The sequence below is a fragment of the Tenrec ecaudatus genome, chromosome 3 (assembly GCF_050624435.1).
Source record: "Tenrec ecaudatus isolate mTenEca1 chromosome 3, mTenEca1.hap1, whole genome shotgun sequence".
Classification (NCBI taxonomy): Eukaryota; Metazoa; Chordata; class Mammalia; order Afrosoricida; family Tenrecidae; genus Tenrec; species Tenrec ecaudatus.
The window spans coordinates 102,133,189-102,421,546 of record NC_134532.1 but is presented as its reverse complement, the minus strand read 5'-3'; the positions used below and the strand labels follow the sequence as shown (position 1 = coordinate 102,421,546).

General features: G+C 41.7%; 2 non-coding genes across 2 annotated transcripts; one reads left to right on the top strand and one right to left on the bottom strand.

Annotated features, from left to right (window-relative positions):
* Positions 1-57,089: 57,089 nt before the first annotated feature.
* On the bottom strand, positions 57,090-57,218 carry LOC142444185 (small Cajal body-specific RNA 24). Its single transcript, XR_012783842.1, has one exon.
* Positions 57,219-154,868: 97,650 nt separating this feature from the next.
* LOC142443819 (U1 spliceosomal RNA) lies at positions 154,869-155,032 on the top strand. Its single transcript, XR_012783565.1, has one exon. It is a non-coding gene; the product is annotated as a U1 spliceosomal RNA (small nuclear RNA).
* Positions 155,033-288,358: the final 133,326 nt, after the last annotated feature.

Below are 288,358 nucleotides of genomic sequence, written 5' to 3'. Positions count from 1 at the left end.
CAGATGCTTGCTATCAAAATGGCCCTTTAGTTTGTTCAGCTTCATAGATTCAGCTGATAGAACTTCACAACAAATAAAACATTGTAGTTTCTCAATTCCTGCTGCAATTACTGAGGTAAAATCAGACTGTAAAAAAATCCTCACTTTATTTTCTTTTCTTAATGTTCTTCTCTACACAATCTATCGTCATGAAATGGTTTAATAATGAAAATAATATATAACAATTACTGAAAAAATACAAAAGATGATACATGGCATAGTTCAGTCAATACAGTTCATTAAAGTTTCCTATGATTTACCATTTTGTTGTGGGGTTTTTTTTCATACCTGTTACTATCACAGGGGGTAATATTCACATCAACCACAGCTGAATATAAAAAGACAGATTGGCACCCAGATTAAATCACCACGGTACAGATTTTTTTCCATAGTTGATGATTTTTCAGTATATGATTCTATATTTACCAAGTAATTACAATTCACAATGAGTCATTTTACCTCCATTACTGCTGCTTTCAACACAGTAACGTCTTTTAACAGAGTAGCTGCTTTCTACACATGTGTAACTGGTCTGCATAAGTACATTATGGCTTCAACTCTGTCACACCCACCTGTATTTGTACAGGGTGTATGTGACAGAGTTGGTGCAATGATGTAATCATGCTGGGTACTCTTATGTGGGTGTATCTACATGTGGTTGGACTCACCTGGAGACAGATAGAGGAGCAGTGTCTTGGTTCCTAAGGCCTTTGGAAATATGTGTTTTCCGATGGCCTTCAGTGACCCCTGTGAAAGGTTGTTCAATCTCCAAAGGGGTCACAACTCACAGGCTGAGAACAGCTACTCTATATAATTGCAAAATCCTTAATGGCTGTATTGATTTTACTAAGCACAAGGGACAGAATCAACCTCATATACATAATTCTTGTTCCATTTGCACAACTGCCTCTTGATCCATATACAAAGTCCGCATGAGCACTTTTAATATTTTCCATAGTTTGTCATTATCCACACAGTCAAATGCCTTGGCATAGTCAATAAAAGTCAAGTAAAAACCTTTCTGGTCTTCTCTGCTTTGAGCCCAGCTCCATCGGCCATTAGCAGTGACATATCCATTGCTCCACATCATCTTCAGGACACAGGCTGAACCACTGGTGTCTGCAAGAGCTGTTGGATTATCTTCAGAAAAATTTTACTGGCAGGTAATATCAATGGAATTGTTCTAAAATGTGAGTATTGTGTTGTGTTACCTTTCTTTGAAATGAGTACAGATATGGATCTCTGCTAGTCAGTTGGCCAAGGAGCTATCTTCCAAATTTCCTGGCACAGAAGAGTGAGTGCTTCCAGTAATTCTGAGTGCTTCCAGTGTTGTACTTCAGTGCCATTAAGTCTTTCCAACCCATAAGCCACCTTATGCATTACAGAAAAAAAAACAAAAACCCAACACTGTCTTGACCTGCAATAGCCGCACATGGTTTCTGTGCTTGGTCCATTGTTACAGCCAGCATGCCAAACCTTGACAGCCCTCCTCCTTATCACGGTCCCTCTATGCGAACAAGCATGAGCTCTCCACAAACCGGTTTCTCCTGAGAACACATCCAGAATATAGAAGATTAAGTCTTTCAGTTTCACATATGTTAAGGAAGACGGAAGCAGAATGGATGCATTTAAATTGTGCTGGCAAAGAATATGGCAAGTACCGTGGGCTGCTGAAAGGGCATGCCAATCTGAATTGAAAGGAGAACAACCGGAATGATCATTTAGAGGCCAAAATGGCAAAAATTCCTATTTTACATACTTTGGACATCTTTTCAGGAGAAACCAATCCCTGGAAAAGCACATCATGCTTGATAAATTATAAGGGCCGCGAAAAAGAGGAAGGCCCTTGAGATAGTTTATTGTGCCAGCCTGGCCGATAAACCCAAGTGGGATTAATTGAAGGGCGGAGAGATAAATGGCTCAGTGAGGCTCGCTTTTCTTGTCTCTTGCTCTTTGATCATCTGACCAGTGTGGGCTGCCTAGTTTGTTCTGTGCCTCAATTTACAGGGTACACTACCTGTGGGACGCCTAGCCTGTGGACTGTGTCGCTATAATTTGAGCTCCCTTTAAGACCTGCCTCGCCACACAAACGGAATTCACATCTCTTGAGCTTGGAACTAACTGTTGGTGACCTGACTTGCTGTTTGCTGCCTGTGCCTGGATAGCCTGAATCTCTCTACAGAGGACTACCTGGTGATCTTCAAGACTTGAAGGACTGCCAGTGTCTCACAACTCTCTCATGGGAGTGAGCTGCACTGAGCCATTTGTACTGCTTTATAATTTAACTGTTCATTTCTTGTTTTATATATCTATCTTTATAAATATATATGTATATATATATATAATTATTAGTAATCTGGTTTTCTCTCTAGAGAACCCTGTCTGACACAGCCCTCAAGAAGGTGGAATGACACAGTGGCTGCAACGCAGGGCTCGGGTACAGGAACAATGGTGAGAGCGAGGCAGAACAGGGTAATGTTTCTTTTTGTTGTGCATAGGGTTGCTATGATTCAGAACTGGTGCTATTGCAGAACAATGAGTTAGGTGTTTTTCCATTTTGATTTTTTAATTCCAAGTGTTTGCAGATTTTATTCTAATATTTGCCATTGTCTTCTCATGGTCTTTGAGAATTTCTAGTCAGCTCTTTTGTTTAATCATCTCTTCCATTCCCCTTGGCTACTCTACAATAAAAAGCAAATAGCCTCTTCTGACACGCTCTTTGATCTTTGTTTCTTTATTGTCTTATTAATGACCTTTGCTCTTTTCATGATTTATGTTCTTAATATTCCCCCCCAGAACTCATCGTGTTTTCTGTTATTTGTGCTTAATTCATAAAAATTGTTCTTGAGATGCTTTCAAAATTCACCTGCGATAGACTCAGGGCCATATTTTCTCCTGTAGACCTGTTTTGATTTTCTTCTACTTCAGCCTCATTATTTATTGACAGTCTGTTCCACTTTTATCTCCGTGCCTGGTTTGAGTTACTCATAGTAATCTTCTCCACAGTCTCTTCCCACAGATATATTCAATTTGAATTCTGTGTATTCCTTCTGGAGAAATCCATGTAGTCCCCATTTGTGTGGTTGAAAAGGGTCTCTGCTTTGAACCAGTCATTGGTCTTGTAAAATTCTATCATGGAATTTCCAACTTCATTTCTATCACCAAGCCCATATTTTACAGCTGCTATTCCTGTAGGTTTTATATTTGTCCTTCCAATCATTGATAATTATCAATGCATCTTTTCTATTTCTATCCGTTTATTTCTTTTTTTAATCATTATATGGGGGGCTCATCACATTTATTGGGGGCTTATCACAATCCGTACATCCATCCATTGTGTCAAGTCCTTTATACATATGTTGGCATTTGCATTCTCAAAACATTTGCTTTCTACTTTAGCCCTTGGCATCAGGTCCTCATTTTCCCCCTCCCTCCCTCTCCCCCTCCCTCATGAAACCTTGAAAATTTATAAAGTATCCTTTTGTCATATCTTGCCCTGTCCGACGTCTCCCTTCACCCACTTTTCTGTTGTCCGTCCCCCAGGGAGGAGGTTATATGTAGATCCTTGCAATTGGTTCCCCATTTCTACCCCACCTTCCCTCCACCCTCCTGGTATTGCCACTCTCATCACTGGTCCTGAAGGAATCATCTGTCCTGGATTCCCAGTGTTTCCACTTCCTATCTGTACTAGTGTGCAGACTTTGGTCTAGCCAAATTTGTAAGGTAGAATTGGGATCATGCGAGTTGGAGGAAGAAAGCATTGAAGAACGAGAGAAAAGTTGTGTGTGTTGTCAGTGCTACACTGTACACTGGCTCTTCTCCTCCTTGCAACCCTTCTGTAAGGGGATGTCCACTTGCCTACAGATTGGCTTTGGATCCCCAATCTGCACTCCCCCTCATTCACAATGATATTATATTTTATTCCTTGATGCCTGATACCTGATCCTTTCGACACCTTGTGATCACACAAGCTGGTGTGCTTCTTCATGTGGGCTTTGTTGCTTCTGAGCTATATGACCGCTTGTTTACCTTCAAGCCTTTAAGACCCCAAATGTTGTATCTTTTGATAGGAAGAGAAAAACTGATTCTCAATAATTGCTAGCATCACTATAATTCTAGTGTGCAGATTTTATACAAAAAGAGAAAATAATTTTAAGCCATACAAAATTGGATCAAGACATCATTTATTTCTACAGTTCAAATTTTCTGAAAGTTTCTAAAGCGTCCTACTTATTACCATTAAACAAAGACCATCCTTATACTTCTGGTAATCTAACCAAAAATACATTATTATTTTATGCTTAATATAAAAGACTGTAAACTTGGATTCGTTGGTTTTGCAGTTATAGATATCTTGAAAAAATAATTCATGAGAAAAAGGTGTGAATTATTTTTTATATTTACCTTTGGACTATTTTAGAATTGTCAAGGGACTCAAAAGGCACATGTATAGTTTTTAATCTTCATTTCAGTTTTCAGGAAGTAATGCATAAATATATGACATTTAACTAATACTAAAAACCAGGAAGTCATAAATGCTATATGTGGACGGTGTTCAATACTTCTATAAGCCACGCACACAGGGAGAGATGACAGAACTGAGGGTTCGCACACCAGCAGCAGAAATGAACTAGTATGTTTATATTTAAGAAAAAAACATGGATTATTTATTGTTGTTAGTCTATAGACTACAGAAGTCAAGTGCATTTTGGTCTAAAGTTCTGGTTGAACAAAATGCAAAATGTCAGGAGATAGTTTCCGAAGATAGCAGGGTCTATTTAAATAATTATTATGATGGTATCAAGACTTTGAAAAAAGGGAGACAGGCAAATAAGAAAACTTATTACCAGGTGGGAAGGACTCAACTGCTGGCTTCAGTGTAATGGCTTTATCATTTGAATTTGAGAAGTCATGGAATAATTTTGTTTGGGGAGACACTTTTGTCTTTTGGTTTGTCTTTTATGCTCTAATATGATTTGTCTTTTCTTTAATATTCTAAGACATGTATAACAAGTTACTTCCATCTTTAATCTATCTTCTATTAAAAAATAAAAAAGGTCTTACCAATGAAATTTCTACAGACGAGTAGAATAATGTTATAGCAATTATCTCTAGAGAGTATTTTCAGTGTTTTCAATGACAACCTTTGAATCCATAAAAGCCCCACAAAAGTGCCGAACTTACAAACCCAGGACTTAAAACAAGGCTGCATAAAAGGGAACGCGTCTGCATGCTGCTGCCTTTGGAGAGGACACTGCATGTAGTGGGACAACAGTGCAAATTCCACAAATATAAGATGCTGTGGAGAAAGAATATGTCGTAGAAGCAATGTAAGAACCAGATTTTCAGGCAATAGTGACACATTTCTCATAAAACCACAGTTTTCCTTAAACATACCTGCTCTATTTCTTGCATTTTCGGTATGATCAACATCTGCTACGGCGCCTGTCTGTGATTTGAAGAAGGTGGGGTAGGAGATTTAACTCTCCAAAATATGGAGGCTATGCTGCTGGGAGTGGCTCCCAGCAGTGAGTCAATAAATAAACTTATTAGAATAATTGAACAAGAAAATGATGTGTCCTGATTCGGCACAATGGTAATAGCCAAGGGAGAGCTTGTACAAGTATCACCTTGATAAATCTGGAAAAACAGGTTAAATTTTGCATAAATTAAATGATGAATATTGGAATATATACAATAGTAGTCATCACAGTAAGCTTTGAAAATGAGGCTAATAGTCATCATTAACTAGGGATGCATTAATAGAATACAATTCATTAAAATTAATAAGATATATATGTCTATCTTGGGTTATGTTTAGAAGATTCTTTTTCTCCTATATGGTACATAATTCAAGAGAAATAAGAAATTTGACAGAATCAAAAAAAGAATCTAATGTCAAGATTGTCAAGCCCGCCAGGTGCTCCAGTGGTGCAATCGCTTAGCGCGCAGTACTTATAAGATTGTCAAGCCCTTCAGTTATGAGTTAGTGTTATTAATTAAAAGGCGATGTGGAAATGTTTATCTATCCATTTCAATTAATTAAAAATTTTCTATCAAAAATAATATTTAAGAAAACACAAGGGTGGATCCCATCCTTCAAAATGATTAGACATCTCTATTCTTTCAGACACATTCACACACATTTCAATAAGCATATTAAATTTAGGCTTAGAATGACTTCAAATATGCACCTTGATACTGTGACTTTCTTTCAAATTCAACGTGGACTATTAGCATAGAGCTACTAGCTAACTTTAATATAAACATTTATGCTTAGTTAACTTCTCATAGAATTACTACGCATCAAGACACAAATATTAATTAACTAGTAGCTCTGCCTTTAAAGTTACAATTGAATAACTGAATTATCACAAATTTGCAGATTTTATTTTTTTTCGCACTCATAAGAATGGGTTTTATTAGGGATATTAGCAGGTTACAATTCACGATTAGAAGTTTTTGAGGCATAATTCTTTGGTCAGGACAGCCATGATCACAGGCAGGCCTTTCTCGGACTCTTGGGCCTTTAGCCACAGGGAAGTCCCTTGGCCTCTGCCCTGGTTGGGCAATGTTATGAAACTGTTTTAGGGCTGCCAATAAATGAATGCCCAAAGGACACTTTTCTCTGCAATGAACCTCAGCCTGAAAGTGATCAGCTCTAGCTTTGGGTCCAGCAAAACTAGCACCCCTAATTAAGTTCCTTGAGACACTCAACTTCACAAGCAACCCTCTAGCAGCTAGAGTCTAGCCCAAAGGTTTGCAGCTTCACTCATTTCATGGGTCAAGAAATCCAATGCTCTGGTTCATGCTCTGACTCTTGGCTCTGTGTTAGTCTGGGTAAATTAGAGAAACAAATCCACTAAAACTAAGATGTATAAGAGAGAGTTTTATGTAAAGGGTAGTGTACATTCAGAAAGCATCCCAGCCCACTGCTGTCCAAGCACATAAGTCCAACATTAATTCGTATGTTCGACACCAATAAACAAAGTTCTCCTCCATCTCAGGAAACATACACAATGATGCGGACCGAAAGAAGAAAGCCAAATCATTGAATGTATAAGCTTCTCAGCGCGGGCAGGGGTCTCCACACGGCTGCTCCAGCACCCAGGGCTGCATCGGGGTAGGTCCATGTGAATTCTCCTCAGGGATGTCTTGCAGGAAGTGAGCTTTGCCAGCTGAAGCAGGGAACTGACTAATGAAGCTGCACCCTGGTCCAGCCATCAGAAAGCAAGAGCCCCGAGAAATAGAAAGGCAGGATCACCAAGCCATTTATCCCTCCTCCCTTCAATTAACCCCACATGTGTTTATTGGCCAAGTTGGCACAATAAACCTTCACTATCTCAGCTCTGCTATTGCTGCTCTTTTGCCATTCCTCTGGTGCCCAGCTTTCTGTGTCTAGATTGAGGAGGTTCAATGTGCAGAGAGGAATCTCATAGTCCATAGGATGCACTCCATTCCTGGGTCTTCGTTCTTGATGTAGTGAAATATCCACTTTCAGCTTCTGAGATGCTTACTTTATATTCAGCAGAAGGTCAAAATTGACCAATCACCTCATTGGAGTCCCAAGGACATATAATTACTCACAATTGAATCAGGGAATTATCCTATGAGTATATTCCTCATCTTCTCTTACCCAGACCCATCAGGAAAAGAGGAAATGCATGTTTCCAGCCAGTCATCTGATGGGAGATCCAAAGACTGGGCTAGAAGTGCCACATCTGGTAATTCATTGCTCCACACTTTGTTACCTCTAAGGTTATTTTCAAGTCCTTAAATAGATAAAGAAGTTTCTCTTTTTTCTTAATAATTTTATTGGGGGCTCACACAACTCTTATCACAATCCATACATCCAACCATTGTGTCAAGCACATTTGTTGTCATCATCTTTCTCAAAACATTTGCTTTCTACTTGAGGCCTTGGCATCAACTCCTCCTTTTATCCCCGCTTGCTCCCTGGCCCCACCCCTCACAATCCCTTGATAATTTATAAACTATTATTATTTTGTCATGTCTTACACTGTCCAATGTCTCCCTTAAGCCACTTTTCTGGTGTCCGTCCCCCAGGAAGGGGGTTACAGGAAGATCCTTGTGATCGGTTTCCCCTTCTACTCCACCTTCCCCTTACTTTCCTGCCATCACCACTCTCCTTATTGGTCCTGAGGGTTTTACCTGTCCTGGATTCCCTGTGTTTCCAATTCCTATCTGTACCAGTGTACATCCTCGGGCCTAGCCGGATTGTAAGGTAGAATTGGGATCATAATAGGGGGAAGGAGGAGGAAGCATTAAAGAACTAGAGGAAAGTTGTATGTTTCATCAGTGCTATACGGCACCCTGACTGACTCGTCTCCTCCCTGCAACCCTTCTGTAAGGGGATGTCCATTTACCTACAGATGGGCTTTGCGTCTTCACTCTGGAGTCTCCCTCATTCACGATTATCTGGTTTCTTGTCTTTGTTTTTATAAAGAGGTCTTTTGTAGTATATTTACCCAGTGCAATGAGTCATCTGATCTTGACTGCTGCCTCCAAGAGCATTGATAGTGGATCCAAGCAACACGAAATCCTTGCCGACTTCATACGTTTCTCCAGTTTTCATGATGATACCTATTGGTCCAGTGGTAAGGTGTCTTGTTTTCTTTACATTGAGTTGGAATCCATATTAACAACTTCCCCGCTGCTTTCAGCAAGCAAGGTTGTGTCATCTACATCTAAACTACTTCCATCTTCCATGGAGTCGATTCTGACTCAGGGTGACTATAGGACAGATTAAAACTGTTCCTCTTGGTTTTCAAGTCTGTAACTTTTTACAAGAGTAGAAAGTTTCATCTTTCTCTCTCAGTGTATCTGGTGATTACAAATTGCTGAACTTTTGGTTAGTGGACCAGCACATAACCCACAAAAGCCCCGGGCTCCCACCTGTTTGTCTCACGTCGGTAATTCTTCAATCCTAATGCTGTATTTTTTCATTTCATAGTCCAAATTCTCAGATTGCCTGCTTGGCACATGGATCAATAAGTGTGGTGAGAAGCTTCAATTCTGATGCATTGAATTGGGTAAATCTGTTGCACGAGCTGTTCCTAAAATATTGAAGAGTAAGGACGTCACTTTGAAGACTGAGGTGCCCTTGACACAACCCAGGATATATCCAATCACCTTATATGCACGTGGAGGTTGGACATGGAATAAAGAAGACTGAAGGAGAATTGGTGCATTTTCCTTACGATGTTAGAAAAGAATGCTAAAAGTCCCACAGACTGCCTATAAAACACACAAATTTGTCTTAAAAGAAGTGCATCCAGCGTGCTCTTACAAATAAGGACGGTGAGACTTCATCTCACATATTTTGAGCATGTTATAGGGAGAGACCAGTCCCTGGAGAAGGACGTCTGGTGTAGTGACATGGGAGGGCAGGGAAACAGGGGAACACCCTCCAGGAAAGGGACTGACACAGTGGTGCCATGTGGGCTCAAACATAGCGCTATTTGAGAGTATGGTGCAGGGCAAGGTAGCGCCAGCTTTTAATTTCAAAACATAAACAGAAATTACATGCTACCTTAAAGAATTTCAAAGCTATATTTTAAAATAAAAACACTGTGAAATGTTCATCTAAAACTCAGGGTGTTATATTTTGTCAGTAGATTTAGATCACACAGAATATAAAGTGCATTTGATGATCTACGGTGATTTCTTAGTTGGGAAAGAACTGAAGTGACTCCTATGGTCAAGTGGCAGACTGTTTATGGGTTATAAAACCGAAGCAATCTTCAAAGCATAGCATAGACAGTCTCATTAAAAAAAGAACTTTCATGAACTTTGTCACATGCAAGAAAAACCTAAAAGACAGAAAACCATATATCAGCAAAATGTAGATACAAAAATCCAAGCCCTATACACACATATTCGCAGGGTAGTAAAAAATCAGCTGGAAAGCTGGAAGCAGTGTGGTACAGTGCAGAAATATGTTATTAACTCCATATAACATCAGCAGTTGAAGCTAAATACTGGAAATTACATCAAGTGACATGTCAATGTGAGGGCTAAATTTGCTTGACCCACGGCAGGTATTTTCAATAGTCTCATATTCTTCAGAAAGCTGTACAATAAATAAAGAAGACCAAATAAAATCAATTCCTTTGCATTATAGTTTTAGTGCACTATATTAGAAATACCATGGACTTCCAGAAGAAGAAATAAATCTTTCTTGGAGAAAATATAAAACTAAAATGCTCATTAGAAGTGAGAAAGACAAGACTTCATGTTATCTAATTTGGACAGGTAATCCAGAGAGATCAGTCCTTGGAGAAGGACACCATTTGGCTTTAAAAAAGCAAACAACTAAGGTCAATGAAAAAGGAGAAGATCTTAAATGATGGCTTGATGTAGTAACTGTAACAATGAACCCTAAGACAGCCATGATGGTGAGGATGGTGCAGCGTTCAGGAATGTTCCGCGTTTTTGTACATCGGGTTACTATGAATAGAAACAGACACAATGGTGCCTAACAACAATGACATGTGTCAAAAACAGAATATTATGTTGACATTTTTAATAAAATATTTTAGGTAATTTATTATTTTATATTTCAATTCTAAATAATTACGGAGCGTGGAAGGAATTATGATGCCTACTCCTAAACCCCTTCCTCCCTCCCCAAGATTCCCAAAAGGAGTTTGCTGAAGTGGAAACTGGTGACCTTGCAATATAAAGATTATCCTGGATTACATATGTAAACCCAACATTATCATGAACGTTTTTATGAATTAAAGAGAAAGGGAGAATCAGAAAAGGAGAAGAAATTCTATGGTATCAGATTGGATTGATCTAACTGCTACCTTTAAATGTGGAGAGAGGGCCAGGAGTCAAGGAATGCATCCAATAGGCTGTGTAACACCTTTAGTTCAAGCATTTTCAAAGCATTTTCTTTCTACTTGAGTCCTTTATATCAATCAGCTCCTCATTTATCCCCTCATATCAGCTCCTCATTTTACCCTCCTTCCCCTGCCCGCTCTCCCTCATGAACCCTTGATAAGTTATAGATTATTATTTTCATATCTCACATCATCCTCTGTAGCCCTTCTGGGAGGTTCGTCCCCCTGGGAGGTGGTTATATGTTGATCTTTTTGAATGATGGCAGTATATGTGCAAATGTGTGTGACACTGTGGATGATTGTATGGATTGTCATAAGAGATGTAAGAGCCCCCAATAAAAGTGTTTAATGAAAAAAATCTTTAGTCCAATGAGACCCATTTTGAAATTTTCACCTCCATAATTGTAACATAATAGTTTCTGTTGTTGTTATTTTAACCTACTTATGTGTGTGGTGATTTTCAAGCAGTAATGGGAAAAAAAGTACAGAGTATTTTAAAACATTGCTTAAAACTAAGTATTTTGAGTAAGAGAATTGCAAATGATTGCACTAGGTAAATTTTAATGTTGTTCTCAGAGCGTTTAAAGTTACAGACTTTGAAAACTTTAGAAGTCAGTGTGTTTGTTTGTTGTTAATGCCTTAGGCATAGAGTGCTTTGATCATCTTGCTCTTAACTGAAACTGTCGAAAATCTCACCTTTTGTATGACTTTCAAGCTCCTTTATGTGTCTTTGTCATCAAATATTTGCCAATTAACACCTCCAATGTTTGTACCTATAACGAGATCATCTGCTTTTTGAGGATACAGGCTAAGTCCTCCCGACCACGACCAATGGGACGTGGTATTAATTGTCTAGGACTGTTGAATAATTCAGAGGTACAGAAATTTCATATCCTGCTGCTGCATGCAGGGTGTTGGCAGGACTGCCCTCTCTGAAAAGGAGCTACGGAAAATTCGTTTTTGGAATCCCACCAGCTTGTGGTATCTCCAGCCACTCCTTGCTTTTGGCAGTGTGAAGCAATCTCCCCCTCATCTTCACCCATGCCTCTCTTCTGTGCTGTCTTCCCTCTTCTTCCATAAGCATGCTAGCCCGTTTGGATTAAGATCCATCCTACTCTGACCTAAGCTGACCTTTTGTTAACTAATAACACATCAGAGATGATATTTTCAAACAAGTTTGTATTCATAAGAGCAAAGAATTAAGGTTTGAATATATACTTGGGGAGGTCAAATTCAATCATATGACATGCCATATTTTCAACAAAATATATACTAGAAATATGCATGTCCCCTACTTGATTATTTTCTTCTAAATTTAAGTGTGTGAAGCAAAACCATAATTTAAAAATACTTATTTGGGGGTGGGGTTAATAGAAAATTACACAGTACACTGCTGAAGATTAATATATTTACAGTAAATTATGATTTGATTGGTGTCTTATGAAAATGACCATGATGCTCAGATATTGATTGGAAACATTAATCAGCATACCGGTTGTTAAAATAGGAAACCAAAAATAGGCATAACTGTTCTAGATTAATTAAACTCTGTTTTTCTTTTCTATTAACTGACTGTCCATTTAGGTTTCAGAGCATCTTTGCTCCATAAAACCTTCTGCCTTGAGGAAATTCTCTACATCTGTGCTGTCCAGCTTCTAGCTTCTAGCCACATGTGGCGCTGGGGTACTTTAAATAAGGCTAACATATGTGAGGAACTGAATTATTAACTTTATGTTATTTGTATTAATTTAAATGTATATTTCAATAATCACGTGATTAGTGGATCTTTATTAAGAAGTTCAGTGGGAGCCTTGGTGGTGTAGTTGTTACCTGGGGGCTGTGATCGGCATGGTCAACAGTTTGGAACCGCCAGCATTTCCGTGAGAGAAAGACTGGGCTTTCTCCTCTTAGAAACCATTGCACTCTGTGAGGCCCAGAGGGCTGCTTAGAGTAAGCACTGATGCCACGGCACAGTAGTAAGAAGTTCTGCAGTTACGTGAATGTCTATGATTTTTCAAAATGTAATAACAGAATTAGCATAGTGAGGAATTCAACAATATCTGATTACTAAAGTAATAAACAAAAAGATTCTAAAATTTGAAACATTTAATTATTATAGAGATTTTGGTTATCTTTGTTTTATAGTAGATTTTTCTTATGGATACCTACTACAATAATGTCAAAATCAAAGACAAACATTTGAAACTTCAAAGTTGCACAAAAGCTATTTGTGTTTCTTTTATGTATGGTACCTCTGTTATTCTGGATTTTATATTCAGTAAAATAATTAGAAGAAAAAGTTAGATACCACTTTGAATAAATTCTTGACCCTTCTCGCAAGGCACTGCTCTTGTCTTAGACAGTGTCCAACCTCCTTGGTGTCGCAGACGGGTATCAACTAGATTGAATATTTTCTCATTCATTACTGCCCGGAGACTCACCCTACGTGTAACTCATCATTGATTTTAATTAACCTCAAATGACAACCAGAATCCAACGGTCAGAGGCACGATCAGAATGACAGCTGGGGAAGCACAAGGACCGGGCAGTAGAGCCTTAAGAGAAACAGAATGACACAACAGGGCACCTTAAGGAAGAGGGAATTCAGGGCATTTTAAGGAAGTCTGAATTCAAGTTATAAAACAATATTTTGATAACTGAAATCAGAAATGCCTTCCATCATTATATTCCTCACCTAATTTTTTGGTTGCTTCAGGTAATACAGGCAGCTCTGCTGAGTGATCACAGCGTGTTGTTCGATGTCTTAAAAGTTATAACAGAAGTTGGCTGAATTATTTCTGCTCATTGTATGCAGAGACTATGATAATAAGGCAATTAAGTATTCTAATTTTATGTGTGCTTTAACCTTTGAAACATGTACAACTTTTTTTCCTGAAGGCCACACCACAGACTTCAAGCCCTAACTCTATCACTAATTATTATGATTTTATGAACATAAAAAGCCAAGTACTTGCCTCAAGTTCAAAGAGATAGTTGATAACAAAAGCAGAATTTTAATTTGGAAAGCTATTTCCATTTTAAAAAGAAGCTAACTTTTGATGTTTGAATTTTTGAAAGATTATATGAAGAAAATAGACTAATGAAATAGGAAATATGAGATTAAAATCTACATGAGTTAGAAAATTCAGGTTTGGTCCATAAAACATAACTATTAACTTTAAATATGTTTTCTTGGACTAATAATTATTTGCATTTGCTTTCACAGCCAACAATATCTATAGCAAAATACAAACAGAGCATGAATGTATAATAGCTTTAGTTTTTTGCTTTGTGTTGCTGCTTTCCTGATAAAGCAATTATTTTCATTTAGGCTTTTCTATGATTTTAATAAAATATTGCATATATGATTGATTTTATTGAAACATGTTATATGGTACTAGTTATGAGTTGGGCTGTAAACCACAAAGTCTGCAGTTCAAAACAATGAGCCACTCCTTGGGGGAAAGACGTCGCTTTCTGGGGCAATGCTACCTCGTCTTATAGGATCACTATAAATTGTAATCAACTTGGTGTCAGTGAGTTTTTTGAGTTTATAAAATAAAGCTAACATTCTTAGGTTACATTTTCAGAATTATAGTCATGTTTCTCTGATTTACAACTTGTGTAGACTGAATAAGTAACTTATGTGTCTCGGTTTACTTCTCTGTTATAAATTAATGTTGTAACAATGCAGCTGATATTTGAACAACATGAGGATGAACTGAATATGTCCACTGGTGATCTTCTTGTCTAAAGATTACAGCCTAGAATACATCCTGGCCCATGTCTATTCTGAAACACGTGAGGTGTTATAATCCAAATACCCCGAAACTATTAGATGACAGATTCAATTTTATTAATCTGTTTACTTCTTTTTGATTTGATAAACACTCAGATAAACATACGCTCAATATTATTATTAGTACAATGTATTGTTAACTGTAATGGAATTATTTCCAACTCAGTGTACTTCTATGTACAACAGAATGAAACCCTTCTGGTTCCTGTACATCCGGCAGCCCAGTGTTGTAGCGTCTGTATCCGTTCATCACATTGAGGGTCTTTCTCATTCCTGTTGACCTATTTTGCCAAATATGATATACTTTCGGGATCAGTCCCTCCTAATAAGATGTCCAAAATAAGTGGGGAAAAGGTCTCATCATACTCTGTTCAGCAGAGCATTCTGGCTGTGCATTTTCAAGACAAATTTGTTCAGTCTTCTGGGAGTTCAGGTGTATTCAGTAGGTATCACTGATACATATTTCAAAGGCATCACTGCTTAAGTCTTAGTTATTCATTGTATTCTCTACTCATGCAAACAAAAACTTAAATACAAAATCCACCGCCATAGACATTATTATGACCCCTAACAACCCTACTGGACAGAGTAGAACTGCCCCTGTGGGTTTCTGAGACTGAACAGTTTTGAGAGTAGGAAGCCCCATCTTCCTTCTGTAGGGCTACTGGTGGTTCTGAACTTATGGTTTGAAACTCGACATGTAAGCCTTATGCCACGACTGAAAATCCTTTGACTTGGGGCAGACGTACCCTGACATATTTGCTCATTAACACATTAAAGAGGGTTTTTTGCAACAGACTTTTCAAATTATTTCTTGACTTATGTTTCCATGAGTATTGATTGTGGATCTAAATAAAATGAAGTCCTTTATACTTTTAATCTATTATCCAACTCTCATGATTCTTATTATTGGTCCAGGCAAGAGTAATTTTGTTTTCTTTATGTTGAGGTGTAATGTATGCTGAAAGCTCTATTCTTTGAAGTTATTTAATAAGTGTTTCAAGTTCTCTTCGCTTCCTACATTAGAGAAACATCAGAGTTCCAATCTATTTTATCCTAATTATTAATGAAATTACCTTTTAAAGTGAATTAGGGATATGTTTTCAAATGGCTTTTTAAGCATCCAACCTCCCTCTGAAATAAATGTAAAGGCATATAGAAAATGTCAATGTCCTACACACCTAACATGAATTATATAATATAACTCACTTTAATTTTCTTCATTATCTGTAGTCCCAATAGCCACTTTTTTTGTCCAATTAGATATTGAATTTCAGAAAAGTTATGTGACTTATCCCCTTACTGAAGGGTTTCAGGGAGGAGACGAGTCAGTCAGAGTGCAATGTAGCAATGATGAAACATATAATTTTCCTCTAGTTCCTGAATGCTTCCTCCAACCCCACTATCATGATCCCAATTCTACCTTGCAAGTCTGGCTAGACCAGAGGATGTACACTGGTACAGATAGGAACTGGAAACACAGGGAATCCAGGGCAGATGATCCCTTCAGGACCAGTGGTGTGAGTGGCAATACTGGGAGGATGGAGGGAGGGTGGGTAGAAAGGGGAAACCGATTACAAGGATCTACATGGGACTTCCTCCCTGTGGGACGGACAACAGAAAAGTGGGTGAAGGGAGATATCGGACAGTGCAAGATATGACAAAATAATACTTTATAAATTATCAAGGGTTCATGAGGGATTGGAGAGTGGGGAGGGAAGGGAAAAATGAGGAGCTGTTTCCAAGGCCTTAAGTGGAGAGCAAATGTTTTGAGAATGATGAGGGCAATGAATGTACAAATGTGCTTTACACAATTGATGGATTTATGAATTGTGATAAGAGTTGTATGAGCCCCTAATAAAATGATTTGAAAAATAATAATACAATAGGATGTATGGTTTTGACTCCAGATCTGAAAATTCCCTTGCCATTTCACGTTGTCATTGCACAGTAGTCATGAGACCTCAAGGGACTATTTTGAAAGATACACTGAGGCTTCTCGTATCATGTAAATTAATATGTATTGTCCATCCCTTCTTGTACAAGGAAAAATTAACTATATAGGTAACATATCAACTGTGGGTATATTGTTCAATGTGAATATTTAATTATTTCAATGATGGATATTTAGTAATGTGCTATTTTTAGCACAAGAGAAGAAAAGGTAGGTCCATAACTCATGTCAGATATAGTTCCTAATACAGACTTCTACTTTGTTTTCAGAATTTAGAAAGGAACTGCAATGCAGAAGACATCATTTACATAACAGTCTCACAATTGCTTAGGAAAGTACCTTTAACAATCACACAAATACAAGCACAGAAACCATACAGATCAGGCTTGTTTTGCATCAATTTAAGTTATACTTTGCAACTGTATAAATTGATCACACAGACTCAGGGAAAAAAAGGAAAGCATACTTACTCTTTTCAGAGCATTGGATTCAGCACTGGAATGCCAGAATTATTGACTGTCTTTATTAAATTGTTTTCCAGTATAGTGTTATCTTTCTTATTTCACTTTATATTATGGCCACATTTTGTACTTCCCTTAAGACTCAGAACCACATTTCAAGATTTTAGAATTTCAGCTTCCTTAACAATATGAAGTTTACTAGACTGGTATTATAAATCACGGCCCTCAATTACCAACAATAGACTGACCAATGAAAAAGTAAACACTAAGCGATGCTCTCTCATAAACAGTAGAAATGCTAGATGTTATCTCAATCTTGGAGAACATGTGTCCAGTCCTCAGGGACATGTAGAGATGAAGCCGATTAAATCAGTACTTGTAAACTTGCAGGTAGTCACTTTCCTGTATGTACAAAAACCCTGAAATAGTAAAGCAGCAAAAACAATTATGTGCAGATGTGATTTTCCTAACGAGAGCATTATTAGTGTACCATCTCCCTACAAATGATTAAGATGAACTGTTATGCATATTATCTAAATTAGAATTTAAAGATCTAATCCCAATTGACCCTCTTAAAAATTTGAATATGTCAAAGACACGGAAAGAAGAAATTTTTCTCCACATCCACCAATTTACTAAGGATTTCTGTGTTCTTTCTCTATATTGTGGGCCAATGTATGACAATGTAGTTGGGAGGAAAACAGTGAATTGAAGAGCAAGATGTGTGCAATGTCCAATAAAATTTTACACACTATGCTTGTTGCTGCAGACAATGGTGATGCTAGTCATCGCTACCATTGTTTGCTCGTATATGGCATCTGAAATCATGCATAGTTCCCCCACAGGGCTTGTTTTTATGCCACCCTACAATCCTTTCATTCAGAAGAAGGAAAATTAACAATCTTCATGATATTTATGCAATTTTTGCATATGTAAATGGTCAAAAAAGACTTTCCTTAGAAGTTTTTTATTTTGTTCATTTTCACTCTAAAACATCACAGAATTCCTATATAACCTAAATTAGCATTCCTGTCTCATGCCAACTGAAATTCAGACATCATAATTGAAACCGAAGGGTCAAATGTTTAACATGCCTTCAGCACCCTACTGAGAAGGTCCAAGCACAGGATGACCTGTGACATCACAGAGGGCTTCACTCTCTAATGAGTACTTTGGAAGGTGTTCAAGAGGACAGGATGGACTATAAGAATGTTTTTTAAACTGATGTGATCATGATGAACAGGACAGAGAACTGGGTGTAAATTCCTAAAGTCGAGCTGAACAATTCAACAGAAGGTTCCTGAGAGAGCAGCAGGAAGGCACTGAAGAAGCACTCCCGCCCCCTTCCCCCAATTCAATCAATACACAAAATGCATGGGAGTAGAACTTGACTCACGATAGCCCTGAATGACTGAGCAGAACTGCTTTATAACACACACACAACTGTAAGTTTTTATGAAAATAGCATGTCTATCTTTCTCTGTTGAAGCATCTGGGAGTCTGCCCTTACGTTAGTGACTGAGAACTATATCTTGGGTTTCCTTTCAAAAAAGCACAGGGCATATCTAATTTATATTAGAAAACGGAAACAGAAGTGTTTATCATCCAATGTAAATTTAAAAATACCTCTCAAGCTCAAATCCATGACAAGATTTAGGGATTATGGCAAACTCCATGTTTTATAGTAATATGATTGAAATCAATGATTTTTAAGCACAAAAATACTTTATTAAACAGCTATTTAAAAAAAATCTTTGGCCAGTACTGAAAAGAAAGAGTTCACGAAACAACATTTTGAAGATATTTTCTCAAGAAATAATTTTGAAGAATTCTGCTATCGCAATTGCTCTTTCTGCTCTATGTTTAGCTTAAGATATCTCATCAAGGAAGGATGCTTGGGAATAATTTCATTAAAACAGAATAATTATTTTTATGACTACATTTGTATTATTTGTGTTGAGATGTAGTAAAGCTATAAATATACATAATCAATAATATATTTTTATTTTAACAATAAATCTGAACTCTTGTCAATATTATGTCCAGAGTGCTAAAAGGTAGTATTACCTGAGTAACCATTTCCCATTAAGTTACATTATAAATTATTTATTAGAAATGAAGGAGATGGATGGCCTCGAACAACAAAAAAATCATATCATTATGTGCTCACCTTCCTGATATAATCACTGAAGACAAATGGGTACATAAGCAAATGTGGTGAAGAAAGCTGATGGTTCCCAGCCATCAAATGATATAGTGTCTGGGGTCTTAAAAGTTTGAAGGTGAACAAGGGTCCCTCTGGCTGAGAAGCAAGAAAACCCACATTGAAGAAGCACACCAGCCTATGCCTATGTGATCATGAGGTGTTGAAGGGATAAGGTAGTAGGCATAAAGAACAAAAAATGCATATCATTGTGAATAAGGGGGAGTGCAGATTGGGGACCCAAAGCCCATCTGTAGGCAACTGGACATGCCCTTATAGAAGGGTTGCAGGGTGGAAATGAGCCAGTCAGGGTGGAGTGTAGCAATGATGAAACATACAATTTTCCTTTAGTTCCTAAATGCTTCCTTCCCCACCACTATCATGATCCCAATTATACCTTACAAATCCAGCTAGACCATAGGATACACTGGTACAGATAGGAACTGGAAACATAGGTAATCCAGGAAAGATGATCCCTTCAGGACCAGTGTTGGGAGTGGCAATACAAGGAGGGTGGAGGGAGGGTGGGGTGGAAAGGGGGAACCAACTACAAGGATCTACTTATAACTTCCTCCCTAGGGTATGGACAACAGAAAAGTCAGTGAGGGGTGATGTGAGACAGTGTAAGATATGAACAAAATAATAATAATTTCTAAATTATCAAGGATTCATGAGATGCTGATACCAAGATGATGGCAACAAATGTACAAATGTGCTTGACACAATGGATAGATGTGCGGATTTTGATAAGAGTTTTATGAGCCCCCAATAAAATGATTTAAAAGAAAGAAAGAAATGAAGGAGATGGGAAGATTTCAAAGACGCCTTCAACAGTAAAACAACAGCAAACCAATGGTGTTCTCAGATCCTGACCTCAGACGCAAGACGTGCCTCCCTCAGGATGGAGTGCCAGAATGTGAAGCTGAGCTGCTAAGTGTGTTTTACAACTTTGGCTACTCACTGCCACCCACATTCTGTTTCCTGTACTTACTTTCTTGACAACAAGAACCGGCATGAAACACATTGACTCGCACCCTGATATGAATTTATTTCATTGGACTCTGTACTCAGGAATTCCGGGTGATGTAAATTTTATCACTTATACTGAACTTATGATAATCTCTCAAAAGAAAATAAATAAGTGATATATTATTGAATCCTAATGGACTATACAACATACTATGCAATAAATATTCTCATTTGATTATGAGCAAAATGGAAACCAATGCACAGTAGTTACTGATCTATATCACAAAAGAAGGTGCATATAATTCCTGCTCTAATCATAGAATAGAATCCTTGAATAGATAGTTTGGCACGATACCTTCTATCTTAGGCATCTTCTATCCATTTTTTCTTAGGATTTTTATTCTTCCAAGATTTGGGATTAAAACCGAAAACCAAACTCACTGCCATCAAGTTGATGGTGACATATAACAACCCGATTGGAGAGGGTAGAGCTTCACCCTGTGAATGTCTGAAACTGCAACTCTTTAAGAGAATAGAAAGCCTAGTTTTGAACTGCTGGCCTTGTAGTGATAAGCCCAATCATAACCATTATGCTACTACAGTCTTTGTATATTTGATCCCATGAGAATACCTGCAATTCGTCTTTGAGAAGAAATCTTATTGAAGTATCCACATTTCTATTAGTGAATGTTTTCAGTACTAGGAAGTGCACAATTGAACATTCAAGTATTGTTAGTAAGTGACCGTGCTCATTGATGCTTTTTGTAAATACCGTATATACTCGAATATAAGCTGACCTGAGTATAAGCCGAGGTACCTAATTATTACCTGGGAAACCAGAAAACCTGATTGACTTGAGTATAAGTGTAGGGTGGAAAATGCAGAAGCTATTGGTGAGTTTCAATAATAAAAATAAATGAAAATAAAATCACTAAAATTTGAGACATCGGTGGGTGATGTATTTAAATATTTATTTTAAATAAAAACATAAATAAAAGGACAACAAGTCATTTAACATTAGTAAACCAGCACAGTAAGTGGAAAATAGGTTCAACAAAAACTATAAGGTTTCAACAAAAACAATAAGGTATCAACAATGATACCTTAAGAGTACTATTCCCTGAGCTCAATCAGCAACCAAGCTAAAATGTAGAGTTAAAATCTTTCAAAACTGGATTCCTCATCATCATCCTTAGCCCAATGCAGAGCTTCAGCTGGTTTGAGGTCATGATAGACGCTGTCCTCACTGAGATCACCATCATCACCATCACTGCTGTCATTTTAATACAAAGCACAATCTTCACTTCATCCATAGCATTATTAGTACTACATTTCTGGAAGGCACGTCGCACCATGTCTTCTGGAATGTCTTCCCATGCATCTCGAACCCACTTTGCCATTAACTCTATGTCAGGCTTCATGAGGTTTCCTCCTTTTGTTAGTCGGGCTTGACCAGATGACATTCATTCATGCCACATCCTTCATACCCGGGCTTTAAAGGGTTTATTCAAAGATACACATCATAAGATGGCTCTGATTGGTTAGATGTGAGTAAACAAACATTCAAAGCCGTGCAGTGTCAGTGGGGTTTTGAATGAACAGCAGAGAAATGGCAATCACCCGCGAGATAACAGGTGCTCATCCCGTTATCTCAGGGGACGGGGGCCCAGGGAGATGTTACACCTCGCTGGGATAACACTGACTGGTGTATAAGCTGAACCCCAGTTTTTCAGCACATTTTTTAATACTGTGACAGCTTTCCGCTTATTTGAATAATTGCATGAGAAATAATCAAAACTAAAAATAATATTGAACCATACTCTTTGAGCATCAAATAAAGCTCAATAATCATTCTCTTCTAGTCCTGATGGCATGGTGGTGAAGTGTTGACCTAAAAGCAAGGCCAGCAGTTTGAAACTACTGAACGCTCCACAGGAAAAAGACTAGGTTTTCTACTCCTGTAAAGAGTTACTCTCTTGAAAACACACAGGGGCAGTTCTACACCATCTGGTAGAGTCACTCAGAGTCAGAATAGACTCTCCAGTCGTGGGTGAGTGCATGACATTTATTTCGTGTACTCTGATTACCCTCTTAAATTGTTTTAAAGTGACTGGCATCAGGAGCAGTGGTTGGGACAGGTTGAATCGACATTTTTGTCATTAAGTCTACATAATTGTTGCATTTCTACAGTGTACTCAGCAGAAACTTTTTGAACTAGGTTGTCAGGTGTGGTCAGAGGAGTCATATTCTTCCTGCAAAAACAAAACAAAACACTTGTCATTGAATTAATGCCGACCCATAACCATCTTCAAGGACAGGATAGAACTATAGATGTGGGTTTCTAGACTAACAGTTTACAGGAGTAGAAAGCCTCATCTTTATCCAATGGACTGCCTGGTGTTTTTGAATTGCCTACCTTGTGACTACCAGTCCAAAGGTTGGTTAACCACTAGACTCCAACAGTGCTCTCAGTCCCTATATTCTCACCTATTAAGTCTCCCTCTTCTGACCTCTTACTGACACTCCCTTTTGACGATAAGTCCCGGATGCATTATGCACCCAGTAACTGTGGGTTGTAGGTCAGAAGTAGAAGAAGGACTTTAGGCAAAATTCTCTCCTTTGCTGTCAGGGTCCAGAGCACCAGTGCAAATCATACCTGCCCTTTTTACTGATAGAGTCCAGCACTCAGATTCACATTGACCCCCCACGGTGGAGTCTTCCTAGGCACGTAGTCTGAGATCCACACTACAATGAAACTATCACTTAATGAGCTGTTCAGCACTAACTAAATATTATCTTCAATTTCTCACCTATTTCACAATAATAAAATCCGGCTAATCTAATATTTAGAGCATGTTACTTATAAAAATCAATTACTTGTAAAAACTAGATTAATTATATACTTTTACCATCGATTTTTATTATTTGTGGTTTTGCTGTTTGTTGTACAAAGTCACTTAAGAAACTCAATCAGTGAATTCTTGAACCATTGCTCCTAGAAGAATTAGACACTCTTTGCTGTGAAACTCTGGTAATTATAGTTTTATTAACAGATCAACATATAACTGTGTTGTATGTGCTTTCTATTTTAAGACTACTTATTTAATGCATTTTTGTTGATTTGTTAGCATTAAACTTTTAACTCAACGTGCTAATAACCATTCTTGAACCAGTCTATAAGTAATTTCTCAGCAAGGCAAATTGCAGTTTTTAAGCACTTGGGAATGTTACACACAATGCTTGAGGATTATTTTAAACAGTAAAATCACCAAGAAATAGAAAGAAATGAGACATGGACTAGACTTCAAAGCAGAAAATTGTTTTGGAGATAAGAGTTAAAACAAGAAGGGACATCAATACTTTGGTTGATTTTATCTGAAAACATACTCATCAGTCAACTCAAATTTTCAACTCTTTTATGCATGTTTGCAAAAGAGCACAAAACATCACAAGTATTATAAATGAACACTAAAATATCACAATTGAAATATATTTGAGTCACAAATATATTTTGATGATTGGAGTAATATGAAATTATGAGACTCATGAATAATGACTAACAGCTATAATTGATAGTAACAATAAACGTACTACATTAAACTAGGAAAAACTCAAGGGAAATTATTGGTTAATGTAAGTGAAAAAGGTCCATACATATGTCAAATTTAGCATTGATTTTGTAAGAATTCTAAATCTGTAGTGTGTGTGTGAAAGTGCAAATACTTGTTCATAATTGTCTTGGATCTGTCTTCCTCATCAGTCAGGTTCAACAACATCCTCTCTTCACTCACGGAAACACAATAGATAAGCAATTCCAGGCCTCAATCCAGCACAAAACATACTCAGAGAAAGAGAGGAGACCTAGAGAAAGAGATAAGTCCTACAATTTCTATCAAAATCCTGAAAAAAATTGTTGTGTGGACACATTACACCAGGACTTATCACAACACGCGCTAATGAAATAAAAGGATCAATAATGCAGTACTATGAAAGTCCGTATGCTAACAAATTCAACAATTTGGAGTACATGGACAAATACCTAGAAAAACACTCTCTCCCTAAATGATTGCATTTGGACATCAAAAAGCTAGAACGGACCCATAGCAAAAGAAGAAATAGATAAGGCCATCACAAAACTCCCAACTAAAAACTCCCTGGTCCAGAAGATGAGGTCTCCTGGACAGACAGACAGACAGGTTTATCAGAGGGAGGAAGTACAGGGATGGGAATACCAACGCAGGAGAAGGGAAATGGAACAAAGAGGTCTGGGAGAACATGATGGCATATCTGTTAGTAGGAAAACAGGAAGGACTGACTTCCACATCTAGGAAAGAATACCTGAAAATTCCTAAGTGGGGATTGCCATCAGGGGCATACAAGGTGAATGGACTGCATTGACGAGGGCTTCTGGGTTCACCCTGCAGACCCAGGGCAGGTGTTGTGGTGCTGTGGGTCAATGAACCCTGGATCTTCAAGGCACACAGCATGCTCCAGAGGCTGCACCAATGAGATCCCACATGGGAACTCCACTGGGTGATTTGAACTCTACCTCAGACACACCTAAAACTTGAGGTATTAAGTTGAAAAATACAAGGTGTCTGAGGAAGCAAAAAATAGCTCTACCAATGTTGGAGAGCTGGTTGTTGGGGGGTTGATAAGGTCTTGCTATATCAATGCCCCATACGTTGTATGAAGATATGTATTATGCTGGCACACCTGTGACACTCATTCTGATGTATTTGGCTGTTGTCTGCTCATATCAGGGTATACCTCAGAGGTGCTGTGGAGTGGGGGATTACCCTCTTGAAGTTGGGAAATAAGTTGTTTCTGTTTTTCAGTAAATGAAACCCAGGGCTGATGAACCTACTGGGATAGCAGGTAGAATAAGGAGGTGGGAAGGGGGTGCAGGGGAGAGGAGGTATAATAAAAGAGAGGTGATATCAAGATACCCAGCAATAAATATGATTTTGGGGAACTGATTATGGAAGCAATGGTACAATTCTACTTGAAGAGATTGGACATTGCAAAGATATGACAATTGGAGTAATTACAAAGTAGAAATAAATTGAAAGACCAAACAAACATAGATCTAAACATAGAATGTTTTTGGGACTCATGCCAAATCCCAACTCCAACTTAAGAAAAATTAGTTCTTACATCATGGGCCTGCTCAATAATCACTTCCAGAAAGGGAACATGGAGGAGATGGGTGCTATAGCAAAATATGGTGAAGGAATTAAATGGTTTGCAGCTATTAGATAACATAGAATCTGTAGTCTTAAAGTGTTGTCTCTGAACAAGCAGCCATCTAAGTGAGACATCAACTTAATCCACATGGAATTAGCACACTAGCATCAGCCACTGAAGGAATGTGAAGTATATAATCCTAAATTGAAGGGAAGGATTAGTATGCGAGCCTAAAATCTGAGAATCTGGTTTGCAGAGCGCTATGGATGGCCATGGGAGCCCACAATTCATTGGTGGGACTATACAGGAAATAAACCTCCGGTTTATTGAGGGACAGGAGGAAAGTGGTCACTAAATGAAGTGCATGGTGAGCTAAGTACAGAAGATCAAAGACAGGGCTGACTTGAGCAGTAAAATCTTCTCAGCATATTCACCCTAGGATGCATGCTGGACCTGAACTGGTTTCCAAAATTTTAAGTATTAGAAGGTTTTATTGTTTTCTTTGTTTGTTTTTTTTGCTTGCATATATTAGGGGGTATCTCAGAAGTGTTATGTCATTCGGGGTCACCTCTTGAAGTTATCGTATATGTTGCTTCATTCTTTGGTGTATGAAAACCAGGACTGATGATCCTATAGAGTCATGAATTGTGCATCCAAGCAAGACAAATTATCGACAACGTCAACCTTTTCTCCATTTATCATAATGTTACTTATTTGTGTACTTGTAAGGATTCGAGGTGGTTTTACACTGAATCATAATCCATCCTGAAGCTGCAACCCTTGACCTTCATCAGCAAAGCTTCCTCACTTTCAACCAGCAAGGTTGTGTCATCTCCATATGGCAGGCTTTTAATATATGCCTTCCTTCAATCTTGATGCCACACTTTTCTTCATATAAGAAAACTTCTTTGACTATTTGCTCAGCATACAGTGTGACCAAGTGTGGTGAAAAGGTCCATCCCTGGTCCACATATTTCTGGATTTTAAGCCATGCAGTATGTACACACAATTTTCTCTTAATACATGCACAAGTTCTTCATGAATATAATCAAGTGTTGTGGAATTACTTTTCTTCTCAAGGTTATTCGTGGCTTATTATGGTCCATACAGTCAAATGTATTTGCATTCTCAAAAAATATGTAAACAGTTTTCTGGTATTCTTTTCTTTGAGCCAAGATCCATCTAACATCAGTAATTATGTCCCTTGTTCCATGTCTTCGTCTTAATCTGGCCTGAACTTCTGACAGTTACTTATCAATGTACAGCTACAATCACTGTGGGATGATCTTCAGTAAAATTCTATTAAAGTGTGATATTAATTATATTTTAATGTAGCTTGAGTACTTTTCTTTGGAATGGTCATGAATAAGGATTTCTGCCAGTCAGCTGGTCCAGTCGCTATCATAAATGTCTTGACACTGAGGGGCGGGTGCTTCCAGTGCTTCATCAACTTGCTAAAATATTTCAAGTGGTCTTCCACCAATTCCATGAGCCTTACATTTGTCTAATGCTTTCTGAGCAGCTTGAATTTCTTCCGTCAGCCCCATCTGTTCTTTGTCATATACTATCTCTTGAAATGTAGATTATCTACTAGTTCATTTTGGTACAGGGACTCTGTATATTCTTTCCATCTTCCATTGGTGCTTCCTGCATCAATCAATGCTTTTCCCATAGAAACTTTCAAGATTGCAATTCAAGGCTTGAATTTTTCCTTGAGTTCGTTCAGTTTAATATATGTTTTCTTCCTTTTTTATTTTCTACCTCTAGGTCATTTGACATCTCATTATATTTTACTTTGACTTCTTGAAATTTTCTATTCAGCTCTGTGACTTCATCCCTTCCTCCATTTGCTTTAGCTACTCTATGATTAATAGCAAGTTTCCTAGTGTCTTCTCACACCCGCTTTGATGCTTCTCAGCTAGATGACCACTTGTTTACCTTCAAACTTTTAAGATCTTAGACACTGTATCTTTTGATAGCCTTTCTTCACCATATTTTCTTATGTACACATTTTTCTTCAGCAATCATGTCAAACCCACATGGAAGAAGCACACCAGCCTGTCTGACCATGAGGTGTAGAAGGTACCAGTTATCAGAGATCAAAGAACTAAACATCATATAAGTGAGTGCCCACCTTCCTGATATGATCACTAAAGACAAATGTGTGCATAAGCAAATGTGGTGAAGAAATCTGATAGTGCCCGGTTATCAAAAGATATAGGATCTGGGGTCTTACAGGCTTAAAGATAAACAAGTGTCCATCTAGTTCAGAAGCAACAAAGCCCATGTGGAAGAAGCACACCCTATGTGACCACGAGCTGTCAAAGGGATCATGTACAAAGCATCAAAGAACAAAGAGAAAGCATCAAAGAACAGAGAGAAATCATATCATTGTAAATGTGGGTGAGTGCAGAGTGGAGACTCAAAGCCCATTGGTAGCAACTTGACAGCCCCTTACTGAAGGATTGTGGGGAGGAGAAGAGCCAGTCAGGGTGCAGGATAGCAATGATGAAACATATAAATTTCCTCTAGTTCATAAATTCTTCCTCCCCCCACTATCACGATCCCAATCTACCTTACAAATTTGACTAGACCAGAGGATGTACATAGGTACAGATAGCAACTACAAACACAGGGAATCCATGACAGATGACTCCTTCAGGACCAGTGGTGAGAGTGGTGATGCCTAGAGAGTGGAGGGAATGTGGGGTAGAAAGGGGGAACCGATTACAAGAATCTATGTATAGCTTCCTCCCTAGGGGATAGACACTAGAGCAGAGGGCGGGGAGATATGTCAGACAGTGTAACATATAACAAAATAATAACAATTTATAACTTATCAAGGGTTTGTGAGGTAGGGGGGAGTGGGGAGGGAGGGGGGAAATGGGCAGCTGATATTAAGGGCTCAAGTAGATTGCAAATGTTTTGAGAATGATGATGGCAACAAATATACATATGTGCTTGACACAATGGATGTATGTGTGGATTGTGATAAGAATTGTACGAGCCCCAATAAAATGATTTGTTTTAAAAACATCACCTTGGCTGGTCCTTCTGGCATTTGACATATCAGTGCTATAGCTTCCAGCACCACAGCAACACACAAGCCCCATAGCAAGACACACTGACAGACAGGTGGTAGGAATTTCTCCTTAGCTAGTGTTAATCCAATGAGTTCTGGTGGGGTAGTAGATTTTTTTTAATACCTTTATTTGGGGCTCTTACATCTCTTATCACAATCCATACGTTCAGCCAGTGTGTCAAGCACATTTGCCTATATTCTGACATGATCATTTTCAAAGCCTTCTCTTCCCACTTGATCCCCTGATGTCAGCTCACCATTTTCCCCCTTCCTCCCCCATCTGCCCTCCCTGACGAATTCTTCATAAGTTATAGATTATTATTTTCATATCTTATATCATCCTTCATCACAACTTACCCACTTTTCCATTATTAGTCTCTTTGGGAGGGGAGTATAGGTTGATTCTTATGATCAATTTTTCCTTTGGTCCCCACACACTCCCCTAATCCTTGGGGTATCTCTACTGTCATTATTGGCCATGAGGGGGTTTATCTATTCTGGATTCCCTGTATTGTGGGCTCTTATTTGTTGTAGAGTGCATGTTCTTCCCTAATCTAATTTTTAAGGTAGAATTGAGGTCATGATAGTGGAGGGAAGGAAGCACAAAATAACTAGAGGAAAGTTGTGTGTTTCATCGATGCTATACTGCACTCTGAGTGGCTCATCTCTTCACTGTGACCCCTTTGTGAAGTCAAATGTCTATTGGCAATCAATTGGCTACAGATGGGCATTGGGGCTCCACTCCATGCCTCCTCCACCCTGTCACATTGGTTATGAGTCTTAGATGCCTGACACCTGATCCCATCAACACCTCATGATCACACAGGCTGGTGTGCTTCTTTGGGCTTTGTTGCTTTCCAGCTAGATGACTGCTTGTTTATCTTCAAGCCTTAAGCCCCCAGATGCTATAAATGTTGATAGCTGGGCACCATCAGCTTTCTCCACCACATTTGCTTATGCACCCTGTTTGTCTTCAGTGATCATGTCAGGAAGGTGAGCATCACAGAATGCCAGATTATCAGAACAAAATGTTCTTATGTTAAGGGAGTACTCTAGTTGAAGCCCAATGTCCATCTGCAACCTTAATTCTTAATATATAGATATGAGTACATAGTGTATTCATATATATTCATATCTAAATACAAGTGTATGTATATATAAATATCCTTTATATAAATGTCCTTTACCTCCTGCTTCTTTACTCTATGTCCTTTTACTTCCCTCTTGTGGGGTAGTAGATTTTCCATTGGGGTGTGTGTTAGTTACAAGAGTGAATCGGTGGAATTTAGTCTGTCAATCAGGTGGTAACTTGGTGACCTCATTTGAAGGTGCTAAGGGGAGAAATAGCTCTCTATAGGTGGGACACACACTCATTCCCTGGGAGACACTGCAGCTGACAAGACATATGGAGCTACACTAGTGTCCTGAGCTGGAGGAGCCACGTAGAAACCCCTACCAGTGCTGAGATGCTTAAAATGCCACTGGATCCACAAGAACATTCCACTCACTGGCCTATGATCTTCTGTATTCAGGACCATTTCATGGCTGTGGGAGTCTTAAGATGAATTTTTGGACTAGTATTGATATATGGAGTAAAATCAGACTTATGAACTTGATCTGGACTGGGCTGGGATGTTTTCTAAATATACAATTGCTCTTTTATATAAAACTCTCTCTTACAAACTTATGAGTCTCCCTGGATTTGTTTCTCTAGTCTACCCAGACTAACACAGTGTTCTCCTACAATATCAGCTTTTCTGACCACTGGCCCCTTTCAGAGAAAGAGGTTAAGCTTTCTGCTTCCGTTAAGTTTTACAGCCTCAGACTTTTGGGGAAAGTTCTAATCTGTCCTGCAGGGTCACAAGGAAAGAATTTCCTTGGTAAGTGAGTTTGAATATTTATCCTAAGCAATCATGATGAATAATTAATCACATAAATTTAGGTCATGCTTTTCTGTTCTTTAATTTTCTTAAAGTATTTTGTTCTGATGTATGATTTAGAGGTTACCTAGATGTAATTGACTATGCCAAGAAATTTGCCTATGTGGATCACATTGCAAGACTTCAAATTCTAGAACACTTAACTGTGTTCATATTGAATCCATATAGAGAACAAGAGGGATGCCCAAGCTTGCTCTGTTGTTTGAATTAAGACAAGGACTTGCTGTGTATTTTAAAACTAGGAAAAGTTTAGGAAAGTTATATCCTTCGCCATATTTTTTTTAAATCTGTATGCTAGACAAATAATCTAAAGAGCTGAAACATATAAAGAAGAACAGGGTATCAGGAGCAGAGGAAGACTGGCTTACAACTTTCTATAGGAAGATGAAACATCCTTACTTGCTGAAACAAAAATGTCTTAATGCATTTATCAATAAAATAAAGGATGCCAGTTTTTGCTATGCACTGCAATTCAACCTAAGACAGCAAAAATCTCCACAATTGGACACCAGGATAAACAGAGGAAATATTGAAGTTGTCAAGAATTTTTTCTTAAGTGTTAAAATGCAAAGATGTAACTTTGGACCTTGCCTAAGCATGGTAGTTTAAATCATCTCATATTCTTATAGAATCAGAACAAGAAGAGATCATATTAATTTGAACTATGGTAAGGATGAAGAATATTAAGTATACCATGGACTGCCAGAAAGAAGGATATATATATATATATATATATATATATATATATATATATATATATATATATATATATATATCTTGAAAGAAGTACAGCCAGAATGTCCTCAGAAACAAGAATCATGAGACTTATCTCAAATAGTTTGGCCATGTTTAGAAGGGACCAGTTCCTGCAGAAGGACATTGGCTTCATAAAGCAAAGATCCAATGAAAAAACAGAAATACCCTAAATGCTGTGGTTTGTCATCACCAGCAAGGCTAGGGAAGCGATTTTCTCCTTTTTACACCGGATCCATATGCATCAGAACCAACCGTATACCACCTAGAACAATCACAACAACATTTGTCAAATACCATCCCTTAAACAGATACAGTAATATCATATTTCTAGAATAGATTATATGTATCCTTATTTTAAAATGGTAATTGTTTATTTTCAGAAGTTATTCTGCTGAAACTTACTTTAAAATCGTTGCCAGTGTCTTTAACATCTACATTTACAGATCTATGCATTTAGTTTAGTACAAGCAAATTATAGGCTTATTTATTCTACCGCTGTAGCACTCATTCAAGCGTATCTCAAAAATAATAGTATTGAATAAAACAAGTGTTTTTTATTTATCAGTAATCAGGCATTGTCTTTTTTAATTCATGTTTATTTGTATAGAACCATGCATATGTAATAGTTTATTTCTTGAGCTGATCCCAGGTCTTAAAAGTAACATAATTTTAGATTAAAAATTAGTTTGATTATGGTTACCTGTGGGTTTCCCAGTAAGCAGAGACTCTTTATGTGGAGTTTAGACTTCAGCATATTTACTCGATATAAATATCCTTGGAAGATAGAAAAGGTAGCAGGGTTAGGCAGAGGAAGGATCAAGTTTCAGCACAGAATCAGACAACAGCTTCAGAGGATCATAAATTCTGCAGTATGAAAAATGTAATTAGGTTGTCCCCATTTTAGGGGGAAAAACACGAAATGATTGAGGAATCTTTATATCTAGTGCTAGACCATCTATTGAAAAACCCAACATGAGGGAAATTACTGCAGACAAGGCAATCAGTCAAGGGCTGCCAATTGAAGGCTATCTAATGATTATATTCCCATCGGCTGAAAAGCAAGTCCTTCTTATTTAAAGAGGCCTGAGCATCACATTGTTCTAGGGCTCTCAGCCATCAATTCTTCTTCTTTTAGTGACCTTGGTGTTTAATTTTATTTTTCACAATAGCTAGGCTACTTTGCTGCTGTCCTAACACATGGAGTCAGTTCTGACTCTAGCAACTCTTTGTATGATACGACAAAAACAAAAAAAACTGTCTGATTTTTACCATCTTCACATTTGTAGTATGCTTGAATTCAGTGGCAGCCTTTTCACTGCCGAGACTGATCTCTCCAGTAACTTGCCCAAAGCACCCGAGTCAAAGTCTATCCTCCCTTCTAAGAAGCATTCAGGCTGCGCATATGTCTTCCAAGAAACCTATTTGTGCTCCTGGCACCCCATGGTACTGTCAATATTCTTTGCTCAAATGCATCAATACCATAGTTTAAATGCCTGGATCCTTCTGTTGTCATTCATATTTATTGTCAAACATCGACATGGATAGCCGGTCATTGAAAATATAACAGCTTAAATAAAGTTCGTCTTAGTTCTCCAAGTGGCATCCTTGCTGTTCAACACTTTAGAAAAGTTTCAAGCAATTGATTTTCTAAGTCAATATATGGTTTGGTTTTCTTATTGCTGCTTCCATGAACACTGATTACAGAGCGAAGCAAAACTAAATCCTTGACAACTTTAATCTTTTCTCCATTTATCATGATTTTGTCTGTTGGTCTAGTTGTGGGCATTTTGATTTCTATTCTACTGAGTTGTAATCTATACTGAAGACTGCAGTCCTTGATCTTCATCAGCAAGTGCTTCAAGTTCTCCTAACTTTAAGCAAACAAGGTTGTGTTATATGAATATTACAGATTGTTAAAAAATATAAACCTTTCCCAAATCTGATGTGGCTTCTTCTAAATGTAGTCCAGGTTTTCAAACTCTTTGCTCAGTAAACCTATTTAAATAAGTATGGGGAAAGAACTCAGCCTTCTTTCCCAATTTGGAACCACACGGTGTTCCCTTGGTCTTTTGGAATGATTGCTTCTTGATCTATTTATAAAGGATCCATGTGAGAAATTCTGATATTTCTGCTGTTTTCAATGTTATCCATAGTATATGATGAACCACACAGTGAATGCCTTTTCATAGTAAATAAAATACAAATGAACTTCTATCTGATATTCTCCTCTTTCAGTCAGCCTCTACTTGACATCGGCATTGATATCCCTCATTCCAAGTTCTCTTCTGAATCAGTATTAAATGTATGGAATCCCCTTTACCCATATTACATATCAATTTCAGCTCCCTAATACCTAGCTCACTAATACTAATATCTACTCATTTTATTTTATTTTTGACAACTTTTAAATTTGTGGATTCATATTTTCCATACTGCTTTTGATTTTTAATATTTACAGCTTTTTCTTCTCATTTTTTGTCCTGCTTCATCAGCAAATACAGTGCTTGAAAACTTTGAGGAGACAGCTCTTTTCGGGTAATATTTTGAGTGTCTTCAACCCAACGGACACTCCTTCTGGCACTATATCTCAATATGTTCTCTCTCTCTCATTTATTATGGGCACATAAGCTGACATAGTATGCATATCATACATTCAGTAGTTCGATCATATCAATTAGATTTGTACAATAATTACTACAATCAATTTTAGAACATTTTCTTCTTTCTTGTGCTCATTGTTCTTAGCTCTCCATTTCTCCCAAACCTCCCTTGCCATATTAAAACACAGACACACAATTATCCAGTTACAGTTACTGTAGATTTGCCTACCCTGGATTCCATATACAGGAAAACATACCAAAAATACCTAATATGATAAAAACAATCACAAATTAAAATAGAGAAAAAATTTCCATAAAAACATTAAAAATTAGAACAACTTTAAAATGCATCAAAGGGGAGAGCTAGTGATAAGGTATGAAATTTTATTCTAACTACATCTGCCATAACCCACTTTCCAATGCATTCTGCATGATAGTAAGAGTAGTCACATCACTGGTCAGAAAGGACTAATCAGAGGCTTAATCACCTGTATTCCCCTTTCGCATGTTTGTTTTTAACTAAAACAACTGTTAAATGGGTCAAAAGAGAGATCAAATAACATACTACAGTTTAACTTGACTATATCTACCGTAGTTACCTTGGCAATGCTATCTGATAACCAGGCTATTTACCTTTGACTATGGTCACAATAGATTTACTGGAGGCTTAATCTATGTGTGGACCCCGCAAATGGAGTTTGAGCTTACACCATCATCAGCTTCCTTCTGTGTTCACAATTTAAGCTCTGATATTATTCCTGCCTCATTACATTCTTTACAACCCTTAAGTCACACAGACTGGTGTGCTTCTTCCATGTGGGCTTCGTGGACATCTCACTTAGTGACTGCTTGCTTAAAAACAAGCCGTTGAGGCCCCAGACACTATTCCTTCTCTTAGCTGGGCACCAGCTAGTTTCTTCACCAAACTTTCCTAATAGCAATCGGCACAAATTGGAGCAATTCATTTCAGTTAAATGTAACTCTCAATTCTAGTAAACATTCATAAACTATTTTGAACTATGAGTTAACAATGGATTTTTTAAATTTCCCATATGTGTTCTTTTCTTTCCTGCCATACTGCAGAGGCTAAAATTTGCAGAATAAAATAGGAATTGTGAGTACAAGCATCCATGTATATAAATTTTTCTAATTGTCCCCCATTGAGTATTTCATTTGCTGTAATACTTTTGTGAGTAATTTTATCAGACTATATAAGTTTCCTTTTATTAAGACTGGATGTTGAATTTTATTAAACACCTTTTTTCTGAACGTGTTAGGATATATTTTTTAATACGATGCATGATACTGTTTACATAACTGAATTTATGGCTGGTGTACATCACTTCTAAATCATGCAACATATTTTTATCATACATATAAATAGGTAAGCTACAAAGAAAAATAAGGAAGTTATAACCTTCATTATGAAGAGAGTGATTGCCTTGAATATGACAAAAAGGAGCATGATGAAGTTGGAGAATCTTTTACAAGATTTCATTCTATTTCTTCATTTCAGTGCAGGGTACATGTGCATTTAGTTTACTGTTAAAGCTATATACACATTGTCTGCTTGTATGATTCTTTTCACAGTAGCAACAAGAAAAACAAGCCGCAAAAAAGGCCAAATCATACTAAAAATGAAATACACATTGACATTTATCAGAAATGCAATAACAACAGACTTGACTCTTGATCTAGTGTAAAAGCAGTTGACAGTTTAATTATGTTGGGAAAAGAAGAGAGAAAGCTATCTACCAGGAAAATGTTACCTACGTATATTATTTAAATAACAAATATATAATCCGATTGGCTTCATAAACAGGTAAAAATGTCAAGCATAGTGCGACATTCATTTTTTGAAATTACATGCCAAGTCCATGTATGTGTGTTGGCGCTGCTGTTGTGAGGTGCCACCAGGTCATTTCTGACCCATGAGGACCCTACTGAAAACACTGCCCTGTCCTGCACCATCCTCACCCCTGTTCCCATATGTGAGCCCATTGCTACAGCCACTGTGTCATACATATGTAGTACATATATCCAGTATTTCGTTTCAGCTTGGTAGTTAGTCTGCAAAATGGGAATTATTTATTTGCTTCTGATGTGAACTGAGCATCAGATGGAATTCCAGTAGGCTCTGAAAGGAGTGTCCCAGCTAGAATGTTCTCACTAATGTTCCTTGAAATACAGGATATTTAGTACCTCACGCTTTAGATAGTTTACTGGCTGCAGACGTTATGTTCACCCAAACTTGCAAGTAAACATTTCATAAAAAATGTGTTTACCGATGAGCAGCCACTGCTGTTGGTGATGTTGTTTTAGTTACATTTAAAAAATTATTAATCCACATTACCAAGAAAATCCCACAATTTTTAAAGAATTAAATTGAGATTTTTATCACTCTCATTTCCCTTTTCTATTTCACCAGTTGATTCCTTACAGGTGATCACTTACAGGGTCTGTTCTGATAGTTCTGAGTGCTCAGCCAATGCGGAATCAGTCACACAGTGAGCAACAAGCCACTGAGGACGCGTCTTTGCTATTTCTAGGTGTCCTGGAAGGTCGTGTTGTTTGTTCTCTGGCTTATGGGTCCTATCTAGTTGTTTATTGTAAAATCTGTGAAATCCACTCATTATCAAGTTATCTATTCGAAGGAGGATTGCATAATTGAGAAGATGAATGAAGAATGTTAATATGTGGTTGAAAGTTCATTTGAAGTGAATGTTGACCAGAGCTAGATTAAGCTGACACTGGTAACATGTATATATTGCCCGCTAACCACCTAGAGTCCACTCCATTTCTATGCACAACTTCTCTTTTAATCCAATGATAACTAAATTGCTCAACTTCAAATTTACCTCATACCAGTTCAAGAGTATCATTCACCATATCAAATTAAGTCAACATAGAGAATTGCAAGTTTTAAACAAAGTATCTGAGAAGATGTAAGTCATATTCTAATGCTGACTTGGTGTTTCACTGGCATCATGACACATTCAAATATTTATATTCCAAGATCTATATTAGTTTTTTTACTATTGCTTCATTCAAAGCACATCTACCTTCCTCACTCTTCAAACACAATGAAATCAATACTGTGAAGCTCTCACATTTATGAATAAGAATATTAAAATATGATTAATAAAATTAAAAATATTGCCCTTTACAGGTCTGAAACAAAATTATATATGAAGATATTCAACATAAAGAATTAAGGAAGCAATTACATGAATAAATTAATAGTTAAAATGGTAATATTAGAACCCATCTTCTGCCCTTCCTCTCACAGCCTCCAAAAGATGGTAAGCCTTAATTTCCAAAGTTTTAAAGTGATATTAATTTATCTATCTTAAAATTTGTTTTAAATATTAAATACTTTCCAGAGATAGCCTCATATGAAATATAAATATATGTGAATCTCTCAAATGCAAATGTGAATATGTAAACACATACATCCACACATATGTTTTGCAGATTGAAAGCACTATAATATGATTTTCATTATATATGTTTTTCCATTATCCATGGATAGTTTAAATATTACAGATGGTTTCCAGTATGTACGGAAGATTTTTCTATGAATTATACAATCATATGTGTATGATGGTGTCATTGATAAATAATATGTACTATGGGAACATATGTTCTTAGGGAGCACTATTGCACTGAACAATACTACACAATTATTTAATGCATTTAAAATTCATTGCAATTTTATTTCATTAGTAAACATAAAAATTATTGAGAGAGGTAAAAATTATTGCCTAAAAATAATTTTAAATAGAAGTCTCTGGGAAGAAAAATTACCTGTAAAATAGTAAAATTCGGTTCTTAAGAGATTTAATAATATCTTATAATTAATTATTTGAATTTGTATTTATTTCAATAAACCACAAAGCCTACAGAATTCATAAATAGACTTTGGGAAATCCCTGTATGACCAATATTGGTTACTCTACTTCCTGTATATTCATAACTCACAGATAGCCTCACAGAAGTTTGTTTCAAAAAGTTCATGACAATATAGAATTAAGAGACAATGGGATTTTTCCACAAACTCTGTGAAGTCCCCTCATGTGTCAGACATTTTTTGGTGTTGTTGAAAGAAATTGATGTAAACTTGGTTCCAAAGAGAAAATGAACTTAATTATTGCTTCCTTTGGAAAGTCATACTATCTTATTTGTAAATATCAATTTATTGTATTTACATATTTATCTTCTGCCACCACTATCAGATTAAGGACACGGACCACATGACTTTTCTTTACCAGGACATTGCTAGCAGCTAGTAGGATGAATATCTGATGAGAAAAAATTGAATTTACATGTAATTTTTAATTGGATGTCAATGATCACACAGTATAAACACCATTTACTAGAACTAAGAAACTGTCAACGTTAGTTAGTGTTTCTTAAACTGGTTAAATGAGAAGAAAAATAGAAGATTCATAAAAAGACATTATTTCAGGATGTGTGTGTCCAGAGATTGGTATGTTAATGCTGCTCTTGGTTTGTTGATCACTTCTAAGTTTGTGTGCTTTGATACTTAAAACTTGAGTTTGTTTTCTGAATGTGAAGCTACAACAAGAATTCCTCATGAATGAAGCATGCCGTCACTGTTTCTACATTTTATTCGTAAGAGTTTGTGTAACCTAGAAATGAGCCCGGACATAATAGCTTACCAGTTAGTTGGGCTGATAACTGCTAAGTCAGGAGTTCAAACCCACCAATTGCTCCACAGGAGAAGGGTGTGGTTTTCTACTTCTCTAGAGAGTTTTAGTCTCAGAAAAGATACATGGGCAGTTTTATTCTGTCCTATAGGGTCACTATGAGTCAGAATTAATTTGATGGCAATGACTTTGCTTGGCTTTCAGTTGAAGAACCTGAGATATTGTATTAATAACACAAGTTTACTCAAAGAACAAGAAGTGGTATCTTTTTTACTTATTTTACTTTTTACTTACTTTATTGAAAAATAAATCACTATAAAACTTATCTAAATCACATAAAAAGTAAGAGATTACTATATTGTAATTTTCTATAATCCCTAGTCTATTTTCTCTAAAGAAAGCTTTCATCAATATTAAAGTAAAACTAAAAAATGAAATAAATAACTAAGAGATGGAAGATCGATATGAAGAAAATTGGAGATCTAGAAGATTATTTAAAGCAAATAAAATTGATATTCTGCCTGTTGGAGAAAACAGCTCACATATACTGAGGATTCAAAGTGAACAGCTAGGTAACACCTGGGGACAGTATGTATTAGACACCCTTCATTTTCTTCAAGAGATGAAATTTAACTTACTTTATTTTTCTCACATGTGTGATGCTTTGTGCTGCAGTGAAATGCTAAGTCCTGTGTCTGTCTTCCCTTGTATTGCTAGCAAGTTCCTCCCAAGCTTCTTGTAACAGAGGCAAAGACAAACCACACTCACAAACACCACACCAATGAGCTAAGTAAACGCTTTATTTAAACAGAATAGATACAATTCTGCATGAGCACAATGAATTGTTCTGGAATAGCGTTTGGCTGGCTTTGAGAAGAATGGGGATTGCAGAATACTTCTTCGTGCTCATGAGGAATCTGCACATGGATGAAGAGGCAGTTATGTGAAGAGAAAATGGGAATAATGCATGGTTTAAAATTAGGACAGGTGTATGTCAAGGTTGTACCCTCTCTAGATACTTAACCAATCTTTACACTAAGCAGATCATCTGAGAAGATGGATTATGTGAAGAATGAGGCATCAGGATTGAAGGCTAATCAACAAACTACATAATGCAGATGACACAACTTTCTTTGCTGAAAGTGAGGAGGATTTGAACACTTGATGAAGACTGAGAATTGCAGCCTTCAGTGTAGATTCCAATTCTGTGTAAAACAGACCAAATGCCTCACAACTGGATCAATAGATAATATGAGAAATGGGTAAAAGATTGAGTTGTTGAGAATTTTGTCTGGCTTGGATCCACAATGAATACTCCTACAAGTAGCAATCATGGCAGCAAAAGGCATGTTGTTGCTTTGGATAAATCTGCTGCACAAGACCACTTTAGAGTACTGAAAAACAAGGGTGTTCTTTGAGGACTAAGGAGTACCTGACCCATGTCATAGTGTTTTCAATGGCCTCATATGCATGTGGAAAATTGACATTGAACAAGGAAGACTAAAGAAGAATTAATGGAGCTGGCATTGAATTTGAACTACAGTGCTGACAAACAATAATGAAAGGACTATGTACTACCAAAAGGACAAACAAATCTGTCTTGGAAAAAGAATGGCTTCTTGGAAAAAAAATATGGCTAAAGTCAAGGTTGGTGAGACTTCATCTTACATTCTTTGGATATATTTTTTAGGAGAGGACAGTGTCTGGAGAAAGATATCATGTTTGGCAAAGTAAACTGGCAGCAATAAAGAGGAATGCCCTCAACAAGAAGGACTGACACAATGGCTGCCATGACAGGCTTGAATATAAATGACAAGAGGTCTGATGAGCTCTAGGAAGACATCAAGAACATCATTCACGAACAAAGCAAAGTGTCATTAAAAAGACAGGAAACAAAGAAAAAAATCAAGGTGAATGTCAGAACAGACTCTGGAACTTGCTCTTAATCATTGAATAGCTAAAGCAAAAGGAAGAAATGATGACGTCAAATAACTGAATGGAAACTTTCAAAAGCCAGCTCAGTTAGATAAAGTCAAATATTATCATGATATGTGCAAAGACCTATAGTTTGAAAACCAAAAAGGAAGAGCATTCTCAGTCTATCTTAAACTGAAAGAGCTCAACAAAATCTAAGCCTCAAGTTGCATTTTTAAAAGATTCTGTAGGCAAAATATTGAATGAAGCAGAGGACATCAAATGAAGATGGAAAAAGATAATCACCATGCCAAAAAGAAGTCACCAATAATCCACTATTTCAGGAGGTAGTCCAGGAGCCAATAGACTGAATAAAGGAGTCTAGGCTGCACTGAAAGCATTAGTCAAAAACAAGGTTCTAGGGATTGATGGATCCCCAATTGGAATGTTTCAACATGCTGGCGAAACACTGGAAGCATTAACTCCTTTATGCCAGGAAATTCGAAAGATGGACATCTTCGCCAACTGATTAGGAGGGAGACATATTTGTACTCATTCCAATGAAATATGACCCATATCATGCTCCAATTATAGGACAATATCATTGATATCACAGGCAAATAAAGTTTTTACAAAAGTCATCCAACAACAGCTCCAGCAGTAAATTGGCAGGGACACTAGAGGTTCCGGTCATTCTTAGAGGAACACATGGAATAAGAGACATAATTTTTGATATCAGATAGATCTCGCCTCAAAGCAGAAAACCCCTTTCTCAAGAATGGGAATTCCAGGACACCGAATTGTGCTTAAGCAGAAGTTCTACATGGACCAAGAAGCAGCTGTGAGAATGAAGCAAGGCAACATCGCATGGTTTAAAGTCAGGAAAGCTGTGTGTCAGGTAGTATCCTCCCACCATACTTATCCAATATGCATGTTGAGCAAATCATCAGAGAAAATGGAATATATGAAGAAGGATGTGGCATCAGGACAGGAAGAAGGCTTAACAATCTTCAAAATGTAGATGACACAACATTTCTTACTGTAAGAGCAGCACTTGCTGATGAAGATCAAGGATTTCAGCTTATGATTGGGGATGTCTTCACAAATCTTCACAATTCAGAGCAAGAGGTAACATCATGGTAAATGGAGCAAAGGTTGAAGTTTTGAGTGATTTTGTCTTGATTGGGTTCACAATCAATTCTCATGGAAGCTGCGGTTAAGAGATCAAAAGACAAGTTGCACTGGGCAAACCTGCTCCATAAAATATCTTTAGAGTTTTGAAAAGCAAGGATGTTACAATTAGTACTAAGGTGAACCCAAGTCGTGCTATTTTCAATTGCCTCATGAGTTTTTAAAGTCGGACTTTGAATAAGGATGACTGAAGAATAATCAATGAATTGTAATTATGGTGCTGCAAATGAAAGTTGAAAACTCCATGGACTGATTAAAGGACAAACCAATATGTCTTGAAGAAGTACGGCCACAGTGCATATAAGAGTTCGTCAAGAACGTAAGACTTTTTCTTACATACTTTGAACATGTTGTCAACTGTTCTTTCCAAAAGAGATCAAGCTTGGTAAAGGCCGGCGACAAAGAGGAAGGCCCTCAGTGACACAGTAGGGACAATGAGCTCAAGCATAAGAGCAATTGGAAGATGGCTCAGGACCCAGCAGCATTTTTGCTTTGCTGCGAAAAGGGTCTCTATGGGTCAGAATCAACTTCACTGTGTCTAACAGCAATAACACAGAGGAGTCATTTTTGAATTCGGATGTGGACCACCGGTGGTATATCCACTTCACTAAAATTCTTCAGTGCAAGCCTCTCTGAAGACAATGATCTTTCTGAGTGTGCTCGTTGCATCTGGTACATGGGAAAATGGAAAAGTAGGAGCTCTGCCTAGTGGGATGTCCCCGAAAGAATGCTGAGTTCTTCGTCTAGACTCCTGGTGCAGAGATGGACAGAGGGCCTGTGTATCAGAGGGTGTGATCATTTATTCTATGGCTCTTCCACCTGTGGCAAATCCCCCAGGAATTATTATCCTGGTGTGTTCTTGCCTGTTCCACATTGTTCCAGTGATTTGGGGGAAGGTTCAATGTTACAGTGAAGTCATGTAGGGCCACAGGATGGTCCCCACTTTAATGCCTGATGTGTCTCCTCAGTAATGTAAACAGGAGTCTCTTCTGCTAAAAATACAGTATCCGTAAGTGGTCCCCAGGGAGGGATAAAGCTAGGCCTCTGGAATGAAGTCAAATAATATTTTTAGCATCCTATCCCATTAACTATTCCCTTTCCTCATTTGGTACTATAACTGGGTCTTTCATGTCTGCCTGTATGATACATTCTGATATTGGGACATGGACCACTACACTTCTGGTGAGAGAGGAAAGAAGAAACACTCAACAATTGTCCTTATGTATATTCTCTTGGGCAGGTTGATGTAACACCATCACAGTAGCATTAATAATAGCCACTTCCTCAGGAAGGAGAATCGGCATAACTGAGGGTGGTCAGATGACAAGAATAGCAATAAGGTAGAAAAACATTGTGGCTTAGTGGCAGGGTTCAGGTGAAGACTAAGATTAAAACAAAGAACACAACATTTACAAATACTACTCCTAGGAAGTATTCAGGAATTCCCCTTCTGCAGTCAGGAATTACCTTTCTGCAATATGCGTCTACAGATATGGGGTCAAATTTATTCAGCTCTTCTAAAGCACAGTTCTTTGCTTGTTAAGGAGGAGTTTCGGTCCTTCCAAAGGTTCACACTGGTACTGGCTTTTTGGCTTGGTTGGGTGAGGACATGTTGAGATTTTGAAATGGTTTATTTCAAGAAGTGTGGATCCATGACTTGAATCCTTGAAATTTAACTGCTGGTGGGATAGACAGCAATATGTGCTGGCTCTTCCCAAATTGGTTGCAACTGCTGGTCTTTCCAGGCTTTCACAAGAACCCAGCCTCTGGGCTGTGTAGGAGACTGGATAGCTAATGGAGTTGGTTCCCTTTGACTATAGTCAAATAAGGTTTGCTGTACTTTTCTCAAGTCTATAATGTTTTAAAATTAGCTTCCCTCCGTTGGGTCTCAGTGCCTATATAGACAAGTGTGTGCCATACATGACCTGAAATGGCAATGATTTTGAGATAGAATAAAGTGAGGCTCTAATTCTCATCAGGGCTGTAGTAAGCAGGTCAATCCAATGTCTGTGTGTCTCTTGACCCAGATATGTTAGTGATCCTCTCTCCTTTACCTGAGGACTGTGCGAGAGAAGCCATGTGCAGAAAGTATAATATGCACAGTGCTTGGGAGCATGATTGAGTTATTTTCAACAGGAAGGCTAGCCCATTACCACTGTGAACATTCTTGGGCAGTCTGAGCATCCAGGTGATCTTTTGCAGTAATACCTTAGCTGCCTCAGTGGCCCTGTCTGTTCTGATGGGATAAACTTTCACTCAACCTGAAAAGGTATTCACCAGGAGATACTTAAACCCTTTACAAGGCTCCACTGCACTAAAATCTGCTTGCCAATCTTCCCCAAGGCATCTGCCTTTCTGCTGCATTGAACATGAGTGCAGAAGGTTTGTGAATTGATATAGCTGACAGAGGGTACAAGCCGGCGTTACTTCCTTGGGAACTCTGATGATGAAACATGTTGGGCCAGCTTGCCGAATGCTCCAGGGCTTGTCTGGAATGCTTGAAAAGCAAGGCCGACTAGGGAAAAAAAAGTCCTCCCCTCTTTAATTCAGCAAACACTTGCTTCTTTGACCTCTCCTTGGTTTTGTACCCACTACTCTTCTCCCTACTTTTCTCTCTGGGAAAACTTTGGAGAATGAGAGCAAGAAGTCCTTATTTAATAAAATTTCACTGGATGGCTGATTTGGGTTCTAAGTCTGTCTTTTGATTTACCCTGGCTATTTTCCCTAACTTTTGATATCCCCTGTGACAGGATAGAAGGTGTATTGCCTATAAAAACCTATACATTTCAGGAGTACACTTGATAGGGGTAGTCTAGCTGACAGTAGTCCCCTCTCCCTCCTGACTTGGCTATTCACATGGCTGATTAAGAAAGAATATGTAATATTCAAATAAAGCAGAATGTATTTTCCTTCTGCCAGCTCTAAGGCCTAGGTGAAGGCAATCAATTCCGTGCTCCAGTTCCAATTCCCAATTCCAGAAGTAAAAGAGAGCTTTCAGTTGATTTTGTGAGAGATACTACTGCACAGCCTGCTTGTCTTTTCCTGTTTATGACTGAGCCATCAATGAACCAGATATTATCTGGATCTTCTAAAGGGTTCTCACTGAAATCCAGCATAAGTAAACCACAAAGCCTTATCACAAACATATCCAAGATTAACCTCTGAGTTTACCCCTCAGATCAGACAATAGGGTAGCTGGATTTATGGAGTCGCACACTTCTTAAATTATATCTGGATTCCCTAGCAGCAAAAACTGGTACTCTAATATTTTAGACTTAGAAAACTACCTATTTCCCCAGTTTAATAGCAAGGGTTCATAAGGAATGTGAAGCCCTGACTATAGTCTTACAAGTAAGTGTCCACTTTTGTGGCTTCTTGACTAGAGTGGCCTTGGCTACTACTACCTTCAGGCTGAGGGGTCAACTGGCCGCAACTGTATTTGTGTTCCTAGACAGCTAATGGAATGTGGTGCAGCACCAGTCCTACAAACTGGCGCAAAATGCCAGCAGCCACTCTGTTTTCCTCTGAAAAATAGGAGAAGGAGCTTCCCTGATTTGGGCCAGCTAGTGATGGAGGTCTCACCATGCCCTGCTTCAGGGATTTGTGGACCTTTCCAAAGGGGAGGTCCCAGTCTAGCTTTTCCAATTCTCCCCTTTTAAGGGCGTCATAAAGAAGTTTAGAAATAGCACTGACATTGGGAATGGAGCTCCTACAATAGCCAGCCATGCCTACAATTCTCCCAGTTGTCTTATAGTTTTGGGGGTTGGGATAGAACAAATGGCTTGGAACCTAACATTGAATAGTTTATTTCCAGCTGGGTTTAAACTAAATCCTTAAGACTGTGCATTGAGTAAGCACACCTGTGGCTTTTCTTTAGACATTTTACACCCCTCTTCCCTTAAGGAACTTTACAGAGATTTAGGATATCGTACAGCGGTATCAGGACTGCTTACACATCACTGCCGCCAGTGACTTGATGGTGGCAGCTGGAGCAAAGAAAGCTTCCCTGCCAAGATATTACTGACTATTCTTGAGAATCACAGAAACACTTTCTACTGGAGTTGGACAATCCCTAGACTCGATCCATCCATTTAAAGGGAGAAAGAGATTGAGAATTTTCATGCAGAAGTATCAAAAAGACATACATTTTTAAAATTGAAAAGTATAAAGTGTTGGTTGCTTGAAGGACCTTGTTCTATCAGCATATAAGGATGAGACAACATGGGTTCAATAAAAACACAATTCCATTCATTCCTCTCAGGTCCTGCACTAGCCTCCATTTCCCATTTGGCCTTTTGGCTGTTAAAAAAGGAATATTATACAGAGATGGCCTTTCCACAAACGTGTCTACTGCCTTGAGGTGGTGGGTAAGGAGGGGGAGTCCTTGAATTCCTTGAGGTGAAAGCCTATATAGATGTCTCTTAGGGTAGGCTGTCCTAGGCTTCAGTTTAATGATCACATGTATGCTTCCCATTGGCTTAGACCTGGGGTCAATGTCATAGAAGTCTGGTTGAAAAGCAGATCCCTCTCAGGCATTATTAATTAACAAAGTTCACAATCCAGGTGTGAAAGTTTTCTGAGCTCCTAATTTGAGTGAGAGAAAAAAATCTCTTCCTAAAGAGGCAGTGGGGCATTCAGGAACAACTTAAACTGATATGAAAATAAAGAGCACTCCCAAGCACAGGAAAGAGGTGGGGCAGAAATACTTAAGCATTTTCCAAGCCCAGCATGTTGGCTAATTGTGTCAAGATCTTAATAAGAAGCCAAAATTTGTAGGGTGCTGAGTCTCTTACTGTGGGCTTTCTTTAGGGTTGCAACAGTGAAAAACAATCCTCAATGAGTCAGAAAGCTTAATCCCTGGTGATGCCCTAAATGAACTCAGAGCTTTATTGTATGCTGTGGTTAAAGTTCAGGAAATAATAAAACTTTTATGATGCAGTACAGAGAGAAGATAATTTCAAGAAGGAAGCTAGATTTGATGATCCAAAAGAAAATTAAAGCACAACATGATTTCTTAGAAGTAACGTTAAAATTTCTGGAACAAACATTGAGGTTGTATTTTTATAGGCAAGAACTAGACCATACCAGTCTAGTATCACAATGTTAATAAATGCATCTTCTTTCAGTAGTATCTCTGTTGTTGTGGTTGGGTGCCCTTGAGTCATTTCTGATTCAAACTGACACTATATACAACAGAATTAAACACGGCCTGGTCTAGGGCCATCCTGGAAATGTTGTTCTGTGGGAGTCCATTGTGGCAGCCACTGAGACAATCCATTGCATTCAAGGTCTTCCTATTTTCAGCCCTGTTACTTTACAAAGCACGGCTTCGTTCTCCAGGGCCTGGACTCTCCTCATCAGCCAAAGGAACATGGAATAAAGTTGGACCATCCTTTCCTCCAAGGAGCACTCTGGCTGTATGTCTTCTGAGGCAGATCTGCTTGTTCATTGGGGAAGCCCATGTAGTCTTTTTATCTTTCACTAGAGCCATGAATCAAATGCAAAATCTTCCTTATTCAATGCCCAACTTTCACAAAGATATGAGGCGATTGAAAATAGTGTGGCTGGATCAAGGACAGCTTAATCCTAAAAGTAACAGCTTGCTTTTCAGCACGTTAAAAAGACCTTATGCAACAGATTTACCAAATCGACATCATTTTTTCTCCTTAATATTGATTTCATGAGCATTATTGTGGATCCAAGCAATATGAAATCCCAGAAAACTTCCATCTTTCTTCCATTTATCCTGTTACCCACTGGTTCAGTTTTCTGGATTTTACTAGATATAGTGATTTACTAAAGCCTCTTGGTTTGTTTTACGTTGATCACTTATGTTTTGCTGCGATGCTGCTGGAAATTTTGTCACTGATTTTTCAAAAGCCAGTGGGGTCAGCCAAAGTGAACAATGGTCAGCATAGCTTTCAGAATCAGAATGGACTACGAAGAAAGAAACTGACTACAAGGAAACGGTCCTCATGAGAGGATTTATCCATTGAAAACATTGTGGATAACACAGAAACATTTTCAGGTACTTATAACCTCATAAATAGGAGCTGAACATTGTCAGAAGAAGTGCCAGAATATGAGCCCCTCAGGTCAGAAATTCACCAAAACATGACCAGGGAAGAGCTGTCTTCTCTAAGTAGAATCAGTCATAATGACTTACGTGGAATAAAATCTGGTGGAGTAAAGCCTTTGGGGCCTTCATTTGTTGATGGTACACAACTGAAAATGAGAATATCTAGCTACAAATATTAATTAATTATTGGACCTTGTGGTGTCTGAAATACTCAACGAAGAGTAAAACTTGTAAACAATGAGGTGGAATGCATAAAGACCAGAATTCTAGGTGTTAGGGAGGTGAAATGGACTGCTACTGCCCTTTTGAATAAAAAGATAAAGTAGTTGGCAATGCTGGGGGTGACAGAATCTAGAAAAATGACATCACATTCATTAAAAAGGACGTTTTAAAATCTATCTTGCAATGCAATAGGATACTCTATCTGCATATAAGGTCACTTTAACTATTATTCAGATTACCTCTATCTAATGTGTTGTTTTAACCACTCAAGTTGGAATCCACAATTAATGTTCGTGGATTTAACACTCAAATGATCAAAAGACACAGATTTAGTAAATCTGCTACACATGACCTCTTTTAAATATTGAAAAGCAAGGATGTAACTTTGAGCACTAAGTTGACCCAAGCCATAATGCTATTTCCAATTGCGTCATCTGTTTTGAACATTGGATATCATATAAGGAAGACTGGAGAAGAACTGATTTGTACCACGGATTGCCAATAAACAACAACAAAAAAATCTGTCTTGGGAATATAGTCAGGATGTTCCTTAGGAGTTGACATGGGTAGATTTTGTCTCACATATTTTGGAGGTGTTTTGTTTTTTTTAAAACTCAGTCTCATTATTTATTAGAATTCGAAGTTCTCTGTGAAGAGTCTATTGCAATTGTTTGTCATTCCTCCATCTCCACCAGCTGTTGGCCACCACAGGCCCCTGAGGTGCAGAGCATGGACTGGACTGGAGTGGGTCTAGGGAATGTGGAGGGTCTGGAGAGAGGGAAGTCTTCCAAGAAAGAGTGTGCTCCTCCCGCTGGATCCTCAGTACTTCCAGATATGTGATCAAGAAACGCGGACAAAGTGATGTCCACCAACCTCAAGCCTAGTGCCACAGAAATCTGGACCCCCCTCAGATCCTACCAGCACTCAGAAGTGACGGGACGGAAGCAGCATCTCAGACTCCCCCCAGCCTGGCGAGGAGGATAACGACTGTGTTAAGTCACTGACTTAGGGTGCTCTGTAACCAACCAGAGTCTTGCCTATCCTGGCCATAGGCTGGAGAAGACAGAAGATCCCAGTAGTTCTTTGTTAATACTTGCATGGCTTTCTCAATTCTTCGCCCAGCCGCGACATCAGCAGCAGCATCCACCATCGGCCGGTGCTACCCGGCGCCTTCACCTTCGCCATCGCCCTGCGCTCCCGGGTTCGGGCTGGAGGGAGTGCCGGGTGGGCAGGCAGGCGAGTTGTGGCCAGGGGGGTAGCATTCAGCTGGGCCGCCTCAGGTTTGCGCGAGGCGCTTCGGAGGAGGTAGACACAGCGGACTCGGTCGAAGACAGGCGCTGGGCCGCCCTTTGTAGGTGTTATAAAGACCAGTGCCTGTGAAAGGATATTAGGCTTGATAGAGGGGCAGGGTGAACGCAGAAGAGCCTTCATGAGATGGATTAATACCATGGCTGCAACAATGGCCTCAAACATACGGATAATCATGAAGTGATACACAATGAGATGGTGCTTGGTTTTATTGTACTTGGGGGGACTGATTTGAAACCAACTCCAGAGCACATGCCAACAATATTTTGCAACCTGGGAAAACAGTGACCTTATCGTTTTCAGTTGGTTTTTTACTTTAGTTACATGTTGACGGGATAGATAGATGATAGAGATAGAGATAGATGTAGATGATATAGATATAGAGCGATATGATATCGATATAGATATATAGATATAGTATATCTACCTTAGCCAAAGCTAAGTGTGATAATGTCCACGAAGGAGCTGCAAGTTATCAAAAAAGTCAAAAGCAAAATATATATAACTTGTTTAAATAGAAAAACCCATTAAATGTACTCCATTACATCCCCCTGCTCAAACTTTGGGAAGGATGGGCTCAAGCAGGGGAGTCAGCTGAAGCAGCTCCATCAGCCAGCAAGGAATGGGGAAGGGCACTCAGAGACTTTCAACGACATTGCTGAACCGTGACTTGAAAATCTATCTATCTATGCATTTGGTGCACTGAGCTTTTATGCTGCTTGTTGTTTGGTTTTGTTTGTTTTCTTTTTACCTCCGGAAAGAGTAGGGTTGCCTCTGGATGGGACTGCTCTGGTATTTTTTTTGCTAAGGAGATCCCCTGCTTCTAAGGGGCAGTCCTGTCACAGAACAGATATTTTGAATGACTGCTCAAACGTTGACACTCCCTCACTGCCGTCAAGTCCAGCTCATGTAGTGTGTAAATGAGCATGGCTTCACTGAAGATACTTGTGATCATGTAGAATAATAATTATTATGAATGATATTAAACATAAGTTATATTGTACTTTTATGAGTTGATTTTTTTAGTAAGCTCTTATTATATAGTTTCATTCATTGAACCTGGTCATTTGTGGGACTGATTTAGAGACATTAAAATTTAATTGAACAAGAGAAGACAACTTTGCACCATAGAATGAGTGGTCTGATTATTTTCAAATAGTTGATTAATACAATTACTTTAATTAATGGCTGTATACCCATTCGGGTTCAATAGAAACTAGTGTAAGTGCAAAAAATAAAATGCAATGCTCCTCCATAGTTTTTTGTCATGCCAGCACATTCCGAGTTGGATGGTGAAACTTACACTCACTGCCATCGAGTCAGCGATGACTCATAGCCACCGTAGATGACAAGGCAGAACGGCCCGCTTTTAGTTTCAAAGACTGGAACTGTTCGCAGGAATAGAAAACCTTGTCTTTCTGCCTAGAAATTGCTGGTAGTTTTGAACTGTTGACCTTGCATATGACAACTCAATGCATAATCACTATGCCTCCAGGGGTCCTGTGTGATACTTACACAAAGTAAAAAAAAATGCCTTTATCTCTGCAATTCAATCACTTTAATTATTTTATACTTTCATAAAACTAATAAAATCTCTATTAAATATTAAAGTGAATCTCCAAGACAAATTAATTTCTGTTTGGATGCTCATATCATTAAATACACTAAAGGAAATAAAGCATTGCATAACATTTACCTTCAACTTAGCACTCATAGTTCCAAATTATAAATGAATCTTCTAAATAAAAACTATAGAATCTTATAAATAAAAACTACACAAATATATTCATAATAATGGTAAAACACTGAGTTTCAGAAAATTCCATATACAGTTTTCTGCATTCGATATTTGAGATATTTAAGGATAAACAGAATACTTACTCTATAGTACAAAGATGTCTTCTATTGTTTAACTAAGTTTCTGTCCTAACACACTCAATCATTACTTAAATTCAAAATTCAGTAATATAATGAATTTCAAATATACCAGGTATTCATTAATTCTCAGATACCTTTAGAGCTCAGCCTCAAGATGGCTGTTTCTATTTCTCCATTCTAATGATCACCATAGTTGACACTAAAGGCAACTTGTGGGGAAATTTTGAAAGCCAAAAATCTGCTTAGGGCTTCCATCCTAAATTAATTTGGGTGTGCAAAATATGTAATACTATAATTCACAAATGAATTTTGGAACCTTATGTCACTATTTTAAAAATCTAATTTCTATACTTTCAGAGTCTGAGATGATAAAAGTTACTATGAGTCAACAACACACATATTTTTAAACTCATTGTTTTCATTTGAAAATGCATTAAAATGCATGACGTTCCATTTATATTCATATTAGAATGTTAAAATAAATATTAGTGTTTATATATATGTAACATTCATATAAAGTACATTATGTGGTAATAGCAACTTTAAATATTCATACTTCAATTTATTTACATATTTATAATGGTCACTGAAATGTAATTAAAAATCCTATTCTTTTATAAATGGATTATTAATTGGGAGTTAATATATTCATCATATCTTTCCATAGTTCAATCACGTCAAATAGATTTGTACAAATGCTAAAATAATCAGTTATCCAACATTCTCTTTCTTCCTGGACTTTTGATATCATCCCCCTTTTAACCGATCACCCACCAAACTCACCAAACGCCTCCCAAAACCCTCTCTACTTGCTGTCCCTATTGGGTCATCAATCCTGGGTTTCATCTACCAAAACACCTATGACATAACTTCAAGATGGTGAGCCCCAATAGTATGATACCTCTGAGGTACACCCTAATGACTGAACAGAACAAAACGAAAATGCAGAAAATGTTGAAAACCAGATCAGGTCCAGCATGCATCAGAGGGGGTTCAACTGACCAAATTTATATACCCAGATATATAAACAAATTTATATGTATTCAATATTTATTTTTCACCCATTTGTTTTTAATATTATAAATCGGTACATCGAAGTTTCATGTGATCATGGATGCTTTGTACATGATGTGCTCCAGCGATCTTTTGAACTTATTTCCCAGTGAAATTTTGACAGATATTCACTGTGGAATACAGGGGTTCATTACAACAATAAGAATTAAAACTCATATAAGGTAACTTTTGTTGTATTCTTGGACAATTCATTTAAGGAGAAAGCCGATTTAAATATAAAGTGATCAAAAATAGTATAATATACACAAGTAGTTAGAATGAATCCATTTTATATTTAAGTGAATCATCGTACCTGTAGCTGGTGAATCATAATATCAAAAACACCAATCACAGTTGAAAGGTAAACTGATAACAGAAAGGCACACACTGAACCACTGATTTTTTTTGCTTTATACCAATTGCATATTTGCCTAAAATATGAATAATTTCCTTTTTTCTGAGCCACTATCTTAGTTGTCTAGTGTTGTTACTGCAAAAATATGAGAAGTGGGTGTTTTAAAAGGGCACACAACTTTATTTCCTCATAATTTAGGAGAATAGCAATCTGAATTTAATGTGCTAGTTTTAGGAAAGTGCTTTCTTCTCCTGGTAAAATTATTGTATTAGTTTCTCTAGTATTTTTTGTGTTTCTTGTGATCTGGATGTGACATCTATCTTTTACTTGGTTGTCCCTACTTGCTCCTTTGTGTGATTTGATCCTTCTGTATCTCAAAGTTAAGTATAATTACGGTGCACCCTACACTAATATAGCCTCATTGGCACAACACAGAACATCTTATTAGCAATGAGATTACATTTATATGTATAAAGGCTAAAGTGCCAACATACAACTTTGGGAGACATAAGGCAATTCATAAGAAAACAAAACAAAAATCTCATTCCATTCTGAGTCCTAGAGTTCATTCTGATATTTTTTATAAACTATGTAGACTTCTTGATGTGTTCTTAATACTATAATTACTTGTATCCACTAATTGCCAGAAATTGTCGAGAATCGAGATAAGTTAGCACGATTCCTGTCAGTCCATAGAGATTCTATGGCTGGGGCTCTTGTGAGGTGTCCCTTTATCCAGTTAGTTAACCAGTTCACTCTGACTCGCTCAGCGCTCCCATCGGAGTATAATGTTATAAAATAATGCCTGCTTTTCGACTACCTCACGATTGTAGAAACGTTTGAGCCCATTCTTTCAGCCATTAGCTAACCCTTCCCGGGGTTCTCTTGGTTGCATTGACTTTTTATTTTACCAAATAGGATGCCTAGACAACAAAGTTTGCAGTCAATTAAAAATAGAATTGATGGGATACCAACTAAAATGTTTCAACAAATAGGTGTAGCACTGAGACTTCTCACACTTTTATGCCAAGAATTTTGAAAGGGAACATCCTGGTCAACCAATTGGAAGCAATCCATAATCATTCTCATTTCAAAGAAAGACTACCAAACAAAACATAGAAATTATAAGAAACATCATTATCACATAGGAGAAACATTTTGCTAAAGAAAATCCAAAAATGGCTGCACTAGGATATCAAAATAAAACTGCCAGAAATTAAGGCCAGATTCAGAAATGGACACGGAGACCATGCATCATTTCTGACACCAGAAAGGTCTGGACTGAATGCAGAGATGATCAAAAACATGATTACTTGTGCTTAATTGACTAAGCAAAGGGTTTTAATTGTTTGCATTATACAAAAGTATGGACAACATTGTGGAGAATAAGAATTTCAGAACACATAATTATGCTCAAGGGGAATCTGTACACAAATCATGAGGGACACAAAAGAGGAAGGCAAAAATAAATGGTTCAAGATGAGGAAAGATGTGTGTCAGGTTTCTATCTTTTCATCATACTTAATCAATCTGTGTGCTGAGCTGATAATCCAAAAAGGAGACACACTCATTACCAATCTATGATCAATGATATATGCTTACTTCTTGAACATAGACTTAAACCTCTGATGAAGATCAAATATTTCAGTCTTCAAAATTGATGTATACCTCAACATAAAGGAAACAAAAATCTTCACAATTAGACCGATAGGTCTACCATGATAAATGAAAGAAAAGATCTAAGTTGTCAAGAATTTCATTTTACTTGGCATTAAACTAATTCTTAAGGAAGAGTCAGCAAATCATACTGCCTTGAACAATTGAAGCAAATTGAGTTAAAATAACAAAAGTAAATAGGTCACTTTGAAACTGAGATGTGCCTGACAAAAGGCATGGTATTTTTAATCACCTCATATGCATGTGAAATCTGGGTAATGAATAAGAAAGACTGAAGAAGTAATGCATTTGAATTATGGTGTTAGTAAAGCATATTAATTATATCGTGGATTGCCAGAGCAAAAATCAAATCTATTTTGGAAGAAGGACAACCAGAAAACTGTAAGAAGGAAGGACAACAAGACTTTATTTCCTGTACTTTGCACATATGAGGCGGGATCAGCCCCTGGAGAAAGGTCTCATACTGGCCAAGCAGAAGTTCATCGATAAAGAGGAAGAGAGTCAAAGAGGCCGCAGCAAAAGACTGTCACATAGGAATGATGTGGCGTTGGCATATGACCAGGCATGCTTTGTTCTGGTCCATGTAAGGTCACTATGAATCAGAACTCACTCAATGGCACCTAACAACAAAAGCATGTAACCCAAACTTGGAAGTTTGTATCCAACTATAAAAGGAGGGGCTGGCAATCTAGTTCTATATAGGGTCTGACAATATTGGTCTCAAAGATTTAAGAATGGTCAACAGAATGGTCAACAGAGGGCAATTCTGCTCCGACACACATTGGGGGCTGTGATTTGGAATGAACTCCATGGCACTGGAATATATAAAGAGGATTCAAAAATTTGTGGAAAAATGAAAATAAGACTGTGGCATTTTTTCCCATGAACTTTTGAAGCATCCTCGTATATGCAACACCTGCTAAATTATAATGCCCTGGAGACAAGTAGCTGAGGTATAAAGTAAGTGAAAAGGGAATAAAGATGTTTATGCACCTTTCCTCCCCTGAAACATCATGAAATACATTAGGATAGCTGAGCGGTTCCATTGACGGACTCTCACACTTTCAGTTTTCAGGTGACTTCTTGGCTCTTTAATGCACGGTTTTTATATGAATTCCTACACTCTTTAGTGGTCCACTTACCCGAGTAATTCTTTGAAATATGATAGTATTAAAGAAGTAGGTGGGCAATGAATGTGCAGATGTGCTTTACACAATTGATGTGTGTATGCACTGTGATATGAGTTGTATGAGCCCCTAATAAAACATTTTAAAAAGAAAAAAAAAGTAGTCAACCCTAACTCAACTTCCAGTCTTTGGAAACAATCAAAAACTTAAACAAAAACTTTCAAAACAGTAATAGAATCTGAAAGGAAAATCTATTCCAAGTCTACTGGGACACCACTCTCAAGATGATCTCCCATTTATCCAATTGCATTTTATATGTACAGTACTGCTAGACAGCAACTTATATCTTATGGAGTATGCATAAAAGAGTTTTGCTTCCAGCTAAAATCTATTTATTCAAATCTAGTATTGATGTTATTAAGGAAGAAAATACTCACCTTCCCAAAGCCTACAGCAAATATCAAGAAGATATTATTCATGCTTATTCCGAATGATTGATTCTGGTTGCCATTCCAAGGACATGATGTTTCCTTGCTAAAAATTCACTTAAAGCAACATAGTTGGTATCTATTTGGGATTTCTTTCACATACAATTAGAATAACAGCTTCAATATTGATTCAAAAACTACTTGAACTGAAAAACACAAAGAGAAGGACAATACCCATTCTACCTAGGGATTTTAAAGATATATAACCTTGTGAAAATGTCATTGTACAATAGAAGAAGTCATAAGAAAGAAATGTCCTTCTATAATTACAGTTTATTTTGTAAACTATGGATTTCCCCCCAATAGGATTCATCTGTATAATTTTTTTATTAGTCTTAAACTACTAATACTATTAAGATTTTACCATCATTCAATTTCTGGTTGATTTCTACCACATGGCACAAAAATATTAAAATAAAAGCAAAAACAAACCAAACAAGCTAATATATAATGCTTTGTTAAATGTTAATCCATCCAATAAAGAATCTTAAGATCTAATTATCCAAGGAAACAATTTATGTTTGCTTCAACCTCTAATGCCTTTGCAGTTTTTGAATTGTTATATTTTGAAACTATGAGAAAATATTTGGACATTATGTTTTCTGCTTATAAATATCACTCAAAATTAATTTAAGCGATATGCTTATAAATAATATGTTTACATTTTTATGTCATTCACTTCTTACTATCAAATTGCTCAAATAAATAACAAGCCACCTGTTTTTCAAACCTGTCATAGATGCATACATATTTAAGCTAGTGGAAGACTTTATTATTATGGCTGCAAATGGCAAACATTGAATATACCACAGTGAATTGAAATGATCTGATTCTATATCTTTATGCCTAAACTAAACTACTCTATACTACTCAAGAGACAGGTATAAACATCTACAACACTTAGAATGGTTGCTAATGATGAAGGAAATAGAACAATAAAAGGTGCAATTTAATGGGATTCAATGACCTCTTTTATAAAATGTTTATTTTCATAATGGATCAGACTTATTTAATTTTCATGGAAATAGCACAATGATACTCTCAAGAAAGTACACATTTAGAATTTAAAATTAGAAAACTTTAAATAGAATTTCTCAGTTAAGTACTTTAGAAAATATTTTTCTGTAATGCACTCTTGAAAATAAATGAATGGTGTCTTGTTCATTATGTTTCGTTGGACTCAATCTGCCATTGACATTTTGACAATGAAGTGCTTAAGGGTAACAAACGTACTCTTCATTAAATTATCTACACACTCGCTCTTTCTCTTTATGTCAGGAGTACAGCAAGCCACTCTTTTGACTTCAAAGGGTGGACAGAAATGAGCTGCTGTATTTCTCTAGAACATTTACACGTGTTATCTTCACCGTGAGAAGAAACTGAAAAATTAAATGTCCCCTGTACTCTCACTCTAAAAATATCCAATGAAATACCATTTTACAATATAACTAAAATTTTATTTATTTTACTGTGTTTTTTATAAGAAAGAAACCCAATATAGCAAATATCAATTTAAGGTCTATGTTGTACTAATTACTCTGAAAAACACGATGACACCAAGAAAAAAAAAGTCCCTCAATTATCTGAATGTACAAATCATAGAAGATAAAACAACCTTTGGGCAAAGGGAGTCCTAATGGCGCTGTGGGGAAAGCCATGGAATACGAAATACACAGAGAGGGCTTCCAGGTGAGTCCTAGCTTCTCAGGAGAAAGATAGGCTATAAGATCCTGTAAAGACATATTATCAGAAACCCTATATAGAGTGTCTAATTGGGGAGCAACTGGATGGCAGTAGATTTCAGTTATGATAAACATTATAATAGAGACAAATTCCAAATACAATAGTGTAAGAAGCCGAATGTTGCACATATTATAGCAATGGTCCTCAAAGTATTAATTCAAAAGCTAGAAGAAAACTGAAAATTTCCAGCAAGTGGGGTGGGTGCAGCATATAACAAGGTACAGAATGGAGTATTGTAATTTGGTGTACTAAAATATAGCTGGAGCATTTGCGAAAAGTATGGGAGAAAAGACAGCGCTCAAGTGTTATACCAAGAAATTCGTTCTATCAGGGAATTCATTTAAAAGTGCTTAGGTACAATAGATACACAATCAAAATGTCCTTTGAGAAAGATTATTGACTGCATAGAAGAAAACAAATTGGAATGGGTAAAACAGATTACACTTAATTAAAATATCATTTCATATAAGTAAAACCATAAATAACCAGATACAGAAAGGAGAAATAAGTCAATGGTGACAAATAGATGAGTGTCAAAAATAGTTATTAATTCAGTAGATAGTGCTGGGAAACCAAGAAATCTACATTCAATAGAATGAACTTGAATCTTTCCTCGTAAGTGCTATGCAGTCAAATAAGCAACTCTATGGATGACAAACTGCCTTTCCTGCTATTTCCTCACAACAGCTGCAATGTTCAAGCCCATTGTTGCAGCAGCCATTGTGTCAATCCATCTCATTAAAGATTTTCCTCTTTTTACCCGACCCTCTAGCAAGCCAGCTGAGTGGTCCCAATGATAATATGCCAGTGCATGAGATCGGATCTCTATACCTTTACTTCTGGTTATTATTTTAAGCATATTTCTTCCAACATAGGCTGTCTTACGGCATTCTGTGCTGTTGTTTTTGTTGTTGTTAGGTGCCTTTGATTCAGCTGTGGCTCATAGCAACCTCATGCACAACAGATGGAAACACTGCATGCTCCTGCATCATCCTCACAATTGTTCCTATGCTCAAGCCCATTGATGCAATAACTGGGTCAATCCATCCCATCGAGAGCCTTCCTCTTTTTTGCTGCCCCTACACTTTAGCAAACATGATGTCCCTTTCCAGGGATTGGTCTCTTCTAACAATATGTCTGAACTCCATAAGATGAATGAAGTCTTGCCAACCTTTTCTTTAAGGAGCAGTCTGGCCTTATTTCTTCCAAAGCAGATTGGTTTATTCATTTAGAGGTTCCTGGTACTTTCAATGTTCTTCTCCAGAACCACAATTCAAATATATATATACTTCGACAATCTTCCTTATTCAATGTTCAGCATTCACTTGCATATGAAGCAATAGAGAGAACCTTGACATGGATTGGTGCACCTTAGTCCTCAAAGTAACATCCTTTGTCTTCAATACTCTAAAGAGGTTTTATGCAGCAAATTTACCAAATGTAATACATCATTTAGGCTCTTGACTGCGGCTTCCATGATAATTGATTGTGAATCCAAGAAAGACAAATCCTTGACGTCAAAATTTTCTCCATTTCTCATATCGTTAAGTATTGGTTCAGTTGTGAGGATTTTGGTCTTCCTTTCATTGAGTTGTAATCTTTACTGAAAGCGTTGATCCTTGATCTTCATCAGCAAGTATATTTAAACCTCCTCACTTTCAGCAAGCTAGGTTGTGTCATCTGCATACTTCAGGTTGTTAGTAAGCTTTCCCCCATTTTTCTTCATGCAATTCAACTTTTCTGATGATTTGCTCGCAGATAAATAGAACAAGTATGGTGAGAAGATACAACCCCCATGCACACCTTTCCTGAATTTAATCCATGCAGAATTCCCTTGTTCTGTTTACACAACTGCCTTTTGATCCCTGTGCAAGTTCTCAATGAGCACAATAAAGTGTTCTGGAATTCACATGCTTTTCAAGGTTATCCACAGTTTATTATGGCCCACACAATTGAATGCCTTTGATCACTAAATGAAACACAAATAAGTATCTTTCTGGTGTTCTCTGCTTTGGGCCAAGGTCCATCTGACATCAGCAATGATATCCATTTTTCCACATCCTCTGCTGAATTTATCTCTTCTGAAGTTGGTAGTCCGTAGTACAGTCAATAATTTTGACAACAATACACTTCAAATGCACCCTTTTTTCCCTTCCTAATTCATTATCCAGCTGTCACGTGTATGTTAAACAAGGAAGCAAGAAAACAAATAAAGAAAGCAAACTCACTGCCAACTCCCAGAGCTCCAAAGGGCCAGGTTGAACTTCCCCTGTGCATTGCCAAGTCTACACAACTTTATGGAAGTGGAAAACCCAGTTTTACTCCCTTATACTAGACATTAGTTTTGCCAGGTGCACCTTAAACCTCAAAGTAACACATTGCATAACACTTAAAATAAGTCTTATTCAGTAGATTTTTGCAATACAATACATTGATTACTTGACTGCTGCTTTTCGGGGCCTTGATTATGGAGTCAAGTAAAATGAAACCTTGAAAAGTTCAATATGTTCCCATTTACTTGAATTGTTTTTACTGGTTGATTGGTAAGGACATTTATTTTCTTTATATTGAGGGGTAATACACCTTAAAGACTGTGGTCATTGATATTCATTAGTAAGTACTATGAATACCTCTTCCTTTCAACAGCATGGATATGTCAGCTGCAAAGCTGTGAAGTGTTAAGAATCTACCATCAATCCTGATGCAACATTTTTTTAATAAATCATTTTATTAGAGGCTCATGCAGTTCTACAGCAATCCACAGATCAATTGTATCTAGCACATTTGTAGATATGGTGGAATCATCATTTTCTTTCTAATTGAGCCCTTGGTATCAGCTCCTCTTTTTCCCCTGCATATCCTACCCTCCAACCTTCATGAACCCTTGATAAATGATAAATTATTTTTATTTTCATATCTTACACCAACCATCCTATGTCTTTCTTCACCCATGTTTCTGTTGTACATCCCCATCAGGGAGGGGTGGTGTTTACATCGATCACTGTAATTGGTTCACCATTTCTCCCTCTTCTCCTCACCTTCCGCCCAGCACCATGCTATCGCTACTCCCTTTATGTTCCTGGGGAGTGTATCTATCCTAGATTCTGTGTGTCATGAGTTCCTATCTGTCCCAGTGTATATGCTCCGGTCTAGCAAGATTTGTAATGTAGAACTGCGGTCATGATAGTGGTGGGGAGGAAGCATTAAAGAACTGGAGGAATGTTGTGTGTTTCGTTGGTGCTATATTGCACCCTGGCTGACTCATCCCTTCCTTGTGACCCTTCTACGAGGGGATGACCAATAGTGTACAGGTTGGCTTTGGGTCTCCACTCTGACCCGCCTCATTCACTTCAAAATGATCATTTGTTTGGGGGTCCTCTGATGCCTGCCTGATACCTGTTCCCACTGATACCTCATGATCACACAGGCTGGTGTGCTTCTTCCATATGGACTTTGTTGCTTCTCAGCTAGATGGCTGCATGTTTATCTTCAAGCCTTTAAGATCCCAGATGCTATACCTTTTGATAGCTGGGATAATTAGCTTTTTTTCACTACATTTGCTTATACAACAATTATGACTTCAGCAATCATGTCAGGAAAGTGAGCATCACGGAATGCCAAGTTACTAGAACAAAATGCTCTTGAGTTGAGGGAGAATTTGAGGAGAGGCCCAATGTCTGTCTGTTACCTTAATACTTAATATATAAACATATGCATGTAGACCTATATCCCTATCATTATATATTAATATATTTACATATAAATATGTTATACATATAACTTGGTAAATATCGTTTGCCTCCTAGTTCTCTCCTCTATTTCGTTTTATTTTCCTCCTGTCCTACTGTCATGATCAACATTCATTTGGCTCTCTGTAATCCCTCTGGGCTACATTGCACTTGATCCAATGCCACTAGGGATTCTACGCCTCCTCACCATCAATGTTATATCTTTTGTTGATCCCTCGTCTCTGGGTTTGTTGGCTACCCCCTCCATTTCCCCTACCTCCCCCACTCCCATGTCCTCCCACATAGTGAGTCCCTTTGTTTTCTCCTTGGGATTATGAACAATCCTGCCTATTTTATATCAGTAAACATGAAAAAAAGAGCATATAAATAGTTCCAGGTTAGTCTATTAACCCTTATGAATGTTTTCCAATGAGGCCTGAGGAGGTCCAAGCCCCCCGAGTCAGAAGTCTGTTTTGGGGATTCCTTGGGGACTTTGTTGCTTAGCTCCCTTTGCTGCTCTGTTGTCCTCCGTTTGTGTTTCATATCTTCAGGTGAGGCTGGCCCTCCAGTCCTCTCTATGCAATGCCTACTGTGAGCAGTAATGTTGTCCTCAAGGCTTGTTGGTTCGACCAGGATGCCTTTCTCCCTCTCTCTCTCTCTCTTTCTCTCTCTCTCTATCTCTATCTCTCCCTCTCTCTCTCTCTCCTTCCAGTGTGGTCGAGGCAGACTATATCATCAGTGCTGTCCTATGTAGTGCAATTTTTTCTGGGGAGGGGTCAGCATAGCTGGAATTGGGACCAGTCTGGCAGTCTTCTCTGTTAGTTCCATGCTCCATGCTGGTATGTTGCCCTCAACGCAAGACAGTGGGATAAGGTCTGGTCCCTCTATCCCTTTTTTGTGGAGACATAAACAATACCCTACCCATGAATATGTTTTTGCCCTGTTACCCCACTGCCCTCATCTTTTTGTTTCTTTTCCCTTTCTTTTTAGTTGGCCGCCATATGCATTTCTGGGTTGGGTCTGATCCCCTGTCAGAATAACTTGACCTCACCCCAAGAACTTATGCATTTAGTAGCTTTCCCTTATGTCCATTTTGCTATTTAAGCTTATCTCTGTGGACTCATGTTTCAGTTGTCCTTTTGTGTTTGGCTTACTTTCTTAGCATAATTTCCTCTAACTCTTCCCATGAGATGTGTTCATCACTGCTTTTTAGGGATGTGTAGTACTCTGTGCATGTATATACCAGAATTTTTCAATCCCCTTGTCCATCAATGGAAATTTAGGTTATTTCCAACTCCTTGTGATTAAGGACAGTGCTGTGACGAACACTGGAGCGCAGATGTCCAGTCATGGTCTGTTTCTTACTTCTTCTGGTTATATCACCAGGATGGGCACGGTTTGTTTTAGATATCACCAAATCGATTTCCATAATGGCTTCACATACCTACAGAACCGCTCACAGAGGATAAGAGTTCCTATCTCATCACAACACTTGGTGCTTCCTGATTTTTTGAATTGAGCGATCTTTGAAGGTGTTAGTTGTTACCTCATAGTTGTTTTAATTTGCATTTCCCTTATGGCTAGTGATTGGTAACATTTTCTCATACCTTTATTGGGCATTCGGATTTCTGCATGTTGGAAACTTCTGTTCAGGTCTTTTGCCTACCTCCTTAATGGAATATTTGTTTTATACTTATTGTAGACTGGCAGAGTATTATAGATATCAGTAGTAAGACCTTTGTCTGGTATGTCACTGATAAAGACGTTTTTCCAGTCTGTGGGCTCTCTTATTACTCCCTTGGAGAAGTCTTTCTTTGCCCACAGATGTTTTATCGTCAGTTTATTCTGCTTGTCTATTTGTTTCCTCTGTGTTTTTGTCCTTCCCTATTTCTGATAGTCTATGAATTCCTGGCACTAAACCTCTCAGGTTTGTCCCAATTTCCTCACTGATGGCCCAGATAATTTGGATTTTTGCATGGAGGTCTGTGATCAACCTTGAGTTTATGCTTGTGCATGGAGTGATATAAGGGTCTTGCTTCATTTTTCTGCAGGTGGATATCCCTTTTTTGCTAGCACTTCTTGTTGAAGAGAGCATTTGCTTCCCATTTGCTATTTTTGGGGCCCTTTCAAAGATGACTTCTCTGTTTGGTGATAATTTCATTTCTGGATTTTCAGTTCTTTTCCATTGGTCTGAGTGTCAGCTATTATACTGGCACCACACTGTTGCTGGATAATAGGTACTAAAGTCAGGTAAAGCAAGCCCTCGGACTTTGCCTTCTTCACGAGGAGTTTTCTTCTAATTCAGGGCTTCTTCTCTCTCCATATGACATTTGTAATCAGTTTTTCTAATTCTTTGAAGAAAGATATTGGTATTTATATAGGAATAGAATTAAACTTATATAATGCCTTGGGTAGGACTAAAATCTTTTTTATATTAAGTCTTCTGATCCATGAGCATGGGATATTCTTCCATTGGTGGAATTCTTTTTTTTTTTTTAGTTTCTAGTAGTAGTATTGTGTTGTTTTCCTCATACAAATCTTTTGATTTCATATTAGGTAGATCCCTAGATATTTCAATGTGTACTTGGTTATTATGGAGGGTGCTACCTTTTTGGTTCCTCTTCCCTGGTTTGTCCAAATAGTATATAGTAGTCAAATAGACTTCTGCTTGTTGATCTTGTATTATGTCAGTCTGTCCTATCCCTCTATCACTTCCAGCACTCCTCTTGTGGAGCTTTTTGGGGTTTTCCAAAGATACAATCATATCACCTGTGAATAACTATAAATTCACCTCTTCTTTGCCCAGAAAATTACCTTTGATGTCTTTCCTTTGCCTTATGTTGCTAGGTAGGGCCTCTAGTACAATGTTAAATAAGAAGTGGGGACAAGGAGAAACCTCCTCCAAAATAAAACACAAATAGCTATCTGTCATAACAACCTCAATTAAAAAATACGAGAAACACAAGGGAATGTCAAAGGAAGTCCTGGAAATAGTGATGCGCATAGAAGAAACAGAAGTTGGTCTACCACGGAAAGAAATCTCCAGAATGCTGCTGGGAGTCATACAGGATATGAGTGAAGCATAAAAGGATGAAATAGAAAAAGGATGAAACAATAGGTGAAATAAAGACCATGGACCAAAGGGAATTATAAGAGCTAAGGAATGAGAAAACAAAAGCAAATAACAGGCTAATAGACATAACCAACACACTAGAAGCAGAGAATCATACCAGTGACCTCTGGAATAACCAGGCTGACTTCAACAAATGGGAAAGGTACTCTGACAAGATAATCAGAGAATCTGAAGAAAACCTGAGAACAATGTCTGATGATACAAGGAGGAATAACATTAGATTAATTGGATTACCAGAACAAGACAAAGTGGAGAATTCAAAGGCAAAAATAGTGAGGGCTTTCAGTACTCTCTTGAGTCCAATTTCAATTTCTGGCAATTCCTTAGAACATTGTATAATAAAATATTGCTGCACCATTTTGAAACTATCTCTAGCAAAGTTTTTCTTGCATGTGATATTAATTATCATTTTTTTACATTTTTTTATTTTAACAATTTATTGGGGCTCATACAATTCTTTTCATAGTTCATACATATACATACATCAATTGTATAAAGCACATCCGCACAGTCCTTGCCCTAATCATTTTTTTCTCTTTTCTTCTTTTACATTTTATTAGGGACTCATACAACTCTTACCACCATCCATACATATACATACATCAATTGTATAAAGCACATCCATACATTCCCTGCCCCAATCATTCTCAAGGCATTTGCTCTCCACTCAAGCCCCTTGCATCAGGTCCTCTTTTTTTTCCCCCCTCCCTCCCCATTCCCCCCTCCCCCATATGCGATATTAATTATCTTGTTCAGTTTCTTTTACATCAGGTTTCTTTGGTATGGGCACAGATATGGGCACTTCCAGTCAGTTGTATAGATGGCTATCCTCCCCATTGTATGCAAAGGTGAGTGAGCTTTTCCAGAATTACATCCATATGCTAATACATTTTAATTGTTATTCTGTCAATTCCTGGATCTTTGCTTACACCAATGTTGTAAGTGTAACTTGGACTTCTACCTTCTATAGCATCATTTCTTCATCTATGCTATAATAATTGAATATTGACCAGTTATTTTACTACAGATTCTATGAATCCTTCAATATTTTTCCTTACAAATTTTTTTTTCCATAATTGGTCTCCCCCCCACCTTTATAACTTTTTGCTGTCTTCATGAGCAATGCCCTGAAAGTCATGACACAACTTTTTTGGTCTTCAATAATTAGTGTTAAGTCTTTTCTTGAGATGATCTTTAAATTCATGCAGAACATACTCTAGGGAAGTGGTTCTCAACCTTCCTCATGTCGTGACCCTTTAATCCAGTTCCTCATGTTGGGGTGACCCCCAACCATAAATTTCTTTTGGTTGCTACTTCAAAACTGTAATTTTACTACTGTTATGAATCTGGTAACCCCTGTGAAAGGGTGTTTCGACCCCCAAAGCATTGTGACCCACAGGTTGAGAACCGCTGCTCTAGTTTGTACTTGGGCCCTTGTGTGCTTGTTTTCATTTCCTCAGTTTCACCTGAACCCTACATTTGAACAATTAATGCTCTGTTTCACTACTGGGTCCTAACCTTATACTGACTGGTGAGATTGGGTGTCCCCATTTACACTTTCTACAAATGTAGTAAATTTCATTGTGGTTCATCTGGGTAAGTCTGTGTGTTCTGTTATTATTTATGCTACTGAATATTTTAAATAAATGACTTATTGGTGTTGAGAAATCCTTTTTTGTGCTCTCTAATGTCACATATGTCACCTAGGATATATTTTCCAACTACTGATCCTCTCCTTTGTTATTGACTTTTGCATTCCAATAACATAAAATTATCAGTATATTTTAACTACATGCTTGATCAGTTTCAGATAGCAGAGTCTGTTAAAAATTGCCTTGGCACTCTATGATGCTCACTTTCCCAACACAACTGCTGAAGCCAAAGCGGGTGAACAAGTAAATGTGGTGAAGAAAGCTGATGGTGCCCAGCTATCAAAAGAGATAGTGACTGGGGTCTTAAAGTCTTGAAGATAAACAAGCGGCCATTAGCTCAGAAGCAACAAAGCCCACATGGAAGAACACACCAGCCTGTGTGATTGAGTGGTCCCGAAGGGATCAGTTATCAGGCATCAAAGAACAAAAAATCATCATATCATTGGCTGCACACCTCCATGATAGGATCGCTGAAGACAAATGGGTGCATAAGCAAATGTGGCGAAGAAAGCTGATGGTGCCCAGCTATTAAAAGAGATAGTGTCTGGGGTCTTAAAGGCTTGAAGGTGAACAAGCGGCCATCTAGCTCAGAAGCAAAAAAGCCCACATGGAAGAAGCCCACCAGCCAGTGAGATCACGAGGTGCCAAAGGGACCAGGTATAAGGCATCATGCAAAAAAAAAATTAAAAAATATATATATATATATGTGTGTGTGTGTGTGTGTGTGTGTGTGTGTGTGTGTATACCATATTGAATGAAGGGGGATGAGCAGAGTGGAGACCCAAGGCTCAAGTGTTGGCCATTGGAGATCCCCTCATAGAGGGGTTTAGGAGAGGAGATGGATCAGTCAGGGTGCGAGGTAGTACCAATGAAGAACACAGCTTTCCCCCAGATCCTGGATGCTTCCTTCCCCCAACTACCATGATCCAAATTCTACCTTGCAGGACTGGATAGGGCAGAGGTTGTACACTGGTGCATATGGGGGCTGGAGGCACAGGGAATCCAGGGTGGATGATACCTTTAGGACCAAGGGTGTGAGGGGCGATGCTGGGAGAGTGGAGGGTGAGCGGGTCGGAAAGGGGGAACTGATTACAAGGATCCACAAGTGACCTCCTCCCTGGGAGATAGACGGCAGAGAAGGGAGGGAAGGGAGACTCCGGATAGGGCAAGATATGACAAAATAACAATGTTTAAATTATAAGCGCACATGAGGGAGGGAGGAACGGGGAGGGAGGGAAACAAAAAAAGAGGACCTGATGCAAAGGGCTTAAGTGGAGAGCAAATGCTTTGAGAATCATTGGGGCAGGGAATGTGCAAATGTGCTTTATACAATTGATTTATGTATATGTATGGATTGCGATGAGTTGTATGAGCCCCTAATGAAATGTAAAAAAAGAAAAGGAAAAAAAAAAGAAAATGATTAGGGCAAAGAATGTACAGATGTGCTTTATATAATTGATGTATGTATATGTATGGATTGTGATAATAGTTGTACGAGCCCCTAATAAAATGTTTTTTAAAATTGCCTATCTCATCATCTTTTCCACTTGTAGATGGTGTCTAAATGTGAATAATTGTAATATTAACTGGTTTTTCATGTGGGCAATATATAGATATTATATTACTCATGTTACATTTCAGTGTAAATCTTGAAATATTCTTTTAAAATTAATATGGCACCATTCCTTTTCAACCGATCATTCTTAGAGCAGTAGACCATAAGATTGATTCATAATATCAGTGTATTTGAACATATCAATGCCTATGACATTGATTTTAATGTATTTCCCTTCATTTTTGATGACTTAAAATGTCCTTTTATTCATAATTCATAAATTCCTAATTCCTATTACTAATGGCTGTTTGTAGCTTTAATCTCAGGTTACACTGAAAATTGAGATAACAAAAGCCATACCCCATACAGGTAATTAAGGCCTACACTTTTTTGAGAAAGCTGTTGTTTGCTGGTCATGTATTTAGTGCTTTCTAATGTGGCACTATGTCACATCCAGGTGGATGACTGTAATAAAATAGATAACAGTAAGGTTCGGCTAGAATATGAAAAAGTTGGGTTCCTACTACACTATTGTTTGGATTGTAAAGTAGTGTAGATTATTTAGATAGGAATAGAACTGACGTGTTTCAGGAATGAAATATAAAGTGATTGTGTGATTCAGGAATTCCACTTCCTGGTATATCTCCAAACATGTACCTACACACAAAAAAATAAGATTATGTTCATAACATTAGTATCCATAATAGTCAAAAATACAAACCACTGAAAAAATAATTAAGGAGTAAATAAAAAGTGGTATATACATAGAATGTTTTTGTGGTAGTTACACAGTGTGTTGTCAATTTGAGAGTCTTAAGCGTGAAGGGGTGGAGTGTAGCCTGTCAGTCGGGTCACAGCTTGATGACCTCAGTTAGAGGTGCTAAGGAGATAAATAGCTTTCTGGTGGTGGGACCCAAGCTCACTCCCTAGGAGACATTGCTGCTGACAGGACACCTGGAGCTACTCTAGAGCCCTGAGCTGGAGGAGCCATGTGAAGACCCCTGCTAGTGCTGAAATGCTTACAACACCTCTGGATCCAAGGACTTCCTACCCACTGGCCTGTGATCTTTCTGCATTCGGTGCCATTGCTTGTGTCATAGATTGGTATAAGCTATTTGGGCTAATATTGACTTATGGACTTGATCTGGACTGGACTGAGGTGTTTTCTCAATATTCAATTGCTCTTGTATATAAAACTCTTTCTTATACCCATATGAGTGTCTATAAATTGGTTTTTCTAGTCCACCCAGATTAAAACAGTGTTGTTGTTGTTAGGTGCCAAGTCATTCTGACTCATAGGAAGCCTGTGCACAACAAAACAAAACACTACCCAATCTTACAAAATCCTCACGACTGTTCATATGTTTGAGCCCATTGTTGGAGCTACTGTGTCAAGTCATCTTGTAGAGACCTTGTATCTTTTTTAATTCCCCACTATTTAACCAAGCAAGGTTTCCTTCTCCAGACCACTATTTCATGTTAGACTATGTTCACCGTACTACCTCTTAAAATAATAGAATTCCGGACTGTTATTTTAGGGGCAGTGACTCTGTATGTGTTTTCCAGCATTTTTGTATGCTTCCTGCATAATTCAATATTTAGCCCATAGGAGCTTCTGATATTGCAACTCTAGGCTTGTAAAGTTTTCTTTAGTTCTTTCAGTTTAAGATATGCTGAACATGTTCTTTATTCTTAGTTTTCTGATTATAAGTGATTGCATATATCATTATACTTTTACTTTGTCTTCTCGCGCTGCTTTTTGAAATTTTCTGTTCATCTCTTTGACTTCAAATTTCTTCCATGTGTGTTACCTATTCTTCGATTAAGAGCAAGTTTGTCTCTTCTGACATCTACATTGGTATTTTGTTTCCTGTCTTTCTTTTATTTTTTTTAATTCAAAACCATTTTATTTGGAGCTAATACAGGTATCATATCTTTCCGTAGTTCAATCACCTCAAGCAGAATTGTTCAATTGCTAACACAATAAATTTCTAAACATTCTCTTCCTTCTTGAACTGCTTGGTATCTGTTCCCCCACCCCGAACCCTTATTCTACTTGTTGCCTCTTTAGATTTATCAATCATGGGTTTCATATATTGAAAATGAAAAACATAACAAAATTTCAACAGGGTGACCCATTATGGATAGAGGGAAATCATCTTATTCTTAATTCCTGTGTTGATCTCACAAATTCTTTCCTACCTTTCAATGGCCCCTTGTTATCCTTGTTTTTGATGTTGATGATGATATCCCACAGCTCATCAGGTTTTCTACTATTAGTGTTCAGTACAGCAAATCTGCTCTTGAGATGTTTTCCAATTCGGTGAAATGTAAACAGGACAAAACTAAGTGTTTTGTTCTGTTATGCACACAATTGTTATGGATCAGAAGCAACATGATGTCACCTAATTACAGCATACTGAAGTTCATATTTTGCATCTCATAGACTTACTTTGATTTTCTCAGCTTCAACCTGAAATTACCTGTGAATAATTCATAGTCTTTTTCATCAGTCAATGGCCTTGTTTTAGCTGCTGATATTGAACTTCTCCATTGTCACTTATCATAGGTTTAGTCAATTAGATTTCTGTGTATTACATCTGGAGGAGTTTGTGTTTATAGTCAACTTTTGAGTTGTTGAAAACCTGTATTTACGATGAACAAATCATTGACCTTGCAAAATCCTATTGTGTGACATCCAGGTTTGTTCCTATCACCAATGGTATATTTGCCAACCCCTCTTTGGGTCCAGCTTTTGTATCCCAATCACCAATAATTATCACTGTGCCTTGATTGCATGTTTTGTCAATTTCAGACTGAGGATTTTGGTAGAATATTTCACTTTCTCTATCACTAGCTTTAATGGCTGGTCCTTAAATTTGAATAATATCTTTATTTACTCAATATCCTCGTATGCAAATAAACCAAACTGTTACAGGCTGCATGTAGTTCGAGGCAGTTCTTGAAATGTCTGTTGGAGGATCAGAGTAGTGTCATTCCTTGTGAACCTGCCATTCCAGGCATTGTAAAGCCTATTGCTATCTGATTCAAAAGGGCCAATAGCCCTGCGCTTCTGTTCACTGATGCCTTTAACAGCAACCTTCATGCGTTCATTTTGACAACTTCAAATTATCCTAGATCATTATGTCATGCATTCCACATTCTGATTATTAATTGAGATTTCTTCTCATTTCGAATAATGCCCCATCAGCAAATGATGTCCCAAATGCTTCTTTCCACAGACTTTACTCCATCTGTGTCATTATGCTGAACTCTACTTTGAGAAAGTAGATCTTCCTGTTATATTCTGAGTGCCTTTCTACTTGAGAGGCTAATCTTCTAGAACTATCTCTGAAAATGTCCTGTTTATATTCACAAGGCTTTCAGTATTTAATCATGTGTCAATGTAATCCACAAGGGTTTCAGTGACTAATTCTTTAGAAGTGGATAGCCATTCATAAATCGTAATTTGTTCTTAGTCTGGAAGCTGTGCTGAAAACTATTCACTCTGAGAGACCCTCCTGGTAATTGAAATACCAATAACATAGCTTCTAGCACCACAGCAGCACATAAGTCAACAAATTATAATAAAATTGACATACTAGTGGTTTACATAAAATAACATTTAGTAATAAAAAGAAATAAAATAATAAAATCCAGTAATACATAATAACCATTGCAATATTATGCTAAAAGAAGGAATTCAGTCACAAATAGCTACAAACTGTAAGATTTCATTTATATAAAATGTTTAGAACAAGAAAATCTATGGACTACAAAAATAGATTAGTTTTTGCCTAAGGCTGCTATGGCAAAGAGTTTGAGCAGCAGGTAATACATGATTATGAATAATCTTTAGAGGCAATAAAAGTTTAAAAAATGCATTATGATTTTGAATGCACAACTGTGTGGATGTACTGAAAATCATAGAACTTTACATTTCAAATGAGTGAAGTGAGTAGCATATGAACTGCATCTCTAAATAAGCTGTCCAAAAGTAAAATAAAGCAAAAATTATCCTCTCAAAATTGTACTCATTAATATGGATTAAATGGAATGAGGTTAGATTAAATAGAATTAAGATAGAACATGGCAATTTATAGTATCATTCATCAAAATTATGACTGAAGAACAAAAAAAATTTTGGAGTAAAATCAATGTCTTCGGTTCAATTTATGACACCCTTGATATATTTTACAGTTGCTTAGATAGGACTGGAGTACAAGAGAGATGTCTCTTGAATTGAGAGATATTTCAGAACATCATGTGAGAAGTTCTAAGGATCAAATTATAGAGGGGGAAAATAAGGATGTTGAGAAAAGAAGCCCAAATAACCTTAAACAGCTTTTCTAATGTGAGAGATGGTTTGTGTAATAGTTAAAATTATGTGTCAACTTGACTAGGCTCTGGTTCCAAGTAATTTAGACAAGCACTAGTTTAATTACCATTCCGTAATGAAGTGTAGTGTAAACTGTGATATCATTTCCAAGATGTGATCTGGTATAATCATCTATCGATTGAAAGGGTACTTTTGGAAGGATGTGTTCTCCCTCCAGAACATCAAACACATTTTGACAAAACTCGACATCGCGTTCCCATCATCTTCTCCTGCAGGAATCTTGGGGTACACAGCTAAAGAAGTCTTCACCAACTCTTTGAACTTTGGACTCACTAGCCCCACAATTACTTAAACTAATTCTTAGAAATGAATCAAACAATCTCCCTGTCTCTCTTTTTCTTTCATTATATTTGCCTAGAGAACACTGATAAGACAGTGTCTTTGTAGAGGCTTAACTATACTATAAAGAACATTCTAATCTATGGGTATGCTTTTGCTTATAATCCTAAGAAAAGTAGTGATGGGTTTTCAAAATATTCATGAAAAATTGGGATCAGAAGATAAAGGAATTTGTCCACACACTTTTTGAAATCACCTAATCTATTCCCAGAAAGAAAAAGCAATATTCATCAGTTAAACAGTATTGATCTGAAAGAGCACCTTTCATCTTATTACTCAGAAGATTTTCTAAACTCTCTGCATAAAAGATCTAAAGCAATGTTAATTGAAGTTAATAGTTTTTAAGATGACAAAATGTTTCCCCCCTACGTGAAGCTTTTACAGCTATTAAGATGATTCTAATTAGCATTAAAGAAAAAGAAGCCATAGCTTACATATGATCAAAAGATCACACTAAAGATTTTATAAAGCATAACTTTCAATTGGAAAAATAGAAACAGAACTTCAGAAATATATACAATTTTACTGAACGTGGAAAAACATTCTCAAATTTTATTTCCAAAGTGAATGTTTCATGGAACTAATTGATGTTAATTTTTTTACTATAACCAAGATTTACTTTATAAGGCATATTCTATATTTTAGGATTAGATGTGAAGCAATTAAAAATTCTTTTGAAAATTATTTACAGTTTAGTAGCTATTTATTATAGAAAAAATCAGTTCCATCTATACAATTAAACATGGCTTAATCATTGTGAATGCATAACAAAGAGCTTTACATTGTCCGTGTTTACCATTTACAGTAGGATATGCTGTATGTGGCAGAGTGGTCATGAGGTGGGCTGCTCACCCCTAGGCCAGCAATTCAAACCACTAGCTGCTCCCAGGGAGAAAACCTGGCAGAACTGGTACCTAAATGTTTGTTAAGTGTGGTGAATACAGAGATTATCATGGCACTTGTAATCAGGACTCTCTCCAAGGTGGGTGCTTAGACCGCTGTCCAAAGTGAAAAGCTCAAACTTACACGTGCTTTTTTTTTTTTTGGCACGTACCTCTTTAATTGCTCTTACTTGAGTATTAACTGTGAAATAATAAGCCAGCTTCTAGTATACTATTTTTAAAAATACTTAAAATGGTCATTAGGGTCAGGTAATATGACAGGGACCAGACCAAATACAGGGATCCATATGGTAGACAACAAAAAGGAGGTGGGAAAAGGAAAATAATAATAATAATAATAATAATAATAATAAAGAAATGGGTAGCAGGGGCACAGGGCACAAACCTACCCAAGGGGAGGGTATTGTTTATATCTACTTTGGGAAAGAGAGACCAGACTTCAACCCAGTGCTCCAAGATGTGAATTCAACATGCCGGCATGGAGTACAGAAGCAGTGGAAAGGTCTGGGAGGCCATCCCCAATCCCAACTACTACATGGACACTTGTCCCTCCTGCCAGAAGAATTTATTTCAAAGGACGGCATTGAATCTGCAGTTCTGGGAGAGGGACGTAACCGATCAGAGCACAAGGGAGCTGATGAACAGGGAGGAGGGGAGAGTGGAATAAATCCTGGCCCACCAGGCCTTGAGGACAACGGTCCCAATTAGAACAGCCAGTCCACAGAGAGGAACACATGGCTGGCCCCACTATGAGACATGACATCCCTCACTGACCCTAGCCCTACAGGGGATAACACTGGAGAAACTGTGGGAATTGTGCCCGATCTGATCCGGCCACACTGAGGCAAAACACAAAGGGGGTGTAACAGAATAGCAAGGGAAAGGAGCAGCGAGGTGCCCAGGGAAAGCTGAAGGTGGACTTTGGGGCCAGGTCATGGTGCGCCAACAGCCTGGACTGGAAAACACTCCTAAAAGCCAAGAAAGAGCCCTTGAACTAACCACAAGCTTTTTTTTCTTGTTTTGTTTTGTTTGTCATCGGTTTGTTGTTATTGTTGTTTTGTTGTGTATCATTGCTTGGTTGGCTCTGTCTTGTTTTTGTGCATGTTATTATCTATGCAGGTCTGTCTAAATAAGATAGGCTGGAAGAACAATGTGGAGGAGAAAACAATGGACCAACAGTTCTGGGAGTACATGGGAGAGGGGGAGGTGGGGGGAAAGGTAGTGGTGATAACAAACCCAGGGACAAGGGAACAACAAGTGATCCAAATAGGTGGTGAGGAGGGTGTGGTGGCCTGGTAGGGCATGATCAAGGATAATGTAACCAAGATAAATTGCTGAAACCCATGTGGGGACTGAACATGATAGTGGGATAGGAGGAAAGTCAAAGGAAATAGAGGAAAGAGCTGGGAGGCACAGGACATTTATAGAATTATAGATAAAAGCATGTACATATGCAGATATATTTATACATGAGGATGGGGAAATAGATCTATGTGCATATATTTATAGGTTTAGTATTAAGGTAGGAGAAGGACATTGAGCATCCAGTCAAGTATTCCCTCAATGCAAGAATACATTCTTCTATTAAATTGGCATTCTATAATGCTCACTTTCCCGACACAACTGCTGAAGACAAAGCGGGCGAACAAGCAAACGTGGTGAAGAAAGCTGATGGTGCCTGATTATCAAAGAAATAACATCTGGGGTCTTAAAGGCTTGAAGGTAAACAAGCAGCCATCTAGCTCAGAAGCAACAAAGCCCACATGGAAGAAGAACACCAGCCTATGTGATCACAAGGTGCTGAAGGGATCAGATATAAGGCATCAAAGAACAAAAAAATAAAACATTGTGTGCTCGCCTCCCTGATATTATCGTTGATGACAAATGGGTGCATAAGCAAATGTGGTGAAGAAAGCTGATGGTGCCTGGCTATCAAAAGATACAGAGTTTGGTGTCTTAAAGGCTTGAAGGTAAACTAGCGGCCATCTAGCTCAGAAGCAACAAAGTCCACAAGAAAGAAGCACACCAGCCTGTGTGATCATGAGGTGTTGAAGGGATCAAGTATCAGGCATCACCAGAACAAAAAGCCTTATCATAGTGAATGAGGTGTGTGTGTGTGGGGGGGGTGTGAAGTGGAGACCCAAAGTTCATTTTTAAGGCATTAGACATCCCCTTATAGAAGGGTTGGGGAGGAGACAAGCCAGTCAGTGTGCAAGGAAGCAATGATGAAACATACAACTTTCCTCAAGTTCCTAACTGCTTCCTCCCCTACACACACACACATACACACACACACTATCATGATTCCAATTCTACCTTGAAAGTCTGGCTAGACCAGAGGATGTACCTTGGTACAGATAGGAACTGGAAACGCAGGGAATCTAGGACAAATGATCCCTTCAGGACCAGTGGTGTGAGTGGCAATACTGGGAGGGCAGAAGGATGGTGGGTTAGAAAGGGGGAATTGATTACAAGGATATACGTGTGAACTCCTCCCTGGGGAACAGACAACAGTAAAGTGGGTGAGGGGAGACATCGGAGAGGGCAAGATATGACAAAATTATAATTTAAAAATTACCAAAGGTTCATGAGGAAGGGGGGAGTAGAGAGGGAGGGGGAAAATGAGGACCTGATTCCAGGGGCTTGGTGGAGAGCAAATGTTTTAAGAATGATGAGGGCAAGGAATATGCAAATGTGCTTTACACAATTGATGTAAGCATGGATTGTGATAAGAATTGTATGAACCCCTAATAAAATAATTTAAAAATGGTAATTAGGGCAGTGAACCAGCTATTAAATTATTTGAATCCTATCACTGGCTGGTATGAATCAGCATCAACTCAATGGCAATGAGGTTGGATTTTTGGTTTTGTTTTCATTAAAGGTGAACTTACATGTTTTTCTTTCCTAAAATCAAGTGAGTCTGAATTTGCTAATTTTGTAAGAACAAAAAGTGCTCATGGTATCTTATATACATATGGTCAGTTTCCTTTAATATCTGTGAACAAACTTAATTTCTTATTATCAGAACTATTATAATTCTGAATTGCTCATTTGTAGGATTCTCTTTTCACAAATATATAAGAAGTTCACATCTTTCCTTCTGCTATATCTTTCATTAAATACCTTACCAGCAAGGTCTCCCTTGATGGACTTATTGTTTTGTGCCATGATTTGGGTTGACTATAACACATGCCGTTGTTAGGTGCCGCCCAGTCCGTTCTGACCGCTAATGACTCCATGCACAACAGAATGAACACTGCTCGGTCCTGCACCTTTCTCACTATTGGGTCCACCATGCTTGGGCCCATTGTTGCATTTACGGTGACAAACCATCTTGGGAAAGTCCATGCTGTAGCAGTCCTTCCTCTTTTTTGCCACTTTTCTCCTTTACCAAGCATGATGTCCTTCTACAGCAGTGGTTGTCAACCTGTGCATCTTGACCCCTTTGGGGGTCGCACAACCCTTTCACTGGAATAGGCTAAGACCATCGGGAGAACACATATTTCCGATGGTCTTTTGGAACTGAGACACTGCTCCTCTCTCCATCTCCAGGTGGTCCATCCACATGCAGATATGTCCACATACGAGTACCCAGCGTGATGACATCAAGCCAACCCCATCACATAAACCCCGTACAAATACAGGTGTGCGTGACAGGGTTGGCACCATAATGCACTTATGTGGACCAGTAACACATATGGAGAGCAGCTGCTGTGTAGAAAGTAGCTGCTTAGTTGAAAGCAGCTACTCTGTTGAAAGCAGCAGTATTGGAAATAAAACACTTCATAAATTATAATTGCTGGGTAAATGTAAAATCATATACTGTAAAATCATCAACTACTGCAAACAAACAAAAAAAAACCTGAACGTCATCTGGATGCTGATCAATTTTTTGATATTCAGCTGTGGTTGATGTAAATACTGCCCCCTTGTGATAGTAACAGGTATGTGAAAAAAAAAACCAGAATATTGTAAATAATAGGAAATGTTAATGAACTGTATTGACTGAACTATGCTATGTATCATCTTTTGTATTATTAAAGCTATTGTTAAATATTATTTTCATTAGCTCACCATCCTAGGACAATGGATCGTGTAGACAAGAACGTTAAGAAAATATAGTGAGGATTTTTACAGTATGGTCTTACCTCAATAATTACAGCAGGAATTGAGAAACCGCAATGTGTTATTTGTTGTGAAGTTCTATCAGCTGAATCTATGATGCCGAACAAACTAAAATGCCATTTTGATAGCAAGCATACACGCTTTGCCAGCAAGGATAGCAACTATTTTAGAAGCAAATCTGATGGACTCCAGAAAGCCAGACTTGACATTGGTGGCAAGCACCACAAACAAAATGTAGAAGCTGTTGAAGCTTCATATTTGGTGGCACTCAGAATCGCCAGAGCTATGAAAGCTCACACCTTTGTTGAGGACATTGTTTGAGTTTATGATCAGAGTTGAATTTGTTATGAAATTGAGTGCAATTTGCTTATCTAATGACACTGTTCACAGAAGAATAGATGACATATCTGCTGATACTCTTGATCAGGTAATCCAAGAAATTTACATAAATCTGCTCCACTTCCAATATTTTGCATTCAGCTTATTGAATCTACAGACATTGCAAACTGTTCACAGTTACTGGTTTACGTGAGGTATGTTAATGATGGCGATTTTAAAGATGAGTTTCTTTTTTGCAAACTCTTGAAATGACAACTACTGCTCATGATGTATTTGACACAGTTGGTTCATTTGTGAAAAAGCACAAGAAATGTTGAAGAAAAGTTTGCACAGATGATGCTCCAGCTATGCTAGGATTTTGATCTGGATTTCAACGTCTGATACTGGATGAGTCACCAAAAATCACCAGAATGCACTGTATGACTCATCGGCAAATATTAGCAAGGAAGACTCTGCCACAAGAGTTACAAGGAGTAATGAAAAGCATAATAAGTTCTGTCAATGTTTCAAGGTTAGCACTTTAAACAATAGACTGTTTTCAAAATTATGCGATGAGTGAATGCGCCGAATAATGTTCTGCTATTTCACACTGAAGTGAGAATAGTTGTTGAGAGGGAAAGTTTTAAAATGTATTTTTGAGCTTCGTGGTGAAATCAAAATGTTTTTTAATCGGAAAAAAGTACCACAGTTCAAAGCACTTTTCAGCGATAAATGTGCAGAAAATAGCTTAGTTGGTTGCCATTTTTGCCATCTTGAACAAGTTAAATTTATCACTACAAGGACCAAATGCAACATGCCTCGATTTGTCTAAAAAGATCCAATCATTCCACATGAAACTTAAGCTTTGGCAAAAAAAAAAGGATGAAAATAAAATTCACATGTTGCCTATCTTATCTGCTTTCTTTGAGGAACATGACATTGAACCAAGCAAAAGGATTATGATGATAATTTTCTGTGAAAGAATACTTGTACATGTTTACGGACAAAATTTCATCATACTTTCCAATTCTACCTGACACCCTATTTTCACTTGCCAGAAGACCATCCACAGTCAAAGTTGAAGATGTTCCTGGGACAGCACCAGAGGAGTTCACTGAACTCAATGACAGCAAAGCAGCGAGAAATGATTTTTCTGCAATGCCAGTTGCAAAATTCTGGATCAAGTGTTTGCAGTCATAGGCTGTTCTGTCTGAGACTGTGTTGTGCCTCTTCTTCCATTACCAACAGAATATCTTTGTAAAACAGGGTTTTCTAGCTTGTTTTTTATCAAGTCTAAACACAGAAGTAGACTTGTGGAAGATGATCTTCTTTATGCTCTTGCAATGACTGCCCTAAGGATTTCTGACCTGGTGAGAAAGAAGCTATCTCAACCTTTGCACTGATGTTGGTTTTTAACACATACTGTTGCAAAATGTAGCAATGTAGTTTACTGTTGTTCTATTAAGTCTGTTACCAATGCTACATCATGCTTCCAGACAAAATTTTATTTATTTGTAATTAGAAATCAATATTTCACAATTTATAATTCCATATTGTTTTGTGATTAATCAGTTTTAATTATATTCAATTTGTAACAATGAATACATCCTTCATATCATACATTTACATTATGATTCATAAAAGTAGCAAAATTACAGTGATGAAGTAGCAATAAAAATAATTTTATGGTTGGGGACGACCACAGCATGAGGAGCTGGATTAAATGGTCGTGGCATTAGGAAGGCTGAGAACCATGGTTCTACAGGAACTGGTCTCTCCTGACATGCCTAAGGTACTTGAAACCAAGCTTGACTATCCTTGCTTTTAAGGAGCATTCTGACCAGACTTCTCCAAGAAAGAGTTGTTTGTTCTTTTTGGCAGTCCACGGCACTTTCCATATTCTTTGCCAGCACCATAATTCAGCTCATCAATTCTTCTTCAATCTTCCTCATTCAATGTCCAACTTTCACATTCACATAAAAGAACATGGCTTGGGTCAGGTGATCGTAACCTTTTTTCAACACTCTCAATAGGTCTTGTGCAGTAGATTTACCCAGTGCAATGCATGCTTCGATCTCTTCCATGAGCATTGTGAATCTAAGCAAGAAAAAATTCTTCACAATTTCAAATGTTTCTCTATTTATCATGATGGTACCCTATTGGTCTAGTTGTAAGGATTTTGGTCTTGATTACATTGAGTTGTAATCCACACTGAAGGCTGCAATTCTTGATCTTCATCAGCAATACTTCAAGTCTTGTGTATTTTCAACAAACAAGGTTGTTTCATATTCATATCATAGGTTGTTGATAAGCCTTCCACCAATCCTAATGTTGCAGATTCTTCATATAATCCACATTCTCAAATTATTTGATCAATACACAGATTAAACAAATACACTGAAAGAATGAAATTCTGACACATATTTTTTTTTATTTTAAACCGGATCATTTCCTTGTTCTGTTAACACAACTGCCTCTTGATCAATGTACAATTTTGCATGAGCACAATGATGTGTTCTGAAATTCCTGTTGTTTTCAAAACTAGCCATAGTTTGTTAAGAGCCATACAGTCAGTGGCCTTAGCATTGTCAATATAACACAATAAACATCTTTTGATGTTCTCTGCTTGGAGCCAAGATCGATGTGACACAGGCAATTATAACCCTTGTTCCATATCCTCTTCTGAATCTAGATCAAAACTCCCACAGCTCCCTCTCAGTGGTCTGCTACAACCATAGTTTGGTGATTGTCAACAAAAATTTCCTTACATGTTGTTCTATAGTTCAAGCATTCTGTTGGGTTACATTTCTTCTGCATGGGTACAAATATGATCTCCTCCAGTCAGCTGGTCAAGCAGTTGTCTTCTAAATTTGCTGGTTTAGACAAGTTAGTACCTCCAGTACTTAGTCAGCTATTGAAAATATTTAAATGGATACTCCATCAACTCCAGGAGCATTGATGTTGGCTAATTTGTCAGTGCAGCTTAATTTTTTCCTTAATTATCATTGGTACTGCCTCCTCAAATGATGATCTTCAAATTACTTCTTTTTGATACAGTGCCACCGTGTACTCATTTCATCTTCTTTGATACTTCCTGCATCATTTAATATTTTCCCTATAGAAACTTTTAATACTGCAACTTAAAGATTGAATTATTTCTTGAGCTCTTTCAGTTTAAGGTATGATGACTGTGTTCTTCCCTTTTGTTTTTCTAATTCTGGGTCTTTGCACATTTCACTGTAACATTTCATTGTGTCTTCTGTTGTCCTTTGAGACTTTGTTTTTCAGCTCTTTGACCTCATCATTTGTTCCAGTTGCCTTAGCTACTCTACAATTAAGAACAAGTTTCAGAATCTCTCTTGATATCCACTTCTTTTCTGTCTTTTTAAAATGACCTTTTGCTCTCTTTATGAATAATGTTTCTGATGTCCTCCCACAGCTCATCAGGCCTTCTGTCATTAGTGTTCATTGTGTCAAATCTGTTCTAGAAATTAAGGTGGCATGGATTCAAGTACATATTTTGGCTCTTAAGACTTGTTTTAATTTTCTTCATCTTCAATTTTAGCCTACATATGAGCAATTGATAGTCTGCTCCACATTCAGCTTTAGCTGCTGATATTGAGGTCCATTATCTCCACAGATGTAATCAACTGGCTTTGTGTATATTCCATTAGAATTCCAGGTGTACAGTTGCCTTTTGTGTTGTTGAAAAAGGGTATTTGTTATGAACAAATTACTGATCTTGAAAAGTTTTATCATGCAATTTCCAGCTTCATTTCTATCACCAAGACCATATTTTTCAACTACTATAGCTTCCTCTTTCTTTGTAAGTTTGGCATTCCCATAACCAATAGTTATCAATGCCTCTTTATTGTATATTTGATCAATCAGAATCTAAAAGTTTTGGTAGAATTCTTCAAAATTTTATTCACTATTTTTAAAGTTGATCTACAAGTTTGAATAGTTGCATTGCCTGCATCCTTGAATTCAGATTGATGCACTCTTATCACAGAGAGCATTGTACTACATGATAGATCTTGAAATGTCCTTTCTGATGATGAAAGCAACCTCAACCAAACCACAATTGTACCCCCTAAGAGCAGTGGATTTGGTTTCATTTATAGAGTTACTTTAAGTTTGTATTCACCTCACACTACATATCTCTGACACTCTGTACTCTTCTTACTTCATTTTTTTCTGTTTCATAACTCTTATAAAAGCAATAAATATTTCTTTTTTGTTTGCTCATGTTTGTCTTTCCTTGATAGACTACAGTCAGAATACTCCTTAGAAGCAAGGAGAGTGAGACTACATTTCATATGCTTTGGACATTGTATCTGTCCCCCGTAAAGGACATCTGACAGTTCAAAGTACTGAGAAAAAGAGGAAGGCCCTTGAAGAAATGGATTGGCATGGTGGTTTCAACAGTGTTTTCAAAAATAGCGATTGGAATATGATGAGGGCTGGGTGGTATTTTTTGGGGGGGGGGGGTTGTAGGTGGGGTCTCTATGAGTCAGCACTGCTTTAACGGCACCAAACAACAGTAGAATACAGGCACCACTAGGGCAGCGATTTGCTTGTCTGCTTTGGTTAGTCATATACTTCCAGTGTCTATGAAAGGTTTGGGCACCTAATGTAAACTCAGTAAGTGCATACTTGTTAAAGGAATGCAAGATGCTTTTGCTTTTGTGGTTTAAAATGGTAGACCGATAAATACATTTTAGAATATTTTGACAGTAATGTGGAGAATAGATAATAAACTTATAACTATTTCTTAGCAAGTACACTTTTTCTAATCAAATATATAGGAGTGTCTTCAGAAATAGAAGCACATTATTTGAGCATATGCACTGGGGCGTGGATTAACAGCACAAATATCACAGCACAGCAGAAACGGAGTCACAAGATCATGATGATAACACACTATTTTTTTAAATAACATGTTTGAAAATAGCTGGGCAGATAAAAAACCCCATTGGGGAAGAGGAAAGTGTATAGCAGTATGAATGGCACGTATTTTGAAATCAGAAAACTCACGAAATTCTCTCTCTGTCCTTTATAGTTGTGATTCTTTGGACAAAATACATAACCCCTCTCTGCCTCTGATTGCTAATGTGCAAAGTTACTATAATAAAATCAGTTGCTTTATAGAATCACTGTGAACATTAAATGTGTTAGTAAATATAAAACTCCTTAGAAACAAGCAAATGCTATATAACTGGTCAATTTTTACAGCTGTTTTTTCTTGCTGTTATCATTTAAAACTATCTCACCTTCCCCTAATTGCCATCCCAAATGCCATCACTGGCTTAAAAAGTATATATTAGAATCACATATTGATTGAACCCACAATCAATGTTCATGGAAGCAACAGTCAAGAGATAAAGACATATCGCATTAGATAACCCTGCTGCACAAGATCTCTTTAGAGTATTGAAAAGCAAGGAGATTACTTTGAGTACTAAGATGCACCTGACCCAAGCCATCATGTTTTCAATGACCTCATATGCATATGAATGTTGGGTACTGACTACGGAAGACTGATGCCCTTGGATCATGGTGCTGGCAAAGAATATTGAAAGTACCATGGACTGCCAAAGAGCAAACACACAGATCTTGGAAGAAGTACAGCAGGATGTTTCTTAGAGGCTGGTGAGATTTTTTCCTCAAGTAGTTTGTATATGTTGTCAGGAGAGACCAGTCCCTGTAAAAAGACATCATGATTGGTAAATATCAGGCAGCAATAAAAAAGAGGAGGACTTCCAACACAATGTATAGAAACAGTGGCTCTATCAATGGGCTTGCTTGTCACAGGACCGGGCAGTGTTTTATTCTACTGTCCGTAGGGTCACTGTGAGTCAGGACTGACCTGATGACCCCCAACAGCAAGACCACACACATGGAAGAGTTCAATGTACTAAAAGAAAACGTATTGTGATTTAGAAATCAGGGGCCTCAACTATTTCTTTTCTTACTAAGTATTTTTTTAATTTATCTCTTCTAAACCTGTTTACTTCTCAATAAAGATCCATTTGAGCAGTGTATAAAATATCATCATGACTAATAAGTGTGGAACATTATTTATTAAATGTAGCTGACACAATTACTTTGTCACTAGAACTTGATATGTTATTCCAAATACAGAGAAAGACATAGTTAATAGCACTATCATTAATGACAAGTCACTGTCAGAAAATCAGAGCCTACATCCTTTCTGACATAAATTAGATGTATCAAGCCTTATGGGACAAGGACAAAGTCAAATGTAATGGCCAGCTATCTTCTCAAAATTTTCATACAGTGATCACTACTGTTAAAAGTTTATGGAGACCATGTGTTATTTAAAAATTATATGTATTAGAACCAAGTATAAAAGAAAATATGACATTTCAAGTAATTTCAAGTTGCCAAGCAATAAAATTACTTGATATGTTGCCTGGGAGCGTGCAACATAGTGTGTGCTAAGGTCTAATGGAGTGAATTGTTTAGTTTTCCATTCCACTGGGTATAAAGCACGACATTTTAGAGCAGGAAGACAGGATCCCCTGGTCAGCTAGCAACAAGAGGCAGGAGGAATGTGCATTCGGGAGAAGCATCTGAGGAGCAGTGCCAAACCGGGAGACAGAGTGGAGAAGAAACTCAGACCACACGGCAGAGAATCAGGCTCCCTGGCCACAGAATGCAGTGACCTTTCAAATCAATCAATGCTAAAGGAGATATCTATCACTTCTCTGAACAAGGCAGAGGCCAAGGGACCAAGAGACTGAGGACCAGAGAGAAATATGACCACTAGCGTATCTATAAAGAAACTCTGAGACCTAAAAACAGTATCTTTAATATTGTGTGTCCAATTAGTCTCCCTAAAAGTCTTGTAATCATGAGTCTAGTCTGTGAGTTCTAGAAACTGAAACATTTTGAGCCCTGCAGAGAAGCAGAGTGTCATTTGAGGGACGGTGGTGTCAGACTAGGATAAGGATTTCAGTGTGGAGACAAGGCTGATCTCTGCTTATAGGAATCATCCTCGGGCAGATATGGATTAGAATCTTCCTTCTCCCATCTCTGTAGGAGCAGTGGAGTTGTGGTGGTTGCACGTTGGGTTTCTAACTCCAAAATCAGCAGTTGGAAACCACCACGCAGATCCTCTGTAGGTAAATTGTAAGTAAATGTTGCAGTTCACTTAGGGAAGTTCCCACTGCTAATCCTGGTGCACATAAAATAGCAATCACAGGAGTCTTCAGCGATTCTGGGGCCCACTTCACAAACTGGGTCCTTAGGGTTGTAGTGAAAGGTATGTCCTTGGGACGCTCCCTTTTTGGGCCTATGGGATTATCCTGGTAGATCCATTCTAACATACCAATTTCCCTAAGGTTTTGGATGCCTTCTTCTACAGTTTACCAAGGTAGGTCAGGTACCTCAAGGTGGTCTAATTTAGGCCATCTGGAAGCCCAGGCTTCAGTGAACCAACAAAATAAGCAATTAGATCCTCTCTTAACCTCTCTTGCTGAGACATTGAAGGAAGAATCTATGCTTAGAGGACCCATATCAAGAAATTTTGACTGGTCTAATGTTACATCCCTTACACCAGCATCCCATACCCTTAGTAACCATTCCCAGGGATATTCCCCAAGCTTCTGTTGTATGTATTAGAAAACTCAAGCAGTTCTTTATGAGTAAAGCACACTTCTTCTTGGATCATCATCTGAACCTCACCTTTAGGAATTTTCTGAGACTTTCTTCTAGTTATAGGTCTAGAGGAAATAATGGCTGGTGAGGGTGTTTCCTGGAATCTCTCAGCAAGATCTTATAAGGAATCTCCTCCAGGCAATGCCACAGATGCAGCCACACCTGCCATTTCAGCTTGAACAGTTTGGTTAATCTACTCAGGTGTGTGTATTTTACTGATAGTGGATTAATCCCCTCAGATGGTAGGGCTGGATCAATTGACTGGGGTGGCTCAATTGACTCTAGGGTCTCAATACCCTCCTCTGCTGGATAATCAGCCATGTTTCAGGGTCCCATGTTTCAGAGTCCAAATTCTTTCTGATTACTTCTCTTACTTTATTATCAGACATTGTTCCAGACCTGCAATTCAGCTGACGCTGTAATTCAGCTACTCATATGATGGGACTCTGGATGTGGTTTTCAGCAATGTTGGCTCTATTACTAGAGGAGAGAAGATTCTCCTTTGTAGCACATGCAGAAGCTTTTAGGTCTGTTATTCAGCACTTGAGACGTGCTTCTGAGGTTCTGAGATCATTCCTCTCCTTGATCACATTTTCTATTGTAAGAAGGACCAGCCAACCAGTTTCCCTGTACTTCTCATCCTTACAGAACTGCTGGGAAACACCAAACACACGATCACCCAGAGCCTCTCCTCTCCCCAGCACCTCAACTATTGGTGGTGATGCTGTGGATATTAGCTTTGGGACTTCACACCATGGACCAGCACCACCCATCTAGTAAGAGTGGCAGACCTATCCATGCCTTTAGGGGTAGAGAGAGCTGAACAGTCAATATGAAAAGCCCATTTTTATGATTTTGCTTCTCTAGAACCACTCCCAGTACCAATTGTGTTAGACAGGGTTCTCCAGAGAAATAAAACCAGGACACTTATGGTTTTATATATATATATATATATATATATATATATGGAGAGATGTATACAGCAGCTAATTAGTCACACAGCAGTACAGAGGGCTCAGTTCAACTCACTTCTGTGGAACACTTAATATACTGGAAGTTCTTCAACTCATAAGGGCTGTTGGGTCCAAGGTCAAGAAATAAGGCAGCTGAGTCTTCCATAGAGCAATGCAGGCAGTCCAGCCACAAGCAGCAAACAGCAGGGCAGGTCACCAACAGTCAGTCAGAGGACAGGATCTGACATTCACAAGATCAAGCAATCTCTGCACCAGCAGTGTGGCAAAGTAGGTCTAAAAGGAACCTCAAGCTCTAGTGACAAAATCCATGGGTTGGGTGTCCCACAGGCAGTGTAGCTCTCAAGGTGAGGCAGAGAAATAGCTAAGGCAGCCGCACACTGGTCTGATCACCAGAGAGAAAGAGAGAGAGGCAGGGCTTGCTGAGCTATTTATCTCTTTACTCTCCAATCAAACTGTGGTCTTATTAACCCCGCATGTTCTTATTTGACAGGTTGGCACAATAAATCTACTTATCAAATGAGTATTCTGTCTGTACATTTTTCCAAGAGATATTTGTATAGAGTCATAGTTACCCAAAATAATTGTTATAACACATGAAACAACATGGGGTAAAAATATACTGTGTTAAATTTCTGATATTAAAGTGGCCAGAAAAATACTCAACAATAATAATGCCTGAAGAAAAAAAAATTAACAATGTTTACAGCATATAGTCAACTATAATATGAGTGTGTTACAAAATTCCGGGTAAAATTTCATTGTGTTTTATTTCTATTTTATAGAAACTTTAGAAAAATAGTTCTATTGAGCTATAATCCATAGCATACAATTAAGTAGCTGAATTATATTGAGACAAGTTGTGCAATTACCACCACAATCAACTTCAGAATATGTTCCTTTTTTTGTGCACATTGTTGTTGCTACTATCAATCAAGTGAGAGCTCAAACCCATGCACATCTCTGTGGTTCCTATAAGTCCTTGGTTCCCTTCAGAAACATCATTCTTATTTTATTGGAGTATATTATAAATCATCCACATGGGGCATAAGGTAATTCTATTTCTACTATCATTAATTTAGTCAATGGTATAGCATTTAAAACACATTGAGAAAAAGGAAATCATACGTATAAAAGACATCTTTTTTAGACCACAATATATTAATTGTTGACTTGTATGGTTTCCAAACTTAAGTGACTGGACATTGATTACACAAACCAGGAGGGTTGAAGATATGGGAAAGCATTCAGTATCAATCATTTACAAAGGCAGAACTATGCCTCTAGACTAACACATGTCGCACAAAAACCAAAGAGAGCATGAAAACAGCAGGCACACACTTGTTCCAGGTCACCATTCAAGAGAGCTGAACCAAAGCAAAGTCCAACAGCAACCAATTCCCTGACGTTGGGATAGCAGTAATCTGATGCTTCTCCCTTGTGGTCATCTCAGCTTTAAATCCAGAGGAGTATTTAAGTTCCTTAAAACTGCTACAGGTGAATTTAAGGGAAGTCCAGTTGAATTGGTGGGGTTCCAATTTGGGTCCCTCTAGTGTGACCTATGAAGGGGATTAGGTCACTCAAAAGAACAGACTCCAAATATCCCAGTTGTTGACAGCATGCTTGTCACCAAGGGCTGGATAGAAACTAGGTCAAAAGTGAACAAGCAGGAACATAATACCAGAGAAGTCTCCCCTTTGGGCTTATAAAAGTAACATTAAATGTGTTTCTCAATGCTAGGTTACCTCCACCAGGGTTTACCCACCATCAGAAATGTATCCCCCCCCCCATTTTTTTATTGAATTCCTAGTAAAACTAATTACTTTTGTAGGCATGTCAGTTAATTTGGGATGACTATGGATACTATGGTATAGCAGAGATTAATTGGTCTTCTCCCTCTCCTCACAATATGAGAAACTGACCACAGCTGGAATGAGACCATCTCTCAGTGGTGTTCAAATAAGGGGGTGATATATGATTTATGGAAACTGGGCACATACCCTACCTCATTATTTCAGGGACCTGATTAGAAGATTAATGACCTAAGAATAGGTGCCTGCCTCTGTCTTTTTATTTTTTAATCTTTACAATAGTGGATTAAAACAAAAATTCACTTTTTGTGATTGAATAAACTTCATTCAGCATAAGGGTTTCCAGGTCCATCCATATTATGAGGCATTGGTAGTTTAATCACTGTTTTTCAGGATGCACATTACACCATATGTATATTTACCAAAGTGTCTTTATCCATTCTTCTAATGGGCATTTGGACTATTCCCTGCTGCTTGCTATTGTGACCTGTGCAGCAATGAAAATGGAAGCATATATGTCTGCATATGCTCTGCGTCTTACTTCTTTGGGGTATAGACTCAGCAGTGATGTTGCTGGGTTGTGCGGTATTTCTATTGCCAGTTGTTTTTGGAAGCATTGTATAGTTTTCCATAGTAACTATATATTTTCCCAATCCTACCAGCAGTTGATGAGAGTTACAATCTCTCTACAACCTCTCCAGCATTTGTTGTTCCCTGATTTTGTTTTTATTGGGGCTGTAGTTGTGGGTGAAAGGTGATAGCTCATCATTGTTTTGATTCAGGTTTCCCACATGGCTAATGACGTAAGCCTGTTTGTTAGCCATTCAGGTGTCATCCTGGTAAACTGTCTTTGCCTATCTTCTACTGGATTATTTGTTTTTTATCTTTATGAGATGTTTTGGAATTCTATGCATGTTAGTGATTACTTCCTTTTCTATTGGGTAGTGTTATTTAGTATGATGCTCTTAGATTTGTGTGCTATTACTGTTGATACTTTGTGCATACATATTAATGATCCCATTAATAGATTTTGTAATGCTTATCTAGTTTTTATGAATTCCTTTAGTTATTCCTGGTTTGTCAATATTTTATCTCTCCCTTGACTTTGAGAGATAACTTTGCTGTATATAGGATTCTGGGGTGTCAGGTTTATATGCTTTTTTTAACTTTAAAGTTTGATGTATTTCACTCCATAATTCTCTTGCCTAAATTGTTTCTTCTGAGAAGTCCAAGCTTACCCTTATTGGTTTTACTTTGTAGATGACTGTTCTTTCTTTCTCTAGATGCCCTCAGGATTATCCCTCTTTCCTTGAACTTGAAGAGTTTGATTACAATATGTATTGATGGTTTTCTTTTAGGGTTGTGTTAGTCTGGGTTGACTAGAGCAACAAATTCATAGATAGTCACATGTGTATAAAAAAGAGCCTTATATAAAGAGTAATTTTACATTAAGAAAATATCCCAGCCCAGTCCAGATCAAGTCCATAAGTCTGATATTAGCCCAAATGCCCAATATCAATCTATAAGTCTTCTTCAGACTCATGAAACACATGCATTAACACCGAATGCAGGAAGATCAGAGGCCAGTTTGTGGAAAATCTTGAGGCTCTGGGAGCATCTCAGCACTAGCATTGGTTTCCATGTGTCTCCTCCATCTCCAAGATGAGAGTTACCTCCATCAGAGGTCTCCATATGGCTTGTCAGAAAGAAGACAAGCAGAGGGGTCTGTGTGCATCTGGCCTCCAGTAAGATATTTATCTCTGTGGTGCCTCCAAATGAGATCATCAAGCTGCGATCCGATTGACAAGCTAAACTCCACCCCTTCATTCTTAATAATCTCAAATTAGCACCAGATTATGTAGCTCCCATAAGGGAGCTGCACTTTCTTTAATTTATGGGGTGTATTTTTCCTTCTCCTTTGTGATGCTGGGGAAATTTTTTTATCAATTCCCATACATTTTTCTCTGTATATGGTTTTGTTTGTTTCTTCTTGCTTCCGGAATCTGATGAGACTTATATTGTATCATTTACTAGTGCCCCTCATCATTCCCAAGCTTTCTTTATATTCTTCCACGTTTGTGTTGCTTGTCTGTATCATCAACTGTAATCAGAGTAATTGTTTTCCAGTTCACTGATTTTATTTCCCCTGCCTTCTATTTCATTTCTCAGTTCCTTTTCCATTGTCCCTAATTCTGTTTATCATTGTTTATCTTCTTAGATTCCTTTTGGTGTAAGGTTTTGAGATATTCGTTGACTCCCATTGTTTTCGTGAGTGTTCCTTACATCTCTTGTAGGGAGCTTTAAACACCGTTCTCTTAAGTTCTATTTATGGTAATCCCCGGGCCTCTTTTTCAGGGTACTCCATTGGGCTTCATTGATTTTCAGTTGTTTTATTTTTGTTTTTCTTGATTTGGGATATTTTACTTCTGTTTCCACAACTTAGCGACGCACCTGCTAGTGGTGTCTGCATTGCTGAATTGGGTAGGCATATTTGGTTCTTTTGGGCAAAGTGGGAGAGAAATAAAGGAAGCCAAAAATTACACCGTGAGGAAAATGATTTAAAAGGAAAACAGATAGGAAAATGGGTAAGATAAGTGGAGGTCAGAATGAGGAATCAAAAGTGGGATTTGGCCAAAGAGTGTAAAAATAATGGAAAAGATATGATAAGAAAGATAATAAGGATTTATAGTTAAAGTGGAAGAATTCTTCACAAAGAGAAAAAAAGAAACCGATGAACATTTTGAAATCCTTAGTAATAGCTCTGAGCAAGCAAATTTTGAAGGTTACTACAAATAAAAGTATATTTTAAAAAGTAATACTCAAAACTCAATAAAGTGATATAACCATAGATTTGAAATACATGAAGAAGAACCCAGCATTTTAGGGAAAGTAAATCAAAACACATGATCAAAAACCACAAAGTGAGATGAAAAGTATTAAAAAGAGGGTTAGTGAAATGAAAACTTAAGTGAAGAGTTTAACTTATGTGTACATGCAGTTTTAAAGTGCAGTCAATTGATTAAAAACATAATTTAAATTAATAATGCCTGGGTTAATCTAGGTGAACTAGAGAAACAAATTCATGGAAACTCATATGCATATAAGAAAGAGCTTTATATGCAATAGCAATTGAATATTGAGAAAACATCCCAGCCCAGTCCAGATCAAGCCCATACGTCTGATATTAGCCAATCTGCCTGATACCAATACATAAATTTATCTTTAGATTCATGAAACATATGTAATGATGACAAATGCAAGAAGATCATATTCTAGTGGGTGGACATTTTTGTGGATCCAGTGGCAGTGGAAGAATCTCAGAGATGGTGTGGGTCTCCACATGCCTCCTTCAGCTCCCAGGCTCTAGCATAGCTTCATGTGGATTCTCTTCAGAAATGCCTCGCAGAAAGTAAGCACCTCCAAATGAGGTCATCAAGCTGTGACCTGATTGACAGGCTAGGCTCTACTCCTTCACTCTGACCTGATTGACAGGCCAGACTACTCCTTCACTCTGAATTCTCAAATTGAAAACAGATTATGTAACTACCACAATGCCTTATGCCTTAAAATATGGCAGAACCAATATATTACCCAATTTTCAGAAACAACAAATCTAATAAATATCACATAGAGTATACAAAAAGTATTTAATATGATATTCTTTAAAAAAACTGTATAACCCAAAGCTGAATAGAAAGCCTTAAAAGCCAGGGGAAAAAGCAAGATACACATTTTAATGTATGACGTTAGTCTGTGAGCTGACTTAGAATCCTGAAAAGTGATGAGAAAACTTGTTAGACTGGAACATTATCTGTGAAAATATTTTTCAAGAATAACTACAAAGTGAATAGTTCTACTCTGAGCCCAAAGAATCATAATTCTTGCCCTTGGCCCTGCAGGTTGCACTACCCCTTTCTAACCCTGATCTTGTGTCACTCTTCAAATAGAGACCGTTTCAATGAGTGGACCTTGAGAGTGCAGGAAGCATACGCACAATTAACAGTCCTCTTGTTAAAGAATAAATCTGGCAATGGGAAGTGAGCATGATTAAAGACTACATCCAATATCTACAATTTCTTAACTTGCTCTGATTTTCATAAATCCTGTAGGTGGTTTAAATAAGACATTTTGGATAGATATAGGCTGTCTGCATAAAGAGATCATCATCAGAAAGAAAGAAATCAAAATGGATAGTCTGCGGTAGAAAACCTATGACATACAAATTGTTATATCATTTTTGACCCAGAAGCAAAGTGGTATCAGAAAACAAGGCCTGTGAGGAATGAAAAATTAGAAGCATGTAAAGGGATAATCAAGTGTATTATTCCTGGTAGACTAGAGAAACCAATCCATATAAACTCATGTGTGTATAAGAAAGAGTTTTATATAAAGGGTAATTATATATTTAGAAAGCATCCCAACTCAGTCCAGACCAAGCCTATGAATCCAATATTAGACCATATTGGATTAGACCAATCTATAAAATCCTCTTCAGACTCATGAAACACATGCAATGATGCTGAATGCCGGAAGATCACAGGTCAGTTGGTAGAAAGTCTTTGAATCCAGTGGTGTTGTAAGCATCTCAGTGCTGGCAGGGGCTCTACGTGGCCATCCAGTTCCCAGGGCACGGGGGTCTAGCAGCATAATGCCATGTATGTGCCTTGTGAGTAAAGCATCTCCAAAGAAGTGAGTCTTGTCAGCAGAGAGTTTTCAAGGGAGTGAGGAGAGAGAGAGAGAGAGAGAGAGAGAGAGAGAGAGAAGGAAGAGAGAGAGAGAACGTGTATCTGTCTTCTCCAAGGAGGAAATCCAACAGCTCCCTGAATTCTCAGAAGAAGGTCATGCCCACACAGAGGTCTCATTGGCTATAACCTTATTGACAGACTAGACTCCATCCCTTCACTCTTAATTTTCTCAAGTCTCAAATTGACACCAGATTATGTAACTACCACAGCAAGAATTTAAATTTCTAAAAGTATTGACTGACAATATAAAACAATAATTAAGACAATATATACAAATTTAAAAATAAATGTAATCAAATACATAAAATTTTCATAGAGAAACAAATCCTCCTTACGTTTTCCAAAAGGAGAATAAAAACTTTAGATATTGATAAGTTTAATATTTATATTGTAATTTCTAGAATAGCCTAAAATGATTAATATGTGTATATATATTTATCTAAGGTATGAGGACATTAATGAAAATATTAGCATATTCAAACAATTAAGAAGTCACAAAAGGAGAGAACAAAAGGTTGAGCAAAGTAAGTCCTCAAACAAGTTTATTATTAACTATAATACCTTGACCACCACTTCTCTGTCAGTTTGTCCTACTCTGGTGAAGTGTATGTTGGGGTGATGCTAGAAGCTATGTCATTGGTATTTCAAATCCCACCTGGAACACCCAAAGGGAACAGGTTTCCAACGAGTTTCTAGACCAAGATGAGGCTATGAAGAAATAATAGACTATCCACTTCCGAGAAATTAACAGCTGATAACCTTATGAATCACAAGTTAATATTACCGGATCCTGAAAAATTCATTAATAGCAAAAGATTGTCAGATAGTTTCATAAGATGAGCCACTCAGGTCAGAAGGTACTCAAATGTGACTGCAGAAAAGCTGTAACTCTGCAGGAGTAGAAAGCCCTGTCATCTCCTAAGTCATGTGTGTGGTTTTGAATTGCTGACCTTCCAGTTAGCAGCCCCCACAGTAGCCCCTACATCATTAGGGGTTCCTTTTAGAAATCAGAAGTGATTACGTTTAGAATTCATCCTTACTTCTTGTATAAAACCTATTTAAAATTAAAACTTTATTTCCAAACAAATGTACATCCTTAGGTAAGAAGGATTAAGATATCAACACATATTTTGAGGCAAAATCATTTAATACCTACCCGAAGTACAAGAGTGAAAAAAAAAGAAATCAAAGATGTAAATTCCAACAATTAAATCAGTCTTTTTATTTTAAGAGAATTAAAAGAGTTTAAGACAAAAACAGTAATAGAGAATTGTCTCTGAACCCCAATACTCTAACCAAATGGTCCCTCTCTAATACTGCCAGTGGGCGTCTTCCTGATATTGAGTGAGTCTATTCTGTACCCTCCTTTTCCATAATAATGGCACACGTTTTAGTTTCGAAATCCCATTTGCACTCTACCTGCCTTAGGTGAAGTAGTATCTATCCTCCTCAGGCTGCCTGAGTGAGAAAATGCCAATAGTATCCACTCCTTTTCTTTTGGTTTGCTTATTTGGGAGGAAGGAAGGGACATGAATTCCTGGAAACTGGATAATTGCTTCTGATTTCTAATTTACTAGAGGAACCTATAATCTCATAAAGAGCATGACCACAGAGAGTTGGTTGTTTTAAAGGAATAAGACAGAGTCCATATATTTTGACTATTAGTTATTCTCTGGCTTGAACATTTCCAGGGGAAAAAGGCATTCATATAAAATATTGCCATAGCAAATCACAGAATTAAAAACAAAACAAAAAGTCCAACCTTCCGTTCTCCCTTCAGTACAAGATATGACATTTGATAGTGATTACTATTTAGAAGAATTTCAATTTTCATTTTCATGCATAGTCCCAAATGGGATTTCTGATTTATTGAAGCATCTGCAAGGAAAGTACTTAAAATAACCCTAAATAATTAAAAGTACAAAATGCAATCTCCCCAAGACAAATAGGTTGTCTCACATTTCCCCCCTAGTCACAGAGTATTGAGCCATTTGTGATATGAAGCTCTGCCCAGCAGTGATCCCCTGGCTAAACTAATCACTCCAAGGCAGCTGGTAATTTGACAGGAGAGACAAGCTGACAGCTTGTCCTCAAACATCAGGCACACACCGTGTTTCCAGTGCCAAGCTGGATTTGACATTTAATTTTAAAAAAGTATTTTAACATAGGTCTACGTACACACACAAAACTAGGCTGCTGCAACAAAATCAATTTTGTCTTATTTAAAGCTGAAAACCTTTGGTGCCCAAAAGGCAGAATTTTTTAAAAACAATTTATTAGGGGCTCATACAACTCTTATCACAGTCCATACATATACATACATCAATTGTATAAAGCACATCTGTACATTCTTTGCCCTAATCATTTTCTTTTTTTTTCTCCTCTTTTCTTTTTTTACATTTTATTAGGGACTCAAAAAGGCAGAATTTTTATCAGAAAAGTATCACTATTGGACCTCTGGGAACACTGGAAAATTAGGAATAATGCATTTTGACTATTTTAAGATATTAGTCTTAGCTCAGGAATATGTACAGTAGCAGTGTTCATTAAGAAATTTGAACTGCTACATATTAAAAAGTCATTGATATAATTAGCTGATAGTTTAGGTAAATGAATATTCCACAAGATTGTGATATGAAGCACACATATTTGTCTAGATATATACACATACTTATTACTCATTGTTTAATTAGAAAACACTTCACATTTACAATGATGGTAAAAGAAATCTACTAGCCAACTATATTGTAGATTAATGAGGGCTATCTTGTAGTAATGAACACTGAGTTAAGAGGAAAGAATAATATTGTTTTAGATGGTTAGAGTTATACACCAACTTGCTTGGGCAGTAAACTGTCAATTGTTTGGCATTTATGTGATTATATAATTTGACGATGATAGAATGATGTATATATCTTAAATTTTGTGATCCCATGTGGTCATCCCCCATTTTTAATAACACCAGGTTTTGCATAAGGTATTTTGAAAGTAACTATATTGATAGGTGAAGAGTGATGTATAATATATATATATATCAGACATTTTGTGGAAAATATAATTAAATGATAAAAATATAAACTTTGTTAACATAAACTTTATCAAGTTCAAAACACTTGTAATCCACCCTAAGTTTTTAGTTCTGAATATTTAATTATGTCAGTAAAATGTTTTTATATTAACTGAAGAAAAATAAATACTATTTTAAGATTTTTAAAGGTTAGAATAAAATAATTTAAATAGAGCTCATTCATGATGTTAAGATGGGTGCCTAATGATGTCTCATTGAAACTATTTTAAAATTTCCCTTGCTAAATTTCTCAGAACACTCATAATAAGTAGCTATTACTCTTTGACCCTCCAAGAAGACAAAAAGCAAGATATCTTTAGCATCCAATAAAAGCGCTACTATAGCCTTTGTTTTTCATTGGTCCAATTTTGCTTTTACTAGACTATTTCCCACTCTTGGTAGCCATTGATTTGACACTATTTTATTTTCAGTTTTATCCTGGTAAAATCATATTTATTTCCTGTTAAAGTTTTTCCAACAAATGTTTCAGGGTTTTGATCCCACTTTTTAAAAACCTCCAATGACGGGACCAACAGTCCTGGAGGGACATGAGAGCATGGGAGGTAGGGGAAAGGAGGAGGTGTCGCCCAACACAGGGACAAGGGAACAGCGAGTGGTTCAAAACTAGAGGAGGGAGGGGAGGGGAGGACTGGTAGGGAGTGCCAAGGACAAGGTAACTGAGAGGAATTACTGAAACCAGAATGAAGGCTGAATATGGTAGTGGGACGGGAGGAAAGCAAAAGGAAATAGAGGAAAGGAGTAGGAGGCAAAGTGCATACAGAAAAACCTAAATACAGACATCTACATATGTAAATATATTTATGATTATGGGGGCAATAGACCTATGTGCATATATTTATAGGTTCAGTAGTAGGGTAGCAGATAGACATTGGGCCTCCTCACGCATACTCCCCCAATACAATAGCACCTTGCCCTGCTAAACGTTCATTGCATAATGCCCACCTTCCCGACATGATCACTGAAGAAAGATGTGTGTGTAAGCAAACGTGGTGAAGAAAGCTGATGGTGCCCAGCTATCAAAAAGATACAGTGTCTGGGGTCTTAAAGGCTTGAAGGCAAACAAGCGGCCATCTAGCTCAGAAGCAACAAAGCCCACACAGAAGCAGCACACCAACATAGGTGATCTTGAAGGGCAGAGGAGACCAGGTCTCAAACAACAAAGGCGGGGGGGGGGTCTGCTGGGGGGAATCACATCACCTTGAATGAGGGGGAGTGCGTGATGGGGACCCAATGCCCATCTGTAGACAGCTGGACATCCCTTCCAGAGGGGTAGTGGGGAGGAGATGAGTCACTCAGGGTTCAGTGTAGCAACAATGAAACTCAAAATCTTCCTCTAGTTCCTGAACGCTTCCTCCCCTCCCAATTATCATGGCCCCAATTCTACCTTGCGAACCTAGTTATACCAGAGGATGTACAGCGGTGCAGTAGGGATCTGGAAACACAGGGAATCTAGGAAGGATGAAAGCCTCAACACCTGCGGTAGGAGTGGCGACACAAGGAGGGAAGGGGGTGTAGAAAGGGAGAACTGATCTTGGAGATCTATGTGTAACCTCCTCTCTGGGAGATGGGCAATAGGAAGGTGGGTGAGGGGAGATGCCGGGCAGTGTAAGATAAGATATAATAATTATTTATAAACTATTAAGGGACGAGGGGGAAGGGGGGAGCGGGAAAAAAGGGAAACCAAGCTGATTCCAGGAACCCAAGTGGAAGGTGAATTTTAAGAATGACAAGTGCAACGAATTATAAGGATGCTTTGCTCAATTGATATATGTATGGATTGTGATAAGAGGTGTATGAGCCCCAATAAAAAGATTTATTAATAAAAAAGACATTAAATAAAACTTCCATTGAAAGTTCTTGTCTTACAACTGGTCTGAGCACAGGAGCTTTGGTACCCATCAGTGTAAATTGCTCAACCTTAATGTTTCTGACAGAATTTTGTAAGCTGTCTATGTGAGATGTTTGTAGACTTGGCTATTGTTCCTACCATTAATCATCTGACAACCTCCATTAAAGCACAAAAAGACTGATCGTTTCCTTGCAAACTGATGTGGATGATGTTTGGCTGTAGGCTTCAGTTTCAACATCATCTGGTCCCTTCTGAAAATGACTTATTTGTTTGTAAACTGCTGATTTCTTTGGGAGCATTGTCCCCATAATCTTTTTGTAAAGTCTCAATCATTTCATCCTTCTGCTATCAAAGATTTAATATAAACTTGGGGTTTGTTCTAGCTTCAATTTAAGCATTGTTCTTATTGCTCTGATGGAGGCTGTTCTCAAACTAAAATCCTTTCCTTTGTAGCGCCTAAAATTAGATCTTGTTCACACATGCTGTACAAAGTTAGTGTGAGTTTCCTGTGGTCCATTAAAGGAAGCCATGCATTTTTTTATACAATGCACATTTTTCATGAATTTTTGAGAAATCTTTCTGTAATGTATGTTTACATTAATGTCATATCAAAGCAGTATTATTAATATCCAAACAATATCCTAAAATCAATGTCCCCAAATCTTAAAAATCCCCTCCTTTTGGAGACTAATTACTTCCAAAATATCGCTTAATCACTTTGAAGAATAAGACTGTTGTCATTGCACGTAAATGCCTGATTCCACTGAACTGCTATCAGTTTTGTACATGTTCGTGTGATGAAAAATATCAGGTATTATCCTTTACTAAGACTTTACCACAATCAGGTTTTAAGACTTCAACATCTTCTGGCACACATGGTTAAGTGTTGCACTGCGAACAGTAAGATCAGTGGTTCAAATCCAGCAGCCATTGCCAGAGAGAAAGAGGTTATCTGTTCCTGTAAAGGTTTCCAGCCTCAGAAACCCGTTCGAGATTGTATACCTTCGATGTGGCTGGAGTGCAATTGGATTTCTATACTTTAGCTGCACTATTCTCCCAGAGTAGAGTCTGAATATTACGTCAGAATGTATTCGGCACTGCTTCATAAGTGTCTATGAAGTATACAACTACATGTGTGATTAGTTACCTTTTTTAAATAATGAAAACAATAGGTAAGTACTCGGCTTTAGATATAGCTGTCTGTCTATCCTTTTCTTTTGTTATAAACCCCTTTAATGTTATATACATTTGTTGTGTTATATAATGTTATGTAAATTTGTTCATTTACATAACACTTTTCGTTCTTCTCTGTCAAAGTTTTATCTTAATACATCTGTAAAGTTTGCCTTCTATGACAGTTTAAATAATAAGAACAAAATTAATAATTGTGAAGGAAACCTGGGAATCTTTTCCTAATATATTTGAAAGTTGCATGTTAGAATACCCTCTGAAACTTGTTCTTGATTGTGAAGTATGTAAAGCAAATGGAAGAAAGAAGATGTAGAGATCTGAACTGAAAATTTCGAAGGGAAACTGGGGAAGACAAAGTATTATCATAAAATGTGTAAAATCTTGGAGTGCAAAACTGAAAAATGAAGCACATGCAGAGCACATACCAAGCCTAAAGAACTGATGGAGCATAAGCCTTGAGTTCCAATATTGAAGTATTTTAGAAAGAGCTTGAAGGATGTAGGAGGCATCTAAAGAAAATGGGAGGAATACGCAGAGTAACTATATCAAAATGAATTAGTAGGCAGTCAACCAGTTCAAGAAGTATCATATGATGAAGAATTGAGGTTACTGAAGGAAAGACAAGCAGGAACAGGCTCCAGAAATTGGTGGAACACCAATAGAAATGCTTCCGAAAACTAGTGCCGCCCTGGGAGCCTTCATTTGTCTATGTCATGACATTTGGAATAGAGCGACCTTGGCCACTGAATGGAAGAAATATACATTAGTGCCCATTCGGGGGTGGGGTGGGAAGATGCATCATCAGGATGCAGAAATTATAAGATAATATGCTAAATATAAATGCTAATAAAATTTATTGAAAGTCATTCAAAATCAATTTCAGCATTACATAGACAGGTGGCTACCAGAAAATTCAAGCAGGATACACTTGGTATGAGGGATATCAATGCATATGTCAGATGCATCTTAAAACAGAGAATACAAGAAAGAAGTTTGGTTAGGTGTGTTTTATTGGCTATATAAAAGCATTCAACTATGTGGGTCATAAAAAAGTGGGGAAAACACTGTGGAGAATGGGAATTGCAGAACATTTCATTGTACTGATGTGGAACTGGGCTATCGAGCAAGAGGGAGTTTTTAGAATTGTACGCAGAGTTACTTCTGGGTTTAAAATCAGGAAAGCTGTGTGCCAGGGTTGTAGCCCTTCACCATGCTTAGTCCATCCGTGTGCTGTGCGCAACGAATCGGAGAAAGGGGACAATACAAAGAAGTGTGCCGGGCGAGGCCAGCCGGGCGGGGGGTGGTGGTGTCATGTTCCTCGTGGGCTGCCATCAGTGTGGTCAGCGATTGGAAAGCACCAGCATCTCCATCGCAGAGAGACTGCAAGGTCTCCGCCAGAACCAGTGCTACTGGGGGAGTGGGGAGACAGGGCTCCGAACCATCAGAACAGTGAGTGTCAGAAACTCACAAAACAGGTCTCGCCTCACCTAGAGATCGTGCTTAGGCTGCCTGAGCAAGCTTCACGTCTTTTTTCCGGACCGGTCTCTCCGGGTCACATGTCGGAAACACGGGACACAAAGTCTCGCCATCCTGGCTTCCCAGAAGCATCCAGGCTGCTGTTCTTCTAAGGCAGCTTGGTCGATTTTCGTCAGCTCGGGTACTGTCATTGTTCTTCGCTGGTACCAGCGGTGGGATTCCATGGAACGGAGACCGAATTTTCCACTAAGCTCAGGTTGTTAAAATGTCATTTGTAATCAGAATTCTCCCTAAGGTGGTGGCTGTGGAAGTCACAAATTTACATTCCTTACTCCTTTTTAACGTCCATCTGTTCAGCGTATTCTAAATGCCTGTAGAAATGTTCATTCCATCCATGGGTATAAAATATAGATAGAACTACCATAGGTTTTTAATATTTATTTATTCATTTCATAAAACTCGTTATATTTTTTATGAAATATTACATTTTTATTCCCTTGTGTTTGTTACTTAAGAATACAAAATATATAATTTAAAGAGTAAAAGTGCCCAAACATCCAGAGAGTGACAAGCTGTCATTCATTTCAGCTTTGCATTACTCCCCAAATTCCCACAAGATAATAAGTCAATTGTGCAGTTCCTGAAAATGCTCAAAGAGGTAAAAATATTGTCACCACAGTTACTGTACGTTCAACAGAAACCTACAGGAAAGTTCTGTTCTGTTCTTTGGCTTAGTATGAGTCAGAATCAAATTGACAAAATGCTTTTGTTTTGAGGAGCAGATAAATGAATTGAGGGACTAATTTTGTCTCGATGAAGTTGGAAGCAATATCATGTTATTATAGTATAAAGAATGATGAGTAGATCCCAAGGAAGGATTTATAGGCTTAGAATAGAATGTTCCATATGCAGGACATAAGGCAAGAGAAGTTCCGGAGGAAACGATTCACACGAGTGTAATGAGGATCTTTTGGTGTTACACGTCTGTTCTAGAGTGCATATTGTGCTCTTCTCCGCCCATTGTCTGCTGCCTACTCCAGAATCAGCAGGATTCTTTACAAAGTCCTCCTGTATCTTACTCATTGCAGGTGCTGATGAACTTTACTGAAGGAAAAACTGGAAACTGATAGAAAAAATACTTAAAACAAATGATGGAGCCTGGCTTCATTATGGCAGAATGGATTGGATCAGTGTGCCTATGATTATGATATGAAGGCCAGAAAAATTCATCATTTTAGAGGAGAAACTTTATTGGCATTTTGGAATCAGGTGCAGTCTGGAATTAGGAGAAAGTCTTGCTGCCCAACCGCAAAAGAAAAGTCAGAAACTCCTAGCATTTCAAAGATGTTACATCATCAGTGCATCACTTGTGGGACAAGGCTATTAACATTTTAGGATAGAATATTGGTCGAATTTCTTATAGGCTAATGTGCAGGAAGAGTGCATGAGCAAAAGGAAGGAGAAGAAATTAGGTATAATACATACATATATAGACATAGACATAGACAGATATAGACATAGACAGACATAGACATAGACATAGACAGATATAGACATAGACATAGACATAGACATAGACATAGACATAGACATAGACAGATATAGATATAGACATAGACAGATATAGATATAGACATAGACAGACATAGACATAGACGTAGACGTAGACGTAGACGTAGACATAGACATAAACATAGACAGAGACATAGACATAGACAAGACAGATATAGATATAGACATAGATATAGATATAGGTATAGGTATAGGTATAGATTGGATATAGATAGATAGATATAGATGATATAGATATAGATATAGATAGATATAGATCTACATCTAGATCTACATCTAGGTCTAGGTCTAGGTCTAGGTCTAGGTCTAGGTCTAGGTCTAGGTATAGGTATAGGTATAGATATAGGTATAGGTATAGGTATAGATTGGATATAGATATAGATATAGAGCTACATCTAGATCTAGGTCTAGGTATAGGTATAGGTATAGATATAGATATAGATATACAAAAGTTTATAAATTCTCATATAGCTACCCGTAAAGTCCCCCTTTTAAATGCCTTATAGTCACTATCAGACAATGCATGAAAGAGAACTGTGTTCATGTTAAAAATATAGATCCAGGTCATTATACCAAGAATAATTTGACTTACAGGTAAAAGAGTTGCTGAATAATTTTGAGGGTGTGGTTGAATTTGGAAATCATGACTCTGCCTCACATGACAAGAATAGGGATGAAATCCATTAGGGAGATCTGGGAATAACTGAGGCAAAAATAAGTAATTTTCAATTAATCCAATGGTAGTTGAAAAATCAAGAAAAAATAAATACTGGAGATCTTCAAAAGAGCCCTGATGGAATAGTGGTTACACATTGGGCTGGCAACTGTGGAGTCAGCTGTTTGAAACCACCAGGGGAAAGATGGGGCTTTCTCCTCCCATGGAGAGTCACCATCTTGGAAACTCACAGGAACCATGCTAACTTGTTGAACAGGGTCACTATTAATCAGCATTGACTCGATGGCAGTGAGTGAAAGTGAAAGAAAACTTAAGAATTTACATCTTTAATAAGCTATGACTGATAAACCATAGAGTTCATTTAGAGCAAAGAGTAGTCTCAGTATTTAATGTTAAACAAAAGGTCATAGATTAACTCATTGAGACAAGGAAAAGGAGTACAAATAATGCATTACTAGGTATTTGAAACTTTTACATTATTGCCTATGAAATTGCCAAGGATAAATAATGAGAATATTAGTGGTCATGAAAAATAAACCATGAAAATTATTTGCATGAAGAGTCACACAATGTGAAACAAAAAATAAGAGGCAGGAGACTGAAGTAATGCAAACTCAGAGAAAACAGATTTTCAATAAATATTTATGGTAGTTACATAATCTGATGTCAACTTGAAGTTATTAAGAGGGAAGGGGTGGAGTTTAGCCTGTCAATGACCTCATTTGGAGGAACTAAGGGGATAAATAGCTCACTGGAAGCGGGGCACACACTCTCTCTGTTTGGCCCCCCTGCTGACAAGACATGTGGAGCTACGCTTATGGAACCAGAACCCTGGAGCTGGAGGAGCCTAGTGGAGACTCCTGCCAATGCTGAGACAAGCCTTTCCACCCACTGGCCTGTGATTTTTCCGTATTTGGTGTTATTGCATGTGTTTCATGAGTCTGAAGAGGAATTCATAGATTGGTGTTGGACATAGGGGCTAGTAACAGACTTATGGACTTGATATGGACTGGGATGGGATGTTTTCTTAATGCACAATTGCTCTGTGATATTAAGTTCTTTCTAATACACATACGAGTCTCCCTGGGTTTCTTTCTCTAGTCTACCTGAATGAACACAATATTCTACTGCTGTATTTTGCTGAAATCTAAATGAAGTACAAAAGACAGGCATGTGTTCAATTAACTTTACAAGGTGGGACAGGAAATCATTATGATTAGGATACAATGAGCAATGGGAAGAGAGAGGACTAAGTGATTAATTTTAATCAAGATGACTTTACCTTGCCTTAGAATTAATTAAAGTAGTGGCTTCTAATTTTTCAGGTTTTTTAGAATTCTAAATGGACAGTTTAATGTCATTAGTTATGTACTTCATATTATGTGACCATTCTCACCATTTCTCTCCGTATTATTTCATTATAACTCTTCCCCTTTAATTTCTCATCTATGCTTAAAATAGCAGTTGTAAGTTTGAAATCGTATTGCCAATTATTTTTGTGTTTTCAATGATAAAGGCAAATATTCATTATAAACTGAGCTCAACTGTTTAGTGTAATGATTTCATGGGACAGTTTCAGTTCAAGTTTAAAAATCATTTCTGGATGATAACTTATAAATAACATATATTCTTGTTAGTAAAATTAGAATTTATCATAAACATTATATTGAATTGAAATGCATTTTAAGTCCTGTTTAAGGAGCCCTGGTAGCCCTTTTGGATAAGGGTAGTCTACTAGCCAAAAAGCCAGAAGTTAAAATCCATCAGGCACTCTGGAGGGGAAAGATGTGGGTAGCTATTTCTGTCGTGGTTTGCACCCAGACACACCCGGTATAAGGCCACAATGTGTTGGAATCCAATCGGTGTCAATGAGTTGTGGGGGTTATTTGAAATCAGCAGATGCCATAGCAAGTAAAGTGGAAGATAGGTGTACGTAAAGAGATACACAACTGAAATGAAACCTTATAAATGCATTGCTATGGTATCCATTCAACATTCTTTTCCATATTTAAATCAATGTTTAGAAAAGAGCTACGTGAAATATAAATAGCCTATTGTTTCAGAAATATACATTTATAACTCCTCATCCAGAATGTATCAGTACTAGCTTCCTAATTTAAATTACAAAATTAATTTACAGGGCAAGAATGACATGGAGGCCATTTTTGACACTTTCTCGTTATGCATGAGGGACTCCAACTCTACCACAGTCAAAGGCTGATTGCTCTGTGGCAGAGGGTAAACACTCCTCCACTCTTCAGCTTTCTTTGTCCTACCCTGACACTAGCTAGTCCCACCAAGGCACTCTATTTTCCTCCTGGGTTTGATAATCAAAAGCAATGCGCACACTGAAGCTGAAAACAATACTTATGAATAGGGAATTTATTAGGAAAGTTTGGGAGCAATGGTGGCCTAGTGGATTATACCCATTGGGTAGCTCAGTGCAAGGTCAACAGCTCAAACCCAGCAGCCACTTCATGTGAGAAAGATGAGGATTTCTGCTCCCATAAAGATGTACAGCTTCAAAAATGCAAGAGACAATGATACCCTGTTCTACAGGATCACTGTAAGTCAGATTCAACTTGAGGGCAGTGAGTTTGTGAAATGCGTTGAGTTCTTTAACATGGTTGCTTTGGCCATAGTCATTGTTATTACCACCAAAAGACCTCCCTTTTCTTGATGAGTCTGAAAAATAAGGTTGGGGAACATACTGATTGAATTTTAAGATTCAGCTATTAATATTTGCTAGCAGGGTTAATTTTTAAATTTTATACCTTCTGGGTATAAAATTATCCATCTCAGAAGGAAGAAGCTTGGGGAGTGGGGGGTATCTAGTGTCAGCAAGAGAGAAGAGTCATGAGAATGTCCTTGGGTCCCTGGTATCCCTGCACATTGAACCACCTTGATCCTTGAGGCAGCTTTGAGAACTGAAGAGTGACAGTGGAGAAACAGCAGGAGCAGAAGCCAGCGCACGAGGAAGATAGTGGATTTTTCATCTCACAGAGCAAGTAAAACGAAGTGTTTCGGGGCAGGAGGCTGACTTGTGGAGCAGAACACTTCTGGACACTTACTTGCTGGAGCTAGGTTTGCTGACCCATGGAGTTTGAGCTTGCTAGTTGAGGTTCATGCAGATTGGCATGTTCGGTGGGCATTTCATGGTAATCTTAAAGGAACTTTGAAACATCGCACGAGAAAGGCAGAAGCCAATGGGTCATGTAGGTGAGAGGAGAAAAACCAGAAAAACCTGCCTGGGTATGGCTGAGAAGAGGCTGTCCTGTCTGAATTACTGTATCCTGAGAATTAGTAGTCTATTTCATTCTTAATAAATCAGTCACCCTATACTTGTGCTGTCTGTAAATTCTATATGACCATTTTTAAGGCATGATCTAGCTTGGCCCAAAAGTAAAGAGTACAGTGGAAGAACAGTTGGAGTGAGAATTGGTCAGGAAGTTTGGAGGGTGGGATGTGTCTGATATCAGTTTCATAGAAATCTGCCATGGACAATGCAGTTGAATAGGTTGATTTCCTTACACCTTGTGCAGCTCCGCTACTAGTCTGTGAGCTGGTTGTACTGTGGTGGGTTGGGAGTTTCCATGATACCTGAAGCTGTGTCACGTGTATTTCAGATGCCAGCAGGGTGTCTCCCAGTGAAAAGGTTTCCACGGAGCTTCCAGACTGAGAACAGACATAGTCTTAGACATAGTCCTTCATCATGAAGAAACAGGCTGTCTAATTCTGAGGAATTAGCCACAGACCAAAAAAAAACTATGTACAGAATTAAAACACTGTCAGCTACTGAAAACTTCGTGAGTAGATGCCGAGCCTGGTGAGAGATCATATCAGAACATGAGTTCCTCGTGTCAAAAGGCAAACAAACAACATATGACTGAGGCAGTGGTGCCTTCTCCAAGTATGATTTGAATGGAAGAAAGCCTTTGGGAGTAAAGCCTTTGAGTTCTTTATTTGATGAGGAGGCAAACTCAAAAACATAGACACAGCAGCAAACATCAATTAATCATCGAACCTGGAATGCATGACGCCTGAATGTAAGAAATTCCTGTCAGAGATGAGCGAGTGCTTCCAGTACTTCATCAGCTTGTTAAAACATTTTAATTGGTATTCCGTCGATGCCTGCAATTTTGTTTTGGCTTATATTTTCAGTGAAGCTTGAACTTCATCCTCCAGTACCATTGTTTCTAGCTTTTAAGCTACCTCTTGAAATGCTTGAATGTCAACCAGTTCTTTTTGCCTCGGAGGCTGTGTATTCTTCCCATTTTATGTTGAGGCTCCGTGCATCATTGCACATTTTGCCTGTAGAATCTTCCAATATTGATACTAGAGGCTTGACGTTTTCTTGAGTTCGTTCAGTTTAAGGTAAGATGAGCGTGGTTTTCCTTTTGGGTTTTCTAATTCTAGGACTATGCAAATTTCATTATAATATTTTATTGTGACTTCTCAGCCTGCTTTTTGAAAATTTCTGTCCAGCTCATCATTTCTTTTATATGCCTTAGTTACTCTATGATTAAGAGCATGGTTCAGTCTCTTGCTTTCCTGAATTTTAGTTATATTTTGCTTTCTTTATGAGTAATATTCTTCATGTCATTTCACAGCTTTTGAGGTCTTCTGTTAATAGAGCTCAAGGCAGCAAATCTGCTCTTGAGATGTTCTCAAAATTCAGGGATAATATTATCAAGGTTATATTTTTGCTCTGCTTGACTTGTTTTAGCTTTTTTCAACTTCAATGTGAACTTAAATATGAGCAATGGATGGTTTGTTCCATAGTCAAACCCTGGCCAGATTTTAGCTGCAGAGATGGAGCTTCTCTATCCTCTCTTCCCATGGATGTAGTCAATTCGATGTCTGTGTATTCAATATGGAGAAATGCACATGTATAGTCACCATAGTACAGTAGGCATAATTGTTGCTTTAAAAAAAGATATTTGAAATGAACAAGTTGTTGGTGTTCAAACTTCTGTTACGAGATCTCCAACCTCATGTCTAACACCCACATCACATTTTTCCAACTATAGTTTCTTTCCCTTTGTTTTGAATTCTGCATTCCAATTTCCGATAATTACCAATGAATCTTTGCTACATGTTAATAAATTTGAGACTTAAAATATTGTTAGAATTCTTCAATACCTTCTTTTTGTGTTGGGTACATAAATTTAAATAAGAACTGCATCGATTGAGTTTCCTTGACATGGATAGACATAATTCTATCACAGACAGCACTGTGCTTCAAGGTCTTGAAAAGTTCATTTTGATAATGAATGTCATTTCATTACTCTGGATTGTTTCATAATGATTCAAAATGGCCAATATCAGTCAATTTCAGCTCATTAATGTCTAGAATGTCAATTTTATGCATTCTTTTTCTTTTTTATAACTCTCAATATTCTTAGATCCATACCTTATACATTCCAAGTTCCAATTATTAATTGATGAGTGCTTTCTTCTTATTTTGAGTCATACTCCATCAGCAAATGAAGCTCCCGAGGGATTTCCTTCCAGAGACTTTACTCCATACAGATCTCTACAGTCAATTCGACTTTAGAAGGCATCTCTTCCTCAGTCATATTTTGTGTTTCTTCCAACATGAGGGGTTCATGTTCTGACACCATCTCTGACAATTGTCTTCTTCTTTTCATTAAGTTTTAAGTATCTGGCAAGGTTTTGAATCTATCCAGAAGTTTCTCCATGGCTGGTTCCTCAGTTGTGGACAGCTTGTTCCTTCTGTATAGTCTGTTATTAGTCTTGAAGCACTGCTGAAACCTGTACATTTTGGGTGTCCATGCTGACATTTGAAATACCTGTGACTTAGCTTCCAGCATCACAGAAACACACAACCCATCAAAGTATGACAAACTGACAGACAAATAGTGGAAATAATTAGTGAAGAAGCCATCCTATTGAGAAAGTAAATTTATCATCATAGAATTTTGATAGCCATACAATTAAAGATTAGTTTAAGAATTAATGCTTTCTAGACTTTATAAAGACACTCTTTTAAAAGTTCAGTTGTAGAAAAAGTGCTAAATCATGTTTTAACAATGGTCTATAAATCAAGCCACCTGGAATCCTGGCTGTGGCTTCCAGAGTATGAAATTACATATGACTTTAATGAGGGACAATGATGGTTAGTTGAACATCTTAAAAAATTACCTCATGTGCACCTGAAATGAAATTCTGGAAGACAATTTACATTAAGCCCAAGGCAAAAGCATTTAACTTGATGTAAAGAAGACAAAAACTCAATATTAAGGAGAGTAGAGTGTATTACAGACTTGTACGAATAATATCAGTTAAGACTTATAATAATTCTTATAGTATAAAGATTGTTTGTGTTAAAAGCATGCAGAAAAAAATAAAGAATGGGTAGTATTACTACTTGGAATTGATATTGTAAAGTTAAGAGATAATATTGCAAATGAGATACCATTTTATTGTTTTGGTTTCTATATAAAGGGAGATAATTTTCAACCTAAATTAGTTATATCACACATTTCTAAATGAAATTTAAAACTAAGACAAGGAAAGTGATTATAAGAGGGTATGCCATTTTTCTACAGGAACTCGAGACTGCTGATTGAAAAAAAAAACATCTTTCAGCTGGATAATTTGATCATGACAAGGCATGTTTGAGAGAGCGTAAGAGAATGATAGAACTATACCAAACACCGGGATGGAGCACGGTGGTAGCCCTTTCTGCAAGGGAAAATGATTCACAACAAGATATATTTGGCTAATTAATATTTTGAAAAGAAATATACATTACCAACTATTAAGTAAAATGTACACATTGGTCTAAGTGAAAGTTCAGCAGTTCAAACCCACCAATTGCACAGTAAAAAAAAGATAAAGGAGTCTATTTCTAAAAAGAATGACAGCTTTGAAAACTGAGTCTCTATGGATAAAAAGAGTCTATGGATAAAAATTGATTTATCAGCTGTAGACATTTTCATTTTTGTTTGGTTTGTTTTTTTGAAGATTAAGCTGGCAAATGAGGGTAGTTTGGGTTCCAAAAGTGTGTGTGTATATATACATATATATATAGTTATAGTTATAGTTATAGTTATAGTTATAATGTGTGTATGCTATTTTAAATATAACATGTGGAACAGAATATATATTAACATATACATAATATATTTCATATTATTTAATATAGAGAATATATTATATTCTAAAATTCTGTTCCACAAGTTATATTACAGATAGCAGTTATCAATGGATTTAATATAACTTTTAATAAGAATTACTCTTACAAAATTCTTCATGTATGCTCTAAGATATAAATGTTATTTGATGGGGACATTAGGAAGTATTTCAAGGTATTTAATTTTTCAAGAGAGATAAATGTGAACTATGTTGTTGAGGAATTATATAAATTCACCACTGTTCTAATAATGTAACTGTAAGTGTGTACAAATATGAGGGTGCATACAAAAATTGAATTTTTTTCAAAGCTATGCATTTAATTTTTTTAACAAAATAACCTTACCACCTTCAAATCACTCTCTATTACACTTAATACAGTTCTCAAATCTGCTATTCAATTCTTAGAAACATTTTTCAAACTCATCTGTTTAGATGGCTGATAGCACCTTCCTCATTTTTTTCTGCACCTCTTCTACATCATCAAATTGCTCTCCTTCCATGTCCCTCTTTATTCACAGAAACAAAAAGAATGTTCAGGGAGCAAGGTCAGTTGAGTAAGGTACGTGGGGCAAGAGAAGAATGATGTTTTTTTGCCAAAAATTGGTGCACTGAGATGGCTGTGTGAGCAGGTGCGTTATCTTGGTGGCAAAACCAGTCCCCTGTCTGACACAAATCAGGCCTTTTTTGATGCACACTGACTGTTACACAATCTTTTCAGAACCTCTAAATGAAAGCTTGAAGAACAGTCTGACCTGGTGGAGTAAACTCCAAATGCACTAACCCCCTCACATAAAAAAAATAAAATAAAATAAGCATCATCTTGATCTCTGATTTCACTTCATGAGTTTTTTTTTTTGGGGGGGGCGATTGAAGTGATGATGGCGTCTTCCACTGGCTTGATTGATATTTGCTTTCAGAGTCATAAGAATAGCTCCATGTCTCCTCACCAGTAATGACCTTGGGATAAGTCTGGGTCGCTTCAGAGCTGTTCTTTCAAAGCACAGCATGTTTTCACTCACACCCTTTTTCTTGGTCAGTCAGAACCCAGGGCACACATTTCACAGTGACCCTTCTCATTCCCAAATCTTCCATTAAAATTTCCTGAAGCGAGGTCCAAGCTGGCTCAGATAATTTCCCCATCTCTCCAATCATCCAACATTGGTTTTCACGCATAAGTGCATGAATTTTGTTGACATTTCTGTCCATTCAAGAAGTTGATAGATGTCCATAATTAGGCTTGTCTTCAATCAACATTTCATCTTTTCAAAAGAGAAAACCACTCATCCACTTGAGTTTTTCCCATAGCGCTGTACTTGTAAGCTGTGCTCAGTATCACAAGAGTTTCTGTGGCATTTTTCCTGAGCAGGAAACAAAATTTCATAGTTGCACACTGCTCTCTTAAATAGGCCATCATAAAAACGAAGTTCAAGTGAAACTGCCTTTATGAAAAAATTCACTGTGACCAGAGAGAACCTTTCCAGGCAATGCCACTGGGTGCACTAACTCAAAATGAGTTCCTGGATGCTTTCCTAGAAGGCAAAAATGCATGCTGTGAAATCTCCATCCAGCAGAGCTTTTTTCCCCATGTTGGGGGGTACCCCTTGTAGATTAGTTTTATAGAGAGGTGGTGCTTGTAACGGTGTATCAAAAGACTTACACTTGATCATGCAACCCTGGAAATGTTTTTATGTGCCTTAGTTGAAAATGTAGTAGCGTAATTTATCAAACTGCGACTGGTACCAAGTGGAGTAAAATTTAATAAGCTAAAATCTTGAGAATTTTTAAAGACCAACATAATCAGAAACCAGGGTCTAGATGTGTGGTTTTGTCATATGCTGGGTTTACATGATGCTGGAAGCTAAACAAATGTCAGTGGAGCTTTCGAACTAATAACAGACAATGAGAAAGGAATGTACTGTCCATTTCTAAGATATAAGCACTGAAACCCTTAAAACTAGCTGTGGGACATTGTCAGGTAGAGTGCCTGAAGATGGGTGTTAAGGGTGCACAAAACATTACTATACAAGAACTGCTGCCTCAAAATAATTTATTTTTTCTAAGTGCCATTGAGTCCTTGTCCATTTGTATTGACCCTATAAAGTTGAACAGTTCCTGTGGATTTCTGAGACTGTAATTCTTCCTGAGAGCAAAACACCTCATATTTCTCCCATGGATTGCCCAGCGACTTCATACTGCGGAGCTTCCAGTTAGCAATCCAGTGCATACCCCACTGCAGCACAGCGCCTCTCACTCTAAGAATAGAGTGGACCTTCATGACATGGGTGGAGTAAATCTTTTGAGACCTTCATTTGCTGATAAGGTGTAGTTCAAAATGAAGACCCACAATGATAAACATCCATTGGGAATTGAAATATGGAATGTAACACATAAGCATCTACAAAAATTAGAAGTCCCACTTAAGAATCTCCAGAAACTAGAAGTCATCAAAATGAAATAGAGGCATAAACCTTATGCTCAACTATAAAAGGCTTATGTGTAAAGCTTGTGGATAAGTTAAGCCTTGTTGTTGCTCTTAGGTGAGTCCGTTCCAAATTATAACAACCCTCTGAATAACAGAAGGAGATAAAAGCCCAGGGCTGCACAATGGTTCTGTTTGAGCACACTCTTAAAGCCACAGCATCAATCCATCCTGTGGAGGATCTTCTTCTTTTTGACTGCCCATAAGCAGGGAGGTTACTTTTAGGACTGAGGCACATCTTCCTTAAGCCATGATATTTTCAGTAGTCTCCTATGCATGTCACAGTTGGACATTGAATAAGGAAGACAGAAGAAGAAGTGATACAGGGGGATGAATATGGACAGTATCATAAACTGACAAAAGAGTAAGCAAATCTTTGCTGGGGGAAGTAAAACCAGAGAGCTATTTAGAAGCAAAGACAGCGAAGCATTGTCATACGTACGTTTGGATAAGGTATTAAGACAGGCCAGTCTGTGGGAAAGGTTGCCATGCTTACTTAAGGAGAGGGAAGGAGAAGATAAAGGAAGAACCTCCAGGAGCTGGATTGACCCAGTGGCTTCAACAATGGGCTCCACCATGGGAACAATTAGGAGGATGGCTTAGGACTGGTAGTGTTTCCTTCTGTTCATACAGAGACTATGGGTCAGAACCGACTCAATGGCACCTAACAATGATTCCTCCTTCAACATTTACCAAGCATGATGCTATCTTCCAGAGACAGGACTCTTTTAAGAACATGCCCAAATTACATGAGAAGATATCTTGTCATCTTTGCTTCTAAGGACCATGCTGGCTGTAAGTTTTCCAAGACAGATCTGTTTGCTCTTCTAGCAGTTCATGGTACTTTCAATATTATTTACAGGACCAGCAGCTGAAAGGCAATGGTACTGAATCAGATAGTAACATGGTTTACTATGCTGTGAATGACAAATTTGAAAGAAGTACAAGGGCATAAATCATTAAAAAGAACAGTTAAAGAGCTGACTTGACATACAACGGTATCTGTGATAGGCTAAAATGCTGATGAAGCACTGGAAGAACTACTCTATGCCAGAACATTTGGAAGACTGTTACCTGGCCAACTGAGTAAAAGAGATCCATATTTGTGAGATGAATATTGGCTGGAAGATGAGGCGCAACTCTGCTTGCTGAAAGTAAGAAGGACTTGAAGCTCTTGCTGATAAATCAATAAAAGGAAACAAATTTCCTCACAACTGGACCAACAGGCAACAGCACGATAGAGAGATTTGAAATTGTCAAGAATTCTCTTTTGCTTGAATCCCCAATCAATGCTCATGGAAGAAATAGTCAAGAAATCAAACAGTGCGTTGCATTAGGTAAATATTCTGCATAAAACCTTTTTAAAATTTTGAAGAGCAAGGAAAATACTTAGAGGAACAAGATGTGCATGATCGAGCCATAGTCTTTTCGATTTCCACATATGCATGTGAAATTTTACAAGAAATCAAGACGGCTGAATAACTGCTAAATTTGATTTATGGTTCTTGTAAAGAATATTAAAAGGACTGTGAACTTCAGTAGAACAAACATGTGTGTCTTAGGAGAAGCACACCACAGATGCTCCTTAAAAGTGAGGGCGGTAAGAACTTGGGACATATGGTTAAGATAGCGCAGGCCCTAGGAAAGAACCTCATGCTGAACAATGGTGAGCAAAAAAGAGGAAAGCTCTCAATGGTTTGAATTTATACGATTGTAACCAAGGGGTCAAACATACCAACAAAAAACATCCTTAAGGAGATGTGGAGTTGTGTTATCCTTCACGATAGGGAGGCCAAAGAAGGGCAGGGGCAGTCCCCACCCCACTTCCCTAATAACTAAGACATACAAAAGAACACAGCAACATGGCACACTGTCAACATAACTAAAATAGAGGTGTCTACAGAAGAACTATAATCTTGCCACCCTCATGCAAAGACAGACAGAGTAAACAATCTTCACAATCAAAATCCTAAGACATTTTTAAGGAAAGCTACAAGAATGATTAGAATTTTAACCAATAGATGTGCCACCCTACTACAGAGTAAATTGCCTACCCTTCAGCTAGCTGACTAATACTGGACAAAATTCAGAGATAGTCTAGGATTTTGCTTTTGTGCAGAGACAGTATGTACATACTTGAACTCCCTGAAATATGAATAATATTTGCTGTTTGCTTACTTACTATTTCTAAATTATTCTTTATCACTAGCGTGATGTTCTATTATCTATTATCACTTTATTATTCTATTATCTATTATTTTCTATTATCACTAGAATTATTTTCTCTAAGCAATATGTTTGAAAAATACTAACTCATATTATTTTTTCCTCTAAACTATAGGGAACTTTTTAGACCATTATAAATCACATATCCTCAGTGTTGGCTAGAGGTGAGAGTAGGCCAAAATACAATACTACATAACTCAAACTTACTGCCATTGCTGACGCATAGGGCCGATATAGGAAAAGGCACAGTTGCCTTAAGAGATAACCTAAGAAATCGCTTGATTCCAGACATATTCCTTACCACTGTTCTCACTGCCTTCCAGTTGATTCTGACTCACAGTGACCCTACAACATAGGGCAGAGCTGCCACTGTGGTTTCTGAGACTGTAACTCTTTACAGGACAAGAAATTCCAATCTTTCTTGTGGCTGGTGGTTTTGAACAGCTGGCTTTGGGAAGCACAGCCCAATGTGTAACCACTATAGTACTAGGACTCCTAAAATACTATAATATTATATGTGCATGTTTATGTGTGTATATATACATACATATAGAATCTTGTTTTTTGGTGCATATATACCATTTAAAATTATACTTATAAAATATTTTGATTTTTGTTGACAAGCCATGTATTATAAATGCCATCCATTTAAAATCTTAAAATAGCATCAAGAACAAGAAGGAAAAAATGTATTTACAAGTGAGTTATTTTTCTTAAAATTTCAATATTACTCCTACTATGCAAATGTGTAATGAAATTACTGCAACTCCAATTATGGCTTTCAGAAAGTCTTATCAATGAAATTTTTAAAAATGGAAACCACGCTTGAGTGTGCCAGACAGTTTGCGAGCTATGGCAAAGGATGTCCCTATGGTTTCCCGTCAGGTGAGAGACTCACGCAAAAGCATAAAAAGCATCGAGGAGAACAGAAAAAAAAACATATAAACAAACTGAAGTTACTCGATTATGTTTGGATAAATCAAAGAAAGTTTCCAGGAAATAGCGACCTTTGAGTGGTGTGTGAGTTATCACAGTGGAGCAGTGGGCCTGGGCAGAGGAAAGAGAACAGAGAGATATTTTAGAGTTCTCAGCAATTAACCACAACACTCTAATCGGAAGGACCTACCTTTTACTACTCCATGTCCTCGTCTATATATTGTAGATTTGCTGTTGTTCTGGATTCTATGCAGTGCGTCAGCAATCATCAAATGTATGCATCCTCTTTTAGATACATGAATGGAGGGATTTCAAAAGAGAGAGTACTTTCAAAGAAGTCATGTGAGTTACTTTGTTCTCAGAGAAATTGATTTTTCATTAAACTCAAGGAACTGAATTATGAGGCAGACCCTAACTTGGCGCTGAGCTCCCAGGAACAAAGCAGCTGTACAGATAAGATTTTTTTTAAAAACTGTCAGAAAACTTAGCTCTTCTTATTGAAAAATCTGAAACTAGCAAAATGAATGCCACAAGGACTTCTGCATTTTTCCCATTTAACTCAGCTCCAAAACCAAGTATATAGGTCAATATGAACAGCAGAAAATAAATCTCTTCTTGAATTTTTGCCACAAGCTTAGAAATACACCTTATTTTACCAGTATTTCCAGGAAATGACATGCACCATGAGGGGGTTGTGCCAATGTTCAGCAGTCTACTGAATCTACCTCAGTGACCAGCATTCTAGAGCTCACGTGAGGACATAACCATGCCAATTCAATCACATGGAGGGGCTGAGCATTGGTGGAAGACAAGACCTGATGACAAATCCCTAAAACTGTGTATAGGTCCTGGCACTTCTGGACACTAATCATTTCATTGCATCCTTTCAGTTCTCAGACCCATTATTTTTATTTTCATATTAATTATTTAGGTATTGTAATTTTTAGTTTCTAATGTGAATTTTTTTAATGTTTTATTAGGGGCTTATACAACTCTTATCACAGTCCATACATATACATACATCAATTGTATAAAGCACATCTGTACATTCTTTGCCCTAATCATTTTCTTTTCTTTCTTTCTTTTTTTTTCCCTTTTCTTTTTTTACATTTTATTAGGGACTCATACAACTCTTATCACAATCCATATATATATACATACATCAATTGCATAAAGCACATCCATACATTCCCTGCCCCAATCATTCTCAAAGCATTTGCTCTCCACTTAAGCCCTTTGCATCAGGTCCTCTTTTTTTCCCCTCCCTCCCCGCTCCCCCCACCCTCATGTGCCCTTGGTAATTTGTACATCATTATTTTGTCATATCTTGCCCTATCCAGAGTCTCCCTTCCCCCCCCTTCTCTGCCGTCCCTCTCCCAGAGAGGAGGTCACATGTGGATCTTTGTAATCAGTTCCCCCTTTCCAACCCACTCACCCTACACTCTCCCAGCATCACCCCTCACACCCTTGGTCCTGAAGGTATCATCCACCCTGGATTCCCTGTGCCTCTAGCCCTCATATGTACCAGTGTACAACCTCTGCCCTACCCAGCCCTACAAGGTAGAATTCGGATAATGGTAGTTGGGGGGAGGAAGCATCCAGGATCTGGGTGAAGGCTGTGTTCTTCATTGGTACTACCTCGCACCCTGACTGACCCATCTCCTCTCCTAAACCCCTCTATGAGAGGATCTCCAGTGGGCAACACTTGGGCCTTGGGTCTCCACTCTGCACTTCTCCCTTCATTCAATATGATATATATATATATATATATATATATACACATATATTCTTTTTTGTGTGTGTGCATGATGCCTATACCTGGGTCCCTTGGGCACCTAATGATCGCACTGGCTGGTGTGCTTCTTCCATGTGGGCTTTTTTGCTTCTGAGCTAGATGGCCGCTTGTTTATCTTCAAGCCTTTAAGACCCCAGTCACTATCTCTTTTGATAGCCAGGCACCATCAGCTTTCTTCACCACATTTACTTGTTCACCCACTTTGGCTTCAGCAGTTGTGTCGGGAGAGTGAGCATCATAGAGTACCAATTTAATAAATGAAAGTATTCATGCATTGAGGGAGTGCTTGAGTAGAGACCCAAGGTCCTTCTGCCACCTTAATATTAAACCTATAAATGTAGACAATTAGATCTATTTCCCCATCCTCATATATATGTTTGCATGTACACGTCTTTGTCTAGACCTCCATAAATGCCCCTTGACTCCCAGCTCCTTCCTCCCTCTCCCTTGACTTTCCTCCTGCCCCACCACCATGCTCCGTCCCCACCTGGGCTACAGCTATACCTCTTCTCTACGCAACCTTACCCTTGATTCTAATGTGAATTTTAATATACTCTATCATGAGAACATTTGCTGTAAAGAAAATCTTTTTGATTTAGAGGTTTTCTGTTCTTCATAACAGATTTGTTTTAGTCTGTGGGGAAGATTAGAGAGTATGTGTGTGTATTAGTAAGAAAATGTTAAATTTATTAAAATTCAGAAAGAGTAGAACAAACATCAGACTACAAAGACAAAAATAGTACAAGGGAAAAAAAAGTAAATTGTAAGTATTAAGGCTCAGAAAATGAAGCAATTGCTTGGAGCTAAAAAACATCCTGACACCAGGGATAAGCTTCATAAAATAACTAACTTAAAATTCAATAATTATATATATATATATGGTAATAAAGGTATTTTAGGAAATGGCTGTGAAAGGCTTCAGATATTGAACAAGCTAAGACCCCATTTCTCTCTATTTTTGAATGCCATTTTTTAACAAAAATCCTGCAAAATTTCATTTCTTGAAAAGGAAAATAAATCACATAATAAGATGAATGAAGTCACTCTAAGGGTCATATACTTTAAGTTGACAAACCATGTGTCATTAATCAAAGAATCCTAATGCTGGAGTATTTTTCCTGTCTGTAGAAATATGGAAATTTGTTAGGATATGTGACAATCGTGAAAAGGGTAGAGGACAAAAGGGAAGGGAAGGAAGACAGCAAAGAGAATAAGAAGGGAAAATCGAATAAGAAAATTCAAAAGGAGGAAAATAAATGGAAAAAAGGGGCATGACAATGGCAAGAAGAAAGAAATCAATAAAAGGAAAAGATTGCGGCTGATTGAAAGTAAAATATGAAAAACAAAAATGTCTGAGACACATTTGCCAATACAGGGTTTCAAAGAAGTATTAAATAAACCTGGAGGAACATAAGTGAATCCAATCACTCTATCTGGTCTCAATGAATTTCATTTTAGATTACTTTCAAAAGATGTCATTATCTTCTGGTCAGAATAACAGGCCTGTCTCCCCACATACATACACACACAAATAAAACAGTCCTGCCACACATACACCTCCTCAATGCCCTTCTACTTATTCAATTAAAAGTATTCCAACTCTGGACTTGAATATAAGAATGCTTTTGATTTCAACATTTAGACAGCATATTCTTATAAGGGTTTGTTAGATTTCCCCCTCCTTTTTTTGAATTGAATATTCATTTTGTTCTTAGGTATCATCAAATTGATCTAACTCATAGCAAAGTTATGTTCAACAGAACAAAACAGTGCCCAGTCTTAAACTATCCTTACAATTGTTGCTATGTAAAAACCTGTAGCTGCAGCCACTGTGTAAATCGTTTGAACTGTGGGTCTACGTCATTTCTGCTGAGCCTGTTCTTTTCCATGCACGATGTCATTTTTACCACTGGGTCCTCCTGACAACATGTCTATCGTACAGGAGATAATGTCACTAGTACCTCTGCTAAGGGTCATGCTAAATGCACTCCTTCTAAAGCAGATTCATTCATTCTTCTGCCCGTCCTGGGAATATTCAGAATTATTTTCCCACAACATAATTAAAATTCACTGATACTTTCCTAGGCCTCCCTGTTCATTATCGAGATTTCACATGCATATGAGAGGATTGAAAGTACTCTGGTTTAGATGAGGCACATCTTTGTCCGCAGAGTGACAGCATTGCTTATTTAATACAAATTGAACACAATTAATAAATGTAAGTCTGATAATTCACAACTCTAAATTATAGCACTGGTTGTGTATCGTGAATTTGAATTTTGTTCATCTTTGTCATTCAAGCTTCAGTTTTATAATCTACATAAAGAAAGCCAGTGATTACTATGACTATTTTAATAAGAATCAAGTGCTTGATTTGAATTCTGTATTAAGATGATAATGTATTTAATTGAACATTCATCTCAGCAGGGAAACAGAATCTGTAACGTCATAATCTTTTTCTTTTTAATTCATGAGAGGGAAATGGTCATAGATTGAGCACAATTGTCAGACACTTATTTTTCTGTTAAGTAGTGAAAAAAAATTTTCATAGTGACCCTGTGCACAACAGAATGAAACCCTGCGTGGTCCTGTACCATCCTCACAATCACTCATGTGCCTGAGCCCATTGATGTCCATTGGTCAATATTGGTCAGAACCGACTCAATGGCACCCAACTAAACAACACATAGATTTTTCACATGCGCTTGACTCTTTTTTCTTTTATATGTATTCTAAAATAAAACTAAATATTGCATATCATGGATTATATATTGTCTCATAGTGATTGTATATGACATAATAGAACTTCCCCATAGGCTCTCCTGGACATTAATCCTTGCCTGAGCAAATTGCATCTTTTCTCCCGAGTAGCAACTCATGGGTTTGCATGACCACCTTTTTGAGTAGAAGTTGATTTTTTAAACTTTGTGCCAGAATGTATTCATCCAGTATGATTAGATTTCTGGTAATTAATACACTCGATAATCTGCATGCCTTAAAATCAACCTGGTAATAAGCAGCAAGCAATGTATTTCAGTTGCTTTGGGCTAATTTTTCTACCAGAGACTAAGATGGCATACTCAGTGAGTTCAAAGTTTTAACTTTAAAGCCTGTTATAAATATTATAATTAAGGCAGAGGTACTATTTCCATACTAATAAAGAGGTAGCTGAATCCCAGGAAGGTTATATGGTTTGCCTATGGCTATGCAGATCCTTAATTGCAAATCTAATAATACAATCTATTCCTTAAATGTCAGTTCCGTGTTCTTACTCTGGTATTAGAGTTCTGCCTTTTATTATCGTGCCTGTAGGTGGAAATGAAGGCATACATTATAAGCAAAGCAGAAACAAGTGTGAAAAAAGAGATTCAGAAAGACTCTTTGTACATATCTTTTGTGTTACATCTCAGCAGTATCCATAATGGAAAGCCTTGATCTTGTAAACATGGCAACAAAGTTTTCCCTAAGGAAGGATCATAACTATAAATTAAATTGGGCTAATTTGACACTTTCTTTTAGAAATTCATATTTGAAGTGAAATTCCACTCTGAGACAGAATAAAATGTTTAAAAGGGTCTCATTCCCAGACACTGCTTTGCTGACAACACAATGACTTCGTTTATGCTAAACGGCTCTCTGTGCCAGATATCATGTTCTAATCTGCAAAGCTTGGAGTTCAAACCTGCCAGCCATTGCACAGGAGAAAGAAGAGGACGCCCACACTGCAGGTCAACAGCGTCAGAAATCCTCTATAGGGCTGCTAGGGTATATCCTGATTTGAGGATTTGGATTTGGGGTTTTAAGGTTTTGCTGGTGATACAAATGAGAGTGCTTGACTACTAATGGAAACATTAACTAATAGATCCCACCCGGAGTTGCTTCGGAAATGTCATCGTTCTATCCTGAATGCATAGGGTTGCTGGGAACTGGACTCGAGGAATGAAAATGAAAAACAACCGGAAGGTGAACCTTGCCTACTTGCTTCCATCAATGCAGCCCCTTCCCTCTTCTTCACTTTAAATTCTCTCCATCAATCCACATTCTCATAGTAACGTTGGTTAGGATTTTTGATTTTGCTTAAGTGAGTTAGCATCGATTTTTGTTATTCCAACGATGGACTGACCTAGGGACGGCAACAACGAACCGACGGGAGGAACAGCGGTGAGGATGGCTCAGGAGCTGGCAGTGCTTCAGTCTGTTGTAAACAAGCCTGCTATAAGTCACAGCTGACTCGACGGCACAAAACCAAACCAAACACATAACATGAAAAACAATGTAACCCTTGATTATCTACTCTAATTCAACCAAAATCTTCACCTGATTAAAGTGAAAGACTCAAAACTACAGAGTTAATGGAATATCTCCAGGTTGTACTATTAAAGGAACAGATCACCTGGCCTTTTTCACCTAGAGTCATTTGATGGATTCTAATAGGGGATTTTTTAAAATTAGTTGTCTGAGATTTTAACCATCCACATACCAGGGTATCTTGCCTAATTAATATATAAACAATACTAAACCTGTATTACATGGTGAGATAGTTAAGTTTATTGTGCCAACCTGGCCGATAAACTCATGTGGGGTTAATTAAAGGATGGAGAGATACATGGCTCAGTGAGCCTCGCCTTTCTAGTTCTTGGGTGTCTTGCTTTCTGATGGTCAGACCAGAGTGCAGCTGCCTTAACCAGTTCCTTGCTCCAGCTTGCAAGACTCACTTTCTGTAAGATATCCCCAAGGAGAAGCCACATGGACCTACCCTGATGTAGCCCTGTGTGCTCAAGCAGCGCCTGGAGACCGCTGCCAGAGCTGAGATGCTTACATGTTCACTGACGCGGTTTTCCTCCTACAGTCGGCGTCATAGTGTGTGTTTTGTGAGATGGAGGAGGACTTTGCAGATTGTTGTTGGACATATGGGCTATTGTTGGACTTGTGGGCTTGGGCAGCACTGTGTTGGGATGTTTTCTTGGTATGCATTTAACCTTTACATAAAACTCTCTTATACATATGAGTTTCTGTGGATTTGTTTCTCTAATGTACCCAGACTAACACACATGGCAAACTGTTATTTCCTCATATTTTCACACCAAAGAAGTCAGGCTTTTTTAGCTTTATTTCTCCTTATATTTACTACACATAGTAAAAACTGAGAAAGCCTGACTGTGAAGGCACAAACTTGTCAGAAAGATAGAAAAGCGGTAAGCCTTGGGAGAATTGGAAAAAATATGACAGACCATCACATTCTGGCTTTCACTGTATTTCTGAATAATATATTTATGCTCTTGTTGCTTTTAGTGCCACAGAATAAGTTACAACCTGTGATCAATAGGTTTATTGTGCAAACCTGGTCAATAGGAACATGTAGGATTAATCAGGTAGCAGTTTGCCTCCCTCTCTCTTGCTTTCTGGTGAACAGAGTGTGCTGGAGCTAGTTCTCTGCTTCAGCATGTGAGCTATGCTACCTGTGGACCAAGACAACCCATGGATTCTGTTTGAGCTTGAGGCTCTTCAAGACCTGCTTCATCTTGCTGTTGGTGCGTACATTGCTTGAGCTTGAGGCTGGTGGACCCTGTTGCCTTACATTGCTTGAGTTCGATATCCCATTGGGCCTGCTTCACTAAGCTCCGGACCTACTGACTGATGCTGACCTTCCCTAATGTTTGCAGACTGGGGGCAGACTGTGACTGCCTGGCCTGAGGGAGTACTCTGCTGTCTGCTTCCTTAACCTTGGACCCAGCAGCCCACTGACATGGAAGTGAGTTGAACTAAGCCTACTGTACTGCTGTGTGGACTAATTAGCTGTTATCGTTCTTCTTGCTGTATAAACATATATATATTTCATATACATGAATATAGATTTAAAAGTATTGTGAAAAAGAAAACTTTATTAAAACTACAACAGAATATCAAGCTATTGTTTCTCGTCATATCCTGTCTCTAGGTTTATGTTTCGGGATGACCTTGAAATTTCTGGGTTTATCTATTATTTTTTAGACAAAATATTATGCCATTCTTATTCAATTTGTCATTTCTACAACAGCAAACCATAAGACACTCTGACTCAAATGACCAATACAAGTCAATTTCAGTAAACCAATGCCTAGGTAATTTATCTGAATGCATTCCATCTCAATTTTTATGAGTTCCAATTTTCCTAGATTCATAGTTCAATAGATAATTTTTCAGAAGTGGATTGCTTCTCCCCCTTCTAGTCTGTCACTGAATCTGAAAGGACCTCTGAAACTACAGTAACATGAGTGACCTTGCTGGATTTGAAATACTGGGGACGCCGCTGCCTGTATCACAACTAAATGAAAGTCACTTCAGTATGACAAACTGACAGCCAAGAGATTAAATCGAAGGACGTAAAATCTAAACCAAACTAAAAGCAAAGATGAAGAGTTTTACTAACCTCTCAAGTCTGAGAAACTTAATAAAAGCAATCAAGATATATAGTGAATTACTACTGATGGAAATCTTTAAATTAGAAACTATGTGGGAGGATCAGTAATTAGAAAATATGGTCTTGGTGATAGAAATGGCACCAAATGTCCAAAGCATTGAATATGATAAGAAATAATTCATTTAAAATAATTTTTTAATCACATGAATGCTGTCTATATATTTAACCTTTGAAAAATAGACTACACAGATCCATAACTACTACACCTTGGAAAGTGGCAACAGAGAAGTTCAAAAACATCTGCCATAATGAGGCTAATAACTGACTGTGGATTATGCAATCAACTACCTATATGCAAGTTCAAATAGAAGCTACATAAATTTAACACATATCCACAAGAGCAGAAGTCCCATAATGAACATATCCCACAAGACTTTTAAAACCATCTAAAGAAGAGAGTACAGTGATCAAGAGTGTTGGAAAATCACAATAGTTGTGAGGTAGCATCAAGAAGAGCATACATGAAAAAAGCAAAATGACACTGAAACACAAAAAGAAAGAAAAGATCAAACGGATCTTTGACGAGCCTAAAACACTTGCTCAAGAGGGTAGATAATCTGAAGGACAAGGAAGAACTGATGACATAAAAGAGTTGGAAACCATCTTCAAAGGGTAGTTGAAGAATGCACAGTAAAGTATCATATTGAAAGTTATCTCGGGAGTTACGGGTTGTGAACTACCACAGAATAACCAGTCGGTTCACATTGTTGGACCTTCCTCTGAACAGTCCAATTCAACTCACTAAACCACAGGCGGCTTCGAAAGAAGACGGAGTAAGTCACTATAGCAAAAACAATCAACTTTCAGATAGTGCAGAAAGTAGCAAATGATCAAAAGCCTATGGTATTGAGGGAAGAATTTCAAGCTGCACTGAAGACATTGGTACAAAACAACTCCTCAGAAATTGTGAAATACCAATTTGAAAATTTTCACAAACAGTTATACTGCTGGGGGCACTATTTGTCTATGCAAAGAAATTCAGAAACAGTTTCTTGACCAAACAAATGCAATTCATGTATGTGATCATTCCAAGGAAAAGTGACCTAACAGAATGCAGAAATGTTTCAACATTATTATTAATCACAAAAAGTAAAATTTTGCTGACGATAATTTCAAAAAATTTTAGCAGTTGTGTTAGACAGGGCTCTCTAGAGCTGTGGGTTTCAACCTTCCTAATACCACAACTCTTTAACACAGTTCCTTATATTGTGGTGACCACCCAACCATATAATTGTTTTATTACTACTTCATAATTGTAACTTTGCTACTGTTATGAATCGGGTGACCCTTGTGAAAGGGTCATTCAACACCCAAAGGGGTCATGCCCCACAGGCTGAGAACCACTGCTCTGGAAAACACAACCAAGGACACATAAGAGATAGATAGATAGATAGATAGATAGATAGATAGATAGATAGATAGATAGATAGATAGATAGATAGATAGATAGATGTTAGATAGATAGATCACGAAGGAATATAACAGTTAATGAGTCCACACAGCAGTAGAAGGGGTTCAGTTCAACTCACTTCCATGGAACAGTTAATATACTGGAAGTCCTTCAACTCACAAGGATGGCTGGGTCCAAGGTCAGAGAAACAGACAGCTGAGTCTTCCCTGAAGCAAGGCAGGCAGTCCAGCCCTAGGCAGCAAACAGCATGGTGGGTCACCAACAATTAATAGCTCAGGAGCTTAGCAATGCAGGCCCAAATGGGATATAGAGTTCACTCAATCAAGAAACAGAATCTAAAAGCCTCAAGTCCAAGTGATGGATACCAGCACTGTGGTGAAGCAGGTCTTGAAGGAACATCAACCTCTAGCGACATGACCCATGGGTTGGCTGTTGCACAGTCAATGTAGTTCACAAATTGAGGGACATAACTAGCTAAAGCAGCAGCACACTGGTCTGATCACCAGAGAATGAGAGAGAGGGGTGGAGCTTGCTGTGTCATTAATCTCTTTGCCCTCCAATCAAACTGTGACCTTATTGATCCCTCATGTTCCTATTGACTAGGTTGGCACAATAAACCTACCTATCACAGCCCACCCCTTGCCAACTTGGCAACTCCACACAGTTCTTTAGCCATATATAATTTCTAGATATTAATGAAATGACACACCTAACATCATACACGAACAAGGGAAAGATATTCAATAAGCAAATACAACAAAGATAAACTAGCAAAAACTAGTTACAACATTGATCACAATGTTGTAACTGATTGATAGGTAGAACTACTTTCTTTTACTACCCGTTCTGTATTACTTTTTGCCCTCAGCCAGCACCTCAGCTGGTGATGGTTGTTTTCCTGGTGGGGTAATCCAGACTTTCATTCCTGAGGGGTCTGGGTCATTACATGTCCTGTTAGGATTGGGTTGCTGTAGTTGGCCATTTATTTTAATCACAGGGCATGGTAGTACTAATAGACAACCTACAGGATCTCCTGAACCCAGACATACTCTTCTTTCCCTCCATTATGTGGCACCAGTCCAATGCTAATCAGGATCAATCACACCACTCAGTACATCTTTCCTAAGCTGTTGATCCAAAGGCATGAGAAGCTAAAGTGTTCAGGGGACATTCTCAGCTTCCAGTTCAGGGGGAGAGTTCCTTCCTTCGGAACTAGAACCTCCAAGCCTGGAGCACTTAAGGTTGCTGGGACACAAAGCAGAAATGCTGCAAGTGGATCACTAGGAGTAATAGTGAGTGGTGCCACTCCAGCTTTCACTCTTTGATTCTTGGATCCATGAATCTTGGCTGTTGGAGACACAGCACCATATATTGCCCCCTGGTTTAGAGGGTATACAGTGTCCTGGAGAACATTGCCCCAGCCCCAGATGTTGTTGCCACCTAGCTGATGTCGTAATTGTGTCTTTATGGGCTGTTCCATCGTTCTATCAAGCCAGTGCTTCAGGATGATGAGGAGCATGATACGACCAGTGGATTCCATGGGAATGGGACCATTGCTGCACTGCATTGGCTGTGAAGTGAGTTCCTTGATCTGAAGCAATGCTATGTGGGATGCCATGCCAGTGTATAAGGCATTCTGTACGTCCAAAATGGTAGTTTTGGCAGCAGCATTGCATGCAGGGAAGGCAAAACCATATCCAGAGTAGGTATCCATTCCAATAAGAACAAAATGCTGTCCCCTCCATGATGGAAGTGGTCCTATGTAATCAACCTTCCACCAGATAGCCAGTTGATCTCCCTGGGGAATGGTCCTATATCTTGGATTTAATGTTGGCTTTTGCTCCTGGCAGATGTGGCACTCAGCAATAGCAGTGACCAGGTCAGCCTTGGTGAGTGGAAGTCTATGTTGCTGCACCCATGTATAACCTCCATCCCTGCCGCCATGTCCACTTTGTTCATGTGCCCATTGGGCGATAACAGGAGTGGCAGAGGAAAGAGGAGGACCAGTCTCCACAGCGCATGTCATCTTTCCCACTTGATTTTTAAAGTCTTCTTCCTCAGAGGTAACACTTTGGGTATGCGTTCACATGAGACACAATTACTTTTACTTTCTTGGCCCACTCAGGGAGGTCTGTCCACATACCTTTTCCCCACACCTCCTTGTCACCATTTTTCCAATCATGTTCCTTCCAATTACCTGACAATCCAGCCATGCCATTATCGACAGCTCATGAATCAGTATATAATCTCACATTTGGCCATTTCTCCTTTTAGGAAAACTGAACAGCCATGAACTGCTCAAATTTCTGTCCATTGGGAGGATTTCCCTTCACCACTGCCCTTCGGGGAGATCCCAGAAAGGAGCTGAAGTGCTCTGCTGTCCACTTACAAGTGGCACCTGCATATCATGCAGAGCCATCAGTAAACCAGGCATGAATTTTCTGTTCTTCAGTTAAATTTTCATAAGGAACTCCCCAGGAGGCATAGGTGCAGACTGGAAGAAGGAAGGTACTGTGACAGGAGAGGTCACTGTGGACATTTGGCCACTTCTTCATGCAGCTTACTTGTCCCTTCAGGTCCTGCTCTAACTTGATCTCATATATACCACTTCCATTTAAAATTGGAGTGTTGCTGCGCACGTCCAACTTCCTGACTCTGTGGGTCAGACAATACCCAGTTCATGATGGGAAGCTCGGCCTCATGGTGACTTGGTGCCCCATGGTAAGGCATTCAGTCTCGACTAACGCCAAGTAACAGGCCAACAGCTGTTTTTCAAAAGAGGAGTAGGTTTCTATAGAGGATGGCAGGAGTTTACTCCAAAACACCAACGGCCAATGCTGTGATTCACCAATGGGCCTGCCAAAGACTACACACTGCAAATCGATCTACTACTGACACCTCTAGCTCAGCTGGATCATATGATCCCAGTGGCAAAGCAGCTTGCATGGCAGCCTGAACCTTGTGAAGAACCTTTTCTGGTTCTGGCCCCCCCTCAAAATTAGAGGTATTTTCATGTCACTTGATAAATAGGTCAGAGTAGAACACCCAAATGAGGGATATGTTGCCTCCAAAATCCAGAGAGGCCCACTAAGCATTGTGCCTCCTGTTTGGTTGTTGTTGGGGGTGGGCGGTGGGGGGGGGGTGGCAGATGAAAAAGCTTATTCTTCATTTTAGTAGAAATGTTTCTTAAAAATCTAACTAGACCAGAGGAGGTACAGTGGTACAGAGAGTAACTGGAAACACAGGGAATCCAGGGTGGATGATCCCTTCAGGACCACTGGTGAGAGTGATGATAGCGGGAGGGCAGAGAGAAGGTGGGGCAGAAAGGAGGAACCCATTACAAGGATCTACATGTGACCTCCTCCCTGGGGGACGGACAACAGAAAAGTGGATGAAGGGAGACTTCGGACAGGACAAGATATGACAAAATAATAATTTACAAATTATCAAGGGTTCATGAGGGAGAGGGGAGTGCGGAGAGAGGGGGAAAATGAGGAGCAGATGCCAGGGGCTTAGGCAGAGAGCAAATGTTTTGTGAATGATAAGGGCAATGAAGATACAAATGTGCTTTACACAATTGATGTATGTATGGATTGTGATGAGTTGTGTGAACCCCTAAAAATATATTAAGAAAAATTTTTAAAGGTGGGGAACCAATCACAATGTGGGGTGAACGAACAACAGAAACATGGGTGAAGAGATACAGCAGGTGGTGTAAGATATGAAAATAATAATAATTTATAATTTATCAAGTGTTCACAAGGGTGGGAGAGTTGGGAAGGGAGCTTTTATTAGAGGAGCTAATACCAAGGGCTCAAGTAGAAAGGAATTGTTTGAAAATGATGATGGCAACATATGCACAAATGTGCTTGATACAAGTGATGTATGGATTTTTATAAGAACTGTAAGAGCCCTCAATAAAATGATTCATTTGTAAAAGTATTAAAGAGCAAATATCTCATCTTGAGTCATAGGGTAGATCTGAACCAAGTTATAGTATTTTCAGATATCTCATTTACATGTGGAAGCTAGACAACAAGTAAGGAAGACCCGAAAATAATTGGTGCATGTGAATAATGATATTGGAAACAAAAAACACTGACTGAATATACTATGGACTTCCAGACGAAGGAAAAAAAATCCGTCTTGGAAAAAAGAAAGCTAGAATGTAAGGCACTATGGTGGGACTTTGCCTCCAATATTTGAGACTTGTTTTTAGAAGAAAGCAATCCCGGGAGGAGGAAGTGATGCTTGTTGAAGTTTGAGGCGGGAGGAGGAGAACACTCTTGCTGACGTGGTTTGACACAGTGGCTGCAAGAATGGTTTCGAACGCATGTACACTTATCGTGATGACTCAAGTCCTGGCGTGTGGAACATAGAGTTGCAGTGAGTCAACCTGAATTGGTGAAAGCTCACAATGAAAACAATGTATTTATAAATTTCTGAAGGCAGGTTTTCCTACTCTCTAAAAGTTCCTTGAATGATTCTGCACTCTTTTGATTTATATGATGCCAAAATCACAGTTTGGGCACCCCTGGGGAGTCAATTCTTGTTATGTTTAAGGGTTCTTTGAGTTTATGAAATAGATAGAGCCTGTGGGAGTAATATCAGAACTATAGTATGATTGGGATATGTTTCCCAATAAAATTTTCATAGTATATCCAATTGTTACCCTCAAAAACTGAGCAGCTGCATTGTCATGACTATAATAAAAATTCCTGACCTGGATTTTCCTGATTTTGTTCTCATCTATGCTGCTTTTAATGCTCATAAAATTTCATAATCTCTTGTGATAGTTCTGTGTCCATCTAGAAAATCTATCAAGACTGCCCCTTTGTAATTCCGCAAAGCAGTAACCACAACCTTCTGAGACAACCTCTCTGCCTTGAATTTCATTGACCCAATAGATCCCCTCAGATATTACTCTCTTAATTGAAGATTTGTTTGGAAGATACCTTATTGAAACTAAAATAAATGGTCTACTGATAGAAATTATCTGCACCATCATTGATACAAGAGATGTATTTGAACATATTTTGTTTAGAGCAAACCCATGTGTGCATGAACTGGAAACTTAAGTAATATTTACCTTCTCCTAGAAGAAGTCTCAATGTCATCATTATTTAGGAACATGACAATTGAAACTATTGTTGATAGGTGCCATCAAGTGGGTTCTGACAAAGCAACGTTACACACAACAAAAGGAACGCGCTACCTCTCCTACACTATCTGAACCGTTGTTCCTTGGTCTGAGCTCAACCACTGTGTCAAGCCATTTTGATTGCAACCACTGTGTCAAAAGAGTATTTTCCTCTTTTTCAATGACCCCCCTTTTTTTCTTACCATGATGTATTTCTGAAGGGATTAATAACTCCTGAGAATATAGCTCTACTGGTTAGGACACATTGGAGATCCTCAAATTAAAAGGACTGAAAATACCAAGAGTTGGCTATGCTATGGGGTTTCTGGAATTCTCATGCCTCAGAAAGATTACACAATGTGGGCTGCTGAAAGGCAGATTTTAGTGGCTTAAAAAAGTAAAAAGTGCTTTGTTCTATCAATTAAAATGCTCTATATTTAGTCAAAAGAAACAAGACTTGTGTTTACCAAATTATGCATACGTGTTTACAATGTTCATGACAGTGTTGAAACCTGAATTCATAAGAAATTGATATTGGAGACAAACAACCAATTTCAATAAGAAAGAGAGCAAATCAAGTATGATATGTTTATACAGTGAAATACCCTTCAAGAATTAAAATAAAACAAGGAAGGACACTCAGAAATGTGTAGCACATACATGGAATTCAAAGAAAAATATCCAGACCCTAAGGAGCAAGGTATGATTTGAATGTTCACGAATATGAAGATATGGCTAAATTAATTTGCAGTAACAAACAAGAACAATTTTCTAAGGCTATGAGAAGTGAGGGGATGAGTACTAGTGCAGCAATCACAGAGACACCACACATGGCGACCTTAACAGAGAGACACTTATTATCTCAAACCTTAGGAAACTAGAAGTCCAGGTTCAGCACCTCAACTTGAGCAGGATGTTTTCACTATAAGTAGACTCTTGTCACTTCAGCTTCTCTTCGCTGGTTCCTTAGAGATCTCCATGTGGCTTGGCATCAATGGTTACTCCATTTCTGATTTTGTATTACGCTCGTTTTATTACTTGTAAGAGATTTACTTCTTACATCATGGTCCTGCTTGATTCTCACCCTCAGGCAGGGAACACAGAAGATGTGAGTGCTGTAGAAAAATGTGGTAAAGAAGTTCGATGGTTTCCAGCTATCAGATAAAGTGGCGTCTGGGGTCTTAAAGGCTTGTTTCCATACAAGCAGTCATCTAAGTGAAAGGTCAGCTAAATCCACATGGAAGAAGCACACCAACATCATTGACTAAAGGAAATCATATAATCTGAAGCCAGAGTGGGGAATAGTATTAGAGCCTAAATTGTGAGAACCTGGTTTGCAGAAAGCTATGGATGACTGTGTGCAAACCCAAGACACATGTGGGAGATCTACTTATGAAAGGAGCCTATGGTGATTTCCCTCTATCCATAATAGAAAGATGGAAAGAACCAGCGTGCATTGGAGAAATGACTGTAGAAGATGAAAATGATAATCCAGCCTTGAAAATTAAAACCTTGTAATTGATTCTTCTTCTAATGCACATTAAGCTTGATCTGGTTTTCGACATTTTCTGTTTTTTGTATTTGTTTTTGCTTTTTAAGTTTATTGAGGTTTATCTCAGATGCATTTTGTTATTAGGTGTAACCCTCTTGAATTTTTGCTATATGTTTTTTCTGTTTTTTAGTGTCTGAAACTCAGGGTTGATGAACTTATTGAGACAGCAAGTAGAATAAGGGTTCTGGGGTAGGGGAACGGTAAAGGGGAGCCAATCTCAAGGAGTTCAAGAAGGAAGATAATATGTTGAAACTGATTGTGGTATCAATTGTACAATACTGCTTGATGAGATTGAACTATGGTATGATAAGATATCTGTATTAGTTCACAATAAAATGGTTTGGGGAAAATAAATAAATAACAAAATAGGGATTGACTCAAGATACACTCAACATTAAATTTGCCTCATTAATATAACAGAGTTCTCATTCTCAAATCAGATGATAATGATAAAAATTTCGGATTTACCACACAAATCCTTGGGGAATGCAATCCATACAGACACTAAGCAACTTTCTGGGGTGATATAAACCCTGTAGTAATTTATTGGGGCATTGCTTTCATGGATTTTTTGTTTGTTAAATCTAATCAAATTATATATCTATTTTGCTGTATTTATAATTGATCACAAAAATGAGTTAACAAAATATTATGCATGTATGTCATTTTAAATATTCATGAATCATTTAAGTGTTTGAAAGAATGACTAGAAGCCATTGGAAGAAGTTGTACTGAGAGGAGTCTCTATGTAGCACAAGGAGAAAGATGAAGCTCTCTTCCTCCTTTAAAGAATTGTAGCCCTTAAAACCATCATGAGTAGGAATCAACTCAATGTCAGTGAATTTTGCTATCAGAAGACTCCGTTGACTTTGGGTCTCCACTACAACTCCCCTCCTCATTCACTATAAGATTTTTTGTTCTGATGATGCCTTATACCTGACCCCTTCGACACTTTTGTAGGCCACTGGACGTCCCTTACAGAAGGGTCTCAGGGAGGAGATGAACCAGGCAGGGTGCAATGTAGCAACAATGAAAAATACAGCTTTCCTCTAGTTCCTAAATGCTTCCCCCTCACCCACTATCATGATCCCAATTCTACCTTACAAATCTGGATAGACCAGAGGATGTACACTGGTACAGATAGGAACCTGAAACACAGGGAATCCAGGATGGATGATCCCTTCAGGACCAGTGGTGTGAGTAGTGATACTGGGAGAGTAGAGGGAGGGTGGGTTGGAAAGGTGGAACCGATTACAAGGATCTACATGGGACCTCCTCCCTGAGAGACAGTCAATAGAAAAGTAGGGAAAGGGAGATGTCGGACAGGGCAAGATATGACAAAATAATACTTTATAAATTATCAAGGGTTCATGAGGGAGGGGGAAGAGGGAAGGGAGGGGAAAATGAGGAACTGATGCCAGGGGCTTAGATGGAGAGCAAATGTGTTGAGACAGATGAGGGCAATGAATGTATAAATATGCTTTACACAATTGATGGATGTATAGATTGTGATAAGAGTTGTATGAGACCCTAATAAAATGATTTTTAAAAAAGGATTCCTTTGAGAAAGCAGAAGCCAGGTGTCAGCATGGTTACACATTGAGCTGGGATCAGGAGAAAGTATAAATGCAGTCCATAAGTAAAACATATGCATCATAAAATTTATTTATATGAAAAATATTTGAAAAGCTTCTGCAAAATTATCAATAAAAAGCAGACACAAATGTAAAGCAACAAAAAAAAACAGGAAAAAAACACAAGTAAAAAAATTGAAATGGGTATTTCCTAGACAAAGGATACTATAATGTAAAGAGCCAATAGGAATTTGAAATGGTGATCCACTGCACCAGTAAGCAGGGGAAAAGATGTTCAGTCTAGTTTCAGTTTACCATGATGATAGGATTGCCTTTATTAAACATAGGATTGCACAAGCAATTAATGTTATTGCTGTCAATAAGCTGTACATCTACAAAAGTTTAATTGGCAAATGTGGTGTGACAGATACATTTACCCCAAGAACAAGAACAAAAATTACAGTTGCTAAGACCATTTAGGTACAAGCACCTCATATTGTTTCTTGGTTCACGGCATGGTATCACAGGACATGCTAGTTAATTACCCTAATATCATGTCTAGTAGCTCTATGCTACCTTCTAGCTCATATGGTAATGCCTGCCGTCTTAAAGACTGCAAGTATCCATCCAAGGGACAGTTGGCTTCATTTTGACCGGGGCAGTAGAGGGAATGAAGAATCTGGAATAGAAAGAAGAAAGGAAATGTGGGATTAATTGCCTCCACACACATCTCCTTCTTTGCTAGGAGACCAGGGTGACTAGATAATGTGTAACTACCAATACTAGAGGTTTGATCAAAGTTATATACAGATGAATTCTGATCAAAAGAGCTAAGATGCCTAAAAATATTTCGAATTCCCATCATCCTCTGACATTCTGGATCTATGGAGACTAAAATGATAAACTGAAAGAAAGTAAGTTGCTTCTCTTTTTCTCTCTCTCTCTCTCTCTCTCTCTCTCTCACACACACACACACACATACACACACACACACTTAAAATTTGATATCACTTCATACTCATTATAGTGACAAAATAAGTGTCTAATATCTAATAGATTGTCAAGGATGTGTTTCAACAAACTGTATACATTACTGGTGAGAAACGGCTATTTCGGAACTCTGTTTCCCATTCTCAGTATGTGTGTACCTTATGACTGGATCATTCTAGTCTTAGGTTTAAAAACAACAAATATGTGTATTCATGTGTTCACCAAAGTTTATGTATAATGAAGTTTATAGAAGTCCTGCTTGTAATAATTGTAAAATGGAAGAAAAACAATATTTTCTTTTTTAACAAATATCTTCTAAGAGTATAAATTATGAATAGATTTTTATAAACTCATAATGCAATACTACATAGCAGTAAGAATGAATTATGGTCACAAACAATATAAGGGCATCAAACAGACATTATCTTGAAGATATAAAACCAGACAGAAAAGTCAGACATTCTGGTTTTACAAAGTGCAATAATAGACAAAAATAATACATAGGTTGATAGAAATCATTTTAATAGATTCATGGTTGGGTATTTGAAGCAGTTTTATTTTATCCTCTCTGATAACACTATTTCTAAGCAGGTGTAATGTATCCATTTATTAACACTCATTAACATGTTGGTATTTTATGCACCTTATATTACAATTTTTAAAAAGTGTTGAAGTTGAAAATCTTAAGAAATATGACTAATATCTTACTATTGCTGGTACTTCTTCAAAATAAAAATCTTATTGATTGGGTCTTCACTGTGTAGTCAATGCATTTATTTATGCACAGTGGCATCAAAAACTTAATCTTACTTTCCTTAAATAGCATAAACCAATTATTGTTTCAAATAATTTTATTGGGGGCTCGTACAACTTTATCACAATCCATACATTGATTGAATCAGGCCTGTGTATACATAGGTTGCCTTCATTCTTTTCTAGACACTCACTTACTATTGAGCCCTTGGGCTCAGCTCCTCCTCCCCCACCCCACTCCCTCCAGCCCACCCACATACCTTCCCAATATTATACATTGTTATTATTTTCATCTCGGACACCCACCACTGTCTCCCTTCCCCATATTTTCTGTTGTTCTTCCCCCTGTAGAGGGGTGTATGATTATGTGTTGATCATTGTGATTGGTTCCCCCTTTCTCCCCTGCTCTCTACTCTCCCCCACTTCCCACTACCCTTCTGGTATCACTATTCCCACTCCTGTTCCTGGATTCTGTGTGTCATGAGCTCCCATTTCTTATCTATGCTTCTGTGCATGTCTCAGTCTAATCTGAATTTAGAAGCAGCACTGGGCTCATGGTAGTGGGGGAGGAAGGTGAGGAAGCCTCGGGGAACCAGAGGAATATAGTGTGTTTCATCGATCATAAACCAATTATTTAATATGCAAACGTACAACCAAATCCAAGTTGCCATATGTAGACAGCTGATGCTTCTTTACTCACCTGATTCACATTTACCATAATCTCTGACCTCAGGAGATGTTTTTTCATAACCTCTACATGTTCTATTGTGTATTTAAAGATATCTTAAACACATATTAAGAATTGTTATTTTTGTTGTTATTGCTGCTATTGTTTGGGAGGGATAATATATCCATATATCTAGTTGGCCACATAACCAGAAATATATTAAATATCTTTGAGTATTTAAAACAAATTATGACGGAGTAATCAGCCCCCCCCAAAAAAATGCAAGTAAGCGCTGCTGGATGGGCCTTACATAGTATGCATTTTTCCCACGAGGTGAGCACTGAGTAACTTGCTCTGAATTAGTGCACCAGTGGTGTCTCCCGGGAAGGTTCTTTCTGGTCACAGTGAACTTTTCGTCAAAACAGTTTTATTGAACCTCATTTTTTGTGATGACTGATTTAACAGAACAGTATGCTTCTATGAAATTTTAGTTCCTGCTCAGGAAAAGGACCACAGAACCTGTTGTGACGATGAACACAGCTCACCTGCACAGTGCTATGGGAAAAACTCTAGTGTATGAGTGGTTTTCTCATTCTAAGAAAGGTGAAATGTTGATTGATGACAAAACTCATTCTGATGTCCATCAACTTCATGGAAAAATATGTCAACAAAAATTCCTGCACTCGTGCTTGAAGACCAACAACAGGCCATTGATGGGATGGGGAAGTTATCTGAACTATCTTGGGGCTCCGTTCAGAGAATTTTAATGGAAGATTGGGAATGAGAAAGATCGCTGAAAATTGTGTGCCTCAGTTTTTGACTGACCAAGCCATGCTTTGAAAGAGTAGCTCTGAAAGTGACCCAGACTTTTTTCCAAGGTCTTCACTAGTGAAGAAACATGGTGATTTTCTTACAACCCGAATGCAAAAATCAATCAAGCCAGTGGAAGATGTCATTGTCACTTTACTCAAAAAAAAAAAAAAAACTTGTCAAGTGAAATCAAAGATTTTTTTATGTGAGGAGGATACTGCATTTGCAGTTCATTCCACCACTTCAGAATGTTAATCAAGCTTTCTATTTAGAGGTTCTGAAAAGATTTCTTAACAGTTTGTGACCAAAAAGGCCTGATTTTTTTTTTGCAGACAGGGGACTTGTTTTGCCAACATAACACACCTGCTCACACAATCATCTCAGTGCATCAGTTTTGGGGGGAGAAAACAGTATGTCTCTTTCCCCATGCGTCCTACTCACCTGACCTCACTACATGTGATTTATTCTAGTTTCTGCAAATGAAGAGGAACATGAAGGACAGCAATTTGATGACAGAGAAGAGGTAAGGGGAAAAAATGAAGGAAGTGCCATCAGCCAGCCAAACCAGATAAGTTTGAAAAATGTTTCCATTAATCATATCTTGAAAAATTGATTTAAAAAATGGATTAAGTGTAATAGAGAGTGATTTGAAGGTGATATGGTTATTTTGTAAAAAATATTTAAATACAAAATTTTGGGGGGGAAATATTTTTTGCGGCGGACCCTTCTCGTATGTCATGTGTTTATCTTAGTACCTCTTTCTGGTGAACAATGGTGTGTTAACTTATGACTCTGGATTTCTTTTCAGAGACTCCCCAGAGGGTGTGTTGTTCCTGTCAGATTTCAAATTGCCTTGTCAATGCCCTGTGGGTTTCATCTCTCTGAACTAGTTTTATGTCATTTTTTTTGGCTTGGTGTTCCTAGATGATATAAGCAACACCATGTCAGATGCCTCATAAGAGTTAGGCTCTTGGTTTAGAGAACTTCTCACTCATTCTCCATTTTTTGTGTGTCTGCTTAGAATACTACCTATCCATCAGACAAAGTTGCTCAGGTTTCTCTCCCAAATGGAATAGTCAGGACATCTCTGATTAGCATCTGTGGCCATGATTTGGCTCTGAGAGGACTGCTTGTTTATTTTCTGGTTCAACTAACATTATCTAGACTATCTGCTAGTCCCTTTGATTTGTGGAATATGTAAATTTCATTTCAGCATTTGATAAATCACTAGTGTTGTTTTAACTATTACATAATACCTAGCATGTGTGTAGGAAACCTGGGTGGAACAAACAGCTAAGCATTTGGCTGCTAACCAACAAGGTGGCAGTTTGAATCCAGCCAGTGATGCCTCATAAAAAGGAACGGGCATTTTTCACCCCAAATAGCACCCACTACAAACCCTATGGAGCCTACATTTGGAACTGACTCCACATCAGCTGGTTAGTTCTCATTTATGTCTACACTTTGTGTACGTGTTCACTGGGTAAGGGCATGTGGGCAGACAGGGATATTTTTCTACATTACTTGACTCAGCATACTTACCAGAATTCTATCTATTATACTTATAATTTGAAATAGATACATAGATACATTTTAGAAGGAACTAAACTGGATAATGCATTCATGAAAATATAATCAATTTCTACACAAGGATTTTAACAGTTTCATTTTTTTTTAATTTGCAGAGTCCTGAGATGTGACACTATTCCTCTCTGTCATTTGCTTAAATTAGTTTTAGAGTGCAGTTTTTAAAAATCTAACTACTTTAGGATATTAATTAATAATTGTTCATAGTAAACATTAATCTCTATAAAAATTGTAAAACCACACATAAAAATACTATGGACATAATTACTTGAACCTATTTTATGTTTTTATCAATTCCTGTGGAATAGAAACTACCAGCGGACAAACACAGGTGTTGTTCTAGTGATTTTTATTTGAAAAGTCCATCCACTGCTGCCTCCAGCTCTCCTTTGATGCGTGCTGTGCAGACACTGTCATCGTGTGCTCACCTGACTTGTCCTTTAAAGCACAAGACACCCTAGCACCTCCAAGCTCATTTTAATCACAGTGCAATATAGCAGGAGCATTTTGCCTGCAACAGAACATGTTCTCCCTATTTCTTGACACATAGCACACAGAATTTGCCCATGAAATTCTTTCTTTCTCACCTCCTCCAACCCTTAAAGATTACACATTTTCCCAACACCGAATTTATATCATGTGAAGTGCTTAGCTATCTACTAGGCTTCATTCGATTAAATTTGGAAGTTTGTACTCACATGCCAGACCAGACACATTGCTGTTGAATAGAATCCAACTAATATTGATTCTATAAGAACTGCCCCATAGGGTCTCCAAGACTGTAAATTTTTATTTGGTTTTGGTATTCTGTTATCCTGAAACTGAGCAGGGTTTGAATAACATCTTCCTCAGATGGAAAGAGCTAATCTGACCCTCATATATCCTAGTATGTGTATTTCTTATGGTCTGTTAAGCCTGCTAGGAAATATTTTCTGAATGATTTACAGACTGCAATTCTATATGATTGAAGCACATTGTTATTAACCACTATGAAAGCAATATAAATTCTCTAGCATTTAAAATATTTCAAAAATAGTAATTTTGGAAAAATGTTTTTCAATGAAAATAACAAAATGCCCCTATGTATAATCTACTTATGTAATTTATTACCAATGCTTAGCAATATACGCATAGGATTTCCATAATATTTTTGCCAATGCAAGATCATATTATGATATAGACTTGAATATCTTCTGTAATCTAGGTGTTATTCATCTGATTAGTCCATAGCCTTCTATTTTGCTTACATCAGGCTAGATTTAGAATTTTGAAATAGAAGTGATCCTTTACATGCCACAATTCACACAAATTGAACCTACACTGTCTGTTTCCTTCTTCTTTGTTGCTGGTTTTTTTTAGTACATTTTGTATTTAGTAATATGTAGTGAATAATTTATTATTCTTGTTAATAATTCTCAGATATTCACTTGAAATTATTCAATTATTATGATTTTATGATTTACTGTTCAAAATTCTCCTAAATCACAGTTTATGATCTGGTTTTAATACAATCAGTGTCAAAAGTCTTAGCAGACAGAAAGTGGGCAGTGTTCAACTTTGATGACATACGACCATGATCCTGTGCACACACACACACATAATGGTCATGGTGACCCTGCTTCCATTGTGAGGATACAAAAGAGGATATCCTTGTAGTCCAGAGTAATGGTGTGTTCTTACTCAGGGTAAGAAGCATCAGCTCTTGTTTGAAGCTAACTTGTTCAAGTGCCTGACTAACAAACATACTGCTCATATCCTCCACAATGTATTTTGGCTCATAATGTTCTACTCCAAAAAGAAAGGTGAAGAAAGTTCTAGACATAAGGCATATGGTGGTGGGGGGGAGGGAGGATGTCAACAAAAGAGCTTATTGTCTTCTGAGATCACTTAAACCATCATTAAGGATAATAATAGGGTTTTGAAGATAAAGGAGGGATTGTCATAAAACCAGGACTTTTATTTTAACTGACAAAGGAAAGGGTCAATACAAGAGATAAGCAAGCTGTTGATGATTTGAATCAAAGACCAAATCCAAAAGAAGATTCCTGTAAGTCTACTAACTACTTAAAAAAAAAACCTAAGTCCTTTTGGAAACCTGAATGAATAACATTGAGGAAACTACTGCAAAGTATGGTGGAAGATTCTAGTGGAAATTTTGTCCACATGGCAACAGCACTTGATTTAGCACTTCATATATAACTCATGCCAAGCAGCTCTCCATCAAGAAGGAGGGAATTAACAATGGATTTGGAAAGAGAAACAGATGCTGAAGAGGAAAGAAATAATGTGAAAGAGGAAGAAAGTAAATTTCAAACAGTTGCACAGTGACAAAATTAACTGAAAATGTTCTAAATAAATCGGGGACATCATTTGTTTGAAGCATGGACCCAAACCCATTATTTTGCTCACATCTATACTACGGTGAAATACATGAAGGAATCAAGAGGAACACCATTCTACTTTAGCTAATTTTCTGAAGAGAATGCGATCTATTCCCAGGGTAATCCAAATTATCCCCAACACGCCCCCTACCAAAAAAATTAAAAGTCCAAATATGTTTCTTCTTTATGTCTATAGGTTAGCATGTAATATTTCCAGCTCCCAAAGACAAAAAAATTTATAAACACTGATAAAAAGATAACTAAAATAATTATGGCATTGAATCCATGCATAAATGACTTATAATGCAGTTGTGAGATAGGAACTATGTCATATATTGGGGATTAGCTTTTTATGTATACCAGGCAATAATGTGTATGAAATAAAATTATTCACTATGACTGTCTTGGTATCCTTGGTATCCTACTATGAGGTGACTTGAAAGAACATAACTTTATTTTCTCACATTTAGGAAGCTAGATGTGCAACTTCAGGGTGCTAGCTATAGAGAAAGGATCTCTTTCTACCAGCTCCTAGGAAGGCTTTGGTCCTTTTCAGCTTCTGTGTGGGCATAATTCTTTGATTCTTTGGCAGTCCTCCAATGACATTTGCCTTTCATTAATGTTCCTCACTCTGTGTCTAGTCTGCTACTTTTGTAACTCAGAAGTAACTATGTTTAGAACACACTGATACAGCCTATCTAAGAAAACAAAAAAACCTTATTCCCCAAAAGGATCATATTCACAGGTATAAATTAGGATTCCAACACATATTTGGAGAAGGGGGTCATAATTCAACCCATAATATGGATTCAAAAGAACCATTTTAAGAGAAGTAAATGAAAGGAAATTAATTACTTAGGGCTCATCTATCCATTTTTCTCTAGCTCCACCTAATTATTGGGTGAGGTTCTGAAAATTAAATGTAGAGAAATCTACTTCAGGGAGTCATCAGTTTCGCCATTCCTCTCAGAGTAATTTCAAAAGTAGAACCAGAGAGATTTTTCCAAAAGAGAAAAATCACCAGCAGGTCACATTTGGGATCTTGGGCAGAAATCCAGAGGCGACAGCAGAGGAGCCAAGCAGAGACAGAACAGAGGGGCCATACTGTTCAGAAAATTGAGTGGGAAGCAGTCTGGCTTGGAGACAGAAGCCAAGGAACGGTGTATATGAGAGGCTGAAGACCACAGAGAGATTTTTACTTTGCTGACTGAGAAAAGGCGCTGCTTGTACCAATGAGTAATGAACTCTTTTTTTGTTTGTTTGACAATGCATTCTTAATTTAACCAATGTATTCTTGTTTATAGTTTAATTTGCTAATTTTCTTAATAACCCTCCAGAATGATGAGTATTATCTAAGAGTAACCATTGCAGCAGATGATCAAACAGAGCATAGAAGTGGACTTCCCCAGGAAGAATGATTGGTGTCAGTCTAGGAATTCGAGCAGTTTTGCCATGAGACAGAGATTATTGCAAACTTGATTGTGGTAGATGGAATTACAGTATATTATAATAGCTGGTCAATTGACCTCCTGCTGGACCCCTTCTGAATTTGTTCTAGGTGTAAATATCTCTTGATTATTCCATCACAGAAATTTTCTTTGGCTTATTTTAAGATTGCTGATGGGATTTAGAGGCAAGATGGTGACCAGGTAGAAAGCTCGCCCTGGGAGCACCATGGAGATTGGTGAGTTGGGAAATTTGGGGGCCAAGTAGGGGGTTCCAAGATTGTTGGTTAATTCACAGGACAGTTGATTAATTCTTCTGCACCCGCAGGAACTGGCCCCACACCAGTTGCCACAGTTCTGGGGGCTGCTGTGTCTCAGTCAGTGGCATTATCCTAACCACTAACCATGCAGCAGAGGCTCGGGTAATCACAGTTTGATATCCTAATTGGCATGGGTCACTCCCGCTTCCTGTTAGCAAATCCCTCCTCCAAGACTAGTACTTTCTTTCCTAATTTTCCATGCACTGCCCAGCATTCCTGCAACCTCAAACAGACATGATGCTTCTACCGAGAAGCAAGGGACCACCCCCCCCCACCACTCCTGCCCCATCCCCACCTCCCCTCAGACAGCCGCCAATGCAGCTGGAAACAGCCTACACAGAGGCCTTAGGATTGCTGGAGTGTGATGCAGACCGACCTCAGAGCCTGACTACTGACTGAGAAGGCCACCCACGCTGACCTCCAAGCAACAGATTCCCAATAGGCTAGGATGAGAGGGAAACTACTGTGGGGCAAAGGTGAAATGCAACCCCTCAGGGTAGTGGGCTATAGGCAGCAAGCAGAAGCATCAGCATCGATACCAAATTCCCAAAGAGAGAGCCCAGGGCTCATCGACTTCCAGGAAAATGACACCCCGTTCCTCTAAATTTAAACAGAAGCATCATGGTGCCTCAACAAGAAAACAAGAGAAACATAATCTAATGTCAGAGGACAACTTAGACCTAATGGCACTCATAAAAGAGACAGACATTGACCTGGCACAGAAAGAAACCTTCAGAATGCTGAAGAGAGTCATACAGTATATGAGGGAAGATATACATAAAAAGGATGAAATGATGGATCATATAAAGGCCACAAACCAAAGGGAAATACAAGAGCTAAGGGATGAGATAATAAACAGTAGAAAATCACAGCAGATCTAGAGGACAACCAAACAGACTTTAGCAAACAGGGGGGGAAGTCAAATAAGATAATCAGAGAAGCTGAAGAAAATGAGAGTCATGTCTGATTCCATGAAGAGAAAAAATATCAGAATAATGGGGTTACCAGAATAAGACACAATGAAGAAGCAACGACAAAAATAGCGAGGCAATTCTTAGAGGAAAACTTCCTGAGCTTAACGAATGAAAACGAGGCAACCACATGGAAAACCACGTTGACTGAATCACGAGAAGTCACCAAGATATATAATAGTTAAATTTTCCAACTGTGAGCAAAAGGAGAAAATCATCAGAACAGATAGGGAAATGAATCCATTAAGGTACAAAAGCACCCAAATAATAATATGCTCAGGCTTATCAACAAACACTATGAAGAAGAGGAGAGAGTGGAGTAACATATTCCACAAAGTGAAGGAAAATAACCCAACTGAAGAATACTCTATCCAGCCAAATTACCTATCAAGATAGATGAAGAGATAAGAGTCTTCCCAGACAAAGGAAAACTCAAAGAATGCATGAAAAGAAATTCAGCCCTACAAAAAAATTCTTGCTGACCCAGTATGAGCAGAAGAACAATACTCGTCAAGCACAAATAAGAACCACCAGATAGAACAACTCCACCCAGAGGTCAACAAAGAAAGATTAGCCCCCAAAATAGCATTGGCTCAAAGGTGGAAAGAAGGCAAGAATGAACCATGTGAACACATGCACAGCACACAGATAAGAAAGGAAGGTAGGAAAACAGCCAATACAAAAGGTACAAGATGACATCACAGAGTCCATAGATAGATGCAATAACCCTGATTATGAAGGGACTGAAATTAGGCATTAAAAGACAGAATCTATCAGACTGGTTTAGAAAACACAACCTCTCAATCTGCTCCCTACAAAAGACACATTTCAAGATTGCAGACAAAATAGGCTGAAAATTAAAGGCTAGAGAAAAACATACCAAGCGCATAGCAAATCTAAGTTTGCAGGGATTGGGATCCTAACCTCAGATAAAATAGATCTCAAGGTGCAAGCCATAACAAGGGGAAAGGAGGGGCACTATATAATGAACAGTAGACCAAGAGCCACTGAGCATAATAAATATAGACACACCCAACGAGAGACTAGCAAAATTCGTCAATCAAATGCTCCAAAAGATGAAAAAAGAAATCACAGGTTCAACAAGTATGGTAGGTAACTTTAATACACCACTCTCTGAGAAAGTTAGATCACAGGTAAAGAAGCTTAATGAGGAGGCTACAAATGTAAACATTGCAATTAGACGACTTGACTTGATAGGTATTTTCAGAGTTCTCCACCCAAATGCAAAGAAAGTCGCATTCTTTGTAAGCCCATACTGCACCAACATGAAGATAAACCACATGCTGGGATACAAGTCAAATCTATGTAAATTCAAACACATTGCGATCATACAGACCTCTCTTTCTGGCCACTGTGCCATAAAGCTAGAAAAAACAAAAGGATGATGAAGAAAACAAGGGCAAATAATTGGAGGATGATAAACTCTGTATTGCAAAAGTGTGGGTACTGATGAGAATATGAATTACCAAAACTTTGGGACACAGCAATGGCAGTTATGAGAGGTAGTTTGATAGCAATACATGCACACATGAAAAAGGGAGTGAGACTTATGACTGATATGCTGACACAGAATTTACAGCAATTAGAGCAGTGGTTCTCAACCTTCCTTATGCCACAACCCTTTAATACAGTTCTTCATGTTGTAGTGATACCCCCAATCATAAAATTATTTTCATAAAATTATTTACTACTACATCACTGTAATTTTGCTACTGTTATGAATTGGGCATCCCCTGTGAAAGGTCGTTCACCACTAAAGGAGTCATGACCCACAGGTTGAGAACCACTGAATTAGAGCATAGTTAACAGGACAGTCCCACTAATAACAAAAGAAAAGAAATAATAAAAATCAGGGAGAGATACAGGAGAGGGAAATTTTTAAAATCTATGGAAAAAGTAATGCTGCTAAAAGTTGTTTCTTTGAAAGGATTAGCAGAATTGCCAGACCAGTGGTAAACCTAACCAAAGAAAGAAAGGAACAAATTTCAATAGCAAGGATGAGGGCTGAAGCAGAGGGCATTACAATAGACCCTAATGAAATAAAAAGAATAATTATACAGTACCATGAACGCCTGTAATTCAATTAATTCAGCAACTTGGAAGACATGGGAAAACCTTGGAAAAGCAATCCATCTCTAGATTGTCCCACGTGGATGTCAAGAATCTCAACAGACCCATAGCAATAGAAGAATAGATAAGGTGATCAAGGGAATACCAACAAAAAATCCCCTGGGCCAGATGGCTTCACAGGAGATTCTACCAAGCCTTCAAAGAAAAGCTGACACCAATCCTACACACACTCTTCCAGAGCACAGAACAAGACGGCAGACTCCTGACCCTGTCTATGGAGCCAGCATAACTCTGATACATAATGTGGGCAAGGATCCCACAAGAATCAATAATAGACCAATAGACCAATGCAAGAAATATATGAAAAACCAACAGCCAAAATGATTGTCAATGGAGAAAAGATGAAAACAAGCACTCTGAAAAAGGGGAGCAGACAAGGATAGCCTTTGTCCCCTCATCGTACTGGATTTTCCTGGCAAACAAAATAAGGCTAAGAAAAGACATGAATGGTATACATCTGTAGAAGGAAGAGGTAAACTATCATTACTCGTGGATGATATGATTTTATATATGGAAAATTTTAAAATCTCCACAAAGGGAGTGCTGGAAGGAATAGAGGAATATAGCAGAGTGACAAAATACAAGATTACCAGACAGAAGTCTATTCGACTGCTATTCATACCAGACCAAACCACAAAAGAGGAGATCAAAAACGCAGTACCCCTCACAATAGTCAACCACAAATTGAAATATCTAGGGATATACCTAACCAAAAAACATAAGATTTGTATCAGGAAAACTACTGAATACTATTAAAAGAAGCCAAGAGTGATGTCAACAAATGTAAGAATATCCTATGCCCATGGATTGGAAGACTCAATATAGTAAAGCTGTCAATTCTATCCTAGGCACTCTATAAGTTCAATGATATCCTGACATAAACACTATCATCTTTCTTCAAAGAATTGGAAAAACTGATTACCAAAATGATATGGAGAGGGAATAAGTCCAGAAATAGCAGAAAACTCCTCAAGAAGAAGGGCAAAGTTGGAGGGCTTGCTGTACCTGACTTTAGCGCCTATTATACAGCCACAGTGGTCAAAACTTTGTGGTAATGGTATAATGACAGATGCTCAGACTAATGGAAAAGAATCAAAAACCCAGAAATAAAATCATCAGCATAGACTTATCTTCAATAAGCGCCCCCAAAATATCAAATGGGAAACACATGTTCTCTTCAATAAGTGGTGCTGGAAAAAATAGATATATACCTGCAGTAAAATTAAGCAAGACCCTTACCTCGGTTTATGCCCAAGAATAAACTCAAGGTGGATCACAGATCTTGAGTTGAACCCCAAAAATATTAGGGCCATCCATGAAGGAATTGGGACAAACCTTAGAAGTTTGACTCAGGGAATGCATAGGATATCAGAAATAGGGAAGAACACAAACACAGAGGAGGCCCAAATTGACAAATGGGATATATTGAAGATAAAACACCTGTGTACATCGAAAGATTTCACCAAGAGAGTAATAAGAGAGTCCATGAACTGGGAAAACATATTTAGCAATGACATATCAGACAAATGTCTTATTACTAAAATCTACAATACTCTGCTAACTTACAATAAGAAAAAAACCAATTACCCACTGAGGAGGTGGGTAAAGTACCTGAAAAGAAATTTCACAAGGGCAGAAATCCAAATGACCAATAAATATATGAGAAATGTTGCCGATTATTAGCCATAAGAGAAATACAAAATGAAACAACTATCAGATCCCACCTGACACCCTCAAAGATAGACCAATTCAAAATATCAGAAAGTAACAAGTGCTGGAGGGGCTGTGGGGAGACAGGAACTCTCATCCTCTTCTGGTGGACCTTTAGCTATGTACAGCCACTATGGAACTCGATTTGGCAACATCAAAAACAGATGGAAATCGAGTTACCATATGACCCAGCAATCCCCCTACTGGGCATATACCCAGAAGAGGCAAGAAATAAGTCATGGCCAGATATCTGTGCTCCAATGTTCATCATGGCACAAATCACAATTGCAAGGAGTTGGAAACAACCCAAATTTCCATCAACAAACGAATGGATAAATAGACTGTGGTACATACATACAATGGAGTACTGCCCATCCCTAAAATGCAGTGATGAACGCATGAAACACATTGCCACATGGGAAGAACTGCAGGAAATAATGCTAAGTGAAGTAAGTCAAGCACAAAAGGACAAGTACAACATGAGCCCACTGAGGTAAGCTTTTACAAAAATGAGGCATAGGGGAAATGCTATACATACATACATTCCTGGGTTGAGGTCCATGTACTATGGCAGGGGCCAAACCCAATCCAGGGATACATAGGGCAGCCAACTAAATAGGAGGGGGAACGAAAAAGAAAAAAAAGCTATGAGTAGGGAAGGGGGGAGCAGGGTGTTAACCCACCCAAGGAGAGGGAGTTGTTTCTATCTCCACAGGAGAGAGAAGGACCAGACTTCAACCCAGTGCCCCAAGACATGATGCAACAAACCAGCATGAAGCAGGGAACCAACAGGGAGGTTTGTGGAGCCAGCCCTAAGCCCAACTATGTGGACCCCCCACCTGCTCCTCACCCCCACCCTGCCTTCTCTGAAGAATTAACTTCAGAGGTCAGCACTGATGCTGTAGCTCAGGGAGAGGGTGTTTCTGATCAGGTGCAATGAGAAGGAAGGAAAGAAAGTGGAACACATCCCGGCCCAACAAGCCCCAAGGACAATATTCTGGCTTAGAGAAGCCAATGCACAGAGAGGACCATAGGGCCTGTCCCACCACCAGATACAATGCCCCTCACCGATTCATAGTGCTATGGGGGACAACAGTGGGGAAACCACAGAAGACACAGAGCGGGAATTGTCTCCCACCTGACCTCACCAAACTGGGGCAAAACACTAAGGACATTCAACAGAGCAGCAAGGGGAGCAAAGCAAAGAAATCCCTGAGGAATACCAAAAATAAACTTTGGGGTTAGGGTGTGGCACCCTATCAGACTCAACAGAAAAACACTTATAATGGTCAACAGACAGACCTGGAACTATTTATAGGCTTTTTGGTTTTTGCTGTTGGTTATTCTTGTTGTTGTTTTATTTTGCTATGTTTTGCTTTGCCTTGTCTTTGTGCTTATTATTGTATCTGAATGTCTATCTAGATAAGATAGGCAGGATAAACAATCCAGAGGAGAAAACACTGGGACCGATTATTCTTGAGGGACCCGGAAGTGGGGGGAAGTGGAAGGGCATGCCAAAAAATCCAGGGACAAGGGAACAAGTGATCAAAAATCTATAGCAGGGAGGACATAGGATGCCTGGCTGGGGGTGGTGGGGGGTGGGGTGGGGGAGGGGTCACTTGATCATGGTCAATGTAGCTGAGAGGAATTATTGAAACCCAAATGAAGACCTAACATTATAGTGGGACAAAAGGAAAGTAAAAGGAAACAGGTGAAAGAGCTAGGAGGCAAAGGACATTTATAGGGATGTGCATATGTAAATACATTTATATATAATAATGGGGAAATATATGTACATATATCTGTTTGTTAAGTATTAATGTTCTCTCAATGTAAGAACACTTTGTTCTCATAACCCAGAACATTGTAATGCTCACCTTCCCTGACATGATTGCTGAAGACAAAAGGGGTGCATAAGCAAATATACTTAAGAAAGTTGATGGTGCCTGGCTATCAAAAGATATAGCATCTGGGGTCTTAAAGGCTTGAAGATAAACAAGTGGCCATCTACCTGAGAAGCAACAAAGCCCACATGGAAGAAGCACACCAGTCTGTGTGATCATGAGGTGTCATGGGATCAGATTTCAGACATCAAAGGCCCAAAACCAAACAAAGTCATATCAATGTAATGAGGAGGAGGGCAGAGCGGAGACCTAAAACCCATCTATAGTCAATTGGGCATCCCCTTTCAGAGGGTTCACAAGGAAGAGACATGTCAGTCAGGGTGCAATATATCACTGCCAAAACACACAACTTTCCTCTTGTTCTCAAAACACACAACTTTCCTCTTGTTCTTTAATGCTTCCTCCCTACCACCCACCCACCCCAATTCTACCTTACAACGCTGGTTAGATCAGAGCATGTTCACTGGTACAGAAAATAGATCACAACACAGGGAATCCAGGACAGATAAACCCCTCAAGAGCAATCATGAGAGTAGCAATACTAAGAGGGGAAGGGGAAGGTGGAGGAGAAAAGGGGAATAAATCATAATGATTGACACATAACTGCCTCCCAGGGGGACAGACAACAGAAAAGTGAGTGAAGGGAGATGTCAGACGGTATAAGACATGAAAAAAAATAAATTATCAAGGGTTTATGAGGGAGAGGGTTGGGGAGGGAGGATAATAATGAGCTGATACCAAAGGCTCAAGTAGAAAGGAAATGTTTTGAAAATGATTATGGAAACATGTACAAATGTGCTGAACACAGTGGATATATGTATGGATTGTGATAAGAGCTATATGAGCCCCCAATACAAAAATTTAAAAATATATTGCTGATGATCTTTTATTTCTTCCTCTTTATCTATTTTAATTAATGTTTTTCTTTTCTTTTTTTGTTTGTTTCTGTTATGTTTCCTAGTTTCTAAAAAACAGAAGGATTGGATGAATAGAGACAATAACTGATGCAAGACTCCACTAGGGATGAGGGCTGGGGAAGAGGAGGGGAATTGGGGAGAAAATAATGAAATCAGTTGGGGGGAGGATGCACAAGGACTGATTATGATGATGTATACATAATTATTTTGAAAAGTGACTTAACTATGAAAAGGCATGATATATTAATTTCATATCAATAAAACTAATGGGAAATTATAACAGATGTTTAAATAGACAAAAGAAAGAAAGAGACTGGGTTGAGGAGTCTGTGAATTCTACCTGTGAATTCTACCTGGTGGCAACCAGCCATGGATAATCATGAAACTGGATTATCCTTTATGTTTAGGTATCCAAATAAGGTTAGCTGTAGCTACCATGACCTTTCCTCAAGAGCTTAGTGGGCTGCCAATATCAAGGACATTTCTACTTGACGATTAAGATTCATAGGGTCCATATGAGTCAGTGGGAGAGAAATAAGGCTTTAACACTGATAGTCTCAGAAACCCATAGGGGCATTTCTATACAATAGGGTGGCTATATGTTGAAATTGACTTGATGGTAGCAAGTGAGTATATGAGTCAGAGGTGACTTGACAACCGTGAGTTTAAATGAAAATGAGACTACTTAGAATTGCTGTCAAAATGGCTCTTAATGCAATCTCCTTTCTATCTCTACAGTAGGTCACTTGACTAATGATGCTGAGATTCTTAGAAGAATGTTTATCTTGGAGGGTGTACCACCAGAAGGCTCCTTGGAATAAAAAATGATGAGACAAAATCTCAAGGACATTAGACATATTATCAAGAGAAACTTGTCCCTCGAAAAGGATATCATCCTTGGTAAATAACTGAAATAGAGGAAAACTTTCAATAGGATGGATTAATACAGAGGTTGCAACAATGGGCTTAAGCTCACAGTAATTTTGAGGGTGGCACAAAACCAGGTAGTGTTTCATTTCGTTTTACATAGGATTATTATTGGTCATAGCCAACTGGATGACACCTACAATAACAACAAAATTTCCAATATAGTATTGATAACAATAAAATATAAATAACAATGAAATATTATCGAAACCTTTATTAAACAAAAATATAAAAGTGTGAAGCCATATGAACTATATTTCTAAACATATCCTTTTCATCTAGGTCTATCAGAAGACTGTTTATATCTTTTTAACCATTCCTGAAGATTTTTGTATTATCTGATTTTCACCATATCAAAACAGCATTTTGGCATCCTCAAAGGACAAATTTGTGTCTTTTTAGTATTCTTTAAATTTTGGGAGCCAAAAATTATGAAAAAGAAAACTCAGGACTGTTGATAGGGTAACATTTCCCAAAGAAATTTTTCTGTGACAGCCTTTGCTACCTTTGGAAAATGAGTGGGTACATTACTGTGGTGAAAACAAATTCCTCAGCAAATCCTCCATTTTCTGACAACTTTTTCATAGTGAGCCCCTGTTTATGTAGCCTTCTGAGCAGCTGATTCTTCCTTGAATTTTATAGGACTTAAATATATCATCGAGGGCCTTCATTTTGATTTGAACCTCTTTTTCTTTCTTTTCTTTTTTTTTAATCCCAAGATGTATTACTGAGAGAACAGAAGAGCTAAATTAATTGGGTTGAGGGGTGGATTTGAAATGGTGCATCTAGGTCATCTTGCCCGGTACCAGACCCATGGTTGCATTCTTCAAGTATGTCCATTATTACATTATTTAATTGAATTATAGTATATTGTGGCATACATTATTTGTCAGTGATTTTTAAGTCTACAAAGCTAATATATTTTAGGATATAACTTCCAACTAGATAACTAATTCTAGAGGAAGACATAGCTATAAAACTAAAGATTCAAGATCAACAGATAATAACTTCCTTAACTTCTTCCACTTTTTAATTTTTTATTATAAAATACTGCCTAATTGTGCAGTTAAGGAAAATATCAATTTATAGTGTATTCATGTATACTTTATTTTGTATCCTTCGATGGCTTTTAGTTTAAGGAAAATATTTCTAAATGCTATAGCAGCAGGAAGTGACTGTTAGTGTTATTGCCTGTTTCTTATAGGAGAAGCACATACAAACACTAGGAACCTGCAGGCCCAAACTTGACTCTTGGTATTTAAAGATAACTGTTTGACATTGATGAATGCTTTTATTTCTTAAATGTATCACTCACAATAATATAATTATGTTATTCTTTCTTTTAGTCTCAGTATTGTGTTTTGTAGAAGACTTTATTGAAGGTCAAAATTGAACTCTACTGCTTTTCTGGGTTTTCTCATTTATCCATAAAAAAAAAGAAAAAAATTATACCACCTTAGCATTAACAGTTGTAAAGCAATAGAAATTGTCAGAAATAAAAATATTGTCAGAACTAAGTTAATATTTCAAAAAGTAGCATCATTGCACTTACTGACAGAGCATCCAAGCTCAGAGACAAACGTGACTAGGAGTCGGTTCAGACACATAGACCTTCTGCAAGGCAGAAAAAAACACTGACGATTTTGGAGCCATCCTCACAATTGCTCCTTGTGTTAGTCTGGGTAGACTAGAGAAGCAAATTCACAAACACGCATATGTGGATAAGAAAGAGCTTCATATATCTAGTAATTACATTAAGAGAATAACCCAGCCCAGTCCAGATCCAGTCTGAATTAGCCCATATGTCCGGTACCAATTTATCAAGTCCTCTTAAGACTCACAAAACACATGCAATGATGCAGATTGCAGGAAGGGCACAGGCCAATGGGTGGGAAGTCATGTGGATCCAGTGGTATTGTAAGCATCTCAGCGCTGGCAGGGGTCTCCACATGGCTTCTGCAGCTCAGCTTAGTTCCACTGTCTTGGCAGCTGCCATGTTTCCCAGGTAGCGAGCAGAGTGAGAGAGTGTCTCCCATCTCTAGGGATCAGTACATGAGTTCTCGGAGTCCTCAGGGGAAGGTCATGCCCACACAGAGGCTTCATTGGCTATACAATAATTGATAGGCTAGACTCCACTCCTCCACTGCTAATCCTCTCAAGTCCCAAATTGACACCAGATTATGTAACTGCCACAACTTCCATGTTTGACCCCATTGTTGCAGCCACACTGCCCATCCATTTGCTTGAGGGCCTCCACTTTTTCAGTGCCCCTCTACTTTACCAACGGGAAGTTTTCCCAAAGACATCTGGCTATCCTTGTAGACTGAAAGTAACACATAAATCAAGAAATGAGAAGCTCTTATTTTGGGAAAAATGGAATCCATTGTTTAAAGATGAGCAAGTACGGCTTCAAGTATTTTTTATTGCTCACAAGGATCATGACATCCTTGTAATGTGCTTCTAGGATTAGGGCATCCTTGCCTCATTGAAGGCCTTTCACAGCAGTGCTTGGAGGATTCTCTTTCTACTCGTTAGCAAATGTTAAAGAGCTCCCACTGCTAGTACATATTTCTTGAAGAAAATGGAATGTAAGTTGGAGTAGTTTCAAGAAGTTTTAAATATAGATTTAGAGGTTTATCTAGTAAATTTATTTTAAAAAGCAACTCCATGCCTTGTAATACTCACCACCAAATCATACTGAAAATTTCCTAAGTTTGGAGAGTCCAAAGTAAGAAAAGGTAATAGACTGACTTTGGGCAGGTGCCTAAACACCTGGCTGAAATTCTAAAACATTATTTGTTTAAACTTGTACTTTCCCTCTTTCTCTTAAATGAATGACTCATAGCTGTCTACATGATAACCAGAATTGGAATGTCCCCTTAAATCATAGTTACATGAATATTAGTGTTTCAGACTAGTCCAGGATGACAAAATTCGGGCAATGTCCAAAGGACTTAATGTACCCCAATAAAATGTGAAGAAAATTATTGTCTTATTCTTATTCAATGCTAAAGGGAAAACCAATTTAATATATTGATTGTGTGGAACCCCAAATAAATGAAAATTGAGAAAATGTCATGTAATCCACAGCTGGCCTCCTTTGACACAACAAAGGGACAAGAAAATCTAACTCTACATGAATCCAAAGCCAATTGTCACACAGCAGAGATAGACAATGCTTTCACCCTTTATTTTTCTTTTCCTTATTATGAGACCAACTATTCCTTCATGGCTCTACTTTTTTATTGTTCAATAACTGGTTACAATGTCTATACATAAGTCACAAACGACACTCAAAATTAGGGTGGTTTATTAGGGAAGTTAACAGGTTAACACAAACCAGGGTTAGGGAATATTAAGGATACAGTTATTAGTTCACGGCAAACAGCTTCTCCTCAGACAGCAGCCAAGATTTTCTCTCTGGGCCTCAACCCCATGGTCCCTTAGGCTCCTCCTTCGTGGGCCAGGAAGCCCACCATCTGGTCTGTCACACACATTTATAGTCTCCTTTGCTCTGTCTGATGGCCTTCTTACTTCAGCTTCAGCCTCTGGGATTGGCATGACATGTCCTCTATTTTGCCACTTAAGGCCAAGATTTGTCCATGCTCTGCTAGTAGTTCTTTTTTCCTTAATGATCCCCCAAAATCCTTCTTTTTGCTTTTGAAATATGTCATTCCTTATACGCAGGAATCTTTTTTATTAGTATTTCAAACCCTGTTTGCAGAGTTCCACCTAATCATTTGGTGAGAATTGAAAAGAAATGGATAGAAAAGTCATGCCAAGATATTTCACTGCACCACAATGGCATAAGAAACAGATCTTATACTAACCTGGTAGGGAAGATACCGTGATCACGAAGGTGGTTTTCCCAGGGCGAGGCTCACCCATAGCACTCCCGATGTGCTGACCCCTGCGATTTCCCCAAATGTGGGAAACTCAACTGCATAATTTGTGGTAACGGGGGACTGTGTTCGTGCTCTCTCCTGATTTTTTTTAAAAGAAAAAAAATAGGTCTTAAGATTTAAATATTTTCTTACTATTTATAATTAGCAAAAATAATTTCAGTCACTAGGACTTGCACTACATCTACATATATGAACAAAAGCATTGGTAAATGTCTGTTTTAATTTTAATTATTTATCTCCTTTTGAATTACAATATTTCACCTAGTTTCAAACTAATATTTCTTCAACAAAGGGAAAATACTTTCTTAGGGTTTATCTTCCACACATCTGAGATATTTTTGTCTTTGGTTGTGTTCATATAAGAAACAAAACCAGTGATGCTTATACATTTACATATATAGAGAGAGAAAGAGAAAGAGAGAGAGCGAGAAATGTATAGCACGAAATGACTCACACAGTTGTGAACATGCGTAAGGCCAGTACAGGCATGTTCCAAGGGTGATGGGTGCAGAGGCAAATGAATCCAAAGTCAGCAGATGAAGTTTGAGGCTGCAGAGGTAAGTGGACCCAGGGTTGTCGGTTCAGATGGGTTGGCAGGTAGTATGGAAGACTGTTGACTCAAGTTCCAAGAACTGGAGCCCAATGAGCCAGATACAAGATCAAACACAGAAAAATAATAATACAGCAAACTCTTCCATAGATTGGAAGCAGGCCATACCATGAAGAAAATGTCCTTTCAATTGCACTAAGGCAGTACTCTGAGTAAGAATGTTGTATCCTACTCTGATCTTCTTACAAATGATTGAATACTTACAGGAATATAAATAGCCCCATTACAGGGTTGACTAAATGAGGCATTGTGTCATAAAGAGTATTACTAGATCTTAACTGCTAAAACAATGATGAAACCTGCCCAGCCAAGTTACACAAAACCCAACTATTTATGCTTATTCACAGATACTCTTCTTTGCCACATTCTGGTAGTTTTCCATTTGTTAATAAAAGGGAAGACTGTATTGCATTTGACATTTCCTACTTAATGCCTCAAAAAATAAAATGAGTAGGTAGTTAAATTCTGTAAACTTGTTTCTGTAACAAAAGTATATAAACACTTGAAATCCAGTATAATTGCAGTCAGATTAAATGGACCAAGCTGCATACTTAAGCATTACATAAATAAGCTTGGTTAATGATCTGGGGAAGGGGCTCTCGTGGTGAAATGAATCCACATTGGAATGTGATCCACAAGGTCCCAATTCCACACCAAGAGTGGCGCCAGGAGAGAAATACTGGACTTCTACTACCACAAACAGTCACCATCTTAGATACTCACAGGGGCAGTTCTAACCTGCTTTATAAGGTTGCTATGAGTCAGCATGGACTCAAAAGCAGTGCATTTTGTTTGTTTTTTTAATGATCTGTGCACCCAATTTCAAAATCCACAGGTGAATTGCATTTCATTGCATTAGATTTCTTAGAATTGTTGCTGCTTATTTCACTATGAAATGTTTTATCATCTCAAATTACTATACTTCAGCAACAGATTCTTGCAACAGGAACACATAAAGGGAGCTTTGGTGTTCTGTGCATTCCTTCCCTTGAGTAAAATAGTTTCAACATATTGGATGACTTAATATTGTTAGACGCTATCAAGCAGATTTTGACTTAAAAGATCCCACGTGAAAGAGTAGATCGCCCACATAGTGTTTTCTTGGCTGTAGTTTTCACTGGAGCAGATCACCAGGTTTCCCTCCCACAGACCCTTTGAGACACATCTTAGCACCAACCTATTAGTTTGTAGCCAAGTGCTTATCTGGAGCACCACTGGGAATCAGGTGGCTTAAATCATATGGAATACCATTGTTATAAGAATAAGTAAAGTTAATTTGTACATCTCGCTTTGCTAATGTAGAATAATTTTAAAGAAATATGTATTTATAACTGAAACCTTAAAGAAATTGAATCTGATATTCCAAGTTCCAGATTTCTCCAAATAATATTAATATCCATGGAAAGATTGTTTTCCTGAATACTCTCTTTCACTTAAAAAAAACACACAAAAAACATTTTTAGTAAGAGTGAGCATTTTTGTTCTCTTTAGATAATGAGCACTATCTGGTAATTGTAGCATGTTTCTTAATGACAATATTGCCCAGAATAGCTTCATTGTTTGTCGTATGCCTGTTCTATAATGGGCTGTCAGTTTCCAGAAATTAGAAGGAGTAAACAGAACATAGAAAAGATAAGAGATTCTGTTTCTACTGACAAGAATCAAAGAATAAATGTAAGCTAAATCTAATAGACACCAGATAACATATTATTCCTGAAGACTTTATATTCTAATTAATTAAATTGAGTAAATAACTTGTACCTATGAAGATAAAATGAACTCATAAGCCCCATTAAAATGCATTTTATTTCTTGAAGCAATACCTCAATTACTTCTATCTATAAACTTTTATTTTCAAGGATGATAGACAAGAATTTATACTAAACAGAAATGCCATTTATGGAGATACAAAAGTTCATGAAAAAATAAAATGAAAAGATAAATATTTTCATGAACATTTGAAGGCTCCTTGAGTAGTTAAAAATACTTGTGGGCAGTTAGACTATAAGGCACACCAATTACAATGACTGATGGGGGACTTGGATTAGTTAAAGTTGTTTTTGTTAGGTGTCATGGTGTTAGTTCTGACCCATAGCAACCTTATGCACAATAGAACTAAACCAACGCTGCCCGGTTCTGCTTCACCCTGACAATTGTTATTGTACTTGAGACCAATTTTGCAGTCACCGTGCCAATCAATCTCCTTGAGGACCTCCCTCTTTTTTGTTGCCCCTCTATTTTTCCAAACACGATGTTCTTCTCCAGGGACCAGTCTCTCCTAACAACATGTCCACAAGTATGAAAGACAAAATCCCACCATCCTTGCCTCAACATTTGACTTCAGCTGTTCTTCTTCCAAAACAGATCGGTTTGTCCTATTAGCGGTCCATGGTACTTGCAGTATTCTTCTCCAGCACCATAATTCAAATTCATTCCCTCTTCTTTAGTCTTCCTCATTCATTGCCCAACTCGTATATGCATGTGAGGCAATCGAATGTCTTGGATGAAGCCAACCTTAGTTCTCAGAGTAACACCTTTGCTTTTCAATACTCTAAAGAGGTCTTATGTGGCAGATTTACCTAATGCAAGGCATTATTTGATCTTGGACTTCTGCTTCCATAAGCACTGATTGTAGATCCAAACAAGAAAAAATATCCTTGACAACCCAATATTTTCTGCATTTATCATGATATTACTTATTGATCCAATTTTGAAGATTTTATTCTTCTTTACTTTGAGTCATAGTTCATACAAAGGCTGAAATCCTTGATCGTTGTCAGTAAGTGCTTAAAGTCTTCTTCACTTTAGCAAGCAAGCTTGTGTTGTCTGTATATTGCTGTTTGCAAGGAAGTATTCCCTCCATCCTGATACCACTTTCTTCTACATATAATCCAGATCTTCTGATTATTTGCTAGGTAGAGAGATTGAGTAAGAATGATGAGAGGATGTGACCCTGATGCATACCTTTCCAGATTTTAAACCACCCACTAGTCCCCTTTTCTGTGCACAGGACATCTTGAGAGGACAAGTCCCTCATGAACAAGATGAAGTGTTCTGAAATTCCCATTCTTCTCAATGTTTCCCATATTTTGTACTGCTACACACAATCAAATGCCTTGGCAAAGTCAATAAAACACAGACAAACATCTTTCTGGTATTCTCTGCTGTCAGTCATGATCCATCTGACATCAGCCATGATATTGCTTGCCCTATGTACTCTTCAGAATTCTACCTGAACCTCTGGTTAAAGTAGTTAAAATAGCAAATGTATTTTCAAGAATTTGTTAACTATTTACTTTCATATGTTACTGATGTTGTGCTCCAACATTCCTTGCAACATTTTATATATTTTTACTAATTTTAAAAGTTTAATTTAACCATATATGTTTGTTTTGTTTGTGTTTTTTAATGTTTAATATTATATTTATCTCCTGGTGATTTTTCCAAGGCAATTTTTCACAAAGATTGTCTTCAAGCAGGAATTTCAATATTATATGTTACCTAAATTAGAATGATTTAATTATTTTAGGCACCATGTTTATAAATATCATATTTTCAAAGTTGTTTAATTTTAATATTCATTCAATCTGCCAATGATTTATACTTTCTATTTTGGTAATGCTTTCCTCGTTTACCCTTCTACATATATATTTCATTTTAAGCAATATATTCCAAAAACATTTTAAGCATAATTTCTATGCTTCCATTTTATTATATTGCTACAATTTCAACCTACTCTTGCTTTCAACAATAATATTACAGAAGGAAATACATGCAACCATAGTGCATTCAGATGTAAAATTTGAAGCAAAATGCTAAGTAACATGCACACATTTTCCAAACCCTTTGGTGCTCACAAGAAATATTATTCCCCATACCATCTCAGCTTCTGTAAAAGGAGGAATATGATTAAAGGGATATAAACAATTCAAGCTGTTCCCATGGTGAACAAATTACAAATAATTAGAAACCGATGGCTAGAAATATTAATTTTGGGACCATTTGTCATGTTGAGCAATTTTTCATTATAATCAATTTGTTGAATCAGCCAGTTTATTTTCAACAAATCAAGTGCAGTTTCATAAAATTGTTCTATATCTGCTGCTGTAAGCACTGAAAGTTAAAAGTTCCTGGAAGAAAAAAATTACTGTTCAAAGAATGCCCATAAACTCTTCCAAGGAATTACTCCCCTGCCCCCACGCCCCACAACCCAGTGTCCCTTATTCCTTGTGTACTGTCCTTTTAGGAAATTCAAAGACTAACTACTTACATAAGAAATTTTATTCAAAATATTTAAGGATTTGAGTTTCCTTTATTTGATATACACTTTCATTTTAAGGAGCATCTGATATTAAGATGTGACAAGGAAGACCTCAAAAAAGGATCAATTTCATATGACTTCAGAAGTTAAATTTATTTAATCTACATAATTGGGGAAAACAACAATGCCGAAAAAGATGGCTGGTATTATTTTACAGTTGAATAAGACAAAATAAACGGTAACAAAAGTCAGAATCTTTACAGGACAAATGTCAAGTGAGTAGATTTGAGGAAACAGGCAATACAAAGTGGGAACTTATACTTTGCTTCCCTTATGTGTTTTCTTAATTACAATTATTGTTGGCTTTTTTGTTTTATAAATACAATTTTTGCCAAGTTTAAATGACTAAGAAGCTATTTGGCAACAAAGACTAAGGCAGGCATTGCAAAGTAGCAAAGCTAGGGACAAACTGCATTCTAATAATATACACCCTTGAGAATAGATTAAAATCCATTATAAGGATAATGAGTGCTTTCAATTCCCAACAGCATAAAGAGGAATGTATTGTTAAGTGGAAAAGCAGAGGACCTCTTTACTCTTTAAATCCTAATTACATACGGCTAAGGTTCATTTGTGTTTTTACTCAAGGGATAAGATTAGAATTTCAAAATAACTAAATATGATCCCAGGTGAGTTTTAGAGAAATAATGCATTATCTAAGGGAGTCTACTATGCAGAATGAAATATTGAAGCAAGAATTACAGAACATGAAAATATCAATGCAATAGGATTGCATAAGAATAAATATCCAACTATCTAACAAGATTGTCATACCGTAGTGGCTTGGATATTGCTATGATGCCGGTAGTTATGCTACTAGTATTTCAAATACCAGCAGGGTCAACTGTAGTGAACAGGTTCCAGAATCACATATTCCAATCTAAGTAGAACAGGTTCAAAACTAAAAATGAAATAGTAAGAAGAAATAGGCTGCCCAATTCAGATGGATTAACCACTGGAAATAGCAGTAGAACATAGGTTGATTTAGTGGCCAGAGATGAACCTCTCAGGTTGAAACAAAAGACTGAACTCATTGCCATTATGTCAATTCTAATTCATAGAAACCACATAGAACAGAGTAGAACTGTCTCTTTGAATTTCCAAGAATTCAAGTCCTTAAAGGAATAGGAAGCCTCATCTTTCTTCCAAGAAGCCACTGGCCATTTCAAACTGTAGACCTTACAATTAGAAGTCCAACATGTACAAATATGCCACTAGGGCTATGTAGTAAAACTATGATTAGAGAAGAGCTACTTCCTCAATCTAGAACTGACATTAAAGTTGTGAATGGAGCCTTATTGGCTCAGAAAGCACAACTAAAGATGATAAAAAACAGCTACAAACATCTACAAATAATGAGAATATGTAATGTACAAATTACAAGTCTGGCCAGTCATGGCAGGGGGTGGGGTGAAGATGGGCAGTGGAATGGGGAGTGATTAACAATGAGTACGAAAATGAAGAAACCGTTCTAAAATGATCATGCTGGTAATTGTACAACTCTTCTTGATGTAATTTAGCTAATTGCTGAAAAAGATGAAGTGGAGCATATAAAGAACAATATCCTAATCATTAGCAAGCTGTGTTGGCCATTTTGAATCAAATACTTATATGACTTACTATTCCAGGAAGGACAGATTTAAGAGGAATATCATGGCACTAATTGTCAAAAAGAACATTTCAAGGTTTATTACAAAGTGAAATATGTTTCGTAGGACAAAAAGTTACTAGGAAGACCAGTTAATAAAAATACTATTCAAAATTATGCTCATAAGTAAGTTCAGGTTAAAGCTAAAGAAATTGATATAAGTCTATGACAGTCAAAATATGGCCTTGAGTCTATCTCACCTGAATTAAAAAAAAACATCTCAAACATTTAATTTGATGCCTTAAGCACTAATAACAGAAAATCTGATGAACTGTGGGAGGAAATCAAGAACATCATAGAAAGCAAAATGCCATTAAAAAGTCATGAAAATATACCACAGGGACTCTGCAGATTTCAGCCCAGGTGAGTTACTTAGAGGGAAATTCAGCACTACTGGAATGCAGGAGGAGCATAATAAAGAGAAGTAGGCACAAACCCACAAGGTTTTGAGGGGTTGAGGCTTTTGGCTTACCACAGTGGAGGCCGGCTACGGCTTGACCTTAGCCCCGCCACTGTCTCTGCCTGAACAGGGACCATTTGGAGCCCATAAGGGGAATTAATCTAAACACATCCACAGTTTGCTGCCACATGCCTCAGGGCAGAGACTAAACTATTAGAGTTCCAAGGTCAGGGATCAAGGTTCAGCTAGATTGTTACTATTGTTTCCCTCTCTCCTCTATATCCCAGCAGAGTCTCAGTGAGTTTACTTTTTAATGCTTTTATCCTCTTTGTCTCCTTCCTGTTCTCTCACACTCCACTGCTGACCTCCAGACCACTCCCCTTAGCCAGGGCATTTAAAACACCTGCACCAACCCAAATAGGTGAGCACCACCCTGCACAGATAGCCGGAGGATGGGGAAAGCCCTGCCTACCATCACCAGGGGATACTCTGCCCAACTTCTTACCAGGTCATTCCCGCCTGGGGGCCTAACACAGCTCAGCCAGCACTCCTCAATGTTCCAAGCTGCTGCAGGAACCTCTGCTCAACCTCTGAATCACCAAAGCAGGCAACACACCAGCCTTCAGTGGCTGAGAGGAAAGCCACAGGAAGATAAAGTGGTAGGTTAATTCCATGGTAAAATTAGCTGTAGGCAGTTCGAAGAAGCATTTCTACAAGTCTCCCAGAGAGAGTCAGTGCTCTTTGACTCCCTGGAAAATGGCACCTAGCTCCACTAAAACAACACAAAGCAAACAGCCATCAGCCCCAATGACCCAAGGAAAAAACAGGAGAAACAAAAGGAAATGGCCGAAGATGTCCTGAACATAATAACATACATAGAACAAGCAGATATTGAGCTGCCACAGAAAGAAATTTTTGGAATGCTGCTTGGTCATACAGGACATGAACAAAACAATACAGAGAAGGATGAAATGATAGAGGAGGTAGAAGCCACACACCAAAGGGAAATACGGGAACTTAGGGAGGAGATAACAAAAACCAGTAGCAGAAACAAGGACCACAAGAATTGACTGGATGAAGCAGAGAACTGCATCAATGACTTGAAGGACAGCCAAGCAGACTTTAACAAACAAGAACAAAAATGTAATAAAATTATCAGAGAAGCTGAAACAAACTTAAGATATATGTTTGATGCTATGAAGCAGAGCAGTATAATTATTGGCTTACTGAAGGAAGACACAACAAAGAAGTCATCTGCAACAATAGTGAGAATTCTTGGAGGAAAACCCCCAGCTTAATGAATGAAAACCAGGCAACCATTCAGGAGGCTGAAAAACACCAGCTACAGTAAATCCCAAGAAGAAGTCACCAAGGCACATAATAGTTAAATTATTCAACTTTGAGGAAAGAAGAAAATAATGAGAACAGCTAGGGAAAAATAAGCAATCACATATAAAGTTTCCCAAATAAGAATATGCTCCGACATGTCAGCAGAACCCTTGAGAAGAGGAGAGAGTGGAGCAACATATTCCAAAAATTGAAGGAAAACAATTCAAACCCAATAATACTCTACCCAGCCAAATTATTGAACAAGATAGATGGAGAAGTAAGAGTCTTCCCAGACAAGGAGTAATTCAAAGAATATGTTAGCAGAAACTCATCTCTACAAAAGATATTTGCTGACACAGTATGAGCAGAACAACACTCCCCAAGCATAAATAAGAGACCACTACATAGAACAACCCCACCCATAGGGCAACAAAGAGAAAACAGACCCCAAGATAACATTGACTTAAGGATGGAAAGAATTCAAGAATGATACACACAGACACCCAAGCACCACACAGTAATGAGAAAGGAAAGTAGGAAAACACCCAATACAAGAGGTATAAGATGACATCACAGAGTCAGCAGATGTAGATAATAACCTTGAATATCAATGGCCTGAACTCAGCCACGAAAAGACTGAGACTAGCAGACTGGCTTAGAAAACACAATCCATCAATCTGCTGCTTATAGGAGAGACATCTCAAGGCTACAGGCAAAAATATGCTGAGAATCAAAGGCTGGAGAAATTTATACCAAGCAAACAGCAATTGAAAAAAAGCAGGGGTTGCAATCCTAATCTCAGATAAAATTGACCTCAAAGTGCAAACCATAAAAAGAGATAAGGAGGGATACTCTATAATGCTCAAGGAAATGGAAGACAAAGAACCACTAAGCATTGTAAACATAAATTCCCCGAATGAGAGACCCACTGAATATGTCAACCAAACACACCAAAAGATGAAAAAACAAATCACAGCCTCAACAATTATAGTGGGTGAATTCAATACACTGCACTCTGAGAAAGATAGATCATAGGAAAAGAAACTGAACAAGGAGGCTGGAGATGTAAACTCTACAATTAGACAATTTGACCTGATAGATACTTACAAAGCTTTTCATCCAAATACCAGAAAAGTCACATTCTTCTCATGTCCACATGGCACATATTCAAAGATAGACCACTTGCTGGGGCATGAGACGAATCAACATAAATTTAAGCACATTGATATCATACAGAACTCTCTCTCTGACCACTGTGCCATAAGGCTGGAAATTTTTTTAAAAAGACAAAAAAATAAGAGCAGACAATTGGAGGATGAATAAATCTCTTTCACAAAAGGAGTGCATAATGGCACAGATCAGAGATGAAATTAGGAAATATTTAGAAACCATTGAGAATGAGCACACAACATACCAAAATTTATGGGACACAACAAAAGAAGCTATTCGAGAAAGTTTCACAGCAATACATGCACACCTGAAGAACCAAGAGAGACTCATGATTGACATGCTGGCAAAAATTTTACAACTAGAGCAGAGTCAACAGGACAATCCTACTAATAGGAAAAGAAAAGAAATTATAAAAATCAGGGCTGAGATCCAGGAGAGGGAAAATAAGAAAACTATGGAAAAAATTAAAGCTAATAAAAGTTGGTTCTTTGAAAATATAAACAAAATTGACAGACCGCTGGCAAACCTAAGCAAAGAAATGAGAGAAGTAATTTCAATAGTAAGAATAAGGCATGAAAGAGGGGACATTACAACTGACTCTAATGAAATCAAAAGGATAATTACACAGTACTACTACGAAGGATTCCAATGCAATGAATTCAACAATTTGAAAGAAATGGACAAATTCTTGGAAAAACAATCCCTCCCTAGATTATACCTGATGGAGGCCAAGAATCTCAACAGACAAATTGCAATAGAAGAAATAGAAAAGGTTATCAAGGGATTACCAACAGAAAAATCCCCTAGACCAGATGCCTTCACTGGAGAATTCTACCAAGCATTTAGCGAAGAACTAACACCAATTTTACACAAACTAAACTCTTCCAAAACATAGAAAAAGATGGCAAATCCCCATACTCCTTCTATGAATCTAGTATAACTCCGATACCAAAACCAGGCAAGTATCCCACAAGAATCAGGAACTACAGACCAATATCCCTAATGAACATTGATGCAAAATTCCTTAACAAAATACTCCCCAACAGAATACAAAAATATATAAAACAAATAATTCACCATAACCAAGTGGGATTCATACCAGTGATGCAGGGATGGTTCAACATATGAAAGACCATTAATTTATTCATAGCATTGACATGAAAAATATAAGAACTACATGAAAATATCAATAGATGCAGTAAAAGCATTCAACAATATCCAACACAAATTCCTATTTAATACACTTGAGAAGATAGGAATGGAAGGAAAATTCTTCAAGACAAGACACGCTATATATGAAAAACCAACAGCCAATGTGATAGCCAATGCAGAAATGACTAACACAATCCCACTGAAAAAGGGGACCAGACAAGGATGCCCCTCTTCCCCACTCTTATTTAATATTGTGCTGGAGGTTTTAGCTAACAGCATAAGGCAAATAAAAGACATCAAAGGATTTGTCTGGGGAAGGAAGAGGTGAAACTATCATTATTTGCAGATGATAAGGTTTTATATATGGAAAATTCCAGAAGTTCCACAAGCAGAGTACTGGCAGCAAGAGAGGAGTTTGTCAGAGTGGCAGGATACAAAATCAACACAGAAGTCCATCGGAGTGTTATACACATTGGATAAGACCACAGAAGAGGAAATAGAAAAGGTGGTACCCTTCACAATAGCAAAACACAAATTAAAATATCTAGGGATATACCTGACAAAAAGAACAAAATATCTATATGGGGAAAAGTACAGAATACTATTACAAGAAACCAAGAGCGACCTCAATAAATGAAAGAATATCCATGCTTGTGGATTGGAAGACTCTATATAGCTAAATGTCAGTTCTGCCTAAGGACATATTTATATTTAATGCAACCCTGATACAATTACCCTCATCTTTCTTCAAAGAAATGGAAAAAACTGTTTATCAACTTCATATGGAGAGGGAAGAAGCCCAGAATTAGCAGAGAACTCCTCAAGAAGAAGGACACAGTGGGAGGGCTTGCTTTACCTGACTTTGGCACATACTACAGAGCCACAGTTTTTCAAAATGCATGGTTTTGGTACAATGACAGATACTCAGACCAATGGAAAAGAACTGAAAACCTAGAAATAAGATCATCAGCATACAGACAACTGATCTTTGATAAGGGCCCAGAAAATATCCAATGGGAAGCAGATGCCCTCTTAACAAGTAGTGCTGGAAAAAATGGATATTTTCCTGCAGATAAATGAAACAAGGCTCTTATCTCACTCCATGAACAAGAATAAACTCAAGGTGGCTCACAGACCTTGAAGTTATACCCCAAACTATTAGGGCCATCATTGAGGGGATTGGGACCAACTTGAGAACTTTGGCACAGGGAATACATAGGCTATCAGAAATAGAGAAGGGCACAAACACAGAGGAGGCCCAAATTGACAAATGGGATATATTGAAGATAAAACACCTGTGTACATTGAAATAATTCACCAAGAGAGTATTAAGAGAGTCCACAAACTGGGAAAACATCTTTAGAAATGACACATCAGACAAAGGTCTTACTACTAAGATCTACAATACCCTGATAGCTTCCAAAAAGAAAAAAAAAACTAATTGCCCACTAAGGAGGTGGGCAAAGGACCTGAACAGAAGTTTCACAGGGGCAGAAATCCAAATAGCCAACAAACATATGAGAAAATGTTCCTAATCTTTACAATAAGAGAAATGCAAATTAAAACAAAATTAGCTTCCACCTAATAACCTCAAAGATAGCCCAATTCAAAAAATCAGAAAGCAGCAAGTGGTGGAGGGGCTGTGGGGAGACAGGAACCCTCATCCACTCTTGGTGGACCTGTAAGTATGTACAGCCACTACAGAAATCAATCTGGCGATATCTAAAACAGATGGAAATCGAGTTACCATACGACCCAGCAATCCCCCTACTGGGCATATGCCCAGAAGAGGCAAGAAACAAACCAAGACCAGATATCTGTGCTCCAGTGTTCATTGTGGCACAGTTCACAATTGCAAGGAGTTGGAAACAAACCAAATTTCCATCAATTGACGGTTGGATTAAAAAGCTGTGGTATATACATACAATGGAGTACTACACATCGCTAAAAAGCAATGATGAACGTATGAAGCACATTGCTGCATGGGAAGAACTCGAGGAAAGCATGCTAAGCGAAGTAAGTCAGGCACAAAAGGACAAGTACAACATGAGTCAGATGAGGTAAACTTAAACAGAAAATGCAATAGGAGCCTAGGGTCAAAGCTACTGTATACAAACACCTGGCATGAGGACCAGGTAATATGGCAGGGACCAGACCAAACACAAGTATACATATGGTAGACAACTAAAAAGGAGGTGGGGAAAATAAATAATAATAATATAAAAAAATAATAATAATAGAATTCATACCGGGGACACGGGGCACTAACCCACCCAAGGGGAGGGTATTGTTTATATCTCCACAGGGAAAGTGAGACCAGACTTCAACTCAGTGCTCCAAAATGTGAATGCAACCTGCTGGTGTGGAGTACAGAACCAGTGGAGAGGTCTGAGGGGCTGGCGCTAATCTCAAGTACTGCGTGGACACCTGCCCCTCCCCCCAGAAAAATATATTTCAAAGAACAGTATTGAATCTGCAACTCCGGGAGAGGGACATATCTGATTGGAGCACAGGGGAGCAGATGAAAGGGAAGGAAGAGAGAGTGGAGCACATCTTGTCCCACCAGTCCATGAGGATGATATTCCCAACTAGAACAGAGTCCACAGAGAGGAACACATGGCCAACCCAACTATGAGACATGACGTCCCTCAATGACCAATGGCCCTACAGGGGACAACACTGGAGACACAGTGTGGGAATTGTGCACGATCTGATCCTGCCATACCGAGGCAAAGCACTAAGGGGGTGCAACGAACAGCAAGGGAAAGGAGCGGCAAAGTCCTCAGGGAATGCTGAAGGTGGACTTTGGGGCCAGGGCATGATGCCCCAAATGAACTGACCTGGAAAACACTCCTAAAAAAATCCTTGGATTAACAAAAAATCATTGAACTAACTACAAGCTTTTATTTTCTTGTTGTGTTTTCTTTTTTTTGTCATTGGTTTGTTGTTTTGTTGTATATTGTTGATTGCTTTTGCTCTGTCTTGTATTTGTGCATGTTATTATGTCCAGAGGTCTGTCTAAATAAGATAGGCTGGATGAACAATCTGGAGGAGACAAAAAAACGGGACCAACAGTTCCAGGTGGACATGGGAGATGGGGAGGTGAGGGGAAAGGAGGTGAGGGGAAAGGAAGTGGTGTTAACAAACCCAGGGATGACGGACCAACAAGTGATCCAAATCAGTGGTGAGAAGGGTGTGGGAAGCATTGTATAGTGTGATCAAGGGTAATGAAACCAAGAGGAATTACTGAAGCACAGGTAGGGACTGAGCATTATAGTGGGACAGGAGGAAAGTCAAAGGAAATAGAGGAAAGAGTTGGAAGGAAAGGGCATTTATAGAGGTCTAGATAAAGGCATGTACATTTGCAAATATATTTATATATGAGGATGGGGAAATAGATCTAGTTGAATATATTTATAGGTTTAGCATTAAGGTAGCAGAAAGACATTGGGCCCCCACTCAAGTACTCCGTCAATACAAGAATATGTTCTTCTATTAAATTAGCATTTTATTATGCTCACCTTCCTGACACAACCACTGATGACAAAGTGGGTGAATAAGTAAATGTGATGAAGAAAGATGATGGTGCCCGGCTATCAAAAGATATAGTATATGGGATCTTAAAAGCTTGAAGGTAAATAGCAGCCATCTAGCTCAGAAGCAGCAAGACTCACATGGAAGAATACACCAGCCTGTGTGATCATGAGGTGCCAAAGGGATCAGTTATCATGTATCAAAGAACAAAAAATCATATCATTGTGTGCTCACTTCCCTGATAAGATCTCTAAAGACAAATGGGTATTTAAGCAAATGTGGCGAAGGAAGCTGATGGTGCCTGGCTATCAAAAGATATAGCATCTTTGGTCTTAAAGGCTTGAAGGTAAATAAGCAGCCATCTAGCTCAGAAGCGACAAAGCCCACATGGAAGAAGTACACCATGCAGTGTGATCATGAAGTGTTGCAGGTATCTGGTATCAGGCATCATCAGGACAAAAAATCTTATCATAGTGAATGAGGGAGGGAGGAGGACGAAGTGGAGACCTAAAGCCCATTTGTAGGTCACTGGACATCCCCTTACAGAGGAATCTCAGGGAGGTGACTAGCCAGTCAAAGTGCAATATAGCAATTATGAGAAATACAACTTTTCTTTAGTTCCTAAATGCTTCCGCCTCCCCCCACTATCATGATCCCAATTCTACCTTGCAAGTGTGGCTAGACCAGAGAATGTACACTGGTAAAGACATGTACTGATAGGTACAGATAGGAAATGCAGCGAATCCAGGGTGGATGATCCCTTCAGGAGCAGTGGTGTGAGTGGCGATACTGGGAAGGTACAGCGAGGCTGGTTGGAAAGGGGGAAACGATGACAAGAATCTACATGTGATCTCCTTCCTGTGGGACGGAAAACAGTAAAGTGAGTGGAGGGAGACATCAGACAGGGCAAGATATGACAAAATAATAGTTTATAAATTATCAAGGGTTTATGAGGGAGGTGGAAGGGGTATGGAGGGGAAAATGAGGACCTGATGCCAGGGGCTTAGGTGGAGAGCAAATGTTTTGAGAATGATAAGGGCAATGAATGTACAAATGTGATTTTAACAATTGATATATGTATGGATTGTGGTAATTGTTGTATGACCTCCTAATACAATGATTAAAAAAACAAACAAGAAACAACACAAAACAAAAGAAACCATACATATAAGACCTAATAAATAAACGAAGAAAGTGAAAGATCAAAGGAGATGCCAGAAGAGACTCTGAAACTTGCTCTTAACATGGATTAGAAACTTGCTCAGGAATTGGAACAATTGTAAGCATGGTACAGAACCATCTAGTGTTTTTTTTTTCTGTTATGCATAGGGTTGCTATTGTTTAAATCAACTTGATGGCACCTAATAGCAATAAAAAAAATGACAAATAATATAGTAAAACAACTCAAAGAGAATTTCAAGGAGCATCCTATATGAATTGAAATCGCGTGGTATCCCCCTTCTATGCATAGATGTTGTAAATTAAGCCAAGTAACAGTGTGGGGTCATGTAAATGATGTGTGGAGAATTCTAATGGGAGGACTGGTCGATTTTACCATCCTATTGGGAATAAAATGAGCCATTTCAAAAGCATAAAGGAAAACCCCATGACCATCAAGGGAGAAGAGTCACCAGAGGCATGCATTCAAAATGCCCAAGTGATACGGAATTGGCAGGAGAGTCACGAGAGGCCAACTAACCAATGCTTGTGTTCTTTTTTGCCCATCCCAAAGAAAGGTGTCTCAACAAAATGCAGAATTTATCAAACACCACCCTTAAAAGCAATGCAAATAAATTTTGATGAAGATAATTCAAAAACAGTCATAGCAGTGCATAATAGGGATCTACCAGAAATTCAAGTCATCTTCTGAAGAAGATGTGGAATGAGAGATATCAGAGATATCAAATTAATCTTGACTGAAAGTAGAGAATATCAGAAAGATTTTATGAGTGTTTTATTGGTTATACATTTAACTTATTGACTAGGCATTTAACTTAGGATCATAACAAACTATGGATAATATTATAAATAATGGTAATTCCAAACACTTCATTGTATTACTGCTGAACCTGTACATAGATCAAGAGGTAGTTTGAACACAAAGGGGAACTGCATGGTTTAATATAAATAAAGCTGTTTGTGCTCATTTTACCCACACTGATTCAATATGTGTGCGCAACAAATAATCTGAGAAGTTGGACTATATGAAGAAACAGGCTCGTTAACAACTGGAAATATGCAGATGACACAATCTTGCTTGGTGAAAGCTAGAAGAACTTAAAGAACTTATAATGAAAATCAAGACTACAACCTTCAATATGAATTACAACTCAATGCAAAAAAAAAAAATCAACAATATCTTCCCAACTGGATCAATAAAGAAATGAAGAAACAGTTAAGTTGTTAACTATTTTATCTTGTTTGGATTCCCAATCAATATTTATTAAATCAGTCAAGAAATCAAACCATGTATTATATTGAGCATATCTGCTGTAGAAGATATATTAAAATGTTAAAAAGCAAACATGTAGTTTTGAGGACTAAGGCATTCCTGAACTAAGTACTTTCAATTACCTCGTATGCATATGAAAGCTGGACTACAAATAAAGAAGATGGAGAAGAATTGATACATTTGAATTATGGTATTGGCAAAAAATAAAGAAAACCTTATGGGCTGCTAAAAGAACAAACCAATGTCTTGAATACCTATAGCCAGAATATTTATAATGAGTGAGAACGGTGAGACTTCATCTCATGTACTTTGGGCATATTCTCAGCACCTTGAACATGCCATCATGCTTGGTAAAAGAGAGTCACCTAAAAGGAGACAGGTCTTCCAGAAAGTACATTAGCACAGGGGCTGCAACTATGAATTCAATCATACCAAGAAGTATGAGGATGGCACAGAATTGGGCAGGGTTTGCTCTATTTTACAAGGGTTGATATGAGTCAGAGCTGATTGGATTGCACCTGAAAATATAGAAATAGATATATGAATAGTTGGGTGGATAGATAGATAAATTCATTGATGACAACTACAGAGATTGAACTACATATACATATGTACAGATATACATATATAATTATAAGGTTTTCAGTGGCTAATTCCACAGAAGTAGAATGGCTATCTCTTGCCTGTAGTGTTTTCTTAGCCTGAAAGCTTTACTGAAATCTGCTCACCTTGACTGACTCCGCTGGTATTTAAAACGCCAGTGATACAGCTGTCAGCATCATAGCAATGTGCAAGCCTCCACATAATGACACACTGACAGACAAGTGTGGCTCCTGGGAGGAGAACTCCTGAAATCAAAGGACACTTGGCATTGGGTAAATCTGCTCTACGGGATCTCTTTCAAATGCAGAAGAGCAAGGGTGTTTTGAATCACGAAGGCACTCTGCCTATGCCATGGTACTTTTCAGTCTCTTCATATGTGTATGAAAGTTAGACGTTGCTTTAAAAGAAGAATAAAAGAGAAGATATCCATTTGAATTATGGTGCTGACAAAACAATGTGAAATTACCATGGACTGCCAAAAAACCAGATAGCCCTATCTTGGAAGAAATGGAAGTGAGGATGGTGAGACTCCATCTCATTTCCTTTGGGCATGTTATGAAGAGAGATCAGTCCTTGGGAAAAACCAGCCATATTTGGTGAAGTTGGAGTGGCAGAAAAAATGAGGAAGACTTTTGAATAGAAGAATCGATAGGGTGGTTGCAACAATTAATTCAATCGTGACAGCAATTGTGAAGATGCTTCAGGTTGAGGCAGTGCTTCATGTGCTGCTCACAGATTTTCTATGCGCCGAAACTGACTCTAGGGCACCTATCAAAAATAACAACTATACATAGGAACATACTTACATACATACATACACACTCATTAATTAATCTCTAAAAGATATTTAAATGCATCATAGAAAATGAACCCTTCCAGTTCAATATCAAATGAAAGAATTCCAGAATTGATTTAAACGGGGAAAAAGTCTGTTTTTAAGACTTATTCTGTTGGTTAAAGGTCAAAAATGCCCCAAAGTACAGAAAAAATCAAAAGCATCTCGAGATGTAATATTAAAGGGAAATATTAAAAAAAATACAGGAGAAACCTGGTGGTGTAGTGGTTACACTTTGTGGTACAATTCACATGGTCGACAGTTCAAAACCACCAGAGCTCCTCGGAACAGAGACTGGGCTTTCTATTCCTGTAAACAGTTACAGTCTTGGAAACCCACAGGAATCACTATGAGTCAGTAATGACTTTATTGCTGTGAAAGAGAGAGTGTGTGCTAATAATAAAATGTCTAAATTGGAGAAAAATAAGCTTATGAAAGACATTGGGTTTCGGGATTGGTGCCATAAAGTCATTTGATTCATAGTGACCACAGGTGACAGAATCGAGCTGCTACACAGGGTTTTCTTGGCCTATTTACAGTATTTCTTGGCCTATTTACATACTATTTACAGTAGATTGCCAGATCTTTCTCCAACAGATGTTTCTGAAGCACCAACTTTTATCTACTGTGAGTGAATGGACTAAAGAAATCAGCAATTATTCAAGCTAGATTGATTTAAATATGCCTTGATCATATATTGATAAAATCCTGAACTTAAGTGTCTGTGCCCTCTGACAGGAAGTACAAATTAATTTTAGTGAAATAAAAGATAATTAGGTAGTAGGGTGTTGTGGATGGTTAAGGGTTAATTACTAAGTACAGGGCTGGCCGTTCAAACTCACAGAGAGCCATCTAGAAAGAAGACGAGGTTATTAGGGCCATAACCTTGTGAACCTCATGAAGGTCAGTTCTGCTCTGCCCAGATGGCATCACCAGGAGGTAGAATCAGCTAGATGGCCAAGTGCTGTGGCTTGGCTGTGGTATTAGTGTCTTTTATAAAGCTTGTATTGTTATCCAGAAGGATTTAAGGGTTAACAGAGGCTACTTCTAACATAACTACAGCAATAACCTTGATATTGGTTATCTTGTCACTCCAGCCATAGATACTGCATCTTTAATACTCTGTTAAGTATCAGAGAATTATTTGATTTATTTTGATAAAAAATGTATTGCTTTCTTAAGTTGATAATGCAATGTTTTCTGGGAAAGGAGAATGTCTTCTACTGACAAACTAACAATAATTGCCAAACTCTCCTCTCAGGGAGAACTCATTTAAAATAAAAAATGATCATCACATAATGACATTGCTTTTGCAATTTCCATTCACTTTGCTTGCTAAACTCACAATAAAAATGCTACCTCTGCAAATACTCCTTTATGGAGCACATTTGTCATACATAAAATTGTGCAGAAATTACTCTACCAAGCATTATACAAATGAGAAATTTTAGAAGAAAATTGCATACATTTAGTATACGTAATTATTTTTTAACATTTAATTTCCTTTCAATGATTTGAACTAAGGGGAAAAAAAGGTATCTAAGAGGGAGGGCAAATTAAAGTGAGAGACTATATGTTCTTTCTCTGTGTTACTAGAGGAAATAATTACGTATGTGTTCATTGAAATGCTTTAGTTTAAAGCAGTTCCTCCTTTGGTTTTGGTGTTGGGTATTTTAATGAAAGGGTTTCAAAATGTTTGTGAAAATGTAGTTAAAAGATAATGGGCAAAGAGTCATAGGAAGCAGCAAATTCTGTGAATTCAGTTCACCTCTAGATTCTGAGACCTGACTGAAGCCAAGTAGCTTTGCATTTGGAAAATCTAGTTAGGACATATGAATTTATTGACCACTATTGCTTGTTCTTTCCTCTCCCAGTACTTAAAGTAATGATGTCATTTAGAGTGTATGCCTTTAGGATACATTTACGTAGTCAAAGGAAATAATCATTCTAAATCCTAAAATGTTGATTTTTCACTTCAATGAGTTCCTTTTGCCACTCCAATTTTTCATTCAGACTCTACTTGAAAGGAATTTTAGAGTCAACCAACATTTTCTTGAAGTTATTTTGGTGCTGAAAACACCATTAATCACCCTTACTGTCTAATAAGATAAGATATAAAGTAAACTATATGTTCTATGTTCAGAATGTAACCACCTCTTGCCTAGTTGAAAAATAAAAGCAACATGTTCACATGAAAAAAAAGAAATCTATACAAATAGCCATATTGAAATGTGTATTGTAGTAAAGAGACAAATTATCAACTCTAAGGTTTACTAAGTCAACCATATCAAATTTTCACTTTTGAAAATAAAAATTAGTTTGAAAGTCAATTTCATACCAGGGTTTATTGAGTGAAAAACTATTTACATTACAAACAGGAATGAAGACCCTTCATTAAAAAAAAAAACTATTTAGAAACATGAAACGAAAAAAGTAAGATGGTTCAAGTTGATCATCACCATGCCCCTTTAAAATGGAGATGAGTAAGGATATTTCCCTAATTAGTGATATTTTATCACACCTAATTTTTCTTTTGTTTTGGGAAAGTTGTCACTGAATGTTAAACTGGCTTATCTTGATTGGATGAGTGCTGTAAACTCATGAAGTAAGTACTGCTAAATCATGTGACCCATACTCAGAAATGCAATTTGCTTAAGTTTTCATTCTGTTTCTTGTAAATGGGGCCACAACTCACTTTTCCTTTGATTCTTAGAGGATGGAAACTATTTAAACTCTTATCTCCATAGAAATGTTTAATACCACAATTTTAGTATCTTAAAACAACTGAACTATATTTTCTCACACTTCTAGAGGTTAGTAGCCTGAATTCAAAGAGTCAACAGGGTAATTTAAAACCCTAAAGCCTCTAGGAAAAATATGAAGGTAAGAAAATATGTGTTATTACTAAGGTTTCTTTCATGCATGCCTGAGTTTATTCTAAATAAAATGTGTTTAAATATGTCTACACTCAGTGGATGGCTGATGATTAATTGCCTATTATATACATCTTAGTCTTGTCAAGATACCTTTAAAAAAGTATAATCTTTGCACCACAAAATAATTTCACTTGTATGGAAAATATTGTTCTACAATTTGCACATTGTTTCATCTCATGTAGAATACATACAAATAGCAGTCTATTCCAGTCCATTGGTCGGGAAGCTGTCTTTCAAATTGCTTGGCATAGAAGTAAGTCATAGAAGTAAGTAAGTCATTGCTTGGCATAGAAGTGTTCATTTCCATGCTGAAATATATCAATTGTTATTTCATTAATCCATGGAACCTTGTTTTTCCCTGATTCCTTCAGTGTAGTTTGCACTGCTTCCTTCAGTAGCACCAGTTCTCTCGTGTGTAAAAGGTAAATTTTGGAAGAGATTGAAAATTGTTAAGGTCGATGAAAAAGTTGCCTTATTGGTATATAATACAAAATGCCACACAATATAATGGCTTACATATATTAAAAGAATTGTACAATCCTCACCACATTCAATTTTAGAACACGTTCGTCACTCTTCTATCCAGCATGACTAGCTCTGTAAGGTAAATTTTGAAAAGCCAAATCGCCTGGGGAACGTTCACTTGAACCATGAGACAAAAGGTGTTTCATGGAAGAGGTTTGCTTCAGCAGTTCAAAATGTCCAGGTGCTTCCAGAGAGAAAGATGGGACTTTGGCTCCCTTCACGATGTAGCCTCAGAAACCGGGAAGGGAAGACCTATCCGCCAACAGCATTGCTATGAGTTGAATCAACGTGATGGCCGTGAGTTTGCTGTTTGGGGATTGGGCTACAGTCAAGTCCCCAAGAGGAGTTTTTCTGGGACAACAAAGATGAAGGACAAGCACTTGGGAGCCACTGGTTTTAGTGAGAGTCCAGATTTTAGCTAATGAACAAGCAACTGCCAATTAATTTTAGGATGAGTTTTATGACCAGATGCAGCAGTTTGCTTGAGTTAGGCAATTTGTAAAACAGTCACCGGTAGTAGCAGCATTTTAAAAGCAGTTATATTTGAAGAAAGCATTAGGAAATTGGGAGTAATTTGATAATAACTTTACCTGAAGAGGTCCCTCTTGTATTGAACCTGGAGGTGCATGACAAATCCAAAAACATTCAGCTTTTCTCCTTGGGCACTATTTGGGAAAATGTAAGGATAATATTATTATTATAGGCAATCATTTTGAAGGGGTACAGGGTGGGTGGAGAAGGGACACTTATACTGCCAGAACCAATATCCATTTAATATTACACAGGAAATGTTAAAGCACTCTTGTTATTTAGTGCCTTCTAGTCAATTCTTACTCAGAGAGACTCTGTGTACAACATAAGGAAACCCTCCTTGCTTCTTCATCACCCCCACAATGGTTATTATGTTGAGCTTCTATGTTCCCATCCAGTGGTATAGACCTGAAGTGAGTGGCCAGTGGCCTGGAAAAGAGTGGCCAGTGGATTGATGATCCAAAGGCAAATTTTATTTCCAAAGTACATAGTGCACAAAGTGTAGCAATAACATCATGATAAAATTGTTTGCTTGGGACTAATCTTAAATGCAGCTGTGCTCAGTGTACACAGGGCATGTCGGAATGTGGGAAAACATCTGATTATCTCCCCAGCTTTCTGGGTTACCCAGTGTCCCTGAACACCCCAGAGAGTCACCAATGCACTTCAGTTAAAACCCAGTGACCCTCAGTACTCATTGATGTAGCCACTGTGTTATTCTATCTTGTCGAGGTCTTCCCCCTTTTCACGGACCTACAACTGAACCAAGCACAATTTCTTATTTCAGTCAGGGTCTCTCCTGATGGCATATCCAAAGTATTGAGAAGGAAATTCTGTCCTCCCTTCTAAGGAGCATTCTGGTTGTACATCTTCCTGGAAAGATTCATTTGTTCTTTTTTGGAAATCCAGATACTTTCAATATTCTTCTCCAGCACCGTTATTCCAATGCACGGATTCTTCTGTAATCTTCCTTATCCAATGCCCAACTTTCACATGCATATGAGGTAATGGAAACATGCAACAGTTTGGGTCTGGTACAGCATGTTATTCAAAGTGACAACCTTGCTCTTCAACACTTGAAAGAGATCTTGTGTCGCAGCAAATTTTCCCAGAGCAACACTTTGTTAGATCTCTAGGCATGTGCTTCTGTCAACATTGGGTGTGGATCCAAGCAAGATAAAAATCCTTGACAGTTTCCATCTTTTTTTCCATTTGCCAAGATGTTACCTATTGGTCCAATTGTGAAGGGGTTGGTTTTCTTTACATTGAATTCAAATCCATATTAAAGGCTGCAGTTCTTAATCTGCATCAGCTAGTGTGTCAAGATCTTACTTTCCGCAAGCAAGGCTGTGTCAAGTGCATGTCACGGGTTTTTTGTAAGCCTTCCTCTAATCTTGATATTACATTCTTCTTCATAAAGTCCTTTTCTATGTACTCAGCATACAGATTGAGTAAGTATTGGGAAAGAATGCCACCCTGATACACATCTTTCTTGATTTTAAAGCAAGCCCTATTCCCTTGTTCTGTTTGAATGGCAACTTGTTGATCCAGGTATAGGTTCTTCATGAGCACAAGGAAGTGTTCTCTAACACCCATGCTGCTCAATGTTATCTATAGTTGGTTATGGTCCACACAGTTGAAAGCCTTTGCATGATCAATAAAGTAAATAATGATTTTTGTGATATTCTCTGCATTTAGCCAAAATTCATTTCACATTAGCAATTGTATCCATTGCTCTGTCTTCTTTTTACATATGACTTGAATTTTTAACAGCTCTCTGTCAATGTACTACTGCAACTGTTTTTGAAGTGTCTTCAGCAAAATTTTACTCGCCAGTGATGATCATAATATTGTTTGATAGTTTCTGCATTTTGTGGGGTCATACTTCCTTGGAATGTGTACAAATATGTTTCTTTTCCAGGTGGTTGGCCAAGTAGCAGTCTTCTAAACTTCTTGGCATAACTAGTAAGTGCTTCCAGGGCTTCATACGCTTGCTGGAATATCTCGGTTGATATTCCATCAATTCCTGGAACCTTGATTTTCCATGAATGCCTCTGGTGCAGCTTGGGTTTCTTTCTTCATCAGCATTGGTTCCTTATCATATGCTATCTCTAGAAATGGTGGCATGGAGACTAGTGCTTTTGGATATGGTTACTCTGTGTATTCCTTCTATCTTCTTTCGATGTTTTCTGAATTGATCGGAGTTTTGACCATAGAAACTGTTTTTCTATTGAATACTTTGGGGGGGGCTCTCTTACATCTCTTATCACAATCCATACATTCATCTCTTGTGTCAAGCACACTTGTACATATGTTGCCATCATCATTTTCAAAGCATTTTCTTTCTACGGGAGCCCTTGATATCAGCTCATTTTTTTTCTTTCCCTCCCCCACCCTTCCTCCCACATGAACCTTTGATACATTATAAAGTATTTTCATATCTTACATCATCTGCTGTCCCCCTTTAACCATTTTTCTTTTGTCTGTCCCCCTGGGAGGGCTTGGTATGTTGATCTTTGTGATCAGATCTCCCTTTCTTCCCCAACCTTGTCCCTACCTTCCTGGTACCTCTATTCTCATTATGGGTCCTGAAGTATTTATCTGTCCTAGATTCCCTGTGTTGCAGACTCTTATCTGTAGCAGTGTACATGTTCTGGCCTAGTCAGATTTGTAGGGTTGGATTGAGGTCGCAGTAGTAGAGGGAGGAAGCATTAAAGAACTAAAGGAAAGTTGTATGTTTCATTGCTGCTATACTGCATCCTGACTGGCTTGTCTCTTCCTTGTGACCCTGCTTAAAGGGGATGTCCAACTCTCTACAGATGGGCTTTGGGTCTTCACTCCATGCACCCCCACCCCCATCTCTCACATTGGTATGATTTTGTTCTGGGTCTCAAGAAAACTGATGGTACCCGGCTACCAAAAAATATAGCATGTGGGATCTTAAAGGCTTGAAGATAAACAAGTGGGCATCTAGCTCAGAAGCAACAAGCCCACATGCAAAAGCACACCAGCCTGTGTGATCACAAGGTGTAGATGTGATCATGTATCAGGCATCTAAGACCCATAGAAACTTTTAATATTGAAACTTGAGCTTTGAAGTTTTTCTTCAGTTCTTTCACCATCATAGATGATGAATATTTCTTTCCTTTTTTTTGGTTTTCTAACTCAAGGTATTTGAACATTTAATTTATAATAGTCTATTTTGACTTCTCCAGCTGTCTTTTGAAATTTTTTGCTCAACTTTCAGACTTTATTATTCTTTCTTTTGCTTTAGATACTCTATTACTAATAGCAAGCTTCAGAGCCTCTTCTGACATTCATTTTGATTTCTTTCTTTCTCATCTTTTAATGATCACGGATTATGTTTTTGATGTCATCATGCAGCTAGTCAGGTATTCTGTCATTAGTATTCAATAAGTCACATCTCTTCTCTAGATGTTTTTGAAATTCAGGTGCAATATACTCAAGGTCATATTTTGGATCTGATGAACTTGTTTTAATTTTCCTCTAAAAAATTAAATTTATATATAAGAAATCCCACAGTCAGACCCCTGCTCTTTTGGCTGCTAAGATTGGGCTTCTTTATAGTCTCTTCTTGCCTAGGTAGCCCATTTGCTTTCTGTGGATTCTATCTGAGAAGTCCACATGCATAATCATCATTTACATGGTCAGAAAGAAGGATTTGTGATGAAGTTATTGATATTACAAGATGCTATCATGTGATCTCCAGCTTCATTTCCACAACCAAAGCCATATTTTCCAACTAGTCTCTTTCACTTTTTATTTCCAACTTTCAACTTTCAATCACCAATAAAATAAATGCCTCTTGATTGTATGTTTGATCAATTTCACACTGTAGAAACTTGTAGGATTCTTCAATTTCTTTCTCCCTAGCTGTAGTAGTTGGTGGTAAATTTGAGTAATAACTGTATTAATTCCTTGTGTGTCTATTCATATTGTCCTATCACACCCTGCTTTGTACTTCACGATTGGTCTTGAAATGTTCCTTTTATGATTCTTTTTGACAAAGTGTGTGATGAAATTCCTCTTGAATTTGTCATTCCTTTCATAGTAAACCATATAATTGTTTGACTCAAAATGGCCAATACCAATTTCAGCACCTGGAATATTGATCTTTATGAGATCTATGTCACTCTTGATGAATTCCAATTTTCTTAGATTCCCAGTTAGCTGTCAGTTTGTCATGTGTTGCTCGTATGTTGCTATAATGTTAGATTCAATGTTCCTAGAATCTCACATACTGGAAGGGTTATCAGGCTTCAGTAGAACTAAAAACAGACTTTCTTCAACTATTAACTATTCACAGAAGGATTTCTGTGGAATTAGCCACTATAAACCTCATGAAAACTCTAGAAGATAAAAAATTGCATAGAAATTCAACAGAATAGTTAGAATTAAAACAAGAAAAAACTGATAATTCATATCTGCTAATATTTGAGGATATTATTAAACATAAAGATATTGCCTCCAAATTTCAATTGGTCTGTGGTGTCTGTTGGTCTAAAGAAAAGTAAGAGGCTGGTTAATCCTGATTTGGCAGATCCATGAACTCGTCCTTATACTCTTGACTGCAGTGAGGTTTGCTAACAATGCTTCACGTGGCCTGCTTCATTTGCCTGCAAGGACATTTGCATCCAACACTAACACAAATCCAAGTGCCTGTTTAACTTGTAGGCAAGGGTACGTTAGGTATTAGGATGATCTGGAAAGTAGTATGGGTGAATCTGCGAAGGGAATCTTGCATTTCACTGCCAATTGTAAATAGTGTCTGATCGACACTTTTAGGTGTTCATGTAAATTGCTACCCCCAGCGTCTGTAGCTATAATACTGCTTCTATCATCCAGGGCATAAAAACTTCAATGAAAATCTATTCCGTATGATTCTCACAGGGGATAGTTTTTCGCTTACTCCTAGGAGTGACTTGCATTCTGAGAAAAGCTGCAGAAGCACGCTCATCACAGTAAACAAGTCTCTGGGCTTAGATTTCCTGCAGGTGTTTTAGGAATTCTACCTATTCCTTCCACTTTTTCACAGAAGGGAATCTCCAGGTGATTAGGAATTGTAAACAAATTTAAAATAGTCACCACCTGTGGTAGTTACATAATTGGGTGTCAATTTGAGACTTGAGAGGATTAATAGTGAAGGGGTGGCATCTAGTCTCTCCATCGGGTCATAGTCAATAAGGTCTCTGTGTGGTCATGGCCTTCTCCTGAGAATTCTGGGAACTCTGGTATTTTCTCTTTGAAGGTTGGAATCTCTCTCTCTCTCTCCCTCCCTCTCCCTCCCTCTCTCTCTTCCGCTTTCTCTCTCAGTTCACTCCATTGGAGACCCTCTACTCACAAGGCTCACTCCATGAGAGACATCCCTCAGGAGAAACCACATGAACCTACTACCCTGATGTAGCCCTGGGTGCTGGAGAAGTCACATGGAGACTCCTGCCAGTGTTGAGATGCTTACAATGCCCCCAGATTCACAAGACTTCCCACCCCCTAGCCTGAGAGCTTCTTGTCATTGCATGTGCTTTGTGAGTCTGAAGAGGCCTTTATAGATTGATCTCAGATATATGGGCTAATAGCGGACTTATGGACTTGATCTGGACTGGGATGGGATGCATTCTCAATATTCAATTGTCATGTATATGAAGTTATTTTTTATATACAAATGAGTATCCATGAATTTGTTTCTCTAGTCTACCCAGGCTAACACACCCCCTGAGTGACTTGTCTAATAAAATATATTATATTATCTCTTTGGAGAGGTTGTAGTAGTCCAAATGGAGGAGGACTAACCAGGTGAAAAGGTGAAAAGCACCATAGAGGGGTTGATCATGACAGGATAAATGTTACCTATGTACTGGTCGATGGCATTGAGATCCAGGAAACAAAAAGTTATCCTATTCTCTTTCTTTATTGGCAGCACTGGAATGTTAAAAGCAGAAAAGCAGAGTTTTAAAATTCCAAAATTTAAATAGTTACATCAATTTGTTGATTTATCCTTAGGCCTCCCGTACAGTGCCAGGCTGCTGGATCTCTATGGTGATGGCATTACATGTCTTTCTGAGGTGGTGAGTGGTCCACACAAGAGAGTTGATCTCCTCTTTTATAGCATGGCCAGGTGAGAGTGAAAGCACCCTGAGGAGGAAGTGGGGTATCCTGGGAGAGTAAGAGGTGGTCTTTCCACCACCCATATGCTGAAAGGCAAATGCACGTGCATTTGTCCTTTGTCATATAAAATATTTGTCACACACAATCTCTGCTTGTATTTAATACATTTTCTGATAAGACTTTCCAGTATACATGGACACATAAAACAGGGTCAGTTTGGCCGTTGGGCCGTCTGGCAGGCAGCTACTGGGAAATGGTTTGCCATTTTTCTTTTTGTCTCTGAGCTCATCCTTTGCAGCCTGAGCTTCACTCCCTCTCCACATATACCTCGTCGGCCTTGCTTTCTCTTATTCTCTCCTCAGTTGTACGTTTGGTAGGTCAGTTTAGCAAGAGCCGATTTAGACTTCTGTCTATGCTTCCTATTGTCTTTGAAATACTTTCCCTAATGTCTGAAGCATTCTGTTCAATAAAAACCATAAGATCAATAAATTTCCTAGGTCCTGGAACATTCTTTCTAAGAAAGCTAATGGACCCTCATCTGATTTCTGTTTAATACCATGATATTTGCTTGAAATCATTTAATATTTGTGAACTCCATCTTTTAAGCCTGTGCACAAGCAGTTCTCTTTATTGATGTAATCTGATGTGCCAACCTTTATTAGTATAATTCCAGCCTGGTTCCTGAACCAGGGCAATCACAAGGAGCAGGATGGTTAGGTTCCACCTTGTGGTGCCTCTGTGTTTTCTCACTGGTCTTATTTAAAATCAAGCATTGTTCCACTGAAATCATGAAGGTATTCAATAAAATCTAACCATTAGGCCAGGTGGGATCAAAAGAGTGAAAAAATAGTTGCATTTTGAAAATATTTCTCTAATAACCATGAGTATCAACCTTCCAATTACATACATATGAAGTAGTAAATGGGATATATGCCCCTCACCATGGCTTTAGATTCATGAGGCACATTCAACAGTATTTTTCTCAGGAGGAACCACCTAGCCATCCCTGCCAACAGTCCTTATCATAATTTGGCTCTTGATTGGCAAGTCAGGTCCCTGTCACATATCTAAAGAAGGGGTCAATGGCTCTTCCGTTGGTTCTCTCATAGCATCTCCTGGACCTGGTTCTTAGTGTGAGGAAATGTTGGAGGGATAAGAAAGGAGCAATTGGAGGGTCCTGAGGGCTTTTATGGATGCTCCCCATGGCTCAGAGCCAGGGAAGTGCATGTCTGTACCTTTCTTTCTGAACCACGGCTTTGCATTGTGCTTGAATGTATTCAATATTTTTCACTATATAAAGACAATATATAGCAAAGAAAGATAAACAAAAATGTTGGAAGCAGAAGACAAGGAGAAGAGTGCAGGAGTTTAAGGCAATACAGTTAAATAGTGTTATATATGCAATCCTGCAGTAACAGTGAGCCGCAGTTAGAGGTATGGGTACATACAGGATATATACAGGATACAGTGGCAGGAGTTAGAATGGGAGCATATGTATACATAGGTCTGATAGAAGATATTTGTACCTTTGATATAAATATATCCATGAATATAGCAAATTATGAGAACTTCGTCATCATGAGCAAACCTCTTGATGGAATACGCTGCTGTTCCAGATTATCAGGGCAACACCAAAGTTACTTGGTGCACCCCAGTCCAGACCGAGAAAGAAAATGTTCTACATCCTACTTAAAATCTCCGTGACCGAGGTAGTAAAAGCTTACAAAAGGCCACCAGAGATGCAGTTCCTGCTCTCTCCTGTCCAAAGGACATAAGAGTGATGAAAATCAAGGAGTCATGGAAACAATTAGTTCAGATGACTAATGAAGCACACAAGCCTTCATCTCCATAACTCTGAGACCAGAAGAACCAGATGGTGCCAAGTGAACACTACCAATCACTCTGAAGGGGACCACATTCAAAAGTTCTGTAGTGGAATAGAAATGCGGAACAAAAATCATAAATAGGATCCGCCTTACTTGTCAGTTAGACTAGTGGAAACCCTACATTTTGTTCCTTAGTAACCATTTATATCTGTTGCTTAATTATCAGCCAAGGACCTAGACAGGTCTACAAAGGAAACAATAACTCTAGTCAGTAAACATAGATAACAATAATTGACCATTTGAGTTCAGAAGGGTTGGGAGAGGAGTGAAGGTAGGAAACACAGGGAGAGTGGGTGAGATGAGGGGGGTTGCAGTACAAAAGCTTCTACCTAATATTTTCCTTTTCTTTGACCAATTTGTGTTCAATATGAATTTAATTTCAAGATGCTATTTTAACTTAGTGATCTATTCTAGAGCTGACTTCCTTGGACCCCAAGAAGGTAGTGGGGTAAGGTTGTGTAACATACAATATTAAGTTTATGTTTCTTCATTGGATAATAGTAAAATCTTCTCAATTTCTTTAATATACACTGTAGGGTTGAGAGCTCAGGAATATTTTCAATATTACACCTAATTTAATCTAAAATAATAACAACAACAGAGTGATTTATGAGATCCAAATGACTTGTCAAATAAAATCAAACACCACAAAGCGAACAAAATAGCACTCGTTGTTCGTAATGTTGCTATATGTATATGTCTGCTTGAATACTTAGTTCATTTTCAAGTCTTCAAAACACAGACTGCACTGATACAGAAATCTGGGTTTGGAAATAAAAATCAATATCTGTCACTTACTTAAACCTCAAACATCAATGTTCTTTCCTTTCTTTCTTTTTTGAAAGTTGCCATTGGATCCAGATGTTCATTTGTCAGAATTCGGATGAGATCCCCATTACCCACCCCCAACCCTTCAAAGACCAAGTGACAGCGCCTGACTACATCACCAAAATTGTCACTGTAGTCTCTCAGATCTGTCAACTCAACTGAAGGAACCATAGGGAGTTGAAATAAAGAAACGTCTATAGGAGATCAAAATGATCAACCTGACTGGAATGGTTTAAGCCTTGTCACCAGTTCCTTCCTTTGATACATACACATTGGGCATGATCTGGTTTTCAACATTTTCTGTGTTTTTGTTTCCTTTTTCATATTGGGGTTTATCTGATTCATTTTTTTTCATTTTGAGTGTTTCTACTGACTTTTATTATGTTTTTCTGTTTCTTGGTATTTAAAACCCAGGATTGATTAACATATAGAGGCAGAAAGTAGAATTAGGGTTCCTGGAGGATCCAGTAGGGGGGAAGGGGAGGTAAAGGGAGCTTTTATCAAGGAGTTCGAGAAGGAATAGAATGTTCTGGGACTGATTGTGTTAGAGATTATACAATGCTGCTTGACGTGATTGAAATAGGGAATATTATATCTGTATTGTGTCCCAATAAAAAAAGAAAGATAAAGCTTCATTTGGTTGACCAAGTTTGGGGGTGGGAGGGGGGATAAAGATGAAGCTTCATTTGATTTACCATATGCAAAGAAGCTTATGGTGACTTGTATCACCAAAATAGCTCCCTAAGTAATAGGCTTAAAGGTTTATGTAGGCAGGGAAACTTGAGGAAGGATCTGTAACAGGGGGAAGATTCCTGTCTGTGAGGATGAAGTGAATGGGGTGATTCAGTGGTGACACTGGGTCTAAAGATTGCTGTGAGTTAAGATGGCTCCTCAGAGGAAAAGCGGTAGCGTTGTGCCACACCACACTCCTGTGCCAGCAAGAGTTCAAAACAAAGTGCAAATCCGACTGATAGAGGCATGTGTCATTGTCATGATTGCAACAAGTCTGTTTGTTTATGTTTTACTTTTTCTCTACCTCCCACAAATCTTAAAAGGGAACTATTATGAAAAAGGAAGACCATCTTGTCCCAAACAATGATGAGATCTGGGGGCTTTTTTGTCTGGTGTAGTTTTAGGCAGTTATTCCATAAATTTTAAAAGTTCAAACAGCACAGAATGCATTAGTCAAAACATGCTTCCAGGAATGGATGTGAAATTCCAATGAAAATGCTTCAGCAAACTGAGGAAGCATGGGAAGTACCACTGATTTTTACTAGGAAATTTGGAAAACAATTACTTGTGAACTGACTGGAAGAGATCCATATTCATGCCCATTCTAAAGAATGGTGACAGAATGGAATGCTCAAAGGAGAGAGCAATATCATTGTTATTGCATGATTGTCACATGGTACTGAGGATCATCCCAAAATAGTGCAGCAGTGCATTGACAGGGAACTGTCAGAAGCTCAGCCCAGATTCAGAAGAGGGCGTGGAGCAAGGGATAGCAGCTGGATCTTGGCTCAAAATGGATAATACCAGAAAGATGTTTACATGTTTTTATCGACTATGCAAAGGCATTCGACTGCATGGAACATAATAAACTGCGGATGACCTTGACAATGGAAATTACAGACCAATACATTGAGTTCATGAAGAACTTCTAAATGGATCAAGAGGCAGTTGTGTGAACAGAATAAATTATTTCAAAATCTGGAAAGGTTTGCTTCAGGACTGTGTCCTCTCACCACAGCTCTTCGATCTGTGTGATGAGCAAATCATCAGAAAAGCTAGATTCTATGCGAGGAGCATGTTGCGCCCTTACTGTTCTCTCCAAAGTTTCCAACTTTCTCTGATCTCAAAGAGGATTAGACTTTTTCAAATCAATAAAATCACATTTTTTTTCTTTAACCATTTCTTCTTCAATTGATACCTAGTGTTTCAGTTTGAATGGACTAGAGAAACAAATCCAGGGAGTTCATGTGTTTATAAGAAAGAGCTTTATGTACATGAGCGATGGAATATTGAGAAAACAGCCCAGGCCAGTCCAGAGTAAGTCCATAAGTCCAGTATTAGCCCATATGTCTGATACTAATCTATAAATTTCTCTTCAGATTCATGAAACACATGGAATTATTCTGAATGCAGGACAATCACAGGCCAGAGGGTAGAAAGTCTTGTGGATCCAGTGGCAGGGTAAGCCTCTGAGCGCTGGCAGGGGTCTTCGCGTTACTTCTCCAGTTCAGGACAGTAGCGTCGTTCGATGTGTCTTGTCAACTGAAATCCTTTCAGGGAGTGATCAGAGAGAGAGAGAGAGTCTCCTGCCTCCAAGGAGAAAATACAGAAATTCCCAGAATCCTCCATAGAAGGCCATGCCCATACAGTGGCCTCATTGGCTATACCCTGATTGACAGACTCCACTCCTATACTCATAATTTTCTCAAATTGACAAATGATTATATAACTACCAAACCTAGTTCATTTTTTTTAAATCTCTACTTTTCACTCAAGTAGACTTTAAGATAGCCAATTTCTCTCTATAACAAGAATTGCTTTTCCCAGAGAGCCCAATTGCATTGTCCTCATTTACTTCTGAGACTCTATCAGAATCACCTTTAACACCCACATCCTCACTAGCAGTTTCTTGAAGGAAGTTTAACGTTTTCCTGTCTTGCACTTCAGAGTTCTCCTAGCCTCCACACAATACAAAAATTTAAAATAATTTCCTGATGCATATACATTTGTTACAGTAGCACCTCATTCCTGTGGTGGAGTGAAATTTCTTACTATTACTCTTCTGCCCAAGCCTCTGTAATACCCCGAGAGGGGATTGTCAGTTTTTATTACCACCCCCTTTTTGAAGCAGCAGCAGAGCGAGAAACCTGGGGGACCTTGAAAGAGCATGCTCAAGATCTCTTTCTGAAGTGGTGGCAGCCTCAGACACCAGGTGCGTGAGAGCTTTGGAAATGGAGACTCAGAGGAGTGGCACTGAGACCAAACGGTACCTTCTCTTTCATTTGGCCTGAGACTATGAAGCTGTGGGGCAGAGCACCATGGGGATTGCCTTCCTGGCCCAAGGAGGGATAAGTCAAACGGCTGAGAGACTGAGGACAAAAGGAGACTTGGCTACTACGTGAATACAAGACTGAGGAGGCCAATCACTGTATCTTTACTGTTTGCTCATCCTGACTTGCGGCAATCAACTGACTACCCTTAAAAAAAAAAAAGCCCAAAAAACCCTTACTTGTGAGTATTGTCTGTAGATTCTATGTGGTGATTGCAACAAATTGTGGAAGCTAGTGTAGATGGAGGGTAACACGGAAGGAATGGTTGATGTCAGAACAGATCAGGAAGGATGGAGCACAAAGGCAGCTCTTACTCTTGTCTTGTGATGATGGGGGAAGCCAGAAGTGGTCTGATATGCCCAACTCCATTACCTTTAACACAACTGAAACCAATTACCCAAAACCTGGGTGGTTTAAGAGAACAAAAATTATCCTCTAATAGCACTGGGTGCTGGAAGTCTGACATCAGGTGACAGGAAGTTCATTTGCTCTCTGAAAGCTCCGGAGGAGGCATTTTCCTTGCTTTTCTGCACTTCTTTGCAATTGTCTGCATCCATTGAAATTCCTTGCCTTGTAAATGGATTTTCAGTTTGTCATCATACAATATCCTCTCTCTGTACTTCTGTGAAATCACCTGACTGTTGAATGTGTACCTTATTCCTGCTTACAGAGTGGTTTTGCATTGGGCTGTTAAGTATTGCTAACTGCTAGGTTAGCGGTTCGAAACCACCAGTCACTCAGCCAGAAACAGACAGGGATTTCTATTTCCACAAAGAATTACAATCCCAGAAACTCATGGGGGCAGGGTTTTGCTGTAACATAGGGTGGTTATCATCGCTTGTCTGTCAATTTGTCGTACTGTGGTGGCTTGTGTATTGCTGGGAGGCTGGAAGCTGGGTCACTGGTATTTCAAATATTGGCCAAGTCAACCAAAATGAACAGTTATCAGCAGATCTTCCAGACAAAGAACAGACAACGAAGAAGAACTCAGCTCCCTACTGCAGAGGAAGGAACTGCTGAAAATCTTATGCATAATTTCAAAACATTGTCAGATACTGAAGGTCTAATGCATGGAAGCAGGACATTGTCAGAAATCGTGCCGGAGGGTGGACCTGTTGAGTCAGAGGGCACTCAAAATGTGACCGAGGAGAAACTGCTTTCCTGGAGAGAAGTTGGCCATGGTAACTTGAGTTGGGTAAAGCATACGGGAGTTGCGACTTTGTCTGAATGGTAGTAAGTGTGATTTGGGGTGGATGGTCCTTTTAATTGTAATCTTTTATTTATTCTCACACAAGTTATTAGGTGAGACTGGGCAATTAAGTTTCTAGTGACCTATCAAGCATATTGGGTATGTTGCTAGTAATCCAAATTGGGTGCATGGGATACTTGAAGGGGTGGGATCATGCAAACAAGGTGCATAAAGCCCTGTTGAAACCATTTAATCAGGTTTGGACATTTTCATAAGACTCCCAGGGATCCCCTTTCAGAAGAAGAGTCAGGGGACCTCACTATTACCAATAAGAGCTATGAGCAGAATGTGTCCTTTGGACCAATAATCCCCTCATTGAGACCCTCCTAGACCAGGGGACAGAGAGGGGTAATACCTGAGAATGGAAAAAACACTAACCAAAAAAAAGAGAAAAAATGGCAGAAGAAACAAGAGAGCAGTGAGAGACAAAACAGAAGGCTATTTGGCCCATGAGTGAGGTAGCTATCACATATACGGTGACCTGTAAACTGAGAGAGCTGAACACCATCAGGCAGGAAGAGGCTTCCTAGCAGAATGTTCTTCCAGGAACTTGTTGGTGGAGCTTAAAAGATTTGTGACACTTGTCTTAGCAGTGCAGAGATAAGTTGAGAGGCCAAAGGTACAAGAGACAGAAGGACCATGTGACTGTAGCCAAGAAGCTGTCCTGACTGAAGAAATGTACCCTCAATCATTTCTGATCCTGATTTGTAACTTGCTACTTCCCTAATAAAGCCAGTAACTGTCCATATGGTCTCTGACTTCTGTGTGACCACTGCATTGAATTATCAAACCCAGCAGAAGAGTAAAGAGTAACATAGGAATGATGGATGGTGTCAAAATTCATACAAAGGTTGTAGAGAGGAAGTATGTCTAACCTGTACCTCATAGGCATCAGCCTTTAACTCATGTTGATGAGGCTTCCCCGTTATGAATTTAATAGGGATCTCACATGTCAACATGGCATTTTTAAAAGCTGTGTATGTGTGTGTGTCTACATGGCCACATTTTGCATGTCTTATGAACGCTCCAATATGATTTAATCTGCAAAAACTCTTCTGAATGAAGTTACAATTACAGGTACTGGGGATTTGTTTTGAGGGTGGGCACAATTCAACCCAAAGAATAAATCAAACCATATGTCTTCACTCCAAGAAAAAGACCTATCAACAATTTTGATATTTTAAAACACTTTCAAAAATCATAAGATTTGAGACAATTTCTTTCAAAATTATAAATGTCCTTGGCTTCTGCAAGCTTAGGTCAAAATACACTTTCCTAACTGCCTTGAAATAGTCTGCCATAAATATTTATTGATAGTTTAAGAGGATTCATATTGTACCAGTGCTAGATTTTAAACCAGTCTGCAAATGTGTTTTTGCTTGAGCTCAGCTGGGTGTCTCAAAGGATACAATCAATAGAATTGTGCTTTAAGTGAAATGCAAAGATGGAAAGAAAATACCTGAATAACAAAATTTGATAAAAAAGAACTCTTTTTAAGAAAAACTTTTTAAAGCGTGTTGGAAAATGATGCTTCTGGAAAGACCTTGATTATTTTTTAATCACGCAAGCAATCTGGAAGCTCTATGCCTTAATGTAGGGAAGGCCTTAGGGTTCCCCTGGTAAAGAATATATTGATCTCTACATCAGGCCTGGAACAGATGGATGAGGGTCACAGTACATTATGCCAAAATCAATGCCATTTGACTCCATCACTTTCCAAACAATCAATATGCTGTTGCAATGGATGTTATAAAATATAGTCTTATTTTTTAATTCAAAATACTGTGCCAACCTATTAAATCCACCATATTTTACTCTCAATATAGAATATTTGAAAGAGCTAATAAAAAAACTGCTCATAGTACAAAGACAAAAGTTATAAGAATTTTTCTGATCAGAAATTCCAGAGATTTCCTATTGGGAGTGAAGCAAGAAAACCTCCTGACAATGACATCAGGAAATGTTCCAGACAAAATCTTAGCCGATGTGTAACCCACCTGGTAATTTCCAGGAAAGAATCTTCAGAGAGAGCCAGCATATAGCCCAGCTGTTCTCTCAAGTATCACCCAATGAGTCTTCTGCAAGATTAACTCTTTCGTGAATTGAAGCGAATCCTTCATTCAAGCATGACTTTAGTTAATGGAAATCAAACATACTTTACTTACTATGGTTTGTCCCTTAAGGACATAAGGAATAGGAGGCTGGTTAAACTTTGCTTTAAGTACTTTGGACATGTTATTAGGAGAGATGGGTCCCTGAAAACGGACTTCATGCTTGATAATGTAGAGAATCAGAAAAATCATAAAAACAGGATGACTCTCAATGAAAGGAATTGACACAGTGACTGTAACAATGCGCTCACACAAGCAATATTGCAAGCATGGCATGTTGCCAATGGTCTTTTGTGCTTTATCCCTTTGTACCTAGCTTTACTAGGAACTGAAATGGACCCAACAGCACCTAATAACAATAGTTGCAAAGACTTTGTCTGGATGATTCGGTGATACATTCTCGCCTTCTCTGCAGAAGACCTGGGTTTGATTTCTGGTCAATGAACAACCTGCAGTCCCTCGCTGGTTTGCCAGTGCAGTCTTGCAGAGTTCCATACAGGCAAATAGGTTTCGTTGGAGCTTTCAGACTAAAATGGACCAGAAAGGAGGACCTGAAGACTATTTCTGAAAATAAGCTTATGAAAGCATGACAGTCCCATCGGTCCGGCCTGCAACCTCTCATGAGACTGCTTCATGTCTGGACAGTGGTGCGGTGCGTGGTGCTGTGCAAGGAGCTGCCCAGACAGAGGGGACCTCCTGGACAGTTAGCCAAAAGCAACAATAAATTCTCTGTGCTCAGAAAGCACAAATCTAAAACTCTGCTAAAATAAGGACGCTGCTCAAGATCAAAACAAGTAAATAGACTAGAACCTTTTGTCAATCATACATTTGCAGATATGGCCTATATATTAACAATTAAACTATGCTAACTGAACAATAAGCTTTGGTTTATAATAAAACTGTTAGCTCCCATGTATAGGGCACTTGCTAAATCAGTATTTCCTAAGGTCTTTACAAAAATAATGCTATTTGCTCTATGAAAGAAATTTGAGGCCAGCACCAATATTATCTCCTACCCCTAGATATTATACCTGGGATATTTCCCAACTCATCATTATCAGTTTATATAAAAATGAGATCCACTTCTGGATATAAACTTTTTAAAAGTGAGTTAAACATGCTTAAATTCTACCAGCTAGATGATAAACTTCAGTCTGAAAAATTATGCAAAATCAAATTATTTCAAATCCTAAAATCACTTCAAGCATGTTTTGCATTATTTTAAACCTGAATGCTGTTTACTTGTAGAAGTTCGTTTTAATATACTCCTTCTTAGCACATCTTTAGTTATTTTTCTAAACCTTTACAAAAGAATCCCATGTTCCTTTGAAGCTACTTGATCTTTAGCTATCTGACCTGAGATGTGTTCCAGGGACAGAACGCTCCAGCTTCCATCTTGTAGCTCTTCAAACCACTAGGTAACTGGGATGATAGACAACAATTATGTTCCCAAGAAGAACATGTCAAGATAATCCTTCATTGTCAAACTTGTTATAAATTGGTAAGTTGAATTGAGGAGCTTGGCTTACAGTCAATATACTAGTCAACATATCTTTCATTTTCTGGCTTCCTGAATGGTCCTCTTCCCCCAGGTTGACCTACATAGAACTAGGGGAGTTACCTAGGGAAAAAGAGGACAAATGGTCTGGGGAAAATGTTATGCCATATTTTTTTAAACATTTTATTAGGGGCTCATACAACTCATCACAATCCATGCATATACATACATCAATTTTATAAAGCATATCTGTACATTCTTTGCCATAATCATTTTCTTTCTTTTTTTACATTTTATTAGGGGCTCATACAACTCTTATCTCAATCCACACATATACATACATCAATTGTGTAAAGCACATCCGTACATTTTTTGCTTTAATCACTCCCAAAGCATTTGCTCTCCACTTAAGCCCTCTGCATCAGGTCCTCTTTTTTTCCCCCTCCTTCCCCGTTTCCCCCTCCCTCATGAGCCCTTGATAATCCACAGATTGTTATTTTATCATATTTTGCCCTATCCGGAGTCTCTCTCCCCCGCCCTTCTCTGCTGTCTGTCCCCCAGGGAGGAAGTCACATGTAGATCCTTGTAATCAGTTCCCCATTTCCAACCCACTCACCCTCCACTCTCCCAGCCTCGCCCCTCACACCCCTGGTTCTGAAGGTATCGTCCACCCTGGAGTCCCTGTGCCTACAGCTCCCGTATGTACCAGTGTACAATCTCTGCCCTAACCAGTCCTAACAAAGAAAACCCTCTTTACAAGCAGCATTTAAGGACTAGAATTGCAACATATATTATGGGCAAGATAAAATTAATCCTAACCATCAGTCTAAGAAAATAAAGTTTTAATTATATTTTCACTAATTAGCCTCCCATAATAAGCACAATATCATTATGTGTTAAACAGCTACCTTTTCTACCCTATACTTTATATTAATGAAGAATTTTTCTTTCACTTATTCTCTAGTAGAAAATGGAAAAAAAATCACTTTTGTGTGGCATATAAAAACCTCAGGGAAAAAAGCCCTATAAATTGATGTCAAAAGAACAAGCCATTAAAAAATGCATGGAATAGAATTCCACTCTGAAAAACAAGGTGTCCTCAGCAGTTGGAACATACTCAAAGGAACTGATATGATTGGTTTTGGGGTTTGGGGGGGTTATATGTTAACAGACTGTAATAATGGTGTGTCTGATAAAAATACTGAGACTCGGAGACTCTGGGGTCACTAATATATTATGCAACAGATATAAATTATAAATTACATGATAACATTGCTATTATGTATCAGTTTATCTAAATGTGGTGGTTTGTGCATTGCTGTAATGCTGAAACTAAAACCAGACCAGGGGCTGACTGTGGAACAGACTATCAATTACCAATTACTCACATGTTGTTTCTGGTTGAAGCTGAAGAAAATTAAAACAAGCCTAAGAGAACCAGTGTACAACCTTGAGTACATACAATCTGAATTTCAAGAACAAATTTGACACATTGAATACTAATGAGAGAAGGTCTGATGAGCTATGGGAGGCCATCAAGCCATCACACATGAAGAAGACAAAGGTCATTCCAAAAAAACAGGAAGAAAAAGATCAGATTGTTGAGTAGCTAAGGCAAATCAAAGAAATGATGATGTCAAAGAGCTGAAAAGAAATTTTCAAAGGGGAACTAAGAAAACAAAGTAAAACATTGCAATGAAATATGCAAAGACCTGAAGTTAGGAAACCAAAAGGAAGAACACACCCAGCATATCTTAAAGCTACAAAAAGAAGAGAAAATAAAAATCCAGACTTTGTGTTTCAATATTGAAAGATTCGATAGAAAAAATATTAAACTATGCAGAAAGCATCAAAACACGTTTTAAAGAATACACAGTAAATGTACCAAAAAAAAAAAACTCTTTGACAACCTATTGTTTCAAAAGGTAGAATATGAGTAAGAGTCAATGATGGGCAAGAAAGAAGTTCAAGCTGCACCGAAAGCATTAGCCAAAAACAAGACTCCAGGAATTCATGGAATACCAATTGAAGTGTTTAAATAAGTTGATGAAGCACTGGAAACACTCATCAATGCAGGAAATATGGAAGACAGCTGCTTAGCCAACTGACTGGACAAGATTCATATTTGTAGCCATTGCAACAAAAAAAAAGGTGAACCAACTGAATGCTAGTAGTAGAACAATATCATTGATAATACATTTAAGTAGAATTCCGATGAAAATCATCCAACAATGTTTGCAGCAGGACATGGAACAAGGAATATCATTGCTAATGTGAGATGGATCATGACACAAAGCAGAGAATTCCAGAAAGATTTTTCTTGAGTTTCATTGACTCTACCAAGGCCTTTAACCACAACAAACTATGGGTAACCTTAAGAAGAGGAATGCCAGAACACGTTATTGTGCTCCCGTGGAGCTTGTGTGTAGAGGCAGTTGCAAGAAGAGAACAAAGGAATCCTACATGGCATAAAATCAAGAAAGGTTTGTGTCTGGACTGTATCCTCTCTCAGGACACTTGCTCTATCCGTCTGCTGAACAAATGATCAAGGACGCTGGATTACATGAAGAGAATATGGCTTCGGGGCTGGAGCAATGCTTTATCAGCACACTTCTATATGCAGACGTTACAACATTGCTTGTTGAAAGTGAGGACATGAAACACTTGCTGATGAAGAACTGGGATTACTGCCTTCTGTAGTAATTATAGCTCAATGTAAGGTAGAACAAAATCCTCACAAATGGACCAATAGGTAGCAACTTGATACATGGAGAAAAGGTTGAAGCTGTCAAAGATTTTGTCTTGAGATCAAAAGACACCCTGCATAAGATAAATCTGTTGCAAAAAAGTGGGTAAAGGGAGACATCGGAGAGTGTACAAGGTGACAGAATAATAATAATAATGTATTAACTAGCAAGGGTTCATGAGGGAGGGAGCGTGGAGTAGAGAGTGGGGGGAAATGAGGAACTGATACCAAGGGCTCAAGCAGACAGAAAATGTCTTGAGAATGATCATGGCAACAAATGCACAAATGTGCTTGACACATGGATGCATACATGGATTGTAGTGAGTTGTATGAGCCCCCAATAAAATGATGTTGTTAATCTGTTGCAGAGGACTTAGAGTAGTGATAAGCAAGAATGGTACTTTGAGGACTATTATTAGTCTGACCCGAGCCAGTGCATTTTCCCATCAACATGTGCATTCTATTATATTTGACATGCATGTGAAAGTTGGATATTGAGTAAGGACGACTGAAGAAATATGGGTGCATTTGAATTTTGATATTGGTGAACAATCTTAAAAGTACCATGGACTACCAAAAGAACAAACAGAGCTGTATTGGAAGAAGTCCAGCCTGAAACTCCTTAGGCAAAAATATCAAAATATAGTCTCACATATATTGGATATATTATCATGAGAAAGTAACCTTTGAAAAATGTTAGAGTAGAGAGGCATGAAAAAAGGGAACATCTTGGACAAGATGGATTGAAATAAGGGCTGTAATAATTGGTTCAATCATAAGAATAGGTGATGTTTTCTTATGTTTCACTTACTGTGTATACTCGACTATAAGCCAACCCAAATATCTACCGAGAAACCTAATTCGATGACAAAAATTGCATTAAAATTGTGCTGAAAATATACAGTAAGTTGCTAGGAGTTGGAACCAACTTGATGACACATTACAAACAAGATAGCAATAAAACTAACAGCATTCATAGAGACAGTCATTGTTTCTGTTAGGTCTATGCTCTCACATATTCTGAAAATGAAAATATCTCCACTTTTGTTTTAGTCAGTTTTTGTATATAGGGAAATATTGTCTTCATTATCTAATGCTATTAAGGCAAATACCCAATTGATTCGATTTAACAAACAGCTATTTATTTTCCAACAGCTTATGAGTATAAAAGTCCAACACAAGGGTGTTATTTCTGAGTCAAACTATTCTTGTTCCTTTGTTTTTAAGAAAGATCCTGTCTCATTTTAACCTCTGTTGATATTCTTTGGAAATCTCCATGTCTTAGCGTCAATTTTTCCCTGGGTCTATGAGATCCAAAGGACATGCTCTGATCCTGGCTCTTTTTTCTGGGGTATTGAGTCCCCTCTTCTCTGTTCCTTTCTCTCTCCTTTGTCTCTTGTAAGATAAAGGTGATGTAGGTTACCATTGTACTGGAGAGCTGCTGGCTTAGTGGGCTATGCTTTGGGCTAGGTGATCATATCTGATGACATCATGGGGGATACCTCTATCATTATGCACTTACAAAATTACATAAATGTCAAATTACAGAATTCTCCAGTTAAATTGACACATATGAATATTTTGCAAGCACACAATTGAATCCATAACACGCTATCATCAAATAAGTTAGAGAAATATTTATGTGTAAACTCTCTTCAAAGAGATGCTGATCTGAGCATCATGTTGGTGTGCAATACAATCAGTCTTTATTTCAGCACTAAATGAAATGAGTTGAATTCTTGACATTAAATAATTAGACTGCCATTATATAAGTAGTCAGCAAAAGGACACCATAAAGCATGTTTATCTAGGATTATTGATTCTTGAAGATATCCCTTGGGTTGTTTCTTCTTTTTCGGTTTGTTTGTTTTTAAACAGATATAATTCTTTTCTTCTTTTTAAAAATAATTTTATTGGGGGCTCATAAACTCTTGTCATAATCCATACATACATCCATTGTGTCAAGCACATTTGTTGCCATCATCTTTATCAAAATATTTCCTTCCTATTTGAACCCTTGGTAACAGCTCGCCATTTTGCCCCTCCCCCATGCCGCCTAACAATGAACCCTTGATAATTTCTAAATTATTATTATTTTGTCATGTCTCCCTTCACCCACGTTCCTGTTGTCCATCCCCCAGGGAAGAGGGTATATGTAGAACCTTGTAATCCATCTCCCCTTTCTACTCATCTACCATTCTCAAAACATTTCCTTTCCACTTGAGCCCTGGGTATCAGCTCCTCCTTTTTCCCCTCCCTCCCATCGTCCCCCTACTCCCTCCCTCATGAACCCTTGATAATTTCTAAACTAATATTTCATCATGTCTTACAATGTCCAACGTCTCCCTTCACCCACTTTTCTGTTGTCCACCCCCCAGGGAGGAGGTTATATTTACATCCTTGTATTGGGTTCCCCCATTCGGCCCCACCTTCTCTCCACCCTCCCGCTATCACCACTCCCACCACTGGTCCTAAAGGGATCATCTGTCCTGGAGTCCCTGTGTTTCTGGTTCCTAGCTGTACCACTGCACATCCTCTGGTCTAGCCGGATTTGTAGGTAGAATTGGGGTCAAGATAGTGGGGCAGTGAGGAAACATTTAAGAATTAGAGGAAAGTTGTATGTTTCATGGTTGCTACACTGCACACTGACTGGCTTGTCTCCTCCCCATGACCCAACCGTAAGAGGATGTCCAGTTGCCATTTTGGGACTCCAAACTGCACTCCCCATTATACACCATGGTATGACTTTTTGTTCTTTGATGCCTGATACCTGATCCCTTTGACAACTCGTGATCACACAGGCTAGTGAGTTTCTTCCATGTGGGCCTTGTTCCTTTTGAGCTAGATGGCTGCTTATTTACCTTCAAGCCTTTAAGACCCCAGGCACTGCCGCTTTTGATAGCCAGGAACCATCAGCTTTCTTCACCACTTTGCTTATGCACACATTTGTCTTCAGCGCCACTGTTGGGAAGATGAGCACCATAGAATGCCAATTTAATAGGAAAAAAAGTGTTCTTGAATTGAGAAGGTACTTGAGTGGAGGTACAATGTCCGTCTGCTACCTTAGTACTAAACCTATAAATATATGCACATAGATTTATTTCCCCATCATCATATATAATTCTATTTACATATGTACATGCCTATACATAGACCTCTATAAATGCCCTTTGCCTCCTAGTTCTTTCCTCGATGTCCTTCTACTTTCCTCTGGTCCCACTATCATGCTCAACCTTCATTTTGGTTGCAGTAATCCCTCTCTGTGACATTGCCATGGATCAAGTCCTACCAGGCCTCCTAAACCATAATCGTCACTGATTTTGGATCACTTGTTGTTCCCTTGTTCCTAGGTTTCTTAACACCACTTCCTTTCCCCTACCCCCCCCTGTGCCATTCGCCCCTCAAATCGTCAGTCCTCTTGCTTCTCGCTCCAAATTGTTTATTGAGACTATCTTATCTGGAGAGACCTGCAGAGATACTAATATGCAAAAATAAAGCAAGACAGAGCAAAACAAACAACAAAACAACAACAATGACAACAAACATTTACTCCAAAATTCATAATTATAGTAATAATAATAAATTAAAAGGCTGTAAATAGTTCAACGTCTGGTTTTTGATGTTTAGGAGTGTTTTCCAGTATAGTCTGATACAGTGCCACGCCCTGGCCCCAAAGTCTATTTTTCTTGCTTCCTCGGACTGCCTTGCTCTGCTCCCGTTGCTGTTCTCTTGCACGCCCTTAGAGTTTTTCTCCGTGAGGTAGGGTTAGATGTGGCACAATTCCCACAGTGAGTCTCCGGTGTTGTCCCCTGTAAGGTTCTGGGTCAATGAAGGATGTCGCGTCTCAGTGTGCGGCCCGCCATATGGTCCTCTCTGTGCATTGGTTGCTCTGAGTGGGCATATCCTACTCCAGGCTTTGTGGGCCAGGCTGTGCTCCATTCTCTATTTCTCCCCCTTCAATTGCTCCCATGGTGCTCTGATCAGACATGTCCCTCTCCCAGAGCTGTAGCTTCAGTGCTGTCCTCTGAAGTCAATTCTTATGGGGATAGAGCTGGCTGTCCAGGTAGTTGGGATTGGGGCCGGCCCCTCAGACCTCACTACTGGATCCCTGCTTCATGCCGATGGTATGTTGCATTCACATCCTGGAGCACCGGCTTAAGGTCTGGTCCCTCTTTCCTTGTGGAGAAATAAACAATATCCTCCCCTTGGGTGGTTTAGTACGGTAGTTCCACTGTTACCCGTTACTCTTTTTTTCTTTTTCCTTTTCTTCCCCGCCCCCCACCCCCCGTTTTTATTTGAGTACCATATGTAGCCCTGGATTAGGCCTGGCGCCTGCCACACTACCTGGACCTCACCCCAGGATTGTTTGTATACAGCAGCTTCTTCCCTATGCCCCCTTTGCATTGTTTATTTCAAGCTTACGTCATCGGACTCATGTTGTGCTTGTCCTTTTGTGCTTGGATAACTTCACTAGGTCTGATTTCCTCCAGTTCCTCCCATGTGCCTCCCCTCCACTCCCCCTCCACCTTCTGCTTCTCCATCTCCTGCTCCTTCTCCAGTGACTTGTCTCTCCTGACAACAGGCCCCAAACATGCAAGATGGAGACTTGTAATCTGCTTGTCTCTATTTGTAAATAGTTTGTATTTTATCTTTCTGGTAGTGTAGCAGTTCTATAGTTTTATATCAACTAGAAAAAAATTACATAGCATAGCCAATGGAAGAGGCTTTGATGGTCACCAAAGGGGGAGGGCAAAGGAGGGAAGTAGGAGCACTGGGCTACCTGAGGACTCCGACAACTGATTCTGAGTCAGATTTGGCTCTTTGGTCATGTGCCTGGGGCAGTGAAGGAAAATTTGAAATTAGTTGTTATAGTTTCATTCAGAGGGATATAATTCAGATAATGGAATTTTCATTTGTTTGTCATTATGTATTTCAGGTTCTCCAATAATTTTTGAATTGTTGGGAGGATTGGCTTTTCTGACAAAAAGTTTGCAGACCCCAGGCTGAAGGGTTGGCGGGGGGGAGGGAGGGGGGGGTTCACATCGGTTTAGGGTCACATGATATTCTCCAAGAGAAGGGGTCCAAAAAAGGGGGACTCCATGGACTGAGGTGCTCTTGGAACAATTATACCTACACATACGATATACATTTATATATAGTAGACACATATGTCAACATACAAGTCACCATGCATGTCCCCAGAAATATGAAAAACAGTTAAACAGAGACACATAGTCTGACAGCGCTGTGGGACAAAGTCAGGGAGAGTGAACGGCCCCACCCTGTGATGTCATAAAGGGGGCCAGGGCCGTCCCCACAGCATGCTGTGGCTATCGCCAGAACTGAGCTGGAGCCCGGCCCTGAGCCCTCGCCAGTTCGCGCTAGCGCCTCAGCGATGTCGCTACTGCACTCTGCTTTCCGGTTCCTGGTGCGCAAACACCGCCGCCACCGCCACCGCCGCCGCTGCCCAGGCGGTGTGACCCACCAGGAGCCCAGCCTTGACCTCGGGGAGCACAGCGCCGCCCTCGAGGGACCCCTCCCAGGCGCTGATCCCTGTGACCCTTGCCTGCTGGGCGCACATCCACAATCTCCAACGTGCCCCCAGCTGGACGTTTTGGGTGAGTTTTCACAACCCAGTACCGAAGGCATGGCGTCCACCCCCCAGCACCACCTCCCGGACGTTGGGCAACAAGCAACCCAAGAGCCAAGACATTCTGAATCACAGGGTGCTGCTGACCAAACGCCCCCACTGGCACCATTCACAGCAGGGGGGTGGCCGGAGTGGGACAAAGCTAGGCCGATGGGGTCAGAGCCTGCGTGGCGTGACCAGCCTAGCAGCTTACCCCAGAGCCCACAACCCAGCGAGGGACCAACTGCCAATGGGGACCTATCCGAAATAGGATCGTGCCTCAGTTCCAGTGAGGAGTCTGCTGGCACAGAGGAGAGTATCCCCGTCACGGAGGCAGGCTCGGCATATCTCCAACAACTCCCCATAAGGATGGACAGAGACGCCAATCAGACCGTCCTCACTGCCATGCTGGGCACACCAGAAGGCTCCGGTACCTCTCATCTCAAAGATGCCATAAAGGTGCCCCCTCTAACACCTCTACGCCTTCACCAGCCAAGCTGCCAGACAGAGAGCACCAATGGCAGTGAGGGGACACCTGATAGGCAGCAGAGCGTCCCCACCACTGCTACTGGCTCTGCAGATATCCTACAAAATATCCCGATACCGGTGGAGATAGTTGCCCCTCAGACCGACCTCACTGCCATGGTGGGCACACCAGAAAGCTCTGACACCTCTCATGTCAGAGATGTCAAAAAAGAGGCCCCTCCCAAACCTCCACGCCTTCACAGGCCAAGCTGCCAGACAGTGAGACCCAATTGCAGTGAGTCGTCCCCTGTTAAGCAGCAGAGCCTCCCATCCACTAAAGCTGACTCAGTGGATCTCCAACAAAATATTCCGCCATCCATGGAGGTAGATGCCACGCGTACCGAACACGCTGGCAATGTGGGCACACCAGACAGCTCTGATACGTGTCATCCGAGAGATGTCAAAACGGTGGCCCCTCCGAAACCTCCACGCCTCCACAGGCCACATGGCCAGACAGAGAGACCCGATGGCGGTAAGAAGGGGTCACCTGTTAGGCAGCAGAGCTTCCCCACCATTGCTGCTGGCTCAGCAGATATCCAACAAAATGTCCTGATACCGGTGGAGATAGTTGCCCCTCAGACCGACCTCACTGCCATGCTTGGCACACCAGAAGGCTCCGGTACCTGTCATCTCAAATATGCCAAGAAGATGCCGCCTCTAACACCTCCACGCCTTCAGCGGACAAGCTGCCAGACAGAGAGCACCAATGGCAGTGAGGGGACACCAGTTAGGCAGCAGAGCCTCCCCACCACTGCTGCTGCCTCAGCAGATATCCAACAAAATGTCCCGATACCGGTGGAGATAGTTGCCCCTCAGACCGACCTCACTGCCATGGTGGGCACACCAGAAAGCTCTGACACCTCTCATGTCAGAGATGTCAAAACAGAAGCCCATCGCAAACCTCCACGCCTTCACAGGCCAAGTTGCCAGACAGAGAGACCCAATGGCAGTGAGGGGACACCTGTTGGGCAGCAGAGCGTCCCCACCACTGCTGCTGGCTCCGCAGATGTCCAACAAAATGTGCCCATATTGGGGGGCATAGATGCCAAGCACACCATACTCAGTGCAATGGTGGGCACAACAGACAACTCTGATAACTGTCATCTCAGAGATGCCAAAAAGGTGCCTCCTCCGAAACCTCCACGCCTCCACAGGCCAACTTGCCAGACAGAGGGACCCAAACGCAATGCGGGGTCACCGATGAGGCAGGAGAACAGCCCCACCCCTGCTGCTAGCTCAGCACATGTCCAGCAAAATCTGCCCAAACCCATGGAGGTAGATGCCAAGCAGACCGACCTCACTGCAATGGTGGGCACTGGAGACAGCTCAGATACCTCTCATCTCAGAGATGCCAAAAAGGTGGCCCCTCCTAAACCCCCACGACTTCACAGGCCAAGCTGCCAGATGGTGAAACCCAACTGCAGTGAGTCGTCACCTGTTAGGCAGCAGAGCCGCCCAACCACTAAAGCTGACTCAGTGGATCTCCAACAAAATATTCCGCCATCCATGGAGGTAGATGCCACGCATACCGAACACGCTGGCAATGTGGGCACACCAGACAGTTCTGATACTTGTCATCCAAGAGATGTCAAAAAGGTGGCCCCTCCGAAACCTCCACGCCTCCACAGGCCACGTGGCCAGACAGAAAGACCCAGTGTCAGCGAGGTGTCACCTGTGAGGGAGCAGAGCATCCCCACCACTGCTGCTGGCTCAGCAGATATGCAACAAAATCTGCGCACGTTGATGGACATAGATGCCACGCAGACCAACCGAACTGCAATGGTGGGGACACCAGACAATTCAGATACCTCTCTTCTCAGAGTTGCCAAAAAGGTGCCCCCTCCGAAACCTCCACGCCTCCACAGGCCGAGTTACCAGACAGAGAGACCCAATGCCAGGGACGGGTCACCTGTTAGAGAGCAGAGCCTCGCAACAGCTAAAGCTGACTCAGCAGATCTCCAACCAAATATTCCCACATCCATGGAGACAGGTGGCACGCACCCCGAACGCACAGCAATGATGGGCACACCAGGTAGCTCTGATACCTCTCATCTCAGAGAGGTCAAGATGCCGCCTGCGAAACCTCCACGCCTCCACAGGCCAAGCTGCCAGACAGAGAGACCCAATTACATGGATGGGCCACCTGTTAGGCAGCAGAGCCACCCCACCACTGCTGCTGGCTCAGCAGATATCCAACAAAATGTCCCGATACCGGTGGAGATAGTTGCCCCTCAGACCGACCTCACTGCCATGGTGGGCACACCAGAAAGCTCTGACACCTCTCATGTCAGAGATGTCAAAAAAGAGGCCCCTCCCAAACCTCCACGCCTTCACAGTCCAAGTTGCCAGACAGAGAGACCCAATGGCAGTGAGGGGACACCTGTTGGGCAGCAGAGCGTCCCCACCACTGCTGCTGGCTCCGCAGATGTCCAACAAAATGTACCCATATTGGGGGGCATAGATGCCAAGCACACCATACTCAGTGCAATGGTGGGCACAACAGACAACTCTGATAACTGTCATCTCAGAGATGCCAAAAAGGTGCCTCCTCCGAAACCTCCACGCCTCCACAGGCCAACTTGCCAGACAGAGGGACCCAAACGCAATGCGGGGTCACCGATGAGGCAGGAGAACAGCCCCACCCCTGCTGCTAGCTCAGCACATGTCCAGCAAAATCTGCCCAAACCCATGGAGGTAGATGCCAAGCAGACCGACCTCACTGCAATGGTGGGCACTGGAGACAGCTCAGATACCTCTCATCTCAGAGATGCCAAAAAGGTGGCCCCTCCTAAACCCCCACGCCTTCACAGGCCAAGCTGCCAGATGGTGAAACCCAACTGCAGTGAGTCGTCACCTGTTAAGCAGCAGAGCCTCCCACCCACTACAGCTGACTCAGTGGATCTCCAACAAAATATTCCCCCATCCATGGAGGTAGATGCCACACATACCGAACACGCTGGCAATGTGGGCACACCAGACAGTTCTGATACGTGTCATCCAAGAGATGTCCAAAAGGTGGCCCCTCCGAAACCTCCACGCCTCCACAGGCCACGTGGCCAGACAGAAAGACCCAGTGTCAGCCAGGGGTCACCTGTGAGGGAGCAGAGCCTCCCCACCACCGCTGCTTGCTCAGCAGATGTCCAGCAAGATCTGCCCACATTCATAGAGATAGAAGCCACGCCGACCGAACCCACTGCCACAGTGTGCAGACCAGAGAGCTCTGATACCACTCATCTCAGAGATGCCAAGAAGGTGCCCCCTCCAAAAGCTCCATGCCTCCACAGACCAAGTTGCCAGATAGACAAACCCAGTTGCAGTGAGGGGTCACCTGTTAGGGAGCAGAGGATCCCCACCACAGCTGTTGGCTCAGCAAATATGCAACAAGATCTGTCCTTATCCATGGAGATTGATGCCACACCGAACGACCTTACTGCCATAGTGGGCACACCAGAGAGCTCTGATACCCCTCATCTCAGAGATGCCAAAAAGGTGGCCCCTCCTAAACCCCCACGCCTCCACAGGCCAAGCTGCCAGATGGTGAAACCCAACTGCAGTGAGTCGTCACCTGTTAAGCAGCAGAGCCTCCCACCCACTACAGCTGACTCAGTGGATCTCCAACAAAATATTCCGCCATCCATGGAGGTAGATGCCACGCATACCGAACACGCTGGCAATGTGGGCACACCAGACATTTCTGATACTTGTCATCCAAGAGATGTCAAAAAGGTGGCCCCTCCGAAACCTCCACGCCTCCACAGGCCACGTGGCCAGACAGAAAGACCCAGTGTCAGCGAGGGGTCACCTGTGAGGGAGCAGAGCATCCCCACCACTGCTGCTGGCTCAGCAGATATGCAACAAAATCTGCGCACGTTGATGGACATAGATGCCACGCAGACCAACCGAACTGCAATGGTGGGGACACCAGACAATTCAGATACCTCTCTTCTCAGAGTTGCCAAAAAGGTGCCCCCTCCGAAACCTCCACGCCTCCACAGGCCGAGTTACCAGACAGAGAGACCCAATGCCAGGGACGGGTCACCTGTTAGAGAGCAGAGCCTCGCAACAGCTAAAGCTGACTCAGCAGATCTCCAACCAAATATTCCCACATCCATGGAGACAGGTGGCACGCACCCCGAACGCACAGCAATGATGGGCACACCAGGTAGCTCTGATACCTCTCATCTCAGAGAGGTCAAGATGCCGCCTGCGAAACCTCCACGCCTCCACAGGCCAAGCTGCCAGACAGAGAGACCCAATTACACGGATGGGCCACCTGTTAGGCAGCAGAGCCTCCCCACCACTGCTGCCGGCTCAGGAGATCTCCAACACACTCTGCCCGCATCCATGGAGATAGATGCCACGCCTGCCGACCTCAGTGCCTCAGTGGGCCCACCAGACAGCACCGATACCGCTCATCTCAGAAATGTCAACAAGGTGCCCCCTGGTTGCCAGTCAAGGAGTCCGTGTTCCAACAAGGGATCAGCTGGTACAGAGGAGCACCTCCCCACCGCTCATGATGGCTCGGCGTATCTCCCACAAGATCTGCCCACACCACTGCAGAGAGCTGCTCCTCCGGCTGACTGCACTGCTACAGACAGCATGCCAGCCACCCTTGACACACCTCATTTGGTGGCCACCAGAAAAAAGGCCCCTCTGAAACCACCACGCCGCCACCGTACGACTTGTCTTCGGAAAACACTCCCTTTCTCTGAGGAAACTGCCCACATGCCGGAAACTCCTTCAATATCTGAAGGGCCCACTCACTGCCCGGAAAACCTCCCAGCATCTGATGCCACTGCTGGCCCCCCTACACGCATCTGCGTCTCTGAGGTCACAGGGGCTAGCTGGGACGCTTCTCCAAACTGTCCACCACGACAACTTTTGGGGGAGTCCTTGCCAGCCATACCTGAAGGCCTGCTGCCCTTTACTGGGCAAAGCCTCCCTGCAGGCGACAACCAAGCCTCCACCCAGGAAAGACAGCCTGCAAAGGAGGCCTCTGCTGGCCGAACCTCTTCCCCGAAACCATCCAAGAAGGTGGGTGGCCGGTGGGGCTTAAAGCTGATCTGTTTTGGACACAAACCTGCCCAGAACCGCCAGAAGGGCTGCCCACCTGAAAGTGTCCAGTCCACCGAAAACAAGGCTGCCGGCGGGGCAGCCTCTCCACGCAGATGGTGGAAGAAGATGTCACGCACTAAAACCCCGCACCATCGCAGGCACAGCTGCGCATCCCAAGGCCACCCTGGTGCCATTGGCCAAGGTGACACGCAACCAAGCCTGCCTGAAGTAGAGGACACAACCGCCACCACGCCTTCCCTTCAGGATGCCAAGAAGGCTCATGGCCGGTGGTGGGCAAGGCTTCGCTGGTGGCGGGCAAGACCTTCAGGCTGCCATGGGACAAGCTGCCCTCCGTAAACCCTCATCTCCAAGGAGGGCAACGCTGCCTTACACCAAAATATCGCCATCGCTGATGGATTTCCCTCCTAAACCTCCCCATTGCCACCGTCCTAGCTGCCCATCCCAAAGCCTGATCCCCTACTAAGCTGATCCCCTACTAAGCCACCCCGCTTGTCATCGCCCCGCTTCTCCACAGCAAGGCCGCCTGCCCGTGGAGGGCACAGGTTCCACTGCCATGCCTTCCAGCTGCTCCACACGAGGAGGTGGGGGGTCGGAGGGGTGCCATCCTGCAGTGCAAAAAACGCTCCCACCATGTCCAGCCCTCCACTGACAGCACCCATGAGAGCCTCCTGGCCACGATCAGCACAGCCGCCAGCTCCTGGGAATCCTCTCTGCTGTGCACTTCAAGAAGGTGCCCACTTCCCACAACAACCCCCCTCCCCCCCGCCCTCCCAGCCCTGCCTGCCCACAGCAACACCGCCCTGGGACCTAAGGAACGTTCGCCACCTGAAAAACTCACCAATAAAGAAATGGATTCTTCATCAAACTTTTAGAATTGACCTAATATTTGTGTGTGTGTGTGTGTGTGTGTGTATGTGTGTGTGTGTATATCACCATTTGCTAGTTCCTTTTCCTTGTCTCAGTTTCCTCATTCATAAAATAGGGAAACATTGTACATGTGTAAATTGTCCCTGTCAATGTTTCCATGGAATGGATGGGTTCTATGTAGTGAGATGTCACCAGGGTAATGGAACGGTGGCTGTAAGGATTACATATTCACTTGCCAACAAACACGAACTAGTTAATTTTCCTCTCATTTTTTAGGACAGGTAGCCTCTGAGAATTTTGTCATATGAGTGAGTCAACCCAAAACACCGTTTGTTTGTTTGTTTGTTTGTTTGTTTTTCAAAGCTATGTGTTTGAATTATTTCACAAGACAACTTATCACCTTCAGAGTGCACTCCATTACACTTAGTACATTTGTCACATCCGTGATTCCATTCTTGGAGATATTTTTCAATCTCATATCTTGGATGACTGACAGCACCTCCCTCATTTTTGCCTTCAACTCCCCCATTATTTCCGTCACCTCTTCTGCATCAGCAATTTGCTGTCCTTTCCCGCCCCTCTTCATTCTTGGAAACAAAAAGAAGTTTCACGCAGCGAGGTCAGGTAAATCAGGTGCATGGGGCAAAAGAGGATTGATGTTTTTGCCCAAAACTGGTGCACTGAGGGGCTGCACGAGCAGGTGCATGGTGGCAATACCATTCTCCCGTCTGCCACATATCAGGCCTTTTGTGTTGCACACTGTTACGCAATCTTTCCCGAACCTTTAAAAAGAAAGTTTGCATAACAGGCAGAATCTGGAGGAATGAGCTCCAAGTGCACTAGCCCCCTCATATGTAAACCACACGTAGTTCAACAGCAGTTGGGTTTTTCTTGTTTGGGGCTATCTATAGCAGGGGCATCTAACTGGTGGCCCCTGCATGTCGCATGGTGCCCCCGAGGTCATTCTGTGTGTGTGTGTGTGTGTGTGTGTGTGTGTGTGTGTGTGTGTGTGTGTGTGTGTGTGGCCCTCGACGCTCTGGCATAAAATGGAAAGAGAAAACAATGGTCATGAAGAAAATAACAGGAGATCTCGAGGCAACACCCTACATACAGTTCCTGCGTTGCACTTTATGCCAGAGCATCACAGACCGCAAAACATTACCCCAAGAGGCCCACGGGCTGCCTGTTTGACACCCCTGATCTAGAGGATAAAGGAGGAGCCCTTTATGGTGTGTGGTTACAGAGCCAGCCTATTAACTTCAAGGTGAGCAGTTTGAAATCAGCAGCGCCCTCTGTGGGATATTGATGGGTTTGTCATGACTGTAAAGAGTTACAGGCTTTGAAACACCTGGGAGCAGTTCTGCCCTGTCCTGTGCGGGTTGGTTGCCAGGAGTCAGAATGGATTCAAGGGCAGCGAGTATTGTTTTGGAGAATATCAAGTTGCTCTGTTGGAACAGTAGGTTAAGAGTTGGGCTGCTCACCTCAAAATCGATGTTTCAAACTCACCATCTGCTCCCAGGAGAAAAGAGGATGCCACTGGCTTCTATAAAGATGTATAGTTTCAGAAATCCTAGGCACTGTTGTTTTGTTTTTTTTTTTTGGAGGGTGGGCGATTCATTTTATTGGGGCCTTCTGCATCTCTTATCACAATCCATACATACATCCATTGTGTCAAGCACATTTGTTGCCATCATCTTTATCAAAATATTTCCTTCCTATTTGAACCCTTGGTAACAGCTCGCCATTTTGCCCCTCTCCCCCGCCGCCTAACAATGAACCCTTGATAATTTCTAAATTATTATTATTTTGTCATGTCTCCCTTCACCCACTTTCCTGTTGTCCATCCCCCAGGGAAGAGGGTATATGTAGAACCTTGTAATCCGTCTCCCCTTTCTACTCATCTACCATTCTCAAAACATTTCCTTTCCACTTGAGCCCTGGGTATCAGCTCCTCCTTTTTCCCCTCCCTCCCATCGTCCCCCTACTCCCTCCCTCATGAACCCTTGATAATTTCTAAATTATTATTATTTCACCATGTCTTACAATGTCCAACGTCTCCCTTCACCCACTTTTCTGTTGTCCACCCCCCAGGGAGGAGGTTATATGTACATCCTTGTATTGGGTTCCCCCATTCGGCCCCACCTTCTCTCCACCCTCCCGCTATCACCACTCCCACCACTGGTCCTAAAGGGATCATCTGTCCTGGAGTCCCTGTGTTTCTGGTTCCTAGCTGTACCACTGCACATCCTCTGGTCTAGCCGGATTTGTAGGTAGAATTGGGATCAAGATAGTGGGGCAGTGAGGAAACATTTAAGAATTAGAGGAAAGATGTATGTTTCATGGTTGCTACACTGCACACTGACTGGCTTGTCTCCTCCCCATGACCCAACCGTAAGAGGATGTCCAGTTGCCATTTTGGGACTCCAAACTGCACTCCCCATTATACACCATGGTATGACTTTTTGTTCTTTGATGCCTGATACCTGATCCCTTTGACAACTCGTGATCACACAGGCTAGTGAGTTTCTTCCATGTGGGCCTTGTTCCTTTTGAGCTAGATGGCTGCTTGTTTACCTTCAAGCCTTTAAGACCCCAGGCACTGCCGCTTTTGATAGCCAGGAACCATCAGCTTTCTTCACCACTTTGCTTATGCACACATTTGTCTTCCGCGCCACTGTTGGGAAGGTGAGCACCATAGAATGCCAATTTAATAGGAAAAAAAGTGTTCTTGAATTGAGAAGGTACTTGAGTGGAGGTAAAATGTCCGTCTGCTACCTTAGTACTAAAGCTATAAATGTATGCACATAGATTTATTTCCCCATCATCATATATAAGTCTATTTACATATGTACATGCCTGTACAGAGACCTCTATAAATGCCCTTTGCCTCCTAGTTCTTTCCTCGATGTCCTTCTACTTTCCTCTGGTCCCACTATCATGCTCAACCTTCATTTTGGTTGCAGTAATCCCTCTCTGTGACATTGCCATGGATCAAGTCCTACCAGGCCTCCTAAACCATAATCGTCACTGATTTTGGATCACTTGTTGTTCCCTTATTCCTAGGTTTCTTAACACCACTTCCTTTCCCCTACCTCCCCCTGTGCCATTCGCCCCTCAAATCGTCAGTCCTCTTGCTTCTCGCTCCAAATTGTTTATTGAGACTATCTTATCTGGAGAGACCTGCAGAGATACTAATATGCAAAAATAAAGCAAGACAGAGCAAAACAAACAACAAAACAACAACAATGACAACAAACATTTACTCCAAAATTCATAATTATAGTAATAATAATAAATTAAAAGGCTGTAAATAGTTCAACATCTGGTTTTTGATGTTTAGGAGTGTTTTCCAGTATAGTCTGATACAGTGCCACGCCCTGGCCCCAAAGTCTATTTTTCTTGCTTCCTCGGACTGCCTTGCTCTGCTCCCGTTGCTGTTCTCTTGCACGCCCTTAGAGTTTTTCTCCGTGAGGTAGGGTTAGATGTGGCACAATTCCCACAGTGAGTCTCCGGTGTTGTCCCCTGTAAGGTTCTGGGTCAATGAAGGATGTCGCGTCTCAGTGTGCGGCCCACCATATGGTCCTCTCTGTGCATTGGTTGCTCTGAGTGGGCATATCCTGCTCCAGGCTTTGTGGGCCAGGCTGTGCTCCATTCTCTATTTCTCCCCCTTCAATTGCTCCCATGGTGCTCTGATCAGACATGTCCCTCTCCCAGAGCTGTAGCTTCAGTGCTGTCCTCTGAAGTCAATTCTTATGGGGATAGGGGTGGCTGTCCAGGTAGTTGGGATTGGGCCCGGCCCCTCAGACCTCTCGACTGGATCCCTGCTTCATGCCGATGGTATGTTGCATTCACATCCTGGAGCACCGGCTTAAGGTCTGGTCCCTCTTTCCTTGTGGAGAAATAAACAATATCCTCCCCTTGGGTGGTTTAGTACGGTAGTTCCACTGTTACCCGTTACTCTTTTTTTCTTTTTCCTTTTCTTCCCCGCCCCCCACCCCCCGTTTTTATTTGAGTACCATATGTAGCCCTGGATTAGGCCTGGCGCCTGCCACACTACCTGGACCTCACCCCAGGATTGTTTGTATACAGCAGCTTCTTCCCTATGCCCCCTTTGCATTGTTTATTTCAAGCTTACGTCATCGGACTCATGTTGTGCTTGTCCTTTTGTGCTTGGATAACTTCACTCGGTCTGATTTCCTCCAGTTCCTCCCATGTGCTTCCCCTCCACTCCCCCTCCACCTTCTGCTTCTCCATCTCCTGCTCCTTCTCCAGTGACTTGTCTCTCCTGACAACAGGCCCCAAACATGCAAGATGGAGACTTGTAATCTGCTTGTCTCTATTTGTAAATAGTTTGTATTTTATCTTTCTGGTAGTGTAGCAGTTCTATAGTTTTATATCAACTAGAAAAAAAATTACATAGCATAGCCAATGGAAGAGGCTTTGATGGTCACCAAAGGGGGAGGGCAAAGGAGGGAAGTAGGAGCACTGGGCTACCTGAGGGCTCCGACAACTGATTCTGAGTCAGATTTGGCTCTTTGGTCATGTGCCTGGGGCAATGAAGGAAAATTTGAAATTAGTGGTTATAGTTTCATTCAGAGGGATATAATTCAGATAATGGAATTTTCATTTGTTTGTCATTATGTATTTCAGGTTCTCCAATAATTTTTGAATTGTTGGGAGGATTGGCTTTTCTGACAAAAAGTTTGCAGACCCCAGGCTGAAGGGTTGGCGGGGGGGAGGGAGGGGGGGGGTTCACATCGGTTTAGGGTCACATGATATTCTCCAAGAGAAGGGGTCCAAAAAAGGGGGACTCCATGGACTGAGGTGCTCTTGGAACAATTATACCTACACATACGATATACATTTATATATAGTAGACACACATATGTGAACATACAAGTCACCATGCATGTACCCAGAAATATGAAAAACAGTTAAACAGAGACACATAGTCTGACAGCGCTGTGGGACAACGTCAGGGAGAGTGAACGGCCCCACCCTGTGATGTCATAAAGGGGGCCAGGGCCGTCCCCGCAGCATGCTGTGGCTATCGCCAGAACTGAGCTGGAGCCCGGCCCTGAGCCCTCGCCAGTTCGCGCTAGCGCCTCAGCGATGTCGCTACTGCACTCTGCTTTCCGGTTCCTGGTGCGCAAACACCGCCGCCACCGCCACCGCCGCCGCTGCCCAGGCGGTGTGACCCACCAGGAGCCCAGCCTTGACCTCGGGGAGCACAGCGCCGCCCTCGAGGGACCCCTCCCAGGCGCTGATCCCTGTGACCCTTGCCTGCTGGGCGCACATCCACAATCTCCAACGTGCCCCCAGCTGGACGTTTTGGGTGAGTTTTCACAACCCAGTACCGAAGGCATGGCGTCCACCCCCCAGCACCACCTCCCGGACGTTGGGCAACAAGCAGCCCAAGAGCCAAGACATTCTGAATCACAGGGTGCTGCTGACCAAACGCCCCCACTGGCACCATTCACAGCAGGGGGGTGGCCGGAGTGGGACAAAGCTAGGCCGATGGGGTCAGAGCCTGCGTGGCGTGACCAGCCTAGCAGCTTACCCCAGAGCCCACAACCCAGCGAGGGACCAACTGCCAATGGGGACCTATCCGAAATAGGATCGTGCCTCAGTTCCAGTGAGGAGTCTGCTGGCACAGAGGAGAGTATCCCCGTCACGGAGGCAGGCTCGGCATATCTCCAACAACTCCCCATAAGGATGGACAGAGACGCCAATCAGACCGTCCTCACTGCCATGCTGGGCACACCAGAAGGCTCCGGTACCTCTCATCTCAAAGATGCCATAAAGGTGCCCCCTCTAACACCTCTACGCCTTCACCAGCCAAGCTGCCAGACAGAGAGCACCAATGGCAGTGAGGGGACACCTGATAGGCAGCAGAGCGTCCCCACCACTGCTACTGGCTCTGCAGATATCCTACAAAATATCCCGATACCGGTGGAGATAGTTGCCCCTCAGACCGACCTCACTGCCATGGTGGGCACACCAGAAAGCTCTGACACCTCTCATGTCAGAGATGTCAAAAAAGAGGCCCCTCCCAAACCTCCACGCCTTCACAGGCCAAGCTGCCAGACAGTGAGACCCAATTGCAGTGAGTCGTCCCCTGTTAAGCAGCAGAGCCTCCCATCCACTAAAGCTGACTCAGTGGATCTCCAACAAAATATTCCGCCATCCATGGAGGTAGATGCCACGCGTACCGAACACGCTGGCAATGTGGGCACACCAGACAGCTCTGATACGTGTCATCCGAGAGATGTCAAAACGGTGGCCCCTCCGAAACCTCCACGCCTCCACAGGCCACATGGCCAGACAGAGAGACCCGATGGCGGTAAGAAGGGGTCACCTGTTAGGCAGCAGAGCTTCCCCACCATTGCTGCTGGCTCAGCAGATATCCAACAAAATGTCCTGATACCGGTGGAGATAGTTGCCCCTCAGACCGACCTCACTGCCATGCTTGGCACACCAGAAGGCTCCGGTACCTGTCATCTCAAATATGCCAAGAAGATGCCGCCTCTAACACCTCCACGCCTTCAGCGGACAAGCTGCCAGACAGAGAGCACCAATGGCAGTGAGGGGACACCAGTTAGGCAGCAGAGCCTCCCCACCACTGCTGCTGCCTCAGCAGATATCCAACAAAATGTCCCGATACCGGTGGAGATAGTTGCCCCTCAGACCGACCTCACTGCCATGGTGGGCACACCAGAAAGCTCTGACACCTCTCATGTCAGAGATGTCAAAACAGAAGCCCATCGCAAACCTCCACGCCTTCACAGGCCAAGTTGCCAGACAGAGAGACCCAATGGCAGTGAGGGGACACCTGTTGGGCAGCAGAGCGTCCCCACCACTGCTGCTGGCTCCGCAGATGTCCAACAAAATGTGCCCATATTGGGGGGCATAGATGCCAAGCACACCATACTCAGTGCAATGGTGGGCACAACAGACAACTCTGATAACTGTCATCTCAGAGATGCCAAAAAGGTGCCTCCTCCGAAACCTCCACGCCTCCACAGGCCAACTTGCCAGACAGAGGGACCCAAACGCAATGCGGGGTCACCGATGAGGCAGGAGAACAGCCCCACCCCTGCTGCTAGCTCAGCACATGTCCAGCAAAATCTGCCCAAACACATGGAGGTAGATGCCAAGCAGACCGACCTCACTGCAATGGTGGGCACTGGAGACAGCTCAGATACCTCTCATCTCAGAGATGCCAAAAAGGTGGCCCCTCCTAAACCCCCACGACTTCACAGGCCAAGCTGCCAGATGGTGAAACCCAACTGCAGTGAGTCGTCACCTGTTAGGCAGCAGAGCCGCCCAACCACTAAAGCTGACTCAGTGGATCTCCAACAAAATATTCCGCCATCCATGGAGGTAGATGCCACGCATACCGAACACGCTGGCAATGTGGGCACACCAGACAGTTCTGATACTTGTCATCCAAGAGATGTCAAAAAGGTGGCCCCTCCGAAACCTCCACGCCTCCACAGGCCACGTGGCCAGACAGAAAGACCCAGTGTCAGCGAGGTGTCACCTGTGAGGGAGCAGAGCATCCCCACCACTGCTGCTGGCTCAGCAGATATGCAACAAAATCTGCGCACGTTGATGGACATAGATGCCACGCAGACCAACCGAACTGCAATGGTGGGGACACCAGACAATTCAGATACCTCTCTTCTCAGAGTTGCCAAAAAGGTGCCCCCTCCGAAACCTCCACGCCTCCACAGGCCGAGTTACCAGACAGAGAGACCCAATGCCAGGGACGGGTCACCTGTTAGAGAGCAGAGCCTCGCAACAGCTAAAGCTGACTCAGCAGATCTCCAACCAAATATTCCCACATCCATGGAGACAGGTGGCACGCACCCCGAACGCACAGCAATGATGGGCACACCAGGTAGCTCTGATACCTCTCATCTCAGAGAGGTCAAGATGCCGCCTGCGAAACCTCCACGCCTCCACAGGCCAAGCTGCCAGACAGAGAGACCCAATTACATGGATGGGCCACCTGTTAGGCAGCAGAGCCACCCCACCACTGCTGCTGGCTCAGCAGATATCCAACAAAATGTCCCGATACCGGTGGAGATAGTTGCCCCTCAGACCGACCTCACTGCCATGGTGGGCACACCAGAAAGCTCTGACACCTCTCATGTCAGAGATGTCAAAAAAGAGGCCCCTCCCAAACCTCCACGCCTTCACAGTCCAAGTTGCCAGACAGAGAGACCCAATGGCAGTGAGGGGACACCTGTTGGGCAGCAGAGCGTCCCCACCACTGCTGCTGGCTCCGCAGATGTCCAACAAAATGTACCCATATTGGGGGGCATAGATGCCAAGCACACCATACTCAGTGCAATGGTGGGCACAACAGACAACTCTGATAACTGTCATCTCAGAGATGCCAAAAAGGTGCCTCCTCCGAAACCTCCACGCCTCCACAGGCCAACTTGCCAGACAGAGGGACCCAAACGCAATGCGGGGTCACCGATGAGGCAGGAGAACAGCCCCACCCCTGCTGCTAGCTCAGCACATGTCCAGCAAAATCTGCCCAAACCCATGGAGGTAGATGCCAAGCAGACCGACCTCACTGCAATGGTGGGCACTGGAGACAGCTCAGATACCTCTCATCTCAGAGATGCCAAAAAGGTGGCCCCTCCTAAACCCCCACGCCTTCACAGGCCAAGCTGCCAGATGGTGAAACCCAACTGCAGTGAGTCGTCACCTGTTAAGCAGCAGAGCCTCCCACCCACTACAGCTGACTCAGTGGATCTCCAACAAAATATTCCCCCATCCATGGAGGTAGATGCCACGCATACCGAACACGCTGGCAATGTGGGCACACCAGACAGTTCTGATACGTGTCATCCAAGAGATGTCAAAAAGGTGGCCCCTCCGAAACCTCCACGCCTCCACAGGCCACGTGGCCAGACAGAAAGACCCAGTGTCAGCCAGGGGTCACCTGTGAGGGAGCAGAGCCTCCCCACCACCGCTGCTTGCTCAGCAGATGTCCAGCAAGATCTGCCCACATTCATAGAGATAGAAGCCACGCCGACCGAACCCACTGCCACAGTGTGCAGACCAGAGAGCTCTGATACCACTCATCTCAGAGATGCCAAGAAGGTGCCCCCTCCAAAAGCTCCATGCCTCCACAGACCAAGTTGCCAGATAGACAAACCCAGTTGCAGTGAGGGGTCACCTGTTAGGGAGCAGAGGATCCCCACCACAGCTGTTGGCTCAGCAAATATGCAACAAGATCTGTCCTTATCCATGGAGATTGATGCCACACCGAACGACCTTACTGCCATAGTGGGCACACCAGAGAGCTCTGATACCCCTCATCTCAGAGATGCCAAAAAGGTGGCCCCTCCTAAACCCCCACGCCTCCACAGGCCAAGCTGCCAGATGGTGAAACCCAACTGCAGTGAGTCGTCACCTGTTAAGCAGCAGAGCCTCCCACCCACTACAGCTGACTCAGTGGATCTCCAACAAAATATTCCGCCATCCATGGAGGTAGATGCCACGCATACCGAACACGCTGGCAATGTGGGCACACCAGACATTTCTGATACTTGTCATCCAAGAGATGTCAAAAAGGTGGCCCCTCCGAAACCTCCACGCCTCCACAGGCCACGTGGCCAGACAGAAAGACCCAGTGTCAGCGAGGGGTCACCTGTGAGGGAGCAGAGCATCCCCACCACTGCTGCTGGCTCAGCAGATATGCAACAAAATCTGCGCACGTTGATGGACATAGATGCCACGCAGACCAACCGAACTGCAATGGTGGGGACACCAGACAATTCAGATACCTCTCTTCTCAGAGTTGCCAAAAAGGTGCCCCCTCCGAAACCTCCACGCCTCCACAGGCCGAGTTACCAGACAGAGAGACCCAATGCCAGGGACGGGTCACCTGTTAGAGAGCAGAGCCTCGCAACAGCTAAAGCTGACTCAGCAGATCTCCAACCAAATATTCCCACATCCATGGAGACAGGTGGCACGCACCCCGAACGCACAGCAATGATGGGCACACCAGGTAGCTCTGATACCTCTCATCTCAGAGAGGTCAAGATGCCGCCTGCGAAACCTCCACGCCTCCACAGGCCAAGCTGCCAGACAGAGAGACCCAATTACACGGATGGGCCACCTGTTAGGCAGCAGAGCCTCCCCACCACTGCTGCCGGCTCAGGAGATCTCCAACACACTCTGCCCGCATCCATGGAGATAGATGCCACGCCTGCCGACCTCAGTGCCTCAGTGGGCCCACCAGACAGCACCGATACCGCTCATCTCAGAAATGTCAACAAGGTGCCCCCTGGTTGCCAGTCAAGGAGTCCGTGTTCCAACAAGGGATCAGCTGGTACAGAGGAGCACCTCCCCACCGCTCATGATGGCTCGGCGTATCTCCCACAAGATCTGCCCACACCACTGCAGAGAGCTGCTCCTCCGGCTGACTGCACTGCTACAGACAGCATGCCAGCCACCCTTGACACACCTCATTTGGTGGCCACCAGAAAAAAGGCCCCTCTGAAACCACCACGCCGCCACCGTACGACTTGTCTTCGGAAAACACTCCCTTTCTCTGAGGAAACTGCCCACATGCCGGAAACTCCTTCAATATCTGAAGGGCCCACTCACTGCCCGGAAAACCTCCCAGCATCTGATGCCACTGCTGGCCCCCCTACACGCATCTGCGTCTCTGAGGTCACAGGGGCTAGCTGGGACGCTTCTCCAAACTGTCCACCACGACAACTTTTGGGGGAGTCCTTGCCAGCCATACCTGAAGGCCTGCTGCCCTTTACTGGGCAAAGCCTCCCTGCAGGCGACAACCAAGCCTCCACCCAGGAAAGACAGCCTGCAAAGGAGGCCTCTGCTGGCCGAACCTCTTCCCCGAAACCATCCAAGAAGGTGGGTGGCCGGTGGGGCTTAAAGCTGATCTGTTTTGGACACAAACCTGCCCAGAACCGCCAGAAGGGCTGCCCACCTGAAAGTGTCCAGTCCACCGAAAACAAGGCTGCCGGCGGGGCAGCCTCTCCACGCAGATGGTGGAAGAAGATGTCACGCACTAAAACCCCGCACCATCGCAGGCACAGCTGCGCATCCCAAGGCCACCCTGGTGCCATTGGCCAAGGTGACACGCAACCAAGCCTGCCTGAAGTAGAGGACACAACCGCCACCACGCCTTCCCTTCAGGATGCCAAGAAGGCTCATGGCCGGTGGTGGGCAAGGCTTCGCTGGTGGCGGGCAAGACCTTCAGGCTGCCATGGGACAAGCTGCCCTCCGTAAACCCTCATCTCCAAGGAGGGCAACGCTGCCTTACACCAAAATATCGCCATCGCTGATGGATTTCCCTCCTAAACCTCCCCATTGCCACCGTCCTAGCTGCCCATCCCAAAGCCTGATCCCCTACTAAGCTGATCCCCTACTAAGCCACCCCGCTTGTCATCGCCCCGCTTCTCCACAGCAAGGCCGCCTGCCCGTGGAGGGCACAGGTTCCACTGCCATGCCTTCCAGCTGCTCCACACGAGGAGGTGGGGGGTCGGAGGGGTGCCATCCTGCAGTGCAAAAAACGCTCCCACCATGTCCAGCCCTCCACTGACAGCACCCATGAGAGCCTCCTGGCCACGATCAGCACAGCCGCCAGCTCCTGGGAATCCTCTCTGCTGTGCACTTCAAGAAGGTGCCCACTTCCCACAACACCCCCCCTCCCCCCCGCCCTCCCAGCCCTGCCTGCCCACAGCAACACCGCCCTGGGACCTAAGGAACGTTCGCCACCTGAAAAACTCACCAATAAAGAAATGGATTCTTCATCAAACTTTTAGAATTGACCTAATATTTGTGTGTGTGTGTGTGTGTGTGTGTATGTGTGTGTGTGTATATCACCATTTGCTAGTTCCTTTTCCTTGTCTCAGTTTCCTCATTCATAAAATAGGGAAACATTGTACATGTGTAAATTGTCCCTGTCAATGTTTCCATGGAATGGATGGGTTCTATGTAGTGAGATGTCACCAGGGTAATGGAACGGTGGCTGTAAGGATTACATATTCACTTGCCAACAAACACGAACTAGTTAATTTTCCTCTCATTTTTTAGGACAGGTAGCCTCTGAGAATTTTGTCATATGAGTGAGTCAACCCAAAACACCGTTTGTTTGTTTGTTTGTTTGTTTGTTTTTCAAAGCTATGTGTTTGAATTATTTCACAAGACAACTTATCACCTTCAGAGTGCACTCCATTACACTTAGTACATTTGTCACATCCGTGATTCCATTCTTGGAGATATTTTTCAATCTCATATCTTGGATGACTGACAGCACCTCCCTCATTTTTGCCTTCAACTCCCCCATTATTTCCGTCACCTCTTCTGCATCAGCAATTTGCTGTCCTTTCCCGCCCCTCTTCATTCTTGGAAACAAAAAGAAGTTTCACGCAGCGAGGTCAGGTAAATCAGGTGCATGGGGCAAAAGAGGATTGATGTTTTTGCCCAAAACTGGTGCACTGAGGGGCTGCACGAGCAGGTGCATGGTGGCAATACCATTCTCCCGTCTGCCACATATCAGGCCTTTTGTGTTGCACACTGTTACGCAATCTTTCCCGAACCTTTAAAAAGAAAGTTTGCATAACAGGCAGAATCTGGAGGAATGAGCTCCAAGTGCACTAGCCCCCTCATATGTAAACCACACGTAGTTCAACAGCAGTTGGGTTTTTCTTGTTTGGGGCTATCTATAGCAGGGGCATCTAACTGGTGGCCCCTGCATGTCGCATGGTGCCCCCGAGGTCATTCTGTGTGTGTGTGTGTGTGTGTGTGTGTGTGTGTGTGTGTGTGGCCCTCGACGCTCTGGCATAAAATGGAAAGAGAAAACAATGGTCATGAAGAAAATAACAGGAGATCTCGAGGCAACACCCTACATACAGTTCCTGCGTTGCACTTTATGCCAGAGCATCACAGACCGCAAAACATTACCCCAAGAGGCCCACGGGCTGCCTGTTTGACACCCCTGATCTAGAGGATAAAGGAGGAGCCCTTTATGGTGTGTGGTTACAGAGCCAGCCTATTAACTTCAAGGTGAGCAGTTTGAAATCAGCAGCGCCCTCTGTGGGATATTGATGGGTTTGTCATGACTGTAAAGAGTTACAGGCTTTGAAACACCTGGGAGCAGTTCTGCCCTGTCCTGTGCGGGTTGGTTGCCAGGAGTCAGAATGGATTCAAGGGCAGCGAGTATTGTTTTGGAGAATATCAAGTTGCTCTGTTGGAACAGTAGGTTAAGAGTTGGGCTGCTCACCTCAAAATCGATGTTTCAAACTCACCATCTGCTCCCAGGAGAAAAGAGGATGCCACTGGCTTCTATAAAGATGTATAGTTTCAGAAATCCTAGGCACTGTTGTTTTGTTTTTTTTTTTTGGAGGGTGGGCGATTCATTTTATTGGGGCCTTCTGCATCTCTTATCACAATCCATACATACATCCATTGTGTCAAGCACATTTGTTGCCATCATCTTTATCAAAATATTTCCTTCCTATTTGAACCCTTGGTAACAGCTCGCCATTTTGCCCCTCTCCCCCGCCGCCTAACAATGAACCCTTGATAATTTCTAAATTATTATTATTTTGTCATGTCTCCCTTCACCCACTTTCCTGTTGTCCATCCCCCAGGGAAGAGGGTATATGTAGAACCTTGTAATCCGTCTCCCCTTTCTACTCATCTACCATTCTCAAAACATTTCCTTTCCACTTGAGCCCTGGGTATCAGCTCCTCCTTTTTCCCCTCCCTCCCATCGTCCCCCTACTCCCTCCCTCATGAACCCTTGATAATTTCTAAATTATTATTATTTCACCATGTCTTACAATGTCCAACGTCTCCCTTCACCCACTTTTCTGTTGTCCACCCCCCAGGGAGGAGGTTATATGTACATCCTTGTATTGGGTTCCCCCATTCGGCCCCACCTTCTCTCCACCCTCCCGCTATCACCACTCCCACCACTGGTCCTAAAGGGATCATCTGTCCTGGAGTCCCTGTGTTTCTGGTTCCTAGCTGTACCACTGCACATCCTCTGGTCTAGCCGGATTTGTAGGTAGAATTGGGATCAAGATAGTGGGGCAGTGAGGAAACATTTAAGAATTAGAGGAAAGATGTATGTTTCATGGTTGCTACACTGCACACTGACTGGCTTGTCTCCTCCCCATGACCCAACCGTAAGAGGATGTCCAGTTGCCATTTTGGGACTCCAAACTGCACTCCCCATTATACACCATGGTATGACTTTTTGTTCTTTGATGCCTGATACCTGATCCCTTTGACAACTCGTGATCACACAGGCTAGTGAGTTTCTTCCATGTGGGCCTTGTTCCTTTTGAGCTAGATGGCTGCTTGTTTACCTTCAAGCCTTTAAGACCCCAGGCACTGCCGCTTTTGATAGCCAGGAACCATCAGCTTTCTTCACCACTTTGCTTATGCACACATTTGTCTTCAGCGCCACTGTTGGGAAGGTGAGCACCATAGAATGCCAATTTAATAGGAAAAAAAGTGTTCTTGAATTGAGAAGGTACTTGAGTGGAGGTAAAATGTCCGTCTGCTACCTTAGTACTAAAGCTATAAATGTATGCACATAGATTTATTTCCCCATCATCATATATAAGTCTATTTACATATGTACATGCCTGTACAGAGACCTCTATAAATGCCCTTTGCCTCCTAGTTCTTTCCTCGATGTCCTTCTACTTTCCTCTGGTCCCACTATCATGCTCAACCTTCATTTTGGTTGCAGTAATCCCTCTCTGTGACATTGCCATGGATCAAGTCCTACCAGGCCTCCTAAACCATAATCGTCACTGATTTTGGATCACTTGTTGTTCCCTTATTCCTAGGTTTCTTAACACCACTTCCTTTCCCCTACCTCCCCCTGTGCCATTCGCCCCTCAAATCGTCAGTCCTCTTGCTTCTCGCTCCAAATTGTTTATTGAGACTATCTTATCTGGAGAGACCTGCAGAGATACTAATATGCAAAAATAAAGCAAGACAGAGCAAAACAAACAACAAAACAACAACAATGACAACAAACATTTACTCCAAAATTCATAATTATAGTAATAATAATAAATTAAAAGGCTGTAAATAGTTCAACATCTGGTTTTTGATGTTTAGGAGTGTTTTCCAGTATAGTCTGATACAGTGCCACGCCCTGGCCCCAAAGTCTATTTTTCTTGCTTCCTCGGACTGCCTTGCTCTGCTCCCGTTGCTGTTCTCTTGCACGCCCTTAGAGTTTTTCTCCGTGAGGTAGGGTTAGATGTGGCACAATTCCCACAGTGAGTCTCCGGTGTTGTCCCCTGTAAGGTTCTGGGTCAATGAAGGATGTCGCGTCTCAGTGTGCGGCCCACCATATGGTCCTCTCTGTGCATTGGTTGCTCTGAGTGGGCATATCCTGCTCCAGGCTTTGTGGGCCAGGCTGTGCTCCATTCTCTATTTCTCCCCCTTCAATTGCTCCCATGGTGCTCTGATCAGACATGTCCCTCTCCCAGAGCTGTAGCTTCAGTGCTGTCCTCTGAAGTCAATTCTTATGGGGATAGGGGTGGCTGTCCAGGTAGTTGGGATTGGGCCCGGCCCCTCAGACCTCTCGACTGGATCCCTGCTTCATGCCGATGGTATGTTGCATTCACATCCTGGAGCACCGGCTTAAGGTCTGGTCCCTCTTTCCTTGTGGAGAAATAAACAATATCCTCCCCTTGGGTGGTTTAGTACGGTAGTTCCACTGTTACCCGTTACTCTTTTTTTCTTTTTCCTTTTCTTCCCCGCCCCCCACCCCCCGTTTTTATTTGAGTACCATATGTAGCCCTGGATTAGGCCTGGCGCCTGCCACACTACCTGGACCTCACCCCAGGATTGTTTGTATACAGCAGCTTCTTCCCTATGCCCCCTTTGCATTGTTTATTTCAAGCTTACGTCATCGGACTCATGTTGTGCTTGTCCTTTTGTGCTTGGATAACTTCACTCGGTCTGATTTCCTCCAGTTCCTCCCATGTGCTTCCCCTCCACTCCCCCTCCACCTTCTGCTTCTCCATCTCCTGCTCCTTCTCCAGTGACTTGTCTCTCCTGACAACAGGCCCCAAACATGCAAGATGGAGACTTGTAATCTGCTTGTCTCTATTTGTAAATAGTTTGTATTTTATCTTTCTGGTAGTGTAGCAGTTCTATAGTTTTATATCAACTAGAAAAAAAATTACATAGCATAGCCAATGGAAGAGGCTTTGATGGTCACCAAAGGGGGAGGGCAAAGGAGGGAAGTAGGAGCACTGGGCTACCTGAGGGCTCCGACAACTGATTCTGAGTCAGATTTGGCTCTTTGGTCATGTGCCTGGGGCAATGAAGGAAAATTTGAAATTAGTGGTTATAGTTTCATTCAGAGGGATATAATTCAGATAATGGAATTTTCATTTGTTTGTCATTATGTATTTCAGGTTCTCCAATAATTTTTGAATTGTTGGGAGGATTGGCTTTTCTGACAAAAAGTTTGCAGACCCCAGGCTGAAGGGTTGGCGGGGGGGAGGGAGGGGGGGGGTTCACATCGGTTTAGGGTCACATGATATTCTCCAAGAGAAGGGGTCCAAAAAAGGGGGACTCCATGGACTGAGGTGCTCTTGGAACAATTATACCTACACATACGATATACATTTATATATAGTAGACACACATATGTGAACATACAAGTCACCATGCATGTACCCAGAAATATGAAAAACAGTTAAACAGAGACACATAGTCTGACAGCGCTGTGGGACAACGTCAGGGAGAGTGAACGGCCCCACCCTGTGATGTCATAAAGGGGGCCAGGGCCGTCCCCGCAGCATGCTGTGGCTATCGCCAGAACTGAGCTGGAGCACGGCCCTGAGCCCTCGCCAGTTCGCGCTAGCGCCTCAGCGATGTCGCTACTGCACTCTGCTTTCCGGTTCCTGGTGCGCAAACACCGCCGCCACCGCCACCGCCGCCGCTGCCCAGGCGGTGTGACCCACCAGGAGCCCAGCCTTGACCTCGGGGAGCACAGCGCCGCCCTCGAGGGACCCCTCCCAGGCGCTGATCCCTGTGACCCTTGCCTGCTGGGCGCACATCCACAATCTCCAACGTGCCCCCAGCTGGACGTTTTGGGTGAGTTTTCACAACCCAGTACCGAAGGCATGGCGTCCACCCCCCAGCACCACCTCCCGGACGTTGGGCAACAAGCAGCCCAAGAGCCAAGACATTCTGAATCACAGGGTGCTGCTGACCAAACGCCCCCACTGGCACCATTCACAGCAGGGGGGTGGCCGGAGTGGGACAAAGCTAGGCCGATGGGGTCAGAGCCTGCGTGGCGTGACCAGCCTAGCAGCTTACCCCAGAGCCCACAACCCAGCGAGGGACCAACTGCCAATGGGGACCTATCCGAAATAGGATCGTGCCTCAGTTCCAGTGAGGAGTCTGCTGGCACAGAGGAGAGTATCCCCGTCACGGAGGCAGGCTCGGCATATCTCCAACAACTCCCCATAAGGATGGACAGAGACGCCAATCAGACCGTCCTCACTGCCATGCTGGGCACACCAGAAGGCTCCGGTACCTCTCATCTCAAAGATGCCATAAAGGTGCCCCCTCTAACACCTCTACGCCTTCACCAGCCAAGCTGCCAGACAGAGAGCACCAATGGCAGTGAGGGGACACCTGATAGGCAGCAGAGCGTCCCCACCACTGCTACTGGCTCTGCAGATATCCTACAAAATATCCCGATACCGGTGGAGATAGTTGCCCCTCAGACCGACCTCACTGCCATGGTGGGCACACCAGAAAGCTCTGACACCTCTCATGTCAGAGATGTCAAAAAAGAGGCCCCTCCCAAACCTCCACGCCTTCACAGGCCAAGCTGCCAGACAGTGAGACCCAATTGCAGTGAGTCGTCCCCTGTTAAGCAGCAGAGCCTCCCATCCACTAAAGCTGACTCAGTGGATCTCCAACAAAATATTCCGCCATCCATGGAGGTAGATGCCACGCGTACCGAACACGCTGGCAATGTGGGCACACCAGACAGCTCTGATACGTGTCATCCGAGAGATGACAAAACGGTGGCCCCTCCGAAACCTCCACGCCTCCACAGGCCACATGGCCAGACAGAGAGACCCGATGGCGGTAAGAAGGGGTCACCTGTTAGGCAGCAGAGCCTCCCCACCATTGCTGCTGGCTCAGCAGATATCCAACAAAATGTCCTGATACCGGTGGAGATAGTTGCCCCTCAGACCGACCTCACTGCCATGCTGGGCACACCAGAAGGCTCCGGTACCTGTCATCTCAAATATGCCAAGAAGATGCCCCCTCTAACACCTCCACGCCTTCAGCGGCCAAGCTGCCAGACAGAGAGCACCAATGGCAGTGAGGGGACACCAGTTAGGCAGCAGAGCCTCCCCACCACTGCTGCTGCCTCAGCAGATATCCAACAAAATGTCCCGATACCGGTGGAGATAGTTGCCCCTCAGACCGACCTCACTGCCATGGTGGGCACACCAGAAAGCTCTGACACCTCTCATGTCAGAGATGTCAAAACAGAAGCCCATCGCAAACCTCCACGCCTTCACAGGCCAAGTTGCCAGACAGAGAGACCCAATGGCAGTGAGGGGACACCTGTTGGGCAGCAGAGCGTCCCCACCACTGCTGCTGGCTCTGCAGATATCCTACAAAATATCCCGATACCGGTGGAGATAGTTGCCCCTCAGACCGACCTCACTGCCATGGTGGGCACACCAGAAAGCTCTGACACCTCTCATGTCAGAGATGTCAAAAAAGAGGCCCCTCCCAAACCTCCACGCCTTCACAGGCCAAGCTGCCAGACAGAGAGACCCAATTGCAGTGAGTCGTCCCCTGTTAAGCAGCAGAGCCTCCCATCCACTAAAGCTGACTCAGTGGATCTCCAACAAAATATTCCGCCATCCATGGAGGTAGATGCCACGCGTACCGAACACGCTGGCAATGTGGGCACACCAGACAGCTCTGATACGTGTCATCCGAGAGATGACAAAACGGTGGCCCCTCCGAAACCTCCACGCCTCCACAGGCCACATGGCCAGACGGAGAGACCCGATGGCGGTAAGAAGGGGTCACCTGTTAGGCAGCAGAGCCTCCCCACCATTGCTGCTGGCTCAGCAGATATCCAACAAAATGTCCTGATACCGGTGGAGATAGTTGCCCCTCAGACCGACCTCACTGCCATGCTGGGCACACCAGAAGGCTCCGGTACCTGTCATCTCAAATATGCCAAGAAGATGCCCCCTCTAACACCTCCACGCCTTCAGCGGCCAAGCTGCCAGACAGAGAGCACCAATGGCAGTGAGGGGACACCAGTTAGGCAGCAGAGCCTCCCCACCACTGCTGCTGCCTCAGCAGATATCCAACAAAATGTCCCGATACCGGTGGAGATAGTTGCCCCTCAGACCGACCTCACTGCCATGGTGGGCACACCAGAAAGCTCTGACACCTCTCATGTCAGAGATGTCAAAACAGAAGCCCATCGCAAACCTCCACGCTTTCACAGGCCAAGTTGCCAGACAGAGAGACCCAATGGCAGTGAGGGGACACCTGTTGGGCAGCAGAGCGTCCCCACCACTGCTGCTGGCTCCGCAGATGTCCAACAAAATGTGCCCATATTGGGGGGCATAGATGCCAAGCACACCATACTCAGTGCAATGGTGGGCACAACAGACAACTCTGATAACTGTCATCTCAGAGATGCCAAAAAGGTGCCTCCTCCGAAACCTCCACGCCTCCACAGGCCAACTTGCCAGACAGAGGGACCCAAACGCAATGCGGGGTCACCGATGAGGCAGGAGAACAGCCCCACCCCTGCTGCTAGCTCAGCACATGTCCAGCAAAATCTGCCCAAACCCATGGAGGTAGATGCCAAGCAGACCGACCTCACTGCAATGGTGGGCACTGGAGACAGCTCAGATACCTCTCATCTCAGAGATGCCAAAAAGGTGGCCCCTCCTAAACCCCCACGCCTTCACAGGCCAAGCTGCCAGATGGTGAAACCCAACTGCAGTGAGTCGTCACCTGTTAGGCAGCAGAGCCGCCCAACCACTAAAGCGGACTCAGTGGATCTCCAACAAAATATTCCGCCATCCATGGAGGTAGATGCCACGCATACCGAACACGCTGGCAATGTGGGCACACCAGACAGTTCTGATACTTGTCATCCAAGAGATGTCAAAAAGGTGGCCCCTCCGAAACCTCCACGCCTCCACAGGCCACGTGGCCAGACAGAAAGACCCAGTGTCAGCGAGGGGTCACCTGTGAGGGAGCAGAGCATCCCCACCACTGCTGCTGGCTCAGCAGATATGCAACAAAATCTGCGCACGTTGATGGACATAGATGCCACGCAGACCAACCGAACTGCAATGGTGGGGACACCAGACAATTCAGATACCTCTCTTCTCAGAGTTGCCAAAAAGGTGCCCCCTCCGAAACCTCCACGCCTCCACAGGCCGAGTTACCAGACAGAGAGACCCAATGCCAGGGACGGGTCACCTGTTAGAGAGCAGAGCCTCGCAACAGCTAAAGCTGACTCAGCAGATCTCCAACCAAATATTCCCACATCCATGGAGACAGGTGGCACGCACCCCGAACGCACAGCAATGATGGGCACACCAGGTAGCTCTGATACCTCTCATCTCAGAGAGGTCAAGATGCCGCCTGCGAAACCTCCACGCCTCCACAGGCCAAGCTGCCAGACAGAGAGACACAATTACATGGATGGGCCACCTGTTAGGCAGCAGAGCCACCCCACCACTGCTGCTGCCTCAGCAGATATCCAACAAAATGTCCCGATACCGGTGGAGATAGTTGCCCCTCAGACCGACCTCACTGCCATGGTGGGCACACCAGAAAGCTCTGACACCTCTCATGTCAGAGATGTCAAAAAAGAGGCCCCTCCCAAACCTCCACGCCTTCACAGGCCAATTTGCCAGACAGAGAGACCCAATGGCAGTGAGGGGACACCTGTTGGGCAGCAGAGCGTCCCCACCACTGCTGCTGGCTCCGCAGATGTCCAACAAAATGTGCCCATATTGGGGGGCATAGATGCCAAGCACACCATACTCAGTGCAATGGTGGGCACAACAGACAACTCTGATAACTGTCATCTCAGAGATGCCAAAAAGGTGCCTCCTCCGAAACCTCCACGCCTCCACAGGCCAACTTGCCAGACAGAGGGACCCAAACGCAATGCGGGGGCACCGATGAGGCAGGAGAACAGCCCCACCCCTGCTGCTAGCTCAGCACATGTCCAGCAAAATCTGCCCAAACCCATGGAGGTAGATGCCAAGCAGACCGACCTCACTGCAATGGTGGGCACTGGAGACAGCTCAGATACCTCTCATCTCAGAGATGCCAAAAAGGTGGCCCCTCCTAAACCCCCACGCCTTCACAGGCCAAGCTGCCAGATGGTGAAACCCAACTGCAGTGAGTCGTCACCTGTTAAGCAGCAGAGCCTCCCACCCACTACAGCTGACTCAGTGGATCTCCAACAAAATATTCCGCCATCCATGGAAGTAGATGCCACGCATACCGAACACGCTGGCAATGTGGGCACACCAGACAGTTCTGATACGTGTCATCCAAGAGATGTCAAAAAGGTGGCCCCTCCGAAACCTCCACGCCTCCACAGGCCACGTGGCCAGACAGAAAGACCCTGTGTCAGCCAGGGGTCACCTGTGAGGGAGCAGAGCCTCCCCACCACCGCTGCTTGCTCAGCAGATGTCCAGCAAGATCTGCCCACATTCATAGAGATAGAAGCCTCGCCGACCGAACCCACTGCCACAGTGTGCAGACCAGAGAGCTCTGATACCACTCATCTCAGAGATGCCAAGAAGGTGCCCCCTCCAAAAGCTCCATGCCTCCACAGACCAAGTTGCCAGATAGACAAACCCAGTTGCAGTGAGGGGTCACCTGTTAGGGAGCAGAGGATCCCCACCACAGCTGTTGGCTCAGCAAATATGCAACAAGATCTGTCCTTATCCATGGAGATTGATGCCACACCGAACGACCTTACTGCCATAGTGGGCACACCAGAGAGCTCTGATACCCCTCATCTCAGAGATGCCAAAAAGGTGGCCCCTCCTAAACCTCCATGCCTCCACAGGCCAAGCTGCCAGACAGTGAAACTCAACTGCAATGAGTCGTCACCTGTTAAGCAGCAGAGCCTCCCACCCACTACAGCTGACTCAGTGGATCTCCAACAAAATATTCCGCCATCCATGGAGGTAGATGCCACGCATACCGAACACGCTGGCAATGTGGGCACACCAGACATTTCTGATACTTGTCATCCAAGAGATGTCAAAAAGGTGGCCCCTCCGAAACCTCCACGCCTCCACAGGCCACGTGGCCAGACAGAAAGACCCAGTGTCAGCGAGGGGTCACCTGTGAGGGAGCAGAGCATCCCCACCACTGCTGCTGGCTCAGCAGATATGCAACAAAATCTGCGCACGTTGATGGACATAGATGCCACGCAGACCAACCGAACTGCAATGGTGGGGACACCAGACAATTCAGATACCTCTCTTCTCAGAGTTGCCAAAAAGGTGCCCCCTCCGAAACCTCCACGCCTCCACAGGCCAAGTTACCAGACAGAGAGACCCAATGCCAGGGACGGGTCACCTGTTAGAGAGCAGAGCCTCACAACAGCTAAAGCTGACTCAGCAGATCTCCAACCAAATATTCCCACATCCATGGAGACAGGTGGCACGCACCCCGAACGCACAGCAATGATGGGCACACCAGGTAGCTCTGATACCTCTCATCTCAGAGAGGTCAAGATGCCTCCTGCGAAACCTCCACGCCTCCACAGGCCAAGCTGCCAGACAGAGAGACCCAATTACATGGATGGGCCACCTGTTAGGCAGCAGAGCCTCCCCACCACTGCTGCTGGCTCAGGAGATCTCCAACACACTCTGCCCGCATCCATGGAGATAGATGCCACGCCTGCCGACCTCAGTGCCTCAGTGGGCCCACCAGACAGCACCGATACCGCTCATCTCAGAAATGTCAACAAGGTGCCCCCTGGTTGCCAGTCAAGGAGTCCGTGTTCCAACAAGGGATCAGCTGGTACAGAGGAGCGCCTCCCCACCGCTCATGATGGCTCGGCGTATCTCCCACAAGATCTGCCCACACCACTGCAGAGAGCTGCCCCTCCGGCTGACTGCACTGCTACAGACAGCATGCCAGCCACCCTTGACACACCTCATTTGGTGGCCACCAGAAAAAAGGCCCCTCTGAAACCACCACGCCGCCACCGTACGACTTGTCTTCGGAAAACACTCCCTTTCTCTGAGGAAACTGCCCACGTGCCGGAAACTCCTTCAATATCTGAAGGGCCCACTCACTGCCCGGAAAACCTCCCAGCATCTGATGCCACTGCTGGCCCCCCTACACGCATCTGCGTCTCTGAGGTCACAGGGGCTAGCTGGGACGCTTCTCCAAACTGTCCACCACGACAACTTTTGGGGGAGTCCTTGCCAGCCATACCTGAAGGCCTGCTGCCCTTTACTGGGCAAAGCCTCCCTGCAGGCGACAACCAAGCCTCCACCCAGGAAAGACAGCCTGCAAAGGAGGCCTCTGCTGGCCGAACCTCTTCCCCGAAACCATCCAAGAAGGTGGGTGGCCAGTGGGGCTTAAAGCTGATCTGTTTTGGACACAAACCTGCCCAGAACCGCCAGAAGGGCTGCCCACCTGAAAGTGTCCAGTCCACCGAAAACAAGGCTGCCGGCGGGGCAGCCTCTCCACGCAGATGGTGGAAGAAGATGTCACGCACTAAAACCCCGCACCATCGCAGGCACAGCTGCGCATCCCAAGGCCACCCTGGTGCCATTGGCCAAGGTGACACGCAACCAAGCCTGCCTGAAGTAGAGGACACAACCGCCACCACGCCTTCCCTTCAGGATGCCAAGAAGGCTCATGGCCGGTGGTGGGCAAGGCTTCGCTGGTGGCGGGCAAGACCTTCAGGCTGCCATGGGACAAGCTGCCCTCTGTAAACCCTCCTCTCCAAGGAGGGCAACGCTGCCTTACACCAAAATATCGCCATCGCTGATGGATTTCCCTCCTAAACCTCCCCATTGCCACCGTCCTAGCTGCCCATCCCAAAGCCTGATCCCCTACTAAGCTGATCCCCTACTAAGCCACCCCGCTTGTCATCGCCCCGCTTCTCCACAGCAAGGCCGCCTGCCCGTGGAGGGCACAGGTTCCACTGCCATGCCTTCCAGCTGCTCCACACGAGGAGGTGGGGGGTCGGAGGGGTGCCATCCTGCAGTGCAAAAAACGCTCCCACCATGTCCAGCCCTCCACTGACAGCACCCATGAGAGCCTCCTGGCAACGATAAGCACAGCCGCCAGCTCCTGGGAATCCTCTCTGCTGTGCACTTCAAGAAGGTGCCCACTTCCCACAACACCCCCCCTCCCCCCCGCCCTCCCAGCCCTGCCTGCCCACAGCAACACCGCCCTGGGACCTAAGGAACGTTCGCCACCTGAAAAACTCACCAATAAAGAAATGGATTCTTCATCAAACTTTTAGAATTGACCTAATATTTGTGTGTGTGTGTGTGTGTGTGTATGTGTGTGTGTGTATATCACCATTTGCTAGTTCCTTTTCCTTGTCTCAGTTTCCTCATTCATAAAATAGGGAAACATTGTACATGTGTAAATTGTCCCTGTCAATGTTTCCATGGAATGGATGGGTTCTATGTAGTGAGATGTCACCAGGGTAATGGAACGGTGGCTGTAAGGATTACATATTCACTTGCCAACAAACACGAACTAGTTAATTTTCCTCTCATTTTTTAGGACAGGTAGCCTCTGAGAATTTTGTCATATGAGTGAGTCAACCCAAAACACCGTTTGTTTGTTTGTTTGTTTGTTTTTCAAAGCTATGTGTTTGAATTATTTCACAAGACAACTTATCACCTTCAGAGTGCACTCCATTACACTTAGTACATTTGTCACATCCGTGATTCCATTCTTGGAGATATTTTTCAATCTCATATCTTGGATGACTGACAGCACCTCCCTCATTTTTGCCTTCAACTCCCCCATTATTTCCGTCACCTCTTCTGCATCAGCAATTTGCTGTCCTTTCCCGCCCCTCTTCATTCTTGGAAACAAAAAGAAGTTTCACGCAGCGAGGTCAGGTAAATCAGGTGCATGGGGCAAAAGAGGATTGATGTTTTTGCCCAAAACTGGTGCACTGAGGGGCTGCACGAGCAGGTGCATGGTGGCAATACCATTCTCCCGTCTGCCACATATCAGGCCTTTTGTGTTGCACACTGTTACACAATCTTTCCCGAACCTTTAAAAAGAAAGTTTGCATAACAGGCAGAATCTGGAGGAATGAGCTCCAAGTGCACTAGCCCCCTCACATGTAAACCACACGTAGTTCAACAGCAGTTGGGTTTTTCTTGTTTGGGGCTATCTATAGCAGGGGCATCTAACTGGTGGCCCCTGCATGTCGCATGGTGCCCCCGAGGTCATTCTGTGTGTGTGTGTGTGTGTGTGTGTGTGTGTGGCCCTCGACGCTCTGGCATAAAATGGAAAGAGAAAACAATGGTCATGAAGAAAATAACAGGAGATCTCGAGGCAACACCCTACATACAGTTCCTGCGTTGCACTTTATGCCAGAGCATCACGGACCGCAAAACATTACCCCAAGAGGCCCACGGGCTGCCTGTTTGACACCCCTGATCTAGAGGATAAAGGAGGAGCCCTTTATGGTGTGTGGTTACAGAGCCAGCCTATTAACTTCAAGGTGAGCAGTTTGAAATCAGCAGCGCCCTCTGTGGGATATTGATGGGTTTGTCATGACTGTAAAGAGTTACAGGCTTTGAAACACCTGGGAGCAGTTCTGCCCTGTCCTGTGCGGGTTGGTTGCCAGGAGTCAGAATGGATTCAAGGGCAGCGAGTATTGTTTTGGAGAATATCAAGTTGCTCTGTTGGAACAGTAGGTTAAGAGTTGGGCTGCTCACCTCAAAATCGATGTTTCAAACTCACCATCTGCTCCCAGGAGAAAAGAGGATGCCACTGGCTTCTATAAAGATGTATAGTTTCAGAAATCCTAGGCACTGTTGTTTTGTTTTTTTTTTGGAGGGTGGGCGATTCATTTTATTGGGGCCTTCTGCATCTCTTATCACAATCCATACATACATCCATTGTGTCAAGCACATTTGTTGCCATCATCTTTATCAAAATATTTCCTTCCTATTTGAACCCTTGGTAACAGCTCGCCATTTTGCCCCTCTCCCCCGCCGCCTAACAATGAACCCTTGATAATTTCTAAATTATTATTATTTTGTCATGTCTCCCTTCACCCACTTTCCTGTTGTCCATCCCCCAGGGAAGAGGGTATATGTAGAACCTTGTAATCCGTCTCCCCTTTCTACTCATCTACCATTCTCAAAACATTTCCTTTCCACTTGAGCCCTGGGTATCATCTCCTCCTTTTTCCCCTCCCTCCCATCGTCCCCCTACTCCCTCCCTCATGAACCCTTGATAATTTCTAAATTATTATTATTTCATCATGTCTTACAATGTCCAACGTCTCCCTTCACCCACTTTTCTGTTGTCCACCCCCCAGGGAGGAGGTTATATGTACATCCTTGTATTGGGTTCCCCCATTCGGCCCCACCTTCTCTCCACCCTCCCGCTATCACCACTCCCACCACTGGTCCTAAAGGGATCATCTGTCCTGGAGTCCCTGTGTTTCTGGTTCCTAGCTGTACCACTGCACATCCTCTGGTCTAGCCAGATTTGTAGGTAGAATTGGGATCAAGATAGTGGGGCAGTGAGGAAACATTTAAGAATTAGAGGAAAGATGTATGTTTCATGGTTGCTACACTGCACACTGACTGGCTTGTCTCCTCCCCATGACCCAACCGTAAGAGGATGTCCAGTTGCCATTTTGGGACTCCAAACTGCACTCCCCATTATACACCATGGTATGACTTTTTGTTCTTTGATGCCTGATACCTGATCCCTTTGACAACTCGTGATCACACAGGCTAGTGAGTTTCTTCCATGTGGGCCTTGTTCCCTTTGAGCTAGATGGCTGCTTGTTTACCTTCAAGCCTTTAAGACCCCAGGCACTGCCGCTTTTGATAGCCAGGAACCATCAGTTTTCTTCACCACTTTGCTTATGCACACATTTGTCTGCAGCGCCACTGTTGGGAAGGTGAGCACCATAGAATGCCAATTTAATAGGAAAAAAAGTGTTCTTGAATTGAGAAGGTACTTGAGTGGAGGTAAAATGTCCGTCTGCTACCTTAGTACTAAAGCTATAAATGTATGCACATAGATTTATTTCCCCATCATCATATATAAGTCTATTTACATATGTACATGCCTGTACAGAGACCTCTATAAATGCCCTTTGCCTCCTAGTTCTTTCCTCGATGTCCTTCTACTTTCCTCTGGTCCCACTATCATGCTCAACCTTCATTTTGGTTGCAGTAATCCCTCTCTGTGACATTGCCATGGATCAAGTCCTACCAGGCCTCCTAAACCATAATCGTCACTGATTTTGGATCACTTGTTGTTCCCTTGTTCCTAGGTTTCTTAACACCACTTCCTTTCCCCTACCTCCCCCTGTGCCATTCGCCCCTCAAATCGTCAGTCCTCTTGCTTCTCGCTTCAAATTGTTTATTGAGACTATCTTATCTGGAGAGACCTGCAGAGATACTAATATGCAAAAATAAAGCAAGACAGAGCAAAACAAACAACAAAACAACAACAATGACAACAAACATTTACTCCAAAATTCATAATTATAGTAATAATAATAAATTAAAAGGCTGTAAATAGTTCAACGTCTGGTTTTTGATGTTTAGGAGTGTTTTCCAGTATAGTCTGATACAGTGCCACGCCCTGGCCCCAAAGTCTATTTTTCTTGCTTCCTCGGACTGCCTTGCTCTGCTCCCGTTGCTGTTCTCTTGCACGCCCTTAGAGTTTTTCTCCGTGAGGTAGGGTTAGATGTGGCACAATTCCCACAGTGAGTCTCCGGTGTTGTCCCCTGTAAGGTTCTGGGTCAATGAAGGATGTCGCGTCTCAGTGTGCGGCCCGCCATATGGTCCTCTCTGTGCATTGGTTGCTCTGAGTGGGCATATCCTGCTCCAGGCTTTGTGGGCCAGGCTGTGCTCCATTCTCTATTTCTCCCCCTTCAATTGCTCCCATGGTGCTCTGATCAGACATGTCCCTCTCCCAGAGCTGTAGCTTCAGTGCTGTCCTCTGAAGTCAATTCTTATGGGGATAGAGGTGGCTGTCCAGGTAGTTGGGATTGGGGCCGGCCCCTCAGACCTCACTACTGGATCCCTGCTTCATGCCGATGGTATGTTGCATTCACATCCTGGAGCACCGGCTTAAGGTCTGGTCCCTCTTTCCTTGTGGAGAAATAAACAATATCCTCCCCTTGGGTGGTTTAGTACGGTAGTTCCACTGTTACCCGTTACTCTTTTTTTCTTTTTCCTTTTCTTCCCCGCCCCCCACCCCCCGTTTTTATTTGAGTACCATATGTAGCCCTGGATTAGGCCTGGCGCCTGCCACACTACCTGGACCTCACCCCAGGATTGTTTGTATACAGCAGCTTCTTCCCTATGCCCCCTTTGCATTTTTTATTTCAAGCTTACGTCATCGGACTCATGTTGTGCTTGTCCTTTTGTGCTTGGATAACTTCACTCGGTCTGATTTCCTCCAGTTCCTCCCATGTGCTTCCCCTCCACTCCCCCTCCACCTTCTGCTTCTCCATCTCCTGCTCCTTCTCCAGTGACTTGTCTCTCCTGACAACAGGCCCCAAACATGCAAGATGGAGACTTGTAATCTGCTTGTCTCTATTTGTAAATAGTTTGTATTTTATCTTTCTGGTAGTGTAGCAGTTCTATAGTTTTATATCAACTAGAAAAAAAATTACATAGCATAGCCAATGGAAGAGGCTTTGATGGTCACCAAAGGGGGAGGGCAAAGGAGGGAAGTAGGAGCACTGGGCTACCTGAGGGCTCCGACAACTGATTCTGAGTCAGATTTGGCTCTTTGGTCATGTGCCTGGGGCAATGAAGGAAAATTTGAAATTAGTGGTTATAGTTTCATTCAGAGGGATATAATTCAGATAATGGAATTTTCATTTGTTTGTCATTATGTATTTCAGGTTCTCCAATAATTTTTGAATTGTTGGGAGGATTGGCTTTTCTGACAAAAAGTTTGCAGACCCCAGGCTGAAGGGTTGGCGGGGGGGAGGGAGGGGGGGGGTTCACATCGGTTTAGGGTCACATGATATTCTCCAAGAGAAGGGGTCCAAAAAAGGGGGACTCCATGGACTGAGGTGCTCTTGGAACAATTATACCTACACATACGATATACATTTATATATAGTAGACACACATATGTGAACATACAAGTCACCATGCATGTACCCAGAAATATGAAAAACAGTTAAACAGAGACACATAGTCTGACAGCGCTGTGGGACAACGTCAGGGAGAGTGAACGGCCCCACCCTGTGATGTCATAAAGGGGGCCAGGGCCGTCCCCGCAGCATGCTGTGGCTATCGCCAGAACTGAGCTGGAGCCCGGCCCTGAGCCCTCGCCAGTTCGCGCTAGCGCCTCAGCGATGTCGCTACTGCACTCTGCTTTCCGGTTCCTGGTGCGCAAACACCGCCGCCACCGCCACCGCCGCCGCTGCCCAGGCGGTGTGACCCACCAGGAGCCCAGCCTTGACCTCGGGGAGCACAGCGCCGCCCTCGAGGGACCCCACCCAGGCGCTGATCCCTGTGACCCTTGCCTGCTGGGCGCACATCCACAATCTCCAACGTGCCCCCAGCTGGACGTTTTGGGTGAGTTTTCACAACCCAGTACCGAAGGCATGGCGTCCACCCCCCAGCACCACCTCCCGGACGTTGGGCAACAAGCAGCCCAAGAGCCAAGACATTCTGAATCACAGGGTGCTGCTGACCAAACGCCCCCACTGGCACCATTCACAGCAGGGGGGTGGCCGGAGTGGGACAAAGCTAGGCCGATGGGGTCAGAGCCTGCGTGGCGTGACCAGCCTAGCAGCTTACCCCAGAGCCCACAACCCAGCGAGGGACCAACTGCCAATGGGGACCTATCCGAAATAGGATCGTGCCTCAGTTCCAGTGAGGAGTCTGCTGGCACAGAGGAGAGTATCCCCGTCACGGAGGCAGGCTCGGCATATCTCCAACAACTCCCCATAAGGATGGACAGAGACGCCAATCAGACCGTCCTCACTGCCATGCTGGGCACACCAGAAGGCTCCGGTACCTCTCATCTCAAAGATGCCATAAAGGTGCCCCCTCTAACACCTCTACGCCTTCACCAGCCAAGCTGCCAGACAGAGAGCACCAATGGCAGTGAGGGGACACCTGATAGGCAGCAGAGCGTCCCCACCACTGCTACTGGCTCAGCAGATATCCTACAAAATATCCCGATACCGGTGGAGATAGTTGCCCCTCAGACCGACCTCACTGCCATGGTGGGCACACCAGAAAGCTCTGACACCTCTCATGTCAGAGATGTCAAAAAAGAGGCCCCTCCCAAACCTCCACGCCTTCACAGGCCAAGCTGCCAGACAGTGAGACCCAATTGCAGTGAGTCGTCCCCTGTTAAGCAGCAGAGCCTCCCATCCACTAAAGCTGACTCAGTGGATCTCCAACAAAATATTCCGCCATCCATGGAGGTAGATGCCACGCGTACCGAACACGCTGGCAATGTGGGCACACCAGACAGCTCTGATACGTGTCATCCGAGAGATGTCAAAACGGTGGCCCCTCCGAAACCTCCACGCCTCCACAGGCCACATGGCCAGACAGAGAGACCCGATGGCGGTAAGAAGGGGTCACCTGTTAGGCAGCAGAGCCTCCCCACCATTGCTGCTGGCTCAGCAGATATCCAACAAAATGTCCTGATACCGGTGGAGATAGTTGCCCCTCAGACCGACCTCACTGCCATGCTGGGCACACCAGAAGGCTCCGGTACCTGTCATCTCAAATATGCCAAGAAGATGCCCCCTCTAACACCTCCACGCCTTCAGCGGCCAAGCTGCCAGACAGAGAGCACCAATGGCAGTGAGGGGACACCAGTTAGGCAGCAGAGCCTCCCCACCACTGCTGCTGCCTCAGCAGATATCCAACAAAATGTCCCGATACCGGTGGAGATAGTTGCCCCTCAGACCGACCTCACTGCCATGGTGGGCACACCAGAAAGCTCTGACACCTCTCATGTCAGAGATGTCAAAACAGAAGCCCATCGCAAACCTCCACGCCTTCACAGGCCAAGTTGCCAGACAGAGAGACCCAATGGCAGTGAGGGGACACCTGTTGGGCAGCAGAGCGTCCCCACCACTGCTGCTGGCTCCGCAGATGTCCAACAAAATGTGCCCATATTGGGGGGCATAGATGCCAAGCACACCATACTCAGTGCAATGGTGGGCACAACAGACAACTCTGATAACTGTCATCTCAGAGATGCCAAAAAGGTGCCTCCTCCGAAACCTCCACGCCTCCACAGGCCAACTTGCCAGACAGAGGGACCCAAACGCAATGCGGGGTCACCGATGAGGCAGGAGAACAGCCCCACCCCTGCTGCTAGCTCAGCACATGTCCAGCAAAATCTGCCCAAACCCATGGAGGTAGATGCCAAGCAGACCGACCTCACTGCAATGGTGGGCACTGGAGACAGCTCAGATACCTCTCATCTCAGAGATGCCAAAAAGGTGGCCCCTCCTAAACCCCCACGCCTTCACAGGCCAAGCTGCCAGATGGTGAAACCCAACTGCAGTGAGTCGTCACCTGTTAGGCAGCAGAGCCGCCCAACCACTAAAGCGGACTCAGTGGATCTCCAACAAAATATTCCGCCATCCATGGAGGTAGATGCCACGCATACCGAACACGCTGGCAATGTGGGCACACCAGACAGTTCTGATACTTGTCATCCAAGAGATGTCAAAAAGGTGGCCCCTCCGAAACCTCCACGCCTCCACAGGCCACGTGGCCAGACAGAAAGACCCAGTGTCAGCGAGGGGTCACCTGTGAGGGAGCAGAGCATCCCCACCACTGCTGCTGGCTCAGCAGATATGCAACAAAATCTGCGCACGTTGATGGACATAGATGCCACGCAGACCAACCGAACTGCAATGGTGGGGACACCAGACAATTCAGATACCTCTCTTCTCAGAGTTGCCAAAAAGGTGCCCCCTCCGAAACCTCCACGCCTCCACAGGCCGAGTTACCAGACAGAGAGACCCAATGCCAGGGACGGGTCACCTGTTAGAGAGCAGAGCCTCGCAACAGCTAAAGCTGACTCAGCAGATCTCCAACCAAATATTCCCACATCCATGGAGACAGGTGGCACGCACCCCGAACGCACAGCAATGATGGGCACACCAGGTAGCTCTGATACCTCTCATCTCAGAGAGGTCAAGATGCCGCCTGCGAAACCTCCACGCCTCCACAGGCCAAGCTGCCAGACAGAGAGACACAATTACATGGATGGGCCACCTGTTAGGCAGCAGAGCCACCCCACCACTGCTGCTGCCTCAGCAGATATCCAACAAAATGTCCCGATACCGGTGGAGATAGTTGCCCCTCAGACCGACCTCACTGCCATGGTGGGCACACCAGAAAGCTCTGACACCTCTCATGTCAGAGATGTCAAAAAAGAGGCCCCTCCCAAACCTCCACGCCTTCACAGGCCAATTTGCCAGACAGAGAGACCCAATGGCAGTGAGGGGACACCTGTTGGGCAGCAGAGCGTCCCCACCACTGCTGCTGGCTCCGCAGATGTCCAACAAAATGTGCCCATATTGGGGGGCATAGATGCCAAGCACACCATACTCAGTGCAATGGTGGGCACAACAGACAACTCTGATAACTGTCATCTCAGAGATGCCAAAAAGGTGCCTCCTCCGAAACCTCCACGCCTCCACAGGCCAACTTGCCAGACAGAGGGACCCAAACGCAATGCGGGGTCACCGATGAGGCAGGAGAACAGCCCCACCCCTGCTGCTAGCTCAGCACATGTCCAGCAAAATCTGCCCAAACCCATGGAGGTAGATGCCAAGCAGACCGACCTCACTGCAATGGTGGGCACTGGAGACAGCTCAGATACCTCTCATCTCAGAGATGCCAAAAAGGTGGCCCCTCCTAAACCCCCACGCCTTCACAGGCCAAGCTGCCAGATGGTGAAACCCAACTGCAGTGAGTCGTCACCTGTTAAGCAGCAGAGCCTCCCACCCACTACAGCTGACTCAGTGGATCTCCAACAAAATATTCCGCCATCCATGGAAGTAGATGCCACGCATACCGAACACGCTGGCAATGTGGGCACACCAGACAGTTCTGATACGTGTCATCCAAGAGATGTCCAAAAGGTGGCCCCTCCGAAACCTCCACGCCTCCACAGGCCACGTGGCCAGACAGAAAGACCCAGTGTCAGCCAGGGGTCACCTGTGAGGGAGCAGAGCCTCCCCACCACCGCTGCTTGCTCAGCAGATGTCCAGCAAGATCTGCCCACATTCATAGAGATAGAAGCCACGCCGACCGAACCCACTGCCACAGTGTGCAGACCAGAGAGCTCTGATACCACTCATCTCAGAGATGCCAAGAAGGTGCCCCCTCCAAAAGCTCCATGCCTCCACAGACCAAGTTGCCAGATAGACAAACCCAGTTGCAGTGAGGGGTCACCTGTTAGGGAGCAGAGGATCCCCACCACAGCTGTTGGCTCAGCAAATATGCAACAAGATCTGTCCTTATCCATGGAGATTGATGCCACACCGAACGACCTTACTGCCATAGTGGGCACACCAGAGAGCTCTGATACCCCTCATCTCAGAGATGCCAAAAAGGTGGCCCCTCCTAAACCTCCATGCCTCCACAGGCCAAGCTGCCAGACAGTGAAACTCAACTGCAATGAGTCGTCACCTGTTAAGCAGCAGAGCCTCCCACCCACTACAGCTGACTCAGTGGATCTCCAACAAAATATTCCGCCATCCATGGAGGTAGATGCCACGCATACCGAACACGCTGGCAATGTGGGCACACCAGACATTTCTGATACTTGTCATCCAAGAGATGTCAAAAAGGTGGCCCCTCCGAAACCTCCACGCCTCCACAGGCCACGTGGCCAGACAGAAAGACCCAGTGTCAGCGAGGGGTCACCTGTGAGGGAGCAGAGCATCCCCACCACTGCTGCTGGCTCAGCAGATATGCAACAAAATCTGCGCACGTTGATGGACATAGATGCCACGCAGACCAACCGAACTGCAATGGTGGGGACACCAGACAATTCAGATACCTCTCTTCTCAGAGTTGCCAAAAAGGTGCCCCCTCCGAAACCTCCACGCCTCCACAGGCCAAGTTACCAGACAGAGAGACCCAATGCCAGGGACGGGTCACCTGTTAGAGAGCAGAGCCTCACAACAGCTAAAGCTGACTCAGCAGATCTCCAACCAAATATTCCCACATCCATGGAGACAGGTGGCACGCACCCCGAACGCACAGCAATGATGGGCACACCAGGTAGCTCTGATACCTCTCATCTCAGAGAGGTCAAGATGCCTCCTGCGAAACCTCCACGCCTCCACAGGCCAAGCTGCCAGACAGAGAGACCCAATTACATGGATGGGCCACCTGTTAGGCAGCAGAGCCTCCCCACCACTGCTGCTGGCTCAGGAGATCTCCAACACACTCTGCCCGCATCCATGGAGATAGATGCCACGCCTGCCGACCTCAGTGCCTCAGTGGGCCCACCAGACAGCACCGATACCGCTCATCTCAGAAATGTCAACAAGGTGCCCCCTGGTTGCCAGTCAAGGAGTCCGTGTTCCAACAAGGGATCAGCTGGTACAGAGGAGCGCCTCCCCACCGCTCATGATGGCTCGGCGTATCTCCCACAAGATCTGCCCACACCACTGCAGAGAGCTGCCCCTCCGGCTGACTGCACTGCTACAGACAGCATGCCAGCCACCCTTGACACACCTCATTTGGTGGCCACCAGAAAAAAGGCCCCTCTGAAACCACCACGCCGCCACCGTACGACTTGTCTTCGGAAAACACTCCCTTTCTCTGAGGAAACTGCCCACGTGCCGGAAACTCCTTCAATATCTGAAGGGCCCACTCACTGCCCGGAAAACCTCCCAGCATCTGATGCCACTGCTGGCCCCCCTACACGCATCTGCGTCTCTGAGGTCACAGGGGCTAGCTGGGACGCTTCTCCAAACTGTCCACCACGACAACTTTTGGGGGAGTCCTTGCCAGCCATACCTGAAGGCCTGCTGCCCTTTACTGGGCAAAGCCTCCCTGCAGGCGACAACCAAGCCTCCACCCAGGAAAGACAGCCTGCAAAGGAGGCCTCTGCTGGCCGAACCTCTTCCCCGAAACCATCCAAGAAGGTGGGTGGCCAGTGGGGCTTAAAGCTGATCTGTTTTGGACACAAACCTGCCCAGAACCGCCAGAAGGGCTGCCCACCTGAAAGTGTCCAGTCCACCGAAAACAAGGCTGCCGGCGGGGCAGCCTCTCCACGCAGATGGTGGAAGAAGATGTCACGCACTAAAACCCCGCACCATCGCAGGCACAGCTGCGCATCCCAAGGCCACCCTGGTGCCATTGGCCAAGGTGACACGCAACCAAGCCTGCCTGAAGTAGAGGACACAACCGCCACCACGCCTTCCCTTCAGGATGCCAAGAAGGCTCATGGCCGGTGGTGGGCAAGGCTTCGCTGGTGGCGGGCAAGACCTTCAGGCTGCCATGGGACAAGCTGCCCTCCGTAAACCCTCCTCTCCAAGGAGGGCAACGCTGCCTTACACCAAAATATCGCCATCGCTGATGGATTTCCCTCCTAAACCTCCCCATTGCCACCGTCCTAGCTGCCCATCCCAAAGCCTGATCCCCTACTAAGCTGATCCCCTACTAAGCCACCCCGCTTGTCATCGCCCCGCTTCTCCACAGCAAGGCCGCCTGCCCGTGGAGGGCACAGGTTCCACTGCCATGCCTTCCAGCTGCTCCACACGAGGAGGTGGGGGGTCGGAGGGGTGCCATCCTGCAGTGCAAAAAACGCTCCCACCATGTCCAGCCCTCCACTGACAGCACCCATGAGAGCCTCCTGGCAACGATAAGCACAGCCGCCAGCTCCTGGGAATCCTCTCTGCTGTGCACTTCAAGAAGGTGCCCACTTCCCACAACACCCCCCCTCCCCCCCGCCCTCCCAGCCCTGCCTGCCCACAGCAACACCGCCCTGGGACCTAAGGAACGTTCGCCACCTGAAAAACTCACCAATAAAGAAATGGATTCTTCATCAAACTTTTAGAATTGACCTAATATTTGTGTGTGTGTGTGTGTGTGTGTATGTGTGTGTGTGTATATCACCATTTGCTAGTTCCTTTTCCTTGTCTCAGTTTCCTCATTCATAAAATAGGGAAACATTGTACATGTGTAAATTGTCCCTGTCAATGTTTCCATGGAATGGATGGGTTCTATGTAGTGAGATGTCACCAGGGTAATGGAACGGTGGCTGTAAGGATTACATATTCACTTGCCAACAAACACGAACTAGTTAATTTTCCTCTCATTTTTTAGGACAGGTAGCCTCTGAGAATTTTGTCATATGAGTGAGTCAACCCAAAACACCGTTTGTTTGTTTGTTTGTTTGTTTTTCAAAGCTATGTGTTTGAATTATTTCACAAGACAACTTATCACCTTCAGAGTGCACTCCATTACACTTAGTACATTTGTCACATCCGTGATTCCATTCTTGGAGATATTTTTCAATCTCATATCTTGGATGACTGACAGCACCTCCCTCATTTTTGCCTTCAACTCCCCCATTATTTCCGTCACCTCTTCTGCATCAGCAATTTGCTGTCCTTTCCCGCCCCTCTTCATTCTTGGAAACAAAAAGAAGTTTCACGCAGCGAGGTCAGGTAAATCAGGTGCATGGGGCAAAAGAGGATTGATGTTTTTGCCCAAAACTGGTGCACTGAGGGGCTGCACGAGCAGGTGCATGGTGGCAATACCATTCTCCCGTCTGCCACATATCAGGCCTTTTGTGTTGCACACTGTTACACAATCTTTCCCGAACCTTTAAAAAGAAAGTTTGCATAACAGGCAGAATCTGGAGGAATGAGCTCCAAGTGCACTAGCCCCCTCACATGTAAACCACACGTAGTTCAACAGCAGTTGGGTTTTTCTTGTTTGGGGCTATCTATAGCAGGGGCATCTAACTGGTGGCCCCTGCATGTCGCATGGTGCCCCCGAGGTCATTCTGTGTGTGTGTGTGTGTGTGTGTGTGTGTGTGTGTGTGTGTGTGTGTGTGGCCCTCGACGCTCTGGCATAAAATGGAAAGAGAAAACAATGGTCATGAAGAAAATAACAGGAGATCTCGAGGCAACACCCTACATACAGTTCCTGCGTTGCACTTTATGCCAGAGCATCACGGACCGCAAAACATTACCCCAAGAGGCCCACGGGCTGCCTGTTTGACACCCCTGATCTAGAGGATAAAGGAGGAGCCCTTTATGGTGTGTGGTTACAGAGCCAGCCTATTAACTTCAAGGTGAGCAGTTTGAAATCAGCAGCGCCCTCTGTGGGATATTGATGGGTTTGTCATGACTGTAAAGAGTTACAGGCTTTGAAACACCTGGGAGCAGTTCTGCCCTGTCCTGTGCGGGTTGGTTGCCAGGAGTCAGAATGGATTCAAGGGCAGCGAGTATTGTTTTGGAGAATATCAAGTTGCTCTGTTGGAACAGTAGGTTAAGAGTTGGGCTGCTCACCTCAAAATCGATGTTTCAAACTCACCATCTGCTCCCAGGAGAAAAGAGGATGCCACTGGCTTCTATAAAGATGTATAGTTTCAGAAATCCTAGGCACTGTTGTTTTGTTTTTTTTTTGGAGGGTGGGCGATTCATTTTATTGGGGCCTTCTGCATCTCTTATCACAATCCATACATACATCCATTGTGTCAAGCACATTTGTTGCCATCATCTTTATCAAAATATTTCCTTCCTATTTGAACCCTTGGTAACAGCTCGCCATTTTGCCCCTCTCCCCCGCCGCCTAACAATGAACCCTTGATAATTTCTAAATTATTATTATTTTGTCATGTCTCCCTTCACCCACTTTCCTGTTGTCCATCCCCCAGGGAAGAGGGTATATGTAGAACCTTGTAATCCGTCTCCCCTTTCTACTCATCTACCATTCTCAAAACATTTCCTTTCCACTTGAGCCCTGGGTATCAGCTCCTCCTTTTTCCCCTCCCTCCCATCGTCCCCCTACTCCCTCCCTCATGAACCCTTGATAATTTCTAAATTATTATTATTTCATCATGTCTTACAATGTCCAACGTCTCCCTTCACCCACTTTTCTGTTGTCCACCCCCCAGGGAGGAGGTTATATGTACATCCTTGTATTGGGTTCCCCCATTCGGCCCCACCTTCTCTCCACCCTCCCGCTATCACCACTCCCACCACTGGTCCTAAAGGGATCATCTGTCCTGGAGTCCCTGTGTTTCTGGTTCCTAGCTGTACCACTGCACATCCTCTGGTCTAGCCAGATTTGTAGGTAGAATTGGGATCAAGATAGTGGGGCAGTGAGGAAACATTTAAGAATTAGAGGAAAGATGTATGTTTCATGGTTGCTACACTGCACACTGACTGGCTTGTCTCCTCCCCATGACCCAACCGTAAGAGGATGTCCAGTTGCCATTTTGGGACTCCAAACTGCACTCCCCATTATACACCATGGTATGACTTTTTGTTCTTTGATGCCTGATACCTGATCCCTTTGACAACTCGTGATCACACAGGCTAGTGAGTTTCTTCCATGTGGGCCTTGTTCCCTTTGAGCTAGATGGCTGCTTGTTTACCTTCAAGCCTTTAAGACCCCAGGCACTGCCGCTTTTGATAGCCAGGAACCATCAGTTTTCTTCACCACTTTGCTTATGCACACATTTGTCTGCAGCGCCACTGTTGGGAAGGTGAGCACCATAGAATGCCAATTTAATAGGAAAAAAAGTGTTCTTGAATTGAGAAGGTACTTGAGTGGAGGTAAAATGTCCGTCTGCTACCTTAGTACTAAAGCTATAAATGTATGCACATAGATTTATTTCCCCATCATCATATATAAGTCTATTTACATATGTACATGCCTGTACAGAGACCTCTATAAATGCCCTTTGCCTCCTAGTTCTTTCCTCGATGTCCTTCTACTTTCCTCTGGTCCCACTATCATGCTCAACCTTCATTTTGGTTGCAGTAATCCCTCTCTGTGACATTGCCATGGATCAAGTCCTACCAGGCCTCCTAAACCATAATCGTCACTGATTTTGGATCACTTGTTGTTCCCTTGTTCCTAGGTTTCTTAACACCACTTCCTTTCCCCTACCTCCCCCTGTGCCATTCGCCCCTCAAATCGTCAGTCCTCTTGCTTCTCGCTCCAAATTGTTTATTGAGACTATCTTATCTGGAGAGACCTGCAGAGATACTAATATGCAAAAATAAAGCAAGACAGAGCAAAACAAACAACAAAACAACAACAATGACAACAAACATTTACTCCAAAATTCATAATTATAGTAATAATAATAAATTAAAAGGCTGTAAATAGTTCAACGTCTGGTTTTTGATGTTTAGGAGTGTTTTCCAGTATAGTCTGATACAGTGCCACGCCCTGGCCCCAAAGTCTATTTTTCTTGCTTCCTCGGACTGCCTTGCTCTGCTCCCGTTGCTGTTCTCTTGCACGCCCTTAGAGTTTTTCTCCGTGAGGTAGGGTTAGATGTTGCACAATTCCCACAGTGAGTCTCCGGTGTTGTCCCCTGTAAGGTTCTGGGTCAATGAAGGATGTCGCGTCTCAGTGTGCGGCCCGCCATATGGTCCTCTCTGTGCATTGGTTGCTCTGAGTGGGCATATCCTGCTCCAGGCTTTGTGGGCCAGGCTGTGCTCCATTCTCTATTTCTCCCCCTTCAATTGCTCCCATGGTGCTCTGATCAGACATGTCCCTCTCCCAGAGCTGTAGCTTCAGTGCTGTCCTCTGAAGTCAATTCTTATGGGGATAGAGGTGGCTGTCCAGGTAGTTGGGATTGGGGCCGGCCCCTCAGACCTCACTACTGGGTCCCTGCTTCATGCCGATGGTATGTTGCATTCACATCCTGGAGCACCGGCTTAAGGTCTGGTCCCTCTTTCCTTGTGGAGAAATAAACAATATCCTCCCCTTGGGTGGTTTAGTACGGTAGTTCCACTGTTACCCGTTACTCTTTTTTTCTTTTTCCTTTTCTTCCCCGCCCCCCACCCCCCGTTTTTATTTGAGTACCATATGTAGCCCTGGATTAGGCCTGGCGCCTGCCACACTACCTGGACCTCACCCCAGGATTGTTTGTATACAGCAGCTTCTTCCCTATGCCCCCTTTGCATTGTTTATTTCAAGCTTACGTCATCGGACTCATGTTGTGCTTGTCCTTTTGTGCTTGGATAACTTCACTCGGTCTGATTTCCTCCAGTTCCTCCCATGTGCTTCCCCTCCACTCCCCCTCCACCTTCTGCTTCTCCATCTCCTGCTCCTTCTCCAGTGACTTGTCTCTCCTGACAACAGGCCCCAAACATGCAAGATGGAGACTTGTAATCTGCTTGTCTCTATTTGTAAATAGTTTGTATTTTATCTTTCTGGTAGTGTAGCAGTTCTATAGTTTTATATCAACTAGAAAAAAAATTACATAGCATAGCCAATGGAAGAGGCTTTGATGGTCACCAAAGGGGGAGGGCAAAGGAGGGAAGTAGGAGCACTGGGCTACCTGAGGGCTCCGACAACTGATTCTGAGTCAGATTTGGCTCTTTGGTCATGTGCCTGGGGCAATGAAGGAAAATTTGAAATTAGTGGTTATAGTTTCATTCAGAGGGATATAATTCAGATAATGGAATTTTCATTTGTTTGTCATTATGTATTTCAGGTTCTCCAATAATTTTTGAATTGTTGGGAGGATTGGCTTTTCTGACAAAAAGTTTGCAGACCCCAGGCTGAAGGGTTGGCGGGGGGGAGGGAGGGGGGGGGTTCACATCGGTTTAGGGTCACATGATATTCTCCAAGAGAAGGAGTCCAAAAAAGGGGGACTCCATGGACTGAGGTGCTCTTGGAACAATTATACCTACACATACGATATACATTTATATATAGTAGACACACATATGTGAACATACAAGTCACCATGCATGTACCCAGAAATATGAAAAACAGTTAAACAGAGACACATAGTCTGACAGCGCTGTGGGACAACGTCAGGGAGAGTGAACGGCCCCACCCTGTGATGTCATAAAGGGGGCCAGGGCCGTCCCCGCAGCATGCTGTGGCTATCGCCAGAACTGAGCTGGAGCCCGGCCCTGAGCCCTCGCCAGTTCGCGCTAGCGCCTCAGCGATGTCGCTACTGCACTCTGCTTTCCGGTTCCTGGTGCGCAAACACCGCCGCCACCGCCACCGCCGCCGCTGCCCAGGCGGTGTGACCCACCAGGAGCCCAGCCTTGACCTCGGGGAGCACAGCGCCGCCCTCGAGGGACCCCTCCCAGGCGCTGATCCCTGTGACCCTTGCCTGCTGGGCGCACATCCACAATCTCCAACGTGCCCCCAGCTGGACGTTTTGGGTGAGTTTTCACAACCCAGTACCGAAGGCATGGCGTCCACCCCCCAGCACCACCTCCCGGACGTTGGGCAACAAGCAGCCCAAGAGCCAAGACATTCTGAATCACAGGGTGCTGCTGACCAAACGCCCCCACTGGCACCATTCACAGCAGGGGGGTGGCCGGAGTGGGACAAAGCTAGGCCGATGGGGTCAGAGCCTGCGTGGCGTGACCAGCCTAGCAGCTTACCCCAGAGCCCACAACCCAGCGAGGGACCAACTGCCAATGGGGACCTATCCGAAATAGGATCGTGCCTCAGTTCCAGTGAGGAGTCTGCTGGCACAGAGGAGAGTATCCCCGTCACGGAGGCAGGCTCGGCATATCTCCAACAACTCCCCATAAGGATGGACAGAGACGCCAATCAGACCGTCCTCACTGCCATGCTGGGCACACCAGAAGGCTCCGGTACCTCTCATCTCAAAGATGCCATAAAGGTGCCCCCTCTAACACCTCTACGCCTTCACCAGCCAAGCTGCCAGACAGAGAGCACCAATGGCAGTGAGGGGACACCTGATAGGCAGCAGAGCGTCCCCACCACTGCTACTGGCTCTGCAGATATCCTACAAAATATCCCGATACCGGTGGAGATAGTTGCCCCTCAGACCGACCTCACTGCCATGGTGGGCACACCAGAAAGCTCTGACACCTCTCATGTCAGAGATGTCAAAAAAGAGGCCCCTCCCAAACCTCCACGCCTTCACAGGCCAAGCTGCCAGACAGTGAGACCCAATTGCAGTGAGTCGTCCCCTGTTAAGCAGCAGAGCCTCCCATCCACTAAAGCTGACTCAGTGGATCTCCAACAAAATATTCCGCCATCCATGGAGGTAGATGCCACGCGTACCGAACACGCTGGCAATGTGGGCACACCAGACAGCTCTGATACGTGTCATCCGAGAGATGACAAAACGGTGGCCCCTCCGAAACCTCCACGCCTCCACAGGCCACATGGCCAGACAGAGAGACCCGATGGCGGTAAGAAGGGGTCACCTGTTAGGCAGCAGAGCCTCCCCACCATTGCTGCTGGCTCAGCAGATATCCAACAAAATGTCCTGATACCGGTGGAGATAGTTGCCCCTCAGACCGACCTCACTGCCATGCTGGGCACACCAGAAGGCTCCGGTACCTGTCATCTCAAATATGCCAAGAAGATGCCCCCTCTAACACCTCCACGCCTTCAGCGGCCAAGCTGCCAGACAGAGAGCACCAATGGCAGTGAGGGGACACCAGTTAGGCAGCAGAGCCTCCCCACCACTGCTGCTGCCTCAGCAGATATCCAACAAAATGTCCCGATACCGGTGGAGATAGTTGCCCCTCAGACCGACCTCACTGCCATGGTGGGCACACCAGAAAGCTCTGACACCTCTCATGTCAGAGATGTCAAAACAGAAGCCCATCGCAAACCTCCACGCCTTCACAGGCCAAGTTGCCAGACAGAGAGACCCAATGGCAGTGAGGGGACACCTGTTGGGCAGCAGAGCGTCCCCACCACTGCTGCTGGCTCTGCAGATATCCTACAAAATATCCCGATACCGGTGGAGATAGTTGCCCCTCAGACCGACCTCACTGCCATGGTGGGCACACCAGAAAGCTCTGACACCTCTCATGTCAGAGATGTCAAAAAAGAGGCCCCTCCCAAACCTCCACGCCTTCACAGGCCAAGCTGCCAGACAGAGAGACCCAATTGCAGTGAGTCGTCCCCTGTTAAGCAGCAGAGCCTCCCATCCACTAAAGCTGACTCAGTGGATCTCCAACAAAATATTCCGCCATCCATGGAGGTAGATGCCACGCGTACCGAACACGCTGGCAATGTGGGCACACCAGACAGCTCTGATACGTGTCATCTGAGAGATGACAAAACGGTGGCCCCTCCGAAACCTCCACGCCTCCACAGGCCACATGGCCAGACGGAGAGACCCGATGGCGGTAAGAAGGGGTCACCTGTTAGGCAGCAGAGCCTCCCCACCATTGCTGCTGGCTCAGCAGATATCCAACAAAATGTCCTGATACCGGTGGAGATAGTTGCCCCTCAGACCGACCTCACTGCCATGCTGGGCACACCAGAAGGCTCCGGTACCTGTCATCTCAAATATGCCAAGAAGATGCCCCCTCTAACACCTCCACGCCTTCAGCGGCCAAGCTGCCAGACAGAGAGCACCAATGGCAGTGAGGGGACACCAGTTAGGCAGCAGAGCCTCCCCACCACTGCTGCTGCCTCAGCAGATATCCAACAAAATGTCCCGATACCGGTGGAGATAGTTGCCCCTCAGACCGACCTCACTGCCATGGTGGGCACACCAGAAAGCTCTGACACCTCTCATGTCAGAGATGTCAAAACAGAAGCCCATCGCAAACCTCCACGCCTTCACAGGCCAAGTTGCCAGACGGAGAGACCCAATGGCAGTGAGGGGACACCTGTTGGGCAGCAGAGCGTCCCCACCACTGCTGCTGGCTCCGCAGATGTCCAACAAAATGTGCCCATATTGGGGGGCATAGATGCCAAGCACACCATACTCAGTGCAATGGTGGGCACAACAGACAACTCTGATAACTGTCATCTCAGAGATGCCAAAAAGGTGCCTCCTCCGAAACCTCCACGCCTCCACAGGCCAACTTGCCAGACAGAGGGACCCAAACGCAATGCGGGGTCACCGATGAGGCAGGAGAACAGCCCCACCCCTGCTGCTAGCTCAGCACATGTCCAGCAAAATCTGCCCAAACCCATGGAGGTAGATGCCAAGCAGACCGACCTCACTGCAATGGTGGGCACTGGAGACAGCTCAGATACCTCTCATCTCAGAGATGCCAAAAAGTTGGCCCCTCCTAAACCCCCACGCCTTCACAGGCCAAGCTGCCAGATGGTGAAACCCAACTGCAGTGAGTCGTCACCTGTTAGGCAGCAGAGCCGCCCAACCACTAAAGCTGACTCAGTGGATCTCCAACAAAATATTCCGCCATCCATGGAGGTAGATGCCACGCATACCGAACACGCTGGCAATGTGGGCACACCAGACAGTTCTGATACTTGTCATCCAAGAGATGTCAAAAAGGTGGCCCCTCCGAAACCTCCACGCCTCCACAGGCCACGTGGCCAGACAGAAAGACCCAGTGTCAGCGAGGGGTCACCTGTGAGGGAGCAGAGCATCCCCACCACTGCTGCTGGCTCAGCAGATATGCAACAAAATCTGCGCACGTTGATGGACATAGATGCCACGCAGACCAACCGAACTGCAATGGTGGGGACACCAGACAATTCAGATACCTCTCTTCTCAGAGTTGCCAAAAAGGTGCCCCCTCCGAAACCTCCACGCCTCCACAGGCCGAGTTACCAGACAGAGAGACCCAATGCCAGGGACGGGTCACCTGTTAGAGAGCAGAGCCTCGCAACAGCTAAAGCTGACTCAGCAGATCTCCAACCAAATATTCCCACATCCATGGAGACAGGTGGCACGCACCCCGAACGCACAGCAATGATGGGCACACCAGGTAGCTCTGATACCTCTCATCTCAGAGAGGTCAAGATGCCGCCTGCGAAAACTCCACGCCTCCACAGGCCAAGCTGCCAGACAGAGAGACACAACTACATGGATGGGCCACCTGTTAGGCAGCAGAGCCACCCCACCACTGCTGCTGCCTCAGCAGATATCCAACAAAATGTCCCGATACCGGTGGAGATAGTTGCCCCTCAGACCGACCTCACTGCCATGGTGGGCACACCAGAAAGCTCTGACACCTCTCATGTCAGAGATGTCAAAAAAGAGGCCCCTCCCAAACCTCCACGCCTTCACAGGCCAAGTTGCCAGACAGAGAGACCCAATGGCAGTGAGGGGACACCTGTTGGGCAGCAGAGCGTCCCCACCACTGCTGCTGGCTCCGCAGATGTCCAACAAAATGTACCCATATTGGGGGGCATAGATGCCAAGCACACCATACTCAGTGCAATGGTGGGCACAACAGACAACTCTGATAACTGTCATCTCAGAGATGCCAAAAAGGTGCCTCCTCCGAAACCTCCACGCCTCCACAGGCCAACTTGCCAGACAGAGGGACCCAAACGCAATGCGGGGGCACCGATGAGGCAGGAGAACAGCCCCACCCCTGCTGCTAGCTCAGCACATGTCCAGCAAAATCTGCCCAAACCCATGGAGGTAGATGCCAAGCAGACCGACCTCACTGCAATGGTGGGCACTGGAGACAGCTCAGATACCTCTCATCTCAGAGATGCCAAAAAGGTGGCCCCTCCTAAACCCCCACGCCTTCACAGGCCAAGCTGCCAGATGGTGAAACCCAACTGCAGTGAGTCGTCACCTGTTAAGCAGCAGAGCCTCCCACCCACTACAGCTGACTCAGTGGATCTCCAACAAAATATTCCGCCATCCATGGAAGTAGATGCCACGCATACCGAACACGCTGGCAATGTGGGCACACCAGACAGTTCTGATACGTGTCATCCAAGAGATGTCCAAAAGGTGGCCCCTCCGAAACCTCCACGCCTCCACAGGCCACGTGGCCAGACAGAAAGACCCAGTGTCAGCCAGGGGTCACCTGTGAGGGAGCAGAGCCTCCCCACCACCGCTGCTTGCTCAGCAGATGTCCAGCAAGATCTGCCCACATTCATAGAGATAGAAGCCACGCCGACCGAACCCACTGCCACAGTGTGCAGACCAGAGAGCTCTGATACCACTCATCTCAGAGATGCCAAGAAGGTGCCCCCTCCAAAAGCTCCATGCCTCCACAGACCAAGTTGCCAGATAGACAAACCCAGTTGCAGTGAGGGGTCACCTGTTAGGGAGCAGAGGATCCCCACCACAGCTGTTGGCTCAGCAAATATGCAACAAGATCTGTCCTTATCCATGGAGATTGATGCCACACCGAACGACCTTACTGCCATAGTGGGCACACCAGAGAGCTCTGATACCCCTCATCTCAGAGATGCCAAAAAGGTGGCCCCTCCTAAACCTCCATGCCTCCACAGGCCAAGCTGCCAGACAGTGAAACTCAACTGCAATGAGTCGTCACCTGTTAAGCAGCAGAGCCTCCCACCCACTACAGCTGACTCAGTGGATCTCCAACAAAATATTCCGCCATCCATGGAGGTAGATGCCACGCATACCGAACACGCTGGCAATGTGGGCACACCAGACATTTCTGATACTTGTCATCCAAGAGATGTGAAAAAGGTGGCCCCTCCGAAACCTCCACGCCTCCACAGGCCACGTGGCCAGACAGAAAGACCCAGTGTCAGCGAGGGGTCACCTGTGAGGGAGCAGAGCATCCCCACCACTGCTGCTGGCTCAGCAGATATGCAACAAAATCTGCGCACGTTGATGGACATAGATGCCACGCAGACCAACCGAACTGCAATGGTGGGGACACCAGACAATTCAGATACCTCTCTTCTCAGAGTTGCCAAAAAGGTGCCCCCTCCGAAACCTCCACGCCTCCACAGGCCAAGTTACCAGACAGAGAGACCCAATGCCAGGGACGGGTCACCTGTTAGAGAGCAGAGCCTCGCAACAGCTAAAGCTGACTCAGCAGATCTCCAACCAAATATTCCCACATCCATGGAGACAGGTGGCACGCACCCCGAACGCACAGCAATGATGGGCACACCAGGTAGCTCTGATACCTCTCATCTCAGAGAGGTCAAGATGCCTCCTGCGAAACCTCCACGCCTCCACAGGCCAAGCTGCCAGACAGAGAGACCCAATTACATGGATGGGCCACCTGTTAGGCAGCAGAGCCTCCCCACCACTGCTGCTGGCTCAGGAGATCTCCAACACACTCTGCCCGCATCCATGGAGATAGATGCCACGCCTGCCGACCTCAGTGCCTCAGTGGGCCCACCAGACAGCACCGATACCGCTCATCTCAGAAATGTCAACAAGGTGCCCCCTGGTTGCCAGTCAAGGAGTCCGTGTTCCAACAAGGGATCAGCTGGTACAGAGGAGCGCCTCCCCACCGCTCATGATGGCTCGGCGTATCTCCCACAAGATCTGCCCACACCACTGCAGAGAGCTGCCCCTCCGGCTGACTGCACTGCTACAGACAGCATGCCAGCCACCCTTGACACACCTCATTTGGTGGCCACCAGAAAAAAGGCCCCTCTGAAACCACCACGCCGCCACCGTACGACTTGTCTTCGGAAAACACTCCCTTTCTCTGAGGAAACTGCCCACGTGCCGGAAACTCCTTCAATATCTGAAGGGCCCACTCACTGCCCGGAAAACCTCCCAGCATCTGATGCCACTGCTGGCCCCCCTACACGCATCTGCGTCTCTGAGGTCACAGGGGCTAGCTGGGACGCTTCTCCAAACTGTCCACCACGACAACTTTTGGGGGAGTCCTTGCCAGCCATACCTGAAGGCCTGCTGCCCTTTACTGGGCAAAGCCTCCCTGCAGGCGACAACCAAGCCTCCACCCAGGAAAGACAGCCTGCAAAGGAGGCCTCTGCTGGCCGAACCTCTTCCCCGAAACCATCCAAGAAGGTGGGTGGCCGGTGGGGCTTAAAGCTGATCTGTTTTGGACACAAACCTGCCCAGAACCGCCAGAAGGGCTGCCCACCTGAAAGTGTCCAGTCCACCGAAAACAAGGCTGCCGGCGGGGCAGCCTCTCCACGCAGATGGTGGAAGAAGATGTCACGCACTAAAACCCCGCACCATCGCAGGCACAGCTGCGCATCCCAAGGCCACCCTGGTGCCATTGGCCAAGGTGACACGCAACCAAGCCTGCCTGAAGTAGAGGACACAACCGCCACCACGCCTTCCCTTCAGGATGCCAAGAAGGCTCATGGCCGGTGGTGGGCAAGGCTTCGCTGGTGGCGGGCAAGACCTTCAGGCTGCCATGGGACAAGCTGCCCTCCGTAAACCCTCCTCTCCAAGGAGGGCAACGCTGCCTTACACCAAAATATCGCCATCGCTGATGGATTTCCCTCCTAAACCTCCCCATTGCCACCGTCCTAGCTGCCCATCCCAAAGCCTGATCCCCTACTAAGCTGATCCCCTACTAAGCCACCCCGCTTGTCATCGCCCCGCTTCTCCACAGCAAGGCCGCCTGCCCGTGGAGGGCACAGGTTCCACTGCCATGCCTTCCAGCTGCTCCACACGAGGAGGTGGGGGGTCGGAGGGGTGCCATCCTGCAGTGCAAAAAACGCTCCCACCATGTCCAGCCCTCCACTGACAGCACCCATGAGAGCCTCCTGGCAACGATAAGCACAGCCGCCAGCTCCTGGGAATCCTCTCTGCTGTGCACTTCAAGAAGGTGCCCACTTCCCACAACACCCCCCCTCCCCCCCGCCCTCCCAGCCCTGCCTGCCCACAGCAACACCGCCCTGGGACCTAAGGAACGTTCGCCACCTGAAAAACTCACCAATAAAGAAATGGATTCTTCATCAAACTTTTAGAATTGACCTAATATTTGTGTGTGTGTGTGTGTGTGTGTGTATGTGTGTGTGTGTATATCACCATTTGCTAGTTCCTTTTCCTTGTCTCAGTTTCCTCATTCATAAAATAGGGAAACATTGTACATGTGTAAATTGTCCCTGTCAATGTTTCCATGGAATGGATGGGTTCTATGTAGTGAGATGTCACCAGGGTAATGGAACGGTGGCTGTAAGGATTACATATTCACTTGCCAACAAACACGAACTAGTTAATTTTCCTCTCATTTTTTAGGACAGGTAGCCTCTGAGAATTTTGTCATATGAGTGAGTCAACCCAAAACACCGTTTGTTTGTTTGTTTGTTTGTTTTTCAAAGCTATGTGTTTGAATTATTTCACAAGACAACTTATCACCTTCAGAGTGCACTCCATTACACTTAGTACATTTGTCACATCCGTGATTCCATTCTTGGAGATATTTTTCAATCTCATATCTTGGATGACTGACAGCACCTCCCTCATTTTTGCCTTCAACTCCCCCATTATTTCCGTCACCTCTTCTGCATCAGCAATTTGCTGTCCTTTCCCGCCCCTCTTCATTCTTGGAAACAAAAAGAAGTTTCACGCAGCGAGGTCAGGTAAATCAGGTGCATGGGGCAAAAGAGGATTGATGTTTTTGCCCAAAACTGGTGCACTGAGGGGCTGCACGAGCAGGTGCATGGTGGCAATACCATTCTCCCGTCTGCCACATATCAGGCCTTTTGTGTTGCACACTGTTACACAATCTTTCCCGAACCTTTAAAAAGAAAGTTTGCATAACAGGCAGAATCTGGAGGAATGAGCTCCAAGTGCACTAGCCCCCTCACATGTAAACCACACGTAGTTCAACAGCAGTTGGGTTTTTCTTGTTTGGGGCTATCTATAGCAGGGGCATCTAACTGGTGGCCCCTGCATGTCGCATGGTGCCCCCGAGGTCATTCTGTGTGTGTGTGTGTGTGTGTGTGTGTGTGTGGCCCTCGACGCTCTGGCATAAAATGGAAAGAGAAAACAATGGTCATGAAGAAAATAACAGGAGATCTCGAGGCAACACCCTACATACAGTTCCTGCGTTGCACTTTATGCCAGAGCATCACGGACCGCAAAACATTACCCCAAGAGGCCCACGGGCTGCCTGTTTGACACCCCTGATCTAGAGGATAAAGGAGGAGCCCTTTATGGTGTGTGGTTACAGAGCCAGCCTATTAACTTCAAGGTGAGCAGTTTGAAATCAGCAGCGCCCTCTGTGGGATATTGATGGGTTTGTCATGACTGTAAAGAGTTACAGGCTTTGAAACACCTGGGAGCAGTTCTGCCCTGTCCTGTGCGGGTTGGTTGCCAGGAGTCAGAATGGATTCAAGGGCAGCGAGTATTGTTTTGGAGAATATCAAGTTGCTCTGTTGGAACAGTAGGTTAAGAGTTGGGCTGCTCACCTCAAAATCGATGTTTCAAACTCACCATCTGCTCCCAGGAGAAAAGAGGATGCCACTGGCTTCTATAAAGATGTATAGTTTCAGAAATCCTAGGCACTGTTGTTTTGTTTTTTTTTTGGAGGGTGGGCGATTCATTTTATTGGGGCCTTCTGCATCTCTTATCACAATCCATACATACATCCATTGTGTCAAGCACATTTGTTGCCATCATCTTTATCAAAATATTTCCTTCCTATTTGAACCCTTGGTAACAGCTCGCCATTTTGCCCCTCTCCCCCGCCGCCTAACAATGAACCCTTGATAATTTCTAAATTATTATTATTTTGTCATGTCTCCCTTCACCCACTTTCCTGTTGTCCATCCCCCAGGGAAGAGGGTATATGTAGAACCTTGTAATCCGTCTCCCCTTTCTACTCATCTACCATTCTCAAAACATTTCCTTTCCACTTGAGCCCTGGGTATCAGCTCCTCCTTTTTCCCCTCCCTCCCATCGTCCCCCTACTCCCTCCCTCATGAACCCTTGATAATTTCTAAATTATTATTATTTCATCATGTCTTACAATGTCCAACGTCTCCCTTCACCCACTTTTCTGTTGTCCACCCCCCAGGGAGGAGGTTATATGTACATCCTTGTATTGGGTTCCCCCATTCGGCCCCACCTTCTCTCCACCCTCCCGCTATCACCACTCCCACCACTGGTCCTAAAGGGATCATCTGTCCTGGAGTCCCTGTGTTTCTGGTTCCTAGCTGTACCACTGCACATCCTCTGGTCTAGCCGGATTTGTAGGTAGAATTGGGATCAAGATAGTGGGGCAGTGAGGAAACATTTAAGAATTAGAGGAAAGATGTATGTTTCATGGTTGCTACACTGCACACTGACTGGCTTGTCTCCTCCCCATGACCCAACCGTAAGAGGATGTCCAGTTGCCATTTTGGGACTCCAAACTGCACTCCCCATTATACACCATGGTATGACTTTTTGTTCTTTGATGCCTGATACCTGATCCCTTTGACAACTCGTGATCACACAGGCTAGTGAGTTTCTTCCATGTGGGCCTTGTTCCCTTTGAGCTAGATGGCTGCTTGTTTACCTTCAAGCCTTTAAGACCCCAGGCACTGCCGCTTTTGATAGCCAGGAACCATCAGTTTTCTTCACCACTTTGCTTATGCACACATTTGTCTGCAGCGCCACTGTTGGGAAGGTGAGCACCATAGAATGCCAATTTAATAGGACAAAAAGTGTTCTTGAATTGAGAAGGTACTTGAGTGGAGGTAAAATGTCCGTCTGCTACCTTAGTACTAAACCTATAAATGTATGCACATAGATTTATTTCCCCATCATCATATATAAGTCTATTTACATATGTACATGCCTGTACAGAGACCTCTATAAATGCCCTTTGCCTCCTAGTTCTTTCCTCGATGTCCTTCTACTTTCCTCTGGTCCCACTATCATGCTCAACCTTCATTTTGGTTGCAGTAATCCCTCTCTGTGACATTGCCATGGATCAAGTCCTACCAGGCCTCCTAAACCATAATCGTCACTGATTTTGGATCACTTGTTGTTCCCTTGTTCCTAGGTTTCTTAACACCACTTCCTTTCCCCTACCTCCCCCTGTGCCATTCGCCCCTCAAATCGTCAGTCCTCTTGCTTCTCGCTCCAAATTGTTTATTGAGACTATCTTATCTGGAGAGACCTGCAGAGATACTAATATGCAAAAATAAAGCAAGACAGAGCAAAACAAACAACAAAACAACAACAATGACAACAAACATTTACTCCAAAATTCATAATTATAGTAATAATAATAAATTAAAAGGCTGTAAATAGTTCAACGTCTGGTTTTTGATGTTTAGGAGTGTTTTCCAGTATAGTCTGATACAGTGCCACGCCCTGGCCCCAAAGTCTATTTTTCTTGCTTCCTTGGACTGCCTTGCTCTGCTCCCGTTGCTGTTCTCTTGCACGCCCTTAGAGTTTTTCTCCGTGAGGTAGGGTTAGATGTGGCACAATTCCCACAGTGAGTCTCCGGTGTTGTCCCCTGTAAGGTTCTGGGTCAATGAAGGATGTCGCGTCTCAGTGTGCGGCCCGCCATATGGTCCTCTCTGTGCATTGGTTGCTCTGAGTGGGCATATCCTGCTCCAGGCTTTGTGGGCCAGGCTGTGCTCCATTCTCTATTTCTCCCCCTTCAATTGCTCCCATGGTGCTCTGATCAGACATGTCCCTCTCCCAGAGCTGTAGCTTCAGTGCTGTCCTCTGAAGTCAATTCTTATGCGGATAGAGGTGGCTGTCCAGGTAGTTGGGATTGGGGCCGGCCCCTCAGACCTCACTACTGGATCCCTGCTTCATGCCGATGGTATGTTGCATTCACATCCTGGAGCACCGGCTTAAGGTCTGGTCCCTCTTTCCTTGTGGAGAAATAAACAATATCCTCCCCTTGGGTGGTTTAGTACGGTAGTTCCACTGTTACCCGTTACTCTTTTTTTCTTTTTCCTTTTCTTCCCCGCCCCCCACCCCCCGTTTTTATTTGAGTACCATATGTAGCCCTGGATTAGGCCTGGCGCCTGCCACACTACCTGGACCTCACCCCAGGATTGTTTGTATACAGCAGCTTCTTCCCTATGCCCCCTTTGCATTTTTTATTTCAAGCTTACGTCATCGGACTCATGTTGTGCTTGTCCTTTTGTGCTTGGATAACTTCACTCGGTCTGATTTCCTCCAGTTCCTCCCATGTGCTTCCCCTCCACTCCCCCTCCACCTTCTGCTTCTCCATCTCCTGCTCCTTCTCCAGTGACTTGTCTCTCCTGACAACAGGCCCCAAACATGCAAGATGGAGACTTGTAATCTGCTTGTCTCTATTTGTAAATAGTTTGTATTTTATCTTTCTGGTAGTGTAGCAGTTCTATAGTTTTATATCAACTAGAAAAAAAATTACATAGCATAGCCAATGGAAGAGGCTTTGATGGTCACCAAAGGGGGAGGGCAAAGGAGGGAAGTAGGAGCACTGGGCTACCTGAGGGCTCCGACAACTGATTCTGAGTCAGATTTGGCTCTTTGGTCATGTGCCTGGGGCAATGAAGGAAAATTTGAAATTAGTGGTTATAGTTTCATTCAGAGGGATATAATTCAGATAATGGAATTTTCATTTGTTTGTCATTATGTATTTCAGGTTCTCCAATAATTTTTGAATTGTTGGGAGGATTGGCTTTTCTGACAAAAAGTTTGCAGACCCCAGGCTGAAGGGTTGGCGGGGGGGAGGGAGGGGGGGGGTTAACATCGGTTTAGGGTCACATGATATTCTCCAAGAGAAGGGGTCCAAAAAAGGGGGACTCCATGGACTGAGGTGCTCTTGGAACAATTATACCTACACATACGATATACATTTATATATAGTAGACACACATATGTGAACATACAAGTCACCATGCATGTACCCAGAAATATGAAAAACAGTTAAACAGAGACACATAGTCTGACAGCGCTGTGGGACAACGTCAGGGAGAGTGAACGGCCCCACCCTGTGATGTCATAAAGGGGGCCAGGGCCGTCCCCGCAGCATGCTGTGGCTATCGCCAGAACTGAGCTGGAGCCCGGCCCTGAGCCCTCGCCAGTTCGCGCTAGCGCCTCAGCGATGTCGCTACTGCACTCTGCTTTCCGGTTCCTGGTGCGCAAACACCGCCGCCACCGCCACCGCCGCCGCTGCCCAGGCGGTGTGACCCACCAGGAGCCCAGCCTTGACCTCGGGGAGCACAGCGCCGCCCTCGAGGGACCCCTCCCAGGCGCTGATCCCTGTGACCCTTGCCTGCTGGGCGCACATCCACAATCTCCAACGTGCCCCCAGCTGGACGTTTTGGGTGAGTTTTCACAACCCAGTACCGAAGGCATGGCGTCCACCCCCCAGCACCACCTCCCGGACGTTGGGCAACAAGCAGCCCAAGAGCCAAGACATTCTGAATCACAGGGTGCTGCTGACCAAACGCCCCCACTGGCACCATTCACAGCAGGGGGGTGGCCGGAGTGGGACAAAGCTAGGCCGATGGGGTCAGAGCCTGCGTGGCGTGACCAGCCTAGCAGCTTACCCCAGAGCCCACAACCCAGCGAGGGACCAACTGCCAATGGGGACCTATCCGAAATAGGATCGTGCCTCAGTTCCAGTGAGGAGTCTGCTGGCACAGAGGAGAGTATCCCCGTCACGGAGGCAGGCTCGGCATATCTCCAACAACTCCCCATAAGGATGGACAGAGACGCCAATCAGACCGTCCTCACTGCCATGCTGGGCACACCAGAAGGCTCCGGTACCTCTCATCTCAAAGATGCCATAAAGGTGCCCCCTCTAACACCTCTACGCCTTCACCAGCCAAGCTGCCAGACAGAGAGCACCAATGGCAGTGAGGGGACACCTGATAGGCAGCAGAGCGTCCCCACCACTGCTACTGGCTCAGCAGATATCCTACAAAATATCCCGATACCGGTGGAGATAGTTGCCCCTCAGACCGACCTCACTGCCATGGTGGGCACACCAGAAAGCTCTGACACCTCTCATGTCAGAGATGTCAAAAAAGAGGCCCCTCCCAAACCTCCACGCCTTCACAGGCCAAGCTGCCAGACAGTGAGACCCAATTGCAGTGAGTCGTCCCCTGTTAAGCAGCAGAGCCTCCCATCCACTAAAGCTGACTCAGTGGATCTCCAACAAAATATTCCGCCATCCATGGAGGTAGATGCCACGCGTACCGAACACGCTGGCAATGTGGGCACACCAGACAGCTCTGATACGTGTCATCCGAGAGATGTCAAAACGGTGGCCCCTCCGAAACCTCCACGCCTCCACAGGCCACATGGCCAGACAGAGAGACCCGATGGCGGTAAGAAGGGGTCACCTGTTAGGCAGCAGAGCCTCCCCACCATTGCTGCTGGCTCAGCAGATATCCAACAAAATGTCCTGATACCGGTGGAGATAGTTGCCCCTCAGACCGACCTCACTGCCATGCTGGGCACACCAGAAGGCTCCGGTACCTGTCATCTCAAATATGCCAAGAAGATGCCCCCTCTAACACCTCCACGCCTTCAGCGGCCAAGCTGCCAGACAGAGAGCACCAATGGCAGTGAGGGGACACCAGTTAGGCAGCAGAGCCTCCCCACCACTGCTGCTGCCTCAGCAGATATCCAACAAAATGTCCCGATACCGGTGGAGATAGTTGCCCCTCAGACCGACCTCACTGCCATGGTGGGCACACCAGAAAGCTCTGACACCTCTCATGTCAGAGATGTCAAAACAGAAGCCCATCGCAAACCTCCACGCCTTCACAGGCCAAGTTGCCAGACAGAGAGACCCAATGGCAGTGAGGGGACACCTGTTGGGCAGCAGAGCGTCCCCACCACTGCTGCTGGCTCCGCAGATGTCCAACAAAATGTGCCCATATTGGGGGGCATAGATGCCAAGCACACCATACTCAGTGCAATGGTGGGCACAACAGACAACTCTGATAACTGTCATCTCAGAGATGCCAAAAAGGTGCCTCCTCCGAAACCTCCACGCCTCCACAGGCCAACTTGCCAGACAGAGGGACCCAAACGCAATGCGGGGTCACCGATGAGGCAGGAGAACAGCCCCACCCCTGCTGCTAGCTCAGCACATGTCCAGCAAAATCTGCCCAAACCCATGGAGGTAGATGCCAAGCAGACCGACCTCACTGCAATGGTGGGCACTGGAGACAGCTCAGATACCTCTCATCTCAGAGATGCCAAAAAGGTGGCCCCTCCTAAACCCCCACGCCTTCACAGGCCAAGCTGCCAGATGGTGAAACCCAACTGCAGTGAGTCGTCACCTGTTAGGCAGCAGAGCCGCCCAACCACTAAAGCGGACTCAGTGGATCTCCAACAAAATATTCCGCCATCCATGGAGGTAGATGCCACGCATACCGAACACGCTGGCAATGTGGGCACACCAGACAGTTCTGATACTTGTCATCCAAGAGATGTCAAAAAGGTGGCCCCTCCGAAACCTCCACGCCTCCACAGGCCACGTGGCCAGACAGAAAGACCCAGTGTCAGCGAGGGGTCACCTGTGAGGGAGCAGAGCATCCCCACCACTGCTGCTGGCTCAGCAGATATGCAACAAAATCTGCGCACGTTGATGGACATAGATGCCACGCAGACCAACCGAACTGCAATGGTGGGGACACCAGACAATTCAGATACCTCTCTTCTCAGAGTTGCCAAAAAGGTGCCCCCTCCGAAACCTCCACGCCTCCACAGGCCGAGTTACCAGACAGAGAGACCCAATGCCAGGGACGGGTCACCTGTTAGAGAGCAGAGCCTCGCAACAGCTAAAGCTGACTCAGCAGATCTCCAACCAAATATTCCCACATCCATGGAGACAGGTGGCACGCACCCCGAACGCACAGCAATGATGGGCACACCAGGTAGCTCTGATACCTCTCATCTCAGAGAGGTCAAGATGCCGCCTGCGAAACCTCCACGCCTCCACAGGCCAAGCTGCCAGACAGAGAGACCCAATTACATGGATGGGCCACCTGTTAGGCAGCAGAGCCACCCCACCACTGCTGCTGCCTCAGCAGATATCCAACAAAATGTCCCGATACCGGTGGAGATAGTTGCCCCTCAGACCGACCTCACTGCCATGGTGGGCACACCAGAAAGCTCTGACACCTCTCATGTCAGAGATGTCAAAAAAGAGGCCCCTCCCAAACCTCCACGCCTTCACAGGCCAAGTTGCCAGACAGAGAGACCCAATGGCAGTGAGGGGACACCTGTTGGGCAGCAGAGCGTCCCCACCACTGCTGCTGGCTCCGCAGATGTCCAACAAAATGTACCCATATTGGGGGGCATAGATGCCAAGCACACCATACTCAGTGCAATGGTGGGCACAACAGACAACTCTGATAACTGTCATCTCAGAGATGCCAAAAAGGTGCCTCCTCCGAAACCTCCACGCCTCCACAGGCCAACTTGCCAGACAGAGGGACCCAAACGCAATGCGGGGTCACCGATGAGGCAGGAGAACAGCCCCACCCCTGCTGCTAGCTCAGCACATGTCCAGCAAAATCTGCCCAAACCCATGGAGGTAGATGCCAAGCAGACCGACCTCACTGCAATGGTGGGCACTGGAGACAGCTCAGATACCTCTCATCTCAGAGATGCCAAAAAGGTGGCCCCTCCTAAACCCCCACGCCTTCACAGGCCAAGCTGCCAGATGGTGAATCCCAACTGCAGTGAGTCGTCACCTGTTAAGCAGCAGAGCCTCCCACCCACTACAGCTGACTCAGTGGATCTCCAACAAAATATTCCGCCATCCATGGAAGTAGATGCCACGCATACCGAACACGCTGGCAATGTGGGCACACCAGACAGTTCTGATACGTGTCATCCAAGAGATGTCAAAAAGGAGGCCCCTCCGAAACCTCCACGCCTCCACAGGCCACGTGGCCAGACAGAAAGACCCAGTGTCAGCCAGGGGTCACCTGTGAGGGAGCAGAGCCTCCCCACCACCGCTGCTTGCTCAGCAGATGTCCAGCAAGATCTGCCCACATTCATAGAGATAGAAGCCACGCCGACCGAACCCACTGCCACAGTGTGCAGACCAGAGAGCTCTGATACCACTCATCTCAGAGATGCCAAGAAGGTGCCCCCTCCAAAAGCTCCATGCCTCCACAGACCAAGTTGCCAGATAGACAAACCCAGTTGCAGTGAGGGGTCACCTGTTAGGGAGCAGAGGATCCCCACCACAGCTGTTGGCTCAGCAAATATGCAACAAGATCTGTCCTTATCCATGGAGATTGATGCCACACCGAACGACCTTACTGCCATAGTGGGCACACCAGAGAGCTCTGATACCCCTCATCTCAGAGATGCCAAAAAGGTGGCCCCTCCTAAACCTCCATGCCTCCACAGGCCAAGCTGCCAGACGGTGAAACTCAACTGCAATGAGTCGTCACCTGTTAAGCAGCAGAGCCTCCCACCCACTACAGCTGACTCAGTGGATCTCCAACAAAATATTCCGCCATCCATGGAGGTAGATGCCACGCATACCGAACACGCTGGCAATGTGGGCACACCAGACATTTCTGATACTTGTCATCCAAGAGATGTCAAAAAGGTGGCCCCTCCGAAACCTCCACGCCTCCACAGGCCACGTGGCCTGACAGAAAGACCCAGTGTCAGCGAGGGGTCACCTGTGAGGGAGCAGAGCATCCCCACCACTGCTGCTGGCTCAGCAGATATGCAACAAAATCTGCGCACGTTGATGGACATAGATGCCACGCAGACCAACCGAACTGCAATGGTGGGGACACCAGACAATTCAGATACCTCTCTTCTCAGAGTTGCCAAAAAGGTGCCCCCTCCGAAACCTCCACGCCTCCACAGGCCAAGTTACCAGACAGAGAGACCCAATGCCAGGGACGGGTCACCTGTTAGAGAGCAGAGCCTCACAACAGCTAAAGCTGACTCAGCAGATCTCCAACCAAATATTCCCACATCCATGGAGACAGGTGGCACGCACCCCGAACGCACAGCAATGATGGGCACACCAGGTAGCTCTGATACCTCTCATCTCAGAGAGGTCAAGATGCCTCCTGCGAAACCTCCACGCCTCCACAGGCCAAGCTGCCAGACAGAGAGACCCAATTACATGGATGGGCCACCTGTTAGGCAGCAGAGCCTCCCCACCACTGCTGCTGGCTCAGGAGATCTCCAACACACTCTGCCCGCATCCATGGAGATAGATGCCACGCCTGCCGACCTCAGTGCCTCAGTGGGCCCACCAGACAGCACCGATACCGCTCATCTCAGAAATGTCAACAAGGTGCCCCCTGGTTGCCAGTCAAGGAGTCCGTGTTCCAACAAGGGATCAGCTGGTACAGAGGAGCGCCTCCCCACCGCTCATGATGGCTCGGCGTATCTCCCACAAGATCTGCCCACACCACTGCAGAGAGCTGCCCCTCCGGCTGACTGCACTGCTACAGACAGCATGCCAGCCACCCTTGACACACCTCATTTGGTGGCCACCAGAAAAAAGGCCCCTCTGAAACCACCACTCCGCCACCGTACGACTTGTCTTCGGAAAACACTCCCTTTCTCTGAGGAAACTGCCCACGTGCCGGAAACTCCTTCAATATCTGAAGGGCCCACTCACTGCCCGGAAAACCTCCCAGCATCTGATGCCACTGCTGGCCCCCCTACACGCATCTGCGTCTCTGAGGTCACAGGGGCTAGCTGGGACGCTTCTCCAAACTGTCCACCACGACAACTTTTGGGGGAGTCCTTGCCAGCCATACCTGAAGGCCTGCTGCCCTTTACTGGGCAAAGCCTCCCTGCAGGCGACAACCAAGCCTCCACCCAGGAAAGACAGCCTGCAAAGGAGGCCTCTGCTGGCCGAACCTCTTCCCCGAAACCATCCAAGAAGGTGGGTGGCCGGTGGGGCTTAAAGCTGATCTGTTTTGGACACAAACCTGCCCAGAACCGCCAGAAGGGCTGCCCACCTGAAAGTGTCCAGTCCACCGAAAACAAGGCTGCCGGCGTGGCAGCCTCTCCACGCAGATGGTGGAAGAAGATGTCACGCACTAAAACCCCGCACCATCGCAGGCACAGCTGCGCATCCCAAGGCCACCTTGGTGCCATTGGCCAAGGTGACACGCAACCAAGCCTGCCTGAAGTAGAGGACACAACCGCCACCACGCCTTCCCTTCAGGATGCCAAGAAGGCTCATGGCCGGTGGTGGGCAAGGCTTCGCTGGTGGCGGGCAAGACCTTCAGGCTGCCATGGGACAAGCTGCCCTCTGTAAACCCTCCTCTCCAAGGAGGGCAACGCTGCCTTACACCAAAATATCGCCATCGCTGATGGATTTCCCTCCTAAACCTCCCCATTGCCACCGTCCTAGCTGCCCATCCCAAAGCCTGATCCCCTACTAAGCTGATCCCCTACTAAGCCACCCCGCTTGTCATCGCCCCGCTTCTCCACAGCAAGGCCGCCTGCCCGTGGAGGGCACAGGTTCCACTGCCATGCCTTCCAGCTGCTCCACACGAGGAGGTGGGGGGTCGGAGGGGTGCCATCTGCAGTGCAAAAAACGCTCCCACCATGTCCAGCCCTCCACTGACAGCACCCATGAGAGCCTCCTGGCAACGATAAGCACAGCCGCCAGCTCCTGGGAATCCTCTCTGCTGTGCACTTCAAGAAGGTGCCCACTTCCCACAACACCCCCCCTCCCCCCCGCCCTCCCAGCCCTGCCTGCCCACAGCAACACCGCCCTGGGACCTAAGGAACGTTCGCCACCTGAAAAACTCACCAATAAAGAAATGGATTCTTCATCAAACTTTTAGAATTGACCTAATATTTTTGTGTGTGTGTGTGTGTGTGTGTGTGTGTGTGTATGTGTGTGTGTGTATATCACCATTTGCTAGTTCCTTTTCCTTGTCTCAGTTTCCTCATTCATAAAATAGGGAAACATTGTACATGTGTAAATTGTCCCTGTCAATGTTTCCATGGAATGGATGGGTTCTATGTAGTGAGATGTCACCAGGGTAATGGAACGGTGGCTGTAAGGATTACATATTCACTTGCCAACAAACACGAACTAGTTAATTTTCCTCTCATTTTTTAGGACAGGTAGCCTCTGAGAATTTTGTCATATGAGTGAGTCAACCCAAAACACCGTTTGTTTGTTTGTTTGTTTGTTTGTTTGTTTGTTTTTCAAAGCTATGTGTTTGAATTATTTCACAAGACAACTTATCACCTTCAGAGTGCACTCCATTACACTTAGTACATTTGTCACATCCATGATTCCATTCTTGGAGATATTTTTCAGTCTCATCTCTTGGATGACTGACAGCACCTCCCTCATTTTTGCCTTCAACTCCATCATGATTTCTGTCACCTCTTCTGCATCAGCAATTTGCTGTCCTTTCCTGCCCCTCTTCATTCTTGGAAACAAAAAGAAGTTTCACGCAGCGAGGTCAGGTAAATCAGGTGCATGGGGCAAGAGAGGATTGATGTTTTTGCCCAAAACTGGCGCTCTGAGATGGCTGCACGAGCAGGTGCATGGTGGCAATATCATTCTCCCGTCTGCCACATATCGGGGCTTTTTTGTCACACACTGTTACACAATCTTTTCTGAACCTCTAAAAAGAAAGTTTGCATAACAGGCATAATCTGGAGGAATGAGCTCCAAGTGCACTAGCCCCCTCACATGTAAACCACATGTAGTTCAACAGCAGTTGGGTTTTTCTTGTTTGGGGTTATCTAGAGCAGGGGCATCTAACTGGTGGCCCTGCATGTCGCATGGCCCCCTGTGGTCCTTTTGTGTGTGTGTGTGTGTGTGTGTGTGTGTGTGTGTGTGTGTGTGTGTGTGGCCCTCGATGCTCTGGAAAGAGAAAACAATGGTCATGAAGAAAATAACAGGAGATCTCGAGGCAACACCCTACACACAGTTCCTGCGTTGCACTTTATGCCAGAGCATCACGGACCGCAAAACATTACCCCAAGAGGCCCACAGGCTGCCTGTTTGACACCCCTGATCTAGAGGATAAAGGAGGAGCCCTTTATGGTGCTATGGTTACAAAGTCAGCCTATTAACCTCAAGGTGAGCAGTTTGAAATCAGCAGCGCCCTCTGTGGGAGAATGAAGGACTTGTTATGACTGTAAAGTGTTACAGGGTTTGAAACACCTGAGAGCAGTTCCGCCCTGTCCTGTGCGGGTTGGTTGCCAGGAGTCAGAATGGATTCAAGGGCAGAGATAATTGTTTTGGAGAGGATCAAGTTGCTCTGTTGGAACAGTAGGTTAAGAGTTGGGCTGCTCACCTCGAAATCGATGTTTCAAACTCACCATCTGCTCCCAGGAGAAAAGAGGATGCCACTGGCTTCTATAAAGATGTATACTTTCAGAAATTCTAGGCACTTTTTTTTTGGAGGGTGTGTGATTCATTTTATTGGAGCCTTCTGTATCTCTTATCACAATCCATACATACATCCATTGGGTCAAGCACATTTGTATATTTGTTTCCAACACCATTCTTAAAACATTTGCTGTCTACTTGAGCCCTTGTTATCGGCTCTTCCTTTTCCCCCTCCTTCCCACTTCACTCCGTCCTCCCTCATGAACTCTTGATAATTTCTAAATTATTATTTTTTCACCATGCCTTACACTGTCCAGTGTCTCCCTTTACCTACTTCTCTGTTGTCCATCCCCCAAGGAGGATGTTTTCCTCTTTCTGACCCACCTTCTCTCTGCCCTCCCGCTATCACCACTCCCACCATTACCAATATGTCACAGGACAGACATCATTTTATTGTGCTATCTGTAAGGTTGTTTTAAGTGTGATTCAACTTGATGAGTCTTAGCAGCATGATGTTATATTATTGCTGTTCAATTCTGACTGGTGGTGTCCCTATGGTGACCATATAAAACAAAGTAAAATTGCACCAGAGGGTCTCCTGAGTTATAATAGTTAAGGTTAGGATATCTCCTAACTAGTTTCTGGTAGATTTGAACCTTTGAACTTTCTGTTAGTTAGCAAACACTTAACTATCATACAACCCACTAGTCTTAGTTTAGTCTCAAATTTGTTCATAAAAATGTCAGTATTTTTAAAATATCGATAGTTTGAAGACATTTCTGAATATTCAAGAAATGTGTAATTTAGCCATGTTTATTGGTTTCAAGGGGAGTAGTTAAATGCTTGGATTCTAATGGAAGGATCAGTGGTTCAAAATGACTAGTCACTCGTGGAAGCAAGATGTTACAGTCATAAAGTATCACAGTATTGGAAAACTTAGGGGTCAATTCTACTCTGCAATTTAAGGTTTCTATGATCGGTAATTGACTCATTGCAATAGTTTTTTGTTTTGTTTTTAAAGCATTTTAATGAGGTCTCTTACAGCTCTTATAGCATCCCATACATCAGTTGTACTAAGGATATTTGTACATATGTTGCCATCATCATTATCTTACCATCTATTGATATTTGAGCCCTTGGTATCTGCTCCTGTTTTTTCCCTCCCTCCCACTACCCCTTCCACCCTTGTGACCCCTTGATAATCTAAAAGTTATTATTATTGCTTTCATATCTTACACTGACAGCTGTCTCCCTTTACCCATGTTTGTGCCCCTGGGGTGTTTTACTTCAATCATTGTGACCAGTTCCTCCTTCCCTGCCCCCCCACCCCCACTTTCCCCTTACCCTCTTGGTATTACTACTTCCATTTCTGTTCCTAAGGGGTTTGTCTGACCTGGATTTCATGTGTCATGAGCTCTTATTTTTACCAGCAAGTGTGCTCCGGTCTAGCCAGAACTGAAAAGCATGATCATGATGAGAGAAGAAGCCTCAGAGAGCCAAAGGACCATTGTGTGTTTCATCAGTGCTATACAGTGCCCCGGTCAGCACATCCGGACGACCCCAAACAAAACAAATATTGCTGAGAATGAGACCCAAACCCCATCTGTAGACAACGGTACATCCCCTCACAGAAGGGTCACAAGGAAGGGCTGAGCAATAGACTTTGTTGTTGTCAAAAGCTATAGTCAAAGCTGACTCTCTGTGGCTTTCAGTGTCCCTCAAATACCTCCTTGAAAACCCAGTCTACGGTTCGCCTTCTTCTGATTTCATCACCTAACATGCAAATAACTATTTTATCCCTCATATCTCTACTTTGTAATAGGTTAGTGAAACATTGAATTTCTTGCTTTATGACGTTCTGTACATTATTTCAAGAACATATATGGATATAATTATAAAGAACAACAGAAAGATATATTGTATCTCTGTCATCCTACCATGCTGTATCTGACAAAATTGGAGCTCAACAAATGTTCTTTAAGCAACCAAAATACATTTCCACCCCATAGCATGCTGGATAGGCTTTTTCTAAATCGATTTACTTCTCCCAAGGAAGCAGAAACTCATCAATGCAAGAGATTTACCAAAAATGATACATATGACAGTTCTACAGCATAAAAACAACACAGTGATTAACAACCCAAAAACCTGCCCTGAAGCTGAATAGCTCCTTCTGATTATTAACCAGATCTATATGATTATAGTGAAAATAAGCTTGGGCCTGAAGGCCTCTCTCTCTCTAGCCCAGACGTCCTCTTAGTAGTACTTGTGCATGTCTGGAGGGTGCTGCAGAGCAGCAGAACACTGGATCAATTGCTTTGCTTCTGACTCACTCACAGACATGAAGCCATAGCCTAAAGTTGCCTTTTCTGTTTCCCATTTTTTTGAAAAATCTAATTCATTCTATGGAAGTGGCTCTGACATTTGTTTTTCTACATTCCCCATAATTATTGACAATATAATGAGATGAAGTATTGGATCTAGAGGAATTTTTTTTAATAAATTAAAGGGAATTCAAACACATGCCTAGAAGGTTGTTCACAAATCCTTTTCTCCCACCTTCTTCAATAATTTCCTCAAAATCAAAAGCACAGAGCCAGCACTCAACAGTCCTTCAGTGTCTCACAAGTTGTTTTTTGACAAGGTGCAGTAACCACTAATCTATTGCTCTAACTTAGCAGAATTATTTCTGATTTTTTTCTCTGACAGGTGACTTTAACCCCAACTTTAAAAATTGAATGAGTTCCAATATTCACAGGTTCTACTATAATTTGTTTAAATTCAGTTGAATTGTTATAATAGCTATAATTATAAGGAATTTTTTGTTAGAAGCCATCAAGTCAGTTCTTAATCATATGTACAATAGCATATGAATTTGAGAAAGGTTTATCGATAATATGCCATATGCAGATCACATGGCCTTGTTTACTAAAAAGGAGGAAAAATTGATGTATTTGCTGTTAACCAAAGACTGGATCCTTCAGTCTGTATGGATTGCAACTCAAAGTAGTTACAAACACACCTAACTTAAAAATAGTACAGTCGTCATGCTCTATAGACGTCAGAGTGATGAGATTTTGTATCAAGTTCTTTGTCTATGTAACCAGAAGAGACCAGTACCAGGAAAAAAGGTTATCATGTTTAGTAAAATACCTAGGGTTGCTGAGTCAGAACTAACTCATTGGCACCTAGAAAAATGGACAACAGGTACAACAGAATGAAACATCCCCTGGTCCTGCACTATCCTCAGAATTATTGTTATGATCGAGTTCATTGTAGCCATTATATCAATCAATCTTGTTCATGGTCTTCCACTTTTTCACTGACCTTCTAACTTACCAAATATGATGTCCTTTTCCCGGGGCTGGTTTCTCATGACAATATGTTAAAGTTCATGAGAGATACTAGCACCATTCTGGTTGTAATTCTTCCAAAATAGATTTGTTTATTCTTCCACCAACTCCCTGTATATCTAATATTCTTCAACAATCAAATATGTGTTAGGCTAGTTTGTCTAGAGAAACAAATCCAGTGACACATATCTTTGTATAAGAAAGAGCTTTATATCTAGAAGTAATTTTATATAAAGAAGGCATTCAAACTCAGTCCAACTCAAATCCATAATTGTGATGTTAGTCCGTAAGTCTTTCTTCAAGTGCAAATAAGAAATTGTACCTGAAATAAAGCCTTTGTTTATTTTTATCTGACTTATAGCAACCCTACAATATAGTATAAATGTCCCATAGGATCATCAGCCTGAAATCTTTACTAAAGAAGACAGTGTGTTAGTCCAGGTGAACTGGAGAAAAAAAAAAATTCACAGACACTCATGTGCATAAGGAAAGACTTTATATGAAAGAGCAATTATATATTGAGAAAATAGCCCAGCCCAGTCCAGATCAAGTCCAGAAATCCAATATTTGCCCACATGTCTGATACTAGTTCATAAATTCCTCTTTAGACACACGCAGCACATGCAATGATGCCAAATGCAGGAAGATCACTAGCCAGTGGGTAGAACGTCTTGTGGATCTAGTGGCAGTGGAAGCATGTCTATACTGGTGCGGGTCTCCATGGGTCTCCTCCAGCTCTCTGAGTTTCTTAAGAGCATGAAAGGGAAGGCAGAGATACTGGTTCTGGCCTCCAGTGAGCTATTTATCTCTATAATGACTCCAAATGAGGACAAATAGCTGTGATATAATTGAAAGGCTAGACTCTACCCACCCCTTTGCTCAAGTTGTCAGGAGAGTATGTAACTACCACAGACAACCATACCTTTCTCTTGTGATTTATGGTCTTGAACCACTTACCTTTCAGTTAAGTCTAGAACTTAACAATTTTAGCACCATGTTATTTTTGTACTTTGAATTGGGGATGGGGTTATTCAGTGGTATTTAGAACTAAACAGAGACTACAATATCCACTCAGTTTATTATTACAAGTAGTATATGAAGAAAATCCAAACTCAGAAATCTTTCTCCCTGATCATGGATTCTCTGTCCTGGGCTTCAGCTGAGTATGACACTGTGAGATGCAGGAGGAGCAGAGATCAAATGAAAAAGAACAAAGAGCTTACTCCCTCTCAGTGTTTTAATCCAAAGCCCTGGAAGTCATAATAATGCACATGGGACAGATGGGATCATTTTGTGGGAAACTAGTGATCAACTGAAATTAATTAAAATTTCAACCAAGACCACGTCCAAATAAATTCCAGCTTGAAGGGACAAATTGTCCCTCTAAATGTCTGATAAAGAGAAATTGGCTTTTGTTCTGAGGGTAAAATTATATCTTTTACAGGCATTTTTCTTATATATGAAACACTTCGTGATATATATTAGAAGGAGAATTTTTTAAAAGAATCAGTGGGGAAGATAGCACCAGGCTCCTCTAAAAAAAAAAACAAAAAAACATGTGAACAGCAACCAGCCCCAACAGCCTCAATGAAAAAGCAGGAAAAACAGAACACAATGCTGGAAGAAGTCATGAACCTAACGCCATGCATAGAAGAAGCAGACATTGACCTGCCACAGAAAGAAATTTTCAGAATGCTGTTTGGGGTCATACAGGATATAAGGGAAGCAATACAGAAACAGATGAAATGATAGAGGAGATGACAACAACACACCAAAGGGAAATACAAGACTTAAGGGATGAAAAAACAAAATCCAGTAGCAAATTAACAGACTTGAAGAGGCAGATAATTGCACCAGTGTCCTAGAGGATAACCAAGCACACCTCAACAAATGGGAAAAGCAGTCAAATAAGAAATCAGAGAAGCTGAAGAAAACCTGAGAGCCATGTCTGGTGCTGTGAAGACAGACAATATTTGAATAATTGGACTACTGGAATAAGACACAACAAAGAAGTCAACAGCAAAAATAGCAAGGGAATTCTTAGAGGAAAACTTCCCAAGCTTAATAAATGAAAATCAGGCAACTATTCAGGAGGCTGAAAGGACACCAGCCAGTCTGATTTTCAAGAAGTCACCAAGATACATAAGAGTTAAATTATCCAACTATGAGGAAAAGGAGAAAATCAGAAGAGCAGCTAGGGAAAAACAAATGGTCATATATAAAGGTACCCAAATAAAAATATGTTCAGACATGTCAGCAAACATAGTGAAGAAGAGGAGGAAATGGAGTGACATTTTCCAAAAGGAAAATAACACAAACCCACGAATACTAAACCCGGCCAAATTATCTTTTATGATAGATGGAGAAGCAAGAGTCTTCCCAGGCAAGAAAAAACTCAAAGAATTCATAAAAAGAAACCCAGGCCTACAAAAGAGCCTTGCCAACCCAGTATAGGCAGAAAATCAATACTCAGCAAGCACAAATAAGAGACCATGACATAGAACAGGGGTCCTCAAACTAAGGCCTGCAGGCCACCTGCAGCCCGAGTACGTTTATCCAGCTTACTGTTTGTTTTTTATTTTTTTTCCTTCAAAATAAGATATGTCCAGTGTGCATAGGAATTTGTTCAAAGTTGTTTTTTTTTTAAACTATACTCCAGCCATCCAATGGTCTGAGGAACTGTGAACTGGCCCCCTGTTTTAAAAGTTTGAGGACCCCTAACATCGAACAACTCTACCCAGAAGGTGACAAAGAGATAACAACCCTCAAGATAGCTCAATAGTGGAAAGTAGGCAAGAATGAACTGTACACACACGCAACACAAACTGATAAGATATGTTAGTAGGAAAACACCCAACACAAAATGTACAAGATGACATCCCAGAGACCACATATGTATATAATAACATTCAATATCAATGGACCGAACTCAGGCATTAGAAGACAGAGGCTAACACAGTGTCTCAGAAAACATAACCCATCAATCTGCTGCCTACGGGAGACACATCTCAAGCTTGCAGAAAAAAAACAGTTTGGCAATTAAAGTCTGGAGAAAAATATACCAAACAAATGGCAATGCACAAAAAGCAGTGGTAGAAATATTAATCTCTGACAAAATTGATCTCAAGGTAGAAATCATAGCAAGAGACAAGGAGGGGTACTATATTATGCTCACGGGAAGAGTAAACCAAGACCAGTGAGTATAATAAATATATATGTGCCCAATGAGAAACCTGTGAAAAATCATACATCGTAAATCAAACAGTCCAAAAGATGAAAAAAAATAAAATCACATGATCAACAATTATAGTATGTGACTTTAATACACCACTCTCTGAATAGGAGAGATCACAGGGAAATTAACACAATAAGGACCCTTCAGATCTAAACAGCACAATTAGACGACTTGTCCTGACATATTTTCAGAGCTTTCCACCCAAATGCAAAAATATTCACATTCTTTTCAAGTGCACATGGCACATTCTTGACTCAAAGATAGACCACATGCTGGAACACAAGTCAACCCTGAGTAAATTCAAGCACATAGAGATTATACAAACATCTCTCTGCAAACACTGTGCCATAGACTGGAAATCGACAAAAGGACGAAGAGAGCAAGGGAAAATAACTGGAGGATGAATAACTTTCTATTGCAAATGGAGTGGGTATTGACCCAGATCACAGATGGAATCAGGAAGTTTGTAGAAACCAATGAGAATGAAAATACGAGGGACCCAAACCTTTGGGCTACAGCAAAGGCATTTATCAGAGGAAGGCTGATAGTAATACATACACACATGAAAAAGGAAGAGAGACTGTGGTTGATATGCTGACACAAACATTACACCAATTAGAGCAGGGTCAAATGAACAATCCCACCAAGAGCAAAAGGAAAGAAATAATAAAAATCAAAGCTGAGATATAGGAGAGGGAAAACAAGAAAACTATGGAAAAAATAATGCAACTAAAAGGTGCTTCTCTGAAAGGATTAATAGAATTGATAGACCGCTGGAAAACCTAACCAAAGAAAGGAGAGGGAAAAAATTCAATAGCAAGAATATGAGGGCTGGAGGCACAGGGAATCCAGGGTGGATGATACCTTCAGGACCAAGGGTGTGAGGGGCGATGCTGGGAGAGTGGAGGGTGAGTGGGTTGGAAAGGGGGAACTGATTACAAGGATCCACATGTGACCTCCTCCCTGGGAGAGGGACAGCAGAGAAGGGGGGGAAGGGAGACTCCGGATAGGGCAAGATATGACAAAATAACGATGTATAAATTACCAAGGGCACATGAGGGAGGGGGGAGCAGGAGGGAGGGGGAAAAAAAGAGGACCTGATGCAAAGGGCTTAAGTGGAGAGCAAATGCTTTGAGAATGATTGGGGCAGGGAATGTATGGATGTGCTTTATACAATTGATGTATGTATATGTATGGACTGTGATAAGAGTTGTATAAGCCCCTAATAAAATGTTTAAAAAAAAAAAAAGAAAACCAGTGGATTCTGGATGCCTTAATCCAAGTCACAACAAAAAAATCTTTAAAAAAAAAATCATGAGCTAAATAAAGAACCAAAAAAAAAAAAAAAAGAATGAGTGATGAAACAGGGGACAATACAATTGACCCTAATGAAATCAAAAGTATACTTGTAAAGTAGTATGAAGGCCTGTACTCTAATGAATTCAACAACTTGAAGACATCGACCAATACTTTGAAAAACAATCCCTCCCTAGACTATCCCAGATGGACGTCAAAAACCTCAACAGAAGCATAGCAATAGAAGAGATAGACAAGATTATCAAGGGATTACCAATGGAAAAATCCCCCAGGTCAGATGGCTTCACAGGAGAATTCTACCAAGCATTCAGGGATAAACTGACACCAATCCAACACAAACTCTTTCAGAACATAGAAAAAGATAGAAAACTCCCGAACCCTTTTATGAAGCTAGTATACCTCTGATACCTAAGCCAGGCAAAGATCCCACAAGAATTGAGAACTATAGACCAATAACCCTAATGAACATCAATGCAAAACTACTTAACAAAATACTAGCCAATAGAATACAAAAGTGTATAAAACAAATAATTCACCATGACCAATTAGTATTCATACCAGGAATGCAGGGATGGTTGAATATATGAAAGGCCATTAGTATTATTTGCCACATGGACAGCAAAAATAACATCTAACACTCATTCCTGTATAAGACACTCAAGAAAATAGGAATGGAAGGAAAATTTCTCAATATAATACAAGCTATATATGAAAAACCAAAAGCCAACGTGGTAATCAATGGAGAAAAGATGAAAACAATTCCACTGAAAAAGAGGACCAGACAAGGATGACCCTTGTCCCCACTCCTCTTTTGCATCATACTGGAGGTCTGAGCTAACCACACAAGACAAAGAAAAGACATGAAAAGTATTTGGGGAAGGAAGAGGCAAACCTATAATTATTAGCAGATGATATGATTTTATACATAGAAAATCCCCAGAACTATACAAGTGGATTGTTGGAAGTGATAGAGGAATATTGCAGAGTGGATGGATACAAGATCACCAAACAAGTCTTTGGGACTGTTATAAACATCAAACAAGATAACAGAAGAGACCATTTTAAAATAGTACCCTTTAAAAAAGCCAAGCACAAATTGAAATATCTAGGGATATACCAGACTAGAAAACCAAAAGACTTAAACAAGGAAAACTACAGAACACTACTACAAGAAACCAAGAGTGACCTCAACGAATGGAAGAATATCCCATACTAAGGGATTGGCTGACTCATTACAATGAAGATGTCAGTTCTGCCCAAGTCACTATATTAGTTTAATGGGATCCTGATACCAATACCATCACTCTTCTTCAATTAATTGGAAAACCTGATTTCAAACTTCATATGGAGGGGGAAGTGGCCCAGAATTAGAGAACTCCTCCAGAAGAAGGACAAAGTAGGAGGGCTTGCTCTACCTGACTTTAGCATGTATTATACTGCCACATTGGTCAAAACAGTGTAGGGCATGTATAAGAAAGATATTCAGACCAATGGAAAATAGTTGAAGACCAAAATTTAAAATATTAGCATACAGATTTTTAAAACAGATTGAGATTGAGCTATCATATGACCCAGCCATCCCCCTATAGGGCATATACCCAGAAGAGGCAAGAAACAAACCATGGCCAGACATCTGCGCCCCAATATTCATCATGGCACAGTTCACAATTTCAAGGAGTTGGAAACTACCCAAATTTCCATCAACAGACAAATGGATCAAAAAACTGTGGTACATAGATACAATGGAGTACTACCCATCCCTAAAATGCAGTGAGGAATGCAAGAAGCACATTGCTGCATGGGAAGAACTGGAGGAAGCCATGCTAAGTGTAGTAAGTCAAACACAAAGGGACAAGTACAATATGAGTCCCCTGAGGTATGCTTAAAACAAAACAAAAACAAACAAAAATGGGCCATAGAGGAAAAGCTATGATATACATACATCCCTTGGGTGAGGTCCAGCAACTATGAAAGGAGCCAAACCCAATCCAAATATTCATGCGGCAGCCAACTAACGAAAAGGGGGCAATAAAGAGGGAAAAAGCCATGAGTAGGAGGAGAGTAGGGCACTAATCCACCCAAGGGGAGAGTATTGTTTATTTTTCCACAGGAGAGGGAGAGAGAGTTCAGGCTTCATTACAATGCACCAAGACATGACTACAACATACTGGCATGAACCCGGGAGCCAATAGAGAGATCTGCAGGGCCAGAACTAATCCCAACTATGTATACCCCCACCCCACCCCCTATCCCTCAGAAGAATGAACTTCATGGGACTACTGCTTCAGGAGAGGAGTGCATTCGATTACAGCACACGGGAGAAACTCCAAGGGATGGGGACGTGGAAAGGACATCCTGGTCCACTAAGCTCCAAGGAGGATGTTCCTGTTCAAAGCAGACACTGCACAGGGAGGACCATAGGGCTGGCCCCACCATGGGAAACGGTGTCCCGCACTGAACCACAAAGCTGCAGGGGACAGCATGGAGACAGTGCAGGAACAGTGCACACTCTGGCTCTCACTCGGGTGAGGCCCTGAGGGCATGCAGCAGAGCAGCAGAGGGAGCAGGCTGATGAAAGCTCCAGAGAATAACAAAAATAGACTTCAGAGACAGTGTGACATCCCATCAGACCCGACTGGAAAACACTTGTAAAGGCCAACAAGCAGACCTTGAACTATTTATTGTTTTTTTTGTTCTTGTTTTCTGCTGTTGTTATTGTTTTGTTGGTTTTGACTTTCTCTGTTATTTTATTTGGATTTGCCTGGGTTTTGCAATTATTAATGTATCTGCATGTCTATCTAGATAAGTGGGATAAATAATTGAGAGATGAAAAGAATGGGACCAATAGTTCTGGGGAATATGGGAGAAGGGGAGGTGGGAGAAAGGAAGGGGCGGAGGGACCAACCCAGGTACAAGGGAACAATAAGTGAAATAAAATCAATGGAAGGAAGGTCGTAGGATGCCTAGTGGACTCAATCAAGGGCAATGTAGCAGAAAGAAATTACTAAACCCAAAAGAAGGCTGAACATGATGGTGGGACAAGAGGGAAGTAAAAAGGAAACGGGAAATAACAGGAGGTATCAGGAAATAACCAGGAGGTATCAGATAATTAAGACCCAGAAAATAACTATGCCCAAGGTCAATAGGTGGGGGGACATGGAGTGGAGACCTGATGCTCATCTGTAGACAATTGGACATCCCCTCACAGAAGGGTCACAAGGAATAGATGAACCAGTCAGGTTGCAGTATAGCACCGATGAAACACACAATTTCCCTCCAGTTCTTTGGTGTTTCCTTTCCCCCACTATCATGACCTCCATTTTACCTTACAAATCAGATTAGACCAGAATATGCACACTGCTACAGATAAGAGCCCACAACACAGGACATCCAGGATAGATAAACTCCTCAGGGCCAACAAAGAGAGTAGAGATACCAGGAGGATTAGGGGAGGATGGAGGGAGGTGGGGGAACCAATCACAAGGATCAACCTAGAATCCTCCCCAAGGGAGATGAAAAATGGAAAAGTGGGTGAGGGGTGATGGAGGATGATGTAAGATATGGAGAAAAAAATCTATAACTTATTAAGGGTTTATGAGGGATGGTGGGATGGGGAGGGAGGGGGAAGGAATGGGAAGTAGATAGCAGGAGCTCAAGTGAAAGAGAATGCTTTGAAAATGATAATGGAGGCATTTGTGAAAATGTGCTTTACACACTGGAGGAATGTGTGGATTGTGATAAGAGATGTAAGAGTCCCCAATAAAAGTATTAAAAAAAGAAAATAATCAGCAGAAGAAAATAACAGATTTTCTAATGTAAGTATCAGCAAATATGAACTTAAGCTAAATATTATTAGAATGAATACATAGATAATTTTAATAGATATATGAGGGATCTTCTAGAACAGCTACAGTAATGTAGGGCATTTATTATAGGTCTTTTACAATCATGTGAATTTAAAACGTATGGGATGTAAATGACCTATCAGTAACAATGATCAAATCTGGAGCACAGAGGAAAAAAATAATATTCATAAAAGCCTGTTGGCGCTTTCCAAGAGGGAATTGTTCTCTATTCACCTGCATCAGCAGAGGGATAGCCAAAAGTAAGAGGAGATGGAATGGGTGACTGCCTTCATGAACAATCTCTGGAGTAGTGCCCCGCTACCATTCCTGAACATTTTAATCAAAGATGTTATAGACGCATCCTAATATCAAGTGTAAAATGAGAAAAAAAACATTCCAAATTCATATGCACCTTTGACTTTCTGGAGCCACTGAGGGTGAATAGACCCTGAAACCATTGCTCTGAGAATATTCTTTAAACTTTAAATTAAAAAAAAAACCAAAATCCTCTAAAGTCTTCTTTAAGATGAACAGAGTTAACTTCTTCTGTAAACAATGTTTGCCTTGAGTGACATCCTCTTTGGAAGAACCATCTATATGGAATCAAATTTACAGTATCATTTTACAATATTCAACAGGAAGTTGAGGGAGGGGTGAGATCATGTTAATAGGGTAGGAATATTTTAGAGAAGCCCGGAAATTATTGTCAAATAGCTTGAAGAATGGAGTTAATGTTAATTCAATGTAGACATGGTAGCATCGGTATGTAAGTTGCGCCAATTCTTGCAAACTCTGCAGTCAGTCATCCTCATGGGGGTCTCCCTTTTCACCGATCCTCTGCTTTACCACGGAATTGTGTCTGTCTGTGGGATCACAGGTTGTTTTAAATGTTTTTCCTTAATTGCTTCTAAATTAACTAGGGTTTGATCTGAGACCCTATGAACATGAAGGATGTCTCACACTTTTCCGAGTGGTTCTACAAAGGAGCACGGGTGACGTCCTGGTTATGCGCTGGGCTGCAGTCCACTTCTCATGGTCGGCATCAAACCACCAGCAGCTCAACCCAAGAAAGACTAGGGTTTCAACTTCCATAAATAGTCACAAGCTCAGAAACCCACAGAGTTACTAGGTGTCTGCAGTAAGAGAGGTTTTTTGTTTGTTTGTTTTTTAGGTATGGCTTACATTATTTATTTATTTATCCATTTATTTATTTATCTTTTTGTTTATTATCATTTTATTGGGCCTCATGCAACTCTTATCACAATCCCATACATACATCAATTGAGTAAAGCACCCTTATACATTCGTTGCCCTCATCATTCTCAAAATTCGCCTTCCACTTGGGTTCCTGGAATTAGCTCATTTTCCTTTTTTCCCTCCCCTCCCTCTCCGCTCCCCCCTCCCTCTTGAACCCTTAATAATTTATAAATTATTATTTTATCTTATTTTACACTGCCCAGCGTCTCCCTTCACCCACTTTTCTGTTGCCCATCCCCCAGGGAGGAGGTTATATGTACATCCCCGAGATTGTTTCCCCTTTCTACACCCACTTCCCTCCAGGTATCGCCACTCTCACCGTTGGTCCTAAGGGGTTTATCTGTCCTAGATTCCCTGTGTTTCCAGATCCGAATTGTACCGCTGTGCATCCTCTGGTCTAGCCAGGTTTGCAAGGTAGAATTGGGATCATTATAGTTGAAAGGGAGGAAAAAGAGTCCCATGACGTAGTAGGAACCCTGATGGCGTATTGGTCTTATCTTGGGCTGCCATTCTCAAGGTCCGCAGTTTGAAACCAGCCTTTCTGCAAGAGAGAGGACTTTCTATTCCCACCATAGTTACAGTCTCAGAAGCTCACAGGGGTAGTTCAAACCTGTCTCATAGGGTATGAGTTGGAAGTGACTCAATGGCAGGGAGGTTGTCATTCTTGCTGTAAAGTTTTACAATTAAGAAAGCAAAACAAACAAAAAGCAACCAGTAGTCTGCAAGTTAACTAGGGTTGTCAAAACATCGTGCCATACACTGGATGGATTAAAACAACAGAAATGCATCCTATCACAGCTCTAGGACCAAAAATCCCAATTCAAGGTGTCCCCAGAGCCATTCTTCTTCTAAGCTCTACAGGCCACTGCCTCCCTGCTTCTTTGCTGCTCACATCCCTCCCACACTGCTTCCATATTCACGTGGCTCCCTTCGTGTTATGTGTTGTATTTCCCCTCTCTTTTCTCTCAGAATGACACTGGAGCTTAGATTTGAGACCACTCCAACGCTAGGATAATCACATTCTGAGATTTTTAAACTTAGCCACAGCTCCAAACACTCTTACCTCAAAAGGGGATCACGTTCTACATTTTCAGAAGTCACTTTTTGGTACTGCGTGTATCACAATGGTTCAGTAGTTGGCTGCTAACCAAAATGTTGACACATACCGGACATCCCACAGGAGAATGACGAGTCAGTCTACTTCCATACAGATTTACAGTCTCTGTAGGAAGTTTTACCTCTGACTTACAAGGTCTCTATGAATTGGAAACAGTTCAGTGTTGATGGGTTTGGACCCACCCTAGGACAGATGCTTGTATATTAACATCTAATTGTTATTTGCTTGTATCCAAATATAGCAGCTAAATAAAAAATAAATTTAGAAGCTTGTTAGGAGACTAGAAGGCAAGGGAATTACTTTAGTTTGAGAGATGGTGTGTGTATGTGTTTTTCTAAAGAAGCCATCTGTAATTAAATTAATGGTAAATTTTGATTGAAAGAAATAAGTTCCCACAATAATTGTGGACGTTTATCTGAAAAAAAATCGATGAGCAGCCTAACGCCAACATCAAATTAATACTAGCATCTTACATGTATTGAAAAGAAAATGTTTCAGATGCATGTCTAATAAGCCAGACTTTTCTAGATATATTTGGCAAAAATTTTATTGTATGCACAGTTATCATTTATAGCCATACAATAGACCAACATTCACTTTTCTGTAAAATAAATCATGCAAAACACATTTTTAAATATGAACCCTAATAGCAAATTTTGACAAGGTGCTTGTTTTTAATCTTTCATGGGAGGTTTAACTTCAACCTGAAATGCTATTTACTTTCAGTACTGCAATCAATTTTACCACATTCTATTATATTGGAAATCACATTATTGAAATGTGCTAGTGTAAATGGGTTTCAAGATGTTTATTAAATATCTCATAAGCCTCTTGGCAGTTCTGGAATATAGTAATTGTTTTTAAATGTTTAAAACCTGTAAGTCTAAATTACTTGAAGTAAAATATTTGCAATTATAGTGAGATCATACAGAGTGAGACACTTCTAATTTAAAATTCCCAGCAATTTAAACTCATTGGTAAGATGCCTGCTTTTCTCTGTCTTCTGGCTCCTACAGCATTATTTCCTAGGAACGCTTTCGGATTTTGTAGGAACAGAGATGGCGATTTCAACCTTTATTAAAGTACATGTATTACATTGAATCATCGTGATTAAAAATGAGATCTTCATAGATATTATTTTACTTATTAACAAAAGTGATGGTCCTTCTGTTTTGTAAAGTTTAGCTGAATAGATTTTAATACTTAATTTCTTTACAAATATATATATTATAAGTATATACCTATTCAAATTCCAAAAATATATAACACTTTGAATTGCATTTTTGATATTAATAATTGATTATATGTATCAGCACAATGAAGACTATAGATCAAAGGTATTTTTATTCTTTAAAAAAAATCATTTTATTGGGGGTTTGTACAATTCTTATCAAGAATCTGGGGTCTTAAAGGCTTGAAGATTAACAAGCGGCCATCTAGCTGAGAAGCACAAAGCCCACACGAAAGAAGCTCACCAGCCTGTCTGACCATGAGGTTTTGAAGGGACAAGTTATTAGACATCAAAGAACTAAAAATCATATCAATGTGTGCCCACTTTCCTGATATGATCAATGAAGACAAACGTGTGCATAACCAAATGTGGTGAAGAAAGCTGATGGTGCTCAGCTTTCAAAAGATATCACATCTGGAGTCTTAAAGACTCAAAGGTATTTTCCTTTAGTACAACACAGATACAGAAATTAAATTTAAAATACAAGCAGAATGACTGTAGTACAATGTGCTTAGGATGTAGCAGACCTCCTTTCCAATGTGACATTAAAGAGTTGGACAACTAGAGAGTGATTAAGCACAATGAGAAACTAAAATAAATAAATAAACAGAAGCATTTTCTAATAACTTGAAAAAAATTGAAAATTCATATTGTTCAAGCATCCTGATTGTGATATCTGTAAAGTCCTTTAGAAAACTTTATTGTCTCCTTAGTTACAATAAAATCTTGGAGAGAGATGTTCATTTTTTGCCAAAATGCTTTAAAAGATGTTGACATACTAATTTATTCTTCAAAATGATATCTTCAGTGCTTGCATTGGCAGCATATATACTAAACAAATGACTTCAAAATTATGACCCTTGAGTTTTGAGTAAATAATAGCTGCCAAAATTACCCATATAAAAATTCTTATATTTAGAAAGGGATTATCTCTAAAAGAGCAAAAAAATAATAAAACAATTGAGTTTAAAAAGAATTCCTGATGGGCTTTCCATCTTAATCTTTACTTACCTAACATCTACATTTTATTATACAAGAAGCTGCTAGAAAGAGCTGAAATTCTGTTATAAAAATTCATGTTTCTCATATTTTTTTAGTGCTAACAAATGTTAGCCACTAGTACTGACATTGCCTTTTTGAATTCAAAGGCTTTACTTCTATTGTGTCTATTGATTGATCATCAAGATTTTATACATGGAGTAACATTTGTTTTATATTTTGCATAATGTAAATCCCATCATATATTACTTCATGTAAAAACATATGAGTACACAAACTACCTTAGATAAAGAACATTCTGGTATTCTTAAAAACACATAATGTTTTAATTGGAAAATTATTTTAATCATATATTTAAATATATATTACAAAGAATTTTAGTTTATCAATAATAGTCACTATATTGCTTTTGTTGTTAGTTTCAGTTGAATCCATTCCAACTTATAGGAAACACCTGTACACATAAAGGAATTGCTCCATGGAGCTTCCAAAGCTGCGACCTTTCAGAAGCTGATCACTAAGTCTGTCTTCCAAGGTTCCTCTGGGTGCATTCGTCTGTCAACTTTAAGCGAGTAGTTGAACACTTAGCTATTTACACCACCTTGAAATTCCAACCATCACTTTTGTTGGATGGAAGCACATTTTCAAAGGAGAAAAAAATAAATAAACATATATGGAATCCTTGATGTTATATAAAAATTACAAGTTCCTGATGGAAATGTTAAGATTATTGTGCTTGTATGAAAAGCAAGTTTTTAATACCAATATTGTAGAAGTTGAGTTAGAAACTGTCATACAGACAGCTAACATCTATTTGGTGATGAAGAATTTTAATTGAAGAGTTCTTAAAATGGCACAAGATATAAAACCAATAATTCAATCCAGAACACAAAGTAATTTCCTTTCAATAAGTGTTGAAAGTTATTATATTCATTAATTTTGGAACACAATATCCAGAAAAATTTAATACATAATGTTGAAAAGATAAAATGAATCCATCATGTACTGAATTAGT